At 41.8% G+C, this 288358-nt stretch overlaps 4 protein-coding genes, 3 non-coding genes and 5 pseudogenes across 12 annotated transcripts; 5 read left to right on the forward strand and 7 right to left on the reverse strand.

Moving 5' to 3' along the window:
* The first annotated feature begins 9536 nt into the window (after nt 1–9536).
* LOC136406530 (programmed cell death protein 2-like) lies at nt 9537–13836 on the forward strand (annotated as a pseudogene).
* Nucleotides 13837–16152: 2316 nt separating this feature from the next.
* LOC136406531 (large ribosomal subunit protein eL31-like) lies at nt 16153–51493 on the forward strand (annotated as a pseudogene).
* On the reverse strand, nt 20707–20782 carry TRNAA-UGC (transfer RNA alanine (anticodon UGC)). The gene has a single exon. It is a non-coding gene; the product is annotated as a tRNA-Ala (tRNA).
* LOC136407220 (small nucleolar RNA U3) lies at nt 35494–35707 on the reverse strand. The gene has a single exon (XR_010751807.1). It is a non-coding gene; the product is annotated as a small nucleolar RNA U3 (small nucleolar RNA).
* Nucleotides 51494–66683: 15190 nt separating the features above from the next.
* Nucleotides 66684–86965, reverse strand: ANKRD16 (ankyrin repeat domain 16). Its single transcript, XM_066385712.1, has 7 exons — nt 86106–86965; nt 81954–82174; nt 78570–78612; nt 73856–73964; nt 72878–73039; nt 71349–71427; nt 66684–70087 (listed from the first exon to the last, which is right to left on the reverse strand). Exons 1-7 carry the CDS (start codon nt 86423–86425, stop codon nt 69930–69932), a joined length of 1092 nt encoding a protein of 363 aa, XP_066241809.1. The 5' UTR covers nt 86426–86965; the 3' UTR covers nt 66684–69929.
* Nucleotides 86966–87099: 134 nt separating this feature from the next.
* Nucleotides 87100–140536, forward strand: FBH1 (F-box DNA helicase 1). Of its 3 annotated transcripts, none has more exons than XM_066384964.1 (21): nt 87100–87231; nt 96577–96732; nt 98049–98641; nt 102916–103046; nt 103144–103279; nt 104909–105099; nt 111513–111605; nt 112170–112264; nt 114013–114181; nt 114881–115103; nt 116126–116213; nt 116298–116384; nt 117083–117219; nt 121723–121822; nt 121912–122033; nt 124484–124559; nt 125179–125376; nt 125940–126065; nt 127916–128022; nt 138632–138763; nt 140038–140536. In XM_066384964.1, coding segments are annotated over exons 1-21 (3132 nt in total). In that variant the 5' UTR covers nt 87100–87230; the 3' UTR covers nt 140209–140536. The 3 variants fall into 3 exon arrangements, with proteins under 3 accessions (XP_066241061.1, XP_066241062.1, XP_066241063.1); XM_066384966.1 differs by lacking the exon at nt 87100–87231 and adding an exon at nt 87612–87751; XM_066384965.1 differs by lacking the exon at nt 96577–96732 and having other exon boundaries at nt 87106–87231.
* On the reverse strand, nt 107672–107822 carry LOC136407338 (small nucleolar RNA SNORA62/SNORA6 family). The gene has a single exon (XR_010751883.1). It is a non-coding gene; the product is annotated as a small nucleolar RNA SNORA62/SNORA6 family (small nucleolar RNA).
* Nucleotides 140537–147429: 6893 nt separating the features above from the next.
* On the forward strand, nt 147430–148153 carry LOC136405465 (succinate dehydrogenase [ubiquinone] cytochrome b small subunit, mitochondrial pseudogene; annotated as a pseudogene).
* A 4888-nt stretch (nt 148154–153041) lies between these two features.
* On the reverse strand, nt 153042–205176 carry IL15RA (interleukin 15 receptor subunit alpha). 4 transcript variants are annotated; one of them, XM_066385676.1, is made up of 7 exons: nt 204886–205176; nt 167683–167877; nt 165901–165993; nt 163794–163988; nt 163221–163253; nt 158655–158733; nt 153042–155663 (listed from the first exon to the last, which is right to left on the reverse strand). In XM_066385676.1, the coding sequence occupies exons 1-7, from the start codon at nt 205100–205102 to the stop codon at nt 155555–155557; spliced, it is 921 nt and encodes a 306-aa protein (XP_066241773.1). In that variant the 5' UTR covers nt 205103–205176; the 3' UTR covers nt 153042–155554. The 4 variants fall into 4 exon arrangements, with proteins under 4 accessions (XP_066241773.1, XP_066241775.1, XP_066241774.1 ...); XM_066385678.1 differs by lacking the exon at nt 204886–205176 and adding an exon at nt 204348–204879; XM_066385677.1 differs by lacking the exon at nt 165901–165993.
* Nucleotides 189735–190174, reverse strand: LOC136405596 (BLOC-1-related complex subunit 7 pseudogene; annotated as a pseudogene).
* Nucleotides 205177–234095: 28919 nt separating the features above from the next.
* On the forward strand, nt 234096–234721 carry LOC136406532 (transmembrane protein 223-like; annotated as a pseudogene).
* Nucleotides 234722–247619: 12898 nt separating this feature from the next.
* On the reverse strand, nt 247620–261697 carry IL2RA (interleukin 2 receptor subunit alpha). Its single transcript, XM_066387187.1, has 5 exons — nt 261591–261697; nt 259973–260056; nt 259522–259593; nt 258241–258307; nt 247620–247890 (listed from the first exon to the last, which is right to left on the reverse strand). Exons 1-5 carry the CDS (start codon nt 261664–261666, stop codon nt 247866–247868), a joined length of 324 nt encoding a protein of 107 aa, XP_066243284.1. The 5' UTR covers nt 261667–261697; the 3' UTR covers nt 247620–247865.
* Nucleotides 261698–288358: the final 26661 nt, after the last annotated feature.

Below are 288358 nucleotides of genomic sequence, written 5' to 3' on the forward strand. Positions count from 1 at the left end.
CCCTCTCTCTGACTCTTCTCTCTGTCACTGCCACAAAAAAAAAAAAAAGAATCTCAGATGAATTATGCTACCACATTTTAAGTGAAGGATATTTCATCCATATTCAGATAGAATTACTGGCAAAGTTAAAGGCACTGGCTAAGAGAACTGAATTTAAGGCTAATAAGTCTCCTCAATCTGATCCCTTACACTGGTTTAGTTATATTCACAATGCAAGTCCTGTGGCCCTGCAGAAAGACTAAAACAAAACAGAAAAAACAACTAATCTTCAACAGATGGAGTTCACTCAAAATTGTGTGCCTGCTCTTGCATCTTGTAACTTACCTATTCCAGTTGCCAAGGAACTTGGTAGACAACAAACACTGTTTAGAGTGAAGTGGCTTGAAAGCCACAAACTGGTTCAGTGTATAAAAAGCCACAGATGACAGTTCCTGATAAAGGGAAACTTTGAGTGTGGAAGAAGGAGAAAGTTGGTGGGGAGAAATGGAAAACACCATCAATCTTGAAAATATTTCAAATCTTTATACAAGGCAAAAGTCCAGTGGGAGTTTTATTTATACTTAGGTACTTATAAATAATTGGTGATTCGTTTCTACTGAGCCTCCATCTGCACTTTACAAAGAAAGAGGCTGAGTTCAGGGAAAAGAAAATGAGAGTGACTCCTATTCTAGGCCATATTCCTCTGTCAGGAACCACTGCAACAATTGTTCAACTAGCCTTGCCCTTGTCTGTTCTGACCATTATCTTCTTAAAATATGAATCTGATCATGTTCATGCTTTTGCCTGATTTTACACTTAGAATAAAATGCAAATCCTTTAATATGGCTGTTGGGCAAACAGTTTGTGAAGTGTGTTTAGGTTTGCTTGCTTGTATTTTGCCTTGGCCCGGGGCAGCACCATGTATGTGTGGTCTCTGGAAGAGTGCATATGCTTGCCCTCAGGGCTACAGATTGCAAATTGCAGATTGCCTGCCTCAATGAGGAGGGGTGATTGTTTGCTATTTGCTAGAGGAAGCCCACCATTTTCTGGCTCCACAGTTCCTTTACATCAGCCTGAATCCAATGTGAGCCTGCACGGCCATGGTGGCGGCCACTGGTCAAATATCTGGCGCAGTGAGCAGGGATTGGATCAAATTGGTTTGGAGCCGCAGACCCCCTTGAGGAGTGGGGTAGAGGACTAGTCGTTGCTCCCCAGTGCGTGGTTCCCCATGACACTCCTTTTGGAGACTATGGGCTGGCTGTTTTATACAGTCCTGAGAGAGGCTTTGTAAGGTCGGTGGATAGAGGGATAGTCATGTGGAGAACTCAGACCTGCCCACTTTGGCTAGGACCGCCCACAACCAAGCCCGCCAAAGGAAGCTTCCCAGGAACCATTTCGTCTGCCAGCCAGTGAAATTTCACCACATCATAGTAGCTCCACTTCCCTAGAGGGACCCTTTAAATATCTCCCATGCAGTTTAATCCGTGTAAATTCCCTGACCTCCATCTTTCATCTCCATATCTCTTTCTTTCCTCGGGGCCAGGGAACCTTGCCGGGCGGGGGTGTGCTCTGTACTCAATAACTTGGAATAAGCCGTTTCTTATTCCACACTTTGTGGCTCTGGCCCTGTTCCTTCCTTCTCGGCGGGGAAAAATACCTTACATTTTGGTGCCGAAACCCGGGAAGGAGTTAGAAGTCCGCAAGGACCGCTCCTTTCCCTTCCCCTCCAAGAAAGAACCAGGATCTCCGATCTCCAACCCACTTCGGCTCACAGTGCAGTAAGTCCCCTGCCTCCAGCTTTCCTCTCAGTTCTTTCCTCCGAGACTCCCTGTCCGAAACCGTAGCTACGTCAGGGAAGTCTTTTCCGTCCGTCTGAGTGAGCATGTGCTTGCGGAGACCTCCCCAGGCACATCCACTTTCATCCGTGGCTGTACCTTGAGTTTTTAGGACGCTAATGCTCAGATCTGACCACTCCGAGAACTGAGTGCGGCTGTGAGGGCACAGGAATCTCCCTCCCTAAGGAAGAAGAAACTGTTCTTCTTCTCCGCTGTGGCCAGGCCACAGAACCCACTCAATTAGCCTCCTGAAGGGACTTTTCCGTGCTAACACCCTCACAAATTTAACTATCGCCAAAAAAGCTGGGAACTGATTGGAGATCTCTTACACTCACGGCCTCTAATTATTTGCACACCTGTCCTTAATCTCTGTGCTGCCTGTTCCACCGCACGGCCCTTTTTCTGGCCAGAGAAACCTCACCTAAAACCTCCACTCCTAATCTTTCCTTCTCCGCAGACTCCCAACTCTCTCTCCCCTCCCTTCTCAAAAACCTGTTTCTTATTTGCCATTTACTACCTTCTCTTTCTCCTCCCCTGCTGGCCAGGGGCCCCTCCCTTCACTGTGTTCTCTAGTCCCGACTCCGTCAGGCCTTTCTCAGCCTGGCATTGGCTCTTACACCGGTTTTCAGGACGTCCAACCCCAATTTTCTTTCAGGAAGTTCCTTTCCTGTCCTTTCTTTGGCTACAGCGTTTCCTGCCAGATCTGGGTGTCGGGCTCTGCATGAGCCCCCCCTCCTCTTATTCCCAATCCCCCAAGCCCCTATCCGGAACCTGTGAACATGGCATTTAAAGTTTTTAACGGTCCCAACTAGTAGAAACAGGCCTGTTCGCCAGGCCCCCATGCAGCAGAAGGTAACGCTCCAAACCCAAACTCTTGTGGCAACCCTGAGACCAGCAGAGCCACCAGCAGCTTGCTTTAAGTGTGGCAAGCAGGACCACTGGTCCCAGCAGGGCCCCTGCCGGTGGCTGCCCACTGAACCCTGCCCTGACTGCAAGCAGCCCAGTCACTGGCGGAGTGATTGCCCCTTTGGGCAACAGGTTTTTTCCTCAGTGCCTCTACATGGAGGACAAGCCACCCAAATGGAAGGCCAATCCAGCCAGGTGGGTGCATCGCTCAAACTCCTAGGACACGGCCTGGACTCAGAGAACCCAGGGTTCTGCAACAAGTGGGTAAGTCAGTCCATCTCATTTCTTGTGGACATGGGGGCTGCCTTCTCTGTTTTTGCCTTCATACTCTGGACCTCTAGTTCCCTCACAGGTTTCGGTTATGGGAATGGATGGGACCCTCTTCCTTTTCCCTTTTTACGCCACTCCTGACATGCAGTTCTGCCTCAAGCTTGCCTCCTTATAGGACCACTGGCAGTCGGAACCACTGGACTCCATCCATCTCCAGCTCACCAAAAGGCTGGACCCTGCAAATTCCCCTATTACTCCTCTCTTTTTTTAAATCCTTACAGGACCGCATCCACGAAGTTTCTCAACTCACGACCACACAGATGTTCCTCCTGACACCCCTCAAAACCACCACCTTCTGATCTCTCCCTCCCCACGATGCCCCTATTCAGCAGGAAGTAGCCAGAGGAATAAACGGCGCCCTTTTTCTATTTAACACAAAAGGTCAGAATGTAAGGTCGGTGTATAGAGGGATAGTCATGTGGAGAACTCAGACCCGCCCACTTTGGCTAGGACCGCCCACAATCAAGCCCGCCAAAGGAAGCTTCCCAGGAACCATTTGGAAAGAAGCGATCGTCTGCCAGCCAGTGAAATTTCACCACGTCATAGTAGCTCCACCCCCCTAGAGGGACCCTTTAAATATCTCCCACGCGGTTTAATCCATGCAACTTCCCTGACCTCCATCTTTCACCTCCATCTCTCTTTCTTTCCTCGGGACCAGGGAACCTTGCCGGGCAGGGTGTGCGCTCTCTACTCAATAAAGCCATTTCTTAGTCTACACTTTGTGGCTCTGGCCCTCTTCCTTTTTTCTCTATGGGGAAAAATACCTTACAGGCTGCCTGAGGTCAAAACCTCCAGGATGAGCTGCAGACCAGGCAGCAGCAATAGCTTGAACTGAAGGAGGCCAACTGGGCTCAAGAGCTGCAGGTGCAGGCTGAGCACCAAAAGCCTGGAATTGAAACGGTCTCTGGAGAAGGATCCCAAACAGGTTCATGATTTGCAATTTGCCCTCGAAGTTGAATATTGGCAGCAGCAGTTGTTGGAGGAACAACTGGGAGTTCAGCTTCAGGCCAAGAGCCGGTAGCCACAGGAGCCAAAGATGGAGCTGTGCTGGTGGAGTGGCAGAGTGGCTCTTGAGTCAGAGAAGGCTTTTCTAGCTCCTTTTCTGAGGATGAGGAGGCTCATGCTGAAGCTGCTGTCCACAGACTCAAGAAGGTAAAAACCCAGCAGCAAAGAGTACCTACTGAATCCCTGGTAGGGTTGGTATGATAGTGGGACATAGGCGTGGATGACATCATATTCTCCAGCACAAAGATGGACAAATTGGCTGCCATTACCACACACCCCTCCTTGGGGCAGCATCTTCAGAGCTGCTGTGATGGCAGGGATTAGGGACAAGGCCTGAGGCCCTATGTGAACCTAGTTGCCTGTAATGGACCTTTACCTTGGTGATTTGCACAGACAGCTGGGCTGTCTATCTTGAACTGATCATTGAGCAGGGTAATGGACTCTTGAACTGCAACCAGAGGAGAGCACCAACTCCCTTGTTGGATGGACATGCCACCTTTGGACAGTATGAGAGACCCAGATGGGGGTGGGGGCAGCTCCAGTGGAGGCCCTTCTGCGCCAGGAAGCTGCTCTCATCCAGTTGGAGAGATGCACCAAGGACACTTTAAAGTTTCCATGGACACAGCCCTGAACTATACAGGCTCTCCCACCAACCATGGAGTAGGGAGCTAGAGATGGGCCTCCAGTTTGTGCCTTGGGCAGAGTGCTCAGGGAGACATTGTGAAGGGCACCTTTGTAATTGTTGTAATTGTATAACTTGTGCTGTTGCTGTAGTGTGTTTATCTAATGTACCTCCTTCCTCACATAGGGATACCTGTGGTGGAGATTGTGAAACGAGCAATCCTAAAGGGGTGGAATGTTGGGCAAACAAGTTTGTAAAGTGTGTTTATGTTTGCTTGCTTGTATTTTGAATCGGCTCAGGGCAGTGCCATGTGTGTGTGGTCTGTGGAAGGCTGCAGGTGCTCACCCTCAGGGTGACAGATTGCAAATTACTGATTGTCTGCCTCCATGGGGAAGGGCAATTGTTTGCTAGCGGTTGCCCGAGAAGGGGTATTTTTTGGCCAGACCTATTTGGGCTGAGGAGTGCTGAGGCTGGTGGAGGCCAGTGAGTCTGGTGAATCTGGAGAATGAGTCCAGTGAGTCTGGAGTGCTGAGAGGCTTGGGAGCCCTGACAGAAAGGGAAGCAGTCTTCCCTGCCTGTTTGCTCGTCCGCCGTTATGAGACTTTAATAAACAGAACAGCCCACCATTTTCTGGCTCCACGGTTCTTTTACCATCTGCCCAAATCCAATGTGAACCTGCATGGCTATGGTGGCGGCCACCAGTAATACAATGGTCTAAAAGGTATCATTTAATTTAGCCTCTGCATCTCTCTCCAACTTTACCTTGCTAGTCTTGTTCACTATACTCCAAACACACTAGTATTTCAGTTCCTAGAATCTGGTCAAGCTTTTAACCACTCAAAGTCCTTTGCACTCTTGTCCCATGGCAACCAACCCTCACTCCTGCACTTCTTCTCCTGGCTAGTTCTTGCCACTTCCTTAAGTTTCAACTTAAAAATCTCTCCTGACCACCTTATCTAAAGTAGGTTCCCCTCAACTTTTATTCTCTATCACATCTTCCTCTTTCATTGCTTTTTGTCAAATTGGTAATTATTTCTTTACTTGTTTTTTGTCTGCCTGCCAATTTAAATGTAAACTTCATGAGACCAGGGATATTATCTATTTATCTTGTGCACATTATTCCCCTAACACCCATACCACTGCTAAGAACCTGGTATGGTATTAGCATATTTGATGAATGAAAAAGAGACTAGGAAATTGATCCCCCAATCAATAAGGACAAAAAAATATAATGAAATAGGTACCAATTCCCCTTGACACTTTTGAGAAGTGCAACTATTCTTAAAGCAGAAGATACTAAAATTTAGATTGTAGAAGGTCTGAATGATAGAGATCTAAAACCTGGATAGCTAATGCTGAAGATAAAACATCATAGGACATCTAGAAAAAGATTTAGAAGTTACAAAAACATATATTTCCCAGTTTTTGATAGATCATTTACCCACCTCACCCCCCCCCCCCACACACAAAATATTCATCTGCTTGCTTTCCTTACCTCAGTAGTAACTGGCTCCATCCTGGACCCAAATCAGCATTCTACATATCATTCTTGCTTTGTTGTAAAGTATTTTACCTTAATTCCGCAGGTTATATAGAGACACCAAGGAAGAATACAGAAGAATTTTTAGGAGGAGATTTATTAATAAGCCAGCTACATTTGACTTACATGGGGTATAGTTAACCCAAATCATGTGGCCTTAAATATAGCTCTGAGTCTAGTTATATAGACATGATCACATACAGGTTGGGAGAGCATGACAAAATAGTTAATTTACTAACAAGTTTACGCCTGACCAGGCTGTGGTGCAGTGAATAGAGCGTCTGACTGGTATGCGGAGGATCCAGGTTCGAGACCCCAAGTTCGTCAGCTTGAGCATGGGCTCATCTGGTTTGAGCAAAAGCTCACCAGCTTGAACCCAAGGTCGCTGGCTCGAGCAAGGGGTTACTCGGTCTGCTGAAGGCCCGCGGTCAAGGCACATATGAGAAAGCAATCAATGAACAACTAAGTGTTAATCCTAATCCGGAGGGACCGGAAACATTGAAGACATGAACAAAGTCCGTCGATTACATATCAAAGCTTTATTGTCTAGCTTGGCCAAGCTGCGGCAACTCCAACAGTGGTCTGAGGGAGCGCATGCGCCGGCCCTTTGTTCTACTTAGTTTTTATAGTTTTGTAAGTGGGAAATTCAGAAGCAAAAATTGTAAAATTAGGAGCCCCTTACCACAATTGGTTATAGTCATATGCCCTTTAACATGATAGGAGCACATTCAATTTGCAAGCCATACATTATTTTGGAGAAAACAAAATTTACAAGTCAACACAATGGCATAAAGATGTCTTTTTACATATTAAAAGGCATTCCTATATTATCTAGTGTTTATCTGCTATCTCTCTGTCCAAAATCACATGTGTTAACCACACGCATTTATATAGGAGAGGTAGTTTCTGTGGGGACAAATGCCCGCAAATGGTTCATTGCTATAAGAAAAGGTTTATTTTGGCTTTTCTCTCCCTGTACTTGGCTAGCCATTCACCCCTTTGCATTTACAATACAATGCCAAGGGCCATCCTGGTCATGCCAATCACACAGTACAGAGACTATTTCTCACAATTTCTCTGCACACCTTAACCCAAATTAATAAACTGTTCTCCAAGCCTCTTAAAATATTAATATTAATTCTGTAGTTTTTGGTACCTTACAACACCTGTGGGTGAAGTGGCTCAGTGGCTCCTCACTAAGGTGTCGCAACGAAAAACTAATAATTGATGCTTCTCATCTCTCTCTGTTCTTGTCTGTCCCTCTCTCTGACTCTATCTCTCTGTCTCTGTAAAAAAAAACAACAAAAACCCACAAATTTGCAACATTCATCTACAGAATCTATTGAAAGGAAAAAACATTTCTACATATTAAAACTTACAAGGTAACAATAGCAAAAATGTTGTAAGGTATTTTTCTCCGCCGAGAAGGAAGGAAGAGGGCCGGAGCCGCAAAGTGTGGAATAAGTAAACGGATTTATTGAGTACAGAGCGCACACCCCGCCCGGCAAGGTTCCCTGGCCCCGAGGAAAGAAAGAGAGATGGAGGTGAAAGATGGAGGTCAGGGAAGTTGCAAAGATTAAACCACATGGGAGATATTTAAAGGGTCCCTCTAGGGGAGTGGAGCTACTATGACGTGGTGAAATTTCACTGGCTGGCAGACGATCGCTTCTTTCCAAATGGTTCCTGGGAAGCTTCCTTTGGTGGGCTTGATTGTGGGCGGTCCTAGCCAAAGTGGGCGGGTCTGAGTTCTCCACATGACTATCCCTCTATACACCGACCTTACATTCTGACCTTTTGTGTTAAATAGAAAAAGGGCGCTGTTTATTCCTCTGGCTACTTCCTGCTGAATAGGGGCGTCGTGGGGAGGGGGAGATCAGAAGGTGGTGGTTTTGAGGGGTGTCAGGAGGAACATCTGTGTGGTCGTGAGTTGAGAAACTTCGTGGATGCGGTCCTGTAAGGATTTAAAAAAAGAGAGGAGTAATAGGGGAATTTGCAGGGTCCAGCCTTTTGGTGAGCTGGAGATGGATGGAGTCCAGTGGTTCCGACTGCCAGTGGTCCTATAAGGAGGCAAGCTTGAGGCAGAACTGCATGTCAGGAGTGGCGTAAAAAGGGAAAAGGAAGAGGGTCCCATCCATTCCCATAACCGAAACCTGTGAGGGAACTAGAGGTCCAGAGTATGAAGGCAAAAACAGAGAAGGCAGCCCCCATGTCCACAAGAAATGAGATGGACTGACTTACCCACTTGTTGCAGAACCCTGGGTTCTCCGAGTCCAGGCCGTGTCCTAGGAGTTTGAGCGATGCACCCACTTGGCTGGATTGGCCTTCCATTTGGGTGGCTTGTCCTCCATGTAGAGGCACTGAGGAAAAAACCTGTTGCCCAAAGGGGCAATCACTCCGCCAGTGACTGGGCTGCTTGCAGTCAGGGCAGGGTTCAGTGGGCAGCCACCGGCAGGGGCCCTGCCGGGACCAGTGGTCCTGCTTGCCACACTTAAAGCAAGCTGCTGGTGGCTCTGCTGGTCTCAGGGTTGCCACAAGAGTTTGGGTTTGGAGCGTTACCTTCTGCTGCATGGGGGCCTGGCGAACAGGCCTGTTTCTACTAGTTGGGACCGTTAAAAACTTTAAATGCCGTGTTCACAGGTTCTGGATAGGAGTTTGGGGAATTGGGAATAAGAGGAGGAGGGCTCGTGCAGAGCCCGGCACCCAGATCTTGCAGGAAACGCTGTAGCCAAAGACAAGACAGGGCAGGAACTTCCTGTAAGAAAATTGGGGTTGGACGTCCTGAAAACCGGTGTAAGAGCCAATGCCAGGCTGAGAAAGGCCTGACGGAGTCGGGACTAGAGAACACAGTGAAGGGAGGGGCCCCTGGCCAGCAGGGGAGGAGAAAGAGAAGGTAGTAGATGGCGAATAAAAAACAGGTTTTTGCGAAGGGAGGGAAGAGAGAGTTTGGAGTCCGCAGAGAAGGAAAGATTAGGAGTGGAGGTTTTAGGTAAAGTTTCTCTGGCCAGAAAAAGGGCCTTGCAGTGGAACAGGCAGCACAGAGATTAAGGACAGGTGCGCGAATAATTAGGAGCCATATATGTAAGAGATCTCCAATCAGTTCCCAGCTTTTTTGGTGATAGTTAAATTGGTGAGGGTGTTAACACCGAAAGTCCCTTCAGGAGGCTAATTGAGTGGGTTCTGTGGCCTGGCCACAGCGGAGAAGAAGAACAGTTTCTTCTTCCTTAGGGAGGGAGATTCCTGTGCCCTCACAGCTGCCCTCAGTTCTCGGAGTGGTCAGACTTGAGTATTAGCGTCCTAAAAACTCAAGGTCCAGCCACGGATGAAAGTGGATGTGCTTGGTGAGGTCTCCACAAGGACATGCTCACTCGGACGGACGGAAAAGACTTCCCTGACGTAGCTACGGTTTTGGACAGGGAGTCTTGGAGGAAAGAACTGAGAGGAAAGCTGGAGGCAGGGGACTTACTGCACCGTGCGCCGAAGTGGGTTGGAGATCGGGGATCCTGGTTCTTTCTCGGAGGGGAGGAGAAAGGAGCGGTCCTTATGGACTTCTAACTCCTTCCCGGGTTTCGGCACCAAAATGTAAGGTATGTTTCCCTGCCGAGAAGGAAGGAAGAGGGCCGGAGCCGCAAAGTGTGGAATAAGTAAACGGCTTTATTGAGTACAGAGCGCACCCCCGCCCAGCAAGGTTCCTGGCCCTGAGGAAAGAAAGAGAGATGGAGGTGAATGATGGAGGTCAGGGAATTTGCACGGATTAAACTGTGTGGGAGATATTTAAAGGGTCCCTCTAGGGAAGTGGAGCTACTATGACATGGTGAAATTTCACTGGCTGGCAGACGATCGCTTCTTTCCAAATGGTTCCTGGGAAGCTTCCCTTGGCGGGCTTGGTTGTGGGCAGTCCTAGCCAAAGTGGGCGGGTCTGGGTTCCCCACGTGACCATCCCTCCATCCACCGACCTTACAAATGTCATTTTACATATCAACACAGTAGCAAAAAATGTCGGTTTTTTTGTTGTTTTCTTTTAAAAGCTTAGTCCTTTTTTTTAAATTTTATTTTAATTTTATTTATTCATTTTAGAAAGGAGAGAGAGAGGGAGAGAGAGAGAAGAGAGAGAGAGAGAGATAAGGGGAGGAGGAGTAGGAAGCATCAACTCCCATATGTGTCTTGACCAGGCAAGCCCAGGGTTTCGAACCGGCGACCTCAGCATTTCCAGGTCGACACTTTATCCACTGCACCACCACAGGTCAGGCAAAAAATGTCGTTTTACATATCAAAATACATCCCCAAATCTTCTAGTGTCTATCCCCTATCCCTGCTGCCACAGCAAAATGGTTAGCTTAGGATAAGGCCAAATGAAAATACCCTTGGAAACCTAACAAGTTAGTCATGCTTGTTTAGTTTACAAGTTTTTATACATATAAAAGATTTCAAGAGGGATGATTATTAGAAAGCATATAAAATGTTACAGAATGTAGGTTTTTCAAGCAAGGGAGGGTGGTCTTGTGATTCCTTTGTCTAGAGGTACATACATCAATCACACGATTTCAGGATGGGAGGGGGCTTACATGGAGTCAGAGGATAAGCGTTTGTAAATTATCCATTAAGGAGAAAGAAAAGGGAGAGGAAAGAGCTACTTAAATCTCTCTTCCCTCTCCTGCATTCCTGGCTGGCTGTTGACCTTCTTCCTCACAGTTGTGGAAAAGAGAGGGGGTCCAAGTCTCCTTCTTCCTTCCATTCAAAACCTAGTACAAAACCTCTCTATTTGCAATATAATAGCCCTTCCTAGGCATGAATGCGATCAGCCTTCTTGAGCTGGTGTAAATCACACACAAGTATAAAAATCATATTTACAAAATCTCTCTGAATGCTTGGCCTAAATCATAAAAGGCCTGTTAAGCCTCTTAGTAAAAGGGGGTTTCTTAGTACATAGTATGTCCTTGTAAGCCAGAAAGCTCCCACATTCTTCTCCCTCCATTCTCTACAGAAAGGAGGGGGCAAGAAACCTGACTCTTCCTTCTAAAATATTAATATTAATTTTTGCAATTCTTTGGCACCTTATCACAGCTCCTGCCTTCTTTCTGTTTTTTTTCATGTCTATTCCTATTTTCTTTTGCTGTGTAACAAACCATCCTAAAACTTAGTGGCAAAAAACAAACAAACACCTAGCGGCTTAAAACAAAAATGCATTATTATCTCTTATGGTTCCATAGGCTGAACGAGCTTGGGCTGATGGGAATTGCTTAGCTCTATGATGCAATTGTAGTCAGTGGCTGGGGTGGTGTCATCTGTAGGCTTAACAGTGAGGAGCCCTGAGGACTCACTGCGCCACCTCACCCGCAGGTGTTGTAAAGTACCAAAAGCTACAGAATCAATATTAATATTTTAAGAGGCTTAAAGAACATTTTATTAATTTGGGTTAAGGTGTACAGAGAAATTTTGTGAATAATCTCTGTACTGTGTGATCAGCATAAAACCAGGATGGCCCTTAGCATTGTATTGTAAATGCAAAAGGAAGGAAAACATGGATTCCCTGACATTCCACCTGTGGGGAAAGGGGTGAATGGCTAGCCAGGTGCAGGAAGAGAAAAGCCAAAATAAACCTTTTCTTATAGCAATGAGCCATTTGCGGGCATTTGTCCACGGAAACTACCTCTCCCATGTGAATGCATGCAGTTAATGTGTTTGACTCTGGACAAAGAGATAGCAGATAAACATTAGAAAATATAGGAATGTCTTTTAATATGTAAAGAGACATCTTTCTATCATTGTGTTGACTTGTAAATTTTGTTTTCTCCAAAATGATGTATGGCTTGCAAATTGAACATGGTCCTATCATGTTAAAGGGCATATGACTATAACCAATAGTAGTAAAGGGCACCTAATTGCAATTTTTGCTTCTGTACTTCCCGCTTGCAAAACTATAAAAACTAGGTAGAACAAAGGGCCGGCGCGCTCTCAGATTTCTGTCGGAGTTGCCGCTGCTTGGCCAAGCTAGACAATAAAGCTTTGGTGTGGAATCGACGGATTTTGTTCGTGTCTTCAATGTTTCGAGTCCCTCCGGATTAGGCTTAACAACAGGACAAGATGTCCAAGATGGCACACTCACATAGTGGATAGTTGACAGTGGCTGTCAGCTGGGAACTTAGCTAGGGCTGTCAGACAGAGCAGCTTTACATGTGTGACCTCTCCATCTGGCTTGCACTACTCAAAGTATGATAGTTATGTTCCAAGAGTACAAATTCCAAGAAATAAGAAATGAAAGTTTCTGGGCCCTGGCCAGTTGGCTCAGCAGTAGAGCATAGGCCCAGCATGTGGAAGTCCCAGGTTCGATTCCCAGCCAGGGTACACAAGAGAAGTGCCCATCTGCTTCTCCACCTTTCCCCCTCTCTTTTCTCTCTATCTCTCTCTTTGCTTCCTGCAATAAAGGTTCCATTGGAGCAAAGTTGGCCCAGGTGCTGAGGATGGCTCCATGGCCTCCACCTCAGGTGCTAGAATGGCTCTGATTGCAGCAGAGCAATGCCCTAGAGGGACCAAGCATCACCCCCTGGTGGGCATGTTGGGTGGATCCTGGTCTGGCACATGCGGGAGTCTGTCTGTCTGCCTCCTCACCACTTCTCACTTTGGAAAAATACAAAAAAAGAAAGAAAGAGATGGAAGCTTCTGGTCTCTTAGTGGCCAAAAACTAGCACAGTGTCCCTCCTGCCATTTCTATTTCTCAAAGCAATTATAGAACACACTCACACTCAAAAGGAGAAGCTATACAGGCTTGTAGACAGATAATTTGGACAATACAATTCCAGACTACGGATTTCTTTTTCCGGAATTTGACGTTCCAATAGAAACAAAAGATGAGATTACACCTGAAGAGTCAGAAAAAGATGAGTCATAGATTATACAGCCTGACCAGGTAGTGGCGCAGTGGATAGAGTGTCGGACTGGAATGCACAGGACTCAGGTTCAAAACCCCAAGGTCGCCAGGTTGAGTGTGGGCTCATCCGGCTTGAGCGTGGGCTCACCAGCTTAAGCACAGGGTCACTGGCATGAGCCCAAGATTGCTGGCTTGAGCAAGGAGTCACTCGCTGTGCTGTAGCTCCCCAGTCAAGTCACATGCGAGAAAGCAATCAATGAACAACTAAGGAGACTAAGGAGCCACAATAAAGAATTGATGCTTCTTGTCTCTCTCCTTCCTATCTCTCTCTCTCTCTCTCTCTTTGTCACAAAAAAAAAAAAAGATTAAAAAAAGACTATAGGGAAGCACCTCAGGAACAATTGGATTCCATGGCAAAACATGAATCCAGAGAAGATAAAAATTTCCAGAAGTTTTAAACTAAAATAGCCCTGAAACCAGAACAGATTCTCAGATTTGGCAGAAGGATTGCCCTCATCTGGATCTCTGGTGAAACTATCCCCCAAGAAAAGGCTATTCCAGATTGTCCTGTGGTACCAAGAGAATATTGAAATTCCAGGGCATGTCTCAGCTGCTCAACTACATATAGGCCAACAGCCTGGGCAGGAGTGTTGATTGGGGCATCCTGGCCATCTTTACTTGTGCTGGCTGCAACCTGGGCAGTGGCTACACAGAGGAATTGGTCTGGAAGCAGGATGTAGCAGATACACATTAATAACAACCTCTAGAGGGGCACATGCAGGAGTCTGTCTCTGCCTCCCTTCCTCTCACTAAAATTAATTAAAAAACAAAACAAAACTCGTGAAGCCTAAATATGTTCATAATCTCTTAGACCTTGCAATTCCATTTTTAGGATGTTATTCTAAGGAAATAATTATACCAGAGAGAGAGGTACAAAGATGTTGTTGTAGGCATTGTTTACAATGTCTAAATATTAGTGAAACAAAAATGTCCAGTAAGAGGGAATTACATAAATTTTGGTGTATATATCCAGTAGAATGCTATGCAGTTTTGATGATATACACCTGTATGCACACCAAAAAAGGTACAAATCTGAACTGACACCAAGATTCCATTATAGATGGTTTCCTAGAACAGTGGTCCCCAATCCCTGGGCCATGAACTGGTACTGGTCCATGGGCCATTTGGTACCGGTCTGCAGAGAAAGAATAAATAACTTACATTATTTCCGTTTTATTTATATTTAAGTCTGAACGATGTTTTATTTTTTAAAAATGATCAGATTCCCTCTGTTACATCTGTCTAAGACTCACTCTTGGCCCTGGCCAGTTGGCTCAGTGGTGGAGTGTCGACCTGGCATGCAGGAGTCCTGGGTTCAATTCCCGGCCAGGGCACACAGGAGAAGCGCCCATCTACTTCTCCACCTCTCCCCCTCTCCTTCCTCTCTGTATCTCTCTTCCTCTCCCACAGCCAAGGCTCCACTGAAGCAAAGTTTGCCTGGGCACTGAGGATGGCTCTGTGGCCTCTGCCTCAGGTGCTAGAATGGCTCTGATTGCGGCAGAGCGACGCCCCAGATGGGCAGAGCATCGCCCCCTGGTGGGCATGCTGGGTGGATCCCGGTCGGGTGCATGCAGGAGTCTGTCTGACTGCCTCCCCGTTTCCAACTTAAGCAAAATACAAAAAAAAATTAAAAAAAAAAAAAAGACTCACTCTTGACGCTTGTCTCCGTCACATGATACATTTATCCGTCCCACCCTAAAGGCCGGTCCATGAAAATATTTTCTGACATTAAACTGGTCCGTGGCCCAAAAAAGGTTGGGGACCACTGTCCTAGAATAACTAGATTTTTAAAATTTACATATTACATACATATGTATGTGTATTCTAGTACTAGGTATGAACTGGTTAACTGGATGGTGGGCTAAGTGAAATGATCTTTTTACGTATGTGTATGTTTCTTCATTAAAAACAAATTGTGTGCCTGACCTGTGGTGGTGCAGTCGATAAAGCGTCAACCTGGAAATGTTTAGGTCGCCGGTTCGAAACCCTGGGCTTGCCTGGTCAAGGCACATATGGGAGTTGATGCTTCTAGCTCCTCCCCACCTTCTCTCTCTGTCTCTCTCTCCTTTCTCTCTCCCTCTCTGTCTCTCTTTCTCCCTTTCTCTCTCCTCTCTAAAATGAATAAATAAAATTTAAAAAAATTTAAAAAAAAAGAAAATATTTAAAAAAAAACAACAACAAAAAATAACCAAATTGTGGTGTGCCTGATCAGGCGGTGGCGCAGTGGATAGAGTGTCGGACTGGGATGCGGAAGACCCAGGTTCGAGACCCCGAGGTCACCAGCTTGAGCGCGGGCTCATCTGGTTTGAGCAAAAGCCCACCAGCTTGAACCCAAGGTCCCTGGCTCCAGCAAGGGGTTACTCAGTCTACTGAAGGCCCGCAGTCAAGGCACATATGAGAAAGCAGTCAATGGACAACTAAGGTGTTGCAACGCGCAATGAAAAACTAATGATTAATGCTTCTCATCTCTCTCCGTTCCTGTCTGTCTGTCCCTGTCTATCCCTCTCTCTGACTCACTCTCTGTCTCTGTAAAAACTAAATAAATAAATAAAATAAAATAAAAAGATTAGAGCTCTTATAAAAAACAACAAAAAAATACAACAAATTGTGTACCTAACTAAGTAATAAAAGAAAAACCAGAAGCCAAAAAAACCAAAACAAAACAGAGAAGCTATAGAATCCACCTATCAACAGGAAGAGAGTCAATGAATTTGTAGCTGTCTTTAGTCTACCATAATACCCCATTCAGTCCTGGCCATTCTACATCATAAAAAGCCTTCTAATCCTTCCCTTCAAACTCACTGCTGCTACCCTAGAATAGACCACCATCAAATTTCCTCCCAGATAATTGCAGCGTCCTAATTGGACTCCTGACCTTCAATTTAGATGTTTCAAATCTGTTATCTATATTATAGCCTAAGTGATCTTCATGAAAATTAAAACTGAGTGAGTTGATCATGTCTTTAAAATCTTTCATGTGTCTCCAGCTTTCTAAGGTGGGCCCAGCATAATGGCTCCCACAAAGAAGGGTGGCAAGAAGAAGAAGGGCCATTCTGCCATCAGTGAGAATGTGACCAGAGAGAACAAATGCATCAACAGTCACAAGCTCATTCATGGAGTAGGTTTCAAGAAGTATGCCCCTCAGGCACTCAGAGAGATCTGGAAATTTGCCACAAAGGAAATGGGAACTCTAGATGTACACATTGGCACCAGGCTCAGCAAAGCCTATCTGGGCCAAAAGGAATAAAGAATATCCCATACTGTATCTGGTGCAGTTGTCCAGAAAACATAATGAGGATGAAGATTCACCAACAAGTTCTATACATAGGTCACCTACATGCCTGTCACCACCTTTGAAAATACACAAACAGTCTGGCTTGTAGTGGCACAGTGGATAGAGCATTGACTTGGAATGCTGAGGTCACGGGTTTGAAACCCTTGGCTTGCCTGGTCAAGGCACATACAACCAGCAAGCAATGAACAACTAAGTGAAGCAGCTATGAGTTGATACTTCTCACTTCCCCTTCCCTCTCTCTCTCCTCTCTCTGTAAAATCAATTTTAAAATGTCTACAAACATTTAATGTGAATGAGAACTAACTGCTTATAGTAAAAGTTATAAAAATGCCTTTGAAAAAAAAAAAGCTTTTGGGTTGCCATTGCTCTTAGAATAAAGTCCAAACACTCGATCATTTCCTAAGATGAGCTTGAGTGACCTGTCCCTCAATTACCTAGTCAACTAAATCTCTCACCACACTGCTTCTCCACCCCTCATCAAATTTTATGGTTCATCGCTGTCTTAGTCATGTCCAGTCAGAAAAACAGAAACCACTCTAGGTATTAAACAGAGGCAGTATAGGGCATTGTTTTCAAAGCTTCAGAGGCCCAGAGAGGCAAGAAGATAAGGTTACCCAGAAATGGTTATGAACCTCCTGAAACTCTAGTCTGGAGCAGGAGGGGAAATGTTATTATCCAATGCTCATGATTGTTATGCTGCTCAGGACAACCACTGCAATTACTGCCACTGCTAGAGCCAGTGACGTGGTGGAGGTGACCACTGCCACCACTGCTGCTGGAGCCAAGGAGTCCCTGCTCACTGGTGCTATTGCTGCCACAACTGGGGATGCTACCAACAGTGGAAACATGGTGTTTCCCTCCTGCCTCCAGTCATCCACCAATGCTTTCTATCGGAAGAACTTCTCCAGAAACCAGTGGGCAGAGGGATCTGGGCAGTGTGATTTGTAACTCAGTCCCCTAGGAATGGAGCTGAGAGCTAACAGAGAATTAGCAGAGCTGCTCTAAACGTGTTTGCATTTCATGAATCCACCAAGCCCTTTCCCTTCAGGACATACTTTTCCCTCTGTCTGCAATGTTCTTCTCTATCCTTTTACTTGACCTGGCTTTCTCCTGCTTGTTAGAATTCTCAGTACAGATGTAACTTCGTCCAGGATCTTTAATTCCCAATTTGGATTAAATTCTTCTACTCTATATTACCACATTACTCTACATTACCTTTTTCTATTTTTTATTTCTTTTTGTTTATTTTCTTTTTTATTTCTTTTTAATTTTTTATATTACCCTTTTTCTTTTTCTTAGGTGAGAAGAGGGAGATAGTGAGGCAGACTCCCACAATTACCCTGATTGGGATCCACCCGACAACTCCGTCTGGGGCTGATGCTCATACCGAGCTATTTTTAGCACCTGAGGCTGATGCACTCAGACCAACTGAGCCATCCTCAGTGCGTGGGGCTGATGCTTGAACCAGTTGAGCCACTGGCTGCAGGAGGTAGAGAGAGAGAGAGCAGGGAGAGAGGGAGGAGGGTGGAGAAGCAGATGGTCACTTCTCCCGTGTGCCCTGGCCAGGGATCGAACCTGGGATGTCTGCACACTGGGCCAATGCTCTATATCACAATTTTTATTGAATTCCTGATTATAGAGAAATGAAATCAGTACCAAGACTGATGAGGTTCTTGAAACTACGAAATAATATACAAAATAGAAATCATAAGCAAGCATCATTAGTAGCAGCTCTATGGAGCTATGTATATAATGATAGGAGTTGATGAGTGGGGTGGGGCTCAGTGTAGTAGCAAAGCAGTTGAACCTAGTGTCTTTATTCTCAGAAGACTCATAAGCAAAATGTGGGCATGTTCTAGCCTCCTTTCCCCTTCAAAAATCTTCAACTCAATCTAGCACCTAATCATAAAGAAGTTGTGGGGAAACAACATGTCTGTCAAAGAAAAATAATGATAATGGATTATTTCATCTTATTTATTGGTTCCATCCTAGAAGACTAGAATGATCTCCAAGCTACATGGGCCTCAATGTCTCTTATGTTACTGTAAAATCATTACTTTAATGTTTCTTGTATTAATTTAAGTTACTTTGGTTTTAATTAACAAAAGCCATGTCTGGCTATCATAAGTATAAAAGGAGAATACATTGGAAGGATAAAGGGGCCAAAATGTAGTCAGGTCTGGATGGAACTGGGATCAGGAACTGAAAAACTTTCTGTATCTAAGCTCCTCTCTGTACAACTTCTTCCTTTTTCCTCTCTACGGGCTGACTCTATCTGTTTCCCTTGGATGTGGAGGGTAGACAGCTGGTGGCCCCAGGCAACTGAGTTACACATGTCTTTTCAGCATCTCACACTAATGCAAAGTTTCTCAGCCTCACACTATTATCATTTAGGCCAGAAAATTCTTTGTGGTGAGGGTGGGCCTGTGCACGGTAGGATGTTTAGCAGCATCCCTGGCCTCACCTATGAGATGCCGTAACACCTAGCCTCTCCGCTGCCCCGTTGTTACAATCAAAATGTCTGCCAATATGCCTGGGGGCAAAAATCACCTCAGGTGAGAGCCACTGGTCTAGACCATCTATTGTAGGTTTTCACTACTCAACATCAAATTTCCAGAAGAAAGAATCTGATTGGTACATCTTGAGCTCCATTTCCAACTTGATCTAATAGCCAGGACATAGAGTCATGCCGCAGAAATATTGCTTCCAGGAATTTACACCTGTGGAAGGGGTGGTCAGTTCCCAGAAAAGAAGACCGGAGTTACTCCAGTAGGTGCACATTATATTTCCATAACCCCAGAAAAAAGGTGGTGTAGCCTGACTCTTATCTAAAATATTCATATGTGGTATGAGGGAATATTTTTTCATAGATATGTTTATGATATCTATAATATCTATACAGTAATACCTCGGTTTTCGTTGACTTTGGTTATTGTCAGTTTTGGTTTTCAACAATTTTTTCCTCGAAATTTTTGTCTCAGTTTTCGATGGTTGCCTCAGATTTCGTCAGTGTACCCAAGTGACCTCGCTGCTAATTTTGTGAAAACAAAAGATGACTCACGTTCTCCTGCTCAGTGTGGAATTGTTTCTTGTTGTGTGAGCATCACCTTGCGCATCTAGCCAAACAATTCCATTGCTTTTCAGTGTTTTTGTGTTTTTTAATTGATTGCGAGTGCTAATACTACAATCACATGTAAGTGATTACTGTGTATACAGTATTCAGTGTAATGTATTTTGGAGTGTTTAGAAGGGCGGTTCTCAACATGTGGGTCGCAACCCCAGCAGGGGTCGAACGACCAAAACACAGGGGTCGCCTAAAGACATCGGAAAATACATATTTATTATACAATACATTTTTAAATAACCGCTGGTCTAGAACGAATTAATTGGATTTATATTGATTCACATGGAAATAATTGCCTCATTTTTCGTTGGTTTTAGATGTCACTGATTACTTTCAGATGGATTATTGATGAAAACCGAGGTATCACTGTATACAGTACCTTGAAATTCTCTTTTACTTATTTATTTATTTAGCAACAGACAGACAGGAAGGGAGAGGGAAGAGAAGCATCTATTCGTAGTTTCAGGACATTTAGTTGTTCATTGATTGCTTTTCATATGTGCCTTGCCCCAGGGGCTCCAGCTGAGCCAGTGACCCCTTGCTCAAGCCAGTGAACTTGATCTTCAAGTCAGTGACCTTTGGCTCAAGCCAGCCAGAGACCATGGGATTAGGTTGATGAGCCCAACCTCAAGACAGTGAGCCTGTGCTCGCTCAAGCCAGTAATCTTGGCGTTTCTAACCTGGGACCTCAGCATCCCAGGTGAATGCTCTATCCACTGCGCCACCACCAGTCAGGCACCTTTAAATTCTTAACCCCAATCTTCCACTATCAAGCTCTTGAAATAAAAGTAGCTGTTTTTTTTCCATTTCTTTCTTTCTTTTTTTTTTTTTTTCTGAAGCTGGAAACGGGAAGAGACAGTCAGACTCCCGCATGCGCCCGACCGGGATCCACCCGGTACGCCCACTAGGGGCAACGCTCTGCCCACCAGGGGGCGATGCTCTGCCCACCAGGGGGCGATGCTCTGCCCCTCCGGGGCCGTCGCTCTGCCGCGACCAGAGCCACTCCAGCGCCTGGGGCAGAGGCCAAGGAGCCATCCCCAGCGCCGGGGCCATCTTTGCTCCAATGGAGCCTTGGCTGCGGGAGGGGAAGAGAGAGACAGAGAGGAAGGGGGGGGGGTGGAGAAGCAAATGGGCGCTTCTCCTATGTGCCCTGGCCGGGAATCGAACCCGGGTCCCCTGCACGCAAGGCCGATGCTCTACCGCTGAGCCAACCGGCCAGGGCCTCCATTTATTTCTTCATGAGGATATTTATTGTGTCTCCTCTGTGCCAGGCATTGGGCTAGACCTTAGTGAGCTAAGTAGATTGGGTCCTGTCTGCCCAGAGGTTACATTTTAATTTCAGATTTATTTATTTAATGGTTACAGTAATATAGACTTTCTTTGGACTAGCCTTTATTTATTTATTTTCATTTTCAAAGCCATTTTACCTTTGAAATCTAGTTACTACTTTTAGTTTGTTTTTTTTAATTCATTTTAGAGAGGAGAGGGAGAGACACAGAGAGAGAAAGAGAAGAGAGACAGAGAGAGAGAAGGGGGGGAGGAGCTGGAAGCATCAACTCCCATATGTGCCTTGACCAGGCAAGCCCAGGGTTTCAAACCGACGACCTCAGCATTTCCAGGTCGATGCTTTATCCACTGCGCCACCACAGGTCAGGCCTAGTTACTACTTTTAATTTACTGCTTTTAATTTTGAAGTTTTACAATCAGTTCTTTTCTTGATACCACTGTGGGGTTATCTGCCTGTCAGAACTGAGTGTTAGTTAGTCTTTGCATTCTTACCAGCAGTTTGTGAACAGATGCCTGTGTTTTACAGAAAAAGTCACAACTTTAACCACTGAGTCTCAGTTGCCCATGGCTTTGGAGAAAAATTCCATAGTTAGTTTTGATTTCTACCAGAAAACAATGTAGCGAAGTATTAAGAACATCTTTACATTTTTCAGTTAACAGAAAAATAACATGTTGGGTTAGCCAGCAAATAAGAATTTCCTATGCAGTAGAGGTTCTACAGAATGACTCTGTTTAATTGCAAATAGCTGGATTTACAGCTACTGATGTCCCCCATTCCCAAAACAGCATGCTGCTCCTCAGTCCTGGGTAATCTTTGCTAGAACCCCCATGTATTGGGAGACTCTAAAGGCTCATGGTGTTTTTCAAAGAAAGAGTTCTGTGGTCATATAAATTTGAGAGATGCTGCCTGTTATATCCTCCTTTGGGAGAGTCACAATTCAGATGTCAGGGTGTCCTGGCAGGGTAGCTCACTCAGTTGGTTAGAGTGTTGTTCCAATATGCGAAGGTTGCAGGTTTGATCCCAGGTCAGGGAACATACAAGAATCAACCAATTGATGCATATCAACTGGAAAAACAAATCGATATTTTTTCTCTCTCTCTTTCTCTCTCTCTCCCTTTCTTTAATAAATAAAAATTAAAAAAAACACCAAATAACAAAAAACAAAACAAAACAAAACAAAAAACAACATCAGGGGCTCTGAGAAATTTTAACTGCCATAACCATTTTGGAGAGAAATCTGGTAATATTTAATAAATTTAATGTGTGAATCGTATGTCCCAGCTCTCTCTTCCTGGATACATACAGAAAAGAATTTTCTGGTGTACAGGATGTGCTAAAATGTTTATCAAATTCTAAAACATGGTAGCAAAAAGTTGGAGGCAACCTTCATGCAGCAATCAGAAGGATTAAACTATCAAAGTGGAGGAAGCTGAAAACAGTTTTGAGAAAGTGAGAAACAGAATGAGATTTCTAGTACAATACCATTATGGTAAAAGTTTAAAATACATGCATATGTTATACCATATTCAAACTATACTTACCTGAGTGGAAGCTAAACTGTAAGGGCACTTATTAAAGTGGGTGCAAGTGTGGTGCATGTGTGTGTGTGTGTTTGGGGGGAACATTAATAAAGGACTGAACTTGAGATGATAATTCACAGATTGACCACATGCCTTTGTCTTGATTCCCTCCCCAAAGTCTGCTAAAATGGCATTAAAGGATTAAAAAGGATATAAACCCATGAATTCAAAGAGAATAAAAAAGATCAGCCATTGAAAGGGGATAGAATTTTGAAAAAAAAGCAGGTGGTCAAATCTAACTGAGTCCTGGCCAGTTGGCTCAGTGGTAGAGTGTCAGCCTGGCATGTTGATGTCCCAGGTTCGATTCCCCATCAGGGCACACAGGAGAAGCGACCATCTTCTTCTCCACCCTTCCTCTCCCCCTTCTGTCTCTCTCTCTTCCTGTCCCATAGCCATGGCTCAATTGGTTTGCGTGCATCGGCCCTGGGCACTGAGGATGACTCCGTGGAGCCTCTGTTTCAGGCACTGAAAATAGCTCAGTTGGCATTTTCACGTAAAATAAAAACAGGTTTAGAAGCTGGGTCAACGGGCTGCCTGGTTTGCCTTGGATTGTAGAAGCACATCTTCTGGTTCCCACACCTCCTCTTCTCTATTTTTCTTGCCCTTTTCTCCACCTTTCTTAGGCCTTTCCTACTGTGGTACTTTTGACACTTTTCCAAACTACTGACAAGAGAAGGTAGAATCTGTCCTATGTATGCTGTTTGGAAACGTAGAATCATTAGGTGTTTCCATCCCTGGAATGTGCCATGAACTTCCCCTGTCCACTTAGTGCTGTCAAATGATGGGTTTGCCAGGGCTCTGTTGTCTCTCCGGGGTCCTGCCCATCCCAGTGCCAAAGAAATCCTCATGGTGTGGAATAACAGTGAACCGGGATGTGGATCTGAGGGGCATGCCTACCTGGGTCATACAGTACTCCTTCTTTCAGCTCATCCCAGTGTCTCCCAGGAAAAGTGCTCTGAAGATTAGCATCTTGGTCACCAGCTTTATCTGCACATTGAGGTCATCTGGCAAGTGTCCTTCTATGGGAAGTACCTGGGTGTCCTGTGGTGCACAAGAACCTTCCTCTCCCTTCACTTAATGCATGAAACTAACCTTAAGTGACTTTGTGGCTTAGTCTGGCTGGAAGGAGAGAAATCCTCTGCCATAGACTCATGACATTACAAGCCTAACATTTCCATGATGTTAGAAAACTTACTTTGCAGATTTCACTCATCAAAAGCCAACATTATATATTTTTTATTAATTTTTTTATTTTACTTTTTATTTATTTTTAGTTTTTTATTATTTTTAAAAAAGATTTTATTTATTCATTTTAGAGAATAGAGAGAATGAGAGAGAGAGAGAAGAGAGGGAGAGAAAGAAAGGGGGAGGAACAGGAAGCATCAACTCCCATATGTGCCTTGACCAGGCAAGCTCAGGGTTTCAAACCAGCGACCTCAGCATTCCCAGTCGATACTTTATCCACTGTGCCACCACAGGTCAGGCTACTTTTTTATTAATTTTTTTTATTTAAACATAACACAACTTTTTTTGTGAGAGAAAGAGAGTGAGAGAGGTAGGAAGGAAGAGAGATGAGAAGCATCAACTAGCAGTTGCATTACTTTAGTTGTTCATTGATTGCTTCTCATATGTATCTTGAATGGAGGGTTCCAGCTCAGCCATTGAACCCTTGCTCAAGCCAGTGATCTTGGGCTTCAAGCCAGCAACCTTGGGCTTCAATCCAGCAACCTTTGGGCTCTAGCCAGTGGTCATGAGATCATGTTGATGATTTCACGCTCAAACCAGTGACCTTGGGGTTTGGAATTGGGGACTTCAGTGTCCCAGGTCAACACTGTGTCCACTGCACCACCACCAGTCAGGCACAAATAGGGTTTATTCTGGGGTGATGTGCATGTTTTGGAACTAGGTAGAGATAGTGGTTGCAAAAGATTGTGAATGCACTAAATGCCACTGAATTGTTCATTTTAAAATGGCTAATTTTATGTGATGTGAATTTCACACAAAAAAATACACAAAAATGCTTGACTTGTGGTGGCGCAGTGGATAAAGCGTCGACCTGGAAATGCTGAGGTTGCCTGTTCGAAACCCTGGGCTTGCCTGGTCAAGGCACATATGGGAGTTGATGCTTCCTGCTCCTTCCCCTTCTCTCTCTTCTCTCTCTCTCCCTCTCTCTCTCCTTTCTAAAATGAATAAATTAAAAAATAAATAAATAAAAACCCACAAATTAAAAAAAAATACACAAAAGCCTATGAAGTTGTATGTGAGTTATATATATAAAGCACAGGAAGAGGCGTGGCTCAGAAAGGCCTCTGTCTGTAACAAATTTTCCCTGCTGCTATTTTGTCTGAGTGACTGATGTAAGTGCAGCTGTGTGCTAGGCCCCAAAGTTCTTGTTTCTTTGAATTTCTAAGGAAGCCAGTGCTTCTCCCCATGGAGGTGGGTCTTCATTTCAGGGTCAGACCCGGAGTCAGACTGTGTTTGCTTGAGCCATGCTTTTTGTGTTTGTTACTGTGATTTAGGGGCCGGGATAAAGAACGACTATCAAAGGACTGCATGTTCCCTGCTGGATCACGGCAGGCCTGCACAGCATCCCCGGAGGCCACAGGTTACTGGGCAGCAACAAAGCTGCTTTTGTGTGATGAAGCGGCTAAAAGGCACATTTTTCTCTGGGGTGAACTGTTGGCCCTGCAAGGCAGAAAGATCTCTTTCCATTTCACAGAGCACCTCGTTTTGTGTCTGAGGGCTAGTGGGCCTTCATGCCCACTCAGGACTAGACTCCATGCTGCAGAGCATAGCGGAATGGGGAGGCAAGGTGCCACTGAGTGTCCTGAGTCCCAAGTTTAGGTTGACCCAGTGTTCAGGCCAAGTCAGAAGCTTTCCTGGCAATCCCCTGACAACGCAGGAGAGAGTCACAGAACTAAGTGACACGTGCTCCCCTGGAGGCCTCACTGCTGCAGTTGGCCTGGCAGAATAAGGCTGGGCTGATTCGGCCTCTGTCCACCTCCCCCCTTATTTCTGGCACTTCCTCCCTCATTGTAAAACCCCCATTCAGAGCCCTGGCCAAAACTTCCTGTTAGTAAACACCTGACCACTGCTGGCTTCTCTCCTTCACTAATACGGTCCCACCTGTTCTGTATCCCATTGTTCCATTCTCGCAGTCTTCTGGCACAAAATCAAACTACTATTTTCAGGTTCTGTTTTGGCCAGGCACTCGCAGGTATTTATCAGATGATGGTTCATTTAATCCTTGTAATTACCATAGAAAGTAGGTATTACTGAATCCATTATACAGTTACGGAAACAGACTCAGAGTGATTGGGATTTGGCCAAGGTACACAGCTACTGAGTGATGGGATACGATTCAAACTCTAAATTTAATGTTCAGTAATCGATCCCTACTGATAAACCAGGTATTGAAGAAATTACCCCTCCTAAATGACACGTCTCAGTAGAGTAAAAGTAGCAGACTTTTGTGGTAGTAGTGGTATGCAGTGAGTCCTCACTTAACCGTGTCGATCGGTTCTTGGAAGCTGCTACTCTAAGTGAAATGACATGTAAGGAAACCAACTGTACCAGAGGCTAATTGGTATAAACAAGAGTTAAGTTCCTGTGGTATAGTCCTGGTCACGGAAATATCAAACTTCTAAACAAAAACCCCGAACACTTGTAACTGTAACCACTGAAATAAATGGGAGCTGTGCGTACATTTAAGAAAGATGAATATAAACAAGTAAGATTATTATTTTCCAACCAGCTGATTCCACCTCAGGGTCAAGAGTGGTCAGAGTCCCTCCCGGAAGGAAGCTCAGGGCCACGGAGGTACTCACCCTGGACAGGTAGCCCTTCCATCAGAGGCCACTTGCACCCACCCACACTCACTAGACAGGGACAATGTAGACACGACACTCAGCTCATGTGCACATCTCTGGCATGTGGGAGGAAATGGAGTCTCTGAGAAAATCCATGCAGACACGGAGAGAACATGCAGATGACACTTAATGAGCATAGAAGCGTTGAAAGTACTTCCTTAGCCATCCCCTTAGACAACCGGTCCCCAACATAGTTTTTTTTTTAAATTTATAATGGTGAGAAAACGATACACCTTCAGCAGAAACCGGCCAGGCTAAGCTATATGTTCAGTAGGTTAGGTATGTTAAGTGCATTTGACTTACAATATTTTCAACTTACGATGGGTTCAGGATGTAAGCCCATCCTAAGTGGAGGATCATATGTACACTGGAAAACTAAATCAAGAGTAAGACTCACTTGGAGAGAACAAGCTCAATGCTCTTCCCAACTCACTTCAAGTGTGTCGTCTCCTGTAAAGACTTCAGACCCCCCACTCCCATCTAGAGAAATGAAAACACATGTCCACACAAAAACTTGTAAAAGAATGTTCATAGCAGAATTAATCATAAAGCCAAAAGATGAAAACAACCCAAATGTTCATCAACTAATAAACAGATAAAGAAAATGTGGTCCACCTGACCAGGTGGTGGCACAGTGGATAGTGCATTGACCTGGGACACGAGGACCCAGATTCAAAACCCCGAGGTTGTTGGCTTGAGCATGGGCTCATCCGGCTTGAGTGCAGGGTTGTTAGCTTGAGCCCAAAGGTCATTGGCTCAGCTGGAACACCCTCCCCAGTCCTCCAAAGGTATGCCTGAGAAGCAATCAATGAACAACTAAGATACCGCCACTATGAGTTGATGCTTCTCATCTCTCTTCCATCTTGTCTCTCTCTCTCTCAAAATAAATAAATAAATAAATAAAATAATTATTCAAATTTTAATTTTTGTAGTCTGATATATAGTTTTAAATGCCTCATAAGCATTTTAATACTAAAATAGTATTTAATATCCATTCTTGAGTTTTCTAAATAGATAAGCCATTTAATTTCTTTTTTTAAGCCAATTAAATAATTTCATAACATATATTTTCTCAGAAAATAAAATACCTACAAGGAATTTAACATCCCAACTTTGTTCTCATTATAATCCAGGCCCTCGAGTCTATCTTTATTTTTAGTGGTAAGAGTGACGTGTTTGCAGCTTCTGCACTTGATATATCTTGTAGGGCCTCAGTGGCCTGGGGATTCTGCAGGAAAAACCAGTCCATTTCCTGCCTGGCCCAAAGGAACTGAGCACACAATGAAGTAAAATGACCAGTTTGCTAAATACTATCACAACGCAATGGATACTGTTGGAATCCATGGGAGTTCGAAAGACCAGAGTAACAGGCTTTATTGGAAGGAAGAAAGGAACCCTGCCGGGCACTTCTCAGGGGAGAAGAGCACCGGTTACAGACTAGGGGCAAGTTATATAGTGTTTGGGAGAGCCTGAGGGGATACTGAGGCAAAAGTCCTGGTATGTCTGGAGCCCCTCCTTGGGGCAGCTTGTCAGCTTTCTGGAATTCCTCTGTCTCAGGGGCGATAGTCCAGTAAGGGTGAGGTCTGACAGATAAGCAGAACATCAAGAGGTCAGTTTGGAATCCCTGTATCTATCATTTCTCAACTCTGTGGTTACATATAAAAGAAAGGCAGTTATTAATTTTATAATATACGGTAAGGGGTGATGAGGAGAAAGGGGAGAAAAAAATTGGAAAATTATTGCTTCTTCTGGAGAGAACTCAAGAAAAGAACTTTGCCAAGCCAAGTTCCTCATCCAGTTAAGGAGGTTGTCAATTTCCATGCTGTGAGGTCTGAACCAGGCGATGTCCTCGAAAACCTGGGTGAGAAAGTAAAAAAATTTTGCGAGGTAATAATTTTTAGTTGCTTGTTGCGAGTGCTGATTGGACAGGGTGACATGGTGATACATGGTCTCCTGGATGAGCCTCATGAGACGTGCTGGTCTGGTTCCTCTCGAACGGGAGGACATGTGTAGATTTTTAGAGACAGGGAACCTGTTGGTGTAAGTTTTTAGAAGGACTAAATATATGTGGTTTAAAAGGAAAAGGGTTTGGAGAACATTCAGAGGGAACTTCTCGGGCTGAGGGGCGGCTTCTTCCTGCTGTCATCCCTACCTATTTGATATTTCCCTTGTGAAGTTCTTTTTGGGGTATTGGGGAATAGGAGTGTAGGAGCATTTGATTGTAGGTAATCCTAGAGATTTCTCTCATCTGGGCCTGTAGGAACTTGATAAAGAAGGCAGCAAGTATTTGGAGATTAGAAATGCAGAGATAAGGAGGGTTGTATAGCAGGGGGTGAAAGTTCTTCCATGGTAAAGTTAGAGATATTCTTTCCTGGCAGCCCTGGAGAGAGAGCAGTTAGCTTGAGCTAAAAGAAATGTTTCAGGTCCATTTGTAGGCTCTTCTTCCACCAAGAAGACTCAGCGATCTTGTCCCCTTACTATGTGAAAGTAACAAGATTGAGAAGCGTTAAGAGGTGAATGCTCTTCATTCTCCTAGTTCTTCAAGGATATGGGAGAGCTTTAGGGTTAGGGGACGTGTAGGGGTTGAAAGATAAGATTTAGGAGGTTTGCTGATATAGAGTTTCAGATTTTTCTGTTTTGTGAGGGCAGGTTTCAGGGTTGATGTGTAGGGTTAGGTAGATATTTTCAATTTTCTGATTGGCGAAGGTCTGCATGTGGGTCTGTAAGAAACTAGTGAACAAATGTAAGAGGCAGGGTCCAAAAGTTAGAAAAATAAATAGGAGAGTGAGTGGACTAATGAAAGGCAATAGTCAAGACACCCAGTTTGTGTGAAACCACTGATTCCATGTATACAAATTCGCTAGGCTTCAGAGAGAGAGAGAGAGAGAGAGAGAGAGAGTAGGAATAAGACAGGGAAGTGGCCAGTCCCCTTGCCCCTAGACCTACTTTTGTAGAGTTTCCTAAAGCAATAAGAAGAGAAATTACCTGTACAGCTCATTTGGTTCTTAGATTGACGGGTAGTGTATTAGGAATTGAAAGAGGCTCATGGGGTGGGATTAAGTTGATATTTGGGGTGAGATAGGTTAGGGTACAGGTTTCTGTACAATTAGTAAGGAGACACATATAGGTGTTGGTCCCATATGAGTAGAAAGTCCCTGATTGGGTGAGGTAGGTTGAGAGGTGCAGTGGGATTGAGTTGTCAGGATTACGGTGTGTGAACCTGTCCACGTGAACGTCAGTCCTTGGATGATGTAATGCTGGAAGTGCCTCTTGGACAGTCTTTGAACAGTTTGCTGAGTGACCTGTAAATCTTGCAAGTACTTAGGGAATGGGTGGTTACATTTCTACACTTTGCAGTTAGAGTTTAAGTACTAGTGGCCACTGCTTCTCGCTGGGATTAGCAGCAGGTCCCAGCCTACAATAGGCATGGGGCATTGAGACAAGAGGAATAACAGAGACACTACACATTAAATAAAGTAACAAAATCAAACTGTCAGTACCCACAGTAGAGATCTTTGAGGGATAAATAGTAGAGATCTTTGAGGAAGGCATAGTAGATGGCCCTTGTGTTTACAAGAAACAAGATCAGTTTATCTGCTACTTAGATGAAATACCTTAGGCTCGTGAACAATGTCCTTGGGCCTTCAGTGGCAATTCCCAGCATGCTGGGCAAGGTCAGGTCACAAGTAGCTGGAGCAGGGCTAGAAGAGACTGAACCCTCCCTCCATGGTGAAAGGGGGCAGCTTACCTTCTCGTGTCCCTCTTTCCACAGCACAGACATGTCAACCGGTGGGGCCGGGAAGCCTGGCAGGCTTCAGTTCAATGACCTTTCTTTCCACTCTGGAGCAGGGCCCTGATGGAATCCTATGAAGCCCTTTAGGGTGCTGGAGCCTTTAAGAGCATATGCCAAAAGCTGGTATTTCCTGACCTCTTTTTGGCCTTATTTGCCTTTTCTGTTACTTCCTTAGCCATTATAGACCTTAAAAGCATGCTCAGAAGATCTCACTGAGGGCCTTGACTAAGAGAGCAAAATTGGAAATCCAGTGTTTAAAGAAGCCTATTAGACAGAGGAAAGAAAAGATTTGATTTGTGGTGGTAGGTGGTTGGAGACTGCGGAGGGTCTGAATTCGATTTAGGGTGAGACTTCAGGTGGTGAGGGTTAAGGCGATGCCCAGCTAGACTACAAACTGAGAATGAAGTTGAGCCTTAGCAGAGAAGACACGATATCCCTTCGTGGCGAGGAAGTTAAGAAGGGTGGTGGTGTGTCTCCTTGAGGCAGGCAGGGAGGGGCTGTAGAGAAGTAGGTTATTTACATATTGTAAGAGTACTAGTTTTGAGATTGCATGCTGCTAAATCCTGAGCTAGTGTCTGCCCAAACAGGTGTGGGCTGTTTTTGATCCCCTGGGGTAAGACAGTCCACGTAAATTGCTGGGCTGCATTAGTGTCTGGATAAAGGTAAACAGAAAGTAAAAGTCAGGGTGTAGAAGAATGGTAAAAAAGGCATTCTTGAGGTCTAGGACCTGTAGAGATTAGGGACTACTGGATGGAGGGGAATTACTGCCTCATTGATTAGGTATAAGGCTTGTATGAAGCGATAAGCCCCTGAAGGTTTTTGAACAGGAAGGATGGGGCTATTGCAGGGAGAGTCTGTGGGGATGACTAAGCCTGGTTTAAGAGGTGGGTAATTATTGGTTTAAGGCCTTAGAAACAGACACAGTTACACATTAAACAAAGACTTTACATAAAAGTTATAAATTAAGGAATTTAAATGAGCACACTTTACTTGTTTCAATTCAAATTATACTAGAGATATTTTCTGACAAACAAAAAGATAAGATGGATTACTTATTCACACAGCTTAATATACAATTCTGTTTTTTTAAGTTTTTCGAGATGGCAGGGAGTTGTCAGCATAGAGGGGAGGAAGAGAGAAAGCAGATGGATGTACAGTGTGAACAGCTGGATGGAAAGAAGGAGGGTCAGAATCTGCAAGAGGAGGAGGAGGGTAAAGTGCCACGTGGTCAGAGGAGTCAAAAAATATTTAGAGCTCTGAGGAGAGGGAAGCGGGTGAGGAGGAAAGAGGCACAGTCACAGTTTGTAAGGAGGGAGGAGGGGTCGGAGAAGAGACAGACAGAACTGCAGTTGTTTTTTTTTTTTTAATTTTATTTATTCATTTAGAAAGGAGAGAGAGAAGAAGAGAGAGAGAGAGAGAGAGAGAGAGAAGGGGGAGGATCAGGAAGCATCAACTCCTTATGTGCCTTGACCAGGCAAGCCCAGGGTTTCGAACCGGCGATCTCAGCATTTTCAGGTTGACACTTTATCCACTGCGCCACCACAGGTCAGGCGACAGAACTGCAGTTTGTAAGGAGGAAGGAGCAGCCAGAGCCACAGCTTCTAAGGAGGGGGGAGGAGATGAAAAACACAGTGGAGAAGGGAGGGGGTTCTTGGAGGGAAGAGAATCGAGCGAAAGAGATTTGTAGAGGAATTAGAAAGGGGTCCCGAGAGAAGGGTGCCCCGGGGTTCAGGCAGGAGAAGGAGAGAGTTGGGAGTTCACAGAGAAGGAAAGATTAGGAGCAGAGGTTTTAGGTGAGGTTTCTTTGACCAAAAACAGCCTGCGTGTAGAACAAGCAGTACAGAGATTATGGACAGGAGAGGAGGGAGAATAAAAGCCTGCACACGTAAGGAATCTCTGATGCCCTCCCCGTCTGGTTGCAGAAATTGTCAAGATCTCTTAGGATATTGTAATGGTAGTAGAAAGCAACCTGGCTAGGTGCTTAGACTTTCAAGGAAATCCGTACAAGCTAGCCACTCGGAGTAGAAACCTCCCAAACCGTGAACCTCAGAGAGTAGGGTGAGTCCCAAAGGCAGAGGTCCCCAAACTTTTTACACAGGGGGCCAGTTCACTGTCCCTCAGACCATTGGAGGGCCGGACTATAAAAAAAACTATGAACAAATCCCTATGCACACTGCACATATCTTATTTTAAAGTAAAAAAAAAAAAAAAAAAAAAAGGGAACAAATACAATATTTAAAATAAAGAACAAGTAAATTTAAATCAACAAACTGACCAGTATTTCAATGGGAACTATGCTCCTCTCACTGACCACCAATGAAAGAGGTGCCCCTTCCGGAAGTGCGGCGGGGGCCGGATAAATGGCCTCAGGGGGCCGCATGCGGCCTGCGGGCCGTAGTTTGGGGACCCCTGCCCAAAGGAACAGTCCCGAAGGAGTAGAGGAGTCCCGAAGTAGAGGAGTAGTCTCTGAGCCCTGAGATTGGGAGGAGCCCATGTTCCGAGGGGAGCCTGGCTGGATGGTTTGGACTGAGAGGAGCCCACAGTAGAGGAGACTGGTGAGAGAAGGGGGCATCCCTGCCTTCGGTCACAGTTCCAAGAGGAGAAAATCTCCGTAGAAAGAGAGTCTCAGACAGGAGGTCGTCACCCCAAGGCTGAGATCCCGGGACATAGGAGAGTGGCCTGGCTAGGCGTGCCTAGACTTTCATAGAAGTCCATAAAGGAATAGAGGCAGACCACCTGTAGATATGGGGTCCAAAGTCACAACTGTCTGACCAGGAAGGGATGTTTTTGGAGAGAAATTTGGAGGCCAACCGGGGAAGGGGAGGAGAAACTCCTTACCTTTCTGGTCCAGCAGGGGTTCAAGACAGGGTTAGACTGCCAGCCAATCGACCTACAATTACACATCCAAACAGAATCAGGGATTAAGCCCGGGACGAGCTGCCACTGCCCATTGCTTCCCTGGTTGTAAGTTTGGACGGCAAAGAGGGATTGTCCAGAAAGTTAGTACCCTGTCTCGGGGTTTCGGCACCAAATGTTGGAATCTATGGGAGTCCAAAAGACCAGAGTAACAGGCTTTATTGAAAGGAAGAAAGGAACCCTGCCGGGCACTTCTCAGGGGAGAAGAGGGCCGGTTACAGACTAGGGGTGAGTTATATAGTGTTTGGGAGAGCCTGAGGGGATACTGAGGCAAAAGTCCTGGTATGTCCGGAATGCTCCTTCTTGAGGGGCTTCGAGCATGTGGGTGTTGAATCAAAAGTTCTGGTATGTCCAGAGCCCCTCCTTGGGGCAGCTTGTCAGCTTTTTGGAATTCCTCTGTCTCAGGGGTGATAGTCCAGTAAGGGTGAGGTCTGACAGATAAGCAGAACATCAAGAGGGCAGTTTGGAATTCACATATCTATCAGATACTAAGTCTCGCAATGACTTCCCCACCCATCCCTGGTATTCCCATGTGCTATTTTTTTAAAAAAAATATGCATACTAATTATGACTTCTTTCTTCACCTAATGTGTAGTAGATGTCTCATGTTGGTGTTTATAGATCTGTCTTTCCTTTTTTCTTTTTCTTTCTATTAAAGGTAACCCATGGGCTATTGACTGAATAGAACCGGGAAGGGGAAATAAGTTCTGCCCTTGAAAAAACTATCTGACAAAAATGAAAACCTTTTTATTTTTTAGAAAGACATTTAAATTTAGATTGCATTTAAATTGCATTTAAATGCATTTATCTTGTATTTAAATTTAGATTGCTCTAAATTACAAAGGAACTGGAAAGTCTCAAAAATGACATTTTGGCTTGACTCTTGCTGTGTGCTTTATCAATCCTTTACAGAACCAGCCAAGTCCACTTCCTAAGAGATGGCAAGACCTAGCCTTAGGTAGCGGGATTCAGGGAGTTCTTGGTTAAATGACTGACTAATGAAAACCTCTGTGTGCAGATGAACAGAGGCAGGAAAAGAACATGAAAAAGTGAAAATACTGTATTTATGTAATGAAATTATGATGAAACTGAATTTCCTACAATTCCCTTTTGGTATGATTAGAATATTGTTAAATAAAATTTGGGTTCAAATATTCACTTGCAATTATACCCACTGGGTGGAACCCTACGCAGAAGTCAAAAAGTATAAAGTATGTCTATAAAGCACTAGCATGGAAGGATGTTCAAGATGTAGTTATGAGAAAAGAGAAAGTAAATTTCAAAAAGGAAGTACTTAAGTGCAGTCATATTTTTTTTTTATCATATCTGCCCCTCAATGTGTATTTGATTGCATACATACAGAGAGAGATGTAGAAGGTGGAAACTGTCCACTAAGCTAATGTATGGCCAGTAGCCGCGGCCACCATCACAGCTGCCTGGCCCACGCAGGTTCACATTTGATTCGGATAGACGGTAATGAAACAATGGAGCCAAGAACTGGTTGGCCATCATCTTTAATCCTAGCTTACACCCAGCGGGCAAGAAATACACACAGTGGGAAAACACTTCCTTTTCCATTCAGGGCTCCCAAAGCCACTGACTTATCCTAGTTTCCTACAATCAAAGTTTTCTACCTCACCAGCCTTATTCACCTATTTCCCATCTCCTTCTCTCTGCACAAACTCTGCACAAACTGGCTTCTCCTTCAGCACTTCGTCATCTCGGCTGCTTCTCCTCTCCTCCACGTGGCCTTTCTCTGCTGTCCTCCAGCATGGGCTCCTCTGCCCATTTTATAGTGTAGAAATCAGAATTTTTAATCCAATATACAAACAAGGAAGTCTCTGATACAAAGTCACTTAGGGTGGGAAAGGTTTAGTTTTAAAACTAAGCCTGCCTGACCAGGCGGTGGTGCAGTGGATAGAGCGTTGGACTGGGATGCTGAGGACCCAGGTTCGAGACCCTGATGTCGCCAGTTTGAGCGCGGGCTCATCTGGTTTGAGCAAAAAGCTCACCAGCTTGGACCCGAGGTCTCTGGCTCAAGCAAGGGGTTACTCGGTCTGCTGAAGGCCCACGGTCAAGGCACATATGAGAAAGCAATCAATGACCAATTAAGGTATCACAACGAAAAACTGATGATCGATGCTTCTCATCTCTCTCTGTTCCTGTCTGTCTGTCCCTATCTATCCCTCTCTCTGTCTCTGTAAAAAAAAAACAAAAAAACAAAAACAAAAAAAAAAACACACAAAAAAACCCCTAAGCCTTAGGTTATAACGACCCTGCCTGCTTACAGCCTGTCCCCCACACCCAATGCAAACTATAAGCGAGCAAACATATATATCATATTTACAAACTTATTTGACCAACAGCTAATAACTAACTGGTTACTCCTGGGAAGAAGAACAATAGGGCACTTTCCCTTTCTCTGTTCATATTGCTATATTGTTGGCTTTGTTTACATGTATATATCCTGATTTTATTTTTTTTTTTACCACTCAGACTGTGTTCTCTCCCTCTTACTCTTCCAAAGGAAGAGAAGAACGATCATCAATGGCAAAAGGCAGTTGCACAAGCAACATCAAGAGCCGGCTTCACGCTCAGGAGAGAACACTGCAACTCCTACTCGGGGTTTCGGGTACTCTACACGATCAGAGAAACTTCTCTAGTAACAAACTATAGAAATGATCCCTGAAAGTATAGTCTTATATATATCCTGATTCTAACAAACATTTAAAATCTATTCTTTAGTCTTTTTTCCTTTTTTATGTTTTTCTGTATTTACTCAGGTATTAATTTTGTGGATAGCAATAAAAAAAAATATAAACCACCCATTTCAGCCATACTTTTTTAGGGGGGATTCCATTTAAAAAACCTAATTCTTGGAACTTCTGTTGAAATTGAGGCTTACAATTTCTAATTGAATGGTTTCAAATCAGCACTGGGTGTGACCCTTCAAAGTTTCCTAGCTCTCATGATGGAAAAAGCAGCTGTTTTAACAATAGTTTCTCTTCCCTGTGCAGTAAAAATATGGAATCACCATCGGCATTTTCATCTGTGTAAGTAATAATTTTCTTCCATTAACCTGTCTTCTCTCTCTTCTTTCCTCTGTTTATTTGAGAGGAAACTTATGTATATTACCTGTAAAGCCAAGAATCAGGGCCAGGGCCACCATCAAAGCAGCCCGGCCCATGCAGGTTCGCATTGGATTCGGACAGTCGGTAAAGAAACAGCGGAGCCAAAAACTGATGGGCCAAAGCCTTTAATCCTACCTTGCACCCGGCGGGCAAGTAAAAAATACACTCTGGGCTCCAAAACCCAGTCACACTCAGTGCTCACAAAGCCACTGACTTATCCGAGTTTCATAGAATCAAAGGTTTCTAGCTCACCAGCCTTCTTCTCCTCAGTTCCCCATCTCCGTCCTTATCCCAGATACAAACTCTACACAGACTGGCATCTCACTCAGTACTCCGCCATCTTGGCTGCTTCTCCTGGCCTACTCCACGTGGCCTCCTTCTGCTGCTCTCCTCTGCTCTCTCTTGCTAATCTCAGGAACCAAGCGGCAAGTTCCCGTTCTACCCCTATTTTATAGTGTAGCTTCACAACCTTTAATCCAATATACAAAATAGGGTAGTCTCTAATACAAAGTCACTTCTCTGAGGCATGATTGGATTGTACCGCCCTACAGCAAAAAGGGTGGGAAAGGCTTAATCCCAAAACCAAGCCCCAGGTTACAACGATCTCCAACACACATTAATATCACCTGGGCGATGGCCTCTTTAACAAAGTGAGCATAATACATTTTATCTGCCCAACAATCCACCCCTATGCTCACTTTACTACCCACAATTTACATCACCAGCATTCCTGTGCAAGGAAATTAGAACATTACACAGATTACAACAGCAAAAATCATACAGTTTCAACAATTTCAAAGGTACATTTCACCAGTCTCTGAGCACTTAGCCCAAAGCGCAAAATGTCCTTGGTCTTCTTTCTAGCCATGGGAAAAGCTTCCCGGGGCAGGGGAGTGCTTCCAGCAAAGCCACCCCTCACCCCCATCAGGGTATTTTACATTGTCCAAAATCCGTAATCCGTAAGTCCATCCAACAATGCCAATGCCCACTCCAGTCGTAGTCCAGGAAATCAGTCCACGCACATGGGGCATCAGCCACCCCCCTCATCCCTGCCGTCCTGGCAGGTCTTACACTGTCCCAAAGAGGAGCACGTGGCAATGGCAGTCAGCATTTCCATCTCTGCTCCGGAAAGCATGTCCAGCCCTATTTCCCCAAATCGCAGACCTACCGGGGCCATAGTAGGTGCTCCTTCCAGCTGGGCTTCCATCTTCTGGAGACTGCAGATCACAACTCCAGCCCAATTCTCCTCATCCTCCAAAGAGGAACTGAAAACACCAGCTCCGGCTGCCGGGCTCGAGCCTCCGTCTGCCGCAGCCTTCTGCTCCACAGACCTTGCAGATCCGGACCCGGCCTCAGCTTCAGCCCCGGCCTCCTGCCGCTGCTGGCTCTCCGCAACATCCAGGGCAAGCTGCAACTCACGAACCTCTGAATCCTCCTCCAGTGTTTGCTCCATTTCCAGGCGAATCTCGAACACCTGGTCGGCCTCCTCCTCCAGCATTTCCTCCAGCTCCAGGGTCAGCATCGGTTTCTCCTGCGTTTGCTCCAACTCCTTCTGCTGCTCGGTTTGCAGGTCCCAGGCAGCCTCTTTCACAGAGCTCTCAGTTTCCTCATGCATGGCTGTAAAAGTCAGCCAGCCTACGATCCCCAAAAGGACAGCCATGGGGAACCCTAACACTAGCCAGTCCTCTACTCCACTGCTCAAAGGCTCCTTGCCGATCTGTATCGAATCCTGCCACAGACTACGCCAAATGTAAGGCCAGTAATCACGGCCAGGGCCATCATCACAGCAGCCTGGCCCATGCAGGTTCGCACTGGATTCGGACAGTCGGTAAAGAAACCATGGAGCCAAAAACTGGTGGGCCATAGTCTTTAATCTAGCTTGCACCCGGCGGGCAAGTAAAAATACACACTGGGCTCCAAAACCCAGTCACATTCAGTGCTCACAAAGCCACTGATTTATCCGAGTTTCCTAGAATCAAAGGTTTCTAGCTCACCAGCCTTATTTCCCTCAGTTCCCCATCTTCTTCCTTATCCCAGATACAAACACTGTACAAACTGGCATCTCACTCAGCACTCCGCCATCTTGGCTGCTTCTCCTGGCCTCCTCCACGTGGCCTCCTTTAGCTGCTGGCTCTACTCTCTCCGCTCTCTCATGCTAACCTCAGGAACCAAGCGGCAAGTTCCCGTTCTACCCCTATTTTATAGTGTAGCTTCACAACCTTTAATCCAATATACAAAATAGGGTAGTCTCTAATACAAAGTCACTTCTCTGAGGCATGATTGGATTGTACCGCCCTACAGCAAAAAGGGTGGGAAAGGCTTAATCCCAAAACCAAGCCCCAGGTTACAACGATCTCCAACACACATTAATATCACCTGGGCGATGGCCTCTTTAACAAAGTGAGCATAATACATTTTATCTGCCCAACATTACCTCACTGTAGTTGGCTGTCAGAAAGAATGATAACCAACTTCAGAAGGGGATAAACAAGAGGAACTGGATTTACTGGCTGGTCTTTTTATTAATAGCTATCACATGAAATGCTCTCCTGTGTTAAGAAAGAAAAAAAAGAGTAAAGAGTAGGTGACGTCGAGTCTTTGGTTGTTCCAGTTATCCCTCAATTCTGAGGCATGGGAGTTAGCTCAGTGGCTCCTAATGATCTTTTCTCATCCTGTATGTGACTCACCCCAAAGGATGCCTCTTCCCTCAAGGTACCTGCTTTTCCCTCAGGGAACAGAGCAAACAGAATGCTACCATGATTCTTTCTCAGGTAACACTCTTCCAAATACTTTGAGAAGTCACACACAGTGTTGGTTTGAACCTGTTCAATTAGAAATTGTAAGCCAGCCCTGGCCATTTGGCTCAGTGGTAGAGTTTCAGCCTGGCATGTGGATGTCCTAGGTTTGATTCCCCATCAGGGCACACAGGAGAAGAGACCATCTGCTTCTTCAGTCCTCCCTGTAAAGCCAGCAGCCAAGGCCAGGGCCACCATCAAAGCAGCCCAGCTCTTACAGGTTCGCATTGGATTCGGACAGTCGGTGAAGAAACAATGGAGCCAAAAACTGATAGGCCATTTTCTTTAATTCTAGCTTGCACCCGGCGGGCAAGTAAAAACACATACTGGGCTCCAAAACCCACTCACATTCAGTGCTCACAAAGCCACTGACTTATCCGAGTTTCCTAGAATCAAAGGTTTCTAGCTCACCAGCCTTATTCTCCTCAGTTCCCCATCTCCTTCCTTATCCCAGATACAAACTCTACACAAACTGGCATCTCACTCAGCACTCCGCCATCTTGGCTGCTTCTCCTGGCCTCCTCCACGTGGCCTCCTTCTGCTCTCTGCTCTGCTCTCTCCTCTAATGATAATCTCAGGAGCCAAGAGCCCCAGCTCCCGTTCTGCCCCCATTTTATAATATAGCTTCACAACCTTTAATCCAATATACAAAATAGGGAAGTCTCTAATACAAAGTCACTTCTCTGAGGCATGATTGGATTGTACCACCCCATATCAAAAAGGGTGGGAAAGGCTTAATCCCAAAACCAAGCCCCAGGCTGCAACGATCCCCAACACACATTAATATCACCTGGGCGATGGCCTCACCTGGGCAGTGTCATCTTTAACAAAGTGAGCATAATACATTTTATCTGCCCAACACTCCCCATCCCCCTTCTCTCTCTTGCTCTCTCTCTCTTTTCCTCCTGTAGCCATGGCTTGATTGGTTAAAGTACATCGGCCCCAGGCACTGAGTATAGCTCTGTGGAGCCTCTGCCTCAGGCACAAAAATAGCTCAGTTGCAAGCATGGCCCCAGACGGGCAGAGCATCAGCCCTCAGACAGGGGTTGTCAGATGGATCCCAGTTGAGGTGCATGCAGGAGTCTGTCTCTCTATTTCCCCTCCTTTCACTTGGAAAAAAAGAAAAATAAAATAGAAATTGTAGGCCTCACCTGACCAGGTGGTAGCACAATGGATAGAGCTTTGACATGAAAACTGAGGACCCAAGTTCAAAGCCCAAGGTCGCTGGCTTGAGCACAGACTTGCTGGCTTGAGCCTGAAGGTCGCTGGCTTGAAGCCCAAGGTTGCTGGTTTGAGTGAAGTGTCACTAGCTTGGCTGGACTGTCCCCTCTCCATCAAGGCACGTACGGGAAAGCAATCAGTAAATAACTAAAGTGCTGCAACTAAGAGTTGATGCTCCTCATCCTATCTCCTTTCCTGTCTGTCTCTCTCAAAAAACAAAACAAAACAAACAAACAAAAAGAAGTTTTAAGCCTTAATTTTAACACAGGTACCAAGAATTAGATTTTTTTTTTTTGTATTTTTCTGAAGTTGGAAACAGGGAGGCAGTCAGACAGACTCCCGCATGCGCCCGACCAGGATCCACCCGGCACACCCACCAGGGGGCGATGCTCTGCCCATCTGGGGCGTTGCTCTGTTGCAACCAGAGCCATTCTAGCGCCTGAAGCAGAGGCCACAGAGCCATCCTCAGCACCCAGGCCAACTTTGCTCCAATGGAGCCTTGAGGGCAGGGGGGGAAGAGAGAGACAGAGAGGAAGGAGAGGGGGAGGGTTGGAGAAGCAGATGGACGTTTCTCCTGTGTGCCCTGGCCGGAAATCGAACCCGAGACTCCTGCATGCCAGGCCAATGCTCTAACCACTGAGCAAACCAGCCAGGGCAAAAATTAGATTTTTAAAATGAAATTGTCCCCCAAAAAACTATAGCTGAAGTGGGTGATTTATATTAATATTTTTTATTGCTAGCCACAAAATTAATATATGATTAAATATAGACTCTAAGTCAAAAACCTCATCTCATTCTTGTCAAAGGTATTTTTTGAGCCTTCTGTATAACTAGGTATTTCATTTATAACATGGTCTTGAATGTATTTACTTTGCCAATCTGCCAGGGATACAATCTGTATTGTAATTTTCCCTGAAATGTCAAGACTAAAGAGAATGGTATCTTGCTTCTTGCTGAAAATAACTTAAGAGGAACTAGTTCTAGGTGTTCCAACAGGCTAACCATTTTGAAGGACATTATTTGCCTACACAGTGTACCACCTCATCTATGGGTTAAAAGAAAAGGGGAAATTACTGTTATGCCTAAGATTGGGGAGAAATCTTTATTTTGGCTTCTGTCCTATTTTTGGACATGAGCAGATGGGCAAGGCCACTCTAATAAATTAGCCAAGGCTGCTGCTATAGGGTCACAAAGCTGAGAAATCTGAGAAGTTCATGTCGCATCATTTGGCTCCTCTCTCCTGACCCACCTACTCTCCCTTGTCACTTGGAAAAATATGGTAAAGATACATTAACCCAACAATGCAGTGCTGACCACAGAAGTTTTTGAGTTCTAGGTTCTCAGGCCCTGCTGTTGGGTCATGGGCGGTTCAGCCTCTTTAGCTGGTTTCTTGACATGGCAAAAGAAGCCAAGTTCAAAACTGAAACACCAAAAAGCAAAGCAGGGAGGAAATGTGGCTCAGCAGGTTTTCTGTTGTCACAGCAACCCATTTTTGGCCCAGTTTGACATCTAAAATCTGAACAGTGAAAGTGTTTTGCTACTATTGTGGGAGGTGTCATATGTGCTGGAAAAGATGAGTAAGACCTGAGGAGGGTAAGTTCAGCCCCACTGAGAAGTTGTACATGGTGCTGAAACCAGTGAGAAAGGTCAGAATATTTCAGATTTTCTTTCACGGGGTTATATTAAGGCAACTGTAGTGGGAAACTGAAAGTCTAACCTACGCACAATTCTGATACTTAAAAGAAAGAATAAAAATCTCCCAACTATTTGGGAAAAGTAGCAAATGCAGCTGATTCATTTATGTGGAAATGTGGCATCTGGTGAACATTATACCCTGTTTACTGAGGGCAGGGCACTTGTTGCTTTTTGAGACACTTACTCCTCAACTGGAATTGATGGTTTCTTACATTGAAAAATCTAAGATATGAAAAAGTTTAACACTCATGTTCTATGTTGCTAGTGGGGAAACCAACACCATACAGCAAGTCATGGAGGTACTTTTTTATTTTTATTTTTTATTTTTATTTATTCATTTTAGAGAGGAGAGGGAGAGACAGAGAGAGAGACAGAGAGAGAGAAGGGGGGAGGAGCTGGAAGCATCAACTCCCATATGTGCCTTGACCAGGCAAGCCCAGGGTTTCGAACCGGCAACCTCAGCATTTCCAGGTCGATGCTTTATCCACTGTGCCACCACAGGTCAGGCCATGGAGGTACTTTTAATGACAGGTCACAGACAAAATAACAATACTGTGGTAACAACTTTTCATTCAATGCCATCTATGTGCCAGGCACATATGCTGACAATATTGCAAGGTTGGTATTGTGGCTTTTTTACAAATGAGAAAACTGTGTAACTTGGTCCAAAGCCTTGTGAATAGTAATATAAACACAAGAGTTCTCTGATGCCAAAGCTCTCTACCCACCGGATCTCAACTAAAGACAGCAAGTTCTGGGGACACAAGACAAGTCTGGATGAAGTAACCTGTTTGGTTTTGCTACTGGAGTGTGGCTAGAGTTGAGGTGGGCCATGTACAGACCTGCCCACAGAAGAGCCAAATGACTTCTCATGCTGTTTTTTCCCATTTGTGAGGCCAGAAACCAAGGACTTCGGGTGATGGCACCACTTAGTGGACAACTGCTCAGAAGAGGCAAGGTTGCTTACATGAGTTAGCATCTGATTCAGGGTTTCAAGACCTCAAAAATGAAAATATAGGACACATTCAAGTAAATTTGAATTTCAGATCAACAACAAATCTTTCTTTAGTATAAGTTTGTTCCGTGCAATACTTGGGACATATAAGGTCTACCGGAAAGTTCTGTCCATTTTTGGAATAAAACAAAATACAAATTTTTCTTACCGTCAATAAACTTTATTAAGTAATATAATTGCCATTATTATTAATGATTTCTTGCCAGCATGAGGGCAATTTGTATATCCCATTTTTGAAAAATGTTTTATCTTTTGATGCAAAAATTAAACCAGTGCTTGTTTGATATCTTCTTCATTTTTGAATTTTTTGCCCTTCAAAAAATTTTGTAAGGATAGTTGGAGGGTGCTAAGTCCGGGGAATGTGGTGGATGCGACAGACATGCTTCTGTAGCATTTCTTCCTTGTTGAAATTCGTAAAAATTACAGTGGCGTACACTATCGCTTCACACACAAGACTAACGTGAATCAACTTTGTTTTAGTTAATTTGCTACATCAGTATGTATACATTAAGTGATAAAAATAGAGAGGCACACATGCGCCAAATAAACATGTACTTATGTGTCGAAACTTGTTGTGATAGAAACGGACAGAACTTTCCGGTAGACCTTATACATTAAGAAAGTATTTCTTGCCCTGGCCGGTTGGCTCAGCGGTAGAGCGTCGGCCTAGCGTGCGGAGGACCCAGGTTCGATTCCCGGCCAGGGCACATAGGAGAAGCACCCATTTGCTTCTCCACCCCTCCGCCGCGCTTTCCTCTCTGTCTCTCTCTTCCCCTCCCGCAGCCAAGGCTCCATTGGAGCAAAGATGGCCCGGGCGCTGGGCATGGCTCTGTGGCCTCTGCCTCAGGCGCTAGAGTGGCTCTGGTCGCAATATGGCGACGCCCAGGATGGGCAGAGCATCCCCCCCTGGGGGGCAGAGCACCGCCCCTGGTGGGCGTGCCGGGTGGATCCCGGTCGGGCGCATGCGGGAGTCTGTCTGACTGTCTCTCCCTGTTTCCAGCTTCAGAAAAATGAAAAAAAAAAAAAAAAAAAAAAAAAAAGAAAGTATTTCTTGTTAATCTGGAATTCAAATTGAACTGCACCTTATCTGGTACAATATTGTGATTTATGAGATATTGGCCTTCACCAAGAGTTCTGGGCTCACAGCTCCCCAAACACTTGGAATCATCTAAGTGTTGAGAGTGAAAATGGTGTCTTTTCTTAAGAAGTGACTTTAGACCCCACCCAAGGATGGGGCTGGTTGCCAGGAGAACTAACCCTATGATTAGAGGGTTGGAACTTTCCGTCTCATCTTCCTGACCCCTCCATGGTGGGGGCAGGGGCTGGAGATTGGGGCAATTGCCAAAAGCCAATGGTTTGGTCAATCATGACTATGTAATGACCCATAAAACCAGGTCTACTCGTTGGCCTTTTTTTGGAGCTGCCATGTTGGGGAGCCAGCATGCTTCCCAAGCTCCTTCACTGGGGATCTCACCCTTTGTATCTCTTCATCTGGCTATTGATTTGTATTTTTTATTTTCATTTGTAATAAATGGTAATCTAGTGGGTAAATAGGTTTTCCTGAGTTCTATGAGCCATTCTAACAAATGAATGGAACCCAAGGAGGGGGTTGTAAGAATCTCTGATCTTTAGTCAGTTGGTCAGAAGTACAGGTAACAGTTTTGACTTGCAGTTGCCATCCTGAGTTGGAGGGGGTTGGAGCCTGGACTTGTGGCTGGTGTCTCAGTGTGCATGTGTGAGGTAGTTGTGAGACTGAACCCTGTGCTGTGGAATCTAATGCTATCTGCTGGTACAGAGTGTAAGAACTGAGTTGGAAGTGGGTCCAGAAACTTGACTCATCTGGTAACCCCAGTCTCATTATATCACATTGTTGCTGTTGACTGTTTAGAAGGCTCTTTCTCATCATCTCCATAAGTCAAAATTATTTCCATCTGTCAAATCCCAGCCCAAAGGCCACTTCTCTCATGAAGCTGTCTCCTACAACCTGTCCTGTGTAGTGTAGCTCTTTCATGGCCCTTATCTATAAGGACCATCACACAGTTTGCTACAAGATTGAACTAGATTCTTTTTAAAAATTTTTTATTTGAGAGAATGATTTCTTGTTATTTTAAGCCAGAAGTTAAAGATTCCACCAAAACTGGGAAAGTTGACAAAATATGGTTGAACTTAAACCTTCAAGGAAATTAAGAAGGTCAAGCAAAGCAATGCATGGAGAAACCCAAGATTAGTTTAGGATAAACATAAGAATTGCATTCTGTGCTGGCTGGTTTGCTCAGTGGATAGAGTGTCAGCTGGTGTATGGATGTCCCAGGTTTAACTCCTGGTCAGGACATACATGAGAAGCAACCATCTGCTTCTCTTCCTCTCCCTCTTCCCTTTCTCTCTCTCTTTCCCTCCCACAGCCAGTGGCTCAATTGGTTCAAGCATTGGCCCTGGCCTTGGCCTCGGGGGCGGGTGTGGAGGATAGCTTGGTTGATTTGAGCATCAGCCCCAGATAGGGGTTGCCAGGGCGGGGCATGGGTGGGGCACATGCAGGAATCTGTCTCACTATCTCCTCTCCTCTCACTTAAAAAAAATTGCATTCATTCTGATCCCTCCCAGAAGGTATCTGCCATAGTTCTCTCAACCCCTTTCCTCCTGAAGCATCTGCTTAACGAAATGGCTTTTCCCTTTCTACTGCAGTGTAAGGACAACCGAAGAGTACCCCTTTAGACGTGATACAAAGCCAAGAGGAGAGTTTATAAATCTTATTCCAGAGTAGAAATTGTGCACATACCCAATTGTGCACAGGTGGTGTCAGTGCACATGGTAGCAACTTAACTCAAATCAGAGCTGCTATCATGTGTAACCTGTTATGTGGCCCTGTAGCTAGGTCATTGTTCCTAATTTACTATACTAAAATATCAACGGGGCAGAATGCATTTTTGAACTTCAGATTTTCTAAACACTTCCAAGAGACTATTAAAGTGAAATAGAACAGAACTATATCTCAGAAACCTAGGCATTAGGGAGGAACACTGATGGATTCTTTCTGGGGCTTTTTCAGGGGGTACAGGGATAAACAGAAGGAATGTTAAAACATGTATGTGGCGGGTGATGGGAGGCAGAGGTAGAAAGAGGGCCAACATATTTGTGTTCAAAAAGAAGTCTGGGAGAAGGGGAAAAAGAATCACAAAACAACAAAATGAAACCAAACTAAATCAGAGGAAAAATGAGTTTCATACTGTACAGTATCTAAAAAAGTAAAAGGAATACACTAAACCCACAAACTGATGGCAAGTAAGTCCATAGCTTATTGTGATAAGTCCTTCTAGTAACAATCACAGGTAGGTTTCCTCTCATCTGTTATCTCGGGGTCATTTATAGACATGATAGCTTTAACAAGAGTCTCTCGCAGGAGGCAGGTGGGCTCCGATCTTTGGTTTTCGGATCTGTCTGTGGCATGTAGGCATTCAAAGCGACATCCAGGTGTGCTTTTGTTTGCAACATGTGTGCATTCAAGGGTTGTCCAGTTACTCGCTGGTTAGTACAGGGTGAGCACGAACCTTGGCCTCTGCCTCCAAAGCCCTATCTTCCTTGACCTATCATACCTCGACCTCTGCCAGTGATTCTGCCATGATCGAGGTCTCCTCTCCCAGGACCTCCATGACCTCGAACACCACCTTAAACCCACTGGGGGAGATAAAGTTCGTCCACCTCAGAGCAGGTTTTGACTTCAGAGGGACATCCTATCGCTGAGTAAGTGTCGGGAGCCGATTCACTAATGCTGGCTAACTAGGTCACAGCAGGAGAAGATCCACAACTGCTGGTTGACAAAGTCACGGCAAAAGAAGATAGAGTCACCGCAGTAAGACCAACAGCTGCGGGTTGACAAAGTCACCACAAAGGAAAGGCACAACGATACTCCCCCCTTTAATCTTTTGAATTAATCTGGCCTTATATTCCCCCCTTTTTCTGGGTGTGTGCTATTATTTATGGCACAGGGATAATAGTACCGTGCTTTCCCTGTAGATTTGTAGTAATTTCTTTGGAAATGAGACAGAAGGTGTAAGTTCCACAGAAAAGCCTGTAAGCCCCTTGAACTGGGCTCATAAACATAAGAGGCTGGCTATGATATCCCTCATAAAGGGTTAAGTTTGTAGGAGAATTTCTTCTTATTAATCATGTTAGAAAGAATATAGTTAGAACTTAGCTAGTATATGAATATAGTAAATAAATAAAGTTTAACTAGACATTAGAATCTTAGATAAAGTGTAGTGGAGTGGCCCGTTGCGTGGCCTTGGATAGGAGTGCAGCTGGCTAGTAAAAAATGTTTTGTTAAAAGACTTGTTTTGTCACTAAAGGCAGTTACTGGGCTTTCTCAGTGAGACATTCTCATGAGATTTATATACTTTCCCAAGGTTTTTCGTTCAGATAATAAAGAGGAATATGGAAGAATCCATAGAAGCAATAGCAATTAATGCCTTCTGATATTATGTTGCTACTAAGCTATCTTGCAGGTGCACTCTATATATCTTTAAGCAAAAGTTACTCTTGATGTTATGACAATTTCTTAATAAGCAAGCCTTTTGAAGTCTTGTGAGAAAAATTAGGACACTGCATGAACTCAAGGCCATTTGCCTGAGCAAGCGGTGGGCCTTTGCTAGTCCTTAATGATTTCGTCTGCTAATCTCTCTCTGTGCCCTTGACTTACAACAACAGTAAAGTAGAGTTATTAATTAGTACTAATCTTTTAAAAGTTTGTACCAATATTGTTATTGCTATTGTATAACTGTACTTTGAATAACTTACCACCTGATTTATAGTTTATAAATATGAATTAACTGTTATCTGAAAACATGTAACCATAGTGAAACAAAATACCATGTGATTGTAACTTAGTGTGTGTGCATAAAAAGAAAGCTAGACCAGCATTTGGTAGAGATGCCTGGCAGTAAATGCTAACTAGAGAATAAAGAGAAAGAAAAGAATTCGGCTCTCTCACTCGATTTTCGCCGACGCTGTCTCCTCCTGTGGGACCCCTGGATTCTCCCCCGGGGCTGGACCCCGGCAAGTAAGGGTCTCATAGCCATTCTACCCACTGCCCTGCCCAGTCTTCCTCTCAGCAATCTTATCTGGATCACCAGCAGGCCTCGTCCTCCCACTGCTCCTGTGGCCAGGGCCTCTACAGTCCAGTCTAACTGTGCCTGGACATTACTCTTCCCCGGGTGCTGCTTTAAGCTATTAGTTGCATTTGTACATACCCTATCACATCCACTGTTCATTTTTTTTTTTTTTTTTACAGGGACAGAGAGAGAGTCAGAGAGAGGGATAGATAGGGACAGACAGGCAGGAACGAAGAAAGATGAGAAGCATCAATCATCAGTTTTTTGTTGCGACACCTCAGTTGTTCATTGACTGCTTTCTCATGTGTGCCTTGTCCGCGGGCCTTCAGCAGACTGAGTAACCCCCTGCTCGAGACAGCAACCTTGGGTCCAAGCTGGCGAGCTTTTTGCTCAAGCCAGATGAGCCCACGCTCAAACTGGCAACCTCGAGGTCTTGAACCTGGGTCCTCCGCATCCCAGTCTGACGCTCTATCCACTGTGCCACCGCCTGGTCAGGCAAAGTCTATTTAAATTTTAATGCTGCCTGGACAGAGTCTATTCTCCATCTGCAGGGCCAGTTTTCTGTTTCTGGCACTGGCTAGCTGCTGTGTTGCTGCATGGAAGCCCAAATATTCACAGGCATTGGCTGTCTGGTTTTTTGTTGTTGTTTTTGTTTGTTTGTTTTTTGTATTTTTCTGAAGTGAGAAGCAGGGAAGCAGATAGACAGACTCCTGCATGCGCCGGACCTGGATCCACCTGGCATGCCCACTAGGGGGCGATGCTCTGCTCATCTGGGGCATTTCTCTGTTGCAACCAGAGCCATTCTAGTACTTGAGGCAGAGGGCATGGAGCCATCCTCAGCACTGGGCCAACTTTGTTCCAATGAAGCCTTGGCTGCAGGAAGGGAAGAGAGAAAGGAGAGGGGAAGGGTAGAGATGCAGATGGGTGCTTCTCCTGTGTGCCTAGGCTGGGAATCGAACCCGAGACTTCCACATGCTGGGCTGACACTCTACCGCAGAGCCAACTGGCCAGGGCTGGCTGTTTGTACTTTAGTATATCAATAAAGTGCTGATTTAGAGACATCTTGGTGATAATTTTTGGCACAACTTTCAACACTAACTGTGCAGCCATCTTCAAATCCCAAGGATCAAAGGAGAAGGACGCCAGTGCTCCTCCCTGAGCGCCCTCACAGCCGAACCCATGTTGCTGGGGGAGGGGCTCGGGCTAACTTCTCTGGAGGTTGGTTAGATGCGTAAGTGGTAGGCTGCTGGGTTAGTTCATTGTTGTTGGCTGGCTGGTCAGCCAGTCCACCAGCTTGGCCTGCCTGCTTGTTCCTGCCTGTCCTCTGTGCTATCACAGCCACTGCTGCCAAGTCCTGCTCAGTGTCCAAACCTAGACCAGATTCTTGAGGGTAGAGACACTTTTTGTACAGTGCTCCTCGCCTATATCATTCTTTCATTCAACAGATATTTACAGAGGACCTACACTATGCCAAGCACAGAGACATGAACATTGATCTTGTGGATTTTGCAGTTTCGTAGGACAGACAAGCATCTTGGCTAGTTACATGAAGGAATATTACAAAATGCTCTGAGAGAAGGGCCTGCCTTTAGAGTGAGGCCAGGGAAGGCTTCTCTGGGGAGTGACAATCAGGGGCTAGTACGAATAGGTGTAAGCCACATGACAAGGCAAGAAGAGACATTTCCAGGAAGACGGAGGTAAGAGATAATTTAGTCCATTTGAGGAACTGAAAGAAGGTCTGTGACATGAAGTGTGACCTAGAGAGAGAGGCTCTCTACACTGAGGCACAGGAGACAAGCTGGACTTGTGGGCGGTTCTACAACTGGGTTTTATCCTGAGCGAAGGATTATGAGCCAGAGAGGGACCTAATCTAACCTGTCACAGACTTCTTCAGGCTGTTAAATGAGAATTATATGAAGGGAAGTACAAAAGTAGAAGTAGGAAGACCAGTTAGAGGCCAGTATAGAAATTCAGGCAAGTCTAGGTTTGAAATGTGTTCACATAGTATTTCCGGTCCCACCTGCTGTTCCAGAAGTTTGCCACTCTGCATGAGGAGGCGGAGTCCATTTCCTTCCCCTTAACCCAGAATGCTGGGTTTAAGGTTGTTGGTCAGCCTTGACAAATAGGATGTGGGGAAGTGAAAGTACTTGATGCTCAGCTTGGTAAGAAGGCAACCAGCTTCCTCCTGCAACACCCCACCGCCCACCCCACCAATCCCATATGCTAACCCTGGGTACCAGCCTCCAGCCTGTGAAGCTCACTCCAGCCTGTATGGAGAGACCCCTGGGAGGAGCCCATGGGAAACACTCAGGCTCACACAAGAGTAGCGTGGACCACCAGGAGACCTTAGGCACTGTGGAGCAGATATGAGTCACCCTGTCATGCCTTGTCTCAGTTCCTGACTATGAGTGTGACAAATGGCTGTTCTACCCTCTTAAATTCTGGGGTCAGATGTTCTTTATGTAGCCATAGCATCTAAAACAAGAGGACACTGGCTGGAACGTGTACAGTAGCAGCAGGTGTGGAGAAAAGAGGGCCTATTTGAGATGCTGAAAGGAAATAAAATGAACAAGACAGTCATGGAAGGCACAGAATACTTTTTGGTTATGAAGGTTTGAAGGAAGGCCCAGATAGAATACATTTTTAAAAATCTTTCCTTACATTTTTAACGATGCATTTCATCTTGAGAGCTTCGTTCATTTGGTTTAATAAACTGATCTCAGATTTGAATTGTTTCATTCACTAACATCTTGACAAGGATAAAGATTGAGACCAAGTTTTCCTTTTTTTCTTATATTTATTGACTTTATAGAGAGAGGAGAGGGGGTGGGGTGGAGTAAGAAGTATGAATTCATAGTTGCTTCACTTTAGTTGTTCACTGATTCCTTGTGGTACATGCTTTGACCGGGCAAGCCCAGGGTTTTTAACCAGTGACCTTAGCGTTCCAGGTCGATGCTTTATCCACTGTACCACCATAGGCTAGGCAAGACCACGCTTTCTTTTTATTTTCTTTTTATTTTATTTATTCATTTTTAGAGAGGAGAGAGAGGGAGAGAGACAGAGTGAGAGACAGAGAGAGAGAAGGGGGGAGGAGCTGGAAGCATCAACTCCCATACGTGCCTTGACCAGGCAAGCCCAGGGTTTCGAACCGGCAACCTCAGCATTTCCAGGTCGACGCTTTATCCACTGCGCCACCACAGGTCAGGCCCACGCTTTCTTTTTGATAAAGAAATTAGAGGTACCTGGGTGCTAAAAGAGGGACTCCCCGAGGAAGGAAGAAGAAAAAAAAATGATGCCTCAATAACTGCTCTGGTGTCACCCTTGCTCTTAAAGGTGACGGTTTTCATTCACCTTTGACAGGGAACTGCTGGTGCTATTACTACTAATGACACCACGGCTAACACTCATGGGCCAGGCGTCTCAGGCACTAGTTCATCTCAGCTTCATAACAAGCACAGGAAAGAAGTGGCACTGCTGCTCCTTTCACAGGAACCCAACAGCAGGGAACTGAAGTACGGCACATAAGGTCACACGGCAGGTAGCAGTAGGGCAGGACCTACACCTGGCTCTATTGTGGCTGCAGACTGTTGCTCACCCTGATCCCATCTTCATAGATGGCGTTGTGTCCTTCACTTTAAAAAACCTTAATAAGCAGGCTACTCTCTACTCCACAGAACTTTAAAGCCTGGGATTATGGAAGAACTGTGTATGTCTCTGCTAAGGGCACGTGGCAGAGACCCTAAATGCCTCCCCAACTTTATTTCTCTTCTAGGATCATGTGGCAAAGCTGTGGGACTTTAATGGAAATAATATACTGTGTATATCCTTATGTATGTGATGCACCCTTTTTCAAAAAATTTGGGGTCTAAAATCTGAGTGTGTCTTATACAATGGTTGTAGATTTTTTAACTTGCATTTCCCGCCTTTTCACACTTGTTTTTGCGGTCATTGTTGTAGATTTTTTACTTGCATTTTCTGCTTTTTCACACATTTCTTTATGCTTATTTTGCACTTGTTACCAGTATATTATGGTAGGTTATGTTTTGCCACATTCTGCCCAGAAATGGCTCAGAAAAGATTTTTGTACAGAGTTGAATTCAAGTTAAAAGTGATCCAGTTTGCAAAAGTGAATGAAAATTGTGCTGCTGAACGTAAGTTTGGTCCTCCTCCAACTGAGAAATCAACCCAAGACTAGCTACAGGAAGAAGAAACCCTACTGAAAATGCCATGGCAGAAGAAGGCCATGAGAGGCAAGTCAGCAAAATGGCCTGATTTAGAGAGGGAACTGAAGATATGGGTTGAAGAACAAAGGGCAATTGGAATTCCCATGTACACAAAGATGGTTCAGCATGAGGCAAGAAGAATTGCTGATGAAAAAGAAGCTACTGATTTCAAAGGAAGACACAACTGGTGCTTCAGGTTCATGAAACGAAATGGACTATACATGCGTACAGGCACCAGATTTGCCCAAAAGATGCCTGAAAGGTATGAGCAGAAGGTCCTTGAATTTCATTGTTTTGTCATTCAATGTTGGAAGACTCATCAGTTTGAGTTGGGACAAATTGCAAATATGGACAGAGTCCCCCTTCAATTTGATGTCCCAAGCAACAGAACTGTCGATAAGAAAGGGGTGAAAACTAACTGTGAAGACAAGTGGACATGAAAAGAGCCATTATACAGCTGTTCTAGCTTGTTGTGCTGACTAAACCAAGCTGCCTCCTATGTTGATTTTCAAACACAAAACAATGCCAAAAGAAGACATTCCTCAAGGAGTGATTGTCCACATTCATAACAAGGGTTGAATGGATCAAGATGAGATGAAGATCTGGTTTGAGAAAGTTTGGAGAAAGAGACCAGGTGGGCTCTTATACAAACCTGCCCTATTGGTGCTTGATCAGTTCAGAGCACACATAACAAAAAAAACACAAAGAAGGTTGCTGCAGAGCAAACAAAACAAGACAAAACAAACACACAAAAGAACTTGCTGTCATACCTGGAGGCTTGACATTCCAGCTCCAACCACTTGATGTCAGCATTAACAAAACCTTCAGAGCTGCCATGAGAGATGAATGGAACCAGTAGATGAAGTCTTCTGGGGACAATCTGACACTAGCAGGAAGAGTGAAGAAACCAACTATAGGAGAAGTTTTTACCAGGGTGAAAAGATTCTGGGATATCAAGATCGAGATCATTGTCAAGTCATTTAGGAAGTGTGGCATTTCAAATGCCATAAATGGAACTGAGGACAAGGCAATATATGAGAGGCAACATATGAAGTCAGAGGAGGACAAGCTAATGGATGGGAGTTTTGACAGTGATGAATTTTATGATGAATAAAACTTGAGTTCAATAACTTTATATAATACATTTTTTTTTCCAAATTTTGGGCCCCAAAATTAAGGTGCATCTTATACATGAGGAGATACAGTACTCTCCTTCTTCAAAAAAGGAAGTGATGCCTTGGCCAGTTGGCTCAGTGGTAGAGCATTGGCCCTGCATGTAGAAGTCCCGGGTTTGATTTCTAGCCAGGGCACATAGGAGAAGTGCTCATCTGCTTCTCCACCCCTCCCCCTCTCCTTCCTCTCTCTCTCTCTTTTCCCCTCCCGCAGCCAAGGCTCCATTGGAGCAAAGTTGGCCGAGGCACTGAGGATGGCTCCATAGCCTCTGCCTCAGGCACTAGAATGGCTCTAGTTGCAATGCCCCCTAGTGGGCATGCTGGGTGGATCCCGGTCAGGGTGCATGTGGGAGTCTGTCTGCCTCCCTGCTTCTCACATCAGAAAAATACAAACAAAAAGAAAAAAAAGGGGAAGTGACTTTCCTGACCACTGGTGGTGCAATGGATAGAATGTTGACCTGGGATCTGAGGTCACTGGCTCCAGCACAGGGTCACCAGCTTGAGTGTGTGGTCACTGACTTGAGCTCAAGATCGCTGGCTGGAGCAAGTAGTCACTGGCTCGTCTTGAGCTCCCTGATCAAGCCGCATATGAGAAGCAATCAATGAACAACTAAAGCACCGCAGCAATGAGTTGATGCTTTTCATCTCTCTCCCTTCCTGTCTCTCTCTAAAAAGAAAGGTGGGGGTGGCACATGACTTCTAGTGTCATCCCTTTCACTGGCTGATGAGCAATACTGGACCCCCCAGAAGAGGCTCCTTGTGCTCAGGATGGCAAAACCACTGGGAGTCTGGCTCACTGACCTGATTCACCCCAGGTTAGTTTTGCTCAGGCTCTTACATGGGTAAATATTTATGCCACTGTTATTTTAGATCTTAGCTATAGGAGCAGAATTTATATCTTAACTAATGTAGACTACCAAGTAAGTGTGAACAGAGTTGTAAGGCCAGTAGTCACGGCCACCATTATAGCCACCTGGCTTTTGCAGGTTTGCATTTCATTCGGACAGACGGTAATGAAATTGTGGAGCCAAAAGCTGGTGGTCCATTTTCCTTTAGTCTAGATTCATACTTGGCAAGCGAGTAAAAACACACAGCAGGAAACACTTCCCTTTTCATTCAGGGCTCCCACAGTCACTGACTCATCTGAGTTTTCCTAGAATCAAAGGCTCCCACCTCTTTGCCTCCATTTTGGCTGCCTCCTTTCCTCCATGTGACCTCTCTCTCTTCTCTGGAACAACGTGGTCTTTCTAAAATGGTCTCCTAACTCCTCCTTTTAAAACTTTTTGGCGTGAAAGCCCTCCTCCAACACACATTAGCATAACCAAGCCCCTTCCCAAGCAAGAAGGCAATCAGCCACCCCACATGGGCAGTGGACATCTTTAACAAAGTGAGCTAAAAAATAACATATATCCAACAAGAGTGCTATTGAAACTCTGAGAAGGAAAATTATTTTTTGGAGTGTATGTTTTTCTTCACTTGCAGACCTCTTACTGAGCGATTTTTGTTTGTCTAAGGTTAGATGATAAAACTGAGTTAGCCAAGCATGGGAAGGGTGTGAGAGACCCAGAGTAATGTTCCCAGGGTCAGGATCATCCACAAGGTGGATTTTCTTCTTGGGTCCTTTACATATATCTGAATCTTAGTTGATTGTAGATTTTCAGCAAAATGGGGAAAATAAGGCCCTTGCATAATAAGGCCCAGATGGAAGCTCTAAAACTCTGAGAGGTGCTACAAAGTTATCACAGACTATAATCAAAATAGAAACACCCTATGTATTGTTGTCTGAGTCTTTCCACTCTTAGCATTTTAGTTATTCGCCTCCTGTAATGTCCATATCTATTCAAAAGGGTTTTTGTTTTCAAGAGGCTTTTTTATTATTTTCTTTTTTTTAAAATTAATTTTACTAGGGTGACATCAATAAATCAGGGTACAAATGTTCAAAGAAAACATGTCCAGGTTATCTTGTCAATCAATTATGTTGCTTACCCATCACCCAAAGTCAGATTGTCCTTTGTCACCTTCTATCTAGTTTTCCTTGTGCCCCTCCCCCTCCCCCTTTCCCTCTCCCTCTCCCCCCACCCCCCGTAACCACCACACTCTTATCAATGTCTCTTAGTCTCACTTTTATATCCCACCTACGTATGGAATAATGCAGTTGCTGGATTTTTCTGATTTACTTATTTCACTTTGTATAATGTTATCAAGATCCCACCATTTTGCTGTAAATGATCCGATGTCATCATTTCTTATGGCTGAGTAGTATTCCATAGTGTATATGTGCCACATCTTCTTTATCCAGTCATCTATTGACGGGCTTTTTGGTTGTTTCCATGTCCTGGCCACTGTGAACAATGCTGCAATGAACATGGGGCTGCATGTGTCTTTATGTATTAATGTTTCTGAGTTTTTGGGGTATATACCCAGTAGCGGGATTGCTGGGTCATAAGGTAGTTCTATTTTCAGTTTTTTGAGGAACCATCATACTTTCTTCCATAATGGTTGTACTACTTTACATTCCCGTCAACAGTGTAAGAAGGTTCCTTTTTCTCCACAGCCTCTCCAACATTTGCTATTACCTGTCTTGTTAATAATAGCTAATCTAACAGGTGTGAGGTGGTATCTCATTGCAGTTTTGATTTGCATTTCTCTAATAACTAAAGAAGATGAGCATCTTTTCATATATCTGTTGGCCATTTGTATTTCTTCCTGGGAGAAGTGTCTGTTCATATCCTCTTCCCATTTTTTTATTGGATTGTTTGTTTGTTTGTTGTTGAGTTTTATGAGTTCTTTGTATATTTTGGATATTGGGCCCTTATCTGAGCAGTTGTTTGAAAATATCATTTCCCATTTAGTTGGCTGTCTGTTTATTTTGTTATCAGTTTCTCTTGCTGAGCAAAAACTTCTTAGTCTGATGTAGTCCCATTCATTAATTTTTGCCTTCACTTCTCTTGCCTTTGGAGTCAAATTCATAAAATGCTTCAAGAGGCTTTTTAAAAAACAGTATATATATGGGTTATTTCTGCAATGTTTCCCACTTATAAATGTATAGCAACAATTTTATAGTTACTATCTGAATTTTGTGTAGAGATAATTAATTTAATATAAAATAGACTTTTACAAATATACAAGACAAAACACCAATCAAAATATAATGCAGGAGATGGATTTCATTAATGGTCCCAAACAATGGCCTCTCTGTATCCAGGCACTGGGCAGTGCCCTGTCACACTAATGCTGTGATTTGGATAATGGGATGGGAGTATCTACAGAAAAAGAGCAGAGAGAAGAAAAGCACTTTCTCTCTCCTCTGCCATGGTCATAAAAATAAGCCTGGACCAGACTGACAGAGGAAGATATACCATAAGGCAGTGGTCCTCAACCCCCGGACTGGTACCGGTCCGTGAGCCATTTGGTACCGGTCCGCAGAGAAAGAATAAATAACTTACGTTATTTCTGTTTTATTTATATTTAAGTCTGAACGATGTTTTATTTTTAAAAAATGACCAGATTCCCTCTGTTACATCCGTCTAAGACTCACTCTTGACGCTTGTCTCGGTCATGTGATACATGTATCCGTCCCACCCTAAAGGCCGGTCCGTGAAAATATTTTCTGACATAAAACTAGTCCATGGCCCAAAAATGGTTGGGGACCATTGCTATAAGGCACAGCCAACTCCATTGTAAGCCTGCCAGCCTGAGTGACCCACCAGCTATCCACAGATGCGTGAGTGAGCCCAGCTACCAGCTGAGCTCAGCTAGAATCAGCAAAACCACATGGCTGACCTGCAGACTCTGAGAAATAATTAACAATACTGCTTTAAGCCACTGAGTTTGGGGGAGTCTGTTACTAAGTAGTAGCCAACTAATAGGATAAAAATAGGAAAAAGAACTAAAAATGGCCAAAAATAAATCTAAAGATCAAAACTAAATCAATGAGATATACAAGTTAATAAAAATGAAGAGCAGAAACACACAGCTTTGGTGAAGGGGTGAAGGTGTGTAGGAATCAGTACTTTCTTTTTTTTTTTTAATTTTTTATTATATATATATTTTACAGAGACAGAGAGAGAGTCAGAGAGAGGGATAGACTGGGACAGACAGACATGAACGGAGAGAGATGAGAAGCATCAATCATCAGTTTTTTTGCTGTGACACCTTAGTTGTTCATTGATTGCTTTCTCATATGTGCCTTGACCGTGGGGCTACAGCAGACCGAGTAGCCCCTTGCTTGAGCCAGCAACCTTGGGTCCAAGCTGGTGAGCTTTTTTTTTTTCTGCTCAAGCCAGATGAGCCTGAGCTCAAGCTGGCGACCTCAGGGTCTCGAACCTGGGTCCTCCGCATCCCAGTCCGATGCTCTATCCACTGCGCCACCGCCCGGTCAAGCAGTACTTTCATACATGGTAGATTTTGGAGGTATTTTGGTGATACCAAGTCTGATAGGTGGGCATGACACTTAAGATCCATCCCAACATCCTTTTGATGTGATAAACTACATTTCCCAGGCTCTCTTAGAGTGAGATTTCTGGATGTGAACTGGATTCTGCTAATGGCTTCAATTTGAAGAGGAACCCATGCTTCTGCTGGCAGACACTGCTGGTCCACAGTCTACACTGATAACTAAGCCTTGCTGCCTCTCTCCATTCTGTAAAAGCCTCTAGAGCCATAACACCTTGCACAGAGTTAATTAGCACTGCAATCTTTGTTTCGGTTGTGACAAGTGCCCTGTATGCCTCTCCCCATCAGTGTGCACTGAGCCTCTGCGAGCCTGGGAAGAAGCAACGGGAGAGTAGCTGGTGCAGGAGGCTGGCTGAAATGCCTGCACTCAGGCCAGATCAGGCGCAGTAGCAGGACTGGGTGGCTGATAATGAAATTAACCTCAGTATTATTCTCAGGAATGCTTAGGCCTGTCCACATTATACAGTGAATTACCTTTGTCAGGGATGACAGGCCTTTGTCATGCACATGAGGCAAATCCTTCCTCTTCAGCTAAGGTCACGGGACAGTTCTCACTTCTACCTTGTTTTTGTCAATAAAAAAAATCACATCACTCAAATGGACTCTAGACACCCCCTTCCACACCCTTGCTGCTCAGGAAAGCAATTTTAAGAAATCTAGAGACTACTGCCTCACCTGGTGCAGTGAATAAAGCGTAGACCTGGAGTGCTGAGGTTGCCAGTTCAAAACCCTGGGCTTGCCCAGTCAAGGCACAACTATGAGCTGCAACTATGAGAAGCAACTATGAGCTGATGCCTCCCGCTCCTCCCCTTCACCTTTCTCTCGCTTTCTCCCCTCTCTCAAAGACCACTAAATCTTAAAATTTAAAGACTATCAAATACATATATAACATTGTTATTCATTACTGTTAAAAATGTAATATACCTGTTCATCAGTCCCGCTTCCTCCAAATACTGACGTTAAATGAAATGGGGGTGCTTCCACCTGAAGCTTTCTCAGCTCTTCAGCCTCTCTTCCTTTCGGAATGCTCCTTCTGTGCCTGCAGCTCGGCCTGCCCAACTGCCTGCAGGATCTGCCTCATCTGTGAGCCTTCGCTCTCTCACTGCTTCCATTTCCTCCCACCGTTAGATCCTTCTTTATGTCTCACCCTTTCTACAGAACTCTATTATGTAAGGTGACCATCTTTTTTACAATGAAAAGGAAGACAAATATAAATTGAAGAAAACAAAATAAATAAAAGAAACATTTTATTCATTGCAACAATAATACACTGTAATATGATCAATGCATAATAAAAACATTTGTAATATTTTATATTGTAATTATGCTTACATGCTGTAAAGCCAGTAGCCGTGGCCACCATCACAGCCGCCTGACCTGTGCAGGTTGCCTTTGATTTGGACAGATGGTAATGAAACAACAGAGCCAAAAACTGGTGGGCCATTAACTTTATTTAATGCTTTAACTTTATTTATTTATTTAACTGCCTAGTTTATTACCTGGCAGGCGAGAAATACACACAGTGGGAAAACACTTCCCTTTCCATTCAGGGATCCCAAAGCCACTGACTCATCTGAATATTCCTAGAATCAAAGGCTTCTACCTCACCAGCCTTATTCACCTCTGTTCCCCATCTCCTTCTCTCTGCACAAACTGGCTTCTCCTTCAGCACTCTGCCATCTTGGCTGCCTCTCTTCTGCAACGCTAATGGCAGGATCTGAGTGAGCGTGCCCCTGGTCTGCCTCACTTTATTATTTTTTGTATTTTTCTGAAGTTGGAAACAGGGAGGCAGTCAGACAGACTCCCGCATGCGCCCAACCGGAATCTACCCGGCATGCCCATCAGGGGGCGATGCTCTGCCCATCTGGGGCATTGCTCTGTTACAACCAGAGCCATTCTAGCGCCTGAGGCAGAGGCCACAGAGCCATCCTCAGCACCTGGGCCAACTTTGCTCCAATGGAGCCTCGGCTGTGGGAGGGGAAGAGAGAGACAGAGAGAAAGGAGAGGGTGGGGGGGGGTGGGGGGGGGTGGGGGTGGAGAAGCAGATGGGCGCCTCTCCTGTGTGCCCTGGCCGAGAATCGAACACGGGACTCCTGCACGCCAGGCCAATGCTCTACCACTGAGCCAACCAGCCAGGGCCGAAAAGCTTAGTTTTGAAAAGATCTTAGTATTAGAAGGATGTTGAAAAGATCATAGTATTAAAAGGGTGGGATAGGCTTAGTCTTAAAACTAAGCCTTAGGCTATAATGACTTTGCCAGCTTACAGCCTGTCTCCCACACCCCATGCAAACTATAAGTGAGCAAACATATATATTATATTTATAAACTTATTTGACCTACACATGCCTATTAATTTTTAATAATTGTAAGAAAAAAGTAAGTAACTGGCAACCTCAGCACTCCAGGTCTATGCTTTATTCACTGCACCAGGTGAGGCAGTAGTCTCTAGATTTCTTACTTTTCCATTGAATGAATATTTTTTGTCAATGTATCATCTTGTAACAATATATTGGAAATATCTGAACAAGAAATATCCTTCACATTGAATTTTATAGCAAGTACTGCCGCTAGAGGATCAACATTCAATCTTGATTTTTCACTTATCCAAAAATCATTAGCAATGGAAAAAACTCTTTCAACTGCTGCATTAGTTCCAGGGCAGCACAATGTAAACTGAACAAGAATAAATAAATTTTCACATGGAATATGTTCATTTTTGAAATGGCTGAATATTTCCACCCATTTTTACCAATTTTGACATGTTCATTTTTCCACTGTATTAATTTTTCAGAAATTAAATATACATTCAGTCTTCTAATTTGTTCAAAAAGACAATTGTCATCTATTTTGCTGTCTGGCATTTCTTTAAATAAAAACTCAAGACAAGATTCAATATCTGTCCAATATACTTGCGATGAAGTAAAAAAAACAACCCATTAAAAACTGTTATTTCCCATGATGTTTGTTTCAGACCATTCTTCGATATATTGAAAACATGTCTGGTAAAAATCCTGCACTTCTTTGATAAACTTTTCTGTTATGCCCGGATTTGATTCCTCTAAGTCTGACAATTTTTTTTATAATTAAAGGAAGAAATTTTTCTTCAAAATAAGATTTATATTGATGGATAAAGTCATTCGAAATAAGACTAACTTCTGTAGCTGAAATGTGTTCACCTTCAATCTTTTGAATAATTTTGTGAAAAAGAGGCTTGATTATGTACAAAATATAATACATTAATATCTCAGATATTTTATTATTGAAAAGCAATTCCAAGATTTTATGACATTTGTCTAAACTTAAAAAATATAAACAGAGAGGCTCAAATAATTGTAAAACATGCTCTATAGCAAGTGTTAGAGCAAGCCATTTAACTTTTGAATATCCTAAAAGTTTTTTGTATTCAACATTTGCTTCTTCACAAAATTGTTTTAAAGTAGCAACACGAATGGTAAAATGACTAAAATGCAAATAAACTGTAGTTATTATTACTTCTATATCAACTGGCATGGCACATGATGCTGTGTTGATTGCATTTGACAAAATATGTGCATTACAACCTATTCCTAGTATTTTCTTTTGGAGTAACTCTTGTAATTTTACATACACATTATTTACCCCTTTGCATCTTCGCCCACCAAAATTTGTATTTGTATTATCAGCCCTTAGTGCAACAACTTGGATTTCAAGTTGTTTTCATTTATTACTCTGTATAGGTGGCTTGATAAAATTTCAGAAGTTTCGCCCTCAATTAATTCTAAATTTAAAATTATTTGAATGCCCTTGTGTTGGGCAGATAAACTGTATTACGCTCACTTTGTTAAAGATGACACTGCCCACATGGAGGCCGTTGCCCAGGTGATATATATTTTTTTATTTTATTTATTTATTTATTTATTTATTTATTTATTTATTTATTTATTTACAGAGACAGAGAGAGTCAGAGAGAGGGATAGATAGGGACAGAGACAGGAACGGAGAGAGATGAGAAGCATCAATCATTAGTTTTTCGTTGCGACACCTTAGTTGTTCATTGATTGCTTTCTCATATGTGCCTTGACCATGGGGCTACAGCAGACTGAGTAACCCCTTGCTCAAGCCAGGGACCTTGGGTCCAAGCTAGTGAGCTTTGCTCAAACCAAATGAGCCCACACTCAAACTGGCAAGCTCGGGGTCTCGAACCTGTGTCCTCTGCATACCAGTCGGACGCTCTATCCACTGCACCACCGCCTGGTCAGGCTTTTTAAATTAATTAATTAATTAATTAATTTATTTATTTTTTGTATTTTTCTGAAGCTGGAAACAGGGAGAGACAGTCAGACAGACTCCCGCATGCGCCCGACCGGGATCCACCCGGCACGCCCACCAGGGGCAACACTCTGCCCACCAGGGGGTGATGCTCTGCCCCTTCAGTGCATCGTTCTGCCGCGACCAGAGCCACTCTAGCGCCTGGGGCAGAGGCCAAGGAGCCATCCCCAGCGCCCGGGCCATCTTTGCTCCAATGGAGCCTTGGCTGCGGGAGGGGAAGAGAGAGACAGAGAGGAAGGGGGGGGGGAGAAGCAAATGGGCGCTTCTCCTATGTGCCCTGGCTGGGAATCGAACCCGGGTCCCCCACACGCCAGGCCGACACTCTACCGCTGAGCCAACCGGCCAGGGTCCCCAGGTGATATTAATGTGTGTCTCTGTGAGCTGTGGGCAGGTAGGATCCTTGTAGCCTGGAGCTTGGTTTTAGGATTAAGCCTTTCCCACCCGTTTTGATGTGGGATGGTGTAATCCCATCATGCCCCAGATAAGTGACTTTGTATTAGAAACTTCCCTATTTTGTATATTGAATTAAAGGTTATGAATCTACACTATAAAATGGGGGCAGAACAGGAGCTTGCTCTCTTGGTTCCTGAGATTAGCATTAGAGAGCAGAGAGCAGAGAAAGGCCACGTGGAAGAGGCCAGGAGAAGCAGCCAAGATGGCGGAGTGTTGAGTGAGAAGCCAGTTTATGCAGAGTTTGTGCAGGGAGAAGGAAGGAGATGGGGAACAGAGGTGAATAAGTCTGGTGAGTTAGGAACCTTTGATTCTAGGAAACTCGGATAAGTCAGTAGCTTTGTGAGCACTGAATGTGAGTGGGTTTTGGAGCCCAGTGTGTGTTTTTACTTGCCTGCTGGGTGCAAGCTAGGATTAAAAATGATGGCTCATCAGTTTTTGGCTCCATTGTTTCTTTACCGACTGTCCGAATCCAATGCAAACCTGCATGGGCCAGGCTGCTATGATGGTGGCCCTGGCTACTGGCTTTACACCTTGGTAACATTAAAATATCTTACTATTATTGGATACAATTTAATTTTATTATGACTTGATGCATCAGATAAAGTCATTATAAATGCTGCAGTTTCCAAGTCTTCTGTATTTTGTCACAGTAATTTTTTTTTTTTTTTTGTATTTTTCTGAAGCTGGAAACGGGGAGAGACAGTCAGACAGACTCCCACATGTGCCCAACCGGTATCCACCCGGCACGCCACCAGGGGCGACGCTCTGCCCACCAGGGGGCGATGCTCTGCCCCTCCGGGGCGTCGCTCTGCCGCGACCAGAGCCACTCTAGTGCCTGGGGCAGAGGCCAAGGAGCCATCCCCAGCACCCGGGCCATCTTTGCTCCAATGGAGCCTTGGCTGCGGGAGGGGAAGAGAGAGACAGAGAGGAAGGAGGGGGTGGGGGTGGAGAAGCAAATGGGCGCTTCTCCTATGTGCCCTGGCCGGGAATCGAACCCGGGTCCCCCACATGCCAGGCCGACGCTCTACCGCTGAGCCAACCGGCCAGGGCTGTCACAGTAATTTTTAAATACTGATTTCAAAATAGCCTCGCATTTTGTCCTGGCATGTGAAAATTTTGTATTGTGAAACTTTTTCAATAATTTAGTTGTACAATTCATACTACGAAAACTTTGTGAATTACGGTATGAAATGCAAGTGTTCCCTCCATTGCAGCCAACTGTTTTTCATCTTCAGAATAATTTGAAGTTTTAAAAACACTTGTTACTTTACAACTGGAAGCTGATGCATCTAATGACTGTTTATGTTAGTTAGTGGTCAAGTGTTTTGTTATTGCTGCTCTGCTCCCAACTGCAATACAAAATTCTCTGCTGCAAATATTGCAGAAAACAATGATATCTTTCTTTGATATGAGGAATGGAAATTCCTTTTTCAATTTATCATTAAAATGGCATTTTCTCTTTTTTGATTTTTCCATCCCTTAAATGAAATTAAAAATTAAAAAATGAAATATAGAGCTACACAAACAATGTAAGCACATTAGGAACTGGAAACGTTCCATCATGGTAGGCAAATTTTCCGGAAGCTAAAATAACAAAACTAAATACAGGTATCAAACGAAACCACTAATTTGGAGTGATATTCAGGTGTATTTATATTTATCATTTTCTAATTAAAAAACGTCTGTTTTATGCAACTATTTAATCAAAATGCGGTATTAATAGATATGATTTGAGGTTAGATTTCTACTTTAAAACTCAAATTTTGGGAAAATACTTGTAAAAAAATATGTATTTGGAAATTAATAAATAGATAACAAATTAAGCATAAATTGTGCTTACCTAAGATTGAATATTCGCTGAGAAAAAAATAATTGTGAGTCTACAATGTCGTCTGTGCCATGTTGTATTTCTGTAAGAAGTACACAAAGGCATTTGCGCGTTTGATATATCACACGTTCTGTCAAGGTCTCCCTAGCGGAGCGCATGCATCTCATAATCACGTCTCGCCGCACAGTACTGATCCTTGATGAATCGTCATGTCAAATACAAATATGTTACATCACACACAATGGATTGACTCTGCATCAATCAAATATGGACATTTACAGATTAGTCTTCTAATATCAAAAAGGAGGACAATTGGTCTCCTTATTAATTATGATGTCAAAAGAGCTTCTTATGTATTCCTTTACCTCACTACTCAATGCATCCAAAGAGCAAAGGACTGCTCAAGTCCTATGGTCTCCCCAACCCCTTCCTTGCTCAGTTAGGGACAGGATCCATCAGCCTTTCTTCAGTCCTCACCCTCTACATGCTTGCCTTAAAATAAAACAAAATCCCAAAAATAACAACATAAAATATGGACAATAATGTAGTGTAGTACTAGGGAGAAATTGAAAGAAAAGTTCATGAAGTTTTGGAAAGTATTAGGATATCTTTGCAATACTGTATAAAGTCAGGAAAAAAACTGTATATATAGTACTCATCTCAATAATATGCACTTAAAAGACTAAGAGGAAAAAAAGAGTGGCGACTTCTGAGTAGTGGAATTATAGTTTATTTTTGTTTTCTCCATTACTTGTTCTGTATTGTACAATGAGCCTTAAAAACCATCTGGGAGAATAAAAGGGACATTTCTCTGGTCTGCCACCTGTTGGTGAACTCCAGCAATGCCATGGTCAAGTTGAACTCGGTGCCTGACCCTCTCTATCTTGTTGCCTGAGCTCCTTAAACATACAGTTCTCATTTCTTTTCCATTTTGAATCCCCTTTCTATTTTTGTCTTCTAAATACTTTATTCTATAATTATTTTGGTAATTAATAGATGTCAAATCCTGGCTAAAATGATCCTTTCAGTTCAGATATTCATCACTCCCACTGTCTGGAAGCTTTTTATATGTTTACAATTCTTACCAATTTGTATTTTCTTCCAGGACTTCTGCCTGATCAATCTCAGGAACAGTCCCAGTGGATCAGGTGCTCTTTGAGGACCAGTCAAAAGCTCTGAGGAAGTGACTCTTGGTTAAGGCACTGAACTCTGGTAAGTGCGCATGTGTGTTCTCTGGAGGAGAGACTCAGTGAGTTACCCACAGCAGTCAATGCCTTTGGTCACTTGAGTGGGAACTCAGAGCTGTGTGGAGGACAGATTTAAAGAGAACAAGACCGGGAGCAGGAGGAAGTTAGGAGGCTGCTGCAGTAGTGACCTGGACCAAGTCTGAGGGCTTGACCCGAGGAGTCTTGGTAGGGCTGGCGCAGAATAGACTGAGAAGGGCTTCCTGCTGGAGCAAGCAGCACAGGTTCCTGATTTACACGTGGGTAACAGGGTGGTCTGTAGTGTCATCGAGTTATACAGTGAACATAGGCACACATGTAGCAAGTTAAGGGAAAACCTAGGTTTTGAATAAATTGAGTGTGGAATAGCCTTAGAATGTCTATATAAAAAGCATACAGCAGGCGGTGGAAAACAAAGGTTAGAGACTGGAGTGTCACCATTATTAGGGTGCCGGTGAAATGAGAATAGATGAGATGGTTCAGGAGATTACACAAGATAAGGATAACAGGGAGCTGAAAACAGAAGCAGGCACACTAGCGTTTACACGACAGGCCCTGAAAGAGGTGCTTCTGATGGAGAGGAAAAAGGAAAAGTCAGAAAAAAAATCCCCAGAGTGCTATTGGTGGTGACATGAGCAAGCTTCCAGACAGTGGAGCGATGAATAACTGAACTGAAAGGATCAGTAATATGAGGGCTAAAACTATATTACCTGATTTGGCAATTGGGAAGTCACTGGTACCTAACAGAAAAACCTGCAGAATAGTAGCTAGGAAGCCATATGACAGTGGGCTGAACAGTGCCTATGAGTTGATGGAAATGAGCAGTCTCTTTAAAGAAGCCTGGGTGAGCCTGACTTGGGGTGGTGCAGTGGCTAAAGCATCGACCTGGAATGCTAAGGTCGCTGGTTCAAACCCTGGGCTTGCCTGGTCAAGGCACATATGGGAGTTGATGCTTCCTGCTACACCCCCCCCCCCCCATCTCTCTCTCTCTCTCTCCTCTCTAAAATGAATAAATAAAATCTTAAAAAAAAAAAAAAAAGAAGCCTGGGAGACAAACCATGCTCGGGATGAAATAGTAATTAGGAGGGGCCGCATCATGCAAGGGCCAAGGGATGAAATGAGACCATCAAGGTAAGGTGCTCGGCACAGTATCTAGGATATAGTAAGTGTTAAAGAAACATGGATTGTTATCATTTACTTCCTCACCATGTGTAATTTCAAACCTTACTAAATGCCAGGCTCTGTTCTGGGCTTGTAGCCTTAGTAAGTAAACAAGAGACACAAAAGCCCTGTCCAAGAAGCTGACATTCCAGTGGGGAAACAGACAAAACAAAGAACTCAAAATGTAGAGTATACTTGATAGTGGTAAATGCAAAGGAGAAAAAAAGATAGTGGTAAATTGCAAAGGAGATTTTGTATCTCCTAAGGTAAGGAGATATAAAATGCTGGAGAGAACAAAATTTTAGATTGGGTGGCTTAGGAGGGCCTCGTTGAGGTGGCTTTTTAAAGGAAATTTATTTATTGATTTTTTTTTTAGAGAGAGGAAGGGAGAGAGAGAGAGAAACACCAACCTGTTTCTGTTTGTACCCTGACGAGGGATTGAACCCATAACCTCTGCACATCAGGACAATGCTCCAACCAACCAAGCCGTGGACTTGTTGAGGTAACTTTTAAAGACCCAAAGAAGTACGAAAAGTACCTATAACTGGAAGTAGGGAATAATACTAATTATTATCAGCTTTCTTAATACATCATTACAGTAAGATTGTTATTATATTATATTGGAATTTCTGGCTGTTCACACAGCCCATCACAGCTGAGAATAGCTGGGTTGTGACAAACTCTATAGGATTAGGTTGCGTTTGTGATGGATACATTTAATCTTTCAACAGATTGACTTGGACTAATTACTATCCTCTGCAATTAAAATGACCAAATCCTGGCTGGTTGGCTCAGTGGTAGAGTGTAGGCACAGCATGTGGATGTCTCAGTGAGGGCACACTGCAGAAGCGACCATCTGCTTCTTTACCCCTCCCTTTTCTCTCCCCTTCTCTCTTTTCCCCTCCCGCAAGCATGGCTTGATTAGTTTGAGCAGATTAGTCCTGGGCACTAAGGATGGCTCTGTGGCACTTCTGCCTCAGGTGCTAAAAATAGTTTGGTTGTGAGCATGGTCCCAGATGGGCAGGGAACTAGCTCTAGATGGGGGTTGCTGGGTGGCTCCTGGTCAGGGCACATGCGGGAGTCTGTCTCTTTATTACCCCTCCTCTCACTTGGAAAAGAAGAAAGGAAAAAGATCCAAATGCCTGAGTATTCATCCTATTTTCAATATGTTTAAATTGCTATCAATTTTTTAAAAGTTACAACTTCAAGTGTTCATTCCTTCACAGTTACAGGCTTTTGTGGCATATGGCATAGGACAGGAAGTGTGACATGTGGGCTTCAACAACAAACCCCATTCCTCAACTGAGGTAATAGAAAAGTTCTGAGAAAAAAAAATATATATATATACATATATATTTAGTGAGCACACAGGAGAGAAACAGAGAGACAAGAGAGAAGGATAGATGGACAGGAGAGAGATGAGAAGCATCCATTTTTCTTTGCAGCACCTTAGTTGTTAACTGATTGCCTTCTCATAAGTGCCTTGACAAGGGGGCTCCAGCCGAGCCAGTGACCCCTGGCTCAATCCAGTTACCATGGGGTCATGTCTATGATTCTACACTCAAGTCAGTGACTCCATCTGTGCTCAAGCTGGATGAGTCTGCGCTCAAATCAGTGACCCTGGGGTTTTGAACTTGGTTCCTCTGTGTCCCAGGCTGGCACTCTATCCACTACGCCAGAGGTCCCCAAACTATGGCCCGCAGGCCACATGCGGCCCCCTGAGGCCATTTATCCAGCCTCTGCTGCACTTCTGGAAGGGGCACCTCTTTCATTGGTGGTCAGTGAATGTGGAGTACTGTATGTGGCGGTGCTGCAAAGCGTGGTGTCGCTCATGTACAGTACTACTTTTGGTGACGCGGGATGCACGCGTCACGGCTCCAGAAGCGCGTCATATCACTTCTTACAGCTAGCAGTGACAAATATGGAACCGAACATTGACCATCTCATTAGCCAAAGCAGGCCCATAGTTCCCATTGACATACTGGTCAGTTTGTTGATTTAAATTTACTTGTTCTTTATTTTAAATATTGTATTTGTTCCTGTTTTGTTTTTTTACTTTACAATAAGATGTGCAGTGTGCATAGGGATTTGTTCATAGTTTTTTTAATAGTCCAGCCCTCCAACGGCCTGAGGGACAGTGAACTGGTCCCCTGTGTAAAAAGTTTGGGGACCCCTGCACTATGCCATTGCCTGGTCAGGCTGAAAATATCTTTAAAAAAACTTATTTAGAAAATTATATTTAATGGGGCGACATTGATCAATAAGAGTACATAGGTTTCAGGTAAACATCTCTATAGCATTTGAACTGTTGATTGTGTTGTGGGCCCATTACGCAAAGTCAAATCATTTTCTGTCACCGTATATTTGTCCCTCTTTACTCCCCTCCCCCTGGTAATCACTTCACTTTTATCTATGTTTTTGAGTCTCATTTTTGAAAATATCTTAAGATGCATATTTTAGGTTTATTTATGACCCTAAGGGAGTCAATACAGAACTTGTCTAATATAAAAAAAGTAATAACCTCAAAATCAAAACAGCTCAACTAGCAGTGAGTGCTTAGGATATAGAAACGTTTTCATTACCACTAGTTCCTTGCTAATTTATGTCTGTGTAATAAAACAGATCATAAGCACTTCTTTCCTGGCTACAAAGCCAAATTAAACCATTGTAATAATCAAGAAAATGCCTATGAAGCAAAGTAAACACGCCAATTACTTATGGCTCAAGCTAACAGCAATTTGTTATATTTTTAATACTATATTATTATTGCCTTACCACATAGTACTTACTATAAAACATTTCACATATATGTATACAAATATATATATAAAAGTATGTATACTATATTATATTCATACACACTACATGCTTCTCTAGGGAACATAGACATTGACTTCATAAACATCATCTAAGTCCACTTGAAGGCTACAAAATGAAATGCAGGTGAGGCAAGATTTTGAGTGTGTCCATCCTCCACCTAGGAGGCCAGCATCCACAGCCTCTGGAATCTCAGCTGCAGTGGAGAGTGCAGGGGAGGAAGGGCAGAGGTCACTGCTCTCATTTCACTGAACCTGGTAATAACTTAAGCGGCGGGTTATAAGTTGCCATGAGTTTTACTGTCTTTGTTTAGAAACACCCTTATGCCGTCTTGCTGTGGTTGAAGCACTGAAGGATGTCTGCGCTCTGTGTGAGCTGCTGAGCCAGGGTGCCCGTGACATCTGGAGAGTCCCTCAGCCCAGACCGCAGAAGAAACTCGACGCAGGCCACATGCTGACCCGCACAGGCCAGGTGCAGGGCTGAACAGAGACAGAAGTCACACGAATTTAGTGCATGACCCCCAAAGCAATAGGCTGCTCCTAACAGAAATGTTAATTATTTCAGCTCTACAGGTTTAATATTTCCCTAATTCATTTACATGACTTTGCCTACACTAGATCAAAATATTAGTTTTCCTTTTAACCTGGTTGGGTTGGAAATGGCCTAAAAATAACAAGACCAACCTGACAGGATTCAAGACACTTGGCTAAAGCAACAAAGCAAGCTTATCAGAAAAAGGAGACTAAGTTTTGTGACATCTCTGTGTAAGTAAAAATATCACCATAAATAAGGATGGGACAGAAAGAAAAATGGCCAACAAATCTTCCTTTCTGGTTAAAAATTAGCACTAAAGGGACTCTGGCTTCTGCTCCCATCGTTAGGAGAAAGTCTGTGTCCCTGGACTTAGTGACCATCCTCTGTGGTCTAAAATCCAGTATTTGTCTTTGAGTCTTTGAAGCATCATGAAGCTCCCACTAAACTCGTGAAGGATGGCCACTGACACAGAGAATGTTACTGAAATTTATAAATTTAAAAAGAGAATTTATTTACCGATTTTAGAGAGAGGAAGGGAGAGACAGACAGAAATATTAATCTGTTCCTGTATGTGCCCTGACTGGGGATGGAACCCACAACCTTTGTGTATTGGGACTACAATCAAAGGGGTTTATTCTGAAGAATTAGCTCTGAAAATATACTTCTCAGCCCTACATTGAGAAAATTGTAATGATTAGTTAATAAGTATACTTCAAAGAGAAATGACTTATGAAGAGTCTATAGCAAGGGTCCCCAAACTTTTTACACAGGGGGCCAGTTCACTGTCCCTCAGACCGTTGGAGGGCCACCACATACAGTGCTCCTCTCACTGACCACCAATGAAAGAGGTGCCCATTCCGGAAGTGAGGCAGGGCCGGATAAATGGCCTCAGGGGGCCGCATGCGGCCCGTGGGCCGTAGTTTGGGGACACCTGGTCTATAGAATACCCAGATAGCTGGTGGAAGCATGAATACAGAAAGTGCTTTTATGTCACATATATTGGTGCAGTTTAAAATAATAAAACAATAATAATAACAGCAGTAGTAATGAGTAGTAGTTGTCATCACTGCCATGATAACAGCAATAGTTCTACAGCTTTGCAAACAGAGATGTTATTTTAAGGAAAGGTTGCTGATGTTTTTATGAATCCATGTATTGGTCACATTCTGTTAACTAATAGTTTTTCAAGGCACACGGAAGTCATACCTGATCGATTTCTTTCATCTTTAGAGTGGATGTCAGCACCCAAGGATATGAGTGTCTGAACTGTGCTCACATGGCCTTCCTGAGGGTAGAAATAAACTCATTATCACTGTGACAAGGACCTTTAAACATAAACTCTAATATATATATTGGGTTATTTTTCTAAAATACTCAACTGCTAAAACTGTATTTTCAGATCTAAAGGAAAACTCATTACATGACTCTCAAATTCCAGTATAAATCAAATCATTAAAGATAGGTTTTGGTGAGACTCAGTTATTAGAATATAGATGGTCAACTTTGTAAGCCAAAGTATTGACTAATACAGTTGGGTTTCCTTCAGTGTGATGAGTATAAATACTGTGATTTAAACAGAACACACAATTCCAAATTCTCCCAAGCAGAAACTCTTTCCTAAAATCTTTGGGCTGAGATACATTAGAAAAGATGACCACCTCTCCTGGATGGGACTCTCATCATAGCTGGCATTATCATTTATGAGGCAACTTACAAACTTTCTGTATAGCCAGCTAGGCTGTTAATATGCAGTGAGACTAAAATCAAGTTGTAGGTTCAACCTTCCTACGGGTGGACCCACTAGCTTTCCCCGACTGCGGTCACAGATCATACTCTTAGCCCACCCTCATTTATCTGTGCACTTTCTCATAGGGAAGTGCAGACAAGAGTGTATAGTTCACTAGAAAACATTTATTCTTGTTGCTAGAAAAACAAGGCAAGTAGCCATTATGTTAAAGATAATAACCAAAAGACTCCTAGTATTTAAAATGGGCAGATGTAAGCAAACAGCTACTTTTGTAGTGAAAATGTTTTGGATGTATTAATATTTTATACATGATGAAATGTAGGTGATGCCAGGAGATGTCAGGAAGTGCAATTTGCTTGCCTCAGTTAATTTTAACTTCTGAAATCTACCATAAGGACCGGAAGCCAGGAATTTAATACAGTGGATTTTTATAGTTTCAAATAACACTTTTCTTTTTTGAGAGAAAAGGGGAGGTCAAGGAGAGAGAAAGAGAGAGAGAGAGAGAGAGAGAGAGAGAGAGAGAGAGAGAGGCATCAACTCATTGTTCCACTTAGTTGTGCAGCCAACCTTTGGGTTGAGCTGTCGATCTCGGCACTCTGGGATGTTCTATCTACCGCACCACTGGCCAGTAGCGAGCAAGAGAGAGGAACAGACAGACAGACAGGAAGAGAGAGAGAGATGAGAAACATCAACTCATAGTTGCAGCACCTTAGTTGGTCACTGATTGCTTTATCATACGATAACACCATTCTGAAGTGTGGGAGGAAACACAAAGTTCAGGCATTATATATGGAATAAAGGGTGTTTGCAGTTTTTATCTAGCAACAAATAAAGGCAGGTTTCTATTTAAAGGGACATTGGGCTTCAGAATCATGACCATTTCAGGAGCATATCACGAGCAACTTCTTTCTTCCACAGAGATGCAGTCAAAGAAATAAGACTGTGGGGCAAGGCAAGCCTAAGGGACAACTTGTGAAAAGAAACTAACCTTAGCTGCACAATGAAGTGCTGTGAGGTGGGTTAACGTTGTTCTCAGATCTACATCAATGCCAAGTTCGGAAACCAAGAATTGGATGGCGTCATTCTGCCCAGTGACTGCTGCCCTGTGTATGGCCTGGGCCCCCAGAGAATCCTCAGCAGAAATGCAAGCCTAGTAGATTGGGGAGAGACAAGAACAAAAATAAGAAGCAGAGAAACTTGGGCACATGGACCTTCTAACATTTTAGTTAAGCTTTGCTGCCTATATACATTTTTCTGGGCTAATGTTATACAGCTTTTGTCAGATTCTTAAAGGACTCTATAAACAAACAAAAAATGGAAAGAGTCAATGCTCTAAAGTGTGCCAAAAGTGTAGTCAGTGGGGAGTTTGTTGTTGTTACCATAAAAGAGCTATTTATTAAAATGTTACTTTGCTAATTGCTTTATGTATATATATTTACTTATTTGGGTGGGAGGAGGAGAGATAGATTCCCACATGCTTCTCTACCAGGGCTGATGCTCGCAAAGGAGTTATTTTTAGCACCGGAAGCTGACACATTTGGACCAACAGAGCTGTCCTCAGTGCCTGGGGCCGATGCTCAAACCAATCAAGCCACTGGCTGCAGGAGGAGAAGAGGGAGAGAGGGGGGAGAGGGAGAGGGAGAAAAGCAGATGGTCGCTTCTCCTGTGTGCCCTGATTGAGAACTGAACCTGGGATGTCCATACACCAGGCTCTATCCACTGAACCACCAGCCAGGGTCTATGTATATATTATTTAATCCTTAGAGCAACCCCCTGCAGAAGTTAAGTTTGTCACCATTTTACAGATGGAAAAACTAATGCTTAAAGAGGTCAAAGGGGTCTCACAGGCTGACTGTGACAGCACTGGAATTTGAACCCAAGATCTGAATAACTATGATTTCTGTTCATTCTGTGACCTAAAGCTTACAGGAAAAACCAAAGGAATAAAACCAAACCATTGCTGTACCTTATGTTTTTCAAGGAGCAGCCTGGCTATGTTGATATGCCCACACTGAATTGCATCCATAAAGGGTGTGAGGCCACACCTGTCTCTGCAGTCTGGTTCATACTGACACCTAGAGCCCAAACCCAAAATAACAGAGCTGAGAAAAGCCACCATTTCAAACCCAATGGACAGTTGGCTCTTGGCCACCTGTAGTAAATTACATGACTTACAAATGGTCTGTGGAAATCTGGAGCACTCTCCCTCTTTCCTCCATCTCAATACCAGAACTTAGCTCTTCAGCAGCACGTAAATTTCCCTAGCAAATGTGGTTCTCCTCTAACCTTCCTCATCCCATGTTAGGGACTATCATCTCTCCAGCTTCTCATGCCAGAAGCCCTGAAGTCATCCTTTAGGCCAAGGGTAGTCAACCTTTTTATACCTACCGCCCACTTTTGTATCTCTGTTAGTAGTAAAATTTTCTAACCACCCACCAGTTCCACAGTAATGGTGATTTATAAAGTAGGGAAGTAACTTTACTTTATAAAATTTATAAAGCAGAGTTACAGCAAGTTAAAGCATATAATAATAATTACTTACCAAGTACTTTATGTTGGATTTTCGCTAAGTTTGGCAGAATAAATCTTTATAAAACAACTTACTATAGTTAAATTTATCTTTTTATTTATACTTTGGTTGCTCTGCTACCGCCCACCATGAAAGCTGGAACGCCCACTAGTGGGCGGGAGGGACCAGGTTGACTACCACTGCTTTAGGCCCTCATAACCGATCGATTATCAAAACCTCTTCATTCTACATTCAAAATATTTTTTTTACTGTATCTTTCTATCTCTACTTTTTTTTTAAAAGATTTTATTTATCATTTTTTTAGAGAGGGGAGGAGGGAGAGAGAGAAGAGGGGAAGAGCTGGAAGTATCAACTCTCATATGTGCCTTGACCAGGCATGCCCAGGGTTTTGAACTGGCAACCTCAGCATTTCCAGGTTGACGCTTTATCCACTGCGCCATCACAGGTCAATCTATCTCCACTTTTACCCCTTAGGATCAAGTCAATATTCAATAGCCTCCTAACCATTTTTCTTACCTTGACTTCTGCCTTAATTCATTCTCATAGCTACCAGAATAATCTTTATATTGGCAATTTGGATATGGCCACTGTTAAAAATATTGAACTACATAATTCCCAAAAACAAAGCACAAAATCTGAAACTTCAACATAACCTCTAGTGGTCAAGATAATGTGGCACAAACTCACCTCTCTAGGTTTCTCTTGCCCACATACCCACTGCCCTGTGCTTACTGCAAGCTACCTGCTTCCTGGCTGTCCTTTCTTCTAGGTCCTGCTTTTTTCCTGGTCCTGCCTGTACTACCATCTTCTTAGTGCCACTTCCCATCTGTCCTATCTTCTTCTCGGTCCCATCTTCTTCTGTTCCTACCTTCTTCACCAACCTACCTGCCCTGTCACCTTCTTCGTGCTACCTTCCTTTTGTCCTATCTTCTTTTCCATCCCACCTCCCCTTTCTCCATTTCTACCTTCAACTTCCTATCTTCTCAGTCTCACATCCCACTAGTCCAATCACCTTCTGTTCCTACCTTCTTGTCTTGTCTTCTCTGTCCTACCTTGTCCTCTTGTCCTACCTTCCTCATAATCCTGCCATTTTCTGCTCATTCATTTGCTCAGCTCTTTGCTGCCTTTTCACTTGTTGATGCACTCTGCTTGGAACATTATCTCTCCATTCTTCTCTTGACAAACTCCAACTCATCCTTCAAATCACAGCTTCAATGTGACCTCACAGTGGTCTGTTTCTCTCCTGCATCAACAGTACCTTTGCTTCTGCAAACCACTGTACACTTTTTCTTTGTGTGTGACAGAGAGCGAGTCAGAGAGGGACAGATAGCGACAGACAGACAAGAAGGGAGAGAGATGAGAAGCATCAATTCTTCGTTGCAGCATCTTAGTTCAGGGGTCCCCAAACTTTTTACAGAGGGGGCCAGTTCACTGTCCCTCAGACCACTGGAGGGCGTGCGTCCTGTGTCACTGGAAGTAGTACTGTACGTGAGCAATGCTGCGCTTTGCGGCACCGCCACATATATAGTACTCCAGGAGTACTCCTCTCACTGACCACCAATGAAAGAGATGCCCCTTCCAGAAGTGCGGCAGGGGCCGGATAAATGGCTTCAGGAGGCCACATGCAGCCTGCGGGCCGTAGTTTGGGGACCCCTGCCTTAGTTGTTCATTGACTGCTTTCTCATATGTGCCTTGACCGGGGGGGGGGGGGGCAGGGGGGGCGGTGCTACAGCAGAATGAGTGACCTTTTGCTCAAGCCAACGACCTTGGGCTCAAGCTGGTGACCTAAGGGTCTCGAACCTGGGTCTTCGGCATCCCAATCCGATGCACTACCCACTGAGCCACCGCCTGGTCAGGCTGTATACTTTTTCTTTATAATATTACAGGCTTCCCCTGTTATCTGAAAGTAGAGCTTTTTATTTTTTAGGTGAGAGGAGGGAAGATAGTGAGGTTGACTCCCACATACATCCTGACTGGGATTCACCTGGCAATCCCATCTGGGGCCAATGATTGAGTACCAAGCTATTTTTAGTGCCTGAAGCTGACCCATTCAGACTAACTAAGCTATCCTCAGCACCCAGGGCCATGCTTGAACCAATCAAGCCACTGGCTGCTGGAGGGGAAGAGGGAGAGAAAGGGAAGGGGGAGGAGAAGCAGATGGTCACTTTTTCTGTGTGCCTTGACTGGGAATTGAACCCAGGATTGTCCATACTCTGGGCCAATGGTGTATCCACTGAGCTACCAGCCAGGGCCAAAATAGAGTATTTTTATGAAAACTTCTGTAAGCCAAAATAATATAAAGCAATGACTGTCTCCAGCTTTCTGAAAGTCTGCACTATATATGCCACTTCACTTATGAAAGATTTACATTAGTACAGTAACAGTTTTTTTCATAGAAGTGAAACTTCTTTGGATTTCTTTTGGTTAGTGAAAGCAGGTATTACCATAAGTCTTTTGTATAGGTGAAGTAGGATAATGGTATTTATTTCTATGATTGTCTATACTTGGCTTCCAAACCAGCCTATAGGCTGTTAGGAAAAGGGCTGTTTGTTTTGTTTACCAACCAGCATCTTACACATAAGAGGTCCTTAAAAATGTTCACTCAATGAATGAATATTTATAAATTTGTAGACAACCAAGTATGTTTCAATTTATACTAGGCACGCCCTAAACATAAGCAATGCTTTCAGGGCACTGCATTAAGCCTTCTCTCTTTATTTTTATTTAAAATTTTTTTGGTCATTTTTTCTATTCTTTTCTTTATTTTTTTAAATTGAATTCAGAGAAAAGAAGGGGGAGAGAGAGAGACAGAAACATCAATGTTTCTGTATATGCCCCAACCAAGAATCGAACCAGCCACCTCTGCATCTCAGGACGATGCTCCAATCAACCAAACCATCCAGACAGGGCTCCTCTCTTCTTACTCAACACTGTCTCCTCAGGTAATCTCTTCCACTCTTATGGATTCAATTATCATTTCTATATTGATGAGTCCCACATTTGTATCTCAGCCCACACCTGTCCTTTGGGCTTTGTATCTGTGTCTCTAACTGACCCCTTGATGCTTTGCTTAGATGTTTCACAGGTATATGTCACTCAACGTGTCCAAGAGTGAAACTGTCATCTTCTCCCACAATACCTGCTCCTCCTCCACTGCTCTCTACCTCAGAAAATGACACCAGCACCCTCACCAGTTGCTTAAGTGAGAAACCTGAAAGTCATCCTTGAATTTTCCTTCTCCCTTTCACTTTACTGGATTATTAACCTAGATCTAAAGTATCTCCAAATCTTTGTCTTCATCCTACTGTCAGCTTCTTAGTCCAGCTACCATGATTCCTCTCCTGTTTACCTACAATAGCCTCCATAACCAGCTTTCACAGCACTCACCCTTGCTCCCCCTCCAATCTACTGTCTATTTTGCAACCCAGAGGATCTTCAAAAACTGCAAACTTATAACCCAACCCCTGCTTAAAACCCTTCAGTGGTATCTTATATGCTTAGAATAAACCAAGATCTACAGTGTCCTACCTGATTGAAACCTGGCCTTCCTCTCCAGCCTCTCCCCATGCCATTCTCCTCTTCACTGGAGGCTTCAGCACATACTGAACTTCTTTCAGTTTCTTACATGCACTATGCTTTTTTGTGGCTCTGAGCATTTCTGGCTCCTGTTTCTTCTGTCTAGAATGCTCCCTTGCCTCCCCCTCTCAGCCTTTTTTAGGTCACAGCTTAAATATCACTGGGGCTGAGATTCCTTACTCCAAAGCCAAGCTGAGTCTTTCTGTCATATGTTCCTGTAGAGATCCTGCAATTCCTTGTAATGGTCACCAGACTCACATGATTTGTGCAGTATTTGTGATTTCCATGAGAGGGAAACCACATGGTCTTGTTTCTGTTGTATCTGGTACAATTCACAACAGGTAATGAAAAAATAGATGAATATTTGTTGTATGAACAAACAAATGACTTTCTCTCATGTCTGTTAGTTATTTTTGTTTCATGTTCTTTGAATTACCTGCGTTATGTCCTTTGTTCATTTCTCCTTTGGTACCTTAGCTGCTCTCTGAATAATTCCCTCAAGCTCTTTACGTAGCATCAATATTAATGGTCATAATTAGAAAATATCTCCCTTAATTTGCTCTTTTGTTCTTACCTCTGAAGAAGCACCTTTACTGCCTCTAAACAGCCGTGCATTGCTGAGAGAAGAGAGTTGAGAATTAGAGCTTTTAGGTGCACATATAAAATGCTTCTTTCCTTCTGGCACTAGTCTCTGTCCCACATTTTTAGTTATGGCTTACAGGAACAAGTAATTAAATTAGGCACACAAATAAAAATTTAGCTAGATAATTGGTAGAGAATGATGCTTTTACTGAACAGGTCATAGCCAAAACTGATTATCTTGTCTTTTTTTTTTTTCAAGAGAGAGCAGAGAGAGGGACAGATAGGGACAAACAGACAGGAAGGGAGAGAGATGAGAAGCATCAATTCTTTGTTGTAGCACCTTGGTTGTTCAGTAATTGCATTCTCATATGTGCCCTGACCAGGGAACTCCAGCAGAGCAAGTGACCCCTTGCTCAAGCCAGTGACCGTGGGGTCATGTCTATGATCCCATGCTCAAGCCAGCAACCCTGAGGTCAAGCTGGTGAGTCAGTGCTCAAGCCAGATGAGCCCGCACTCAAGCCAGCGACTTCAGGCTTTTGAACCTGGGTCCTCCGTGTCCCAGTCCAAAGCTCTATCCACTGCGCCACTACCTGGTCAGGCTACGAGATCTTTAACAGCAAATTTTCAATCCTAAACTTATCTACTCACTTTTGTGTTGGGCCAGGCCGTTTTTGCCTAGTATTGGAAACTGGCTGCAAGAGACAGTTTAGATTTGTGGGGGACAGAGGTGTGGGGACTGGCAGTAAGCTGACAAGGTCCTTGCTGCCCATCCCCCCACCTCACTTGCTTGATTAGGTTGCTAAAGGCTAAGCTCTTCCCCACAACCTCTGATTATTAAGTTGGTAAAGGCAATTTACATGCCTTTCCCCACACCTCCTTGTTAGCTATGATGCTGATTATTTCTACTTGTCCCACCCCCACGTCCCTCAAAGAGACTAGAGGCAGTGTTCTTTTTACCCTTTGTTTTGTGAAGGTAAGATGTTACGCATGGTGAGGGGTTTTATGCACTTGGGAGAATTCTTGGTTTGCTTCAGAAATGTGACTTTGTATCTAAGCTCTCTTTGTTTTGCAAATGGTTTTGCTTTCTGCACTATAAATAAAGTGTTCTGGGATGCAGGCTCATTTTTTTGTAGGTCATCAGTTTAAAGGAGGCCTTCCGATCCCCCTTTTTCTTTCTGTGCTTATTTTCTAATCCTCCGCCATTCCCACTCAAGACCTGCAAAATTACGAGTCACGCTGGTTTGTGACAGCCCAAGCAATAATGTAAAACATTTTAACAGTAATCTATGATGGGCCCTAGCCGGGTAGCTTCGTCGGTTAGAACACTGTCCTAACATGCCAAGGTTGGGGGTTTGATCCCCAGTCATAGCACATACAAGAGTCAACCAATGATGGCATGAAAGTTGGAAACACAAAATTGATGTCTCTCTCTCTCTCTTTCTGTCCTCTCTCTAAAAGTCAATTTAAAAAGTAACCCATAACAAAATAACCAGGAATTTAACTCTATTAAAATAATTATAGTTAATAATAAAGATTTCTGGCCCTGGCCAGTTGGCTCAGCAGTAGAGCGTTGCCCCATGTGTGGAAGTCCTCAGTTCGATTTCCGGTCAGGGCACACAGCAGAAGCACCCACCTGCTTCTCCACCCTTCCCCTCTCCTTTCTATCTTTCTCTTCCCCTCCTGTAGCCAAGGCTCCATGGGAGCAAAGTTGGCCCTGGGTGCTGAGGATGCCTCCATGGCCTCCACCTCAGGCACTAGAATGGCTCTGGTTGCAGCAGAACGACTCCCCAGATAGGCAGAGCATAGCCCCCTAGTGGGCATGCCAGGTGGATCCCGGTTGGGTGCATGCGGGAGTCTGTCTGTCTCCCCTCTTTTCACTTAAGAAAGATACAAAAAATAAATAAATAAATAGATTTCTGACTATCTGTGCCCACCATTTTGTGTAAATGACTGGGTGCTGTTTCTCCAGAAGAGCAGGGGAGCTAGTCAAATACTTTATAAGTAGAGAAAATGTTTTCTCACCTGGAAAATTTTCTTTTTAAAGAATTTTTTAAAAAGATTTTATTTATTCATTTTATTATTTAAAAAAATTTTTTTTTTTAATTTTATTTATTCATTTTAGAGAGGAGAGAGAGAGGGAGAGAGAGAGACAGAGAGGGAGAGAGAGGAGAGAGAGAGAGAGAGAAGGGGGTTGGAGCTAGAAGCATCAACTCCCATATGTGCCTTGACCAGGCAAGCCCAGGCTTTCGAACCGGCGACCTCAGCATTTCCAGGTTGACGCTTTATCCACTGCGCCACCACAGGTCAGGCATTTATTCATTTTAGAGAAGATAGAGAGATAGAAAGAGGCGGGAGGAGCAGGAAGCATCAGCTCCCATATGTGCCTTGACCAGGCAAGCCAAGGGTTGTGAACTGGCAATCTCAGAGCTCTAGGTCAACGCTTTATCCACTGCGCCATCACAGGTCAGGCTCACCTGCAAAGTTTTAGAAAGGATTCCTTGGTCCTTACCCTCCCACTGTGGCTAGAACAATTATATGCATATTTCCTAAACTATTTCATGTCACAGGTATTGATTTTTGATAAACTAAAAGCCCTATATTCTAATTCAATGCACTCTCTAGAAGGCTTAACATTATTTTCTAAATTTCTTGATCTGGACTCTTGAGCTCATTAATATATCTACTATATCTTATGACACAGCATTTTTGCTTTTTATTAATTTAAAATAATCTACAAATAGATAATATAGAATTAAGAATAATTACTCAAAACAATGAAAACTATACCCCAAATTTCTATTTGATATTATCACTAGATAAGTCAAATACACTCAGGCCCAGGTATTTAATTATAAGCACCTATATATATTTAAACAGATAGCACTGCAGTAGGTATGGTTGAGGTTATTTAAAAAACTGACTGTTTTCCTCCCTGCCTTTAATAATAAAGACTGTGAAAATGATCATAAAAACAGCAGCTGCCAGTTCTCTGCTCCTGTGTCAAGCACTGTACTAACACAGTAATAGCCTTGTGATATGGGGATCATTATCATCATTTTCTTGCTGATGAGAAAACTTGTTCAGGAGACTAAGTTCCTTGCCCAAGGTCAAAGGCTTTTGGAACAGAACCAGCTTGCCATCTAGCTGGGGAAAGCGAGGCTGATATGCATGAAAATTGAACGAATATCAGAAAGAAGAACATGGTAAGTGCCAAGTGACATTAGCTTTAGAAACTAAGTGTATGCCAAAATATCCCGAAGCTGCTCTTATTCCCTGGTCTCTATTTTCCAAAACCCTTCAGCTTGATAGCATTCTCCAGTGCTGGGGAGGCAGGCTGCGCACGCGTGCTCACATCCCTGCAGAGCTCGGGCTATACCTGCTGTGTGCAGAGGAGTTCTGCCAGTTCTGCTCTCTGTCTTCCAGGCATCTGGGCAGACAGTAAGCAAGTACTGGAGGGTTGAAGGGTCACCTTCTCGGCTGGCAATGTGGAAGCTGTTCCAGCCATCTTTGTTCTTCAAAAGTGGATTTGCACCATGCTCCACAAGGTCCTGGATCACCTCAAGATTCTTCCTTGTGCAAGCCATCATCAGAGGAGTCCTAAGGCCAAACAGAACAAGCTGTTAGATGGAAGGGCAGCTGAGACATTAGAAGGGTGTGACCAGGTCTTTAGAAAAACTGTACATCCTTGGGAAAATGAAAAACCTAGGGGATTCAGTGGTCTGGAAGGCAGGAAAACCAGAACTTCTCTGATTGCCCTGAGGACTCTGGGTGAAATAACAAAGGGAAAAAGATTGTGATATAGATGTGTCTCCAGGAGGGGAATACTGAGTGAGAAGCAAAGCTGCTTCTGAGCTAGTTTATTGTATAGCACTAAATTGGGACAGAGCTCATCTAAACCATCAAGTTTGTCCTGAAGAGCATTGTATAAGTGGTACTCTACTGCAGTGGTCCCCAACCTTTTTTGGGCCACGGACCAGTTTAATGTCAGAAAATATTTTCACGGACCGGCCTTTAGAATGGGATGGATAAATGTATCACGTGACCGAGAGTGAGTATCACACGTCAAGAGTGAGTCTTGGATGTAACAGAGGGAATCTGGTCATTTTTTAAAAATAAAACATCGTTCAGACTTAAATATAAATAAAACGGAAATAATGTAAGTTATTTATTCTTTCTCTGCGGACCGGTACCAAATGGCCCACAGATCAGTACCGGTCTGCGGCCCAGGGGCTGGGGACCACTGCTCTACTGGACTTATCCCATTCACTTTAGAGACCATTTATTAATTACATTGTGCTGAAAAGGAGTTTAAAAAGAGCATTTGACACAGCATCTAGCCATAAGAGTATACAATGAAACAGTGTGATTACATTAAGTTTCTGAACTGATTGTGTCCACAACTATGAGAGTGAACTACATTTTTATCAAGCATGGTAGCTCTAGCCTTCCTCTTCTGCTACATAAGTGACTTGGGGCAAGCCATTTCGTTTCCACAAGTTTTAGGTTTTTTTGCCTGTAAAACAAGGTGCTATAATTTCTGAAAAGTTGGGGCAGGTCTTGTTTACTTCTTCACTCCCAGGGTTAGAACCTGTGTCTGGCATACAGTGGGAGCTCAGTATACTTGGATCTCTAAGGTTTCATCTAAGATTTATCTTCTTTTTTTTTTTTTAACTTTTTTTTTTCCCAATTTTTATTTATTCATTTTGGAGAAGAGAGAGAGAGAGAGAAAGAGGAGAGACAGAAAGAGAGAAGGGGGGAGGAGCTGGAAGCATCAATTCCCATATGTGCCTTGACCAGGCAAGCCCAGGGCTTCGAACCAGCAACCTCAGCATTTCCAGGTTGACGCTTTATCCACTGCGCCACCACAGGTCAGGCTAAGATTTATCTTCTAAGATTGCTGTTAGTTAATTACCAACATTACTTTTTTGGGGGGAGGGAAAATTACGTAGTAGTAATAGTAAATGAGAAATTAAAAAAAAAAGAAAAAAATTAAGAAATTAAAAAAAATTAAAAGATAAATAAAGCTGGAATATTTTAATTTTTATTTATTTTTAGTTTACTGAGTGAAAGAGAGAGACAGCAAGGGAGAGAGGGAGGGAGGAGAGAGATGAGAAACATCAACTTGTAGTTGCCTCACTTTACTTGTTCATTGATTGCATCTCATATGTGCCTTGACTGGGGGGCTCAAGTCAAGCCAGTGACCCTTTGCTCAAGCCAGTGACCTTAGGATCATTTTGATGATCCTGCACTCAAACTGGTAACCCTACACTCAAGTTGGTGAGCTTATGCTCAAGCTGTCAACCTTGGGGTTTTGAACTAGGGTCCTCAGCATCCCAAGTTGGTGCTCTATCCACTGTGCCATCACAGGCAAGGCTGGAATCTTTTCTGTGTTTTTTTTTTTTTTGACAGAGACAGAGAGACAGAGAGAGGGACATATAGGGACAGACAGGAAAGGAGAGCAAAGAGAAACATTTCTTCACTGCGGCACCTTAATTGTTCATTGATTGCTTTCTCATATGTGCTTTGACTGGGGAGTGGGCTGCTCCAGCAGAGCGAGTGACTCCTTGCTCAAGCCAGTGACCTTGGGCTCAAGCCATGAGGTCATGTCTATATGCTCAAGCCTCGAGGTCATGTCTATGATCCCATGCTCAAGCCAGCGACTCTGTGCTCATGCTGATGAACCTGTGCTCAAGCTGGATAAGCCCGTGCACAGTCTGATGAGGCTCTATCCACTGTGCCACCACCTGGTCAGGCAAGGCTGGAATCTTAAAGAACTTTACAGAGGTAATGAATCTTGAACAAGGCAGGATGATTGGAAAAGCAGGGAAGGTATTTCAGAAAGCCAGAAAAGTGAGAATGGGCAAAATGGTCCCACTGTGACTACATACATCCCAAATACATAATTAAATGAATCTCATCCTTTTAGTGGTTGTTTTTTCTTTCTGTTTTGAGGTTGTTTCCTTACCTGAAGAATTGCTTTGCCTGACCAGGTGGTAGCGTAGTGGATAGAGCTTCAGCCAGGGACTCCGAGGACCCAGGTTTGAAAGGTCCATGGCTTGAGTGTGGGCTCACCAGCTTGAGCACTGGGTCTCCAGCTTGAGTGAGGGATCATAGACATGACCCCATGGTCACTGGCTTGAACAAGGGGTTGCTGGCTTGGCTGGAAGCCCCCACCCCTTCAAGGCACATATGAGAAAGCAATCAATGAACAACTAAGGTGGCACAATGAAGAGTTTATGCTTCTCATCTCTCTCTCTTCCTGTTTGTCCCTGTCTGTACCCCACCCTCTAAAAAATAAAAAAAGGAATAAGAATTGCTTTGAGAAGTTTCTGAGGTCTATGACACTAGGAGCTATCTTTAGATCAATTTTACCAGCAGCACAAGGAAAGCAGTCTTGTGCTTAGTCACAGCCAAAGTGTAACCCTCAAAACACAACCAGGCCTACTCCCCTCCACAGCTGGCAAAAATGCAATTTAATTAGTATACGGCTGCCTGCTGTGTTTCTTATTTATATCACTACAGGAATTACGTGCAGGTAAGAACTTCATTATGTTATGAATTTCATCATGTTCATACCTCTATCAAGCCAGACACAGGGAGTACTAAAAACAATGTCAGTCTAACAAAATGCAACTGGTTTGTGTGAAGCCATAAGTGAGTGCATTGACTATGTAGGTAGTTATGCAAGGCTATACATGAAAAAATCACAGAGAACACCACATACATATAATCTGGTAAAATGTGAATAGGTAGTTTGATTGCAGCAACGTTAATTTCTTAGTTCTGTTATTGTAATGTAACTGTGTAAGATGTTAACTTTGGAGGAGCCTAGGGGAAGGGGACATAGGAAATCCCTGAACATTTCTTTGTAACCTTCTGTGAATCTATAACTATTTCAAAATAAAAAGTTAAATCAATGCCATTGGTGAAGTAATTTACCTAGATGATCCCAGAAGAACTCTGTATTCTGGGTTCATGTTATATGTAGTACAATTCTTTGTTTGATCATATTCTGTACTGTTCTCTATTTTATGAAAGAAGCAACTGCTTGGACCAAACAGTTGACCCCAAAGGTAGGAACAATGTGCCCTAATGGGGAAAGCTGAGAAGCTATGCTGTAGAGGCAAAGTACAATATATGGGAATTTACGATTCTGCGGAAAAGGGGAAAGGGGTGTCTTTGGATCTCCCGCCATCTGATAGATACATGAATTCACCAGAACTTCCAACTGCCCTATTGCTGTTCCACTTGTCTATCTGACCCCACCCTTGCTTACTTACTATCACCCCTGAAGCAGAAAAGTTCTAGGAAGCTCGTCAGCTGCCCGGAGGAGAAGCGTTCCAGGAAGCCGAAATGGTAGGACTGCAGAAGGGCGCACACTTGCTCAAAGCTTCCCACCTTAATAAATGTTTGCCTCAGGGTCTGTTTCGGTGCACTTCTCCCAGAGGAGTGCCCCGGCAGGTCTTTCTCCTCTAACAAAGCCTGCACACCTGGTGTTCCAGTGCCGTCTCATTCTTACACCACCTACCAGTCAGACTTCTTAAGGCAGTCGACCGCGGCTCCTCGGCCCAGCAAGTACCGCACGCAGTCCCGGTGGCCCATGGAGGCAGCTTCGTGCAGAGGGCGCTTGTAGTCTCGGTTGGCAGCCTCGATGTCCATGTCCCAGGCCTCGGTCAGATAGGCTAAGATATCCCGACGCCCGTGGCGCGCGGCGCAGTGAAGCAGCGTGTCCCCCGCTGGCCCCCGGCAGCCGGCACGGCCCTCTACCTGCAGCTCCTCCCGCAGGGCGCACAGCCGGTCTTCTTGCACCAGCCTGCAGAGCCGTTTCGGGTCCCCGGGCGCCTCCATGGCCACCGGGGCCAGGCGAGGTGACCGAGTCTCCCGTGCTATCCTGCACCGGTGGTGGTGGTGGGGAGGCCGCGCTTCTCTGCGCCGCCAGGTTAGTGCCCCTACAAACAACTCGCCTCCTGGGTCGCTGTGAACGCGCGCTCCAGGTGCGGGCGTAGTCGTGTTCGAGGATGTGCGACGCGTTCCAAGGCTGCCACCTCCACTGGTTTCATTTTGGGTGAAACATTAGGTAGTGGTGGAGCTGCCGTCGAACCCGCCGGGAGGTGTCCGCTCTGGCTCTGACCGCCGCAAGCGGATGTGGTCAGAGGGGTGCCCGCACTCGTGAGGGCCCCCGATTGGGGCCCGCTGGATGGCAGCTCCGCGCCCACGAGACACCGGTGAAAGAGCCCGCCGGAGCCGTCGCCCTCGGGGATGGGGTGGGGCCTCGCGCGTCCGGATTCACCGCCTCTTCTTCACCAAGCCGTAGCCAGCTCCAGGCCCACCACCGCACCTCCACGGGTCCCCGAGAGCTCGGAGGAACTCTGGGAAAGTTTCACTGGCCTCACCACCCTGGCGGAAGCGAGGGTGGGGCGGGGCTGCTTAGCCGTGGCCGCGCCCCCTCGGCGCGCGCGTTCTGATTGGCCGCGGGGGAAGTCTGTCAGCCCCGGCGGCGGGCTGTCCCCGGGGCTACGGCGGGGCGGAGCTGTCAGAGACTGTCTGAGGCCTGCTCTAGCTATCGCTGCCCTGGGGACGCCAGGACCGGGAGGCCGGGCCGCCGGGGCTCGGAGGCCACGGCGGTGACTGGAGCCCCGGTCCGGACCGCCATAGTGCGTGAGGCCGCAGACGTGGGTGGGAGCGCGGGCGGGGCCCTGCGCTCTGAACACTTAACCTTTTGGGGTCCTGGGCGAGGGTCTTGATCTCTCCGGGCGGGGGTCGGGTCTGGAGGGGGGCTGGGGACCCCGGGCCTGGGCTGTGGGCGGCGGGTGAGCTGCAGGTGCCCGGTGGGGCTTGCACGCTGGAGGCGGTGGGGCGCCCCTACCTTGCGTCCTTGCGCCAGGGAAGTGGGGAGCTCCTCGTTTCTCGGTGGTTGTAGGAGTGCACGGGGAACGTGGCCTTGGCTGCCGGCATTCCTTTTCTACCTGGTATTTTGACCTTGGGCGAGTCATTTTATTGCCTCCTTCGTTTGTAGTTCTCCCGCCCCCCACCCCCTTACCTGCCTGTTAAGAAAAATTGAGTTGTTATGGGAAGGCCTTGAGCTTGTGGATGATACGTTGAGATCTGAGCAGGCCATATGGAGTGATGAAAGGTATTTGAGTAGGTGTCGAGTTCTTTCCCGGATTTTATTAGGTACTACATTTAAACCTCTTGATGTTTTTGGTTCCTTTAGAGATAAGATGGGAGTTGCTGCTATGTGCTAGACCTAGAAACGGTCATGCTTTACATATTATATTGCACTCTGTGGTTTTACCTTAATTTTTTGTGTTTATTGATTTCAGAGAGACAGAAACATCAATTTGTTATTGAACTTATTATGCATTGATTGTTTCTTGTATGTGTCCTGACCAGGGATCAACCCCACAACCTTGTGTTGTGGGGATGATGCTCAACCAACAGAACTACCTTGTTAGGGTAGTGAAGCACTTTAATTATGTAATTGGTAAGCAACCCAGTAAGGCATCATTACAGATGGGGAAACAGGCCTAAAGAAGTTAGTGATTTTGCCACGGACGTATAGTTAGCGAAGTCCCATGAGAAACAGGATGGTACACCAAGGGAGTGTCTGTTAGTGCCTGGCCCTGTGCTAAAAGAAATTAGGGAGATAAAATGGAAAAAAAGACTTCTGGTATGGGCATATGAGAACAAGCCCATTTTACCAGTGAGCAGATTGAATTTGGTTGACTTGCGGAGAGTCACTGGAGACAGAACTAAGTCCAACATCAACTTTGCCAAAGTTTTTGTTCCATTGTGTCTTGCCACTACAAAAAAAAAAAAAAAAAAAAAAAAAAAAAAGGAAGGCATGAAAGTGGTTTGAAATACATGAAATTTTAGAACATGCCAAGCATTATTGTACTGCTGTTAGAGTCAATAGAAATGGAAGTTTAGGCATTTTGTAGCTTCGCACTTTTTGTGGATAATGCTTCCCACCATCCTAATTACAGATCACCCCACCCTCTCTTGCCTTATGCCGCCAGGTTCCCTGTTTTTAATAACAAAATTGGAGCACACTGAATACACAGTAGGACCAACTGTATATTTTAAATCAGATGATTTGCAACTCTCTCTTGTCTTTTTTAGAAACATTTTGATCTGTATTCCCCTTTATATAACTAGATGATAATATATGTGAATCTGTCCACAGGCCCTGTGGTTTTCTGGAGCAAAGCTTGGTGTATAGAAAGCTAACCAATGGAGCCACTCTGGGATCTTGCTGGTTTTCCAGTTGGGCTGCTTTTTCTTTTGTGCAGGCTTTTGGATTTTGTGGTCTGGCCTTTACTGTTTTATTTCGCATCTACTCACCTTGGTGTTGTGCTCCTTGTCTGTCTTCTTTCCTTTCTCCTGCGTTCTCTTGGGTTATGTAGCATTCAGCAGTGTTCACTGGTATCATCATCAGTTGATGTGTTTTGTGATCTGTTAGCGTGTGAACACTAAACTATTGGTATTGGACTTGGAGCTCTAATTTCAGGTGTGTTGCCATCGCCTTTTCTCTGCTCATCGTATCTCTCTATCCTTCCTGGGCTGATTTGATTTGAAGACTGAATTTGGTTCTGTCTTTGCCCTACTGACTGTGGAATCATCTACTGCTGGAAGCATCTCACCAAAACACCTCAACCCTTAAGTCTCAAATGCCTTTTGAGGATCAGTCTCATATATCAAAGTATTTCCTGGAGCTTTACTGGCATTCCACATATAGCTTTAAAACAAAACGAACAGCCTGACCTGGTGGTGGCGCAGTGGATAGAGCGTCAGACTGGGATGCAGAAGGACCCAGGTTCGAGATTCCGAGGTCGCCAGCTTGAGTGCGGGTTCATCTGGTTTGAGCGAGGCTCACCAGCTTGGACCCAAGGTCGCTGGCCCCAGCAAGGGGTTGCTCGGTCTGCTGAAGGCCCGCTGTCAAGGCACATGTGAGAAAGCAATCAATGAACAACTAAGGTGTTGCAACGTGCAATGAAAAACTAATGATTGATGCTTCTCATCTCTCTCCATTTCTGTCTGTCTGTCCCTGTCTATCCCTCTCTCTGACTCACTCTCTGTCTCTGTAAAAAATAAATAAATAAAATTAAAACAAAACGAACAAATATTTTCAAAACTGAAAACTTTCATCATCCCCTCATTCTAGGAAAAAGTGATTAGAAGAAAAAGACTATTTCTCTTTTACACCTTTAGGTTCTTAATGACATTATTATTAAGTTATAGCTGGAATTGTCAGTTATTTTGGTTCTTTTTCATCTTTCTCTTTCAGTCTTGTTAGAAAAGACTTATTGATCTTTATTTTCCCCTATTCCCTATTTCTGCTGCCACTCTCAGGCCTTTACCAATTGTTGCTTGGTTAGTAAAGTCACATTCTGCTTTGTTTTCCTGATATCTTTGTGTTTACCCCATCTCCAGAGTTACTGTCCTAATGTGTAAATTTGATTGTGCATTGCCCCTGCTTTAAAGCTAGATGATTGTTTCAATTGCCTACCTGATAATGTCCAATTTCCTCAGCATTATACAGGGGTTGGCAAAAGTAGGCTACAGTTGTGAGAAGCTGAGACACAGAGTTTATGCTTGTATTATTTATTTATTAATTATTGCATTATTTTACAATCAAACAACTGTAAACCTACTTTTGCCAATCCCTGTATTTAAGGACCCTTATAATCTATGCCTCCAAATTTTTTTCCAGCTTTGTCCCCACTCGTGAACTTCTTGTTCTAATGAAACCCGATTTCCTGCCACACCAACGCTGTGCTATGTCCCTGTGTTTTTGCATATCTTGATTCTTTTACCATACTGAATCCTACTAATCTTTTAAAGCTGAGTTCTTCATAAAGCCCTTTTCAACTTTCCTAACTGTTCACTTGTCTTTACTATGATAGCACTTCATGTATGTATGCATTTGTGTGGAACTTATATTGCCTTATATATACTGATTTGTGTTTGTTTCTGTAGCTGCCTATGGGCAGACTAAATCTTACTCATTTTTGTATTTTCAGTGTCTAAAATAACATTTAACACCAGAGATGCCACGAGAGGAAGCACTCATGGTATTTATAATGAATTTTCGACATAATGGATACTTAAAAGTGGTTGTGGAATGAATTGATGGTAGAAAAAGCCTTTTAAATAGATAAAAATATGTTCTGGCCTGTATAAGTGAGAATTTTCTTGTTTTTTCCTTTTTTCCTCATCATTCTTTCTTTTCCTTGTGAGAAACCTACATAGAGAGAAGTTCCCTCCATCCTCGTTTGCAATATTAAGTGAATGTTTTTCCAAGAGAGGAGCAGGTGTTTGCAGGGTGTGGTAGGCCTGAAGGATGATTGAGCCTGGAGCCTAGACCGTTTGGGGTTGTAGAGAGGAGGCTTTAGTACTAGGAAGGACCTGGGTTTGCATCAAGGGTGAGTACTTGGGAAAGAGCTAGCTCTGAAGTGTTTTCTTTCTGTGTTTGTTTCTTTTAGAACTTATGGGGACAAAATATTTTTGAAGTTTTTTCATTTTGAGTCTGTAGTGTTTAGTGATATTTTCCTTGTAGTTACATTATCCATATACATGCCTGTTATTAAATCTTTGGTTATGACATTGCATGATGATTAAAAAAAGTGACATAAAAATTAAGCCTAAGGTTTTTAGAAGCTGCTTTCATCTATCTGGACTTGGGAGAATGTTACATCAGAAAGAACGCTGGACTTGAGGAGTCAGAAGACTTATATTTCATCACCTGCAAGCTGTGTTGTGACTTCAAGCAAGTCTTCTCTGAGCCCCAGTTTAATCATGGCACAATCGTAGGATTGTGTGAAGATCCAATGAGAATATGTAAAAGAACTTCAAAAGCTAAGAAGCATTTAGAAGCTGTGAAATAGTACAGGGTTTCAAAGACAACCTAAACTACTTTAGAGGAAAGTGCTGTAATTGTGCAGCTGTGCATTTATTCTACAGTTAATTAGGGAGCAATATGCAGTGAGTCCTGGGACTGAATGAGTTTCTCATTCTTCCCTCCCACCAGACTGTAGAGCTTTCAGTCCAGGGCTGAAAGACATCAGTATATACTTACACAAACAATTGTTAATAATGCAATAATAATAGATACTCTAGTAATAATAATTACTTGTATATGATACATATAAAACACATAGTTGTACAAATAATTATGACAAGTATCTCAGAGACATAAGGGGTGGTTTTATGATGGCAGAGTGCTTCCTGGCTGGGATGAATACTTCCTATTATACTGGAGCTGAGGAGTAACACTGTGAACTGTGTTTAAACTGTGCTCTTGGGTCTCACGGCTGGCATTCTGACCTGTGAAGAACTTGAATCCTTGTAATACTGAGCTACATTGCACCGTGCCTCTGATGTCTCCACAGGAAACCCAAGAGGGAAAGTGTCTACTTGTTGCTCTTTACAGAGTCCCTCAGAGAAAAGTGAGAGGCTTGTGGGGAACTAACAAGATGAGGCTAGGGATGCAGTAAGTTAGCTAGATGAGCCAGATTACCCTCTGTGGTTCTGGTTATGGATGGTCTCTCCAGTCAAGGACCTTGTATTAGAGTTTCCTTGATTATTTTAAAAATAATAATCTTTTCTTCTGGGAATTCTAGGTACTTCTTATCTTCATCTTGTCTGTTTAGGTCTGTAACCTGTAAGTTTTAGAGGACTTTTTGGTAATTATGATTAGTAAAGTAGGTGAAGGAAGGGAATTATTTGGTATTAATTTCAAATGATCCTAGAATGATTAGGGTGAGCTTGGCTACAGTAACAGAATCAAACATGTAATGACCTCACAGTCAGAGTTCATTTCTCAATTTCATAACAATCTAAGGTGTATCCAGGTTGCTGGAGAGGGAGAGAATTATGGGGAAGGACTAGCACCTCTAAAGCTATAGTGGAAAGACCCAGGCTGCTGGAGACTCTCCCTGTTTGGACATATGTCTTCGAAGTATGCCTTGGGGAATTCACTTCCTCTGTTCACTAGAAGGGGAGCAGAGAGTGGAGGAACTAGCGTGATAGGTGTCTCTGGGCCTGCCTTGGAAGAGGCACGGCCCTTTTACTCACATTCCCTGTTCTAGAGCTCATCAAGGCAGACAGGACAGGGAAGTATAGACTAGCTGTGTGCTGAGAAAGAAGAGGAACTACAGTCTTTGCCACAAAAACGAAAGCACTCCATTTTACTTTCTGAGTTGTTTGTAAATCTTTTGTAGCCTTGGCTAGATAGCTCAGTTGGTTGGAGCATTGTTCTGAAGGGCACAGGTTGCCAGTTCAGTCCCTGGTCAGGGCACATACAGTAATAGATTGATGTTCCTGTCTCTCTCTCTCTCTCTCTCTCCCTTCCTCTCTCTAAAATCAATAAAATAATCATTAAAAAAATTTTTTTTGAAATAAAGAAAATTGAAAAATGAAGCGAGGCAGATTAAAACAATTGAGGAATCAGCCACATAGTTCTCATTCAACAAGTGCTTAAGTATCTGTTATTTGCCAAGTATTGTGCTAAGCGCTGTGAGGAATAAGGTGATGAGACGTGCTCTGTCTTTTAAAGGCAGTACTCCAGTAGAGGTTTAGTAATAACTGTAGTTCAAGGGAGACTAATTAGAATCTAACCTCATCAGTGGGCTGACTGTTGGAGGATGGGGTCGGGGACCGCGGTGGGGCTAGGATGGGACAGATCATCATCACGGTGAGGAAGAGATCAATGATGGGTAAAGGGCCAAACTCCAGGTAATCACCACTTTGAAATCATATGCAAAGACCCAGAACCAGCTGCCTGGGCTGGGGGCTCTAGAAGGGGCCCATGGGAGTGGGGGATAAGAGAGATGTCACCCTGTAAGAAAGCCATCGCAGAAACAGTGTGGGAATGGGCAAATTCTGTTTGACAAAATGATTTTCATGCAGTCTTTATTTTTTTTTTTGTCCTAACACCTGAGGGATATGACACATTTCTATTAGTCACTGTGGTAGAGTCTCCAAGAGGGGTTCAAATACTAATGTTTGGAGGAGACTCAGTTGAGCCTCTTTGAGGCCTTATAGAGTTTGGAAGGTCTATGCATGATTCTGATCTCTCTCCATGCCTTTCTTATGAGTACGTTTATCACGGAGCACTGCTTGACTTTGCTCCTTGAAGAATCTTGAGGAGCTTCTAACAATAAGTGCTCTTTAAGAGAGGTGCAAAGTGCACTTGCTGTGTAGAGAGGGAGGAATATCACAGGGGCTTTAGGGGACTTGGGAGGAAGGGACAGTATTTGAGCATCTTTATTTTGATAAGGTTATAATTTGCACTGCTTATTTAAAAGCATATTAATAAGAATAGAATGAGCCTGACCTGTGGTGGCGCAGTGGATGGAGCGTCGACCTGGAAATGCTGAGGTCGCCGGTTCGAAACCCTGGGCTTGCCTGGTCAAGGCACATATGGGAGTTGATGCTTTCAACTCCTCCCCACCTTCTCTCTCTGTGTCTCTCTCCTCTCTCTCTCTCCCTTTCTCTCTTAAAAAAGAGAAAGAAAAAAAAAAAAAAAAAAAAAGAATAGAATGATGGTTAGAATTTTACTAGAATTTTTTATAGTTTTTCAAGAATATAATGCTATTAAATCTTATGCACCTTTTAGAAGACACTCAGAATGGTATGATTGATATGTAATTCTTCTGACATTTCGGCTGATAGGTTTTGTCAGCTTCAAGGTGGGTGTCACAAAGTACTTTCATCTATATTGTCTCATTTGAACCTCATAATTATTCTGTGAATTCAGTGCGGCAGGTTATTTTAATGCCCATTTTTAATGGTAAGGGAATCAAAGCTTTTAGTGATTAATACACCTACCAAGTGGAGGAGGTCTTCTGACTCCAAATCTGAATATACCATGCAGCCTTTTAGTGAAATGATTTGTTCAGTGCAGGGCTCCTGGCTTCCAGTTCAGTGAATCACAGCACCTCTTCTCTCAGAGACCTGAGAGGCAGATAAAATGCAGCCTATTTTTTCTGACCTCTAAAATCAGAAAAGTACTTTTTGACATATAACTACAATAAACGTTAGCTCTGCATCCCATGTAACCAGTCATGGCTCCGGTGATGCCATTCCAATATAGCTGGCCATTATTGGTGCCCAGAAGCCAGATTGCCCAGTCTAAGTGCCCTTCTCCCAAGCTGTTACCTTTGTTCTTCTACGTCCCAACCTTACCACTCTGTCTTTGCTGTCTTCTCATCCTCTTTCATTCTTTCAGTATTTATTGTATATGTACTCTGTGTCTGGTGCCAGAAAAGACAGAATGCTTCCTTCTGGGAGAATGCTTTGACTCTGACATGTGATTAAGACATGACTACCTAGTTGATGGTTATTTTCAGTGCTGTGTTTTTACTATGGCATCATTATTATAGTTGGCTGGAAAAGGCTGGGATAAAGCCATTCTTATATTCTTCTTATTATTATTTTTTAACAAGAGAGAGACAGGAAGGGAGAGAGGAGAAGCATCAACTTGTAGTTGTGTCACTTTAGTTGTTCATTGATTGCTTCTCATAAGTACCTTGACTGGAGGGCTCAAGCCAAGCCAGTGACCCCTTGCTTAAGCCAGTGACCATTGTGCTCAAGACAGTGACCATGGGATCATGTTGATAATCCCATGTTCAAGCTGGTGGCCCTGCACTCAAGCTGGCAAGCCTGCGCTGAAGCTGGTGACCTTGGGTCTTGAACCTGGGAACTCAGCATCCCAGGTTGACACTTTATCCACTGTGCACCACTGGTCAGGCCTTATGTACTTTTTTTTTTTTTTTTTTTTGTATTTTTCTGAAGCTGGAAACGGGGAGAGACAGTCAGACAGACTCCCGCATGCGCCCGACCGGGATCCACCCGGCACGCCCACCAGGGGCGATGCTCTGCCCACCAGGGGGCGATGCTCTGCCCACCAGGGGGCGATGCTCTGCCCCTCCGGGGTGGGGGGGTCACTCTGCAGCCACCAGAGCCACTCTAGCGCCTGGGGCAGAGGCCAAGGAGCCATCCCCAGTGCCCGGGCCATCCTTGCTCCAATGGAGCCTCGGCTGCGGGAGGGGAAGAGAGAGACAGAGAGGAAGGAGGGGGAGGGGTGGAGAAGCAAATGGGCGCTTCTCCCATGTGCCCTGGCCGGGAATCGAACCCGGGTCCCCCGCATGCCAGGCCAACGCTCTACCTCTGAGCTAACCGGCCAGGGCCCCTTATGTACTTTTTAAGTTCCAAAGTGCATTGCACATGTATGAGTACCTCTTTTATACAAATCTGTGACAGCCTTTGTCTTGTATCTTATCAAAAGCTGAATTTAGGAGTATATTGTAGATACAGGTGGGCAACTAAAGGCTTGAGACAGAATTCTAGATACAATTGCTATAATGTTGCTGAGAGAGAATATGAGATTTCCTCCTTTGAGGTTCTTAAAAGTGGATTTGATCCTCTTCCATTTGGGAGCCTTGCTCCTATGCTATGCCCAATGCTGAGATCATCTGGGGGCTAAGAGGCGGACCGTGTGGTCTACTCTAGGAACTTACAGTGACTATTTTATTAGTCACTACATTCTGCTTTTGCAACTTAGAGAAACTAGTATATACTGTACAGGGGATGATGAATGAGTTTATTTTGAAAAGCTATAACCAACTCTTAAATATTTACGGTCATTATGGGAACACAAATGCTTGCCTGTAGTCAAGGAAAAGATGCCAGATCTCAATTTACCCATTAGTGATGACTTCTTTTTGAAAGAGTATTTTATGATCAGGGCTTCTAGAAAGTATAAAGATGTCCTTTTTAGGATCTCCTTTTAGAATTCTTTCTTAAATTTTGAGGAAGAAATGCTAAGAAACTATGAAATGACTAACAGTTGAGGGGAACATAGGGAAGAGAAAGGCTGGCTGGGGTGGTCCACAGTCACTGTATTCCTGAAAATTAAAGATAATTTGCTGGCTAGCTTATAGAATTGGTGGTAACTAACAAGTGTCCCATTTCTTCTGCCTGTTGGTACAAAACAGTGAGTCGATTTAAGCGGAAGCATCTTACAGCCATCGACTGTCAACATTTGGCTCGGAGCCACTTGGCCGTGACCCAGTCCTTTGGTCAAAGATGGACAAACAGAGACCCAAACCATGGTCTCTATCCTAGACCCAGAACAAAGAGAGGAACTAGGGGTATGTCTTCTAAAAAATATTTTGTATTTCAGAATCTGTAGTGTGTGTGGCCTTTGAACATCTCCCTGTATTTGTTAGTATTGCTGCTGTGATTTTGTAGTCCTGTTGCAACAGTGTGACATATTTTTAATTTTTTTGTGAGTTTTCCCCGAAAATCCCTTTCTATTATAGTGGTTGGTAAAGGCCCAGGAAAACATGATTGAATGTATTTCCTTTAGTTTGCTTAATAATAATGTGGTAGAAAACACCAATATCATCACTATTTCAGTCTAGAATCACTCACTGTAGTTTCTTCACTCTACCTTATTCCTACTGCTGAGTATGTAGTAGGCTTTTAATAGATAATGCTATGGTTGAATTCACAATTAGAATATATCAAGATTTAACCCAGGCCTGTTGACTTCAAAACTGTGGGTGTTTATCAAACTGACCCAGAAACAGTTAGAGTTTTTTTCCCCTAACATAGAAGACAATATTAAATTCCATAAAAATCTATTAAAGGCTAAACCTGCTTTTGTTTTACTCTCTTTCTGAAGTGGGAATTCTGGCTATTGTCATTTCAGAGAGGAACCATGTATTTTGTTGTGTATTGATAAGGTGCTTAAATACTTCATTGGCATTTTACAATAATTTATAGGAGTTTAAAATGCAGTGGTGATGTGTGAAATCACCATTTGATTCCCCTTAGTGCCTGAAAAGTCTGCGAGGTCAGGGACTGTATATACTCTTTTTCACTTTATTTTTGTCTTAGACCCATAGGTGCTTATGAATAAATATATAGACTAGGTGAGGTACCACTCTTAATAATATGAAGATAATTCTGATTCCTTCCATTTTATTTTAAAATAAATTAATGTGTTAGCTTCATAGGAGGGAGTGAAAAATAAAAAAGTCTTAACTGTCACATGAGAGAGTAGGTTTTACTGAACTCTGATAACCTAAAGCATTATTTTTCTACTTGAGTAAACTTAGTTTTTTTTTGTAAGAGCAAGCCAGGAGGTGTGAGTTTTTATAGGTGGATGTGTGAATGAATGTGAACCGTGTTTACTTTTTGTCTGTCCATTCATGTATTCAATTTGTATATATTACAAGGCATGATGTGGCCCTAACACCATCTGAAGACTGGTCTCTGTCTCATTCCAAATATGATAGAGCCAAATATAGATATATTTTTTGGATAATGCTCTTTATATAATCAATTAGCCAATAACTATATCCTTGTCTCTTAATTTAAAATTAGTTTGTATAATTTGGGTCAACAATGGGTCGGCAGTCATTATTCATTTCTTGTTATTCTGTCTGGGTTCTCTTGACAGGTCAGGGATGTCAAAGATACATCACTGAATTCTTCCTACCTGGCCAGCAACAGTGCACCAATGACATGGCTAAAAGCAATTCTGTGGGCCAGGACTGCTCTAAGGACTCAGAGGATGAAATGATCTTGGCTGCAGAAAGTAACTGTGCCCTGCCTCAAGAAGGTGATGGAGAAGCAAGACTGGTCTCATCAGGCTCTGCTCTGCCTGCAAGGAAGCGCTCTCGGTCCTTGGAGGATGAGAGGAATCAAGCGACAGGGACCAGTCAGTGGGGTGGGGTTTCTAAGAAAACTTCACGGCATCATTTGTCCCTGTCTTGTGCAAAGGCCCCCAGGCAAGAAGCAGGCTCTTTGTCCTGGCTCTCTGCAGAGTCTGAAGAATCTAACCAAGAAGTGGAGGACATGGGTCCTGATCCTATTCCTGACTCTTACTATGGGCTTCTTGGCACCTTGCCCTGCCAGGAACCCCAGAGCCACATCTGTAGCCTGCCCAGCGAAGTCCTAAGGCACATTTTTGCTTTCCTCCCCGTGGAAGATCTCTACTGGAACCTATGCTTGGTGTGCCACCTTTGGAGGGAGATAATTAGTGATCCGCTGGTATGTAAAACACTTGGAGTCTGTGATACTGTCTCTAAAAAGACATAGATTAACTTCCCTTAATGCATACTTCTGATTATAGTGTTTAGTTTCCATTTGCCTCTAGAATAATACCCAAATTCCCCGGAGGCATGTAAGTCTTCTCATCTTATTACCCAGCCTCATTGCTCACTTCTTAACACATCCCTGTGTTCTATCCACACAGTTGGTTTGTTGCATCCCAACCAAAGACTGCATATTTCCTTCCACATGTTGGTCTAACACCCCCACATACATTCCCACATAAAATGTCCCTGACATTTGTTGACAGCTCTTCAAGGCCTCCCTCTATTGCTTGCCGTTTCACTCTCTCTTCCTTGTGCTACTGCAGCAATTTTATCTGTGTTACAAGCTTATCACATTCTGTATTATACCTTAGAGAACCTTCCTCCCCCTGCCCTTTAAATTATTAGCTTCTAGATAGGACCTGGATTGTCCTATAAATGTTTTCTTCATTCTTCATTGTGCCTCATGATATTCTACATATAGTAGGCGAATTATAAATGAGTATTATGTCAAATGATCACTGTCGAGTACCTTTTGAGTTTGGTACACTAGGCAGCCCATGCTCTTAGGAAATAATTTAGTGTTCCAGTTAGTCATATCACATTTCAGCACCCTGCCCTTCCCTTTGTGGTTAAATGACACTTCTTCCCACCCCATATTCAGATTCTCAGGTAAACCTGAGGGCTGGGAAATGTTTTGCTTAGCTTGTTATATATCCCTTAGACTAGCCATTGGGAACAAATCAGAGATACAGAAATTAACTCTCCCTTCAATGATATTAAAGTTTAAAAATTTAGGAATGGAGTACAAGATAGATATATCAAAACCTAGTATATTTTTCTTCTAAGCACAAAAGATTTTGGAGGAAATTTCACATCACTCTTGCTCCATTCTTTGCTTGAGGTCTTGTCTCCTACTTTCTATGGAATAACTTTCTGCATTTAGGTATGAATTGTTTTGTGCCACAGTATCTCTGATGTGGACTGAATAGTCACAGATAGGGATAAGTGAGGGTTTGCTCCACTCTGCTTGAGAAGATTTGGGGGCAGATATTCCAGCTTATATTTACCTCTTGAAATGTTAGAATAATGCTATTTTTATCATCGCCAGTAACCTATTATAGCTCTCATTTTCTTTTCTTTTCTTACAGTGTCTTTTTATGACTTCAGTATAAAGTTATGCTAGCCTCTTAAAATAAGTTTGGAAGTATGCCCTCCTCAGTTTTTTCAGAGTCTGAGGAGGATTGATATATATATATATATATATATATTTTTTTTTTCTTTGTGTGTGTGTGTGTGTGTGTGTGTGTGTGAGAGAGAGAGAGAGAGAGAGAGAGAGAGAGAGAGGGAGGAGAGGGAGAGAGATGAGAAGCATCAACTCATAGTTGTGACACTTTAGTTGTTCATTGATTGCTTTTCATGTGTCTTGACCAGTGGGCTCCAGCTGAGCCAGGGACTCCTTGCTCAGGCCAGCAACCTCTTGCCCCAGCTAGTAACCTTGGGTTCAAGCAGTGACCACAGGATCAAGCCGGTGAACCTGTGTTCAACCCGGATGAGCCCACACTCAAGCTGGTGACCTTGGGGTTTCGAACCTGAGACCTCAGTGTTCCAGGTCGAGGCTCTGTCCACTGTGCCACCATCAGTCAAAGTGAGGATTGATATTCTTTAAATGTTCAGTGGAATTCTCTAAGGAAGCCATCTGGTCCAGGATTTTTATTTGTTGGTATGTTTTTGATTACTGTTTCAATCTCCTTATCATTGGTTTCTACAGATTTTCTAATTTCATAATGATTTAGTCTTAGTAGTTTCTATGTTTCTAGGAATTTATCCCTTTCTTCCGGGTTATTTAATTTATTGATGTGTAGCTGTTCACAGGATTCTCTTATAATCCTTTCTATTTCTGTAACATCAATTGCAGTGTCCCCTCTTTCATTTCTGATTTCAGTTATTGAAATCCCCTCTTTGTTTTCTTAATCTACCAAAGGATTGTCAATTTTGTTAAACTTTTTAAGAGACCAACTCTTAGTTTAACTGATCTTTAAAATTTCTTCTATTCTCTATTTTATTTATCTCTTTATTATTGTCTTCCATCTGCTAGCTTTGGGTTTAGTTTGCTCCTCTTTTTCTAGTTTCTTTGGATGTAAAGTTAGATTATTGATATGTAATCTTTTTATTTTTGATTGTTAATGTTAATATATTTTTATTTTATTTTTAATTAAAATTTATTGGAGTGACATTGATTGATAAAATTTCATAGGTTTCAAGGGTACAATTCTATGATACATCATCTGTGTACTGTATTGTGTGCCCAAAGTCAGATCTTCTTTTGTCACCATATGTTTGAACTTTTCTCTTTTAATTTATTTTATTTTTTAAAATTCTAGTTTATTTATTTGTTTTTAGAGAGAGAGAGAGGAGAGAGAAGAACTTGTGGTTGCTTCACTGTAGTTGTTCATTGGTTGTTTCCCATATGTGTCTTGGCCGGGATTTAAAGCCAAGCCAGTGAGTGACCCCTTGCTCAAGCCAGCGACCTTTGGGCTCAAGCCAGCACCTTGGAAATTATATTGATGACCCTGTGCTCAAGCTGGTGACCTTGGGGTTTTGAACTGTGGACCTCGCTGTTTGGGTCTATGCTCTGTCCACTGTACCACCACTGGTCAGGCTCTTTTATTTTTATTTTTACATTTTTTTATTGATTTGAGGGAGAAAGAGAGAAATAACTCGTTGTTTCACTTATTTGTTCCATTTACTTGTGCGCTCATTGATTGTTTCTCATACGTGCCCTGACTGGGGGTTGGGCTGGGTTGTTGTTTTATCTACATGGCGCTGTCTATGGCCTGAACTTTTCTCTTTTTTAATGTAAGTGTTTACATCTATAAACTTCTTTCTTAACACTGCTTTCACTTCAACCCATATGTTTTGGTATGCTTTTTGTTTTCATTTGCCTCAGTGTATTTTGTAATTCTTTTTTTTTTTTGTTAAGTGAGAGGAGGGAAGATAGAGAGACAGACTCTTGCATGCATCCTGATTGGGATCCACCCAGCAAACCCGGTCTGGAGCTGATGCTTGAATCATCAAAGCTATCTTCAGCAACTGAGGCCAAAACTCAAACTAATTGAACCACTGGACTAATTGAGCCACTGGCTGAGAGGGGAAGAGAAGGAGAACGGGGAAGAGGAGGGGAAGAGAAGCGGATGGTTACTTCTCACGTGGGCCCTGACTAGAGATCAAGCCCAGGACTTCCACACACAGTCCTGATGCTCTATCCACTGAGCGAACTAGCCAGGGCCTGTATTTTGTAATTTTTTTTTAGCCCATTGATTGTTTTAAGAGTGTGTTGTTTTGCTTTCACATATTGTGGGTTTTCTAGTTTTCTTTCTGCTACTGATTTCTAGTTTCATTCCACAGGGATTGAAAAAGGTACTTTCTATAATTTTAGTCCTTTAAAATTGTTAAGACCTGTTTTGTAGTCTAGCATGTGATCTAGTTTGGAAAATGTTCTATGCCCTTGCAAAGACTGTATTCTGCTATTGTTGGATGGAGTGTTCTGTATAGGTTTGTTAGGCTCAATTAACTTATTGTTGTTGATGTTCTCTGTTTCCTGATTGATCTTCTAATCAGTTCTATTCATTCTTGAAAGTGGAGTATTGAAGTCTCTATAGCTATAGGTTACTGTCTATTTCTCCCTCAATTCTATTGGTGTTTGTTTCCTAGATTTAGGAATTCTGTTGTTGGTATTTATAATTGTTATATCTTCTTGGTGAATTGATCCTTTCATCATTATATTACCTCTTTCTTTGTCTCTTATAATAAATTATTTTTTTTCCTTTTTATTGAATTTCTTAGGGTAACACTGGTTAACAAAATTGTACAGGTTTCAGGTAATAATTTTTACTGAGTTTCATTTGTCTGATATTAGGTATAGTCACAGCTTTCATATTATGTAATCCTCATTGAAACTCTGAGCCATTGTGTCCTAATATTTCAATAGGGAAATTGAAGCACTAGCTTTTCCCAGATTCTATATCAAGTTAGTGTTTAAACTAAAATTAAGACATAGTTCTCCTAGTTTCCAACCAAAGTTTATGTAATGTTTGTACCCTATTTGCTCAGTTTTTGAATTTTGAGCTATATTGCTTTTTAGTTGGTAGGTTGTCCATATGTCTGTGACCTAATGTGCTCTCTCTAGCCTTTGCCTGTTGGTTATTTTGGATTTTTTCAACTATATAGTTCATTCCTTGGAAAAAGCTCTATCATCGATACCTGATGAATGAAGAGCAAGCTGTCAGCAAAGTAGATGGCATCCTGTTGAACTGTGGTATTGAGAAAGAGTCGGAACTGTGTGTGCTGAACCTCATCCGGTGAGTGGCTTTTTCCTCTGAGGAAGACAATGTCTGAGCTCCTTTCCCGTGTGTCATCACTTATCTTTCTCATGGACTCCTCTGTAACGTCTTACAGCTATACGGCCACCACTAAATGCTCCCCAAGTGTGGACGCCGGAAGGGCACTGTGGAGTCTGAGAGATCACCTCCTCCTTCCTGAGGCAGAGGCGTGTGTACGTCAGTACCTCCCTGACCTCTGTGTCGCTGCTGCGGTACGTGGGGAGCTTGTGGGGACTATTGGGGAAGGCGACACTGTTTTCTCATTGGAAGAAGAATTATTGGTGATTAAATTTGGCTGAAGGTTATTTTAGATTTATTTCAAAATCTTTCTTTAATCTTTGTTTTGAAGCCTAATCTTGTCATTGGTTTCATTAGAGAAGTAAAAGGCCACATTGTTGTAGATTCTTAAATTTGGAAGGATTTTTAAAAAGCATTTAGTACAATGATCTGTTCAGTTGAGGAATCCGCAACAGAGGATGGTCATCTGACCTCTGAATACTTTGGTTAATGAAGATTTCTTTACAGGGCAGCCCTTCTCTTCTCAACAACGTGAGTTATGTGAGGACCAGAGAAATTCAGGGTCTTGCTACAGATGCACAATGACTAATGGGAAGTTGGAAAATAGTCTTCAGTTTCCTGACTTATGGCTCCTCACACAGATCATGGACTTTCAAATTTTATTTTGGAAACTATATGCAACCTCAGCCTGTATTCTGCAACCAGTAGAGTATTGGAAACCCATCCATGTACCTTTTTCTTTCTGTCTTCAGTGGAGTGAGTTTTCTCTCACAGAGTGGTTTTAGTCAGAGGTGCCTGGGATGGACCTTTTTTTTTTTTTTTTTTTTTACAGAGACAGAGAAAGGGATAGACAGGGACAGACAGGCAAGAACGGAGAGAGATGACAAGCATCAATCATCAGTTTTTGTTGCGACACCTTAGTTGTTCATTGATTGCTTTCTCATATGTGCCTTGACTGTGGGCCTTCAGCAGACCGAGTAACCCCTTGCTCGAGCCAGTGACCTTGGGTCCAAGCTGGTGAGCTTTTGCTCAAGCCAGATGAGCCCGCGCTCAAGCTGGTGACCTCGGGGTCTCGAACCTGGGTCCTCCGCATCGAGTCTGATGCTGTATCCACTGCGCCACTGCCTGGTCAGGCGGATGGACCTTTCTTGAAATACATTTTTTAATAGGGAGACTGGTAATAATAATAAAGATATATGTCCATTTTTTACTATTTCCATGTTAGTGGACATTTTCTTAGACATTACTAAGCGCGGCATAATGTATTTGTAATATAAATTTTCAATAATTTATATTTATTTAACTTAATATTTAATAATTATTAAATAATAACATAAAGTAAATAGTAAGTTAATATCTTAATGCCAGAGACTTGTCAGCTTTGGTTCCCCCCTAAAGACTGCTGTCTTATTTGCATCTCCTGTCTTTTGTGCCTGCCAGATGGCACCCATTTAATAGTGATTCTGTTGTGACTCTGTTGAGTAGCTGTGGACCTGAGAGCTCACACTGACCTGGGGGGGAGGGGAGAGGAGGTGAGAGCATCACCTCTATGCACGTTCTATGTTAAGTGCTCTGTAAATATTGTTTAATTACAGTAAGAACTCAGATCCAGAAGTGATTAGAAGAAAGAAATCCAGGGCAAAAGAAAAGGTTCTCACTGTTTCCCAAATATCGTTTGGGAAGCTTGCACCCAATTCAGACTATCTGTAGATGGCTCCTGAGCCCCAGACTTGAGTTTCTTCACTGGCTGTCCCACGTGATTTTTATTCATTGTGACCTACATTTTGTGTCTTTTCTTCCTTCCCTGGGCCATCTCCCTCCAGGGTGTCAACGTGTGGGCTTTGGTCGCAGCCATTGTTCTCCTCTCCAGCAGTGTGAAGGACATCCAGCAGCTGCTCTTCTGCCTCCGGAGACCGAGCTCCACTGTGACGATGCCAGACATCACTGAGACCTTATACTGCATCGCTGTGCTTCTTTATGCCATGAGGGAGAAGGGAATTAACATCAGCAACCGGTAAAGGGGTAGGAGGGAAAGCAGAGACTCCGATAGAGTGGAAGGGCCTACACTTGCGACAAGTGCCAGTTTTGCCACTTTAACGCGGGCTAGCCATAAAATTCGCTTAGTTTCTTTATCTGTAGAGTGAACGTATTCTGAGATTTAAGTGTAGTGATGTAGATAACAGTGCTGTGCTCTATAAAGTGCTATACAATTATAAAATGAGTCACCGAGGCAGTTATGTGCAAGGATGTTGAAGCTCCAAGTGAGCTCTCCTCACTAACAGGAGCCTTCTTTAGTCATGGGGCTGCATTTTCCTGGGAAAACATTAGGCTTTGGTTCCTCCATTTCTCACTTATTTGGGATAGGATATAAAAATTGACCATCATGGTTTCACTCACCAGCAAATATGCACAGGTCGGTTTTAAGAGTGATATGTACATTCAGCAAATTTCTGAGCACCTACTGTGTCAGATATGTTTCCAGGTGTTAGTGCTCTGTGAAAGAGTTGGACAATATTCTTGCTCATGTGAACTGTATGGTTTAGTGAGAGGAGACAGATACTGCATAAGTAAATGTGTTAACATTTTAATGAGTTAGTGGTGTAAAGAAAAGAACAGAGTAAGGGCAAGGGAGATGTTAGGTTGGGTGAGAAAAAACTTCTCTAAGTAACATCTGAATTGAAACTTGAATGTCAGGAGGAGCCGGCCATTTTTTTTTTTTTTTTCATTTTTCTGAAGCTGGAAACAGGGAGAGACAGTCAGACAGACTCCCGCATGCGCCCGACCGGGATCCACCCGGCACACCCACCAGGGGCGACGCTCTGCCCATCCTGGGCGTCGCCATGTTGTGACCAGAGCCACTCTAGCGCCTGAGGCAGAGGCCACAGAGCCATCCCCAGCGCCTGGGCCATCTTTGCTCCAATGGAGCCTTGGCTGCGGGAGGGGAAGAGAGAGACAGAGAGGAAAGCGCGGCGGAGGGGTGGAGAAGCAAATGGGCGCTTCTCCTGTGTGCCCTGGCCGGGAATCGAACCCGGGTCCTCCGCACGCTAGGCCGACGCTCTACCGCTGAGCCAACCAGCCAGGGCCCCAGGAGCCGGCCATTTTTTTTCTCTTTTCTTTTTTCCTTTCCTTCTTTCCTTCTTTCCTTCCTTCCCCTTCCTCTTCCCCTTCCCCTTCCTTTCCTCCCTCCCTCCCTCCTTCTCTCCCTCCCTAATTTTTCTTTCTTAGAGGCAAGGAGAGAGAGAGAGGAACATCGAGCTGTTTCTATATGTACCCTGATCAGGGAGTCGAATAAGCAACCTCCATGCTTCAGGACAATGCTCCAACCAACCTATCTGGCTAGGACTTAACCTTGTTGATCTTTAGAGAGATAGTATCAGGAAGGGAGAGAAACGGGAAGAGGAATGAAAGCATTCATTTGTTGTTCCCCTCAGCCATACATTCATTGGTTGCTTCCTATGTGTGCCTTGATCGGGGATTGAACCCAACCCTGTTGTTTCAGGATGACACTTTTTTTTTTGACAGAGACAGAGAATCAGAGAGAGGGATAGATAGGGACAGATAGACAGGAAAAGAGAGAGATGAGAAGCATCAATTTTTTGTTGTGGCACCCTAACTGCTTTCTATATGTGCCTTGACTGGGGGGGGGGGGCTACAGCAGAGCAAGTGACCCCTTGCTCAAGCCAGTGACCTTTGAGCCAGTGACCATGTGGTTGTGTCCATGATCTCATGCTCAAGCCAGCGAGCCTGCGCTCAAGCTGGATGAGCCCATGCTCAAACCGGGGACCTTTGGGGTTTCGAACCTGGGTCCTCTTGTGTCCCAGTCTGATGTTCTATTCACTGCGCCACTGCCTGGTCAGGCCAGGATGACACTTTTAACTGACAAAGCTAACTGGCCAGGGCTGAGCTGGCCATTTTAAGATTCATGAGGAGAACATTTTAGCAGAAGGGATAGATACTTTAAAGGGCCAAAAAATGGGAATGTATTTTGTATATACAAAGAACAGAAGTCCAGCGACAAGAATGTAGTGAATCAGAGAGAGGCTGGTATATGATTGTGGAGGTCTATAGGGCCAGATGAAGGAAGATGTAGGCTGTGTAGAGGTTAGAATGAAATCCAAGTTATGAAGTGCAACTACTGGAGACAGGCAGTGTGACCATGCAGCAGATCCTGGAGGAGCAGACATTTCAGAAAGGATTTCCCCTTTTCTTTTCTGTAATTAGTGAGCATTAAGAGGAACATGACTGGTGGCACCAGGTGAGCTGTGGCTGTCAGATGTGATGAAGTTTAAGGATAGGACGTTTATTCTCCAGATATGTCACAGTGTTGGCTGTATTTCTGAGATATACTTCAATTCATTAAATATAGTTTATGTTGTATCCTACTCCATGGCATTGAGATGTGGATCAAGAAGCTTTATGACATAATTTGAATAGGACAGATGCATAAATGATGAATAATGACAGCACAAATATGAACCTACCATACCAGTTATCTGCATGTTTATATGGACATAGATGAGGAATAGGAGATATGATATGTTTATACATCTTTTCCTGGTTTACCTGGGAGATAGTCGTTTTTTCTCACTTGTAGCACAGATTCCTATCAAACTCCACGCATTGGGCTAGAGACCCTTGTGGTGTCAGCACAAACCTGTCCTCATGTAGCTCACTACCTACATTTGTGAGTTCATTGTCCAGCAGTGGCAACAACCCCAAGCTCAAACGATGTGCAGTCTTGGGAGATAATCTTAATGTGACCAGAGACTGAAATGTTGTATTATTAAAAGTACTTATCAAAAACATTGATTTGTGGAGATCACTTCTCACTCTGGGGATGAGGAGTATTGAACTAAATGGTGGGCGACTGGTGATAGCAGGGATGAGTTCAGGTTCATGTGAACACAGAGAGGTTTGGAGGACTTGTGATGGGATGTGTTTGACCATGTCCAGTGCCTCTGTTAACTGCATTGTGTCATATTTGCTCCCTTTTGGTGACTTGGAGGCTGTTTTGTTTTCTGTTTCTTGGTCTTCATGTCTTAACTGTGTAGCACCTTTCCTTTGGAGTCTTAAAAGAGAGAATGTTCTTCATGCTTCTAAATCAGTATCACCTCACAAGACACAGCAGAGCAGCATCAGAGACTCAGAAAGATAAGATGACATTATGTTGATATTGAACAAGAATCTCACCACTATGAGCATGTAATGCTGGTGGCCAAGGCCAGACAGGTCCACATTGGATCCGGGCAGAGGGCAGAGAAACTGTGGAGCTGGAAGGCGTTGGGCTATGCACATGTGCTTCTGCCACATGCTGATGCACTAATCAAGCAAAGTGCTTGCAGCTGGTACACCAGTGAGCAAGCCTAATGCAGTTATTTTCCCAACATTCCACTCCTTTAGGGTTGCTCGCTTCACAATCTACATGACAGAGACCCTTGTGATGGTCCTTGTGCGAGGAGTGAGGTACATTACATAAACAGACTACAACAACAGCACAAGTTATACAGTACTTACAATAATTACAAAGGCGCCCTTCACAGCATCTCTGAGCACTCTGTCCAGGGAGTTAACTGGAGGCTCACCTCTAACTACCTTCCCCATGGTAGGTGGGAGGGCCTGTATAGTCCAGGACTATGCCCACTGAAGAAAGTGTCCTTGGTGCATCCCTGCAACTGGGTGAGAGCAGCTTCCTGGTGCAGGAAGGCCTTTACAGGTGCCATGCTCCCCCCACAAGGTCAAGGTCTCTTATAGTATAGTACTGTCCACAAGCAGTATGTCCATCCAGCAAGGGAGCCGGTGCTCCCCTCTGGTTGCAGTCCAACAGTCCATTACACCGTTCAGTGATCAGTTCACAAGAGCCCAGCTGTCTGTGCAGATCACCAAGGTAAAGGCCATTACAGGCAACTAGGCATACAGCTCTTTATCAACAGACCTCAGCGACTTTCCACAGTGCTCTGTCCATTGCCACAAGCCCCATCCAAACCCCTAAGAAGTCCACGCTCATAGGGCCTGGTGTAGTCAAACACATTTGAGGCCTGTGCAGCCTTGACAGTTCTCTTTGCTGCTGCTGCTGCAAACAAAGCACCTGTTTCCTTCTAATGCCAACACCTGCTACACATTAGAAGGGGACCAGTGGATTGCCTATTTCACATGGGCTCTCCAGCCCAGCCCCCATCCTTGTTGGATGGGTCTCTTGGCCTTTCCTCTATTCAAACTGGGATAATGGGTCTTGGGGGATCCTCCTCTTCCCCAGCTGTCTCCAACCAGTAATCCAACTGTGCAACCTGAATGCCAGCCATTTTCTTGGCACCTGCTGAGGCCGCCTGCTTCCCTCACTTGTTGAGCAGCTGGAACCTCTGTTCTGGATTAAGTTGCTGCCAGAGCTTCAATAGAACTTTATTAGACTTGCCATTTAATTTCATCCTATCTGCCCTAGCCACAATCAGATCTACCCACATCTGTGTTTGGGTAATTTTTACTGGCCCATTTCTCTTGTTAGTTGGGGTGGGGTGGGGCCAGCATGGGCAGCCTTCACGGCCTCTCTGTTCCGGAGAGCATGATGCCATCCATCCCCTTATGTCTCACACCGCAGCAACCAGGCTGCCAGGGGCTCAGTGGGCTTCAGCCTGAATTTCACCTCTTAACTGCAACAGCTCGGCCTGGGTATAGGTCTGGACCACAGAGTGCTCCACTACCTGTGGAGGGGGCTGTGCCTGCCCCTGCTGGGTTTTTACCTTCTGGGCAATCACTGGCCGGGCTCTTAGTCTGCGGATGGCAATTTCAGCCCAAGCCTCTCTCTCAGAAGAGGAGGAGTTGGAAACACCTGCTCCTGCCAACTCAGTGCCACTCCACCCACATGGATGCTCTTCGGCAACTGCTGAAGCTGAGACTTGAGCTCTTGAACATGCAGTTGTTTCTCCAACAAGTGCCGACACCAACATTCCGCTTCCAGGGCATACTGGAGTTCACAAACCTGTAACTCCTTCTCCAGACATTGCTCCAGTTCCAGGCGCCGTTGTTGCTCAGCCTGCATCTCACACTGCAGCTTTCGAACCTGGTCAGACTCCTTCTCCAGCACTAACTCCAATTCATGCTGTCAATGCCGCTTGGTCTGCAGCTCATCCTGGAGCTTTTGACTTCCCGCAGCCTCATGCACAGAGCTCTTTGTTTCTTCTCGCAGGACTATAAAACACACCCAGCCATGATCCCCAACAGGAGAGCCACCAGGAACAGCTACCCCTCTATTCCACCCTCCGAGGGTGTTGGCAGCTCCATACCAACCTGTTCCAAATCCTGCCCACTATGCCAGGTATAATGCTGGTGGCCAAAGCCAGGCAGGTTCACATTGGATTCAGGCAGACGGTAGAGAAACTGCAGAGCCAGAAAGTGTTGGGCCATTCCATCTAATAGAATCTCACAACAGCATACGAGCACAAGGGAAAACCACTTCTAAGTCAAAGAAACAGCAAAAATGGCCCCTCACAGTGATGGACAGGCAATCCGCCATCTGCAGTCCCCAATCTCTCCTGAGTGCAAGCACCCTTAGCCTATGTACAGGTGCCTCTGCCACATGCTGACACACTAATCAAGCAAAGTGCTTGCAGCTGGTACACCAGCGAGCAAGCTTAACACAGCTGTTTTCCCAGCAGAGCAGAATTTATGTTTCTTATTTTTTTTTTAACAGGGACAGAGAGAGGGTTAAAGGGACAGACAGACAGTAACGGAGAGAAATGAGAAGCATCAATCATTAGTTTTTCGTTGCGACACCTTAGTTCAGGGGTCTCAAACTTCGTGGATTAGTCTGCAGGCCGCACAAAATTGGTGGGCGGGCCGCATGCGGCCTGCGGGCCGCGAGTTTGAGACCCCTGCCTTAGTTGTTCATTGATTGCTTTCTCATATGTGCTTTGACCGTGGGCCATCAGCAGACCGTGTAACCCCTTGCTTGAGCCAGCGACCTTGGGTCCAAGCTGGTGAGCTTTTTGCTCAAGCCAGATGAGCCTGTGCTCAAGCTGGTGACATTAGGGTCTCAAACCCGGGTCCTCTGCATCCCAGTCTGATGCTCTATCCATTGCGCCACCACCTGGCCAGGCTATGTTAGTTTTTAACTGGTTCATACTGCTTTTGTGATTGTCTCCTATAGTCACAACTAATACCTTTTTCCCCAAAGAGCATACCCTGGCCTCTCCGTTTGCCACTGCATGCTGGAGCTAGGTGTCTTTCCAGAACTGTGCTCTCCAAGGGGGCTTTAATCAACGCTAGGTATATTTAAATTCTTTTCCTTCCTTTTTTCATAAAATGGTTGTAGGTGTTTTTTGTTTTAGATATGGTGTTTTAAATATGGTAAAGAATCTAAATACATTCGAGGAAAAATAAGATGCAGACTGTGACTTAATTTGATAAACTCTGAATCTGCTTTTTCCCTGTTAGGATTCACTACAACATTTTCTATTGCCTGTATCTTCAGGAGAATTCCAGTACTCAGGCCACAGAAGTTAAAGAGGAAACATCGGTTTGGCCAGGGTATGTGTATAGATAGATAAATATGTGTCTGTTGTCTTCCATTCTTGACTCTTTCTCTTACTTAAGGAAGAGAGGTATTTTAACAACTTTATTGAAGTATTTACATTACATAAAGTTCACCCATTTTAATTGTACAATTCAGTGATTTTTAGTATACTGCTCAAAAAATTAGGGGATATTTCAAAATGATTATGAAGCGATAAAAAAGAAGCATTTTTTTTATTAAACTAGAACATCAGAAAAGCAAACAAGTCAAAGAAAGTTTGATTATGCAAATGAGATGCAAAACCAACTTTTATTTCATTGGTGTAATTGCACTTTACAAAAGGCTGAAAGTATTGCAGTATCTGCACGTTCTCTGGTCCCCTCATTTTTGTGAGCAGTGTAATTTTACTGGATGTGCAGTCAATATGTTTTGGAACATTTTTAATACCTTAAAGGGAGGTCTTTTTTTTTTTGTTAAATGTTGTTCATCTGATTTGCTTGTTTGGTTTTTGACAGTCTGTCCCCTGATCATTTTAATTCCTTTGTATTTTTTAAATTTCTCTTCTGTAATGTTTATAGGAAGAAAACAACCATCCAACTTACACATGAACAACAGCTGATTCTGAACCATAAGATGGAACCTCTTCAGGTGGTAAAAATTATGGCATTTGCAGGTAAGGGAGCTTGCCAATGCTGGAGTCGAGTCAGGTTCATGACTCTTACCTCTACATTCCCCTTTCCTGAGTATCTTTACCTTGATCTATTACTGAAATTTCTAAAATGAAATAATCTAAAAAGCAAGATCCATTCCAGGAAGCATCTACATTGGAGTTTCTGGTGAGACCAATAGTTCCTAGGAATTAGTTTGCAGAGTAGTTACTGATGAGAATGATCCAGCCTGTCATTTATCATCATATATGCTCACTGATTGCTCTGAACTGGCAGGTCATGTTTATCTCCTCTCAGAATCTCAGCAGCTCCTGATTTCTGTTGAGTAAGGTCTCAAAGGCCCTTCCATCACTTGGTTCTAACCTACATTCCTAAATATGTATATTGTCTACTATTCTCCTGCCTTAGTCAGCTCATTTTCCTTAGTCTCCTAAAGTACTTAGTTGTTCTTTTCTCTGAACCTTTGCTCATACTATTTTTGCTCATACTGTTTTCTCTACCTGGAATTCCTTCCCGCTTCTTTTCTGCATACATATCCTACTAAATACAATGACAGCCATTTCTTAAATGCCTGCCGTGTTTCTGTCACTGTGCTAATCCTGAAAACATTCTTTAAGGTTGGTTAGTTATCTCTACTTCATAGATTAAGATTTGAAGGTCAGAAAAATTAAAATGACTTGCCCCAGTTAAATAAACAAACAAGTGATGGAAATAGAATTCAAAGCTAGATCTGTTCTCTCCAAAGACCAGCCTTTTTCCTTCCTCCTCTCGTTCTTTGTCCTCCCCTTCCCTCTCATCCTTCGCCCTGCTATGTTGATGCCCAGCATTTCTGGTTCTTGTTGATGGATACTTCTTCAGTCATTTGAGTCCTATATGATCTCTGAACTCTTCCTTATAACTAATTATCCATACTAACTATATAGTACCTGATCATGTAGTAAGAATAGCCAGTACACACGTTTTATAAATATTTCCAGAGAACCCTTTAAGGTTGGAAAAGAGGTACCGTTTTTCCTCTTGGACAGGTGGGAGTTTTTCTTTCCAAATCCATACTCTTTTACACTTTATCATGTTATCATTATACTCGACTCTAGTTTTGTTCTAATTTTCAACTGTGTTGGTGTTTTATTTCCAACTAGATTATAATGTAAGCACCTTGCTTTGTCTTTTAATATATTTCCAGTACTTAGCATATAGTTGAATATGTAGTAAGTGTTCAATAAATACTTTTAAAAATTAATGACAGTGTAAAAATAATGACAGTTGAATAACTGAATGACTGAACAAATGATGGAGAAGTAGGGCTGACAAGAGAGTTCCAAGTGAATCTTGTTTGTGTCCTCTTGCCATGAAAGCATTAATGGGTCCTTCCTAGGCCAGAGTAGCCAGATTTACTGCTTACTAAGTTCTTCTGCTGAGTACTTTGATGATCATCTTTATCCTGCCTGACTCTACAAGGTCAATGTTATGCACTCAAGGCTGAGAAGCAAACGAGTTCATTGAGGCCAAGTGGCTTACCCTTTGCTCCTCAACTAAAACCTGACAGAGCCATGATCCCAACACAGGTGAATTTGGCTTAGAATCTGCTATTCTTTTCATTATACCATTGTTCATTTTTATTACATTGGAAAACTTGTCACTGTCTAGTCTCAAGCAAGAGGTGAGATAAACGTGGGTAAGACCTGATTCAGGCATTCTTTGGAACCATTTTTCCTGGTTAGAGGTTCACTTCCTTTCCTCTTGGCTTCCCTAGGTACTGGAAAGACCTCTACCCTGGTCAAGTACGCTGAGAAGTGGTCTGGAAGCAGGTTTCTTTATGTGACATTCAACAAGAGTATTGCAAAGCAGGCTGAGCGAGTCTTCCCCAGCAATGTCACCTGCAAAACCTTTCATTCCATGGCCTATGGACACATTGGGCGGAGGTGAGCATTGCATTGTCACCATTGTTGTTATGTCTAACTACTGTTTTCCATGTTACTATCATCATGATCACATGTAGACTTACACCACAGCAACACTAAGAATATATAATGCTTCTATCTCCATTTATAGGCAGGAAATATAGAGATAGATTTAGTGATTTGCACTTTTATTTAATAAAAATACATTTTTTACAAATAATATCTAAGGGAAGTGATCTCATTTCTCTAAAATTGAAGTACAGATAGTCAAAATGACATCTAGAGTTCAGGATATCAGCAGTTTTGGGCGTTCCTTGGGATGGGGCAAGAAAAGACTAAGCTGAGGTGCAGTTTGCCCAAGTCTCTTGAGTCCTCTGAACCAGTGTTCCCTTGGATGTGAAGGCTTCTAGGAACTTCAGGTGTCCCCCCTTGGGTGCCTCTTGGAGTCTGGTCCACACCTTGGAGTCATAGTATCTGTCATGAGCCACTTTATCTTCTGGGTTATGATATGTGAATTCCTGAAAGCCTGATGTAGCCATTTCAAATCATACATGGACCTGGCTCAACTTCTCTGGCTTTTTTTTTTTCTCCCTCACCTGTGTGTGACACTGAGAGTGACCTAGGGGTGTCATTGGAGAGAAGGGGATTGGGCATGGGCGAAACCTTTTATTGGCATTGCCAGTAAAGCCAAATACTATTCATTTGGGATATGTATTACAGGTACCAATCAAAGAAGAAATTAAATCTCTTCAAGTTAACACCTTTCATGGTCAATTCTGTCCTTGCTGAAGGGAAAGGTGGATTTGTAAGGGCCAAGCTAGTGTGTAAGACTCTAGAAAACTTCTTTGCCTCGGCTGATGAAGAGCTGACTATTGATCATGTGCCTATTTGGTGTAAGAACACCCAAGGTCAGAGAGTCATGGTTGAACAGAATGAAAAACTGGTGAGTGTTTAAAATATCTTTAGTGTTAGGGATCTGGGGGGTAAATGAGAAGAGCTCACATGATACAATGTTATATTTATCTTTCACATCCTCATAAGTGCTGGCAGGAAATAAGGGTGGGAGTAGAGACGGTAGGCCAGTTGTGATAGCTGTTGGTTGTATAGTGTTTTCTGTGAAGAACATTCATGAACATCTCACTTAATTCTCACTCTGGTCCTCCCATTTAGTGCATGAGGCACCTCCCCATGGTTTTTAAGAGCTTGTTAGTGGAGTGGGGCTGCTGGGCGAATCTAAAGATTAGGAATCTCTTTTCTAATTTTTAATGAGTTTTTTTAACCGTTGGCCATTCTTTTTATCAATTAATCGTTAGTCATAAATCTGTAGAAATAATCCAGGCTTTTCTGGTCCATCAGATTTTGTGCTGTCTGAGCAGTGTTCTGTCACTGGGCTGTTGTGAAGCCAGAAGGAGGTTAGGGAAGTGACTGCCACTTACCAAGCTGTGATGGTGTCTTTGTTCTGACCTCTGCTCTGTATGTGGAAATGAAAGTGTGATTTCAGGGTGCTGTCTTTTCCAGGGTCTTAAACTAGGAGTTACCAATTATTTTTTCTTTTCTTTTCTTTTCTTTTCTTTTCTTTTCTTTTCTTTTCTTTTCTTTTTTTTCTCTCTTTCTCTCTCTCTCTCTCTCTTTCTTTCCTTTCTTCCCTCCTTCCTTCCCTCCCTCCTTCCTTCCTTCCTTCCTTCCTTCCTTCCTTCCTTCCTTCCTTCCTTCCTTCCTTCCTTCCTTTTTCTTTCTCTCTTTCTCTCTCTCTCTCTTTCTTTCTTTCTTGATTGATTTTAGAGAGAAGGGTGAGAAAGAGAAAGGGGGTGGATGAGGAACAGAAAGCATCCACTTGCAGTAGTTGCTTCTCGCATGTTCCTTGACCGGGCAAGCCCAGGGTTTCGAATCAGCGTTAGTGCATTTCAGGTCAATGCTTTATCCACTGTGCCACCACAGGTTAGGTTCCAATTACTTTTTTTGTAGAATAGTGTACTTGAAGCAAGCCACCTTTGGGACAACATGCGGAAGCTGGGGGAATGCAAAGAAGAGGCTTACCAAATGACTCATGATGGTATGCAAGTTCCCAAATTTTGGTATCTGTTAAATGTCATTGCTATAGTTATGAGTTCTGACTCTCGCTACTCCCTTCTTTTAGGCTACTTGAAACTCTGGCAGCTGAGCAAGCCTTTGCTTGCTTCTTTTGATGCCATCTTTGTGGATGAGGCCCAGGACTGTACCCCAGGTGATAAACTATCAGTACATCAGTAGTCTCAAATACATATAAAACATATCATGATTATATAGGGGGACATATATGTGAAATAAGTCGATTATTCTTGTTTGTCCTAAGGAAGAGGAGCACATGATGTTGAGTCACTCAGAAACCCCTTATTGTTTGATTTTGGATTTCAACAGTTGTTTTTCCCCCCTTCCAAGGCAGCTTAATTTTCCTCTGAATGTTTTGCTTCAGATTATTCTTAAAATGTTGACTAAAGCATAGGTCATTAGATGGTAGGGACCTAGAGTCATGCTGATTGGGAAAGGATCGTCAATTTAGAATGAACAATTTGTGCTGAATATTTCTCAAGTGACTAATAGAAAGCAGGTGGTATGACTTTGTGGGTCGTTTTGGGGCCTTAAGTTATAAAGAGAAAAGAATTTACCTAATTGCCTATGTGGTTTCTTACACACATAATTTTTGTCCAGGGCTAAAAGTAATATATATTCCTAGGATTAAAAACTTTCTTTTGTCTGTTATCACATCATTTCTTTGGATTGAGTGTCCCTCTAATGCAGGAAAAGACAGCTCTTTTGTGCAGTGTGCCCTGGCTTAGTTTCATGAAAGCATTTTCATCCCTATCTGTCTGAAATATGGTTTCTTGTTTGCAGTGTGGGTTAGTGTTCTTTTAGGTCTCTTACTTTCTCTCTTATTGATTGTAGCTATCATGAATATAGTTCTTTCTCAGCCATGTGGGAAGATCTTTGTAGGGGACCCACACCAGCAGATCTATACCTTCCGTGGTGCAGTCAACGCTCTGTTTACAGTCCCTCACACTCACGTCTTCTATCTCACACAGGTAAGAGCCCCCTTTGTGTCCGAATCCCTCGAAGCACATGAGCAAGCGCTGTGGTTCTCTACCCTTGTTGTATTAGTGGTTACTGTGTGCTAAGCCCTCTGCAAGGTTTTGTGTAAGGCTCACAGTATATAGTCAATCCTTGCTTCTACGCAGTGAGCCTCTGTGGTCCTCAGGGGATCTACAAAATCAAAATGGTTTTTATAGTAGTAATTTGCCTTTTTCACTGTGTTGACATTTGAACTGATGATGCAAAACAGTGGTGAAACTGCTAGCACCTTTGCATGAATCAATACATCGGCACCAAGTGATCTAGCACTCATCATATTCTTTACTGCAGTGCACTCATAGAGTTTAAAAACAGACAACAACAAAATGCAAGAACAGTTTAGTTAAGAATGTACTTGAGGTCCTGGCCAGGTAGCTCTGCTGGTTAGACTGTTGTCCTTGTGTGCCAAGGTCGCAGGACAGTCCAGCTCTGGGTATTCAGATTTGGGTTTGTGGCATCTTCCCCAAAATGAATGAAATGAACTGTGACTCAAGGAAAACAAATGACAAGTGTCTTTTTTTGTGTGTGTGTGTGACAGAGACAGAGAGGGAGACAGAGAGAGGGACAGATAGGGACAAACAGGAAGGGAGAGAGATGAGAAGCATCAATTCTTGTTGCAGCTCCTTAGTTCATTGATTAATTTCTCATACGTGCCTTAGCTGGGGTGCTACAGCAGAGCGAGTGACCCCTTGCTCAAGCCAGCGACCTTGGGCTCAGGTTGGTGAGTTGTGCACAAACCAGATGAGATGACGACCTTGGGGTTTTGAACCTGGATCTTCTGCATCCCAGTCTGACTCTCTATCCACTGTGCCACTGCCTGGTCAGGCAACAAGTGTTTGTTGATGAAGATAAAATCTTTGCTTTCAAGTGAAATAAAAATTTTTGAAGACCTATGTGTGCTACTGTGAGCATGGTAACTCATGGTGTCCTTATTGTCAAAAAAGTTATTAAAGTTTCCTCCCCTTTTCAATATGCATGTGTGTAAGGCTGAAATGTCTTCAACCAAAAAGCACATCTCCACAGATAGAATGCAGACAGAACTGAGAATACAGCTGTCTTCTATTTAGCTAGGCATTAAAAGAGATTTGCAAAAATGTAAAACAGTGATACTCCTCCTGCTAAATTTTTTTTGTTTTGGAAAATATATTTTTAAGAAATATGTTCTTTATGTTGCTATACAATGGGTTTATTATTATTTTTAAATGAATCAAAGTTTCTAATGTGGTAACTGTAATTTGATACAATATAAATAAAAACTCCTTCAGGGCCTCAACACTTTTTTTTTATATGCAGGATGCTTTATTACATTTGGAAATACTAATAAGTAGAGGAATTACAGAAGTAAGGAAGGAGAGATTTAAAGTAGCATAGAAAATATAACCTTCGATGTTGGGGCCACTTTTAAAAAGTTAAGCTCTTTAAAATGAGGTTTTTCGTAGGGAAGAGGGAGCTGAGTGCTAGTCCCTAACCTCACTGAGCAGTCAGAGTTCTACTGGAGAAACACAGCCAATAGGGTATGTACAAGCTCCCATGCATGCATGCGCGCGCACACACACACACAAACGCCCACACGCAAACTCTGTGTATGTATGTATGTATGTATAAAAAGAGAGAGAGTTAGTTGAATGAATTGGCTCCAGCGGTTGTGAGGTCTGGCAGGCCCCAGACCCTTGGGGCAGGCTGTCGGGAGGACCGCGCTGGACACGCCTGTGCAGGAGCGGAGCCCACAGCCCACAGGCAGAGTTTCTGCTGTCTCGGGAAACCTCAGCTTTGCTTGTAAGGCCTCTCAGCTGTTACCAGTTACTCAACAGCAATCTTGTTTGTAGCAGTTTTCACTTTTTAAAAGTGTAAATAGTACTGACACCAAGAGATGCAAGAACCACTGCTTTTAAGAAACTTCTGGTCAGAGGGTATGAGATGTGCCAACTATTCAAGTGTAGTCTGAACTGTTTTGTTCTGTTATAGAAAGTCCTGTGGTCTACTCTTTGACTTTTGTTCCTTAGAGTTTCTGCTGTATTCTATAGTGATTGTAGGGTAATGTCAACTTGGAGTAACTTTTTCTTTTTTTTTAATTAAATTTATTGGGGTGACGCTGGTTAACAAAATTATATAGTTTCAGCTGCCCAATTCTACAATACATCTCTGTATGCCATATTGTGTGTTCAAACCCCGCACCCCCACCAGTCAAGGCTTCATCCATCAGCATTTGTCCCCCCTACAGATAACTTTTTATTTTTATTTTTGAGAGACAGACAGAGAAACAGGAATGGAAAGAGAAGCACCAACTTGTAGTGGTGGTACTTTAATTCTTCATTGATTGCTTTTCATATGTACCTTGACAGGTGGTCTCAAGCTAAGTCAGTGACCCCTTGCTCAAGTCAGTGACCTTGGACTCAAGCCAGTGACCTAGGGCTTCAAGCCAGTGACTATGGGATCATGTCAATGATCCCATGCTTAAGCTGGTGACCCTGTGCTCAAGCTGATGAGCTTGTGCTCAAGCCTGCAACATTGGGGTTTCAAATCTGTTAAGCAGAGTTTTGAAGGGAGAATACAGAGAATGCTCAGGAAATGATAATTATACTGTGGTTGGTTATGTAGGGCAGTGGTTTTAAATTAATGTTTTGTATAATTTATACTCAGCATCCCAGTCAGTGATCTAGCTACTGCACCACCACTGGTCAGGCAGGAATATACTTTTTTTTAAATATTTTTTTAGTTGCAGATTTATAGAAAAATTGAGAAAATGAAACAAATTTTCCATGTATTGTACATTTAGTTTACCCTATTATTAACATATTAGTGTGGTATATTTGCCACAATTAATGAAGTAGTATTGATACATTATTATAAAGCCCTAAGTTTATTCAGATTTCCTTAGTATTTACCTAACGTCCTTTTCTGTTCCAGGATCTTAGGGTAGGTTACCATATTACATGTAGCTGTCATATCTTAGTCTCCTGTGGCTGTGACATTTTCTCAGACTTTCTTTATTTTAATGACTTTGCTAGTTTTGAAGATGTTTTATAGGATGCCTATATAAGAATTTGTCTGCTGTTTTTCTCATGATTAAACTGATGTTATAGGTGTTGGGAGGAAGATCTCAAAACGAATATTGTCCTTTTTATCACAATATTGAGGGTACATGCTATCCTTTTCAACACGTAATATTGAGGGAATACGATTTATAACTGTTAATGTTGGCCTCGATCATCAGGCTGAAGTGTTTGTGATGTTTCTCCACTGTGAACTTACCCTTCCTCCCCTTGTCCTTTCCATGTTATCAGCTTTGGAAGGAAGTCACTGTATTTAGCCCTCACTCAAGGAGTAAGAGTTGGTTTATCTGTAAAAATTGTTTGTACTTCTTCTGCAAGGGAGATTTCTGTCTTCTCTCCTATTTATTTATTCAGTCATTTATTTATATATCAGTATGGACTCATAGATACTTATTTCATAATTTGGGTTATGGTTCACTCAGAATAGTTCTATAGGAACACAATACTATTTGTTGAAAAATCTTGTTTTTCTTAGACTGTATTGATATTTACCAAAGTAAATAATTGTTATTACCTTAAATTAGAAATGCATGGAAAAGGCAATGAATATCATGAGTTTAGGGAATAATAGTGTCTTTCCAGTTAGAGTGGTCAAGAAATTAGAGTGTTAAGCAGAGTTTTGAAGGGAGAATACAGAGAATACTCAGGAAATGATTATACTGTGGCTGGTTATGTAGGGCAGTGGTTTTAAATTAATGTTGAGAGAGTTTCAAAGGAAAGGAGAAAACCCTCCCTAAGTCCCTTAATCTTTTGTATAATTTATACTTGTCAGATTTGATTTGAAAAGAAGGGTACATTTGCTTAAAAGAAAAGTTTGCTACTGGTTTGGGGAATAAAGGGAAATAGGTTGATCTGGAGGGGATGACTCTCGAGTGGACGCATTGCCTTTTCCTGTGTTGCTCTTCCTTTCCTTAGCAAGGGCGTGGCTTGAGGACAGCGTGCGGCGGAGATCAATCCAACAGAGGTGTAGAGAGGGGTTTGGCAACGGGAGGAGACTGGAGTCAAAGAGAGCAAGTGGTTGAGACATGAAGTTTGAGTTTCTGAGCTGACCTGGCAGCAGGGCTAAGAAAAATAGTATAGAAAATATGGTGGATAAATTGTTAATATTTGGATTTGGGGACAAGAGGTAGAGAAAAATAGGTAACTCTATAAAGTTTCAAGATAAAAAATGCTATTCTGAAAACTTGGAAATAAAGTCAGTGATTTTAAAATTTTTTAGTTTATTTTTTGGTCAAGCTCCTATTCAGTACAAGTGGGCTTACAGTAGGGAATTTCCATACTTTCCAGATAAATCAGGAATGATCAGCTGGGTTTGTCAAGGCCAGGACTCGGCAGTGATAGAGATGTGCTAACATACTTCAGGGACAGGTTGTTTACTCCTTCCATTTTGCGGTTTTCCAACAGAGTTTTAGATTTGGTGTGGAAATAGCGTATGTGGGAGCTACCATCTTGGATGTCTGCAAGAGAGTGAGGAAAAAGACTTTGGTTGGAGGAAATCATCACAGTAAGGCTTTCAGTTACTTTTATTTGTTACAAAAATTAGTTTTCCTCTTTAGGTGAACTTACTGTAGAGTTTGTGTTCTTTCCCAAAAGGTGGCATTAGAGGTGATACAAAGGGGCAGGTGGCCCTTTTGTCCCGGACCAATGCCAATGTGTTTGATGAGGCTGTACGGGTGACCGATGGAGAAGTGCCTGCAAGGATACATTTGATTGGGGTAAGAGTAATTTTCTGTTGACTGCTTCATGCACAGAAACATGGCAGACAAACATAGTTGATGAAAATGTTCAATTTAATTAGGATTATTATTCAAACAAGCATTTGGGTTTTTGACAGTTTTCACCATTTGTGCCCTGACTGAAGTCTTTCTCCCTGATTATACTAGCCCACATTCCTGTAAAGTGAGGTCCAACAAGAATTGAGGATCTTTTCTTCTACTCTTTATAAAATGAATGCCCTTCTCACCTTTGACTATGCAAATGAGGCTGCTGGCTACCTGGCGAGTGTTCCAGTGTGTTGTTCATTAGTGTAGGAACGAGCGAGGTGACCACACCGCTGGGACAGGCTAGTGGGACAGGCCAGTGGATAGAGTATGAACAGCTGGTTCTAGCTCTGGTTCTGTCACTAACTTTGTGTGGCTTGCGGCAAGTCACAACTTCTTTGTGCCTCATTCTCTCCATCTCTAAGAGAAAAATGCCTTTCCTTTACCTGTTTCACGGGGAAGTTAGGGTTTAGGGACATGTTATGGCATTTTTAACTCTTTGAAGCAAAGTTATATGACTAAAAAACATTCACTCATTCATTTATGAAAAATATTTTTGAGGTCCTACTATGTGTAGGCACTCAATAAATATATTGAGTGAATCATAATCAAAAGATGTTCTGACTTCTCTTTTTAATTTATAAACATTATATAACCAAGTTATAGGAAAAACGGCTTTAATCTCAGTATTTCATATTTCTCATTTTTGCTTATTATTTGTCTTTGTCCTTTTAAATGTATATTTTTACATAATTGTAATTATAGTATACATTAAAAGATATGCTATTTAACTCAATATGTAAGCATATTTTCTTTCATGTTGCTACTGTAATAACCTAACAATATTTCATCTAGTGCAGCGGTTCTCAACCTGTGGGTCGCGACCCCGGCGGGGGTCAAACGACCAAAACACAGGGGTCGCCTAAAGCCATCGGAAAATACAAATTTTCGACCTGTGTTTTGGTCGTTTGACCCCCGCCGGGGTTGCAACCCACCAAAATATGTATTTTCCGATGGCTTTAGGCGACCCCTGTGTCTTGGTCTTTCAACCCCCGCCAGGGTCGCGACCCACAGGTTGAGAACCGCTGATCTAGTGGATATAGCATAATTTAGCCATTTTCATTATTGTAAGAAAATAGTACTTGGGGAGTATCATCCATGCCAGGCATGATAGAAAGTAGGTTGCTGTCTTCCCCTCTCTGTATCTACTCATCACCTGTAGCATGTATCATTACATGTGATCACATCTGGTTTCCAATTATAATGTATATTGTCTAATTTTGGTCTCTGTTTTATGTTAATGTGTTATGTGTCCCTTCTCAAGATGATGATAAATCTGTGGAATGTGGAGCCTTTGACATGTGTTTCTTCTGTACTGGGACCTTGTGCTGTGCAATTGCTGGGGCCCCAACCAGTGCTCAGTATCTGCTTCTAGGCAGAAGAATTAGGCTGAACTGTGATACAGTCAAGTCCTCTCCTCCAGGAGCTAATAATAACCTTTTAAAGCATAATAATCTGCCCTGGCCAGTTAGTTCAGTTGGCTAGAGTGTCATCCCAAAATGCCTAAGGTTGTGGGTTCAATCCCTGGACAGGCCACATATGGGAGTGGCAAATGAATGAACAACTAGGTGGAATAATAAATGAATGCTTTTCTCTCTCTCTTTTTCCCTCTCTCTCCTTCTGTCTTTGTCTGTCTCTCTAAACTCAATAAAAAATAATAATAATCTGGACCTATAGATATTCTCTAGTTCTTTTCTCAAAAGAAACATTGGTAAGTATTTATATCCCACACTTTTTATTCAGGTATAATTTTCTTCTTCATTGCAACCTTTTTTTTTTAAATTTTTTTAAATTTATTTATTCATTTTAGAGAAGAGAGACAGAGAGAGAGAGACAGAGAGAAGGGGGGAGGAGCAGGAAGCATCAACTCCCATATGTGCCTTGACCAGGTAAGCCTAGGGATTTGAACCGGCAACCTCAGCATTCCAGGGTGACGCTTTATCCACTGCGCCACCTCAGGCCAGGCTTCATTGCAACCTTTTATATTCCTGGAAGGTAGATGATTTAAATTGCCCTCTTTTTTTTTTCAAGAAAAAGTGCAGCTCGGTCTTGCCTTTTTAAAAGCACAGAAAGAGTTGCAGGTAGCAGCTAAAACTTAGCGTTTGGTAACCCTGAACTTTCAGGCTGCATTATAGCCTAGAAGTGCTTTCACGCCTGTTGAAGTTTCCTGCTTACTCTCCTTATGCTTAGGGTGTAACTTGAGATCTGTTTCCAAGAAACCATCTAATTTCAGAATCATATCTCTACATTTGGTTCACTTTTGTTTTGTTAAGAGAACAACACAACAAAACAAAACAAAAACAAAAACAAAAAAACCCAAAAATCCCACCAAAAAACTTTTTCAGGGGATTAAATCATTTGGATTGGACAGAATCATTGATATTTGGATCCTTCTTCAGCCGGAGGAAGAACGGAAAAAACGTGAGTACCTTTCTGGCCGTGGTGCAGTGGACGGAAGCACCCAGTGACGAGGGATGGGCGAAGGATGGGCATATGGAATTAGAGTTCTTTAATTCTGCAGAAGGGTAGAGCTAGTGTTGCTCTTTTCCCATCAAAACTGGTAAGTCTGAGGCCTCCTGTTTTCAGAGGTACTGATAACTTTTTCCAGATCTTTCTCTCAGGAGCCTAAATTTCTTCCTATCATTGGTCCCTTAGGCTGTCTTCCCTCATCATCTTTTCTGTCTGCCTGGGCAACTTTATACATTGAAACTTTTGCATGTGCCCCAAATGATCATTGCTGCCATTCCTATAGCACTTTTCATTACTGTGCTATTGCAAATCCCTGTGAAGTAGGTAAGGATTTCAAGGGTAGGGGGTCTTGATCCTCAGTTTGGAGACGGAGAGGCTAAAGCACAGGCCATTTCACTGACTTGCCCAGGGACACACAGTAGGTTAGTGATGTAGTCGGGACTAGAACCTGGATCTCCCAGCTTTAAGAACATTCATTTATGCTATTGGTTAGGAACGTACAGCTGCTGCTGCTGCTGCTATGTATTAGTGTCGCCTGTATTACATTAACCTGTGTCTGTATTCTCCTTAGGAAACCTCTTTATTAAAGACAGGTTTATTAGAAGATGGGTGCACAAAGAAGGCTTTAGTGGCTTCAAGAGGTATGTGACTGCAGCCGAGGATAAGGAGCTTGAAGCAAAGATTGCTGTCGTTGAAAAGTATAACATCAGAATTCCAGAACTTGTGGAAAGGATAGAAAAATGCCACATAGATGACTTGGACTTTGCAGGTAAGGAAACCACTTAGTTCTTCACTTACTACCAGGAGGAAGAATAGATGGTCTGATGCTTCTTGGCTGTATGAATATCATGTGTGACCAAGGGTGGCTTTGTCGTGTTCCTGGCATTGCCTAAGAGAAGGGGGCTGAGCTGCCATTTTTCCTTAGGTGCCTTTACTTCTGTTCTACCTCCAAGCTGGTAGAATGGGACTTTCTGGCCCCAACTCTGCTGCCGTGTGACTTTGAGCAAGGTATTCATTCCTCTTCTAGGCCTCTGTCCCTCGTGTGTGAAGCTTAGGTGGTGGGCAAGTCACTAACTCTGGAACGCAGTTCTGAGTTGCACCAACTCACCTGCAACAGACTTTCTACTTTTCACCTCATCTTTTATTTTTCCCTTTTTTGCTCTCTCTTTTTCTTTCTGTTTTCCCCTCCTTCCTCCTTTTCCCACAAAGCCACACACAGGCAGGAAACTGAGGTTAGCATTTTAAGGTCTAGTAGGAAGAGTACATTTTTGCCCCTCTGTTGTGTCCCTTGTTGTCAGGCCCCCATCTAACGCTCTGCTGTGTCTATTCCAGAATACATTTTGGGTACTGTGCACAAAGCCAAAGGCCTGGAATTTGATACTGTTCATGTTTTGGATGACTTTGTGAAAGTGCCTTGTGCCAGGCACAACCTTGCACAGCTGCCCCACTTCAGAGTTGGTAAGACCGGTTGCACTCAAGAACCTCTCTGAGAGGTGATGGATGCTTCCTTGGGACGCCTTGCTTTTTGTTGGATGGTGTGGTCTCATGGAAGGATTCTTCTAGAAGAAGAAAAAGCACCTCCTAGTCTTAAATATTTTATTCATATATTCTTTTTTTTTTTAAGAAAAACTGTACTTCTGGAGCCCACCCTCTTGGGGCTGCTTCTCAGGCAGTTATATCTGCCATGTCTCTGTTTAGCCTACATTAGCTCTTTTTTTTTTTTTTTTGTATTTTTCTGAAGTTGGAAACGGGGAGGCAGTCAGACAGACTCCCGCATGCACCCAACCAGGATCCACCCGGCACGCCCACCAGGGGGCGATGCTCTGCCCCTCAGGGGTGTCGCTCTGTTGCAACCAGAGCCATTCTAGTGCCTTGAGGCAGAGGCCACAGAGCCATCCTCAGCGCCCGGGCCAACTTTGCTCCAGTGGAGCCTTGGCTGCGGGAGGGGAAGAGAGAGACAGAGAGGAAGGAGAGGGGGAGGGGTGGAGAAGCAGATGGGCACTTTTCCTGTGTGCCCTGGCTGGAAATCAAACCCGGGACTCCTGCATGCCAGGCCGACGCTCTACCACTGGGCCAACCGGCCAGGGCCTACATTAGCTCTTCATTTTGGGTTTTCACCATGAGACTCATAAAAGCTTTAAAACGTACAGTTTACCTGCTCACCAAGATGTTTTTTTTTCCATTAACTCCTTTTTATTAAAGAGGCCATAAAATCATAAAAGGTGAAATAATAAGCACTCTATTATTTGTCTGCTTATGTATAAATTTATACTCAAGACTAGTTGTTAAACTCTAAGCATCAGTGTTATTGTTTTGGTTTTAAATGTTAGAATAAGATCATTTGAAATTTTCCTACAGACAAATAAAAGTTCTCATTTAACTGTGGATTCAAAATTTGAGGCATAGTGTACATTGGCAGGCTGAAAAAATACTAAAAACCCCTTGTATCTGATGAATGTATTCATAAAATGAGAGAAAGACATGGTATCAACATAAATTAAAGTGGAGTGGGGAAAAAATGGCCATAGAGCATTATCAGTTGCTTTATATTGGAAAAGAGAAGTTTGCTTAGTATACTGTGTTTTCCCCCCTGCTGTTCATTCATCTTTACATATATATATTTTGGGGAACAGCTTTTTGAAATGTTTGTCACAACCACATAATCCATCCATTTAAAATATACGGTTTAATGGCTTTTAGTCTATTCATAGATCAACTGCCTCTTATTCAGTTTTTACCATTGTGCTAGGTATTGTAAATGGGAGAACTGAGGCGTAAGGTAGGCAGTACAGACTTGAAATTATTTTTCTTCTGTGGGTATCCTGTGACAACGTAAGACATTTCCACATTGGCTTGAGTAAGAGCGTTAGAAAAAGGAAGGAACTTGGGTTTTAGAGACTTGTGTTAAACTCTTGGACCAATTAGCCATGGCATATTTGTCCAAATGTCCTACCCTCCATAAGTCTCAGTTTCCTCATCAGTCCTACAGGGTCATTGTGAGGAAACTGGGAGAATGAACAGAAAATGCACTGGGTACATCACAGGTGTTGAATAACCAGTGAACTGGTTCCCAGGGTTTACCAGTAGTAGTTCTAACTAAAACTCAGTATTTTGTGCCTCAAGCTTATTAAGTTTTATTTATTTATGGAGTTGGTGTTTGTAGGAAACTTGCACATATACTTAACAAATCTTGTGTGGGTTTTTCTGGGATGGTATGTGGATGAGGGGTGGTTAACATTTAGATGAGAATGGAATCTTTGTAAGCAGACTTTTGAGTTGATATATTTTTTTCCCTTTATGTTCTTTAGAGTCATTTTCTGAGGATGAATGGAATTTACTGTATGTTGCAGTAACTCGTGCCAAGAAGCGTCTCATCATGACCAAATCATTGGAGAACATTTTGACTTTGGCTGGGGTAAGAGATGGTAGTACACATTAATTTAACAGCATCCGGATTCTATTGGATTTGAATGAGGGATTGACCTGTCCTGGCTGGAAGAGCAGGGCTTCTCTTTCTTGAGTTCCCAGAGGCCTATTGTTAGTGCAGGAAGTATCCTCACCAAAGAAACAAAAACGTGGGTTCTTTCCGAAATTCTTTCCTAATTGAGTTTTAAAAGTTCTGATAAAAATATCAGCTGTGTTCATGTAGTTCTTTTTTTCCCCTTTTATTGATTTTAATGAGAGAGGAAGGGGAAGAGAAAGAGAAAGAGAGAGACAGACAGAGACAGGAACATCAATCTGTTCCTATATGTGCCCTTACTGGAGATTGAACCAACAACCTCTGTGCTGCAGGACAGTGTTCTAACCAACTGAGCTATCCAGCCAAGGCTGTTCATATTTTTCGGGTTCTTTTTTTTTAAATATATTTTTTATTTTATTTTTTTATTCATTGAGAGGAGGGGAGGCAGAGAGACAGACTCCCACATGCACACCAACTGGGATCCACCCAGCAAGCTGACTAGGGGGTGATGCTCTGTCCATCTGGGACATTGCTCCATTGCTTAGCAACTGAGCTCCTCTTAGTGCCTGAGACAGAGGCTATGGGGTCATCCTTAGCATCCAGGGCCAATTCCCTCCAATTGAGTCATTGCTGTAGGAGGGAAGAGAGAGAGAGAGAGAGAGAGAGAAGCAAGAAGGGGAAGGGTGGAGAAGCAGATGGGCACCTCTTCTGTGTGCCTTGACCAGGAATTGAACCCAGGATGTCCACACACTGGGCCGACACTCTACCACTGAGCCAACCAGCCAGGGCCTTCATATTTTTCTTAATTTCTCCCTTATTTAATTAGTGCTCAACACTCTTGGGGAAAAAAACAGCAAGGATGTTTTCTGTGTTTGAACTTTCTCCCTCTCACTTTCTAGTTTCTTTTAAAATGGCAACTACTCTGCTGCCAATAAATTTTGCAGAAAAGAACATATGTGCTTGCCAGGGGAGAAAGAGTATTTAGGCACCTGCCTCTTGTCACTGACTGAGATGTAGAAAAGTGTCAGCCCTCTTTCTTTACCCCTGCAAACCACCTTTCTCCTGCTCTCTCTTATTTCTACCTCCTTTCTGCTTTTCATGGGCTAGGGCAGGGGTCTCAAACTCAACTCAGCATGTGGGCCGCAGAGCAAGATCACAGCCGTTCGGCGGGCCGCACTAGGTCTACAAAAGGCAACTGTTATGCAACACTTTTCTCACTGCAGTTGAAAACAAAAAAAAATCAGTACAACAAGCACAATCGTACATGCAGTTTACTCAGTGTCACAAAATGACCAGAAACTGTAGTTTGCATCACAACTGCTGTTAACTAAGCTAATATCTAGCTAGGATGCTAGAGAAATGAAAAATACAAGTAGGCCCCTAGGCTTACTTAATTTTATCCAAAATATTTTGAACTTCATGGATTAGTCTGCGGGCCGCACAAAATTGTTCGGCGGGCCGCGAGTTTGAGACCCCTGGGCTAGAGTATAAGCCATTTAGTCTTTTCAGACCTGTTGGAAACAAGGACAGAATTTGAGCTAACAGTTACTATTTAATACAACTTTCCCTAAACCAAAGATACTTAAGCCTGAAACCTAAAACTTAAGTGTAAAAGTTATAAATACTCTTCTTCCTTAACTATTTCCAAAACAACCGATTTTGTAGAGCAGGGTGATTTGGTCCCAGTGTATGTGCATGTTCTCCCAAGGAGGGAAGATTATGTGGAGTAGAGTGAGCATTGCTACCAGTGGCTTTGAACCTCTAGTAGGGTGGTAGTCACAGTCTCAGAGTTAAGTGGTGGTAAAACAACCCTGATACTCAGAATTGAATATTTATTGAGTGCCTAATGGGTGCCAAGCACATCTCTAGGCATTGAAGCTGTAATGGTGGACAAGGGAAATTCCTGCCCTCACAGAGCCCCCAATGCAGGTGAAAAAATAGTCAACAAGTAAATAAGTAGGATTTTTCTTTACATTTTGAGGAGAATATCAGAGCTTAAAAGGTAGAAACTTTACAGATAACTACTCTGTATAGCCAGTCAGAACAGCAAAAGCTTCTTGGCTAAGACTAATTAATTATCTTACATTTTTATTGAAGTTTGTTCTTTAAAGTCTCCTTTTCACTCTTCTCTGAGTCAGGCCCATTTGGCCATAAGAATGCTTCTGGAATTTGAAATCAGCTGCATGTTTCCCAGGCAGCTTTGCCCGGCCTGACCCTTACTGTGTGTGACCTGTTGCCTGCGTGGCAGCTCACATGGCAGAGCTGGGACTGAAGCCTCTTTTCTTGGATGCATCATCAGTAGCACCGGGGTCACCAGTGGAGATGACTTAGAGCAGAGCTCTGCTAGCTTTTCTGTAAAGAGCCAGGCAGCAAATGTGGACTTTGCAGGCCATGGGATCTCTGTTACACTACTCAACTCTGTGTGGTGAGAGAGCAACCACAGGAATGCATTAATAAATGAGTGTGGCTGTGACCCCACTAAACTTTATTTACAATAGGCATTGGTCTGGATTTGGCCCCTGGTTGTAGTTTGCTGACCCCTGGTTTAGAGATAAGGTGGCTTTTGTTCATTTTAAGGAGTAGTGTAGAATAATAATTGTTAGATACAAATAGTCTACCTATCACATAACATTTTATATAGACTTTGATCTTGAGTATATCTGCAGTATAGTTTTCTCATAGAAACAGTGTTACATTAGTGGTTAGATCTGTAACAAAACCGTATTGTCATATTGGTAACTTTTTTTTTTGGTGACAGAGAGAGAGTCAGAGAGAGGGATAGACAGGGACAGACAGACCAGAAGGGAGAAAGATGAGAAGCATCAGTTCTTTGTTGCGGCTCCTTATTTGTTCATTGATTGCTTTCTCATATGTGCCTTGACATGGGGGAGGGGGCTACAGCAGGATGAGTGACCCGTTGCTCAAGCCAGCAACCTTGGGCTCAAACCAGCGACCTTTAAGCTCATACCAGCAACCATGGGGTCATGTCTGTGATCCCACGCTCAAGCCAGCAACCCTGTGCTCAAACTGGTGAGGCTGTGCTCAAGCTGGATGAGCCTGCGCTTAAGCTAGTGACCCCGGGGTTTCGAACCTGGGTCCTCTGTACCCCAGTCCGATGCTCTATCTACTGTGCCACCGCCTGGTCAGGCACTGTTGGTAACTTTTAATGGGGGTAATATAGAGCAGTAGTACTATTTTAGAACAGAGGTTAAGTAGTATTTTTTTTTAATTTAGGAAAATTTTGAGACATTTAAAAGTCAAGAAAATAATAGATTAAATTAACATGTACAAATCACCTCTTTGTATATTTGTAGTACACATCTCTAAAAATTATGGGCCTTTTTTCCATAACCAAAGTCAATTATCAAGTTATAAAATTTATAGAGCCCTGGCTGGTTGGCTCAGTGGATAGAGTTGGCCCCACATGTGGATGTCCCAGGTTTGATTCCTGGTCAAGACATACATGAGAAGCAGCCATCTGCTTCTCTTCCCCTCCCTCTGTTACTCTTTACCAAACCGCAAAAGGGGAATATGACGGAATATGCTGTGAAGAATTAGAGAAAGAGAGGTGCCCTAGGTGAAGGCCCTGAGTAGATGAGAGTCCAGGGCCTCGCTGACCTGTAATGGAAACAGTGCATGCTGGAAACAGTAAAACAGCAGGATAAGATTCAGTAACAAACTGTTTAGGCTCTCAGAACAGAGATTAGAAGTCAGCATGTTCTTTATCCTTTACTTCACCCCCTGAAAACTTCTGCTGGCTGCTTCTTTGAGTTATTTGTGCTTGCTAATAAATATCTGAGTAAGGCTGGGGCCAGGGCTTTAGTCTTTTGGTCTGCTGACCAGGACTGTTGCCTCCCCTTGCCCCCTCGAAACATTTCATCTGGTCTCTGGGCAGTTAGTTCATTGTCACTGTGACAAGCGGTGCCCTATGTGGTGAAACAGAAAAACGACTTCCCAAAGCCTGGCAAAGGAAAAGGATGTCCACTCGTTGCATTTGGTAAGGGACATAAGCAGCAGGGGAAGAGCCCTTGAATGCTTGTGGCAAGGTCACTTTCAGGGATCATCAGGCCAGGGGATTTCCCTTTCCCTTCATCTTTCCTCCATCATGAGCAATTCCCTTTCCCCTGAGCAGCGGAGCCACAAGTTACACCTACAGGGTCTTCTCCAAGCTGCAGGGTGTTGCACTGGAATTTAACTGCCCACTTGCTCACGATCTGACAACAATGCCCTTGTGTTGGGCAGATAAAATGTATTATGCTCACTTTGTTCAAGAGGCCATTGCCCAGGTGATATTAATGTGTGTTGAGAATTGTTGTAGCCTGGGGCTTGGTTTTGGGATTAAGCCTTTCCTACCCTTTTTGCTGTAGGGCGGTACAATCCAATCATGCCTCAGAGAAGTGACTTTGTATTAGAGACTACCCTGTTTTGTATATTGGATTAAGAGTTTGGATTGCTACACTATAAAATGGGGACGAAGTGGGAGCTTGGGCTCCTGGTTCCTGAGGTTAGCATGAGAGAGCGGAGAGAGTAGAGCCAGCAGCTAAAGGAGGCCACGTGGAGGAGGCCAGGAGAAGCAGCCAAGATGGCGGAGTGCTGAGTGAGATGCCAGTTTGTGTAGAGTTTGTATCTGGGATAAGGAAGGAAATGGGGAACTGAGGAGAATAAGGTTGGTGAGCTAGAAACCTTTGATTCTAGGAAACTCGGATAAGTCAGTGGCTTTGTGAGCACTGAGTGTGACTGGGTTTTGGAGCCCAGTGTGTATTTTTACTTGCCCGCCGGGTGCAAGGTAAGATTAAAGGTTATGGCCCACCAGTTTTTGGCTCCGCTGTTTCTTTACCGACTGTCCGAATCCAATGCGAACCTGCAAGGGCCTGGCTGCTGGCTTTACATTTGGCGTAGTCTGTGGCAGGATTCGATACAGATCTGCAAGGAGCCTTTGAGCAGTGGAGTAGAGGACTGGCTAGTGTTAGGGTTCCCCATGGCTGTCCTCTTGGGGATCGTAGGCTGGCTGACCTTTACAGCCATGCGTGAGGAAACCGAGAGCTCTGTGGAAGAGGCCGCCCGGGACCTGCAAACCGAGCAGCAGAAGGAGATGGAGCAAACGCAGGAGAAACCGATGCTGACCCTGGAGCTGGAGGAAATGCTGGAGGAGGAGGCCAACCAGGTGTTCGAGATTCGCCTGGAAATGGAGCAAACGCTGGAGGAGGATTCAGAGGTTCGTGAGTTGCAGCTTGCCCTGGATGTTGCGGAGAGCCAGCAGCGGCAGGAGGCCAGGGCTGAGGCTGAGGCTGAAGCTGAGGCCGGGCCCGGAGCTGCAAGGTCTGCGGAGCAGAAGGCTGCGGCAGCCCGGGGCTCGAGACCGGCAGCGGGAGCTGGTGTTTTCAGTTCCTCTTTGGAGGATGAGGAGAATCGGACTGGAGTTGTGATCTGCAGTCTCCAGAAGATGGAAGCCCAGCTGGAAGGAGCACTTACTGCGGCCCCGGTAGGTCTGCGATTTTGGGACATAGGGCTGAACATGCTATCCGGAGCAGAGATGGAAATGCTGACTGCCATTGCCATGTGGCCCTCTTTGGGACAGTGTAAGACCTGCGAGGATGGCAGGGATGAGGGGGGTGGCTGACGCCCCATGTGCGTGGACTGATTTCCTGGACTACGACCTGAGTGGGCATTGGCTCCTTTGTTGGATGGACTTACGGATTATGGATTTTGGACAATGTGAAATACCCTGATGGGGGTGGGGGGTGGCTTTGCTGGAAGCACTCCCCTACCCCGGGAAGCTTTTCCCGTGGCTAGAAAGAAGACCGAGGACATTTTGCGCTTTGGGCTAAGTGCTCAAAGACTGGTGAAATGTACCTTTGTAATTGTTGAAACTGTATGATTTTTGCTGTTGTAATCTGTGTAATGTTCTAATTTCCTTGCACAGGAATGCTGGTGATGTAAATTGTGGGTAGTAAAGTGAGCATAGGGGTGGATTGTTGGGCAGATAAAATGTATTATGCTCACTTTGTTCAAGAGGCCATTGCCCAGGTGATATTAATGTGTGTTGAGAATTGTTGTAGCCTGGGGCTTGGTTTTGGGATTAAGCCTTTCCTACCCTTTTTGCTGTAGGGCGGTACAATCCAATCATGCCTCAGAGAAGTGACTTTGTATTAGAGACTACCCTGTTTTGTATATTGGATTAAGAGTTTGGATTGCTACACTATAAAATGGGGACGAAGTGGGAGCTTGGGCTCCTGGTTCCTGAGGTTAGCATGAGAGAGCGGAGAGAGTAGAGCCAGCAGCTAAAGGAGGCCACGTGGAGGAGGCCAGGAGAAGCAGCCAAGATGGCGGAGTGCTGAGTGAGATGCCAGTTTGTGTAGAGTTTGTATCTGGGATAAGGAAGGAAATGGGGAACTGAGGAGAATAAGGTTGGTGAGCTAGAAACCTTTGATTCTAGGAAACTCGGATAAGTCAGTGGCTTTGTGAGCACTGAGTGTGACTGGGTTTTGGAGCCCAGTGTGTATTTTTACTTGCCCGCCGGGTGCAAGGTAAGATTAAAGGTTATGGCCCACCAGTTTTTGGCTCCGCTGTTTCTTTACCGACTGTCCGAATCCAATGCGAACCTGCATGGGCCGGGCTGCTGTGATAGTGGCCCCGGCCCTGCGAGCTGGCTTTACACCTTGGTATTCAAAGGAGGGAACTTAGACTTAGAAGACTGGGAAAGCACTTTTACCAAGGGGATGGTTGAAGAATCAGGATGGGATATGGAATGACCCCTTGAGATTGGAAAGAGCTTGTAAAAACTGTTCTCACCACCTAGCCCGAGCCTCAGACCAGCCCCTCCCCCTAGATATTTCACCCACCCTAACCAGCAGGAAGTAGCTACAGAAGAAGAGACCTTTGCCCCTTTTCCTTAAAAAACAAAAGGCTGGAATGTTAGGCTTGGGTCCAGGGCTCCTTTATATCCAAAGCCCCTTTAAAAACTCAAATTTTCCTCACCCAACCCTCCCCGCCCCTTAAGCAACTCCCTCCACCCTGGGAAGGTTCTGGGGAGTGTCCTTGAGACAAGGCCTTCAGGAGGGACCTGGGGGTTGGGAAAGGGAGATAGTCTGTGACCAAGGGCAACAAACCTGTTACAACTGTGAGAAAGAGGAACGTTTTCAGAAAGATTACTGGCAGAGCCTAATAACAACTGTGTAATCTGGCTATTGTTTGTGCCCTGAGAGGCTAATAAAACTCAATCTAAAAATTCCTTATAATGTTCCAACAAAGCAGATTGTAAAAAGCCAATGTGATCAATTACTATTCTTGTTGTATTCATGCAAATCACCAGGCCAAGTTAAAACTAGACTTAGTACTGTAATTAGGATAATTTTAATTTGGATCTTTAAAAAAAACAAAATTTTAAGGGTAATTTTAAGAAAAAAAAAGAAAAACCAGGTCTTTTTTTTTTTTTTTTTTTTGTGGCAGAGACAGGGACAAAGAGAGGGACAGATTGGGACAGACAGGAAGGGAGAGAGATGAGAAACATCAATTCTTCTGTAAAGCCAGCAGCCGTGGCCAGGGCCACCATCACAGCAGCCGCCTGGCCCATGCAGGTTCGCATTGGATTCGGACAGTCGGTAAAGAAACCATGGAGCCAAAAACTGGTGGGCCATAGTCTTTAATCTAGCTGCACCCGGCGGGCAAGTAAAAATACACACTGGGCTCCAAAACCCAGTCACACTCAGTGCTCACAAAGCTACTGATTTATCCGAGTTTCCTAGAATCAAAGGTTTCTAGCTCACCAGCCTTATTTCCCTCAGTTCCCCATCTTCTTCCTTATCCCAGATACAAACTCTGTACAAACTGGCATCTCACTCAGCACTCCGCCATCTTGGCTGCTTCTCCTGGCCTCCTCCACGTGGCCTCCTTTAGCTGCTGGCTCTACTCTCTCCGCTCTCTCATGCTAACCTCAGGAACCAAGAGCCAAACTCCCGCTCCGTTCCCATTTTATAGTGTAGAAATCCAAAACCTTAATCCAATATACATAATAGGGAAGTCTCTTAATACAAAGTCACTTCTCTGAGGCATGATAGGATTGTACCACCTTACACCAAAAAGGGTGGGAAAGGCTTAATCCCAAAACCAAGGCTACAAGGATTCTGCTTGCCCCTAGCCCACCCCAACACACATTAATATCACCTGGGCGACTGCCTCCTCGTTTTATCTTTAACAAAGTGAGCATAATACATTTTATCCGCCCAACATCTTCGTTGCGGCTTCTTAGTTGTTCATTGATTGATTTCTCATATGTGCCTTGACTGGAGAGCTACAGCAGACCAAGTGACCCTTTGCTCGAGCCAGGGACCTTGGGCTCAAGCTGTGAGCCTTGCTCAAACCAGATGAGCTCGCGCTCAAGCTGGCAACCTTGGGGTCTCGAACCTGGGTCCTCCACATCCCAGTCCAACTCTCTATCCATTGCACCACCACCTGGTCAGGCAGAAACCAGGTCTTAAATATCTTAAAGCCTTCTCCTAGAGACCTCTCTCTAGTGTAATCCTGAGAACAATAGAAAAATGATTTATAATACTGTAAAATATTCCAATTTTTTTTTTTACAGAGACAGAGAGTCAGAGAGAGGGATAGATAGGAACAGAGAGAGATGAGAAGCATCAATCATCAGTTTTTCGTCGCAACACCTTAGTTGTTCATTGATTGCTTTCTCATATGTGCCTTAACCGTGGGCCTTCAGCAGACCAAGTAACCCCTTGCTCGAGCCAGCGACCTTGGGTCCAAGCTGGTGAGCTGTGCTCAAACCAGATGAGCCCGCACTCAAGCTGGCGACCTCGGGGTCTCAAATCTGGGTCCTCCACATCCCAGTTCAATGCTCTATCCACTGCACCACCGCCTGGTCAGGCTCCAAATTTTTTTTAACCAGGTGATCTAGAAAAGCATTTGATATTACGAGTTTAAATTTGATTAATGTCTTTTGATGTTCTTAACAAAAAATGTTTGTTTTGCCTAGGTTTACAAAATATTCCTGTTATCTCTATTATATCTTCTGAAAATCTGTTTGTTTGCCAATAAAAGAACCTGTTTCTACAGATCGTAAATATATTCATAAAAGTAGCAATCTAAAATTGCTAAATACTAACTTAGTCCTCATGCAGAGCACCACCTGTCGTGGCAACAATGAACTACTCAGAGACCAGATGACATGCTCCGAGGAGCTGAAGGGAGGCAACAGCCCAGTCAGCAGATCCAAGGACTGAAGTCCTGTCCCCAGCCTTACTCAGATATTTATTAGCCAGTACAAATAACTCAAGAAAGCAGACAGCAGAAGTTTTCAGGGGGTGAAGTAAAGGACAAGGAACATGTTGGCTTCTAATCTCTGTTTTGAGAGCCTAAAATTTTTCTGTTACTGAATCTCATCCTGCTGTTTTGCTTTTTTGAGCACACAGTTTCCAGTATGGGTCAGAGAGGCCCCTGGACTCTCGGCTGCTCAGGGCTTTCACCCCAGGGCGCCTCTCTGTCTCTAATTCTTCACACATTTTCCTACACTCCCCTTTCTCTCTCTCTCTTTTCCTCTTGAAGCCAGGCTCTATTAATTTGAGCGTCAGCCCTAGGTGCTGAGGATAGCTTGGTTCATTTAAGCATTGGCCCCAGACGGGGGTTGCTGTGTGGATCCCAGTTGGGGCACATTCGGGAGTCTGTCTCTCTACACGACAGAAGTGCTGTTGAATCATGTACTTCTGTGTCATTTAGCTTTATATCTGGAGATGATAGGAGAGATGGAGAGTCTCTCAGTTGCTTGGTGATTAAGAACACAGGCTCTGGATTTAGGCACACCTGTGTTTAAGACCCACACCTGCTGCAACCTAGTTCTGTGATCCTTTGCACAAGTGACCTAATTTCTCAGCTCTAGTGCCTTCATATGTGCAGTGGGGATGATGACAGTGTCACCCCCAGGAAATCATAGGTGAGGATTATGTGTATAGTACTTTATAAGCGAAGAGCCTGATGGCTAGTAGGGAGGCAAAACATTTAAAAACAACACAACACGGCATGATTTGAGGAGGGGAGGTATAGGCAGTAGTATCATGTGGCTTTGGATTCCTGAAGGCCAGGGATTCCAGTGAAGCTTTCCCCCCTTTGACAGTGTTTACAGCAGCTAGCAGTGATCCATCTGCCAGTACAGCGCACAGTTTGATATAAGCCCTTCACAGTTGAGTGATGGTATCTCCCCACAGTTACTGGTCTTCATACCTGTGAAAGTATCAGACACCCAAGATATTACCAAAGAATGAGTGGCTTAATTAATTAATTAACCTATTCATTCAGTTGACAAATATTAATGTATAGAGCCCTTGCTATGTGCCAAGCACTGCAGTTAGTGCTAGTAGGTTTAGTTACATTAAAGTAAGGTGCTTTGTAAACTCCCAGATCTTATAGTCTAGGAAGGAGCCATGAAGCAGTTTTATATCTAGCAGCAAGATTTGGGGAATTGGAGTATTGTATTTCCAACCCCTTAGCCATCAGAGTTTCCAAGTAGAATGTGTCAGAGGTATTGCTATTACTCTCTTTCTCACTCTTTTCTTTCCAGGAGTACTTCTTGCAAGCAGAGCTGACAAGTAATGTTTTAAAGACAGAAGTGGTTCACTGCTGCGTGGGGCAGTGCAATAACGCCATCCCGGTAGACACTGTGCTCACCATGAGGAAGCTCCCCATCACTTATGTATGTGGTCTGGGCTACAGCTCTGGCTTTCTGCAGAATTTAATCAAATCATTTGTGTGTTTTAAGATTTTATTTATTTACTTATTTATCTGAGAGAGAGAAGCAAGAAGAGAGAGAGAAGAAAAGCATCAACTTGTAGTTGTAGCACTTTAGTTGTTTATTGATTACTTCTCTTATGTGCTTTGACTGGGGGGCTCCAGCCGAGCCAGTAACCCCTTGCTCAAGCCAGCAACCTTAGGGCTAAGCCAGTGAGTGACCTTGGGATCATGTCGATGACCCTATGTTAAAGCTGGCTACCCTGTGCTCAAGCCAGTGACCCTGTGCTCAACCTGGTGAGCCTGTGCTCAAGTCGGATGAGCCCACGCTCAAGCTGGTGAGCCTGTGCTCAAGCCAGCGATCCTGTGTTCAAGCTGGTGAGCCTGTGCTCAAGCTGGATGAGCCTGCACTCAAGCTGGTGAGCCTGTGCTCAAGCTGGATGAGCCTGCACTCAAGCTGGTGAGCCTGTGCACAAGTCAGACGAGCCCATGCTCAACCTGGCAACCTCAGGGTTTCACTAGCATCCCAAGTTGATGCTCTATTCACTGTGCCTCCACCAGTCAGACAAGATTTTATTTATTGATTTTACAGAGAGAGAGGAGACGGGTTGGGAGATCGAGAAGTATCAACCCATAGCCGCTTCACTTTGGTGTTCACTGATTGCTTGTTGTGTGTGCCTTGACCAGGCAAGCCCAAGGTTTCAAACTGGCAACGTTGGCATTCTAGGTCTATGCTTTATCCACTGCACCACAAGCCAGGCCAGTCATTTGTGTTTTATTGCATTGAGCTATGTGCTTTCTGAGCTGTGGGTGAGGGAGATATAAGAGAAATTTGTATAATCCTTAGTAGTTTTTCACATGTAAGGCACAAAAGATGCCAGGTCTACCTCTGTCAAAGATGATGATGATGACCTAGCAGTGTGGATAGCACAGGCTGGGAGGTCAGGCTAACCGGCACTCCGGGAACTGCTGACTTGGAGGACCTAGTTAACTTGTTCTTGGCTCTTCATCCCTCGCCTTAATATATCTGGGTTTCTGCTGTAAGGGAATTTGATAGAGTTGAGTCTACGCTAGATGACTGTGCAGTGGGAAGTATTACCTCAGAGGTCTGCACATCTGAAAATATCAGAATCATAATACATAGTCCTTTGGCAGCTCGACAGCAATTTGGCATTTCTCGGTGGGCAGTCCTTGTGTTCTGATTGTCCCCCTCCCTCTTCTCCTTCTCCCTCACTGCAGAGCAACAGGAAGGAGAACAAGGGTGGCTACCTCTGCCACTCCTGTGCCGAGCAGCGCATCGGGCCTCTGGCCTTCCTGACGGCCTCCCCCCAGCAGGTGCACTCCATGGAACGCACCGTCGAGAACATAGTGCTGCCCAGACACGAAGCTCTGCTTTTCCTTGTCTTCTGAAGCCGAGAGGAGCATTCTCCATGGTACAGATTGCCTTGCATGGACTCCAAGTACTTGAAGAAAGCCAGTGTGGGGTAGGGTTCTCATTCACCTGAGACTCTGAGTTCACTACAGATCATTTTTGAGGAAGACGAAGCCAACCAGAGTTGGACCTGCCATTTCTCCATTCCCTATAGGGAGCCAGTTTCCATGGCCCTCCTCCATGCACACAGGCTGGGGATGTGGGAAATGTTCTTTTGATAAAAAAAAAAAAGCCCACACATTTTATGTATTTAAACTTTTATTACAAGGTTTCAATTAAACAGGCATTATAGAACTGACACACCACTGTGTGACACCTGCCTTCAGTCCTGTTGTTTCTCTTTTTCCCACTTACTCTTTTGAACAGCTCGGTCACTGTTCACATGACACACCAAGCAGAGTATGAAGGTTAATATCCAGGGTGCTTCAAAAATGAGATTTTCATGCTAGGGATACTCACACTTGTATAAGACATAGTATGTGCCTTTGTCATCACGGGGTTCATAGTTTCAAGAGGGAGGCAACATCACACAGAAAAAGATAAGCACAATGTGACAATAGGTAGACTTTTAGTGTTTCCCACAAGTAGAACTGAAGATCAGATGTACTTGATAGGGAATGAGTGAAGGGGGTCAAAGGAAAAAAAAATTAAACAAACAAACAAATAAATAATGTAGTCATTATTGAGCAACACCAGAAAATAGCTGACTATGCTCTAGTCATTTGTAACTGAAAGAAAAAAAGATATTTGAGAGGGAAGCAAAGTTGGCCAACCAAAGGGTTGGGGGTAGGGGAATGGGAGTAGGTAGAGATGGAAAGTTGGTACTTGGTTTACTGCCTGGGCATGCTGGCTGGGTTTTTTTTAAAATTTATTTATTCATTTTAGAGACAAGAGAGAATGAGTGAGAGAGGAAGAGAGAGAGAGAGAGAGAGAGAAGGGCGGGGAAGGAGCAGGAAGCATCAACTCCCGTACGTGCCTTGACCAGGCAAGCCCAGGGTTTTGAACCAGCGACCTCAGCATTCCAGGTCCACGCTTCACCCACTGTGCCACCACAGGTCAGGCGCTGGCTGTTTTTAATAATAAAGCTATTGTTATAGAAGACAATGAAAAATTCACATGAATTAGATGTACATGGATCTGGTATTTTTACATTTTTCCATACAGCACTTCAGGGATGCAGATGGCAGGTGAGGGAGTTGGCACGGCATTGCCCAAAGAGATCACTACATCTAGTGTCTGAGCCAGTCGAGCGGAGTCCAAGAGCAGACCTCCTAGCTTCAGTTGTTGCAGTCTCCCTTTAACCTCTCCTGCATCAGGCCGCTAGTGGAGCTCAGAGTGCGGGCTGGTGCGTACAGCAGGGGTGCTGTCGCATTGGGCCAGGGGTGCATGGAAAACGTGAATGCCAAATCAATGTTTGCATACTGAGGACAGTTCACAGAATTGGACCTGAAGATAAATTTAATGAGAAAGGGATAGGGCTGTTTCATCTACTTGGCTGGTATTCTTGGCCTAGCCTTATTTTGATGCTCATAACTTGGAATGAAAAAGCAAGCAAAAGGAAATTAGTTGAATATAGATTGGTCACAGTATTCAGTGTCATTCAAAAGAGTGGTTTGTAGGAAGGGTGGCAAGGGAGGCTCATTAATGTGTTTATAAATATAACTTTTTTTTAAACTTTAAAAAAAAATATTCATTTTAGATAAGAGAGTGAGTGAGAGAGAGAGAGAAGGGGGGAGGAACAGGAAGCATCAACTCCCACATGTGCCTTGACCAGACAAGGGCAGGGTTTTGAACCGGTGACCTCAGGGTTTCAGGTAGACACACTTTGTCCACTGCACCACCACAGGTCAGGCTCTAGCTTTATTTTTATTTTGAAAGAGAGAGAGAGAAAGAGAGAGAGACAGGAAGGGAGAGAGGGTGAGAAACATCAACTTGTAGTTACTTTCACTTTGTGCACTGATTGCTCTGAGAAAGGGAGGAGAGAGAGAGAGTAGCATCAACTTAGAGTTGCTGTTGCTTTAGTTGTGTGTTGATTGCTTCTCCTATGGACCTTCACCGGGGCTGTGCCACTGTCCCCTTGGTCAAACCAGTTATCTTGGACTTTTCTTGCCAGTGACCTTTGGGCTCAAGCTGGTGAACTTTGGGATCATGTGGATGATCCTCTGCTCAAACCAGTGACCCTGTGCTGATGAGCCTGCGCTCAGAGCCAGTGACCTTGGGGTTTTGAACTGGTGACCTCAGTGTTCCAGGTTGACGCTTTATCTACTGCACCACCACCAGTCAGGCTAGAAATCTAGTTTTGCAAACTTATTTATTGAGGACAAGTCCTTATTAACTCAGTGAACCTTCATTGAGCACCTTTTGGATGGCAGGTGCCATGTTAGTGGATGTATGGAATCAAAATGTGGTTCCTGACCCATGGAGATCGCAGTCGGTGTAATTGTAGTTTGAGGTGAACAGTGTTTGGGGGGAGGGCTGCACAAGTGCTCTGGGGACGGCAGTCGTGTCTATCAGAGTCCAGTGCCGAAGGCTGCCCAAAAGGGGATGATACTGCACATGTGTTTAATAATAGGATGCCTGACTAGGCGGTGGCGCAGTGGATAGAGCACTGGACTAGGACGTGGAGGACCCAGGTTTGAGACCCCGAGGTCGCTGGCTTGAGCATGGGCTCACCAGCTTGAGCAGGAGGGTTGCTGGCTTGAGCAAGGGGTCACTCTGCTGCAGGCCCCCCCATCCCCCATCCCTGTCAAGACACATATGAGAAAGCAATCAATGAACAACTAAGGAGACTAAGGAGCCGCAACGAAAAATTGATGCTTCTCATCTCTCTTCCTTCCTATCTGCCCCTATCTGTCCCTCTCTCTGTCTCTCTCTCTATCTCTATCACAAAAATGAATGAATGAATGAATGAATGAATATTAGGAAGATTGCCCTGGCCAGGTAGTTCAGTTGGTTAGAGTGTTGTCCTAATTTGTGAAAGTTTTGGGTTTGAGTTCCAGTCAGGGCACATACAAGAATCAACCAATGAATGCATAAATAAGTGGAACAACAAATCAGTATTTCTCTCTCTCTAAAATCAATCAATAAATAAAAATTAGAAAACCTAATAGGATGATTAGTTAGCTAGCTATTAAATAATGAAAAAATATTCTGGGAAGGAGGAGCAACATGAAGGGCACGAAGGATGTATGTGGTAATGGAACTCTAAGCAAAATTTCAGTCAGTACTAGTATTTTGGTATTTCTTTTGAAAAGTAACAAAATCTAGGAATTAGTACTGGTATTTCATTGTATAAGAATTGGTACTAGTAGTTTATTTTTAAAGAATTTTTTAAAAATTTGTAAAACTGGCCCTAGCTGGTTAGCTCAGGTGGGTTAGCTCAATCAGTTAAGAGCATCATCCTGAAATGACAAGGTTGCTGGTTCAATCGCTGGTCAGGGCACATATGGGAAGCAACCAATGAATGCAGAACCACATGGAACAACAAATGAATGCTTCCTTCCTGCTGCTCTCTCTCCCTTTCTCTCTCTGTCTCTCTAAAAATCAATTTAAAAAAAAGTTAAGCCCTGGACTGATGGCTTGGTTGGTTGGAGTGTTGTCCTGGGCAGAAGTTGCTGGTTCAATTCCCAGGTCAGAGCATATGTAGGAGCAGCTTGACGATCCTGTCTCTCTCTCCCTACATTTCTCAAAAAGAAAAAAAAATAGTAAAACTAAACATGTGGTGTGTTTTAAATAGAAAAGCAATTTTTAAACATCCGATAGCTTGGTTGATTGGAGTGTTGTCCCAATATGCAGAGGTTGCTAGTTTGATTCCCGGTCAGGGCACATGCAGAAACAGATTGATGTTCCTGTTTCTCTCTCTTTCTCTTTCCAATCAGTAAAATAAACATTTAAAAAAAATAATGAGATGATGGTATTAGACCAATTTAAAATATTGAGATATATATATATATATATGTATGTATTTTAAAATATTGCAGAATACTAGCAACTGAAATTTTAGTCACTAAAGGTCTGAAACTATAGGGAAAACTTGGGTAGATAAGATGTGTGTGTGACTAGAGTATGTGCGGTAGGAGCAGGCTAGTGAGAGGACCTGGTAATTAAGGGCCTTGAACACCAGGCCAATGAGTTTGAGTGGTGTCTTGAAAAATTATGAGGAATCACTGAAAAATTTTAAGACAGGAGAATTTTTTTTATTTTAAGACAGGAGAATTTTTTTTAAGGAAGATGTTTCTAGTTGTAGATTGGAGGATATTTTAAGAAGGTCAGAGGTAGGGTGCTTTTTGGCTAAGAGTTGTAGTCTCAGCAAGCAGGGACAGCTGGTGGGTTGGACTGAGGCAGTTGCAGTGGGACTGGTCAGGAGGGGATGGCATGGATCAGTGGTTCTGAAAGTGTAATCCCCAGATGAGCAGCAGAGTTCTCGGTCCTCACCCCAGATCTGCTGGATCAGAAACTGGAGAATGAGGCTGAGGAACTGGTATTTAGTAAGCCCTGTAAGTGATGCTGCATGCACACTACATTTTAAGTACTTCTGTTTTTGAGGTTAAGAGGTTGCGTCAGTAAGACTTAGAGACTGCTTAGATGGGGATTGTGAGTCAGTGGTTGGAATCTCAATAGGATCTTCAATTTTCTGCAAGGGTAGGAACCTTCACTGACGGAAAACGGGATATGTAATAGGTTTGTGTAAAAACAGTGATAAATTTTGTTTTTTGACATGTTGAATTTGGGGTGCTTATGAGAAATCCAAGTAGAATTGTCCAGAAGGCTACTGGGGAAATAGAGCCATACTCCAGTGCTTTGGGCTGCAAATAGCGGTTTTAGGGTTTTCAGAATGTAAGTGGTAGTTAAGGTAGTTCAGTTTAAGGGTCTTGATGAGCTTCCTCCAGCATAGGATCAAGAATGAAAAGAGCAGAGGTCTCAGAAGCAAGCCTGAGGAACAGCAGGCTTGAGATTAAAAAGGCAAGGGGATTTTGTGAAGAAAGTGACAACTGATTCCAAAAGATAGACTTGCTGTTGAATTCAAGAGAGGAAAGAGTTTAAGCATTTAAGTGGTTTTCAGCATTCAGTGCTATAGAGAGAGCAAGTAAAATAAAGGTGGACAGGTGTTCTTTTAACTGACACTCTGAAAGTCATTGGCAACATTAGCATGGTCAGTTCCAGTGAAGCTAGAAGCCAGGCTACAGTGGGCTAGAATATGAGTGGTAGACTTCAGATAATCTGGTTTACTAAACATGTGTATTTACTAAACATGTGGTTGCTTCCTGAAACCATACTAAAATGACAAAGGATTTCTTTTTAAAGGCCTAAACCCATAAGGGCAAAGAAAGCAGAAAAGAGATGACAGATACAACATTTTTGGAAGTTGGAAAGCAGATAAATGAGTGATGACTGAATTAGCTCATCTGAGAAAATTGAATCTTAGGCCCGAGCACTCTAAAAAGATGTGAGAATTTTTTTTTAATTGATGACACCACGTTCTTCTGGAAGTATGATGAAAAGGTAGAGCAAAAAACCCAGAAAGATTGGCAGAAAGTTGTTTAACTCCTCCAATTTTCCCCCTGTTTTGAGTATTTTGGCAACTTCTTATCCTCCACCCTAGCAGAAGACTGAGGACGGGCCATACTAACAAGACCACTGTCTTTGTCAGCTTAGGCTGCTATAACTGAACACCACAGACTTGGAGGCTTATAGACAACAGACATATATTTCTCACAGTTCTGGAGGCTAAAAGTCCAAGTTAAAGGCAGCAGTAGATTGGTGTCTTATAACGGCTTCCTGCTTCACAGCCAGCTAACTTCTCACTGTGTCCTCTTATAGTAAAAGGGGTGAGGGAGCTCTGTGGGGGGGGGGGCCTCTTTTTTTGTTTGTTTGTTTTTTTCTGAAGCTGGAAACGGGGAGGCAGTCAGACAGACTCCCGCATGCACCCGACCAGGATCCACCGGCATGCCCACCAGGGGGCGATGCTCTGCCCATCCAGGGGGTCGCTCTGTTGTGACCAGAGCCACTCTAGCGCCTGAGGCAGAGGCCATGGAGCCATCCCCAGCGCCCGGGCCATCTTTGCTCCAATGGAGCCTTGGCTGCGGGAGGGGAAGAGAGAGACAGAGAGGAAGGAGAGGGGGAGGGGTGGAGAAGCAGATGGGCGCTTCTCCTGTGTGCCCTGGCTGGGAATCGAACCCGGGACTTCTGCACACCAGGCCGACGCTCTACCACTGAGCCAATCAGCCAGGGTCTGTAGGGGTCTCTTTTAAGGGCACTAATCCCATTCATGGGGCTCCACTCTCATGACCTAATCACTGCCCAGAAGTTCTCCTCCTTCTAATATCATCCCCTTGGGGGTTAGGTTTAACATGAATTTCATACACACTAAAACATGCATGCCATATATACATACACACACATGCATACAGACTCTAGGTTGGAGATGGACAGTTCCTTCTCTAGGGAATATAACCAGCTTTGGCAGAAACAATAAGAGTGACATTAAAAGTTCCTAAGGAATTGACTAACCACATTACCCAAAGAAAAAGCCTACAACCTTCAAACCCCATCTATGTACTTCGTTTTAAACATGGGTTTAGTGCTTCACTTTTAAATCACAGTGGTAAACCGAGGATTCCCAGACATCTTAATAGAATCTTCAAGGTGAAGGTTGGATGTCAGAACAGAGAACAATCAACTTGGGAAAAACAGTCTGCAAGGAGAAGGAAACATCTTAAATATATTTAGGTAATAAGAGAAGATAGTGCACCCATGAAAAAGTCATGTTTAAAGACAAAATTGAAAGAAATAAAAACCCAATAGAAGTATAAGCTGAGAAAATACCCAGAAAGTAAAGAAAAAAAGATTAGGAAAAAAATTAGAATTGATTAAAGACATTTAGCATCTGAATAATAAAAGAGTTCCAGAAAGAGAAAACAGAGGCTGGGAATTTTTTTTTAAATCATGAAAATTATTCATAACTGAACATGAGTTTCCAGATTCAAATACTCAGCAAATTAGATGAAAACAGAAATACAGTGAGTATATTATGGTGAAATTTTAGCAACACCAGAGGCAAAGATCCTTCAAGAAAAGAAGGCAAGTCACCCTCAAATGTCCAAGACTCAAAAAGTGTTCAGGTGTGCAACAGCAGCGTTGTGGAGATGTAACTTACAGAGCTGCACCTTCAAAACTGGGGAAATGGCAGGGTGCCGGGTGACCTTGAACGCTGAGAAGCGAGATGGCCAGTATCTGTAGGCTGAGAGTCCTCTGCAGGGCCGGAGGAGCCCGAGCTCTCTTTATCCAAACCTGAGTGGTCAGACCTGCTCAGATCTCAGCGTTTCTCCCGGACCAACCTACCACAGGATGGTGTGGAACATAGCACATTCACCTGTCACCCAGCCGCCATTCTGGTTCCAAGGCTGCATCTCTCCACTGGACTGGAGAGAGGATTGTCAGTGTTTTGCTCCTGGGCCTACTTCCAGCTGCTTATGTGAATCCTTCTGCTACGATGGATTACTCCCTGGCCGCAGTCCTCACTCTCCACAGTCACTGGGGCCTCAGACAAGTTGTTACTATGTTAAAGGGGATGCACTGCAGACAGCTGCCCACATGGGCCTTCTGGCCCTCTCTGCGCTCACTTTTGCCGGGCTTTGTTATTTCAACTATCATGATGTGGGCATCAGCAAGCTGTTGGCATGCTGTGGAAGCTCTGACCTTTTTGGCTTTACATCTTGAGAATTGATTGTACACTTCTTTGCCTCTGCTCTGTCATGCCATCCATTTCACAATAAGGAGGAAATAACAGATAAGTCCATTGGTGAGGTAAATCTCTTTTAATCAACAGGTTAGTTTTAGAATTTAATCTATGAGGAAAAGGTTTGAGAGGAATTGTATCCAAGAAATTGTGAGACTGAGTTCTAGAAGATTCTAGAATGATGGTGAGTTAATGATGTCTTCCAGTTTCTCACAAGACTCACAGCATGACTGAACATTGTCCATAAGCTTTCGCATTTTAGTGTATCATACTCGTAAAGGGAATTCAGCTTTATTACTATCGATACCTGATTGGACTTCTATATTTGTCCTGGGAATGGTGAAGAAAGGGAAAAACGACTAATTCAACTAGTTCATGTAAAGACTGCAGGACGTGGGCAGTACTTAATGTTTGAAAACTTCCCCCCTTGTTCAGTTGATATTAGTCACTGATGGTTATGGCTTTGGGAAACTTTAAGATAGGAAATGCTAGTATTTCAGATGACTAATTTCTAAATCCTGGGAAAAAGAGCCTGGAGGGCTTCTGAATATAGAGAAGTCCCATGGAGGAAGAGGCGTCCTTGCAGATGTATCCAAATCCTACAGATTCTAAACGGAGGCTTAACCAACTCTAATGTGTTCATTTGGTTTGTTCTGAAATAATCTGTCCACAAATGTAAAACTAAGTAATATATTGTTATTTTGCTATTGTGAGAATTCTATGAAAATAAAGTTTTTAAAAAAATGAAATTAAAAAGAAAAAAAAAACAGGAAATGATCTCCAACTTCAAATTCTAAACCTCACCAAAGAATCAACAGAATAAGGGCATTTTCACATGTAAACATTGGTCTACTGAGAAGCTACTGGAGGATTGAATTACAATAAAGGGAAGAGCAAACCAGGAAGGAGGAACACATTCCTCTGGGACACAGGCGGTCTGACTCAGGTGTGGAGAGGCACCCCGAGTGTCCCTGAGCACGGGACGAGGATTCTTACAGAATGGGCAGCTTTGAGGCTGGAGTCAGTGATAAATACATAAAAAACTAGGCAGATGGGGTGAGGAAATAAGGAATCAGTAATTCTGGAATAGTTAAAGCAGCAGGTTGTGCAAGGGAGAAAAAGTAGCCATAGTTTACTACCTAGCTCAGCTGCATATAATGGTGTCCTCATAGTCTTACTGTCAGCATGTGTATTGGAAGTAAGAAATGTGTGAATGTGTGAGAAAAGGAGGTGTGCTCAGTCTTCAAGAGGCGGGCTCAGTCTTCAGTCCCCACGGTAGGAAGTCAGTTTTAGCGCCTGAACCTGAAAACTGGAAGTCAATAGGGACTGATTACTTAGAGCTGACTTATTACTTAGAATAAGTACCAAAATAACTAGCTAAAAGATTTAAAAATTACTTACTTTTGGGAGGGGGAGGTGGAGAGGTGGAGTGCTTTGTGGTGAGGCGTCTTATATAATTATTGACTTAAAGCCTGTGTCTGTGTGATAAACCTGTAGAATTTGAGTGGGAGATGAAGAAAGAGCCACTGGCCACATAAAGGAGTGATGAAGCAAGGCTAGCAAGAGGTGCGACAGTGGGTAGGGGGTAGTGTGGTGTTGGGGAAGGGAATTTGTTTTTAAAGTGCAAGAAGTTTGAGCAGGCATACATGTTGATGGAAAAGTAAGGAGCATTGGAAGATACAGGAGCGAGGCTGGCTGGTTGATGGTGGGAGGGTATGAGACGTGAGATATAAAGGAAACCAGGTTAGATGCACATATAAATGGGTTATGGATGAAGTTTTGGTAGCTTTGCCCCAACAATTTTATTTATTGTGAAGTCACAAATAAGATCATCCACAGAGAGAATGGAAGGTTTGGAACAATGTAGAGGAGATAAGAGGAAGCTGACCACACCAGATCACTGGGCAGCATCAACCCAGCTGAAATGAAAACCATGCTTTTTTGTACTTTTTCCTCCAGCTGCATAGGTGTGGGAGCAGAGAAACACAGCTGACTAAACACTCATGTGGACAGAAGTACAAGGTCCTGTATGGGGAACTTGCACTGGAAGCCCCGCCCCCAGGCTGCATGTAGCCCTGTATGTAGAGGCCATACCTCCATTCCTGTAGTGTCAGGGCTGCCTCTGGGCCAACCAACTGGGCTGACAAGGGACGTGGACATCTTTCAAATCAGACTTCCTCTGGTTTAATACTTTTCTTCAAGACTTGTCTTTGCCATCAGTCCTGCCTTGTCTCCCTGAAACGTCTGGGCTTTTAGGAACATGGTGTACACCCATAGACTGAAAGCGGGCTGAGGACTCTCGCAGCCACTGCCCCCAGACACAGTAAGACTTCACATATTCCTTTCTGAGATCCCTTTAACCACCTTCCCCCTAGGCTTCTCAGGCTTTTGGGGAAGATTCTCACTTCCTCCATGGGCTGCTTAATCACAGGTTCCCCGAAAGAGCCAGTGATTGCTATCCCTCATATTCATCACCACCAAATGGTTTTATCTATTTCATATTTCTAGTGGCCTGGAATATGAGGTAGAATAGATGGAGAGAGATGGACCTACCTCCTCCGCCGCCACCTCCTCCTCCTTCTTTTTTAAAAATTTCCATTGATTTGGGGCAGGTGTGAGGGGAAGGAGGAGAGAGAGTGAGAAGTATCAACTAGCTGTTACACATAGTTCCATTTAGTTGTATACTTGCTGCTTGCTTCTTGTAGGTGTCCTAACTGTAGGTGCACCTGGATGGTGCTTTGTCCACTGAGCCACCTGGCCGGGGCCTTAACTCCTTTACTTCCTTACTCCATTTACTGTCTTATTGATGTGTCTTACTTAACACATCCAAAATGCAGTTCTCGATTTCTTCCCCCACCTCTGGTCCCTCCCCTCTCCCTTCTCCATCTCAGAAATTGGCACTACCGTGCAGGTTCTTTTCGTTTTATCTCTACAGTATCTTGAATTCACGCATTTTCCCCATCTGTGCTACTGCTTAGCCCAGGTCTCTAGCTCACCTCACCTGGCCTTGTAGGGCACATCCTTCAGCTGCTGTGCACGTTTTCTCTGGCCCATCTTGTCCAGTCTCCATGTGGAAGGACACACAGTCTTAAAATGGAGACTAAATTATGTCACCTTCCTCCTGTTTAAAACCATTGAGGGGTTTTCTGCTCTTATTGGAAGGTCAGTCTGACTTGGGCTGCAGACAGAAAAGACATGTTTTCTTCTCTACCTTCACCCCAAGCTTAACATGAACACCCCTCAGTTTTTTCCCCCTTCTTTAAATGTCCAATTTGATAGTTCTAGGTTTTTAAAAAGTTGTCATTTCACTCATACTGCATTTTCTTAAACTGTACCCAGGGTAAAACTGGTAATATTTTAACCAGTTGTGTCACAACTATGTAACACAGGGACACTGGCTTCCTAACCTAAGGACTAGGGACCTTATACCCTCTGTCCTACCTCTGCTGCTCAGCAGCTCCTCATTTTAGGGTCTATCATAATAGTTCCACTTTTGATTACTAAATTGAGTAGCAGGACAATTGGGGCTGTGAGTAACCCCCAACAAAACTCTAACGGGCATTGAACAGAAAGTGTTTTGATTTCAGCAGATGCAGCAGTGTCAGGAGAAGAAAGCCTGTCTTCTGTGTCTCTTAGGAGCAAGGAAACTTTCCCAGAAGCCTCCCTAGCTGACCTCACATCTCAGTGGACAGAAGTGGGTCACTTGGCCATTCCTATGCCAATCATTAGCAAAGAGGGTGTTTTAAAATGATCAGGGTTTCCTTTCCTGAAGCTTGAGATGAGGTCAGCTTCCTTTGGTGCACATGGCTGTGTGAAAGAGGATAAGTACGCAAAATAGCAGGACTCACTGGAGAAGGAAGACAAGGAATAGGCAGCCACCAGTGCCGATTATTCAGTATGTGAATCAATCTCATTTAGGAAATGAATTTACCTTTTATTGAGTGCCTTCTACATGGTAGACACAATTTGGACTTTGTGTGTGTTGTATTGTTTGGTCATCACAGCAAACCTGGAGGAGCAGATACTGAAACAGGTTCTATAGCGATTGGGCCCAGACAGCACATAGAATAGAGCTTGGGTTAAACTCAAGTGACATCCCCACACCTGTGGTATTTCCACTACCATCACGTAAACAGTTGGAGCTAGAACTCTTTCAAAACAATCCACATTTGTTAAAAACAGACAGCATAGAAGGCTTTTAGATGTTCTTAGCCATGGCATTCTTCAAACCAAATTTTACACTACCCTCCTTTCTTCCTTCCTTCCTTCCTTCCTTCCTTCCTTCCTTCCTTCCTTCCTTCCTTCCTTCCTTCCTTCCTTCCTTCCTTCCTTCCTTCCTTCCTTCCTTCCTTCCTTCTTTCTTTCTTTCTTTCTTTCTTTCTTTCTTTCTTTCTTTCTTTCTTTCTTTCTTTCTTTCTTTCTTTCTTTCTTTCTTTCTTTCTTTCTCTTTCTTTCTTGAGCCAGAGGGGAAGGGAGAAAGATGAAAAGCACCAACTTGTAGTTGCAGCACTTTAGTTGTTCATTGATTGCTTCTTATCTGTGCCTTGACCTGGAGAGGGGGGGGGGCTCCAACCTAGCCAGTGACCCCTTGCTCAAGCCAGCAACTATGGGATCATGTCAATGATCCCACGCTCAAGCCAGTGACCCTATACTCAAGCTAGATGAGCCTGTGCTCAAGCTGATGAGCCTGTGCTCAAGCCAGCAACCTTGGAGTCTGGGCTTCAGTATCTCAGGTCAATGTTCTATTCACTGTGCCAACCACTGGTCAGGCAAATTTTACCCCCTTTTAAAGAGTATAGCTGCTCATTTAATCAGACAGAACTGGAGTTCTCCCCCTGGTTGGTCCCCAGCATGCTTCTGGAACCTCCAAAGCTTCATGGAACATGCTGAAGACACCATCAGTCACATGCTACCCAGGAGATCCTGAACCACTGGGTCCTGAAGCAACGAGTGCCCTCGGGATCGCATTGATCTTGAAGGGGATCTCGAAGATCAGTGGTCCCTTGTCTACCGCAAGGACTAGTTTCCAGAACCCCCGTGATAGGCGAAAATCCGCGAAGTAGCAACCATATATTTATTTTATTATCCATATATTTATTTTATTATTTATGTATAGTTGAAGGCTTTATAAATGCTCCTCACACTATTATAAACCTTTCCCACACTGTTATTAACCTTTCCCACACTTATTTTGCTTATTTTACTGCAAAAATAATTAAAATAATAAATATATAAAAATACCTATATACCACAAAATCCCATGATATAGTGAAAAATCTGTGATACAAAATTACATAGATATATACAATTTAAAAATCTGTGATACAGTGAAACCATGAAAAGTCAACCGTGATATGGCGAGGGACGACTGTGCATGTTTGTTTTATGGTTAGTATTTTGGCTCTCTGTCCTGAAAAGTCACAAAACAACCCGGGAACTTAGATCATTATCTAAATTCATGATGATGACATCTACCAGAAGGGGGCCAGGGACTTGGGGCATTCAGTCTCTGCAAGACTTTTGCTCTTTAAGGCACCTTTTTATGTAAAAAAGTTTTATTTGAAATATAGTTACTGAGCAATCCTCCTGGAACTCCGGCCAATATTATATATAATCCTAGGGGGTTATAAGAAAAGCATGATGCTTCATAATCTGACTTCCCCCTTATCTCTCATGTCGCCCTAATTCAACAGCCTTGTTCTTTCTTTTCTGAACTTGTCACTTGCATTCTCGTCTGTCTCTGCTGGCATCAGTCCTGTTTAGAACCCTTCCTGCCTGTTTCTATTTATTAAATCACACCCATCCTTTAACTTGAGTCTCATTACATCTAAAATACCCTCAAATATCTAGGCCAATAAAATGCAGCAGAAGTCATATGTGCCAGTTCCTATTCTAGCCTGTAAGGGGCCTGGCAGTTTTTTCTTTTCAGTTATCATGTGAGCAGTCTGACTATCGCGAGGCCACCATACTGTGAGAAAGTCCAAACTAGCTGTGTGGAGAGGTCACGTAGACAAATGAGGCCTTCTTAGACCTTTCAGCTCAGCCCAGCCACTAACCAAATGCAGCCCAGGGAGTGACCCTTGTTGATGCCACATAAACCAGAGCTGCCTGGCTGAGCCCAGTCGGCCCAGAGATAATAGACAGTGGTGGTTTGTTATGCAGCAACATCTCTAGAGCGAGCAGAGCAGTTGGCAGGTAGGCTGAATTTGAGGCTCAGGTGGGACGGGTGAGCGGTGATGTTGGAGATCTCTGGCAGGCAGCTTACTGGTAGGGAGTGAGAGGGATGGATTAGGAAGGGGGGGCCCTGGCCATCTGACTTCTTACCCTTCCTTCGCTTTGCTGAAACCATGTAAATTGGTGACATGAAGGAGAAGAAAGGGCACTTTGAGAGTTTCCAGCAGAGCACAAATTGGTTGCTAGGCCCACCTCCCAATGCTTGTGATTGCTACCTGGCCACCCCGGCTGTGTGATTGGACAGTTGATAGCTGGTAGTCAGGACTCCTATTGCCCACCCCCCATCCCAAGTTCTGTTCAAACTCTGGTGTTAATTGAGCCTTGTGGCCTTAGGTAAGTCAAGTTCTCTGAGCCTCAAATTTCGCATCTATAAAATGGGGAGGTGGCATTAGGCCCATGATTTTATTTTTAAAATGCTATAAACAGCAAAGAAAGAACGAATAACACAGGGCAAGAGCTTGTGTGTACCAGGTATACCTGGGCCATAACCTGACACTTGTGGCTTCTCACGTGGAAATCCCATTAGAAATGTTCTGAAACTGGGGTGTGATCCAGCTCAAGGTTGGGTTTTCTTTCTCCGTCTAGAAAAGCTGAGCGTAGCCATCTGGGACTCTGCATCGCTACTCTGTCTTCTCTTTGTGTGTACATCTCTTCTCAGTGATTCTTTTACTGCATTTTTCATTGAAAATAGATGTTTTAGTTTGTTTATACAAGGTACAATTTCAAAATGCAAGTCATATAATATGTAGATATAGTAGACAAGGAAGTATAAATATAAATGTATACATATGGAAAATATCTCTGAGTTTAATGCTCTTTCTGAATCCTTAAATTAAGAGGATTCATTAGGCACAATATCTTTTGCTCCCTTTCAGTGCATGCAGAGCACCTAACTAGAGAGAGTTTTAGGAGCTGTAACGCTGATGTCATCCTTTTAAATATTTCCCAAGCCAGGATGAGCCTACTAAATTCACTTAGAGCCTCAGGTATATTCTCTTTGTAAACTGCAAGTCAGGAGGATGGAAGGAAGAGATAGGCAGCTGATAAGCTATCCTGAGTAAAGTTGTAATGAAGTAAAAGCCCTGATAGGCAGCCCTGAGGCCTTCGACCGCTGGAGTTTTGGGCACTCGACCCTGTATCTGAGGCACACAGGCATTGAGCTTCCATCCTGGCTGGACAACCTACTCATCCAGGGTGGGCAGAGTCGGTAGGATGATGCCGAGACATTTTAGCTTCAGAGTGGCTTTTCCCTGGTGCCCAACTCCTTGAGTTTCTTCTAGGTCCCCTCTGGTCATACAGAGTTGGTGCCTTTGCTCTAGCCCTTGCCGGCCTCGGCTCTCCCCTGGAGTTTCCTAGGCTGTGTGGTAGTTCTCTGTGTCCTCCTCTCCACCTTTGGTTCCCCTAGTCATTGGCATGCCTTCCATATTTTCCATTTGAACACTGGTTGTCTGGGAAGTTTGCCTGTAAAGCAGATAATTCACAGTAAACAGATAGTCCCTATTGAACACTCAGATGGAGAAAACTCCATTCACAGATACCACTTAAATCCTATTTTGGTATTTTTAATTCCCTCATCTACCCAGATTTCCCAGTGCTGCTGGAGCAACTTCCCCCTACCTTGCCAACGCTCTGCTAAAAAGTGGTGGCTCAGATGGCAAGAACAAGAAAAGGAGAGAATAACTGGGAGCCCAGCAAAGCCAGATGTGATTATTCTGATAAAAATGATGTAATATTTATAAAGCTTTTAAAACGGTTTGTGGACTTGGTGTTAAATAAATAAACAAACAAAGGTATTAATCAGTTTCTGAGCAACCAAGAGGAGGGGAGGCAGAACACCTTACAGTGGTTCCTCGTCTATCATAGGGGTCAGGTTCCAGAACCCCCCGCGACAGGTGAAAATCTGTGAAGTAGTGACCTTATATTATTTTATTATTTATATATATTTAAGGCTTTATTTTGATTTAATATTCTTTTAATATGTTTTAATTAATATTTTTATATTGTTTTTTATTTTTAGGCTATAAAATGCTTATTTTACTGCAAAAATAATTAAAATAATAATAAATATATAAAATAATAATAAATATATAAAAATACCTATATACCACAAAATCCCGTGATATAGCGAAAAATCCACAATACAGTGGGACTGCGAAAAGTGAACCGCCATACGGCGAGGGAGGACTGTAACTCCACGTTCCCATCTGTGTTGAACAAGGTGTTTTTTAGTCCCTGAGTATCTGAGTCAGCCATTTCTTCCATGGATTATTTCATCCACCTCCTGAGGATAAGCACTTTTTAGGACATTTTGAAACAAGCACTTTGAGCTCCTTGGAGGTTTACCCAGTCTTAAAGATATATTTATGAATATCTTTAACAATTTGTAAATACTGTTATTTTCCTCTTATGAGCATATTTATTGGCCATATATACTACATTTTCAAATTCTTTTTAAGAATATATTTTTATGTATTACTTTTTAAAAAGAGTCTTATTTAATATAGTCAATGGACACAGTCATTATAATCTCTTAAGAATGTAACTACCAGCTGTGGCCAGGTAGCAAGTTGTTAGAGCGTTGTCCCAATATGCCAAGGTTGTGGGTTTGATCTTGGTTAGGGCTCATACAAGAGTCAACTAATGAATGCATAAGTAAGTGGAACAACAATTGATGTTTCCCTCTCTCTCTCTCCCTTCCTCTCTCTAAAATCAATCAATAAATTAAAAAGAAAATATAACTCCAAATACAGTGTTTTGTGTGGGCATTATTATAAGGACATTTTGAAAATCCTTTTAAAAGTCATTTATTTTGCTAACATTTTAACTTTTCTTTTGGACAAGTTTTTAAGTATTATATCAACCTTAGTTTGTTAATTTCTTAAATATGAGGTTTATGGCATTTCTTACTGGTTGAGATGAAATGAACAACTTTTGAAGATTTATGTACATTTTTGGAGGTTTTCATTTTGCCTTTACAGTAGCATTTCATAAAATGTTTATTTATTTCAAAATTAGGCTCAAATAGCAGCGTAATTTTATATTGGCATGATATTTAGAAAAGAATACTTTTTACTAGTAACTAAAAGTTTAGTTTCAACAAATCTGATGTCCATTCATTGTATAAAGCTGAGGAAGCTTCCAGAGTAACCATATCAATATGGAATGCTGCCATACTGGCTACTGCCTGATAGCAGTATAAAATTAGGGCTAATGTGCCATTTGAGGCTTTTAATGAAAGAATGACAAAAATGCCTGAGAATCAGAAAAATAATAAAATCTGAAATTTCAGCAAGTGACAGAAACAATCTTGTTACAAATCCTGAAATGTAGAGTTTCAACTATTAGATGTAGAAAAGTAAGACTGACATGAATGAGTATATTTATAAAGAAAGTATACCCATATTTAATAAGTATGTTCAAAAAGATAATTCATGGATATATTATAAGAAGTGGTACAAATTAAATATCTATCAAATTGGTTATTTGGCACATTCTTTCCTTCTGAATTTTTTTTCTTTTTTGACAGAGACAGAGAGAGAGAGAGAGTCAGAGAGAGGGACAGATAGGGACAGACAGACAGGAAGGGAGAGAGATGAGAAATATCATTTCTTCGTTGCGGCTCCTTAGTTTTTCATTGATTGCTTTCTCATATGTGCCTTGACGGGGGCGGGGGGTGGCTATAGTAGAGCAAGTCACCCCTTGCTCTAGCCAGCAACTTTGGGCTCAAGCCAGTGACCTGGGGCTTCAAGCCAGCAACTTTGGGTTCAAGCCAGTGACCATGGAGTCATGTCTATGATCCCACGCTCAAGCTGGCAAACCCACACTCAAGCTGGTGAGCCCACACTCAAGCCAGCAACCTTGGCGTTTTGAACTTGGGTCCTCTGCGTACCATTCTGACTCTCTATCCATTGTGCCACCACCTGGTCAGGCAGAATATTTTTTTAAAGATTTAAAATCTTTATTGATTATACAGCGAGAAGAGAAATGGGGCAGGGGAAGGACTTGAGACATATCAACTCCTAGTGCTTCACTTTAGTTGCTCATTGATTGCTTGGTATATGTGCCTTGGCTGGGCAAGCCCAGAGTTTTGAACCAGCAACCTCAGCATTCCAGATTGATGCTTTATCCACGGCACCACCATGGGTCAGGCTCTTTCCTTCTGAATTGGCTCTTGGTAAAATTGGCACTGTGTCATCAGTTAGGTTCTGGCTGCCCCATTTCTGACACGTGTCCTGCTTTGGGAAGTGAGGGGCCCTCTAGGACTGGCTCAGTGACTGCTTAGTTCTGACACTCATTTTGGCCCATATAGAAGTGGGTGAGAGTGAGAGCCTATTCACTAGCTAGGAAAAGGATTTTCCCTTTAGGAGGGCAGGCCCAGAGTCATAATAATGAAGCTCTTTTCTCAAAGGAAAAAAGGAATCTTGTCCAGTGTGATTCTCCTGTGCCACTCACCTTGATTTTTGGCAGTAACGTACCAGAAGGAATACCCCACATGCTCCACAAAGCGCAGGGACAAGTATGGAGACTGCCACTGTAAGAGAAGAGAACTAAGCTGGTATCATGCTCAACATCCCAGTAGCAGATTCACTTATAAGAATCTGAATTCTTTCTAATTTACATTTTTGCAGACAGATCCACACACCTTCCCAACAGCTTACTGTTATTAACATTTCTTAAGATCTATGCAGTTTAACTTGTTCTACATCTGGGCAAAAAGTACATTCCTTTCCCACCAACATTGCTAGTTCAAACTATCCCCATTGCTGTCATCCCACATCCCTTGCTCCTAATCCTTGTTCTTTCTGAGCAGAGTGACGGGGTGATGGGCAGGGATGGGATGAGTCAGGAGAAAAAATAAGAAGCTCCGAAATCAGAAGCTGAGCAGGACGAGCCAATACTTAGTGGGAAGAAATGCTTGCTGCTGAGTCCAAAGTCAACACAATAGGCGGGGAAGGTCCTCCGCGTTGCCCCCGGGATTCCTTCCCCTTCTCTGCAGCTTCGCAGAATCCTGATTTAGAAACGATAGTTTCCAGTGCCATTCTCTCACATTATCATTATTTACTTGCTACTTTTTAGGACAGAGGAAGGGTGACAAGGAGAAAGAAGAGGTATTATAAGAGAGGACTTGCAGATAAGAGGAGAAAAAGGCAGTGCTTAAGAAAAGGGAAAAAAAGTGTTGTCTGAGTTGAAAGGAACGGCATGGAGCGGAAGGAGGATTTGGGGTGGAAGGCCAGCAGCATGACAGCGTTTGGGATTTATCAGACAGCACGAGTGGGAGCTTTGTGCGGAAGCAAAAGGCAATCTCCAGGGCAGGGTGAACATAACTATCTTTAAAACACCTGCACCAATCATAAGATCCAAGCAGATTTGGCCAGTTTGCCTTAAAATTATGAAATCTCCCTGCAAAAATCACCTAGCTGCCCCCCCATGCAAGATGGCAATGCTGAATATCCACAGAGCCTTGTTTTCTCACTGTGGACCGTGGTCACATACGTCTCCTAAACTGGTCAGCTTTTTGGACCTGTGCCTAGACAACCAACATACACCCTTGTAAGCGATTCCCATGGCTTGGCCTTCAAAATACAACCCAACTGAAAAACAACTAAAGATATGGGATGTGTGGAAACACCCAGATTCTCCGCTGGGTAGGAGTGTAATACATGGGTACAGTTTTTCTCAAGGGTGATTGGCAATATGACAAAAGTCTTAGAGAACCGTACTCTCTGACTCTCCAGTTTTACTTCTAGGAATTTATTCTAAGGAAATGGGAAGTATATATAGGAATATTCACTGAGGTATTGTTTAAAATAATTTTAAAATGTTAATCTAGTATGCTTTAATTACTGCAGTAAAGTATGGCTTTACTTCAGTGGGCTCAAGAGTCAGGCTACCAGAGTTCAAATCTTGGCAGAAGAGGCTACCTAGGGATTTCAAGCCTTATTCTCTCATCTGTAAAATGAGGATATTAACAGTCACCGTGTTATTGGGCGGTTGCAAGGATAAATGAGATGATGTATCAAAACCCCCTGGCATATTGCCTGGTTGTTAGTCAGCATGAATTTACTCCTGACACATGATTAGCACTCTATCAAAGATGGCCATGTAGCAAAATTAAAAAAAGAACAAAAAAAAAAAAAGAAGAAGAAAAATGTTAATCTAATCTCTTATCAATAGAAAATTAGTTAAAACATGGTATATTCCATCCAACAGAATATCATTCAGCTTTTAAAAATTATGAAACAAATCTATATTAAGATGGAAAGATGTCTGTGATATCTTAAGTAAAAAAAGCTGGTTGAGATAAAAATGGATCAAAAATAATCTCCAGTAAATCATGTGTATGTCCATATTCACAGAAGTCTTATATAAATACCAAAGTATATAAGTAATGGTGGGATTGTAGATAATCTTTATTTTTTATTTTTTTCTGAAGCTGGAAACAGGGAGAGACAGTCAGACAGACTCCCGCATGCGCCCGACCGGGATCCACCCCGCACGCCCACCAGGGGCGAAGCTCTGCCCACCAGGGGGCGATGCTCTGCCCCTCCGGGGCGTCGCTCTGCCGCAACCAGAGCCACTCTAGCGCCTGGGGCAGAGGCCAAGGGGCCATCCCCAGCGCCAGGGCCATCTTTGCTCCAATGGAGCCTTGGCTGCGGGAGGGGAAGAGAGAGACAGAGAGGAAGGAGGGGGTGGGGGGTGGAGAAGCAATGTGCCCTGGCCGGGAATCTTTATTTTCTTAAAAGTATTTTTCCTGGCCCTAGCTGGTTGGCTCAGCGGTAGAGTGTCGGCCTGGCGTGCGGGGGACCTGGGTTCGATTCCTGGCCAGGGCACATAGGAGAAGCGCCCATTTGCTTCTCCACCCCCCACCCCCTCCTTCCTCTCTGTCTCTCTCTTCCCCTCCCGCAGCCAAGGCTCCATTGGAGCAAAGATGGCCCCGGCGCTGGGGATGGCCCCTTGGCCTCTGCCCCAGGCGCTAGAGTGGCTCTGGTCGCGGCAGAGCGACGCCCCGGAGGGGCAGAGCATCGCCCCCTGGTGGGCAGAGCTTCGCCCCTGGTGGGCGTGCTGGGTGGATCCCGGTCAGGCGCATGCGGGTGTCTGTCTGACTGTCTCTCCCCGTTTCCAGCTTCAGAAAAAAAAAAATACAAAAGTTTTTTTTCCTGATATTTTTGTAATGGTATTATAATCAGAAGAAGCAGTAGAGTTGTAAAAACAAAATGACTTGCACCTAGTAAGGAGAAAAAGCATAGAAAAGTTGTTCCAAAAGAAGTAACAGAAAACTTGAGAAATTAGTGAAAGAGGTTTTGAGTTTTCAAATTTAACATGACTCATCAGTATGACTAAAAATAAGAAGTCTTTTATTAGAGACATTATAGCCTATGATAAACTATTTCTTCACATTGACTAATCAGCTTGGCATGCATTTATGGTTCGTGCAGAGATTTATTGGAAAAGGCAAGTTGATGATATCTCACAATGCTTCTTCCTGTTTCTTTTTGATGAAAATGAAAGCTGCAGCATCAAATTCAAGTGAAAAGTGGACTCATGAGCCAATGATACACATAAAACAATTTAAATTCAGTGACTTAAACCCTTGGCCTCTTCCTCACTTATATCTAGACAAATTTAGTAAATAAATTGAAACCAGAATCACTAAAAAAATGGATTAAGATATCAACTGCCAAGTTCTCCACCCTTTTATGTTTCCATGGATTAGAGAAAAAGGAAGTGAAAGAGATTGGTGAGACAGAGGAGGAGAGAGGAGGATTAGAGTTTGGGAGAGGGAGGAGAAAAAATGAATTATTGCACAGAAGTCCAGAAAGGCCAGTAGCTGTCTGCCCGAGTTTAACCTACAGTGCTGTTTACATCCTGGCCTCTCTGAACGGACACAGAAATGGGCGGCAGGCACTGCTTCCTTTCGGCAAGGGGGTTGTCAGTCAGAGATAGGGCTTACTGTTTACAATGTATCCTATTGTAATTTTTTTTTTTAAACCATGTGCAGATATTATCAATTCAAAAAATGAATAAAATTTTTTGAAGTTTGTAGAAAAAATAAAAATAATGTTGGCTTCTTTACTTATTGGTCTCCTCTCAAATGGTTAACCATATTTTTGTTTCCATGTCCTTCTCATTAAATGCCATAATTTCTTCATAAAAATAATCTTCAAAAAGCCTTTCTAAAATGTCTTGCCTTTGCATATATGATTGATTAAAATAAACAAAAAAAAACATTCTAATTAACTAACTACTAAAATGACGAAAGCCACTTGGACTTTTTTTCCAGATGACACTAATGCAGATAAAATTGTAACCACGCTTTCTAGCAGGAAAATGTAAATCAAAAATAAAAATAATTTTGCCTATGTGAAATTAGAGTGTCTTTTTCCTTGAAAACCTGTCAGACAAAAGTGTAGATCCTTTCTTACTACTTGCATTTCTCTCTCCTTGCTTCTGTTTCTCTTCCTCTTTCTCTCTCCTCTCTTCTCTGAGATAGCCTCTTTCCCCTTCATCCTCTTCTTTGATTCTTGCTAACATTTCCATTTTCCTCCTTACCCTTACTGGGACATTCTCTGTCCTAGCCTCCGTGTTTTGTGAATCTTCTGTAAAAAGCAGCCTCTAGACTGCGAAATGTGAACAGTCTGGCTGTCCGTGCATGACGCTGGCACTCTGGGAGCGTGCAGGGTCTGTGTAAGCAGAACAATGTCATCTCCGTGATGCCAACACTCACTTGTGCTTTTCTAATAAGTCTTGGACTGAAGGCTAGCCCTGCTTAGTAGAACAGAATTGCTGAATAGGCCCTTTTTATGATGTGTCTATTCTCTGGTTTCCATACCAGGAGTGTGACAGTGAGAAGGTACCAATAATGAAAATAGTGATGTCAAATAAAGACACCTTTGAGAGTGAGAGGGGACTGCTGTTAATGATCATGCTGGGACAGCAGGCACAAACCAGGACTGTTCGACTTTCTGAGACTGAGGTCTCCTGAGCATCAGCTCTGCAAGGACGAAGGAAAATACTTACCAGTGACAGCTGTTGAATTGTTTGAATAGGCACCTGCAGAGAAGAGATTGCAGCTCAGTTATGACTATAGTCTTAAAGGCACTATTCTCATTAAGTAGGAGAAATTCTGGACAGTTTGGTTCCCATCTTAAAGCTTGGAGAGATTCACAGCTGGCAAAACTAAACTCATTTTAGCAAAGAACAAGCAAGGTAATTCATTTAGATGCTGGGTCACGCTTAAGAATCAGAAATGCTTTATGGAAGACACAGGTTATCGGGAGCTCCTCCGTCCCACAGATTGTGATTCCAGGTGGTGGAAAGCTTCCTCCATCCCCTCATAGTGGAAGAAGACAGATATTACTCAGATTCTTGGCAAAGCAGGTTAATATGGTGAGCCTTGTCACATACGGGAGATGGACTTTCTTTTTCACCCCGACTGAGCCAGGGTAGAGCACAAAAAAATGGAGACCAGGGCAAGAAGCTATGGCAGAGAGCAGGTGGCGGAGGATTGCTAAGTTGTTCTGACATTGGATGGTGTAATACCATGCCTGCCGAGAGCTGACCTCTCCTAAAGTATGCAAAGCCAGTGCTAACCTGGCTTCTCGACCGAGAAGGAGGGAGTGTGTTCCAAGGCCTTTGCTGTTGTCTGAGCTGGGGCTTGGGTAGGCTGGTTCCTGACTACCCCTGTGGTGCCTGCAGAAGGAGGTTTTGATGGCATCAGCCTGGAGCCCGGTACAATAGCTGGCTTTGTGGTCACTGTGGTGTCTGACTTGGGAGTGAAAGCTGGCTCTGTAGGAAAGTGTAACACGTGAAGAACAGAAATGTTTAGAATAGTTACTTTCTCATCTTCATAAAAATGTAAACTTAATGCCTGGTCTTATGACCCCCCCAATCCCCTCCCCGAACCCCCAGCACACTGCTCTACAGCTTTTTATGAAAGTCCCATAAGTGCATAACATAGTCATCCATTTGCGGTGGCTGCAAGACTTTTGAGAATGTTAGAGGATTTATAGTAATTTGTCATGGTGCACAGAAGTTAAAGATCCCAAAGGTTAGAGTAGATCCAGGCTTGTTTACTAAAGGAGACTCATCTCAAAAAATAAGTGGAACTGTATTTGCCAAAGACATCTGGGATGATGATTTTAGTTTATAAGTGTTTTCACAAAACTTCTAAATAAAGGGAAGCCTGAGATGTAGATTGTATTAGAAGAATGTCCTGGCTTTGCCCCAACCTCGGCATCTTTGGCCGTCTGGCTATGCTACTTGGACTGTTTCTCATGTGCCCCCAGCCACAGATGCTGCGAGATGTCCTCATGCCCTTTAATCCTTTGTCACTGCCTCTTACCACCCTGGATGCAACTCTCCAGGTACTTTGCAGATGGACTTCCCCCAGAGCATTCCCATGCGGGTGCCCATGGCCACAGCACCCTGTGTCAAAGATGGCCCTCTCACATCTGAGATTCCGACTCTGCAGTTTCATCTGATCAAGCATTTGGCTCACAAAGGTAACACTGGGAGAGGCCACTTGATTATTTGCATCAGTTGGGTGACCCAGACGTGACTCAGATCAAATGAGCTTTAGAATTAGCCCAAACAACTAGAACCTGTTCCTTCTGTTTGTTACCAACTAAGTAGGAGGAAACCTTTTTTTCGGCCTCTCCATCCTCCCCTCAGCAGTGGTTCTCAGCCTCGGCTTCCTAAGAATCACCTGGGGGCATCTAGAATTCTCATTCCCAGATTGCTCTCCACAGTTCAGGGGACCTCAGCGGACAGTCTAGGTTAGGAATCAGCACTCCAGGGAAGGTGTGCCAAGCATAACTGGATGGCTATGCTTGGAGGGGAGGAGACAAGGGCCAGGAAAAGCCACAAAGTGGATAACGGGACACACAAAATCAAGAGTTAAGTGTGAAGTAAGGGTATCAGAGGATACGGAACACATTGCCCCGTGATATTTAGCACTCATGATTACGAGTTTTCTTAACATTGGTACAGTGCTGAAGAAATTAGGGTAGATGGTTCCCTAAGACTCAACGGGAATAGGGAACACTGGCAGCTTTGTGCAATGTTTCTGTGTTGGAGTCATCATAGCTAATTTGCTGATGGTTAGGATTGTTGGGAGGCAATTCTGCATTGGTCTCTCACATTTCTGAAAGTCATTTCTTTTTTTTTATTACACTTACAGAGCTTCTTTTAGAATCAGAAGTCATGAACTATTTTTTTGTTTTTTTAAAAATGTATTTATAATTGACATACAGTATTCTATTAGATTTATGTGTATAACATAGTGATTCAACATTTACATACTTTACAAAGTGATGGCCACCACAAGGCTCTGATCCATGAGTGTTGTGTTTCCTGCCAGCGTGCCTGAAACCACAGTGGACGAACCTACAAGGCAGCAGAACCTCAGCCCCCCCCCCCCCCCCCCGGTTTTGACAAGGACAGCAGGTCTACAGTTCATTCTGACCTGACATACTAAGAGTGGATTTCAAACTATGAACATATAAAACCTGGATATCGAGCACCTTTTATTTAAACAGAAAGTTAAGCTAAAGTAAAATTTTCTTCTTGACTTAAAAATTTGTTTCACTACATAAGTTTGTGGTGGAACTCCAGCAGCGGTCCATGAATCTGAGGGGTTTGTGGGGACTAGAGAGTTATTAGGGAATGGAAGTCCTTAAAAAGTTTCTAACATTCCTACCTTTTCCAGAAGGGGAGAGACTCTCTGGCTCTGGGGTCACCCCTGCTGGTGCTACTGTGGAGGGTGGCCTTGGGTGAGGCAGGGACGGGTCTCCTAGAGGGAGGACAACCACATGGCATTTATGATCTTGTGGGCTTAACCTGGGGTGGCTTCAGGACTGGATACAAATAAAAAATAAATATACAACTTTAAAACGGATACATCTGTCTTCCTAGGATAGATCAGAAGCACAAGAAATAAACTACACTATTTCCCAACCTGCAGCCTCATGCAAATGTAAACACAGACTGCAAACCCAACAGGCGGCAGGAGCATCGGCAGCTGCAGCAAGTCCCTCGTGTCCAGGACGCTCACGGGTGACCCGCACGGATACATCCAGTGGCTGCATCACAGCAGAGGAGCCTGAGCTGAGGGAACCTGAGTCTTTTACTAATGGCATGGCCATGTCTGCCTTTTCTCCAGAGGCAGATGCTGTCCCCACCTTCCAAGGCTATATATATGAGCATCCTTGAAAAGACAGTCCAGGGAAAAGGCTGTCAGTCCTCTGCATCAAGTGGAAGGCTTCTTTCCTTCTTGCCCTGCCTCTGATGTCTGCATGACAGTCACAAAGAGGGGGCACCAGGTGATCTAAACACCAGATTCAATGAGGAAGTCCGGCTCTCCACGGAGTCCTACACCAGAGTGCGTTTGTTATAGAACAACCTCTTCTCATCCACTTCCCCCACAGAGAAGTTGGGAATTTTCACAAACATTATATGAGCAAGTATCTAGCTCGCTGCTGGACATGCACCAAGTAAGCAATACAAGTTAAGTCAGAATTCTCTTGGAAGCTGTGTGGGTTAATCCTTATTTTTCTAGAGTGAGATTAGTATTTCTGGAAATGGTACAATGGGCTTCCACCACAATTTTATTTGGCTCCTTCTGACATGGTTATCCAGTTGTTAATAGTTTTAAAAAAATTGATTCTCCTTTTCAGGTAGCTCAGTTGGTTAGAGCATCATCCTGATACACCAGGGTTGCAGGTTTGATCCTCTATCATGGCAAATACAAGAGTCAACCAATGGATGCATAAATAAGTGGAACAACAGATTGATGATTTACTGTCTTCTTCTCCTTCCCTTTCTCTCTCCAAATTAATAAGTAAATTTTAAAAAATTGGCTTTGGTGACTTTCCCTCACTCTTACTCTGGAACACTGACTGGATACCAGATCTGGGTGACCAAGTTAAGGGAATCTGAGCCCCCTGTGTCTCCCCAGTCTCCTGGGGTGAATACCAATGGAAAAGAATGGCAATCATTTCCCTTCAGGCTGTCTCCTAGGGAGAAATTGGAAAAGCCCTCTGGGAAGCAAGCATGCTGGAGCACCTTTTCTGTGGCCAAATTCTTAAAGCATTCCATAATCTTAAAGCACTGATGGTAACAATAGTTCATATTTACCAGTTTTCACTCAATCCTCCTACAAGCCACAATGTTGACATCAGGTCCATTTTCTAGATGAGAAACCTGGAGTTCTGAGATGTCAGGGTCTTCACCCAAGGTCTCACAGATTTAGTTAGGTGGCAGAGCCAAGATTTGAACCCAGAATTGTGTGACTCCCTCAAAGCCCATTATTTCCACCTCCAGGAGGTGTTGTTTAGAGGCCTATTGGTTTATTTAGCCTCAGACCTCCACACAAATCTCTTGGCCCCTCAGATGGGCTCATTTGGTGACCCACATTGCAACACTGCTGTCTGTGTGTTTTTGGCAAAGGTGGGGGGAAGGACAGTACAGGACGTCTACTTACTGATGCACTTGAGAGTGGGAATTGTCCACTGGGTAATGTTTGTGTCCTCATTACGCAGGCACTTAGTCAAGCTAGAAGTACCAGCTTTACGCTTGAAACCAAAGTTACAACTATACCGCTCCCTGGAGTTCTCACTGTAACTCTTGACCTGGATGTTTGCATTTTCAATAGATGTGGGAGTAGAGCATGTGGTGCCTGCAAAAAGAAAGTACAGATAAGAGGGGAGAGATGAACAAATTTCAGCTCTTCAGAAGTCTTCCAGAAAGAAGTCTAGCCTTAGGTGCCAGCCATCCAGCATAACTAGAGACAGAGGAGTTATCAGTGAAAACCTACTTCCCCTCATCCCACTTCCCATTTGTCCCCACCCTCAATCTCTCTCAAAGGTCTCCATCTCTCTCTCTCTCTTCTGCCTCATCCACACTAAGCCTCCAAGATCTCTTGTCTTAACAAACAGCAGTAGCCTCCAGGAAACCAGCATCATCTTTAGAAATATATGACTTCATGCCTGACCAGCTGGTGGCGCAGTGGATAGAGCATCAGATCGAGATGTGGAGCACCCAGATTCAAAACCCCGAAGTTGCCAGCTTGAGCACGGGCTCATCAGGTTTGAGCAAGGCTCACCAGCTTGAGCACAGGGTTGCTGGTTTGAGCAAGGTGTCACTCAGTCTGCTGTAACGCCCCAGTCAAGGCACATATGAGAAAGCAATCAATGAACAACTAAGGTGCCGCAACAAAGAATTGATGCTTCTCATCTCTGTCTCTTCTTGTCTGTCTCTATCTGTCACTCTTTCTGTTTCTGTCACACACACACAAAAGAAATATATGACTTCACTAATTTCTTGACTTTTTGCTCCTCTTAGATTAACTTAAAAAAAAAAAATCCCTAAGTCTTCAAGGATCTTCCAGACTGGCCCTGCCTGGGGATCTATAAAGGTTCTTAGTAGTTCAAGGGTGAGGATCACCCAACATAACTGTTCTATCATGTTTGCTCCAAACCAATATTATTGGCCTATCCTTGTTTAAGATGAGGTCCTGTTCAATGCCAGAAAGGGTCTATTGCAGAAAAAATAAAAAAGTAAGGTTATTTTTAGCCATTTGAAACAACTGTATGATTTTTAAGTTTATTTTTCAATTCCAGTTGACATACAATATATTAGTTTCACGGGCACAACATAGTGATTAGGCATTTATATAACTTAGGAAGTGATGAACTGATGAGTCTAGTACCCATCTGACACCATAACTGTATGATTTTAATACTCTCTTTCCCATTAATTCAGTACATTTTAGGTTTTCTTGTATGTAGAGGAGGTGAGTAAGAACTAGTTTCTGAGGCAGTCTTGCCTGGTGACTTAGAGTGGGCTGCATTGGAAGGAAAATCCCACAGAAGGAAATTCTTTGCAGCATTTCCCATTGCCCTGGAGCTTGTAGGGACGTGTTGAGAAAGTTCTGTCCTCACCATTCCTGAAGTGTGTACAGATGCTGAGTGGTTCACTGGCTGAGGGGCTGGCAAAGGCCAGCAACCGAGGTTTTCAAGTAGCATAAGGCATAAAAGACTCTGGGCTGCCTACAGCGCCTGGGAGCTGGTTTTTTGGTTCCAGGTCTGGAAGCCTGAATCAAGTCGCTGCTGAGCAGCTGGGACATCAGCAGGCAAGGAGGTTGGGATTCAGCCAAGAGAACTGAGTGAAGTTATCTTTCTGCCAAGGAAAGTAGACAGAGGGGAGACCAAATAAAGTGGCAGTCAGATTCCGACTGGAGGAGGAAGGTCCCCAGCTGTGTCTATGCCAGACAGTCAGCGAAATATGGTCCTGCAGGCTCCTTTTACCAGAAAGTTTTTATTTTTTCTCTTTTTATTGAATTTATTGGGTGAAAATGGTTAACAAAATTACACAGGTTTGAGGCGCACAATTCCACAACACATCATCTGTACACTGTACTGTGTGTTCACCAACCCAAGTCAGGTCTCCGTCCATGACCACTTATCCTCCTTTACCCTCCTCCCTCTCCCTCCACCCACTTCCCCTCAACAGTCACCATACTATAGTCCACGTCCATGAGTTTTTTCTTCTTTCTTTCTTTTTTGCTCAATTACTCTACCTCTCCTTACTTAGCAACTCCCCGCCACAACCCACCAACAGCTAACAGCTTGCTCTCTGACTCTGTCTCTGTTTTGCTTGCTAGCTCATTTTGTTCATTAGATTCCACATATGAGTGCAATCATATGGTACTTGTCTTTCTCTGCCTGGCTTACTTCACTTAGCATAATGCTTCCAGGTCCATCCTTGCTGTTGCAAAGGGTAAGATTTCTTTCCTTTTTATGTTTTTATCGGAAAATAGTTAAACTCATTTATGTATTGCCTACAGTTCCTTCCTTCCTTCCTTCCTTCCTTCCTTCCTTCCTTCCTTCCTTCCTTCCTTCCTTCCTTCCTCCCTCCCTCCCTCCCTCCCTCCCTCCCTCCCTCCCTCCCTCCCTTCCTTCCTTCCTTCCTTCCTTCCTTCCTTCCTTCCTTCCTTCCTTCCCTTCTTTCTCTCCCTCGTTCTCTCTCTTTCTTTCCCTTCCTTCCTTTTTATTTTTTATTTTATTTTATTTTTTTAGTGGGAGAGACAGAGAGGGACACGTAGGGACAGACAGGAGGGAAGAGAGATGAGAAGCATCAGTTCTTCATTTGTGGCACCTTAGTTGTTCATTGATGGCTTTCTCATATGTGCATTGACCATGGGGCTCCAGCCAAGCCAGTGAACTTTTGCTCAAGCCAGCGACCTTTGGGCTCAAGCCAGCAACCATGGGATAATGTCTATGATCCCTCGCTCAAGCCCGTGCTCAAGCTGGTGAGCCTGCACTCAAGCTGGTAGTCTCGGAGTTTCAAACCTGGGTCCTCTGCATCCCAAGTCAACACTCTATCCATTGCACCACTGCCAGTCAAACAGATGCTTTCACACTACAACCTCAAAGATGAGTTGCTGCAACAGTGACCAGATGGCCCACAAAAGCTAAATTATATAGTCTCTTGCTCTTTTTTTTTTTTTTTGTATTTTTCTGAAGCTGGAAATGGGGAGAGACAGTCAGACAGACTCCCGCATGCGCCCGACCGGGATCCACCCAGCACGCCCACCAGGGGCGACGCTCTGCCCACCAGGGGGCAATGCTCTGCCCCTCCGGGGGGTCGCTCTGCTGCGACCAGAGCCACTCTAGCGCCTGGGGCAGAGGCCAAGGAGCCATCCCCAGCGCCTGGGCCATCCTTGCTCCAATGGAGCCTTGGCTGCGGGAGGGGAAGAGAGAGACAGAGAGGAAGGAGGGGGGGGGGTGGAGAAGCAAATGGGCACTTCTCCTATGTGCCCTGGCTGAGAATCGAACCCGGGTCCCCCGCATGCCAGGCCGACGCTCTACTGCTGAGCCAACCGGCCAGGGCTAGTCTCTTGCTCTTTACAGGAAGTTTGCCAATGCCTGTTTATGGTAGCCTTTAAAGAACCCGTTGCCCTTGTTACCAAGATCAATTGCCCTGTGATTCAGCACAAACTGGTGCAGTCCTCAGGGTAATTGAGGCTGACAAATGTAAGATAGCCCACATAAAAATAAAAACTTTCCACATGGCAAAACTCAATGAATGTCAAGAGGCAAATGACAAAATGGAAAAAATCACATCTCATATCATATAGGGCTAATTTCTTTTATTTTAAGAGCTCCTGAAAATCAGCAAAAGGAGTCCTAATCCCATAGGAAAACAGGGAAAATATATAAACAGGCAGTTAACAGAGAAGGAAATACAAGTGGCTCTTCAATATATAAAATATTCAACCTCATTCACAATGAAGAAAGTATAAAATAAAATTGCATAAGATAGATAGTGCTTCTAGCTCCCGAATTGGAAAAAAGCCAAAAGTTGATTACTATATCATGTTACTTTCATATAGCTCATACAGTACCCAATGAAGGCAATCTAAATACACATGCTTTTTGACCCCACAATTCCACTTCTAATAATTTACCTTGCAGATATACCTGGATATTTATGAATTGAGTATGTACAAAGTTACTGATTATAATAGCCAGTACCTGTAAATTACCTTGTACATCCTCAGTAGGAGACTAAGGACACTGGAGTACAGCTGCACAATGGAGCACTGCTCAGCTCTTTTTTTTTTTTTTTTTTGTATTTTTCTGAAGCTGGAAACGGGAAGGCAGTCAAACAGACTCCCGCATGCACCCGACCTGGATCCACCTGGCATGCCCTCCAGGGGGTGATGCTCTGCCCATCTGGGGGTTGCTCTGCTGCAACCAGAGCCATTCTAGCGCCTGAGGCAGAGGCCACAGAGCTATCCTCAGCGCCCGGGCAAACTTTGCTCCAATGGAGCCTTGGCTGCGGAGGGAAAGAGAGAGACAGAGAGGAAGGAGAGGGGGAGGGGTGGAGAAGCAGATGGGTGCTTCTCCTGTGTGCCCTGGCCGGGAATCAAACCCAGGACTTCTGCATGCCAGGCCGACGCTCTACCACTAAGCCAACCGGCCAGGGCCTTGCTCAGCTCTTTAAAATAGACAAAGAAAGCTCTTTATGCATTAAAGTGGAAAGCCCTCCAAGATACACTGTTAGGTTTAGAAGAAAAGGATCAGAACACTGTATTATTAGAAGCTATCATCAGTGAAAAAAGAAGAAACAATACCTATACACCAATTTCAATCTATGCATAAAACCTTTGAAAGGATACACAAGAAACTATTAGCCCTGAAGATGAGGCAGAAAGAGGTGATGGAAGAGACTTTTTACTGGATGCCTTTTCATACTGTCTAAATTTTGGAAGGCAGCTATGCTCACCACTATACCATCAACGCTGCAGATACTGTCTAAATTTTGAACAGTGTCAACATTAAAAATGCTTCTGAAAGTTTTTGTAATATTCTGTCTATTAAGCTAGTATGTACATAAGTATTTATTATTCTTTCTTATGTGTTACATATGTGCTGATGCAAAAATAGAAATATTTAGCCACCAGTGCCATTTAGCCACTAACCAATCAAAACAGCTATTGGCATTAACCAGGACCGGGCAAGGTGACCATTGGTCACAGGTGAACTGCCACACTGATGAGAACTGGCAGAATACTAGTCATGCATATATGTTATATACTGTGTTAAATATATGAAATACTTAATAATAAAAAGGAAAGGGATTTTTTGTGTGTGTGTGTGACAGAGACAGAGTCAGAGAGAGAGACAGATAGGGACAGACAGAAGGAGGAGAGAGAGATGAGAAGCTTCAATTCTTTGTCGCAGCTCCTTAGTTGTTCATTAATTGCTTTCTCATATGTGTCTTGACTGAGAGGGCTACAGCAGACTGAGTGACCCCTTGCTCGAGCCAGTGACCTTGGGCTCAAGCTGGTGACCTCAGGGACTTGAACCTGGGTCCTCCATGTTTCAGTCTTATGCTCTAGCCACTGTGCCACTGCCTGGTCAGGCAAAGAAGGAGGGAATTTTAAAGTGACCTACTGCAGGAAGTCAGAACCTTGGTTGAGGCTAGGTCAAGAGAAGGACAAATCATGCCAAGGGTGGGCATTTAGTTTTAGTGCATACTGTAATATATCTCTGGCTACAAGAGTATGAGAAGTGCAACATATCTTAGATTTGGGGATTTTTGCCTTTCTCTGGGCAAGTTAAGGCAGCCTGAGGTAAAAAGAGTCGAGACAGCTTCTAAGGCCTTTTGGGAGGAGTCTGGACATGCTTTTGGGGGACAAGACACAGGTTGCTCCCAGAAGACTGGATGTGACAAAGTACGCGTGAAGGGAAAGACAGGCTTTATCAGAAAACGTTACCAAAAGAAAATAAGAGCCAGAGCTAGAGTGATGAGAGTTTTTTTAAAACTATAAAACTGTTAAAAATTTCCTTCTTCCTTTTAATTATACGTTGAAATATTTGAGCAAGATTTAGACCCCACAACTTTCTTGGCTTGAAACTTAATGGCTAAACTCGGTGTCCTGGGGCTTGTCCAGTCATATCCATTCATTTCATTTTTGTGGCACCTCTCTGTAGACAGATGCTCAGTAGATCTTCAGAATAAGCCTAGGGCTGGTCTAATGGCTGGTTAGCTGACACGTAGTATTTGTTCTCATGTCTGAGTTTAGGAATGTCAGGGTAAGGCAATATTCGAGTCTGAGTCTGATGACTTAGCAACCTGAGAGTACTGTGAGCAGACTAACGGCCAAATGGATGAGGTGAGCTTGGCCACTTATCCAGATTAGACTGTGTGCTAGGCCTGAAGGGGGACAGATTCTGGAAAATTTGACCATCTACTGCAGCTCTGAACATCACGGTGAGGATTCTGGCACACTAATCTAATCTCTATCCATCTTGGAAAATGTCTCTGATCTCTGCCTGGGTGTTCAGGTGATGCTGATTTCTCTCTGTAGCCTTCAAATAAGCCAATCTTGTTTGACTTATCCCAATAGAATCTGCTTCCTTTTGGTTGGGCAGGATCTGGGTTAGCTTTGACTAAATGGCAGCTTTCTCCTTCCTTCTCACCTGCTTCCTGTGAATGGCCTGCTTCTGCCTAGAAACCTTAGCTTGCTGGAGGAGGGCCCTGACCCTCTGCCCAGGTCTTGCCCATCTTTCTCCCAGAGAGCAGTCCCTGACTTTCTACACTCTCCAGCTGATGGCTAGGTTTGGATGCCAGAGAATGGCTGTCAGAATCACCAGGATACTGACCTGACTTCCAGAATCACTATCTCCTGGACCCCTAATACCATGTCCCCTTGGTCAGGTGGGCCTCCAGATATCAAAATCAGAGGGGGCCAACTTAGAATTCAGAATGTCATTAGGACAACCTACAGTAAAGTGTGCCCAGCAGCCTTCAGACAAGTAGCCCACAGGGAGGTCAGCTGTCAGACCCTCCCTTTCTACTTCAGGAAGCCCTCCCCTTTAAGCTCTGTCAGCACGGGTTCAGCATACGCTAGGCCTGAGCCCACCTGCACTGTGATAGCCTGGTGGGTCAGTCACTGCAGGCTTCACTTGGTCTTCCTAGTCTGGAGAGAGAAAATGGATTGTTGGTTTTGTTCTTATTTTAACCACTGACCTTCTTTTAAAGTCTAATATTATATTTTATTATATATATAACACTGGGGAACAAAATTTCTATTGCATCCACAAAAACACTGTTCTTACCTAATTCAAGTGTGCTGATCTCAAATCTGACATTAGTTTTTCTCTGTAAGCTACAGGTTTTTTGCAATTCAAGATTTTAGGTTTTTATCTTATTGTAAAATTTTCAACATTTAGTTTAACATAATGAAGTAGAATGTCTTCTTGGGCATAATTTTTGTGAAAATATAATAATTTATATAATGCAGTAAATACACTAATACACTAAAAGATATGATTGCATCAGAATTTGTCTACAATTTCAAAATAGAACATATTAAAACACTTATTTTAATCATAAAATTTGCGTAAAATTTATTTAAATTCTATTAAGGCAAAAATTTGCATTTGTAGCTCTTGCTTTTGTGTACTTGTTGAGGGCAATCTCGTTTGATGCTCCAGCAGTAGTCTGCCATCACTAACAGCTCTAATATTTTCGAGAAACTTATCAAGGTGACTGTTCAGGAAGTGAATCTTAACGCTCATGTTACATCCAATGTCCCGGAAAGCCAACAGGATCCTTTGAACCAGAAGTTCATAGTTTTCTGCTTTTTTGTTGCCAGGGAAGTTCTTTGTAACTGCCACAAAAGACTGCCATGCTGCTTTCTCCACCTTATTCATCTTCCTGGCAAATTCTTCATCATGTATGAGGGTTCAAATTTAAGGTCCATCAAATACACCCGCTTTTATCTTCTAAAAAGACAGGCAGAAAAAGCAGAAATAATATGTTAAAAGCATTCACTTTCTCTACTCAAAGCCTGAACAAACTGCTTCATTAAGCCAAGTTTGATGTGAAGTGGGGGAAAAATGATCCTGTCTCGATTAACTACAGGTTCATTCACAATATTTTGCATCCCTACTTCCAGAGCTTCACGTTTCGGCCACTCCTTCTGTGTCCAGTGTTTCTCCCGAGCTTGGTTGTCCCACAAATACAGAAAGCAAGGATACTTCATGAAACCTCTCTGTTGTCCTAGCAGGAAATTTACTTTTTTTTTTTTTTTGTATTTTTCTGAAGCTGGAAACAGGGAGAGACAGTCAGACAGACTCCCGCATGTGCCCGACCAGGATCCACCTGGCACGCCCACCAGGGGCGAAGCTCTGCCCACCAGGGGGCGATGCTCTGCCCCTCCCGGGCGTCGCCCTGTGGCGACCAGAGCCACTCTAGCGCCTGGGGCAGAGGCCAAGGAGCCATCCCCAGAGCCCGGGCCATCTTTGCTCCAATGGAGCCTTGGCTGCGGGAGGGGAAGAGAGAGAGAGGAAGGAGAGGGGGAGGGGTGGAGAAGCAGATGGGCGCTTCTCCTGTGTGCCCTGGCCGGGAATCAAACCCGGGACTTCTGCACACCAGGCCGACGCTCTACCACTGAGCCAACTGGCCAGGGCCAGAAATTTACCATTTTAAGATCCACACAAATGATCCAGTTATGCTCCTCTTACTTCAGTAAGTCGAGGACAATTTTTATGTCATTATAATCTTCTTGTAGATGAGTGGAATAACCAATTGGAACTGCTGCATAAACATTACCATTGTGTAGGAGAACACATTTTAGACTTCGTTTAGAGCTGTCAAGAAATAGTCGCCATTCTGTTGGACTGTAAGTGGTAACACCTAGCTGGCTGAGAAGACTACTGATATCGTGACAGTAAACAAAGTGTTTGTCTTCGGAAAAAAAGTCCACAAAAATTTGTTCAGGCTTCCTGAAATGGGATACTTTAGCTGACAGGTGAAGTACATTCTTTTCTTGAAGCCTGGAGGTTAATAACTCAGCTGCTTTCTTTGATAGGCCCAAATCTCTTACGAAGTCATTCAATTCTGGTTGGCTAAACTGCTGAGGGGTTAATGACTGCTTGGCATCAGAAGAAGACCCTTCAGATTCTACAACTATTTCCTCATGCATCTTATCAAAATACAGTTGATCACCATGTTCACTTTCTTTGTCCTTAGAAGAAATAAAACCATTGAAAACTGCAACTAGGTGTGTCTCAGAGTGTGGGATAGGTCGTATTGCTGAAGGAAATTAGGATATGCGATCATATACCTTTTTTTCTTGCTGATGCCCTTTGTGTGGATCAGACAGAAATAACAGTCACTGCTGTGGTCCTTAGGTTCACACCCAACCCTGGGAATACAAAAAAGCATTCCTTTGCATTTTCCTTTTGTCCAGTCATGAAGCGTGTCCTCACAATTATAACACACTATATGAGGAGCCCAATTCTTGTCTCAATCGCCAAGGGGAACTTGAAAATAGTCAATATATGCATGTGTCACAAATGATGAAATATTGCGCCTTTGATGTTGAAGTGTGTAACAGCCACATATATAACAGAAGGTGTCAGGACTATTCTTACAATTACACCTACTCGAAGAAGCCATGATTCAATCTTAAAACAAAATAAGAGGGTGTTATCAGATAATAATTTTTTACATTTAAAAACAACTACAATTATGTAAAAGTGATGTTTATAAAACATTAATTGCCTTGTGGTTATGTTCAATCCAAGAGTCGTTGCCCTTTAACTCCAATTTAAAAACCAATGCATACCATTAACTGTAACAAAAAGAAATTAAAATTGCATAAAAACTAGAGCATGCACCAAAAAATGGATTTCAGATTTGGAATCAGTGATGCAGACATATATAGAAAAAGTTCTAAAACTTTATGCAACAGAAAATGAAAAAAGGCCTGACCTGTGGTGGCGCAGTGGATAAAGCATCGACCTGGAAATGCTGAGGTCGCCGGTTCGAAACCCTGGGCTTGCCTGGTCAAGGCACATATGGGAGTTGATGCTTTCAGCTCCTCCCCCCTTCTCTCTCTCCTCTCTCTCTCTTCCCCTCTCTCTCTCTTCCCCTCTCCTTTCTAAAATGAATTAAAAAAAAAAAAGAAAATGAAAAAAAAAATTGTTCCCCAGTGATAATCTGTGCCATCCTTTATCATTCCATACTGACAGTCTCCATGTTCTCTTTTCACTTATGTGGCTTCTATAGTGGGCTCAAACATTTTCATTTCCTCTTCAATGAGATAATAGGATATACATCATTTTAACTTACTAATTTCCTAAAAGGAAAATACTTCCTACTAATTTCTATGAACAAAGCAAGCTGGGCCAGATACTGAGTAAATTAGTGATTGTTTACAGCTTGTGTAGAATTTCTCCCAAGTCCATCTGTGCTGTCAAACCTGCAGGTAAAGGTCTAAAGTCACTGTCATCTGTCCTTTTCAACTTGAAAAATCTATAGGAACCAGTCATCATCAGTGAGTGAAAGAAACTCAGTCTGGGTTTTGGATGAGAAAGAAGTTACAACTACGGAAAGGCAAAGGGGATGAGTAGAATGTGTCCTATGATGTTGGAATAGAATTGAGGTTGGAGGTATCAGTATGTAATTAACATGTGTTACACATGTGTGTACAAGAGTCCATGTGTGCCTGTGAGTGTGTACATGCAAGTATGTACCTGTGCAAGTGTGTGTATATGTGTGTGCTAACTCTGTCCTCTGACAGTGCCTAGAAGCAATAACATACTAGCAGCAAACATACTTGTTACCCAGATCTTGGTCTCTACAAAAAGAGACCATGGTTCTTGGGAGAAAAGGCTGATTCCAGGGTTAGGACATGAGAAGCACACATGAACATAGACTATCTCATATCAGAAAGAAAGAAAATGCTCAAAGAATGATGGAACCGTGTCAAAGGGGTATAGTGACCACGTTGAACCACCTCTTGCTGGCCATACCTGGGGGAATTTGAGTATTAAAACAAGATGGTAGCCTTGGCCAGGTGGCTCAGTGGTAAAGAGTCAGTCCAGTGTGGATGGCCCAGGTTTGATTCCCACTCAGTGCACACAGAAGAAACAACCATCTGCTTCTCCTTCCCTGCCCACCCTTCCCCTCCTGCAGCAATGGCTTGATTGGTTCAAGCACATTGGTCCTGGGCACTGAGGATGGCTTTGTGGAGCCTCCACCTCTAGCACTAAAAAATATCTTGGTTGCAAGCATGGCCCCAGATGGGCAGAAGATCGGCCACAGACAGGGGTTGCTGGGTGGGTCCTGGTAGAAATGCATGCAAGAGTCGTCTATTTCCCCTCCTCTCACTTGGAAAAGAAGGGGGTGAAAAAGAAGATGGTAAAAGATTATAGGAAAAATAAAATTATAGAAGTTTGTACTAATATATAAATGAGTAGGGAAGAAGAGAAAGCCCTTCTTATAATAGATCAAAATTAACATTACCAATATTGGGACAAATCAGTATCATATGCCTCCTGATCCAATTCACTGAGAAAGACAGCATCACATCTGTGGTATTCCCCCAAATCCATAACCTGAATTAGAAAACACCTGAGGAACCTAAACTGAGGGACATTCTAAAAATAGTTAGCTTGTATTTAAGATCAAGAAAGATAAAAAAAGGCATAGGGAATGTTCCAGACTAAACGAGGTTAAAGAGACACTACAACTAATGTAACGTGGTTAAAGACATTGAGACCAATGACAAAATTTGAATATGGATTGAGTATTAGATAATAGTATTGTGTCAAGGTTAAATTTCCTGATTTTAGTAATTGTTCTTTAATTATGTTGTTTTTTAGGAAGGTATGTAAGAGAATGTTGAATGTTGCTCTTAGGAAATACAGACTGAAGTACTTAGGCATAAAAGGACATAATGTCTCCAAATTACTTTTAAAATGCTTTAGAGGAAAATGTATATAAGTGGAGAGGGGAAATGATGAGGTAAATGGGCAAAATGTAAACAGTTGGTGAAACTGGGTAAAAAGACAGTCAGAAGGTCTTTGTACTACTCTTGCAACTTTACTATAAGTTTAAGGTTATAACAGAATAAATAAGTGAAAAAATAAAGTTAGTATCCAAATAAAAACTACTTGATGAGTGGCATTTGGAACCCCCTTTTTTTTTTAGGATTCCTCTTGAAGGAAACTCTAAGAGCCACTAAAAACTTAGGCCAAGATTATACATGTTTGGTCAGGAACATTTTCTTTTCATTTCCCTAACTGCGGTTTTTATAGTGCTAATTTTTCCTCTTTTCTTGTCTAGTATTCACAGCTTTTAGGGTTCCTTTTTTTTTTTTTCATTTCCAGGATCCAATAGTGGTGTTTCCACTCTTCCTGCATTTGGTGTTTGACTGTGGCTTTGGTTCACTGTGTGCATTCAGCATTCCCATGTAGGAGCCCTTGTTCTGCTATGGGAACTCTGCTCCTAATTATCTTCATCTTCATCTTGGGCTTTCGATGCTAGTGTTCTCAAATGTGAGCGTGCATCAGAGCCAGCTGCAGGGCTTGTTAAAACACAGAGTGCTGGGTCCTCCTCCCAGGGCTCCTGAGCCAGTAGGACTCAGGATGGCTGCTTGTTCATACCTTTCTTAGGTAATGGCATTGGTGCCATCAGTGACGGTTTCTTTTACAGGTTCCTCTTCTCAATTTCTTTTTGAATACTATTAAATTGGATCTAATTCTCCCTCTTCTACCTCAAATTCCTCCCATCACCAATGTGTGTGTGTGCGCGTGAGTGTGTGTGTGTGTGTGTGTGTGTGTGTGTGTGTTTAGGTTGATGTACCATGGTTTTAGCTTCTTATTACCAAAATCTTAAAATCTTAAATCGGCATCTGTGATGCTCTGCTGTATATTAATATAGCTGGGAAACTACTTAGAGGTTGTGGGAGTGGCGGGGAATGCTCATAAAACTCAATGCTAGAAATCTGACAGTAGAACAGAACAGATAGTTCCATAAAAATGCTAGACTCTGCTCTATGATAAAATGTTCCTTCCTTCTGAAGGAAGTGGAATTGACCTTGAATCTTTGGACCTTTCAGGTAATATTATGTTATCAGTGCCTGGACGGTCTCCATCCAGCCACAGATCAGTGATTTCAGAGAATATGAAAGGCATGAGGTTCCTAGGGGAAAAGGCTAAGTGAAGACTGGATTTATTTGATAGGAATATATTTAACTGGAGTTTCCTACCTGGCCCTTTCCTTCCATATGCCAAACCTGCTCTTTGAAGCTGTTAGCATCATTGTCTTGGGCCTGGAGGAACTTGTGAGATCACAGAGTCGAGCTCTCAGCTTCTACAGGACTAGTGGACCCTGTTATGGTTATTCTGAAATCTCAGAAAGGAAGTCTAAGAGCCTCTACCTAACTCCAAATACCACACACACAGTCACTTGCAAACCAGTCCCTTTAGGATTGCAAAGACACTGCTCTAGCCTTATTTCTACTCAGCATAATGTCCTTAGCATAACCCATATCATAGTATATTGCACAATATCCTTCCTTTTTAAAGTTGAACAATATTACATTGTATGTATATACCACATTTTGATTATCCATTCACCCATCGATGTATATATAAGTTTCTACATCTTGTCTATTGTGAATAATGTGGCTATGAACATGAATGTACAAATATATCTCTTTGAAACCCTACTTTCAAATCTTTTGGGTATATAACCAGAAGTAGAATTGCTGGATCATATAGTAATTCTATTTTTATTTTTTTGAGAACCTTTATTCTGTTTTCCACAGTGCCTGTGCCATTTTACAGTCCTACCAACAGTGTACAAGGGTTTCTAATTCTCTACATCTTTGCCAACACTTTTTAAAAAAATAGTAGCCACCCCAATGGTGTGAAGTGTATCTCATTGAAATTTTTATTGCATTTCCCTAATGATTAGAGATGTTAAGAATGCTTATTGACCATTTTTATATCTTCTTTGGAGATTTTTGTTCTTGACTTATTTTTGAATCAGGTTGTTTTTGTTATTGTTGCTATTGAGTTTTAGCCATTCTCTATATATTCAGGATATTAATCCCTTATTAGATACATGATTTGCATAAAATTTCCCCCATTCGGTGGGCTGATTTTTATTGTTGATAGGGTCTCTTGATATACAAAATTTTTACTAAATCCTATACGTCTATTTTTTCTTTTGTTACTTTTGCCTTTTGTGTCATATCCAAGAAATCATTGCCAAATCCAATGTCATGAAGAGTTTTTCTTATGTTTTCTTCCTTTTTACAATGTATATAACATCAATTAATTTGAAATGTTTTTGAGGTAACATTGTTTAATAACATTATACAAATTTCAGGTGTACAACATTATAATTCAATATCTGTATACACTATTATGTGCTAACCACCAAAAGTCTACTTTTCTTCCATTACCATGTATTTGTCCTCTCCGTGCCCTCCTTCCCTTCTGGTAACCACCATTCTATTGTCTGTATCTATGAGTTTGTTTTTGTTTTGTTTTGTTATAAAGAAAAGGTGATACACACACACACACAATAGAATACTACTCAGCTATAAAAAAGATAAAATAATGCCATTTGCAACAACATGGATGGATCTTGAAGGTATTATGCTAAGTGAAATAAGTCAGATGGCAAAGGACAAAAACTATAATTCCATTCATATATAAAATATAAAACTAAAAAAAGAACTATATTTTCTTCTAAGAGTTTTATTGTTTTAGGTCTTACATTTAAGTCTTTGATCCATTTTGAGTTATTTTTTGTATACAGTATGAGATAAGGTTCCCACTTCATTCTTCTGCAGGTGGAAGTCCAGTTTTCCCAGTACCACTGGTTGAAAAGACTTTCCTTTCCCAACTGAATGTCTTTGGCATCACTGTCAAAAATAATGTATCCATATATATGATGGTTTATTTGGGGGCTCTCTATTCCATTGGTTTATATGTCAGTTTTTATGATAGTACCACACTGTTTTGATTACTGTAGCTTTGTACTAAGTTTGAAATCAGGAAGTATGAGTCCTCCAGTGTTCTTTTTCTTCTTCAAGATTGTTTTGGCGATTTGAGATTCCATATGAGTTTTAGGATGGGTTTTTCTATTTCTGAAAAACAAATCATTAGGATTTTGATAGGGAGTGCTTTGAATCTGTAGATCGCTTTAGGTAGTATCAACATTTTAACAGTATTAACTTTCAGCCATGTTTTATACTTTTTATTGTACAAATCTTTTACCTCCTTGGTAAAGTTTATTCTTAAGTATTTTTATTATTTTTGATGTTATTAAAAATGGAATTGTTTTTGTAAATTCCTTTTTCATCACTGTGTAGAAGTGCAGCTTGTCAACTTTTGTCTTGCTACATGAATTAATTTATTAGTTCTAACAGTTTTTTGTGTAAAATATTTAGTTTTCTACATATCAGATCATAAATTCTGCAAACAGAGATAATCTTATTTCTTCCTTTTCAATTTGTATCCCTTTTATATCATTTCTTTGACTAATTACTCCAGCTAGAATGTCTAGTACCATGTTGAATGGAAGTGGTGAAAGCAGGCATTTTTGCCTTGCTCCTGATCTTAGAGGAAAAGCTTTCAGTTTTTCACCACTGAGTATGATGCTCACTTTGGATTTCCATGTATAGTTTTATTATGTTGAGTTAGTTGTCTTCTTTTTAGTATTTTTATCATGACAGTGTGTTGAATTTTATCAAATGCTTTTTCTGCATCAATTGATATGTTTTCTCCCTTTATTCTTTTAATGTGGTATATTACATTGATCAGTTTTCATATGTTGAATCATTCATTCATTTCAGAACTAAACCCCAATTGGTCATGGTGTATAATTCCTTTAACATGCTGCTGAATTTAGTTTGCTAATATTCTGTTAAGTATTTTTGTATCAGTGTTCATAAGGAATATTGGTGTGTAATTTTCTTATAGTTTCTTTGAATGGCTCTGGTATCAGGATAATACAGGCCTCAGAGAATGAATTAGAAAGTATTCCCTTCTCAATTTTGGGGAAAAGTTTGAGAAGGATAGGTATTTAGTAGAATTCATGTTTAGTAGAATTCATAAGTGAAGTCATTAGATCCAAGACTTTTCTTTGTATGGAGATTTTGACTATTGATTCAATCTCCTTACTAGTTATAGATCGGTCTATTCAGATGTTATAGTTCTTCATTATTTAGTCTTGGTAGATTATATGTATCCAGGAATTTGGTTCCATTTTATCTAGGTTATCCAATTTGTTAGTGTAGAATTGTGCATATGGCTCTCTTATAATCCTTCCTATTTCTGTAAAATTGATAGTAATTCCTTCACTTTCATTTCTGATTTTAGTAATTTGAATCTTTTTCCTTTTTTTCTTAGTCCATCTAGCCAAATATTAGCCAATTTGTTGATCTTTTCAAAGAATCAACTTTTAGTTTCATTAATTTTTCTCTATTGTTTTCCTAATCTCTATTTTGTTTATTTCTGCTCTAATTTTTATTATTTCCTTCCTTCTGATAACTTTGGGTTTACTTTGTTGTTTTTCTAGTTTCTTGAGGTAGAAAGGTTGCTGGGTTAACTTTTTCTACATCTTCCTTTAGTTTTTTAAGATAATTGTTTTGAAGTCTTTCTAGTATATCTGCCATCAGGTCTTTCTTGGGGATAATTTCTATTGACTCATATTTTCTTTTGAATGAGTCATACTTTCCTGTTTCTTTCTATGACTTGTAATTTATTGTTGTTGTGGATGAAAACTGGACATTTGAATCTAATAATCTGCAAATCAGATTTGCCCCATCTCAAGGTTTACTGCTTTTGGTATTTTAAAAAATTGTTGTGCCTGTCCTGTGGTGGTGCAGTGGATCAAGCATCAACCTGGAATGCTGAGGTCACTGGTTCAAAACCCTGGGCTCGCTCGGTCAAGGCACATATGGGAGTCGATGTTTCCTGCTTCTCCCCTCCTTCTCTCTCTGTCTCTATTTCTCTCTCTGTCTCTATTCACTAAAAAATGAATAAATAAAAATAAAAAATAAATAAAACACACACAAAATTGTTGTAGGCTGTCAGTATGCTAAGGGTCAACCTGTGATGTAAACTGAAGATCTTAGGTCTTGTCTGAATTTTTCCCTGGGCTTGCATAGCCACTTTCTAATTTTTTCTGGATATGCAGTTGTTTCTGAATGTCCTAGTTGTTAATATCTAGCTTCCAAAAGAGGAAAAGGGGAAATATGGAGGGGTATGGGGAAAGGCTCCCAGCTCTTTAACCCTTTAATAGTGAGTATTTTTCATGCTCATTGAGCCCTGGGAGTGAGTTTTTCTTTTTTTCAAAAAATGAAATTAGTTCCAGTTACAGTTTTATTAACTTAAAATCATGTTTGTTTTATAACCAATTTATGGAAACAAGAAGAACATACATTTGCCTTTTTTTTAATGTTGCCTTATACATGTACAATCATATTCTGGATGGTCAGGAAGCATGAGGATGTACATGAACGTTCGTACTACTCAAAGGGTTAAGTCCCCTGGAAGTCACTTCAGTTGGTCTGAAATGTGCTTGCGGAGACAGGGAGAGGTGCAACAACAATGGCTACCCACCTCTTTGGTGGCACTTCTGTGATCAGAGGCACTGATCAGTGATCACAACACAGGTGCTTTACATATGTAGAACAAGGTTCTTTTTTGGCCACCCTGGCTCCACAAGCTATGTGCATGCTGCTCCAGGAGCACGTGCATAGCTGCCTATCACATGCCTGAGGGTAGAGAATAGGTAGTTGCTATTGTATTAAGACTTAAAGTTAACCACAGTTGATTACAATTTACCATCCAAGTCTTCCCCTGGAATTTGCAAATCTTCAATAGACTTAAAGAGTTCCAAGATTGTTATATCAGAGAGAATCTGTCAGTGCAGTTATTGTCTAGGTAAATAAATAGATTCCTGATGCTTCCTACCCTACCATCTTTCCAGAATTCTAGTTTACCCTACTGTTTTGAATGAATGGTTCCCTGGGGACACAATTCTAGGCAGATGGCTTTTCTTCTCAGCCTTTGAATCTTTCTGGAATTTATTACCATTGCTCTGAAAAGCTCACTTTGTGTCTAATTATTGTTTCTCTGTCAGTAATCATCTTTTCTCTCTGGATACTTAAGATCTTCTCTTTGATTCTAGTGTTCTACACATTCATTACAGTGGTTCTTGGTATGGGTTTCTTTTTATTTATCTTGCTTGGTGATGTTTATGAAATTTGACCTTTTGTGTCTTTGATGGCTTTGACCAGTTCTGGAAAATACTCAGCCATTAGCTCCTTGATTATCATCTCTTCTTTGTTGTCCTTCTTAAGCTCTTTGGGAACTCTGGTCCTATTATTCTTATCCTATCTGTCTTATTCAGTTCTGGCTACTATAACAAAATACCATAGGCTGGGTGACAATAAGTATTAGTTTCTCACATTTCTGGAGACTGAAAATCCAAGATTAGGGTGTCAGCATGGTAGGGTTCTTGTGAAAGACTTATTTCTGGTTTATAGACCACTGCCTTCTTGCTGTATCCTCACATGGTGGGGAGAGTGAGCTCTGGTCTCTTTCTTTTCTTATAACGGTACTAATCTCAACATGGCTTCATCCAAAGTTCATCATCTGAACTGAATTATCTCCCAAAGGCCCCACCTCCAAATACCATCATATGGGGTTAGGGATTCACCAAATGAATTTGAGGTGACACAGACATTCAGTGGGTAGCTCTATTTTTCATACCTTTTAATTTTCTCATTGGTTTGAGAAAGAGAGATAGAGAGAGAGGAAGGGAGAGAGAGAGAGAGAAGCATCAACTTGTTGTTCTACTAAGTTGTCTGTTTAGTTGTGCACTCACTGGTTGCTTCTTGTATGTGCCCTGACAGAGGATTGAACCCATAACCTTGGCATGTGGAGACAATACTCTATTCATTAAGCAACCCAACCAGGGCCTATCTTTCATCTTTTAAACTTTCCTACTCACCACCTGTTTCTCTATGCTATACCCTGAATGATTTCTTCATAACTATTACTAAGCTATATTCTAGTTTAGTAATTTCTCTTTACCTGGCTATAATTTTTTGTTTAGCTTCTCTATTGATTTTTTGAATAAGTATTTAAATATTAGTTGCAGTTGATTATATCTGTTTATTGTTGACAAGCATTTACCAGATTAGGTCAATAATCAGAGAATTTGTATTTGAGTCAGGATAGCTGCCTAATAGTATATATACACTGTACTCCTTCTCATCACCCTCTTCCTCCACTGTACATTATGTTTTTTAAAAATTTATTTACTATTATTTTTTTTATTTTTATTTTTTTCTTTTTCTTTTTTCTGAAGCTGGAAACAGGGAGAGACAGTCAGACAGACTCCCGCATGCGCCCGACCGGGATCCACCCGGCATGCCCACCATGGGGCGACGCTCTGCCCACCAGGGGGCGATGCTCTGCCCATCCTGGGCGTCGCCATATTGCGACCAGAGCCACTCTAGCACCTGGGGCAGAGGCCACAGAGCCATCCCCAGCGCCCGGGCCATGTTTGCTCCAATGGAGCCTTGGCTGCGGGAGGGGAAGAGAGAGACAGAGAGGAAAGTGCGGCGGAGGGGTGGAGAAGCAAATGGGCGCTTCTCCTGTGTGCCCTGGCCGGGAATCGAACCCGGGTCCTCCGCACGCTAGGCCGACGCTCTACCGCTGAGCCAACCGGCCAGGGCCTATTTACTATTATTTTAAAATACTTTATTATTTTTTACTTTACATAGAGAAAATGGGTGGGAGGGGAGTAGTAGCTTCACTCCAGCTGTTCATTGGCTGCTTGTTGTATGTGCCTTGACCAGGCAAACCTAGGGTTTCAAATGGGTGACCTTAGGGTTCCAGGTTTGTGCTCTATCCACTATGCCATCACAGTTCAGGCTCCTCTGTACATTCTTTTTTTTTTTTTAATTAATAAGTGAGAGGCTGGAAGGCAGAGAGACAGACTCCGCATGTGCCCCAACTAGGATCTACTCTGCAAGCCCCCTATGGGGCAATGATCTGCTCATCTAAGGCTTCTGCTCCATTGGTCAGCTACCGAACTATTCTAGTGCCTGATTGGAGGCCATGGTGCCATCTTCAGTGCCTGGGGTAAACTTTGCTGGAATAAGCCATGGCTATGGAGGGTGGGAGAGAGAGAAAAGGGGAGATGGAAGGGTGGAGAAGCAACTGGTCACTTCTCTTGTGTGCTCTGACCAGGAATCAAACCATTGAACCTGGGACTTCCACATGCTAAGCTGATGTTCTACCTCTGAGCCAACTGGCTAGGGCCTTTCTCTGTACATTCTTTTCATTTTGTTTTTTCACATCTCATTTGTTCTTTTTTATTTTTAACAAGTGAACATGTATATATATGTCCAATAAGGAATAAATGCAATCTTATATGATTAGTCAATTTGATAGTATATGAATTAAATTAGACTCTTATTTGTTTTTTCTTCCAGGGAAAACATCATTTTCTTATATCAGCTTTCTCCCAATCCCAGTAAATTAAGAACTGAACTGAAATAGAAGAAATCCCCATTTTAAATTCAAACAAAGTAAGGACATTTAGACTTACCTATAGACCAGGGGTCCCCAAACTTTTTACACAGGGGGCCAGTTCACTGTCCCTCAGACTGTTGGAGGGCCGTACTATAAAAAAAACTATGAACAAATCCCTATGCACACTGCATATATCTTATTTTAAAGTAAAAAAACAAAACGGGAACAAATACAATATTTAAAATAAATAACAAGTAAATTTAAATCAACAAACTGACCAGTATTTCAATGGGAACTATGCTCCTCTCACTGACCACCAATGAAAGAGGTGCCCCTTCCAGAAGTGCAGCGGGGGCCGGATAAATGGTCTCAGGGGGCCGCATGGGGCCCGCGGGCCGTAGTTTGGGGACCCCTGCTATAGACAATGGTAATGCATTTAATAGATGAATTCAATAAACATAGGCAAGTGTCTGCAAACATAAGGTTTTCCCTATGGTACAACCCTACACTACAACCTCTCACAGTAGTTTAACTGCCTTCGCATTTGGCAATGTCATACAAGTGAATATGCTGATTACAAGCAATGTTACAAAATGAACCCAAGGCCACATAATCCAGAGTTACAACAACAAAGAAATTCTAGGAATGCAGGTCGAGGCAAGAGTTTGCAGCTGGCTTGATATGATATAATTTGCATTATTTTCATTTAGGTATTTGCTATAATGAATAAAATAAATATCTCCCCTGAGTTACTAGAAAATAAAAAAAAAAAAACAGATATTACCTATCACTGTTCTTTGAACAAGAAATTAAAATATTTCCTGAATTTGTAATTAAAAGAAAAAATTCTTTAAAAATATTACGGTAATCATTCTTCTATGTTCACAATAGAAGTTCTATTTCTGAATGTAAAACTACTCAGTATTTGTTTAAGAATCATGTTTTGACAATACAGCTTTTGACATTAAAGTTCTATGGGAAAAACCAAGACATCTTTTAATTTTGTTTTAACATCAAACTAATAGAGCAACTAAAAAATACAGAGCAACTTAAAAATTCAAGAAGATCAGGCCCTGGCTGGTTTGCTCAGTGGTAGAGCGTTGGCCTGGTATGTGGAAGTCCTAGGTTTGATTCCCAGCCAGGGCACATAGGAGAAGTGCCCACCTGCTTCTCCACCATTTCCTCTCTACTTTCTCTTTATCTGCCTCTTCTCCTCCCACAGCCAAGGCTCCATAGGAGCAAAGTTGGCCCAGGCGCTGAGGATGACTCCATGGCCTCCACCTCAGGCGCTAGAATGGCTCCAGTTGTAATGGAGCAGCTCCCCAGATGGGCAGAGCATCACCCTCTAGCAGGCATGCCGGGTGGATCCCCATTGGGCACATGTGGGAGTCTCTTTGCCTCCTTGCTTCTCACTTCACAAAAATACAAGAAAAGAAAAAAGAAAATTAAGAAGGCCATAGGTTAGTCTGATTTAAGAAATGCTTCCAAAATTCAAACACCTAGCTTCTTTTTAGGAGAAACTGCACATCACTATAAATCTTTTCTATATATGTTTAGAGAAGAAAATGGAAAATCAAACCCACCGCACAATGCTTGTGGTAGATATATCTCCTCCTATCTACCACAAGATATCTCCTTGTGGAGATATTTATTTTATTCATTATAGCATATTAGCATTAGGCAAAGCCTTCCTTAAGCTGTTCTCTCTCAACAGATGATTCAGCTGGTCCTGGAGATCTGATGACTGCTCAACATTCTTCTGAATAGCTTCTTGCTGGTATTGAAGATGTGTTGTTATTATTGCTATTTTCCTTAAACTATCTTCTGAATGCAAGATGGCATCTTCCTGTAGTACCATTTTTCAGCTGCCTGACCTAGCAGCTCCGAGCTCCGCGAGCCCTTCAGCACCTGCTTAGTGAGGGAGAACACCTCAGTACCGCAGGTGTTCCCCTTCTTTGTGAGAGGCCCCTACGGACTGGCTGAACTGCGCCTGCGATTCTGGCGTCCTGGTCGCCATTGCCTCTGCTAGTGCTCCTCCTCTGTATGTTCTTAAAACACTTTTTATTGTGGAAGTTACACATACAAAAGTATCTAAAATGTTAAGGTTAGTTTAAGAATTAATCATTAAATAAAGACTTACATACATACCTATCAGCTTAAGAAATAGAATATTACCAGTAACTTAGAGGATGCTTGAGCACCCTCTCCAGTTCAACCTCCCAACTTTATCTCCCCAAGAGATGAACACTATACTAATGTTTGTAATGATCATTCTTTTGCTTACTTACGGCTTTACCACATGAATAAGCATTTCCAAATAATATGTTGTCTAGTTCTTATGTTTGTGGATTTTTATAAATTGAGTCATTTTATACATATTCTTCTATACTATGCTTCTCTCACACACTGTTATGCTTTCCTTTATGTTGATGTATATGGTTGTAATTCATCTATTTTGGGTATTAAACTATTCTGTTGTATGGATATTTACCCATTTTACTGTTAAGACATTTGGATCATTTCCAGTGTTTTTGCTATTACAAATAATAATGCAATGAATATTCTTGTATATGTCTCCTGATGCACCTGAGGAAGATTTCTTTATGGTATTGCTGGGACATGGCACATGCACGTTATCAATTGAACTAGGTAATACCAAATTGTTTTCCAAAGTAAGTGTACCAACTTACACTTCCACCAGCAGTATGTAAGTTCTTGTTTGACACATCACTAACAATTGTCTGAATTATTTTGTTAAACTGGTGAATATGACATGGTAGCTCATGGTACTTAATTTCATTTTGCTCTTATTAATATGGGTAAACAGCTTCTCATGTGCTTATGAACCCCATTTTTTGTTTCTTAGTAAAACTCCTGTATGATTTTTAACAGTTACACTATTAGGTTATCTTTTTGCTTTTTAATTATTACATGCTTTTTATGTATTCTTGATATAAATTCTTTGTTATTTAGATAAAGTACAAATAACTTCTCCCAAGTTGTGGCTTGTCTTTATTTTCTTTTTGATGCATTTGGATGAACAGAAGTTTTACATTTATTTTAAATTTAGTTAATTAAATTTAACAGGATGACATTGGTCAACCACAGTACATAGGTTTAGAGAAAACATCTCCACATCATTTGGATGCAATGATGCTGTATACCCATCATACAAAGTCAAATCATCTTCTGTCACCCTGTATTTTGTTTCTCTTTATGCTCCTCCCCTTCCCCCATCCCTCTTCCTGTCCTCCTTTTTCCTCCCCTTGGTAACCACTGCACTTTTATCTATGTCCATGAGTCTCAATTTTGTGTTGCACCTATGTATGGAATCACACAATTCTTAGCTTTTTCTGATTTACTTATTTCACTCAGTATAATGTTATCAAGGTTCATCCATGTGGTCGTAAATGATACTATGTCATCATTTCTTATGGCTGAGTAGTATTCCATTGTATATATGTATCACATCTTCTTTATCCAGTCCTCTATTGGATGGCATTTTGGCTGTTTTTATGTTTTGGCCACTGTGAACAATGCTGCGATGAACATGGGGGTGCATGTCTTTACATACCCATATTTTCGAATTTTGTAGATATATACCCAGTAAAGGGATTGTTGGGTCATATGGTAGTTCTATTCTTAATTTTTTGAAAAACCACCATACTTTCTTCCATAATGATTGTACTAATTTACATCCCCACCAACAGTGAATGAGGGTTCCTTTTTCTCCGCAGCCTCTCCAGCACTTGTTATTACCTTGATAATAGCTAATCTAACAGGTGTGATGTGGTATCTCATTGTAGTTTTGATTTGCATTTCTCTAATAGCTAGTGAAGATGAGCATCCTTTCATATATCCCTTTAATATATTGGCCATTTGTATTTCTTCTTGGGAGAAGTGTCTGTTCATGTCTTCTTCTCATTTTTTTATTGAATTGTTTGCTTGTTTGTTGCTGAGTTTTGTGAGTTCTTTATATATTTTGGATATTGACCCCTTATCTGAGCTGTTGTTTGAAAATATCATCTCCCATTTAGTTGTCTGTCTGTTTGTTTTGTTGTTAGTTTCTTTTGCTGTGCAGAAGCTTATTAGTTGGATGTAGTCCCATTCATTTATCTTTGCCTTTATTTCTCATGCCTTTGGGGTCAAATTCATAAAATGTTCTGTATTGCCAAGGTCCATGAGTTTAGTACCTATTTTTTCTTCTATGTAATTTTTTGTGTCAGATCTTATATTTAGGTCTTTGATCCATTTTGACTTAATTTTTGTGCAAGGGGACAAACTGTAGGTGAGTTTTATTCTTTTCCATGTGGCTCACCAGTTTTCCCAGCACTATTTACTGAAGAGGCTTTCTTTTCTCCATTGTGTTCTTGGTTCCTTTATCAAAGATGATTTGACCATATACATGTGGTTTTATTGCTGGGGGTCTCTATTCTGTCCCATTGGTCTGTGTGTCTATAATTCTGCCAATACCATGCTGTTTTGATTATCGTGGCTCTGTAGTATATAATTTGAAGTCAGGTATTGTAATGCCTCCTGCTTCATCTTTTTCCCCTTAGAATTACTTTGGTATTTGGGGTTTTTTTATGGTTCGATACAAACCTGATGACTTTTTTCCTATTTTTTTAAAAAAATTACATTGGAATTTTGATGGAAATTGTATTAAATTGCTTCGGGTAATATGGCCATTTTAACTACATTTAGTCTTATCTGTGAACAAAGAATATTTTTCCATTTCATTGTGTCTTTTTCAATTTCCTTTAATAATGCTTTGTAGTTTTCAGTATATATGTCCTTTCATTCTTTGTTATGTTTATTCCTAGGTATTTTTTTTTCTTGCAACTGTAAAAGGGGTTATTTTTCCGAGTTCTTTTTCCAAAGTTTCATTGTTGGCATATAAGAAAGCAATAGACTTCTGTATGTTAATTTTGTATCCTGTGACCTTACTTTATTGGTTTATTGTTTCTAATAGCCTTTCTGTGGAGTCCTTGGAATTTTCTATATACAGGATCATATCATCTGCAAAAAGTGAAACCTTTACTTCTTCTTTCCCAATATGAATGCCTTTAATTTTTTTCTCTTGTCTGATTGCTCTGGCTTGAACTTCCAGCACTATGTTGAATAGGAGTGGAGAGAAGGGCAACCTTGTCTTGTTCCTGATTTTAGAGGAAAAGTTTTCATTTTTTTTTTTTTTTTACCATTTAGTATGATGTTAGCTGATGGTTTGTCATAAATGGCCTTTATTATGTTTAGGTATTTTCCTTCTATACCCATTTTGTTGAGTATTTTAAACATAAAAAGGATGTTGTATTTTATCAAATGCCTTTTCTGCATCTATTGACAGGATCATATGGTTTTTGTTTTTTGTTTTGTTGATATGGTGTATTATGTTAATCGTTTTACATATATTGAACCATCCTTCTGTTTCTGGGATAAATCCGACTTGATCATGAAAAATTATTTTTCCAATGTGTTGTTGTATTCAATTTGCTAGTATTTTGTTTAGAATTTTTGCATCTGTATTCATTAGGAATATTGATCTATAGTGTTTTTTTTTTGTGTGTGTGTGTGTTGTCCTTGCCAGGTTTTGGTATGAGGATTACATTGGCCTCATAAAATGTGTTTGAAAGTATTGCTTCTTCTTCAATTTTTTGGAAGACTTTGAGAAGGATAGGAACCAAATCTTTGAATGTTTGGTAGAATTCACTAGTATAGTCATCTGGCCCCAGACTTTTATTTTGGGGTAGGTTTTTGATAGTTGTTTTTATTTCCACCCTGCTTATGGGTCTATCTAGGCTTTCTTCTTCTTCATGATTCAGTCTAGGAAGATTGTATTGTTCTAGGAGTTTATCCATTTCTTTTAGATTGTTGAATTTGGTGGCATATAGTTTTTCATAGTATTCTACATAATCCTTTGTATATCTATGATATCTTTGGTAATTTCTCTTCTTTCACTTTTGATTTTGTTTATATGAGTCCTTTCTCTTTTTTCCTTAGTGAGTCTTGCCAGGGGTTTGTCAATTTTGATGATCTTTTTAAAGAACCAGCTCTTTGTTGTATTAATTTTTTCTATAGTTTTTCTGTTCTCTATTTCATTTATTTCTACTCTAATTTTTATTATTTCCTTTCTTCAGCTTATTTTGGGTTGCCTTTGTTCTTTTTTTTCTTGTTCCTTAAGATGTGATGTTAGGTTGTTTACTTGGGCTCTCTCTTGTTTCTTCATATAAGCCTGTAATGATATGAACTTCCCTCTTATTACTGCTTTCGCTGCATCTCAGAGATTCTGATATGTCGTATTGTCATTTTCTTTTGTCTGTATATATCTTTTGATCTCTGCTTTTATTTCTTCTTTGACCCAGCCATTTTTTAGAAGTATGTTGTTTAATTTCCACATTTTTGTGGGTTTGTTTACTTCTTTTTTGCAATTGAATTCTAGTTTCAAAGTCTTATGGTCAGAGAATACGCTTGGTATAATTTCAATCCTTCTGAATTTGTCGATGTTAGTTTTGTGGCCCAGCATATGGTCTATTCTTGAGAATGTTCCATGTACATTGGGGAAAATGTATACTCTGTTGATTTGGGATGAAATGTCCTGTAGCTGTCTATTATGTCCATTTATTTAAGTGTTTCATTTACGGCTGATATTTCTTTATTGATTTCTGTTTGGATGAACAATCTAAAGCCATCAATGGTGTATTAAGGTTTCCAAGTATGTTTATATTTTTTTCAGTTTGTACTTTTAGATCAGTTAGTAGATGTCCTATATATTTTGGTGCTCCCTAGTTTGGTGCATATATACTAAGTAATGTTATGTCTTTTTGATACAATGTCCCCTTTATCATTATGAGATGTCCATCTTTGTCTCCAGTTACCTTTGTTGTCTAGTAGTCAGCATTGTCAGATATGAGTATGGCTACACCTCCTGTTCTTTGGGTATTATTTGTTTGGAGAATCATTTTTTGACCTTTCACTTTGAATCTATTTTTATCCTTGTAGCTTAGACGTGTCTCTTGAAGGCAGCATACAGTTGGGTATTGCTTCTTGATCCAATCTGCTACTTTGTGCCTCTTTATTGGTGAGTTCAATCTATTTATATTTAGTGTAATTATTGACACGTGAGGATTTCCTACTGCCATTTTATATACTGCTTTCTGATAGGTCTATGTCTTGTTTGGTTCTTCTTTATTGTTTTTTTGACATTTGTTTTTGTTTGGTGGTATTCCATACTTCTATCTTCTGTTTCTTCTTTTTTTAAGCTATGTATTTCAGTAGTGGCATTTTCAGGGGTGGTTACCATAGGTTATTAAAAGAAAATTTATCATATTTACTAGAGTCCATTATCTCATGAGTGCTTCTGCACTCCATCCTCCTTTGCTTCTGCTGATCTTTATCCTCTCCCCTTTTATATTATTGTTGTCACAGTTTATTCTTGTTTTTATTGTGGTTTTGTTAAAATATTTATTTGTAGTTTGTTTTATTTTGTTCTTTGTATCTGGTTAGATAACCCCCTTTAGTATTTCTTGTAGTGGGGGTTTTCTGGTGATAAATTCCCTCAGAAAAATGTTAAGTTTCAATGCAGTTAAAGTATCAGTGTTTTCAATTTAGTATTAGAGTTTTGGTGTCTTACTTAACAAGTCTTTCTTAACTCAAGGTTATGAAGAGATTCTTCTAAGATTTTTATACTTTTGCCTTTCAAATTTAAGTTTTCAGTCATTCTTAAGTTGATTTTTAAAAACAGTTATTTATTGATTTTAGTGAGAGAGGAAGGATGAAAGAGAGAGAGAGAAACATTGATCTGTTTTTTTTAAAATTTATTTTAGTGAGAAGATGGGGAAGCAGAGACAGACTCCTGCATGTGCCCTGATGAGGATCCACCTGGCTAGTCCACTAGGGGGAGATTCTCTGCCTATCTGGGTCCCTAGCTCCATTATAACCAGAGCCATTTTTTAGCACCTGCGGCAGAGGCCATGGTATGTGCTTTTGTAAATCAATTGTGTTTTCTGCAACCTTGCTAAACTCACTTATTCTAATAGCATTTCAGTAGATCCCATAGGGTTTTCTATGGAGATGAACATGTCATGGATTATTTGGGTATATTTCATGATTGCATTTCACCTCCCTTATTGACTTACTAACTACAACTCTTTGTTATATTATTTTAGTGGTTGCTTTAGGATTTGTAGTATATATTTTACCTTATGGTTTACTTTCAAGTGACATTATACAACTTCACATATATAGTATGAGAGTCTTAAAACAATATATAGTATTTCCATTTCTTCACCCCCAGCCTTTGTGCTATTGTTGTCATACATTTTGCTTCTATATATATTTTAAACCCCATGACATATTATTATTATTATTATTGGTTTATACATTTTATTAGCTAAGGATTTTATTAGACGTTTACTCTGTCTTATTCATCATTTCTGGGTGTTTTGTAACAGGAGGGTTTTTCAAAATATCTACTTTGTCATTTTTCTGAAAAAGGAAGTCTTGTAGTGGTCTTACTATTGTGAATAGTCCTCAAAGAAAGATAAATACACAAATACTTGGTATATAAATGCACAAGAATATCAATATACTGCATCCAATACAATCAGCCAGTTACTTACTTTACAAAGTTAGATTCTCTCATAAGTATATTATAGAGAATGCATTTGATTATATCAATAACCTTTCATTGAGGCCTTAATCACATCTTTTGATACCTTAATTACAATTTCTCTTCATATTCATTTTTTCCATAATATTGTTCCCTAGATATTCAGTGTCAGCATGTCTCACCTTGTTTATAATATTGTAAGATTCTTAAAGGTGGTGAATATATTTTAACATCCTCTTGTACTCATAATGCTAAGCCTCACATGCAACAGGTATTTTCTGAAGTTAGTTAGTGGCTTATGACTATATGGAGTAGAATGCATGAAGTAATGGAAATAGGAATAAACTTAAAGTTCTGGGATTTTTAAAACTCTTAAGTAGTCAAAAAATATATAATAAATCCTAATGATCATTTAAATAAAGTCACTAAAATAGTGCTTACAGCCATACCTTTTTCTACTTCCCAGAACTTGTGAATCAGCCTTTTTATCATTGGTTTACAGAGTCTAATATGAATAAGTAGCTCTGGCTTAGTCTCATATTCAGAGTTCAAAAGTTATCAGGTTAGCATGCCCCTCCCATTATTTAAGAAGAGTCAAAATCCATTCCAATATTTTCTATCTTATATTCTACCCTTTAAATGTCTACTGAATGCTAATTTTAGCATACTAAGAAGTATGCCATGTGATTTGTGCTCTCAAGGAGTGTGCTGTAAAGCTGACATATTAAAGGTATAAAGCCCTCTATGTTTACAGTAATCTATTTTCTTTTATTATTTTTTAGCTGAAATGCCAGCCAAGCCAACACACTTCCTTCTGGCACTCACTAGAAATACAAACTGTACTCAGGTCATTGTCCTGAACTCATCTATTCTTTCTTTCTCAGGCTCATTAACTGAATTTCCCAACCCACTTTTTGTGTGATAGACAAAATCATCATAGTTCAAATCCTTAAATAATGATTTTTGAAGGCTTGGATGAGTTGACTGGCTGTAGGTTGAAGAGTAGACAAGAGGGAAGGAATTAAATACATTTTCTATTCATATGACTCAGGAGGAAATCTGCCCCCTCCTTTCTTCCTTAGTGACACTGCATTGGCTCAGGATTTCATCATCACTTACTGGAACTATTGCAAAAGCCTCCAACTTCGCTTCCTGCCTCCAGAGCCTCTTCACTACAGTTTATTCTCCATACTCTTTACAAGAGTAACCCTTGACCATTTTGCTCCAATGATGTCCTCTTTGCCCAGAAACCTTCATTAGTTCCTCACGGTGCAGAGAAAATCAAATTTTATAAATAAAAAATATTCAAACAACATCAACCCTGTGTAATGAGTAACACTGATATAAATTTAAGAGTATATATACTTGGGGATCTTATATATTTATTCACATAGTTATATACTATTTGGTAAAATCAATTTGGCAAAAAGGATTTAACCTAAAACAAGTTAGATGAAGTGATGATTTGATTAAAAAAGAATATCCCCAGAAACACTTTTTAGAATTTGAGGTGTTCCCCTTGCCCTTTTTGCTCTATATAACTAGTTTTCATCTAATTATTTCTACTCTGAGCTGTTTAGACATCAAACATGGTCCTGGCCAGTTTGCTCACTGGTTAAAGCCTCAGCCCGGCATACTGACGTCCCAGGTTCAATCCCTAGTCAGAGCACACACGAGAAGCAACCCTCTGCTTCTCATCCCCTCCCTTTCCCCCTTCTGTATCTTTCCCCTCTCACAACCAGTGGCTTGAATGGCTTGAGCATTGACCCTGGGCACTGAGGATATCTCAGTTGATTCAAGCATAGGTCCCAGATGGGGGCTGCCGGGTGGATCCTGATCAGGGCACATTTGGGAGTCTGTCTCACTATCTTCCCTCTTCTCATTAAAAAAAAATAAAAGAATATCAAATATTTTCAAACAACCTATATATCCAACCATTTAGAGGCATTTGAAGCCTATACACAGCTCCAACAATAAGGAATTGTTTAAACAAATAGTGAAAGATTATAAATATATATTTAGTATGTAAAAATGTTATATGCAGTGACTTTATAGTGCCTTATTTTGAGTGATATGCAAAATATATAAAGTCATTAAAACATTGGTAAACAAAATGGTCAGCTATAATTTAAAATGAGTTATAAAAACTCCAAAAATCTAGATTTTTATTGTGTTATTTTGTGGTTTTGTTTTACTTTTCTTATTACAGAAACAATCCAAAATATTGGCACCATGCTCTAACCAACTGAGCTAACTAGCCAAGAACAACAATTCAAAATATGATAGAAAAGTGAGGAAAGGCAGACAAAACATAAATACATACAATCCATATCTCCCCTCTCAATGAGAGCTACTTCTAGATCTTCTAATAAAAACAGAATCATATGATGCATACTATCTGAAAGCAACTCCATTTTATTTTTGCAACCCTCCACTGTTGAACATTTAGGTTGATTTCAACAAATCCTGTTTTTTGTACATTTAATTTTTCATTGGTTTTTCACTATCAGTAGTAGCACAAAGCAATAATAACTAGGTAAAACTAACTTGAAACAAAAAATAAAAGGCTTTAGCAAAACTCCTCAGAGTTCTGAAAAATGGTATAAAAATGTTTAAAGACGTAAGTTGTAAAACCAACCCCAAGAGCACTAACACTATATACAAACCAGAATTGGTGAGCAGGGAAAGTCATCGTTAAACAAATTGTCATCTTTCAGGTTGTGAGGACTTTTAAGAAGTAAATGACCTTCTGCCCAAGATGATGAATTCCCCTCCAAATCAGGCCTTTTGAATAATACCAGACTGATGACAACTTGTTGTGTAGTAGCACTGTAAACTAGCAGGAACAGATCTGAGACTATATTATTTTCTCAGCTAGGAATAAGGAATGGCAAGCTCTTTATACTTTGTGACAAGGATCATATTACTACCAACCAGAAATTTAATAATTTGGACCTCTTCTAAGCTCACTTAACATCAGTAATTCTCTGTTCTGTTAGCTCTTTGTCTAATTTACACCAATACCACATTATCTTGATTCCTATAACTTTATAATAGGTCTCAATGTCAGAAGTGTTGTTCTTCTAATTCAATTCTTTTTCAAAGTTGTTTTGGCTATACCAGGTCTTTTATACTTTCATGTGAATTTTGGAATCAGTTTGTTAATTTCTATAATAAAACCTGCTGGAATTCTGATTTGGGGAGAACTGACACCTTGATGATATTGATTTTTGCCACCTATGAACATGATATACCTCTTCATTTGCTTAAATCTTTAAATTTCTTTCAGCAATGGGTTGTGGGTTTCAGTGTACAAGATCTTTTCTAGTCTTTTGCCAAACTTACCCCTAAGTATTTCATACTTTTTGATGCTACAGCAAGTGATTTTTATTATTTGTTTCATTTTCCAATTGCTCATTGCTAATGTATGGAACTATAACTGATTTTTGTATATTGCAGTTTTGTCTACTGCAACCAACCCAAGCATAAAGGGACAGCAGATGTTAAAAAAAAAGTATAACAGCAATTCAGCAAAGATTATCTTTTCAATGAGTGGTGCTGAAACAATTAGATATTCATATTAAAAAAAAAGCCAAACCAAATCATACTTTACATTATATAAAAATTAACTCAAACGAATCACACAAATAAATCTAAAACCTAGAGCTATAAAAATTCTAAAAGAAAACCTTTATGACCTTGGATTAGGCAACGAGTTCTTAGATATGACACTGAATGCATAATTCATAACAAAAAATTAATTAGTTGAACTTCATTAAAATTAAAATTTCTGCTCTCATCAGACACCATTAAGAGATTGAAGTGACAGTCTGACCAGGTGGTGGTGCAGTGAATAGAACATTGAACGGGGATGCAGAGGACCCAGGTTCCAAGCCCCGAGATCGCCAGCTTAAGCATAGGCTCACCAGCTTGAATGCAGGTTGCTGGCTTGAGTGTGGGATCATAGACATGACCTCATGGTTGCTGGCTTGAGCCCAAAGGTTGCTGGCTTTAAGCCTAAGGTTGCTGGCTTGATCAAGGAGTCTCTCACTCTGCTGGAGCCCTTGGTCAAGGCACATATGAAAAAGCAATCAATGAACAAATAAAGGTGCCACAATGAAGAAGAATTGATGCTTCTCATCTCCCTTTCTGTCTGTCTGTTCCTCTTTCTGACTCTAGTCTCTGTCAAAAAAAATATATTTATTTTATTTTATTTTTTTACAGAGACAGAGAGTGAGTCAGAGAGAGGGATAGACAGGGACAGACAGACAGGAACAGAGAGAGATGAGAAGCATCAATCATCAGTACTTCATTGCGCGTTGCAACACCCTAGTTGTTCATTGATTGCTCTCCCATATGTGCCTTGACCGGGACCTTCAGCATACTGAGCAACCCCTTGCTGGAGCCAGCGACCTTGGGTTCAAGCTGGTGGACCTTTGCTCAAACCAGATGAGCCTGCACTCAAGCTGGCGACCTTGGGGTCTCAAACCTGGGTCCTCCGCATCCCAGTCCGATGCTCCAACCACTGTGCCACCACCTGGTCAGGTAATAAATAAATAAATATATATATATATATATATATATATATATATATATAGAGAGAGAGAGAGAGAGAGAGAGAGAGAGAGAGATTGAAATGATGACCCACAGACTTTGAGAAAATATTTGCAATCAAGTCATATATCTAATAAAGGACTTGTATCCAAAATATATAAAGAACTCTCAGAACTCAATAGTAATACAATTAAGTTTTAAAAGCGTGAAAGAGTTAACCAGACACTTTACCAAAGAAGATACAAAATGGTAAACACACAAAAAGATACTCAACATAGGTATTAAGAAAATTAAAATTAAAACTATGACAGACCACTATACATTTTTCACAATGGCTACAATAAAAAAGATTGACCAAACACACACATACACACACAAAATTGGTAACTATGAGGTGATGGATGTGTTAATTAACCTTATTATGAAAATAATTTTTTTTTTTGTATTTTTCTGAAGTGAGAAGCAGGGAGGCAGAGAGACAGACTCCTACATGCTCCTGACCAGGATCCACCTGGCAGGCCCACTAGGGGGTGATGCTCTGCCCATCTGGGGGCATTGCTCTGTTGCAACTGGAGCCATTCTAGCACTGGAAGTGGAGGCCATAGAGCCATCCTCAGCGCCTGGGCCAACTTTGCTCCAATGGAGCCTTGGCTGCAGGAGGGGAAGAGAGAGACAGAGAGGAAGGAGAGGGGGAGGGGTGGAGAAGCAGATGGGCGCTTCTCCTCTGTGCCCTGGCCGGGAATTGAACCCGGGACTTCCACACAATGGGCTGATGCTCTACCACTGAGCCAACTGGCCATGGCCATGGAAATCATTTCACAATATATACATACTATATATCAAATTATCACACTGTACACCTTCAACTTACACAATGTTATATGTCAATTATGTTTCAATAAAGATGGAAAAAAAACTTTAAAGAAGATTTTTATAAAATGACTATACCAAATACTGATAAGTATGTAGAGGGATTGGAAGGCTCCCACACTACATGTAGGAATGTAAAATATTACTTTGGAAAATGTTTTGCCATTTCTTTTATGAATTAAACATTCATGCAAGAATTTGAAATCTTGCTCCCTGGCATATGTCCTCAGTTTGGTTCAAATAAACTCAGAAACATTTTTAAAAATTAAAATTAAATTACACATTCGCATCTCATATGATCCAGCCATTCCACTCCTAGTCATTTTTTTCTACCCAAGAGAAATAAACTCTTATATCCACATAAGAATCTACAGGTGAATGTTCATAGCACCTCTATAAGCAATAGCCAAAAACCAGAACAACACAAATGTCTATTAACAAGTGAATGGATAAACTGTGTGCTATCCATGTGATGGGATAGTACTCAGCAATAAAAAGAAAGGAAATATTGATACAAATTACAATGTGCATGAATTAATTGGTGGAATAGTTACTATGAATGAAAGAATGCAGACAAGAGAGTACATACTATGATTTCACTTATATAAAATTCTAGAAAATGCAACAAATTAATAATGACAGAAAGCAGATGATGGTTGCCTGGGGAACAGGGTCATTTGGGAGGTAAGGAGTATGCAGGACATAAAGAAACTTGGTAGTGACCATTATGTTTATTCTCTTGATGGTGGTGATGGATTCATGAGTGTATATATTTACCTTTAAATGTATCAAATTATGCAATTTAACTGTGTGCAGTTTATCTGTCAATTATCCCTCAGTAAAGCTGTTTAAGAAAAACTAAGACACATCAGGAGTTATCAGATGGCAGCAATAACTTTGTAAGGTTAAAGAGCTCTGCTGTAGGTACTGAAGTTTAGAGATTTTGACTGCAGTGTTTCTCTCTGCTCTTTGACAGTTCCTCCTTGCTGGGTTCTGTCGAAAGGAGCATTTCACTTTCACATTGACTGTCTCCAGTATCCCCTCAGGGATTATGTAGGACACTGTTAGCCAGCTGGGAGGACCTGATTAGCTCACCAACATAACTCAGATTCTCAGAGATGGGGGGAAATCCGAACATAATCTTACAAAAGTAACACTATACAGAATCCTTTGAGCTATGTAGTTCACACCAACCCAACCAGGATGGATGGCTCTGATCAAGTACTGGTTAGACTGGTCCGACTGACTGAATGTAGATAATTAGGAGTCTTGCCTTACACACACACACACACACACACACACACACACACACACACACACACAGAGAGAGAGAGAGAGAGAGAGAGAGAGAGAAGTGAGAGATATCATGGATTGATAACTTCCCTAGGGAGTCCGTAGATGATCTTCAGTGAGTTCATGACACCGAAATTATATGCAAGTTTTTAAAGTATATACATTCATGCCTTTTTCTGGGGAGAGAGTTTATAGCTTTCATCAGACCCTCAAAGAAGTTCCAGACTAAAAAGATTAAGAAGCGCCAACATGGATAAAGCCAGACTCATCTATCCTTTCTCCTCCCTCTTTTCTAGCTCTCAGGAGAAAAACCTATCAGTCACTCATTTGATTCTTCCCTCTGAGATTACATCTATGCGCCTACACCAAACCATCACCGATTTCATTTCTCCTCCTTTCCCTGGGAGCGCGCACTCCAGACTGCTCCATGCCCTGTGCCCTCTCCAGCAGCTTAAGAAAGTTGTTTCCAGGTTCCCCAGATTTTTTCTCCCCAGGGCCGCAGTTCCTGTCTGGTCCTAACACTACCCACCCGTGTTATTTGCTTTTGTCTGAGTATATTGATGAGGTCGTTTTCCTCCGACCTCTGCGGGGACTGCTTGCTTTGCATCATTTGCACGGCTTTCCTCGTGGGGCTCGGAGAACCGCGCTCACGATTTCTCGAAATTGCTGTAAAACTCCAACTCGTATCCCCCATCACAAACCCCAGGTTTTTTCCTTTTGCCTAGGAAATCGGCAAGATGCTGTATTAAAAGCGCGGCCAAACAGCTCCCTCCTCTGGGTGACCAGGCCAGCTGGGGTGGGTGGGGGCGCAGGGACCAGCGCTCTGCCCCTGGCCTCCGCTCCCTCCACGTGTCCCCGCGCGGGGCCGCTGGAGGTGGGACGCTCAAGGCGTCTCCCTGCGGCACCCCAACCGTCTTCCGCCGCCGGCCGAGGGCGCACGCTTCTCCCTACCTGGTGTCTCCGGCGGCCGGAGCAGGAGCAGCAGCAGCAGCGCGAGCAAGTTGCTGACCCAGGCGCCCTGGAGCCGCAGGCGGGCCATGCCCTCGCCCTCGCCGGTCACCTCCCGCACAGGCCGAGATCCCCTGCCGCCCGCCCGTGCCGATGCCGGACGGTCCGGGAGGAGGTGACGGGTGCAGCTCCTGGGACTGGCCGTCCCGCGAGTCGCATTCGCTTTCGCTTTTACTTTGGCCCCCGGAGGGCTGTGCAGAGGTGAGAAGCACGACAGATCTGTGACTCAGCATCCCCACCCCCTCTGGAAAAACCCCAGTAGCCGCCGAGATCCCCACGCCGCCACCCCAGTCCCTGGAGTGCCATGTGCAATACAGAGGAAGACCCGGACGGCCACTTCGGAGAAGTGGACTCCTCCTTCTCTCCTCGCCTCTGGTGACCCCAAAAGTCCATGCGGTCTTGTGTCCCCACGCAGAGGGAGTGGGCAAAGCCATCAGGAAGCAAGGTCTTTCTAATAAACATGGCCAGTGGGCGTTCACACCTGACTTCCGCTCCACTCGGTGACATACCCAAGCTGTCTCCGCTTGTCGCTCCGACTTCACCTTTCCAAGTTTCTCTGCACTCCTGGCTGCAGGCGAATGGCCCTGCGCTCCACCTGTGCGGTCTGATCGCGGTTGGGAAGGTATCTCACTGGTGGGTGACAGCGAAGGTGTTGCCAGTGTGGCTGGCCGGGTCACCTGCCCCAGGGCGCAGCCCATGCCACCTGACAAGTGAGGGGACGTGACTGAGTGGAGCCGGGTTTACTGGAAACTACAGTACAATATCACAACTAGGAAATGCACACTGACGCGAATCACAGCCACACTCAAATTTTGTCAGTTTCTATACATTCATTTGTGTATATTTAGTTCTGTGCAGTTTTGTCACACGTACACACATACATATGGAGAGAGAGAGAGAGAGAGAGAGAGGGAGAGAGAGAGAGAGGGAGAGGACTGTGACCACCATTGTCAGGAAGTGGAAGAGTTCCCTGACAGGGTCTGTCCTGCTACTCCTTTGTAGACACAGCCACCTCCCCCGACCCCAACCCTAAGCCCTGGAAACCACTGATTTTTTTGCTCCATCACTTTAATTTTGTCACGTGAGGGCTGTTGTATACATGTAACCACATAGTTTGTACCCTTTAGAGGTGGGCTTTTTTCATTCAGTCTAATACCTTTGAGATTCATTCAGGTGGCTGTGTGTATAAGTTGTTTGTTCCTTCTTATGAATATACTGATAGTTTCTTTTTCAAATGTATGAATCTCTGCCATACACACCCAAACTACCTGCTGCTTTTATATATGTATTAGTTTCCTAGGGCTGCTGTAACAAAGTACCAAAAACAAGGTGGCTACAAAATATTAATCAATTTAATAAAAGAATTTGATAATGAAGCAGGATACAAAATTAACATATAGAAACCTGTCATGTTTTAATACACTAATAATCACCAACAATCAGAAGGAGAAATGAGGAAAACAATCCATTTACAATTACATCAGGAAAATAAAATACCTAGGAATAAATTTAACCAAAGAGGTGAAAGACCTCTACTATGAAAACTATAAGACACCTAAGAAAAAAATTGAAGAGGGCACAAATAAATGAAAGGCTATATTGTGCTCACAGATAAGAAGGATTAATACTGTTAAAATGACGATACCACCCAAAGCAATTTGTAGATTCAGTGCAATTCCTACCAAAATACCAATGTTATTCTTCTCAAAACTAGACCAAAATATTTAAAAGTGCATATGGAACCACAAAAAATCCCTTATAGCCAAAGCAATCTTGAAAAAGAACAAAGTTGGAGGTATCATGCTCCCTGACCTCAAACTGTACTACAAAGCTATAATAATCAAAATAGTGCAGCGATGGCTCAAAAACAAACAAATGTATCAAAGGAATAGAATAGAGATTCCAGAAATAAACCCTGACTTAAATGATCAACCAAAGATCAACTAGTTTATACACTGAAGTAATGAGAGTCTCTTCAAGAAGTTGGGAAAACTGGACAGATACATACAAAAGAAGGGAGGAAGGAAGGAAGGAAGGAAGGAAGGAAGGAAGGAAGGAAGGAAGGAAGGAAGGAAGGAAGGAAGGAAGGAAGGAAGGAAAGGAGGGAGGGAGGGAGGGAGGGAAGGAGGAAGGAAGGAAGGAAGGAAGGAAGGAAGGAAGGAAGGAAGGAAGGAAGGAAGGAAGGAAGGAAGGAAGGAAAGGAGTCTCAAGGCTATCTTTTCAGGATCTAGCTCTCTCACTGGTGACGGTACGTATTCTGTGACAGTAACCTCTTGGGCTGCTGCCATCTTAGTCTTTGGATTCCCCTATTCTAACAGGGGCCTGTTGACAGCTGGCCTGCGCCCTGGGAGGTGAGGATAATGTTTGGCATTTGAGCAGCATGGCAGGTGTCTACTTCCTGGCTGGGAGAAAGAAAGGGAACCTGGATCACTCTCTTATACCATATACAAAAATAACCTCACAAGGGGTTAACAAATGTAAGACCTAAAACCATAAAAATCCTAGAAGAAAACATAGGAAGTATACTATCTAATGTCAGTCAGAGTGATGTCCTTTTGGACATGTACCCTTGAGCGAGGGAAACAAACAAGCAAATATAAGCAAGACTACATCTAGGCTCTGGCCAGTGGCTCAGTGGATAAAGCATCAGTCCAGTGTATGGACATCCCAAGTTTAACTCCTAGTCAGGGCACACAAGAGAAGTGGTCATCTGCTTCTCTTCCCCTCCCTCTCCCACTTCTCTTCCTCTTTTCCTACAGCAAGTGGCTTGATGAGTTCAAGCATTGGCACCAGGCGCTGAAGATAGCTTGGTTGGTCCCAGCATGTCAGGCTTAGATGCTAAAAATAGTTCGGTTGATTTCAACATCAGCCCCAGACAGAGTTGCCAGGTGGATCCCTGTTACGGAGCATGTGGGAGTCTGTCTCAATATCTCTTCTCCTCTCACTTAAAAAAAAAAAAAAGACTACATCAAACTAAAAAGCTTCTGCACAGTGAAGGAAATGAAAGCTTCAACAAAACAACCTACTGACTGGGCAAGTTTATTTGCAAATGATATATCTGATAAGGAGTTGATATCTAAAATATGTAAGAAACTCATGCAACTCAATAACAACAACAACAAACCACTATGACTGAAAAATGGGCAGAGGACATGAAAGAACATTTCTCTAAAGAGGACATACAGCTGGCCAACAGACTTATGAAAAGATGCTCAACCCCACTAATTATCAGGAAAATGCAAATCAAAACCACAAGGAGATACTTACGTCACACCAGTCAGAAGGACTATTATCAAATCAACAAATGATATGTTGGTGAGGATGTGGAGAAAAGAGAACCCTTGTGCACTATTGGTGGGACAGCAAACTAGTACAGCTCCAATGGAAAACAGTACGGAGATTCCTCAAAAAACTAATAATAGATATACCATACAACCCAGAAATTTTACTTCTGGGTATTTATCCAAAGAAAATGAGAAAGCTGATTTGGAAGATATATGCACCCCTATGTTTATTGCAGCATTATTAATAATAGCCAAGATATGAAAGATATAATATAAAAATGTTGAATTGCTATATTGCACACTTCAAACTAATACAACCACTATGAGATTGTATGCCGACTATAATTAAATAAAAAAATAAATTAAAAAAACAAACAGCGAGTTAGCTTAAAACAAAAGGAATTGATTATCTCACAGTTCTGGAGGCCAGGATTTGAGAGTAGGCTCTAGGGGAGGATCCTTCCTTCCCTTTTCTGCCTTCTGGTCTTTGCTATCAATTCTTAGTGTTCCTAGGCTTGTTGATGCATTACTGTATTTACATTCCCATCTTTTCTCTGAGTTGTGTCCAAATTTCTCCTCTTTATAAGAACACAAGTCATATTCAATTAGGACTTACCCTAATCCTAATGACCTTTTCTAACTTGATCCCTATGAAGGTCACATTTTGAGGTGCTGGAGGTTAGGATTTCAACATATCTTTCTGGGTTGATACTTTCACCCATAATAATATGGTATCTTTATTTCTGAAAGCTAAGTCCAAGATCCATTTTCTCAGGCCAAAGGAAATGCCCTGGCTGTATGACAGCTGGACTCCTGAGGTACAGTGTCCATGCTTCAGGGGTGCCCCAGGTGGGAGTTAGTTTGCAGGTCCAAATGAGAGGGCCCAGACAAGGATGGGGAACTTGGTGAGTAGCCATCACTCAGAGAAAAGCTGGAGTGGAGGACAAAGCTGTGGGGTCAGGAAAGACAAAGCCATAGGCTGTCCTCTGGAGGGGGACACAGTGGGCCCTCAAAATGAGAGGTAAGATAACTGACTGGGCCACCAAAAAGGGCAGGCTGTGGCTCAAGGCTAATGGATTCTTATTCTCCCTCTTCTCCCCCTTCTTCCCCTTCTCTGCCTCCTCTTCTTCCCTTTTCTGTTTTAGAATCTTAAAATTTTAAATTAAGATGTAATTCATTATTTTAAAACAAAATTCACTATTTTAAAGTGTATAATTCAGTGGTCTTAGGATATTTGTGATATTGTGCCACCATCACTGCTGTCAAACTTTAGAATATTTCCATCACTCCAAAAAGAAACCTAGTACTTCTTAGGAATTACCCTAATTTCCCATCTTTAGTCCCTGGTAACTCTAATCTACTTTCTGTCTCTATGGATTTGCCTATTCTGAATAATTCATGTAAATGGAATCACAAAATATATTCTTTGTATCTGGTTTTTTTTACTCAGCATAATTTTTTCAAGTTCATCAATGTTGTAGCATATATCAATACTTTATTTCTTTTTATTACTGGATTGTATCCTATTAAATAGATTTTCCACATTTTGTTTGTTCATTCACTTGTTCATGGATATTTGGATCGTTTCCACTTTTGGACTATTATGAATAATACTCCTATGAACATTCACCTACAAGCTTGTATAACATGTTTTCAGCTTTCTTGGGTATATACCTAGGAGTAGAATTTTGGGTTATAGGTAATTCTAAGATTCTAGAAGGCCAGCAAAAAGACTCAGGGAGCCATTTAAGAACCAGGCACAACTGGTTCTAAGAATCTGCATGTGTGTGGGTGATGCATCCTAATATCCTAATGCTCACCAAATGATAGCATACTTGGCTTTGGGAGATATTGACTTAGGAACTATGACAAGATAAGTCTGTAGGAATCAGCATAAAGGCATCTAGCTGCTGCAGCTAACCCAGGAAAACCAAGGCAGTAAAAGTGAGGTGGAGGATGGCCCTGGCTGGTTGGCTCAGTGGTAGAGCGTCAGCCTGGCATGCAGGAGTTCTGGGTTCGATTCCCAGCCAGGGCACACAGGAGAAGCACCCATCTGCTTCTCCACCCTGCCCCCTCTCCTTCCTCTCTGTCTCTCTCTTCCCCTCCTGCAGCCAAGGCTCCATTGGAGCAAAGTTGGCCCGGGCACTGAGGATGGCTCTATGGCCTCTGCCTCAGGCACTAGAATGGCTCTGGTTGCAACAGAGCAACCCCCCAGATGGGCAAAACATCGCCCCCTGGTGGGCATGCTGGGTGGATCTGTCTGACTGCTTCCCCGTTACCAACTTCAAAAAAATACAAAAAGAAAAAATGAGGTGGAGGAAATGATAATAAAAGAGTCTACTTGACGTCAGAGTAATGGCAGGGTAGGAAGCGATACCGATAAATCTCCCCCAAAACTCAACAAGATCTTCAACCAGAAACAGAAAAACCTATACTTGGAGCTTCCAGATGCTTCGCAATACACCCAAAGGTATGATTGAGTGAAAAATTGGCTAAATATATAACCAAACCCCGAAGGAAATAGGGAGTAAGAAATGCTCCGCCTTCCTCACTAACCTAAACAGGGCGGCTTTCTCTGGTAACTGTGAATATAGAAACTGAGGCGGGCAAAGGGGGTGAATACATCCAGGCCGCGACACAAACGGCCGAACCAGGCTGTGGCACGGAGATCCAAGCCGAGGAAAATCTGATCCTGTGGCAACCCGGGCAATACAAGCTAACACTCGCGCCAAACCCAAACAAAGAAAGACAAGCGGAGCGGCCATTTTACCCGGTCTCCTGGTTGGTGCGCAGTTAGTGGGCGAGAGATTTCTTCCTAAGCCCCGGAAGTGGGTGCCCGTGTTGCCCCACGGAGAGGCAGGGTCAGAGGCCTTTCTGTGGGCCGAGGGCAGAGTCTCTGGGCAGCCCCAGCGCCCTGGGAAAGCCACGCACGGGAGGGAGTGAGAACTAATTCCAACGGTGGAGATTTTCCGTGCAGGAGGGTGTTTCACTCAGAGGGAAACGCGGCTGGCCTCATATCCTGGTTTGCGCGCGCAGATAAGGAGTGAGCGATTCCTCCGAGTGCCTCGGCAGTGCGCGCCCGTGTTATCGCACAGAGGGGCAGAGTCAGGGGCCTTTGTGTGGGCCAAAGCGGAATCTCGGGCAGCCCCAGTGCCTTGCAAAAGCCGCGCACGGGGACGGAGCGAGACTCAATTCCAACGCTGCAACTTTTCCCTGCAGTTGGGGGTTTCACTCAGAGCGTGAGACTGCTGGCCGGATATCCTGGTCTGCGCGCGCAGCCAGTGAGTGAGAGTTTCCTCCAAGCGCCCCGGAAGTGGGCGCCCGCTTGTGTTACCGGACAGAGTGGCAGAGCCAGAGGTCTTTGAATGGCCGGAAAGCCCGCCTGATTATGCTAGCAGCTCTGACTGACTGAGCCTTACCCAGAGCCCTGTGCTGAGTGGAAATAGAGTGGGGAGTTGCCAGCTCTTTGAGCCTCTTACTATCCAGGCAGAGGCAGCAGCAACCCCATAGCTGGATTATCAGGCTACTAATTGAGGAAGGAAAGACTAGGAGAAAGGCTCCAGGAACACGGACTCTCTCACTGTCGGAGCCTATAAATGCTAATGAGCTTCGACTGCCAACAAGACTAAAGCACAATACATGACATTGCCATAGAGACTTATCAACTGCAAACCTCCACCTGAGCGTGCCAAAGGGGCAAAACCCGGGGTACAGAGTCACCGACCAGGAAGAGGGAGAGAAAAGAAAAAGCAAGAAGATAACCTCTCAAAATCAAGAATAATCTGCAGACTTTATAACCTATCCCATTTTATTATATTTGTTCGTTTGTTTCTCTTATCTTCATTCTTGATACTTTTTTTTTCCTCCTCCAATTTGGCCGATTAACTCTCTACCGGTCTTACTCTCTCCTCTCCTTGAACTACACTACCCATAAGTGTTACATCTCCTGTTATCTTTTCTCTTCTCTTCCTTTCTCTCTATGAGGGTTGCACTCCAAAACCCTTAACTCTCTCTCTCTCTCTCTCCTTTCTTTTTTCTTCTTTTAGTGGTTACCTCTTTTTTTCTCTCTCTCTCTTTCTTTTCTCCCTCTATATTAGTTTCTTCCTTTCTCCTGTACATCTCCTCTCATTCAAACCTCAATAACAAACAAATTATCTTATCTGGGACTCAAACTTATGCTTGTGGCATTTTGGGGGGTTTTTACTTCACCTTTTTAACTCACTAGCAGTGCTCCCATCCCTGGCTCTCCATATTATCTAGTTCTTGTTCCACTAAATACAATAGTAATTTTTTAATTTGTCCCCCCATTTTTCCATTTTCCTCTTAATCCTCTCATCATAACTCTTAGACAACCAACACCTAAAAGCAAATCATTTTATTCTTGACCCAAATTTTTTCCTTATTTGCTTTTTGTGGGTCCATACACTCTTTTTTTTTTCCCCCCCTTTATTACTTTTCCCCAATTCAGGCCCTCCATCACAGGCATTGTTTGTTATAATTCACAGTCCACCACAAGATTTTATCAAGAAAGAGGGGAGAGGAGAGGAGAGGAAAAAAGGAGGGGGGGAATAATTTCCTTTTTTTTTTTTTTTTTAATTTTTATTTTATTTTATTTTTCTTTATTTCATTATTAATTTTTTTTTTAAAAAAACAACTCTTTTCGATTTTTTATTTTTTTTATTATTTTTTTAAAATTTTTATTCTTTATTAAATCTCATTAATAATATCAACAAAACCACCCTCAGATGCCATTAAGGAAGAGAAAATCGAATATCATGGATACAAAAGAAAGAGAGGTAACAAAGCTAGATGAGGAAAAATCTATGGAGAAAAAATTTAATATATTGGAAACCTTGGAGCTAAATGACAGAGAATTCAAGATAGAAATCCTAAAAATCCTCCGAGATATACAAGAAAACACAGAAAGGCAATTTAGGGAGCTCAGAAAACAACTCAATGAACACAAAGAATATATGTCCAAGGAAATTGAAACTATAAAAACAAATCAAACAGAGATGAAAAACTCAATTCACGAGCTGAAAAACGAAGTAACAAGCTTAGCTAATAGAACAGGTCAGATAGAAGAGAGGATTAGTGAAATAGAAGACAAGCAACTTGAGGCACAACAGAGAGAAGAAGAAAGAGACTCAAAAATTAAAAAAAAAATGAGATAGCCCTACAAGAATTATCTGACTCCATCAAAAAGAATAACATAAGAATAATAGGTATATCAGAGGGAGAAGAGAGAGAAAATGGAATGGAGAACATACTCAAACAAATAATAGATGAGAACTTCCCAAGCCTGTGGAAAGAACTAAAGCCTCAAGTTCAAGAAGCAAACACAACTCCAAGTTTTCTTAACCCCAACAAACATACTCCAAGGCATATCATAATGAAATTGACACAAACCAACAGCAAAGAAAAAATTCTCAAGGCAGCCAGAGAAAAGAAGAATACAACATATAAAGGAAGGCCCATTAAATTATCATCAGATTTCTCAGCAGAAACTCTACAAGCTAGAAGAGAATGGACCCCAATATTTAAAGTCCTGAAAGAGAGGAACTTTCAGCCACGAATACTATACCCATCAAAGCTATCCTTCAAATATGAAGGAGAAATAAAAACATTCACAGATACAGAAAAGATGAGGGAATTTATCATCAGAAAACCCCCACTCCAGGAATTACTAAAGGGGGTTCTCCAATCAGATACAAAGAACAAAAAAAAAACAGAGCCACAAGTAAAAGCTCCAAGAAGAACACAATAAAACCAAATTTAAACTGTGACAACAACAAAAAGAAAGAGGGGGAGAAGATGGAGATTAACAGTAGCAAAGGACAATGGAGTGCAAAAGTACTCACAAAATAGTTAGCTATAATGAACAGGGTAGGGACCCTTTTCATTATTCAAAGGTAACCACCATTGAAAAAACCACCACAGAAGCACATGAGATAAAAAAGATAGCAACAGAGGAAAGATGTATGGAATACAACCAAATAAAAACAAAAGATAGAAAAACAAAAGAGAAGGATCAAACAAGACACAAAACTAACAGAAAGCAAGATATAAAATGGCAATAGGGAACTCACAAGTATCAATAATTACACTAAATGTAAACGGATTAAACTCACCAATAAAAAGGCACAGAGTAGCAGAATGGATTAAAAAAGAAAATCCAACTGTATGCTGCCTACAGGAAACTCATCTAAGTAACAAGGATAAAAACAAATTCAAAGTGAAAGGCTGGAAAACAATACTCCAACCAAATAACATCCAAAAAAAAAGCAGGTGTAGCAATACTCATATCGGATAATGCTGACTACAAGACAGGAAAAGTACTCAGAGACAAAAATGGCCATTTCATAATGGCTAAGGGGACACTGAATCAAGAAGACATAACAATTCTTAATATATATGCATCAAACCAAGGAGCACCAAAATATATAAGACAGCTACTTATTGATCTTAAAACAAAAACTGACAAAAATACAATCATACTTGGAGACCTCAATACACCGCTGATGGCTCTAGATCGGTCATCCAAACAGAGAATCAACAAAGACATAGTGGCCTTAAACAAAACACTAGAGCACCTGGATATGATAGACATCTACAGGACATTTCATCCCAAAGTGACTGAGTATACATTTTTCTCCAGTGTACATGGATCATTCTCAAGAATTGACCATATGTTGGGCCACAAAAACAACATCAGCAAATTCAGAAAAATTGAAGTTGTACCAAGCATGTTTTCTGATCATAAAGCCTTGAAACTAGAATTCAACTGCAAAAAAGAGGAAAAAAATCCCACAAAAATGTGGAAACTAAACAACATACTTTTAAAAAATGAATGGGTCAAAGAAGAAATAAGTGCAGAGATCAAAAGATATATACAGACTAATGAAAATGACAATACGACGTATCGGAATCTATGGGATGCAGCAAAAGCAGTGATAAGAGGGAAGTTCATATCACTTCAGGCATATATGAACAAACAAGAGAGAGCCCAAGTGAACCACTTAACTTCCCACCTTAAGGAACTAGAAAAAGAAGAACAAAGACAACCCAAAACCAGCTGAAGAAAGGAGATAATAAAAATCAGAGCAGAAATAAATGAATTAGAGAACAGAAAAACTATAGAAAAAATTAATAGAACAAGGAGCTGGTTCTTTGAAAAGATCAACAAAATTGACAAACCCTTGGCAAGACTTACCAAGGAAAAAAGAGAAAGAACTCATATAAACAAAATACAAAATGAAAGAGGAGAAATCACCACGGACACCGTAGATATACAAAGAATTATTGTAGAATACTATGAAAAACTTTATGCCACTAAATTCAACAACCTAGAAGAAATGGATAAATTCCTAGAAAAATACAACCTTCCTAGACTGAGTCAAGAAGAAGCAGAAAGCCTAAACAGACCTATCAGTAGAGAAGAAATAGAAAAAACCATTAAAAACCTCCCCAAAAATAAAAGTCCAGGCCCTGACGGCTATACCAGCGAATTTTATCAAACATTGAAAGAAGACTTGGTTCCTATTCTACTCAAAGTCTTCCAAAAAATTGAAGAAGAAGCAATACTTCCAAACACATTTTACGAAGCCAACATAACCCTCATACCAAAACCAGGCAAGGATGGCACAAAAAAAGAAAACTACAGACCAATATCTCTAATGAATACAGATGCTAAAATACTAAACAAAATACTAGCAAATCGAATACAACAACATATTAAAAAAATAATACATCATGATCAAGTGGGATTCATCCCAGAATCTCAAGGATGGTTCAACATACGTAAAACGGTTAATGTAATACACCATATCAACAAAACAAAGAACAAAAACCACATGATCTTATCAATAGACGCAGAAAAGGCTTTCGATAAAATACAACACAATTTTATGTTTAAGACTCTCAACAAAATGGGTATAGAAGGAAAATATCTCAACATGATAAAGGCCATATATGATAAACCATCAGCTAACATCATATTAAATGGCACTAAACTGAAGGCTTTCCCCCTTAAATCAGGAACAAGACAGGGTTGTCCACTCTCTCCACTCTTATTTAATGTGGTACTAGAGGTTCTAGCCAGAGCAATCAGACAAGACAAAGAAATAAAAGGCATCCATATCAGAAAAGAAGAAGTAAAGGTATCACTTTTTGCAGATGATATGATACTATACATCGAAAACCCCAAAGAATCCACAAAAAGACTACTAGAAACAATAAGCCAATACAGTAAGGTCGCAGGATACAAAATTAACATACAGAAGTCAATAGCCTTTCTATATGCCAACAATGAAACAACTGAGAAGGAACTCAAAAGAATAATCCCCTTCACGATTGCAACAAAAAAAATAAAATACTTAGGAATAAACATAACAAAGAATGTAAAGGACTTATATAATGAAAACTATAAACCATTGTTAAGGGAAATCGAAAAAGATATAATGAGATGGAAGAATATACCTTGTTCTTGGCTAGGAAGAATAAATATAATCAAGATGGCTATATTACCCAAAGCAATATACAAATTTAATGCAATTCCCATCAAACTTCCAATGACATTTTTTAAAGAAATAGAGAAAAAAAATCATCAGATTTATATGGAACTATAAAAAACCCCGAATAGCCAAAGCAATCCTAAAGAAAAAGAATGAAGCTGGGGGCATTTCAATACCTGATTTCAAACTCTATTATAGGGCTACGACAATCAAAACAGCATGGTATTGGCAGAAAAATAGACACTCAGACCAATGGAACAGAATAGAAAGTCCAGAAATAAAACCACATATATATAGTCAAATAATTTTTGATAAAGGGGCCAACAACACACAATGGAGAAAAGAAAGCCTCTTCAATAAATGGTGCTGGGAAAACTGGAAAGCCACATGCAAAAGAATGAAACTGGACTACAGTTTGTCCCCCTGTACAAAAATTAACTCAAAATGGATCAAAGATCTAAACATAAGACCTGAAACAATTAAGTACATAGAAGAAGACATAGGTACTCAACTCAGGGACCTGGGTTTTAAAGAGCATTTTATGAATTTGACTCCAATGGCAAGAGAAGTGAAGGCAAAAATTAATGAATGGGACTACATCAGACTAAGAAGTTTTTGCTCAGCAAGAGAAACTGATAACAAAATAAACAGAAAGCCAACTAAATGGGAAATGATTTTTTCAAACGACAGCTCAGATAAGGACCTAATATCCAAAATATACAAAGAACTCATAAAACTCAACAACAAACAAACAAACAATCCAATAAAAAAATGGGAAGAGGATATGAATAGACACTTCTCCCAGGAAGAAATACAAATGGCCAACAGATATATGAAAAGATGCTCATCTTCTTTAGCTATTAGAGAAATGCAAATCAAAACGGCAATGAGATACCACCTCACACCTGTTCGATTAGCTGTTATTAGCAAGTCGGGTAACAGCAAATGTTGGAGAGGCTGTGGAGAAAAAGGAACCCTCATACACTGTTGGTGGGAATGTAAAGTAGTACAACCATTATGGAAGAAAGTATGGTGGTTCCTCAAAAAACTGAAAATAGAACTACCTTATGACCCAGCAATCCCTCTACTGGGTATATATCCCCAAAACTCAGAAACATTGATACGTAAAGACACATGCAGCCCCATGTTTATTGCAGCATTGTTCACAGTGGCCAGGACATGGAAACAACCAAAAAGCCCATCAATAGATGACTGGATAAAGAAGATGTGGCACATATACACTATGGAATACTACTCAGCCATAAGAAATGATGACATCGGAACATTTACAGCAAAATGGTGGGATCTTGATAACATGATATGAAGCGAAATAAGTAAATCAGAAAAAAACAGGAACTGTATTATTCCATACGTAGGTGGGACATAATAGTGAAACTAAGAGACATTGATAAGAGTGTGGTGGTTACGGGGGGGAGGGGGGAATGGGAGAGGGATAGGGGGTGGGGAGGGGCACAAAGAAAACAAGATAGAAGGTGACAGAGGACAATCTGACTTTGGGTAGTGGGTATGCAACATAATTGAACGACAAGATAACCTGGACTTGTTATCTTTGAATATATGTATCCTGATTTATTGATGTCACCCCATTAAAAAAATAAAATTATAAAAAAAAAAAAAAAAAAAAGAGTCTACTCACAGCAGAAGTCCTGCTTAAGAGCAGGAAAACAAACATTGATTATAAGAGGAAAGAATTGATACGCAATACTCAAAGTATAAAAAGTACTACATTTCCTTATTTTTGTAAATTATATCATAACTGACTCTAAGCTCTCACTTGCCAAGATCACCAAAAATCTGATACACCCTTCAACCCTACTCCATGGCAAATAATTCTCTTTCCTTTCCTTAGGTTTTGCCAGGGCCCAGGAAAAATAGGGAGAGGTCTATGATCTCTATCTTTTTGGCTACGTCTGGATGGTCATTGTCCAGACCCACCCTCCAGCCTCTGGTCTCTACAAACCCATTTGACTCCCTTCTAGGTAGCCCATCCCCATTCCTTTTAAAGCACGTTTTTCATATCCAGTTATCCTCACAGTCTAGTCTCAATTAGCCTAGGTCTTCCTTCAGAAAAGGCTTATTTGGGTCAGCCTTCCTGGTGTCCTGCAGTCAAATAAACAAACACCAAATACATAAGCAATCCATAAACAGCATCACTGGAATAGGAAAACCCCATATTCTAGAACAGAAAAGCTTGTCTGCTCTTGAAGAAAATCACTCCTTTCTTCCCTGTGATGAATCTTTGGTAGCAAAAATCTCCAAGACCCATTCATTTTTTGATAACAATTATATTAATTTGGAGTCTCATAACTATAATTTAATCACCTTTGTAGTTGAAAAATTAAGCTATGAAATTGATTTTAAAATATTTAAAAAGATATGAGTAGAGTGAGTTTAATAACTTTTAAAAGTTTTACTATTTTTTAACTCAAAGTTGTTTTGAAATTTTACATTTTAATTGTCTTTGAAACCATATTTTTTCCAGTTCTGCATATATGGGAATAATAAGAACTATACCATAGGGTACTTATGAGAGGTAAATAAATTAATAAAAACATTTTGAACAGTGTCTTTTATATAATATATATTCAAGAAGGGTTAAATAAATAATACACAGTATATAATATTTAATATGTTGTCCTTTGTAAATTACCTAAGATGATTGTAAAGAAAATCTTCAGCTAAAAATGTTAACTACAAGTTGGTGTTGAAAAAGTATTCAGAGAAATTTCTATGACACTGAGCTGAGCCGTCTGTCAAGGCAGCATGCCAGAGCACCAAGGAGATGGGTGGGAGACTCCATGAACAGATGGTGGCGAAGAAACTCCACCCTGGGTGGAACTTCCAACAGCTGGAACCCACATATGCACTTCTGTGTCACTTTCTACAGTTAGATTACACCCAACCGAGATGATAAACTTGCAATGCAAACTACCCAAGATGAAGCAGCTTCCTGTTCCACTCCCAATTACACCAGGTGCACCCCCCACTGACTCTCATCTTCTAAAGAACTCACCGTGGCCTGTCACCCTTGGAGCTCTTTCTTCATGTTCACAAAATATGTCTGCCCTTTCTCTTCTGCCCCGACCCCTTCTCTACCTCTTTATCCCATCTCCTGCTGAGGAGAATTTGGAGGGAGAGGAGAACCTGTAAGAACCTTCTGCTCTCACCTTTGTTTTTTGTTTTATCCCTAAACTCAGGATAAAACCAAGAAAGAAGGTGATGAAATCATAGGGTTTTAAAAATGTGAACCAAATGTGGCATTTCAAACCAAATGCCTAATACAGCCAGACATACAGCAGGGTTGGGCTGAAAGCTCTTGCAGACTGTAAGGGAGCAAAGTATGTCCAATGACACTAGATTTTTAATTTTTGAAAAAACTTTGAAAATATAAGTCCTTGTGTGAAATTTTCCCATTTACAAATAGTGATTATTGTTTTAGGGGTAAAAAAAAATCAAACCACTATGCAAGCCAGACAAAGCCCATCTGTAGGCTTCCCAACATCTAGTATATAATAACCTTCTTTTTACTCAGACAGTTATTAAGTGTTTCTATCCCTCTACTGTGCTAGAAATCAGAAATATTAACTTACTAGAATGAGTTCGACTAATAAACATAAACATTTTAGGTCTATGACCAATCAAAATAGGGGGCCATGACCTCTTGGAACATTTTGCAAAAAGTTGATTGCAGTATGCACTTTTCTGCAGAAAGGGTCCATAGCCTTCATCTGCTTTCTCAAGAGGGTCCTTGACCTAACTATTGAGAATAAAATGTTTACAATGTGTAATATTTCATAGACATTGCAATTTTTTTAAATTTTTTTATTTTATTCACTTTTAGAGAGGAGAGAGAGAAAGAGGGAGAGAGAGAGACACAGAAAGAAAGAGAGAGAGGAGAGAGAGACAGAGAGAAAGAAGGGGGGAGGAGCTGGAAGCATGAACTCCCATATGTGCCTTGACCAGGCAAGCCCAGGGTTTTGAACTGGCGTCCTCAGAATTTCCAGGCCCACGCTTTATCCACTGTGCCACCACAGGTCAGGCCAGACATTGCAATTTTTAAACATAAGAAATTACAGATTAAAAAATTTTTATATTTCTATTACAGTTGATATTTAATAATATTTTATATTAGTTTCAGATGGTTATTTAATTATTTAACCATAATGGTTAAATAATTTTATAATTTAAAAAGAGATCTCTCTAATAAATCATGTATCCTTCTGGCACTATATGTAGTTATTACAATATATTGACTATATTCCCTGTGCTGTATTTTATATCTCTGTGACTATATTGTAATTACCAATTTGTACTTCTTAATCTCTTCACCCTTTTCACTCAGCCTCCCCAAGCCCATTTTCTCTGACAACCAAGTTTGTTCTCTGTATCTATGAGTCTGTTTCTGCTTTGTTTATTCATTTATTTTGTGTTTTAGATTCCACATATAAGTGAAATCATATGGTATTTGTCTTTCTCTGTAAAACTTATTTCACTTAGCATAATAGCCTTTGGGTCCATCCATGTTGCCGCAAATGGTAAGACTTCATTCACTTTTTTATGGCCTAGTAATATTTCATTTGTATATATGTACCACAACTTTTTAATTCACTTGTCTATTGATGAATACTTGGGTTCCTTTTATATCTTGGCTATTATAAATAAGTCTGCAATAAATATAGGGGTACATATATTCTTTTCAATTAGTGTTTCAGATTTCTTTGGATACATTCACAGAAGTGGAATCACTGGGTCATATGGCAATTTCATTTTTAATTTTTTGAATAACTTCCATTCTGTTTTCCATAGTGGCTGCACAATTTGCCTTCTCACAGAGTGCATTAAGGTTCCCCATTCTTCACATCCTCACCAACACTTGTGTGTTGATTTATTGATGATAGCCATTCTGACAGGTGTGAAGTGGTATCTTATTGTGGTTTTAATTTGCATTTTTCTGATGGTTAGTGATGTAAAAAGCATCTTTGCATATGTCTATTGGCTGCTGTATGTCCTCTTTGGATAAGAGTCTGTTCAGGTCCTCTGCTTACTTTTTTTTTAGTTGGATTGTTTGTTGTGCTGGTATTGATTTGGATGAGTGCTTTATAAGTTTTGGATATTAACCCCTTTTTAGGTGTATCATTGGCAAATATCTTCTCTGATTAAGCAGGTTGTCTTTTTGTTTTGTTGATGGGTCCTTTGTTGTGCAAGACTTCTTAGTTTGATGTAGTTTCATGTGTTTATTTTTTCTTTTGTTTCCCTTGCTTAAAGAGAAGTATCAGAAAAAAATATTGCTAAGAGAAATGTAAGAGTTCACTGCCCATGTTTTCTGTTAGGAGTTTAATAGTTTTGAGTTTTACATTGATGTTTTTAATCTATTTTGAGCTTATTCTTGTGTATTGTGTAAGAAGTTGGTCTAGTTTCATTTTTTTGCGTGAATATGTCTTATTTTCTCAATGCCATTTACTGAATAAACTGTCTTTACCCCAATGTATGTTCTTCTCTCCTTTGTCATATATTAATGATGACATATATGTGAGTTCATTTCTGGGCTCTCTATTGTGTTCCCTTGAGCTGTGAGTCTATTTTTATGCCAGTACAATGCTGTTTTGATTGTAGTATAAGATGATATCAGGTAGCATGATACCTTGAACTTTATTCTTTCTCAAGATTGCTGTGACTATTCAGGGTCTTTCACAGTTCCATATAAATTTTTAAATTCTTTGTTCTAGTTCTGTAAAAGTCACCTTTAGTATCTTGATAGGGATTGAACTGAGTCTATTTGATGGCTTTGGGTACTATAGACATTTTAATGATGTTAATTCTTCTTATCCATGAATACAGTATATGCCTTCATTTATTTGTATCTTCAATTTCTTTCTTCAATGTCTTATAATTTTCTGCGTACAGGTCTTTTACTTCCTCGGTTAAATTTATCCCGAGGTATTATTATTATTATTTGAGAGAGACAGAAAGAGAGAGAGGGACAGATAAGGACAGACAGACAGGAAGAAAGAGAGATGAAAAGCATCAATTCTTCATTTCAGCTCCTTAGTTCATTGGTTGATTTCTCACATGTGCCTTGACCAGGGGGCTACAGCAGAGCAAGTGACCCCTTGCTCAAGCCAGCGACCTTGGGCTCAAGCCAGCAACCATGGCATCATGTCTCTGATCCCACGTTCAACCCAGTGATCCCCCACTCAATCTGGTGAGCGTATGCTCAAGCTAGTGATCTCTGTGTTTTAAACCTGGGTCCTCTGTATCCCAGGCCAATGCTCTATCCACTTCTCCACCACCTGGTCAGACCCAAGGTATAATTTTTTTGATGCAGTTTTAAATGGGACTGTTTTCTTAGTTTCTCATTCTGATAGTTTATTATTGATATGTAGAAATGCAACTGATTTCTGAATACTTCTTTTGTATCCTGCTACTTTACTAAAGTCATTTGTCAGTTCTAGTAGTTTTTTGGTGGAATTGTTAGGGTTCTCTCTATATAGTATCATGTCATCTGCAAATAATCACAGTTTCACTTCTTTCTTGCCAATATGGATGCTTTTTATATCTTCTTCTTATTTGATTGTTGTAGGTAGAACTTCAAATACTCTGTTGAATTAGAGTGGTGAAAGTGGACATCCCCATCTTCTTCCCCATCTTAAGGAAAATACTTTTAGCTTTTCCCAGTTGTGGTTATGTCATGTATGACCTTTATTTTGTTGACATATGTTCCCTCTGTTCTCACTTTGCTAAGAGTTTTTATCATAAATGGGTACTGAAAGCTTTTTTTATCATAAATGGGTCAAAAGCTTTTTATGCATCTATTGATATGATTATAAAATTTTATCTTTCATTTTGATTATGTGGTATATCATATTAATCGATTTGCAGATATTGAACAAATCTTGCATTTCAGGAATATATCCAACTTGATCATCATATATGATCTTTTTAATTAATGTATTGCTGAATTCAGTTTGCTAATATTTGTTGAGGATTCTTGCATCTGCGTTCATCAAAAATTTTAGAATATATATTTTTTTATTTCCTCCTCCTTCTCCTTCTAATTCCTTCTTCCTTCCTCCTCCATCTCCTCCTTTGTTTTTGGCAATGCCTTTGTCAGGGTTTGGAGTAAAGATAATGCTGGCCGCAAAAATGCGATTGGGAGCCTTGTCTTTTGAATTTTTTGGAATAGTTTGAAAAGGATAAGTGTTCATTCTTCTTTGAATGTTTGGGAAAGTTCACTTGTGGTGTCACCTGTGGTGTCAGTTGTCACTTCTCCTCTCTCTGTTTTTATTTATTAGGGTCCTTTCTCATTTTATTTATTTGGGTCCTTTCTCTCTCTCTTCTCTGTCTCTTTCTTTCTCTCTCTGGTTAGAGTCTAGTTAAAGGTTTATTAATTTGTTTATTTTTGAAAGAAATAGCTCTTGGTTTCATTGGTTTTTAAAATTTTTTTTAGATTCTATTTCATCTATTTACCCTCTGAGCTTTATTATTTCCATCCTTCTGCTTACTTTGACCTTCATTTGTTGTTCCTTTTCTGGTTCTACTAGGTCCATGATGGTGAACCTTTTTATAAAAACTGCCCACTTTTGCAACCTGGTCCCTCCTGCCCACTAGTGGGCGTTCCAGCTCTCATGGTGGGCCAATCGCGGCGCTGTTTGGTTGCTCTGCTACCGCCCACCATGAAAGCTGGAATGCCCACTAGTGGGTGGCAGGGACCAGGTTGACCAGCACTGAAAAAGTAGGTGGTTTTTATAAAAAGGTTTGCCATCACGGTACTAGGTGGAAGTTTCTATTGTTTATTTGAGATTTTTCTTGTTTCGTGAGATGGGCCTGTGTTGTTATGAATTTCCCTACTAAGACTGCTTTTACTCTGTCCCATAGATTTTGAGTTGTGTTTTCATTTTCATTTGTCTGTAGGTATCTTTTGATTTTTCTCTTGGCCTTATTGGTAATCTATTCATTGTTTAGTAACATGTTATTTAGTCTTCATGTGTTTGTGGGGTTTTTTAAGTCTTTTTTCCCCCTGTAAATTGATTGTTTCATACCATTATGATTGGAGAAGAGATATGATATGATTTCAATATTTTTAAATTTATTGAGACTTGTTTTGTGACCTAACGTGTGTTCCATGTAAACTTGAATATAATGTATTTTTTTCTCCTTTGGTGTTAAATTCTCTAAAAATATCAACTAAATCCATCTGGTCTAATGTGTCATTTAAGGCTGCTGGTTTTTTGTTGATTTCCTGCCTGAAAGATCTAGCCAGTACTAGATCAATGTCAATGAGGTGTTAAACTCTCCTACTATGACTGTATTACTGTTGATCTTTTTATGTTCATCAATATTTACCTTATGTATTTAGGTGCTTCTATATTGGCTGCATAAAAGCTTATGGGGGATTATATCCTCTTCTGAATGGATTCTTTTATCATTTTATAATGTCTTTCTCTGTCTCTTAGTATAGCTTTTGTTTTAAAGTCTATTTTGTCTAATATAAGTGTTGCTATCCCAGCTACTTTTTATATCTATTTGCATAAGATACCTTTTTCAATCTCTTTACTTTCAGTCAGTGTGTCTTTTGATCTGAAGTGGGTGTCTCATAGACAGCAAATATATGTTTCTTGCCTTCTTATCCATTCAGCTACCTACATACTTTGATTAGAGCCTTTGTCCTATTTACATTTAAAGTGATTATTGATAGATATGTAGTTATTGTCATTTTATTTTTCATATTTACGTTTGTTTTTCCCCTTCTTCTAAGGAAACTCCTTTATTATTTCTTATAATACTGGTTTAGTGGTGATGAATTTTTTTAGCTTTTTCTTTTCTAGGAAGCTCTTTATTGCTCCTTCAATTTTAAATGATAGCCTTAGCTATGGGTCCTTGCTTTTCATCACTTTGCATATTTTGTGCCAATCCCTTCTGGCCTGCAAAGTTTCTGTTGAGAAATCAGCTGAAAGTCTTATCAGAGCTCCCTTGTAGGTACTCAACTGCTTTTCTCTTGCTGCTTTAGAAATTCCCTCTTTGTCTTTAACTTTTACCACTTTAATTGTGATGTGTCTTGGTGTGAGCCTCTTTAGGTTCATCTTGTTTGTGACTCTCTGCCCTTTCTGGACTTGTGTGTTTTTTCCCTTTACCAGGTTAGAGAACTGTTCAGTCATTATTTCTTCAAATGAATTCTCCACCACTTACTTTTTCTTTTCTTTTGGTATCCCTATAATGCAGATGTAGTTATGCTTGATGTTGTTCCAGATATCCCTTTAAGTATCATTTTTTAAATATTTTTTTTCTGCTCTGATTGTTTTCTGCTACCTTGTCTTCCAAATTGTGAATTTGATTCTCTGTATTATCTAATTTGCTGTTAATTACTTCTAGTGTACTCTTCATTTCAGTTATTATATCCATCACTTATGACTGAGGTTTTTTTTTATGGTTTCTATGTTCTTTTTCATGCTTGCTATCTTTTTGTTGAAGTCCTAGGTTCCTTAACCATCTTTCTAACTATTATTTGCCTTTGTTTCATTTAGTCCTTTTTTTTTATAGATTTTTTTCCCTGTTGTTTCATTTTGGGAATGTTTCTTTGTCTTCCCATTTTGGCTGTATCTCTGTGTTTGTTTCTGTGTACTAGGTAGATCTGCTATGTATCCCAGTCTTGATAGGGTGGCCTTATGTAGTAAGTGTCCTGTGGGGTTCTGTGGCACAGTCTCCTTGGTCATAAGAGCTGGAAGCTCCAGAAGTGTCCCCTGTGGAGCTTATGTGTGCCTTCCTGTTGTGATTGAGCTTTGATTGCTACTGGCACATCTATAGGAGGAGCTGACCCTCAGACTGGCTGATTGTGGGATTGGCTATGACCACAATGTATAAGTGTGGGTACTGACCTCACAATGCAGAATATGCCCCAACAAGATCTGGTGTCTGCTGATACCTCCCTTTGTTCATGCTGTTAGTAGAGCTAATCTGGCTGTGCTCTGTTGTGGCCTTAAGTCAGCCCCTAAGTGTGTTGTTTCTGGGGCCTATTGGTAGAGACTCCAGTGCAGGTTAATGTTAAAAGCTACCTGTTAGGAGCTACAAAGTGATCCACAGTTGATAGCTGCCTTGCTGGATCTGTGTGAATATGGAAGGGGCCAAGCTGAGAACCAAGGTTGGCTACCATCAGTACCAATCCTGGGATAGTCAGAAGAAGGCCCAAGGCACCCTGAGACCCACCACCTGCAAGCTTCCCATTAGGCTTAGCCACTGAAAATGACTGGGGGTATATATAAGTTGCATTAGGCAGGTTCTCAAGGAGACACTAAGCAGGGCTGACTAGTGTTCACCAGGTTAATACAGATTCAAATTCAGTGCCAGTGCTGGGTCTGAGGCCACACATAAAGAAAAAAAAGGTTTTTAAAGGCAAATACAAGCTAATTGAATTTATCACCTGAAGACCTGAACTGCTGGAAATATTAGTAGATTCTTCAGAAAGAAAGAATACAAGACTAGAAAGAAATTTGGATCTACATAAAGGAAAATAGAGTGCTGGAAATAGTAAATATGTGGGCAAATATGAAGATTGTTTTTTCTTATAATCATTTAAAAATATAATTGATTTTCTTTTTTTCTTTGTCTTTTTAAGTGAGAGGAAGGGAGATAGTGAGACAGACTATTAACTGCAACCCAACCAGGATCCACCCAGCAACCTCTTCTAGGGCCAATACTTGAGTACCAAAGCTATTTTTAATGCCTGAGGCTAATGTGCTCGGACCAACCAAGCTATCCTCAGCACCCGGGTGATACTTGAACCAATGTGTGCCCTGACTAGAATTGAACCTGTAATGTCCATTTGCTGGGCCAATGCTCTATCCACTGAGCCATTGGCCAGGGCAGATAATTGACTTTCTAAAGCAAAAATAGAAATAATATATTATAGGAATGATAACATATGTAGAATTAAAATACATTTCATCAATAGCACAAAGAATGGGAGCAAGGAAATGGAAATATACTGTTGAAAATTTATTAAGCCTAAGGTAAAGTGCTACAACATTATTTGAAGATAGATTGTGGAATATAAAAATGTGTATTATAGGCCCTGGCCGGTTTGCTCAGTGGTAGAGCGTCAGCCTGGCGTGCAGGAGTCCCGGGTTTGATTCCCGCCCAGGGCACACAGGAGAAGCGTCCATCTGCTTCTCCACCCCTCCCCCTCTCCTTCCTCTCTGTCTCTCTCTTCCCCTCCTGCAGCCAAGGCTCTATTGGAGCAAAAAGTTGGCCTGGGCACTGAGGATGGCTCCATGGCCTCTGCCTCAGGTGCTAGAGGCTCTGGTTGCAGCAGAGCAACCCCCAGATGGACAGAGCATCGCCCCCTGGTGGGCATGCTGGGTGGATCCCGGTTGGGCGCATGCGGGAGGCGGGAGTCTGTCTGACTGCCTCCCCGTTTCCAACTTCGGAAAAGTACAAAAAAAATGTGTATTATAAATCTTAGAGCACCACTAACAAAGAAAAAAGTATAGCTAATAATGATAAAATGGAATTATAGAAAAAAGTAATCAAGAAGTCAGGAAATGAGAAAAAAGTAACAAGAAACAAATGGGACAAATAGGATATATGTAGTAAAATGATAGAGTTAAACTCAATCATATTGATAATTAAATTAAATATAAATTGTTTAAACAGCTCAATAAATAAGGAAGATTGTCAGATTATATTTAAGCAGAAAAACCCAACTATATCATTCCTATAAGAAATCCATTTAAAATATAGACACAAATATCATGCTAACACTAATCAAAAGAAAACTGCAGCTATATTAATATCAGATTTTGAATTCAAAGAATTTGAATATAAAATAAAGAATATTACTAGAGATAAAAAATGTTGAATAAAGAATAATACCAGGGCCTGGCCTGTGGTGGCACAGTGGACAGATCGTCAACGTGGAATGCTGAAGTGGTTAGTTCAGAACCCTGGGCTTGCCAGGTCAAGGCACATATGAGAAGCAACAAGCAAATAAGGAAAAATTAAAGTGATGCAACTATGAGTTGATACTTTTCATTTCCCAATTTTAAAAAATCTTAAGAGAAAAAGAATTATACCAGGGATAAAGAAGGACATCATATATCATATACTAATATGGTAAATTAATCAAGAATACATTGCAATGTAAATGTTAAAGTACTTAATAACAGCTTCAAAACATTCACAACTGAAAGATAAAGAAACATATCTATAAGAATGATTGGAGAATGGTTCAACACTAATCTCTCAGTAATTGATAGAACAAGAAGACCAAAAGATCAGTAAAGATATAGAGGATTGAAAACACTATCAACCCACTTAACCTAATTGATATTTACAGAACATTCTATCCAACAACAGTAGAATACACATTCTTCTATGCACATGAAACATTCTACCAAGAGAGACCTTTTCTGTGCCAGAAAAAGGAATCCTATTCTGGGCTTCAATAAATGTTAAAGCATTCATACCACATAAATTATATTCTCTAACCATGACATAATTAAATGGAAATCAGTAACAAAACGATACCTGGATCAAATATTTGGAAAGCCAAGAAAACATTTCTAAATAACCCATGCCCATGGGTCAAGGAGGAAATCATAAGATGAAGTAGATTTTTAACCAAATCATATGAAGATATATTTCAAAATTTGTGAGTTGCAGCTAATGCAAAGCTTAGAGGTAAATTTATCATATTGAATGCTCCTATTAATGAGAAAAAAAGATTTCAAATCAATAATCTCATCTTCTGCCTAAAGGAAGTAATAAAAGAAGGGTAAATAAGCTTAAAGTAAGCAAATGAAGGAATAATAACTATGTTAGCAGATCACTGACACTGAAACAGAAAATCAGTAGAGAAAACCAGGTCACTAAGAGGTAGGTTTTTTGTTTTGTTTTGTTTTGTTTTTTGTATTTTTCTGAAGCTGGAAATGGGGAGAGACAATCAGACAGACTCCCACATGCTCCTGACCGGGATCCACCCGGCACGCCCACCAGGGGTGACGCTCTGCCCACCAGGGGGCGATGCTCTGCCCCTCCGGGGCATCGCTCTGCCGCGACCAGAGCCACTCTAGCGCCTGGGGCAGAGGCCAAGGAGCCTCTGCCATCTTTGCTCCAATGGAGCCTTGGCTGCGGGAGGGGAAGAGAGAGACAGAGAGGAAGGAGGGGGGGGAGTGGAGAAGCAAATGGGCGCTTCTCCTATGTGCTCTGGCCGGGAATAGAACCCGGGTCCCCCGCACGCCAGGCCGACGCTCCACCGCTGAGCCAACCGGCCAGGGCAAGAGGTAGTTTTTGAGACAAGTGACAAACTAATTTGACAAACTAATGCCCAGACTGATTTTTTAAAAAAGTGACAAAAGACACAAATTACAAATAATATGATTAAAGAATACATGTACTACAGATGCTACAGACATCTGAAGGATAATATTTATGACATGGATAATATTTGATAACATGGATGAAGTGAACAAATTCCAGGAAAGACTAAAACTACCAAATCTCAACCCAGTAAGAAATAGATAACCTAAATATACCTACATGTATTAAAGGAAGGTAGTTAAAAACCTTCCCCAAAGTAAACTCCAGATACTGATGGCTTCAATAACAAGTTCTTATAAAAAGTTTGAGGTATTGCTTTTGACCTCCACGTCCTTAATTCATCTGGAGTTAATTTGTTTGCATAATTTGAAGTAGAAATCTAATTTTATTTTCTCCCATTTGGAAACCCCACTCTTTTCTTAGCTTTGTGTATTGAATAGTCCTTCTGCCATACTTCATCATGCCCATTCTGGTATGAATAAACTACTCCAGGAGAGGTGCGCCTCCACAGGATTCCTGCCAGTGGAGATCAGAAAGAGCATCATCTCCAGGGAAATATATATCGCGTGATTCAGATGGATCTTTTTTTTTTTTTGTATTTTTCTGAAGCTGGAAACGGGGAGAGACAGTCAGACAGACTCCCGCATGCGCCCGACCGGGATCCACCCAGCACGCCCACCAGGGGCGACGCTCTGCCCACCAGGGGACGATGCTCTGCCCCTCCGGGGCGTCGCTCTGCCGCCACCAGAGCCACTCGAGCGCCTGGGGCAGAGGCCAAGGAGCCATCCCCAGCGCCCGGGCCATCTTTGCTCCAATGGAGCCTTGGCTGCGGGAGGGGAAGAGAGAGACAGAGAGGAAGGAGGGAAGGGGGGGTGGAGAAGCAAATGGGCGCTTCTCCTATGTGCCCTGGCCTGGAATCAGATGGATCTTGACTTTTTATTTCAGTCATTTAAATTAGAAAAAGCCAAAGTGTATGCACTTGTCTATATATACGTACATACGTACACATGTACATACATCTGGGGTGAAATGACAAAGAAAACTTGATGACTGATAATAGGTGCCTATGATATATAGAAACTGCTTGCAGTTCTGAAAAGCCTTTTCTTTTCGTACCATATTTAATGAGAGGTCCACGGATCCAAGCAAAAAAGTGATCTTGGCCCCTTATGATGAAACCATGGATAATAAGATCTTATCCTTCATTTCAAACCTGAGAGAGTAGATGGAACAAGGTTCAGATTCTTGCTGTAGGTAAAGAGACGCACACTCAGCCAGGCATGCTCTTTCCTGATTAATGCTCAGTTGAGACTTCTCCAAATCAGTCTTTGAAATTAGAGATTGTTTCCAGGTACATCCGGAATGTTCCTGGAATGAATGAGAATACAATTCTCTTGTCATTCAGTTAGGATCCAGTATAATTGTAGAAAATTTAATCCAAGTAACAAGAATAGGAATTAAAATAATCATTGGGTCCCTGAAGAAACACTCAAAATTATGGTTCTGGTAGGAGTCTTCTCCCAGGAAGTGCTTCAAGGGAAGTGCTGATGTCATTGCTATGTCATAGTGTCAGAATGTACTGCACGGAACCAACAGGCTTTGAAGTCAGAGTACTTGAATTTGAGTTTTTCTACACATTAGCTGTGACTTGGTCTCTTTCTGCCTCCATTTTCTCATCTGCAAGCAAGGTTGTTGTGGGTCGCAGTCCCCAGAACAGTCTATGAAGCCTGTTGGAACCGAGATAAAGCTGGGTCAGCGGAGAAGAGCTATCAAAGATGGTGCTGGGACCTAGCGAGACTAGGGCACAATTTATGACCACTGCAGCTGCTGCTGAGAATTCCGGTTGTGCAATCGGTGTCAGGACCTGGAGGAGCAGAGGATGGCTTTTGAGGGACCTGGCTCTTTCCCATGGGCATGAAGTTGCACAAGCCATTCTCCTCCCCAACCCTCTCCACACTACCTGGAAACCATGGTAGGGCAAAAAATGGAAGGAGAGGATATTTGAGACACTGAGCATTTTTATTAAAGAGGATCTAAACACTGCCTGCAGGGATTGTTTAAATTGGATGGGACATTTTGTTAATTTTCCCATCAACTAGTAGGTGGGGTTTGCTTGATTCATTTTAGATTTATTATAGATTACAGAAGCTATAATTGTTGTGCATCTCTGAATGTAGTGTATAAGTCAGAGTCAGGAGATTAAGCTTCAGTGACAAACAGCCCCCCAATATTGTGGCTTATAACAACTAATAACATGTTTGTTTCTTATTTAAGTTACATTTTATCATAGTTTGGTTAAGACTTTGCTCCAGGTCACTTTTACACTGAGACCCAGGCTGACAGAGAAACTTCTATCTGGAAACTTGCTGTGCTGATGCATGTGCTGTCACTTAAAGCTTCAGCCTAGAGGTGACGCACACACACAGTCAGTCACATAGCCATGCCTGAGTTTAAGAGGGTAGACAACAGAATTTTGCTATGCGGTGGGGCACTAAATATTTGGGAGCAGCTGCACCCATTGTAGGTGTAACATGATCTGCTATACTTGAAGCTTATTTACTCTTTAATGTCATTGCCTTATAGGATTCCTTTAAGTTATAGCAAATGGTTTGTCAATTTACAATGACTGATAAAACTCTAAGGAAGGAGACTATTGGAGAAGAGGAAAGGAAAAACTATGAACCCTAAAGGTGTACTTTGGGGGAGCAAAGATGCTATCTGATTCTTCTAGGCAGAGTGAACAGTTAACCTCACAGGGCTCAGGGTGGCAGGAGCATTTTGTTATGACATTTAACTTCTGATTCTAAATCTCCGATCTGCCAGGTGCCTTCAGTTGAATCTTACTCCATGTTTCCCCTCTTTCCACTTTATTAATTTCTCAGGCCAATAATTAACTCAGAGTTGAATTCAAAATTCCACCTTAGGATTCCAAGCCCTCTTTCTGTGGTGCTACTGTCAGGGCTCAGGCAGTCTGGGATTCCTGGAGAGAGACTGGCAGTGGTTACAACTGGCCACACCCTGGAGAGGGAAGGTCTCTCTTCTGGTTCTGCCCCTGATGTCTCCAGTGCTGAAACTTTCCTGTCCCAGGCCCTGGAAGGGGGCAGCATGCAGGTCTGTTGGTGACATTCAGTTCCTGGCACAGAGATCCACTGAAATTCTTGGTCTCAATTCCCTTGTGGTCTATGGCCAAGTGCTCAGACTTCTTCCTCAGCGGTGGCCTGGAAAGTGTGCCTGTCCACACATAAGTTAACCTCTCTTCTCCATGTGGACACATGGGGACATTTGGGTCCTTTTCAGGCCACATTTGCCCTGAAGTAACTCAGAGGCCTCTTTGCAAGCTCTTTCTGTGTTTTCCCACTTCTGGTAGTACAGAATTTGTATTCCTGGCTGGGCTCTCAAGACAGCCAAACTCCCCTAGTGTCCCCCTTTTAACAGCTTTATTGAGATATTGTTCACATAAAAATTGCATATTATTAAGGTGTACAATTTGACATTTTGGTAATGGAAAGATCACCACAATCAAGCTAACTAACATCTCCATCACTCTATATATACTGCTCACAAAAATTAGGGGATATTTCAAAATGAATATGAAGTGATAAAAAAAAGAAAAGCATTTTTTTTTTGTATTTTTCAGAAGTGAGAAGCAAGGAGGCAGAGAGACAGACTCCTGTATGCACCCAACTGGGATCTACCTGGCAATCCCATTAGGGGGCGATGTTCCATTGCAACCACAGCCATTCTAGTGCCTGAGGTGGAAGCCATGGAGCCATCCTCAGCGCCTGGGCCAGCTTTGCTCCAATGGAGCCTTGGCTGCAGGAAGGGAAGAGAGAGATAGAGAGAAAGGAGAGGGGGAGCGGTGGAGAAGCAGATGGGTGCTTCTCCTATGTGCCCTGGCTGGGAATCAAACCAGAGACATCCACATGCTGGGCTGATGCTCTACCACTGAGCCAACCAGCCAGGGCTTTTTTTTTTTTATTAAACAAGAATACCAGAAAAGCAAATGACAGATCAAAGAAAGTTGTTCAATTATGCAAATGAGATGCAAAACCAACTTTTATTTTATTGGTGAAAATGCACTATACAAAAGGCTGAAGAAAGTACTGGAGTATCTGCACATTTCTCGATCCCCTAATTTTTGTACTTGCCTATCTGTTGTCTCTATTTAATGGGGTACTATGTGTCAGAGCCTCCCCTTCCTGCACTGATCACAGGGCAGGGAGAGGGTGGAGGTATGGAGCACAGATATCACTATCTTGTTCTGTTTTTAATTCATAGTTTGGGCACTGCATGTAGGGAAGGAAACCAGTTCTTCTGGTTGTCCCATATTTCCCTACTTTTTTAGTCCCACACCTAGTGGAGTGTTCTATGAACCAGCAGATTAGCATCTGGTGACTTTGTTTTTATAAGTCTAAGTGCAGGTGGTGGCAGGGGTGCAGAATATAGTGTGGTGCCTTAATTTCACACTCTGCCAAAATATAATACATATCAGCCTATCACATCAGCTATGGAGCCTTCTCTTTGCAGCTTTTCCCTAGGGAGTGGTGGTACATATTTGTAAAATGAATGCACGGAGGAAGACTCGCCTCCAGCAACAGCACCAGGCGGCCGCAGTGGCACGTGGGCCAGTGCTGCTGCTTTTCACCCTGCAGAACCTGTCTGCACCCAGAACCCTGCACTAGGCAACCCCATGGGCTGTGCTGCTCTTCCAGCATGAGCAGGGCCACTTCTTCACAGTTCTTGGCTATTCTGTGCAGTTCTGGGCCTCCTTGGCCATGGCAGCCTTGGCTCGAGTGCAGCCATCAGATGCAGAGTTTCCAGAAGGGTAACCGTTTCAACTTGTGCTCCATGCTCCGGCGCTATGGCTTGGTCCTGGGCTGTGACATCATCTGTACCCTAGTACTTGGTGCTGACCGTCTCCCCCCTTTCTGTGCATTCAGTGATGCTGAAGGAGAGCTCAGGTGGTAGGAGGGCAGGTGACCCTCTCTGCTTTTCCCCTCTTTGGCTTGGGTGCCCATTTCACTGTTTTCTCAGACCAGGTATCCTGCATGGCCCAAAGGGTGAAGTTGCTGCCATGTTGCCTCTGAAGGTCAAAGGCCAGCACTTCTACTTCTTCTTGGACAAAGCTGGACATCTCTCCAACAGGAAACTCTTTGATAACACTGTGGGTGCCTACCCCAGCTTGTGAGAAAACAACCTTGGGACACTCACCCCTCCTAGAGAAGAATAAAAACTGAACTTTAGGATGGGTTTACAACCTGAGTCCCACAAGAAGACTCAAGATTTATGGATAGAAAATAAAAGCAGTCATTCCAATGGTAGGTTCCTGAAAAATAAAAATGAATAAGTGGAGAACTTAGATCCAGAGGCCCTAACAGATACTGTTTCAACACTGTCATCTTGGTATTTGTGGATTGGAAGTTGCACTCACTTGAGTTGGCAGTAGAATTCCCATCTCTGGGGGTGGATCTGATGAGCCTGTGGGGAAGGATGCAGGGATCTATTTGCAGTTTTGGAAAAGTGAGCCAATGGGAGAAGAATAACGAGGAACAGAGAGACATCCTGTTGTTTGTCTGGGATTGCTCCGTTGGTCTGGCCCTCTGGCCATGTGTGAGAACCTGATGGAAGGGAAAACTACAGGCATAACCTGAAGATACAGGTTTCTTTGAGGACTTGGTGAGGCTCTCAGGTACAAGTAACTTGTTTTAGTGCAAATGCAGTCCTTTCAGCTGGATCCTGGGGACTCCCAAAAGTGTTTGAATGAGAGTTTGTGTGTGTGTGTGTGTGTGTGTGTGTGTGTGTGTACGTGCGTGTGCGCACATGTGCGCACACATGTGCACGTGTGTAGAGTTGAAGTTCTACACTAGCAGGTGGAGCAAAAATCAAGGAACTATGGGTTATTATCAGTTTCATGACCTCATTTGAACCTACCAGATGGTGAGTCTAGGAAACATTTCAGTCAGAGACCAGATTCACCACCAAAAATTTTTTTGGAAGAAACAAACCTAAATAAAACCCCCAAACCTAAGAAGCCAAGAATTTCAGAGGTGATTTTTTTTTTTTTACAAAGAGTTTTATTGGAGGTTTATTTGGCATGCAAAACTGCATGTAGTTGAAGTACACAATTTGATAATTTTTGACATGTCTACAACTGTAAGACCGCAATCAAGACAGGGCCCCTTTGTAATCCTCACTCCTGACCCTTTTTGTCCCCTCCAGTGACAATCTGCTTTCTGCCACTGTACATTAGTTAACATTTTCTAGAAATTCATACAAAATAAATAGACTCAAGCAGTAAATACTTTTATTTTTATAAAATTGTGGTAAAAGCGTCGGCCTAGCGTGCGGAGGACCCGGGTTCGATTCCCGGCCAGGGCACACAGGAGAAGCGCCCATTTGCTTCTCCACCCCTCCGCCGCACTTTCCTCTCTGTCTCTCTCTTCCCCTCCCGCAGCCAAGGCTCCATTGGAGCAAACATGGCCCGGGCGCTGGGGATGGCTCTGTGGCCTCTGCCCCAGGCGCTAGATTGGCTCTCGTCGCAATATGGCGACGCCCAGGATGGGCAGAGCATCGCCCCCTGGTGGGCAGAGCGTCGCCCCATGGTGGGCGTGCCGGGTGGATCCCGGTCGGGCGCATGCGGGAGTCTGTCTGACTGTCTCTCCCCGTTTCCAGCTTCAGAAAAATGAAAAAAAAAAAAAAAAAAAAATTGTGGTAAAAATACATAACACAAAACTTACCATTTTAACCTTTATTTATTTTTTGTTTTTATTTTTTTTTAGCAAGAGAGACAGATATACAGACAGATGGACAGTAAGGGAGAGATAAGAAGCATCAACTCGTAGTTACAGCACTTTAGTTGTTCATTGATTGCTTCTCATACGTGCCTTGACCAGGGGACTCCAGCCAAGCTAGTGACCCCTTGCTCAAGCCAGTGACCTTTGGGCTGAAGCCAGCAACCCTGGGGTCATGTCTATGATCCCATGCTCAAGCTGGCAACCCCACACTCAAGCTGGTCAGCCTGCACTCAAGCCAGCAACTTTGGAGTTTCCAACCTGGGTCCTCAGCATCCCAGGTTGTCCCTCTATTCACTGTGCTATCACCAGTCAGGTCCATTTTAGCCACTTTTAAGTGTACAATTTGTGGCATTAAGTATATTCTCACTGTTGTGTGACCATTACCACCATCCATCTTCAGAACTATTTTTATCTTATAAAACAGAAACTCTGTATTCATTAAACAATACCCCTTCCACTTTCTACAGCCCTGGCAACCATCATTCTATTTCTGTCTTTAAGATTTTAATTATTCTAAGTACCTCATATAAGTGGAATCAGACAATATTTGCATTTTTATAATTGATTTATTTTATTAGAATAATGTTCTCAAGCTTCATCTGTCCTGTATCTATTGGACAATTTACTTCCTTTTAAAGGCTGAATAATATTCTATTGTATGTATAGACCACCTTTGGTTTGCCCATTCACCTGCTGATGTATGGGTTGTTTTAATGCTTTAGCTGTTATGATTAATGCTGCTATAAACATTAGTGTACAGATATTGTTTTAAGACCCTGCTTTCAATTATATATATATATATATATATGATATATATATATATATGGAATTTCTGATTCATATGGTAGTTTTGTTTTTAATTCTTTGAGCAACAGCTATGCTGTTTTCCTTAATGGCTTCACCATTTCACATTCTCACCAATAGTGCACAAGGGTTCCAATTTTTCCACATCTTTGGTCAACTTGTTATTTTCTGTTTTGTTTTTAATAGCCATTCTGACAGGTACGAGGTGGTAACTCATTGTAGTGTTGATTTGCATTTCCCTAAGAATTAGTGTTATTGATATTTTCATGTGCTATTATTATTATTATTGTTATTTAGTCATTTCCCCTCTGTGTTTTATTTTAGATGGTTTGTTTTGATTTTTTTCCCAGAACTCACAGTGGTGTTTTTGTTGTTATTTTCTTTTCTTTCTCTGTGTTTTATTTTAGGTGGTTTCTATTGCTATGTCTTCAAGTTCACCATTTTTTTTCTTCTGCAACATTTAATCTGCTGTTAATTCCATCCAGTGCATTTTAAAATCTGAGATAGTATAGTTTCAAGTATAAAAGTTTTATTTGGGTCTTTAAAAAATTATCTTCCATGTCTCTACTTAATATGCATACTCTTTCTTATAGATCTTAAACAAATGGAACAAAGTTACTGTTACTGCTTTAATGTGCTTGCCTATTAATTCTAACATCTATGTGAGTTCTGCTTTGATTTTGATTGACTGACCATCTTATCATGAGTCATATTTTCCTGCTTGTTTGCATGACTAGTAATTCTTGACTAAATTGTGGGTTTTACCTTCTTTGTTGCTAGCTATTTTTTGCATTCCTGTAAAAGTGCTTGAGCTTTGTTCTGTGATGTAGTTCATAGTTTGGATATATTTTTATCCTTTTGGGTCTTGCTTTTAAGCTGTGATAGGCAGGATTAGAGCAGCTATCTAGGGATAATTATTCCCTACTATTGAAGCGTGGCCCTTCTGAGCACCTTACCTAATACTCCATGAATTATAGAATTAGGAGGTGATTCAGTCTGATTAGTGGAAACAGGTGTTATTCTCAACCCCGTGTAAGCTGAGTGTTGTTCCCTCTAATCTTTTAGAGTGGCTCTTTTCCTGGCCTGGAGTAGTTTCCTTACATGCATCTGGTGATCAGCACTCTGATGATATATAGGACACTATAGCAGTCTTTTCATAGTCTGCAGGTCTTTGGGTTCTCTCTCAGTGCTGCCCTTTCCTCTATGTCCTCCTCCCTAGGAGCTCTAGCTGCTTTGATCTCTCTGGACACTCAGCTCCATCTCCAGCTCAGGAAGTCAGCTGGTCTCCACCTGGGCTCCTCTTCCTGGCCCCATGCCTGAAGACTCTCTCAAGGTAGCAAGCTAGGACTAGCATAGGGCTCACCTTGTTTGTTTCCTGTCTCTCAGGGGTCAGATTCATTGCCTAATAGCCAATGTCTTAAAGACTGTTATCTCATATATATATATATATTTTTATAAAGTTGTTTTAGACACGAGGATAAATTTGTTCTCTGTTCCTCCACCTTGGCCAGAAATGGAAAGCTAAACAGAGCTTTTTAAAGACAGAGATCTGGATACAAAGATGTCTGAAGAGCTGAAGAAACATAATGGAAAAGGTGAAATAACAGAGATTTATACTGCAGAAGCAGGGTCTGCAAGGAACAAAAGGGAGGAGGTGATGCTAATGAGTCCAGGTGTACTTAAGGCTGATATTGGTGAAAACTGTTGTTGCTATTGAAATCAGTGCTGCTGTAACTGCAAAAATTTTCAGAGCCTGTAACTCCCAAAAGTTGGTGGTAGTCAGCCAGTGACCTCTTTGCTGGAACTTCCAAAAGCAGCTGGAGCCTGGAACAATCTCTTGCTAATAGAGATGCCACTAGAAGCAGATCAAAAGGAATTATTATGTCATCTCTTTTTTCATCTGCCTTCCAACTCTTCTTAGGACTTGCCATTGACCAAACCTAGCCAGAAGCAAGGGCAAGATCAACTGGGAAGTGTAATTTGCAAAGATCCAGGCCCTGACCATTGAGAATAATGCATGGAAGGACAAGAATGCTTCAGCATTTCTGCTGTTGCATCTTGCAATTTTTACTCCTTTGCTGATCAATGATACTAATTTCACAATTAATCACCTTGCTCTAAAGCATTTATTTACCTAAAATGCTGAAGATTTAAAACACTTAATATCTTCATATCTTCTCTTTTTGGTCCTAGTCTTTCAAGGTAATCTAAAAAGCTTAAACCAAATTTTCTCTTTCAGATCTAATTAGAAATGGAAAACATCTAGCTGTCCATCTTGCCTGATTCCATTTTATTTTTCAGGTGCATTCTTCTCTTAGTGATGTTTTTATAATATTTTGTCATTTGATCCTTGTATATTTTTCCTTGTTGGTCTATTCAGTATATCACACAACATTTTTCTTTCATAGTTACTGCTGGAAACATATGTGCCAGGGAACCCCGAACAGCCAATGTAAGAGATGGCAGTTGCAAGCTCTAAAGAACTGTGGTACTGGATGTGTGCATAAATGTTGAACAAATTAAAGTAAGAATAAAAATTATCTGGCAATTGATTTAAAGAAAGAATTTTAGAACCTTTTACAAAAAAATGGCCTACATACTAAACACAAAGAAAATAGGCAAAAGGAATTATTGGTGGACACTAATCAGGACCTGGAGATACATCTAGAACACTGAGGGGAAGCTCACCGTATCTGTACTCTTCCATCTGCTGCTCAATCAATGGATATTCATCTTCAGGTCTAATGAAGTAAGACACCATCCTTTCCACAAATATTAATGGATGCCTATTATGTGCATAGCAGCACTAATGTAGACAATGAAATTCTATGAAGTACAATAAGTTCAAATTTTAGGGGAAGGAAAGAAAAATAAAATACAAAAAGTCTACTAACATGGTACAGCCATTATAAAAATGGTATAGAGGGTCCTCAAAAATTAAAAGAAGTATTATCATATTATCCAACAATCCCACTTTAAAATTAATATCTTGACAAATCTGCACTCCTGTGTTCATTGTAGCATTATTCACAATAGTCAAGAAATGAAAACAACTTGAGTGTCCATCAACAGATAAACAGATAAAGAAAATGTGATATATACAATATATATAGGGTGGAACAAAAATAAGTTTACAGTTGTGGTACATGAAACAGTTTATTCTTGCATTATTACTTATTCATTATTGTATTATTTTCCATATGAACATCTGTAAACCTACTTTTGCCATATATACACACACATGATAAAAAATTGTTCAACCTTAGAAAAGGAAATTCTGCATTTGTGACAACATGGATAAAACAGGAGGACAGAATGCAAAATGAAGTAAGTCAGACACAGAAAGACACATATTGTATGATCCTACTTATATGAGGAATCTAAAAAAGTCAATCTCATAGGGACAGAGAGTAGAATGGTCATTACTAGGGTCTGCAGGGTGGGGGAAATGGGAGATGTTGGTCAAAGAAAGCAATGTTTCAGTTATCTAGTTCTGGAGATCTAACATATAGCATGGTGACTATGGTTAATACTGTCTGGTGTACTTAAAATTTGCCAAGAGCAGATCTTAATTGTTCCTACATATATACAGAGAAAGGTAGCTATATGGGGTGATGGATATGTTAATTAGCTTGATTGTGGTGATCATTTCACAATGTATATGACATCAAACATCAACTTTGCATATCTTAAATATATGCAATTTTAATTTGCCAGTTATACCTCAAGAAACCTGGTGGGGAAATTAAATGACAATAACTGTCAAATAAGTGAAAATAAACACTATGTTGAGAGGAGGACAAGATCGTGATTAGCACATGGCAGAGCTCTTAGGCAGTAAGACTTAAACTGACCTTTTACTCTTATTGATGGACAGAAGTGAAATAAGGGAAACAGCACTAACCACACCACTGGTGTTTAGAGGATAGCTCAGTTGGTTAGAGCATCATCCCCCAGGGCACAAAGGTTATGGGTTCAATCCCTGGTTAGGGTACATACAGGAACAGATTGCTGTTTCTCTCTCTCTCTCTCTCTCTCTCTCTCTCTCTCCCCCCCCCCCATCCTTTCTCTCTAAAGTCAATAAATAAAGTTAGATAATTTAATGTAATACACCAATCTGGTCAAAGTGGAAGGTGAAAAGGTTTAAATGGCAGACTGAAGATTATAAACTTTATCTTGCAGCTGGTGGAGCATTGATGAAGGAGGGGAAAAAGTTACTGATGAAGAATCATGGAGCATAAAAAGATTTGAGCACACACCTACTCTTTCATCATAGATTCTGTCACAGTGCTCTCTGACAGGCATAGACCAACTCACACAGATGTAAAAATAGTTGACAATTTTCTTAGTCCATTCCAACCCTTTTCCCTTCTCATTCTCCATCTCCAATCTCAATAGTGTGTTGGTGCCTGCATTTTACTATCAAGGTCCTAGTGCTTCTGAGTCTCCACCTCCTTCTCTTCCGCCCAACCCAACACTCACATCCCAATTCCATTCTAGTCCGCAGTGCTGCATCTCAGATACTGAGTGTAAGTTTTGCTTGGACACATTGTCAATGGAAGAACATCAAAGAAACTCTTCTATATCCTTAAAAATTCCCATATTTCAGCCCTAACAAATCTTTTGTCCTTTTCTTTTCTATTCCCATGACTGAGCTTTGACCTAGTTCATTCTTAAGCTTTGGATTAGTATGACTGATGTGAAAATACAGGATTTTTAAATAAAATAATACTTCCTTGTAGGCTATAAAGAAAAGTATGTTTGCTTACCTCTACATCCATTCTCCCTTCTCTTGGTAACAACCTATTTTTCATTTGTTTTTCACCCTTCTCCCCACTCCAAGTAGCCAATAAGGAAAGCTGATTCCATCTTACTTCTAGGGTTGGGCTATGTGGGTCAGGACTAAGGAAATAACTGTCATCTTACATCCTCTGGTCACAGGGCGGGGTAGATATGAGGCCTAATTTGAGCCAATAAGTACATAGAAGCCATTTTCTGGGACTTCTTTAGGAAAGAAGCTCTTTTTATTTCTAGATATAGTAATCTGATAACGGTTCTGGAATATTTACAGCCTCTTAGACATCATGAAGTCAATCTGTTGTTGAATAAAGCTGGAAACAGAGAAGAGAGAGGAAAAAAACAAAAACTATATTCTTGATAAAGTTGTTGTTCTATGAAGGAAACTACCACTGTGGAGCACACAGTTATGTGAAAAGCTGTTCTGGATTTTTTATTATTGCTACTTATAATCCTAAATGATACATATACTAATACTGTGCTTAATAATTCTTATCTTTTGATCACATATTTCTTTTGGTCCCTACTTCCAAAGCAGTAGTATAACTACAAAGGCATATTTCACAATATTGTAGAAGAGGACATTCTTCAAAGGAGGAGTGGAAATAACAGGGATTGGCTTTGAAAATCTCAGCAGCTCTCTCTCTCTGACTCCTAATGTAGCCAGAAAGCACCATCTGATAGAAACATCTCTCGTGAGTCAACATTTTTGGAAAGCCTCTGGGACACTGTAAATTAACCACAGTAATTCTTCAAAGATGAGTAACTGATTATTCAAATAGTCACCAAGAACTGACAGCATTTTCTCTGATATACTTATTTGCCCTCTGGAGGGAAAAATTTTGAGGTAATATTTATGGAAATGAAAACATGTATTTACTTGAAACTCTGTTTAAAGATTGAAAGCTAATTCTTGTCCCATTTTTCTACTGAAAATATTTTGATGCTAATCTGATGGCATAAGCTAAATTTGGGTAAAGGGCATGCATATGCCAGATATTAGTAGGGATGGATAATTGTTATAAGATGATGGTATAGTTGCTCTAATAAGGGTAAAAATCACAGTGGCCTGAATGGGAAGGTATTTCTATCTCAGGTAAAGTCCAAGTATAAGCAGTCCTGGTGTGGCACCTCCATGGTGTCAGACACCCAGGTAGGTTCCTTTGGTTTTGTTTTCTAGTCAAACTTTACATGTAGTTTCTATCCCTTTGGTAATTCTAACTACTACCACCAAGACCATCTGCCAGTCAGTGGAAGAGAAGAAGAAGGGAAAAGGCATAATCTTTCTCTTCAAAGACACATTCTGAAAATTGCACACTTTACTTCTACTCATGTCTCATTAGTCAGAACTTAGTCACATGACCACACTTAACTGCAAGGGAGGCTAGTAAATGTTATCCTTAGCTGAGGAAAGGGATGTGTTCCACTGAAACCCAGAACTTTTATTGCCAATGAAAAAATAGATTTAGGGGGACATAGCAGTATGTGTCAGAATAATTTATTTTCCATAGTTGTTTTAAATTCTCAGTTTGATAATTTCCAAATCTCTGCCATAGCTGAATTTGGTTCTGATGCAGGCTTTGTCTCTTCAAACTGTGTTTTTTGTCTTTAGTGTACCTTGTAATATATTGTCGTAGGATGTAGTAGGTAAAAGGAACTGAGGTAAGTATGCCTTTGGTGTGAGGTTTTATGTTTATCTGGCTAGGAGTTAGGCTGTTTACTCTTTGCTGTTGCTGTGGTGTCAGGGGCAGAATTTTCCCTAGTGTTTTTGCCTTTGTCTTTCCTATTGTCTCTGGGTTTCTCTGGAGACTTCTTAAATCGGGTGTGTGTGGGGTGGTTCTTTTAGCTATATTTCCCTGTCACCATACAGGAGTGCCATTAATGTGGTACTGAGGTGTGGGGAAGGGATCTATTCCATCTCCTACAGTTAGGTGTTAGGTTTAAGTCTTTTAGTGAGCATGTTGTGTTTATCATCCCAGAAAAATAGACATATCCATTAAGTAATCACTCTCTCCAGGCCCTGATAAGCACTGATTTATTTTCTGTCTCAACTGAGCTGCCTATTCTGGATATATTACATAAAACGAATCATATAGTATATGCTGTATCTGGCTTCTTTCACTTAGCATAACATTTTTGAGGCTCATCTACATTGTAGCAGGTATCAGTACTTCATTCCTTTTTGTCACCGAATAATATGGCAGTGTATGGATGTACTATGATTTGCTTAGCCATGCATCCACTGATGGGGATTTTGGTTGTTTTCAGCTCTTGGCTATTCCAGGGGTAGTCAACCTTTTTATACCTACCGCCCACTCTTGTATCTCTGTTAGTAATAAAATTTTCTAACCGCCCACCAGTTCCACAGTAATGGTGATTTATAAAGTAGGGAAGTAACTTTACTTTATAAAATTTATAAAGCAGAGTTACAGCAAGTTAAAGCATATAATAATAATTACTTACCAAGTACTTTATGTCGATTTTTGCTAAGTTTGGCGGAATAAATCTATATAAAACAACTTACTATAGTTAAATATATCATTTTATTTATACTTTGGTTGCTCCACTACCGCCCACCATGAAAGCTGGAATGCCCACTAGTGGGCGGTAGGGACCAGGTTGACTACCACACTGGGCTATACTGTTGTTATAAACAGTCACGCACAAGTTTCTATGTGGACATAGGTTTTCATCTCTCTTGGGTATATACTTAGGAGTAGAATTGCTATCCTGTGGTAAATCAGTGTTTAGCTTTTTGAGAAACTACCAACTCAGTGGTAGGATTCAGCCAATTCACACTAGTTTGGCAGAACCGATACCTAATTTTTTGTTGAGTCCGATGAACTGGTTGTTAAAATGGCACTTGTAATCAGGGTTCTCTCTAAGGTGGGTGCCTAGGTAGCCGCCCAATGTGGAAATCACAAATTTACATTCCTTACTCTTTTTAAATATTCATTTGTGCAACAATGTATTCTAAGTTCCCATAGTAATGTGCATTCCATGTTTAGGTGAAAAGAATTGGAAGTGAGGATGCCAATCAAGAAACAATATAGAAATATCTTTTTTTTTTTTTTGTATTTTTCTGAAGTTGGAAACGGGGAGGCAGTCAGACAGACTCCCGCATGCGCCTGACTGGGATCCACCCGGCATGCCCACCAGGGGGAGATGCTCTGCCCATCTGGGGCATTGCTCTGTTGTGACCAGAGCCCTCCTAGTGCCTGAGGCGAGGCTATGGAGCCATCCTCAGCGCCCAGGCCAACTTTGCTCCAATGGAGCCTCCGCTGCAGGAGGGGAAGAGAGAAACAGAGAGGAAGGAGAGGGGGAGGGGTGGAGAAGCAGATGGCTGCTTCTCCTATGTGCCCTGGCTGGAAATCGAACCCAGGACTCCTGCACGCCAGGCTGACACTCTACCACTGAGCCAACCAGCTAGGGCCTAGAAATATCTTAAATAACAGTTTTCTTTTTTTTCAGGGATTATTTAATATTTCTAATTAATATTTAAAAACCCTTTCTTATAACACAATCTAGTTTTGTGTACCTCTTTTATTATTCTTATTTAAGTATTAAATGCATAAAATAATAAACTACCTTTTGGTATATTATTTTTTTTACACTTGAAATGGTCATTAAGACAGAGAACCAGTTGTTAAATCATTTGAATCCCACCTCTGCACCAACCTATTTTCCACAGTGGCTACACTACATATTTACATTCCCATCAGCAATATATGAAGGTGCCTATTTCTTCATATCCTTGTCAACATTTCTTCCTCCCTTCTTCCCTCCCTCCCTCCCTTCTTCCCTCCCTCCCTCCTTTTTTCCCTCCCTCCCTCCCTTCCTTTCTTCCTTTCTTCCTTCCTTCCTTTCTTCCTTTCATTTTTTGTTTCATGTTATCTTAGTGGATATGACATGGTATCCCATTGTGGTCTTGATTTGCATTTCTGAAATGACTAATGATGATGTTCTTGTTAACTATTTGTCAGGACCTCTGTATGTTATTAAAAAGTATTGAGGATCCCAAAGAGCTTTTGTTTATGTAGTTACATCTAGTGATACTTACCATATTTAAACAATGAAACTAAAAAATTAAAAAAATACTATTTATTAATTTCTTTATAAACAACAGTAATAAACTCATTGTATGTTAACATCAGAGTGATGACATGATCATAGCATATAGCTTCTGGAAAACTCCAGCATACACTTATGTGGGAACGAGAGTGAACAAGGTAAATAAACATCTTAATTATTATGGAAAAAAAATTGATCTCATAGTTCTCCCTTCCCCAAAATGAGTAATGATAGTTCAACTCAATTTTACTCAGATAAAATGAAATTAAAATGTTTTTTAATGGTCTGAGATTTCTCTCAACTTTAGTTTAACCAGAAAACACAGCTTTGGGGTGGTGATGGGGGGATACTGACAATGGAATCTGAATGGTACTTGGTTGGTCACAGAAAGAACAGAAAATGGTTTTTTAATCTGGATATGGACCTGCTGACACCTGTCCATTTTTTTCATAACACTTTTCTGTCCTTTCAGAAGTGAAAACTGGCTACAAGTTTAAACTTTTCATTAATCACGTTAGTCATGTGATTTTGTCCAACTGGCACAGCTGAGTCACTAATTTTAGAATTGAGCTCTTACACAAAAACTTTCATTGAAATCCTAGCACCTGAAGCTGATTTTTTCAGTCAGCGTTGAGGATCAGTGGGCATGGAGAGGTTTGACTCAGTGGTTCTCAAAGTGTGTACCTGGGCCAGAACCATCAGCATCACCTGGGATTTGTTAGAAATGTACACTATCAGGCCCACCCCAGATCTGTTGACTCCAACACTTTGGAGATGGGCCAGCCATCTGTGTTTTAAGAAGGCCTCCAGGTGATCCTGATTTGCTAACAGTTTGAGGACCACTAATATTACATCCAGTATGACCTTTTCCATAGTTACATCCTGTTGGTTTGAGCTCCCTCCCGCTCCTCACTTCCTCTTTCCACAAACATTGACTATATTGATCTCTTATCAGTGTTTTCATGATACTTATTTGGAAATGTACACATTGGCACATCTGTGTCTCCATAAACATCAAATTCTGCAGGAAAAATTCAGAGTATCACTTATAGCAACCCCAAAAAAACTAACTCTTAAAGAAACCTATTAGTACTAAATAGGTGAAGCTTTTTAATAGGTATAATTCATTACCTGGGGCCTAGTTTATCCTTCTTTTCCTGACATAAACTCCAGTAAAACCCTTTCAAATATTAAAGCTCTACAAGTCCAAGGGTTTGACTGCCCTGTTTTATTTGGTGTTACCCAAAGATAATTCTGCTATGGACTCTATTCTTTCAAAATTCAAAATTGCAGGTTCAGTGGAGGGGGGACTAGTACAGAAAAATGCAGTCTAGTTACCAGTCCAGAGATCCTAGAGGGCATTCATTAAGGAATGTAACCAGGAGAATGAGCTCACCAAGCAGAGGCTGGAAAACAATCTACATGGATCAAGGGACAAGGTCCTATTACAGAGGCTAGAGAGTGTGTGTGTGCCTGTCTACACTAGTGCTGGGGTTTCCCTTGGGCTGTCTAACCTGGGAAGTTGAGATGATATTAACATTGAGCTATTTTCTTTATACTGTACAGGGTGTGGGAAAAGTTCTTTGTCCATCAAACTTCACATATACACAAAAATAAGAGTGAGAGGTCTGGTTGTTCCTCCAATGATCTTGGAATTGCTGCCTAGAAGCAAGTTGAGCTCACTCATTGATAACTCCAGAGATGGCTTTGTGATGGGGCTGCAGTTGCGTGATGTTCTGTGATGTGACTTCAGAGCCTTTAAAAACCCAGTGGATCACAAGAGATGCACCTGGGGTGAGGTTTAACGTCTTTGATTTTGCTTCTGCTTCATGTGAGCTGTTCTTGGCCTGTTACCACTCTGGCTTTTTAGATTGTTCTTCTACTCTTCCTCCTGTAGTGATATAACTAAGTCAAACTAAGTCATAGTCATCAGTGTAATACTGCATCAAGATAAATGTGTTTGCACCCTAGACTGATGTGGGTAGAACATTCAGTTATGCCGGCATTGACCTCCTAACTTGAAGTTCCACTTCAAGATACTATTACCTTCCCACAGGCTGACATCTGACTGCAAGGCTTCTCTATCCTGCCAAGACTGCCCTGTGGTTCTTATACCATGTAAATTCAATCGCTGTGCAGTGAGTCAACCTGAGGAGGAGCCTGAGAAAGCCCTTCCATTTCCCTGCCAGTTCTGGGACTAGACAGTTACAGATGTAGAGGCTGAGTGTGTCCCAGATAATGGACTACAGATGGGTTCTGCTTGGGGGTTAATCTTTAAAGGGTGCACTACTCTAGATCTGCACATTACATTTAATCCCAGTGTATAGTGATTACTGGGCCCTACTCTAAATTCTGGACTCATCCCTGAGTCATCCCTCTTCCTTAACCCTCACTTCCAATCAGCTACCTTGACTCCTTTATATATTTCTTGATTCTTTTGCTCCTTTTTAACTTATTCTCCTTGACCTCATTCATGCTGTCATCATCTCCTATGTAGATTTACTCTATCATAACATAATCAAACCACCACTACTATTTACCCACCTTAAATCCAGCTTCTGCCTGACCAGTGGCGCAGTGGATAGAGTGTCGGACTGGGATGCGGAGGACCCAGGTTTGAGAACCCAAGGTCTCCAGTTTGAGCGTGGGCTTATCTGGTTTAAGCAGAGCTCACCAGCTTGGGCCCAAGGTCGCTGGCTTGAGCGAGGGGTTACTCAGTCTACTTAAGGCCCACGGTAGAGGCATATATGAGAGAAAAATTAATGAAAAACTAAGGTGTCGCAATGAAAAACTGATGATTGATGCTTCTCATCTCTCTCCGTTCCTGTCTGTCTGTCCCTATCTATCCCTCTCTCTGACTCTCTCTCTGTCTCTGTGAAAAAAAAAAATCCAGCTTCTGTTGTGACCATACCATTTAAAGGGCCAATGCTACCATTTGCCCCATAAGTAAAGCTTCTGTGTGGCTCTCGGTTGCCTTCAGTATAGAGTCTAAGCTCCCTCAGTCTGTCCTGGTCTCCCATGACTTGGTCACTGTCCATCCCCAGAGCCTCATTGTCACCACTCTCCCATGCACTTTGTGTTTAGAACTGCTTGGCTTCCTCCAAACATTATTATGCTCCTCACTGCTTTCCCTCTCCCTGTGCTCCCTCTGCCTAGAAACTATCTCCTGCCTTTTTATAATCTGGCCTCAGGCATATTAGGAATCATCAACTCTAAAAGTCTTTCTGGCATCCTCATGTAAGGTTAAGTGTCCTTTTTCTTCGCTCCTATAACACCTCACTCTTAGGCTTTAACAAATCATATATACATACGCACACACATACTAGCGAGAGAGAGAAGGGGGGGATAGATAGGGACAAACAGACAGAAAGGGAGAGAGATGAGAAGTATCAGTTCTTTGTTGCGGTACCTTAGTTGTTTATTAATTAATTTCTCATATGTGCCTTGATGGGGGAGAGGGAGCTGTGGCCGAGCCAGTGATCCCTAGCTCAAGCCAGCAACCTTGGGCTTCAAACCAGTGATGCCTTCGGCTCAAGCCAGCAATCATGGATCATGTCTATGATCCCACACTCAAGCCAATGACCCTGTGCTCAAGCTGGATGAGCCTGCACTCAAACCAGTGACCTCAGGGTTTCAAACCTGGGTCCTGTGTGTCTCAGGCCAATGCTCTATCCATTGCACCACCACCTGGTCAGGTACAAATCATATTTAAAAACTACTTTTTTTCCTATCTCCTCTACTAATTTGTGAGCTTCTGAGAGCAGAGGCCATTTGTATACAGTAGTGAGTACATGACATCCAGAGTTTATTTTTGAATTATTATTTATTTATTCATTATTATATTATTTGTCTTATATTGTTGCTATTATTTTATATCTTTAATTATGATTTATCTTTTGGGTAGTGATGGCTGGTAATTTAACCTACTATTGCTCACACCTATGTATTTTTATTGAATCTATTGCAGTTACATTATTTAATAAAATTCAGATATTCTTGAAATAGTTTTTTTGAGATATAATTGACATATAACAATGTGTGAATTCAAGGTGTAAACATGCTGACTTGATACTTTTATATATTGCAATATGATTTCCACCATAGCATCAGCCAACACCTCCATTGTTTCACATAATAATTATTTCTTTTCATGGTGAGAATATTTAAGACCTAGTCTCTTAGCAACTTTGAAGTATGTGATATAGTATTGTTGACTATAATCACAATGCTGTGCATTAGATTCCTAGAACTTACTCTTCTACTAACTGAAAGTTTTTACCCTTTGACCAACATCTACATAGGAGATACTCTATAATTTTTTTTAACTATATGGAAGACAATAGTTGCAGAAAAGGAATAATAATAACAACTAACTGTGCTAAGTGATTTTCATGAATTGAAAAAAATCTGTCTCTAGCCAGCACTTTGCTATAAGAACCTTTTGTGATGATGGAAATATTTTGTATCTGTGTTGTTCAATGAGGTAGTCACAGGTGGCTATTGAACCCTTGAAATAGCTAGTGCAATTATGAACTGAATTTTTAATTATATTTAATTTATTTAAGTTTAAACTTAAACATCCACATGAGACTAGTGGCTACTGTCCTTACTTTCCCCAGTTTTTATTTAGCCCATTTGGTTGCTTCCTACCTTTCTCAGAGCTCTCATGGAGGAAAACTGGTAAGTGGTGTGCTGGTAAACATTTAACAACTAGCTCTCTGAAAAAGTTTGCCTATTTCTGTGGTATAAATACTCCCACCATGCCTAGTGTCAAGCTACCAATGTGACATCACTGAATACAGAGTTGCAAAGAGATGTATAGAGGCAAACCATTATATAGTATCTTCTTGATACAGATGGAATAGATGTAGATAATTCTGAGAACAAAGAAAGCTGTAAAATGTAATCAAATAATTAGTAAAGTGATTAGAGTATTTAATTTGTAACTGTAAGTTTATGTACTATATTTTTTCATAATGTCTATGCTTAAAAACAGTTTGCAAAATTACTGAAAATTTAACTTTGGCTTTCAGGAGCCAGGGTAAGCCAATTTTGACTCATCACTAGCTCTTAGTAATTGCTTAAAAAAAAAATCAAAGCTAGGATTCTGTTTGGCCATAGGAGGGTGTTATCAGATGAAATTTGATTTTAGGAAGAACTCTGGACTAGTCTCTGACAGAGGGGTCCTTTGATTCTTCCAGAAGACTGTAATTCTGGAAGAGCTTGTGGTAACTCATAATTTCAGGCTGTGCTTTGTTTCACAATATAAACTCCAAAACCTTTACCACTCCCAAATAGCTTCATCCCTTCATGTCTGAAGGCTTTTGGTCTTTAAGGTACCAAGATGAGAAGATCATGGAGAGGCATTAAGTCTTGCTATTGAAGGAAGGAGAGGATCTAACAAATACCTTCTCAGGGTCTCACTGGGGAGTTCATATTAGGGTTGGCCAGACTGCCCTCTGGTGCCCAGGTAGGGATATCCTTAATTGTAGAAAGAGATATGTAATAGGTCTCTGTAGTCTACTGTCTAAAGGGGAGGGAGAGTCTGGCCGTGTGTGTGTGTGTGTGTGTGTGTGTGTGTGTGTGTGTATGAAATGATTTTACTCTCTTTACTCTTCATACTGTTAGTCTCTGTTAGGCTCATGCAGTGGTTCTCAAAGTTGGTTCCTAGAAGAGAAGTATAACTATCACTTGGGAATTTGTTAGAGACATGCATTTTCAGGGCCCTCCCCAGAGGTGCTGAATCAGAGGCTCTGGATGAGGCCTGCAGTCTGTTTGAACAAGCCCACAGGAGATTCTGAGGCCCACTCAAGTTGGCTTACGGCAGAGTTGACAAAATTGGATGTGTATGTATTTGATGCATCAGAGGGGTTTTTAAGAAGTACTTATTTTCTAGTCACACAAAACTGTATGTTGTATGATTCCATTTATGTATATGAAATGTCCAGAGCAGGTAAATCCACAGAGATGGAAAGTAGATTAATAGTTGTCAGGGAATGGGAAAAGTTAGGAATTAGGAAGTTTGGGGTTTCTTTCTGGGGGGGGGGGTGATGGAAATGTTCTAGTGTATATTTAGATAGTGGTGGTATATATACAACATTGCTAAGAACAACTGAGTTATGCACTTGAAAATTAATGAATTTTATCTCAATCGAAAAGAAAAAAGTATTGATGTCAGGGGCCCATCCCCAGAGATTCTGGTTGGGCCCCAAGCACTGGTATTTTAAAAAATATCTCCTGGAGTTCTGAAGATGGCAATGGAGTAGGTGGACGTAACAACTCCCATGTCCCAGAACCAAAGTGAATTACAAACTAATTTTAAGAACCATCATCTGGAAAAACCAACTTTGGACTAAACTAAGAGGACTCTTCAACCAAGGAACACTGAAGAAGCCACACTGAGACTGGTAGGAAAAGCGGAAATGCAGAGAGGGCTGCCCAGCTCCCTGGAGCAAATGGCAAGCAGCTGGGACAGACTCGTGTGGCGGGAAGTGAGTGTAGCAGAGAGGGGAGAGTCCTGAGCCCCAGGAACAAAGACCCAGCCTGCAGCCCCAAAGCCTAGAAGAGGTGTATGGACAGTATTTAGCTGGAAACAGGACAGGATACTGTTTGTGAGAAAGAGACTGATTTCTCAGACCCAGGATTCTTCTTAAAGGGACTGTGCAGAAAACCTTCTGCACAACCACTTACCTGGGGCTCTAGGGGATGGGGAGAGAGGAGAGGACTGGAGTAGCAGGAAGACAGTGTAATCTAGGAGGCACAGGGAGAAACATTTTGAGAGACAGCCACCCTAACCCCTGGGACGAGTCACTCCCCAAATCTGAAGTGAATATTTCCCCTGGAAACAGCAATACCAGCAAAGGGAAGCAGGACACCAGCCAAACAAGCTCTCCCGTGGCACTCAGAGCAGAGTTGCTTAGAAGGAGGAAGCTTTCAAAACTACAGTAATGAGTCTTAGGGTTTGAGCTGCAGTATCCCCACCCACACGGCTGAGGGCTCACCCGAGGGCGGGCGGTGGTGAAATGCAGAAGTGTGGTTCTTTCAGCAAGGGCAGAAGCTGGGTGGCCTCCACTGAGGCCCAAGTTGAGCTCAGTCTTGCCTAGCTGGGGAGGAGGGATGTGCAAAAGTGGTCAAGCCCAGCTGCAGGCCTCCTGCAATCCAGTCTGTGGTGGAAGGGCAGGAGCCCCGGAAGGGGTGGAGACCTGCCCTTGAGCAAGGGTGCAAGAGCATAGTCTTGCCCCACCCGTGGAACCGAGGCTTGTGGCCTGACTTGGGAGCTGGCTCCTCCTGCAGGGGAGGAGCCAAAAGCCCAGAACAGGTGGAGTCCCGCTACTGAGCATAGGCACGTAGTCCTGCCCAGCCTGTGGAGCCAAACTTGCAGCTGTCCCAGGAGTAGGCTCCTCCTGCAGGGGCAGGGCGAAACCCCAAAATAAGGCAGAGACCCACAGCTGGGAAAAAGTGCTCACCCCTGCCCTCAGGGCCGAGCATAATGCCACCCACGGGGTGGGGTGAAGGCCAAGGCCACCGAGGCTTGTACAGTTGAGCACGTGATCACAGCCACTCCCATAAAAGAGAGGCAGAAACCACAGCAACAGCCCCAGTGGGCAGGCACCAGCAATGCCCATACCGAAATGTCCTAGGCAGCAACAGCAGAGGGGGTGGCAGGCCTGCAGACAGACACAGAGGAACACAGAGGCCACACCCAGTGGACTCCAGTGGCCAAAACCTTCTTTTACACAGACAAAATGAGAAGGCATAGAAATGCAACACAAATGAATCAAGAGAAATCCCCAGAAAAGGACCTGAATGAGACAGATATAACCAAATTACCAGATGCAGAGTTTAAAATAACAATTGTTAGGATGCTCAAATATATTAGAACAACTATAGATGGTCATTACAAACACTTAAATAAAGAGATAGCAAATATAAAAAAATGACATTGAAATAATAAAAAAGAATCAGTCAGAAATGTCAAATACAATATCAGAAATGAAGAACACACAGAAGCAGAGCAGAAAAAGAAAAAAGATTCAAAAAAGTCTGAGGAAACTCTAAGAGAGCTCTGTGACAACATGAAGAGAATTAACATCCGCATCATAGGGGCTCCTGAAGAAGAAGAGAAAGAACAAGGGATAGAGACTTTGTTCAAACATATCATAACTGAAAACTTCCCTCAATTAAGGCAGGAAAACGTCTCACCAGTTCAAGAAAACAGAGAACTCCATTAAAGAGAAACCCAAAGAAATCTACACCAAGACACATCATAATTAAAATACCAAAGCTAAATGATAAAGAGCAAATATTAAAAGCTGCTAGAGAAAAAAAGACTATCACCTACAAAGGAGCCCCCATAAGGATGACTTCCGACTTCTCCACAGAGACACTTGAGGCCAGAAGGGAATGGCAAGAAATATTTAAAGTAATGCAGAACAAGAGCCTACAACCAAGACTACTTTATCCAGCAAGGCTATCATTTAAAATTGAAGGAGAAATAAAAAGCTTTCCAGACAAAAAAAACTCAATGAATTCACTACAACCAAATCAAGGCTGCAAAAAATGCTAAGGGGCCTGTTGTAAACAGATCAAAGGAGAAAAAAAATATAGCAAAAGAGGAATACAGTTTCAAAGAATAAAATGGTAATAAACAACTACATATCAATAATAACCTTAAATGTAAATGGATTAAATGATCCTATCAAAAGACATAGGGTAGCTGGGTGGATAAAAAAACAGGACCCATACATATGCTGTCTACAAGAGACACACCTTAAAAGATGCACATAGACTGAAGATAAAAGGATGGTAAAAAATATTTCAAGCAAATGGAAATGAAAAAAAAGCTGGGGTAGCAATACTTATATCAGACAAAATGGGTTTTAAAACAAAGCCTATAGTAAGAGATAAAGAAGGTCACTACATAATGATAAAGGGAGCAATCCAACAGGAAGATATAACCGTTATAAAAATCTATGCACCTAATATAGGAGCACCTAAATATATAAAGCAGACTTTGATGGATTTAAAGGGTGAGATCAACAGCAATATCCTATCCAAACTCCTATCCTTCTCAAGCTAGTTCAAAAAATTCAAGAGGAAGGGAGACTTCCAAGCTCCTTTTATGAGGCGAGTATAATTCTGATTCCAAAACCAGGCAAAGACAACACAAAGAAAGAAAATTATAGGCCAATATTTCTGATGCATTAAGATGCTAAAATCCTCAACAAAATATTAGCAAACCGGATCCAGCAATATATGAAAAAAATCATACACTATGATCAAGTGGGATTTATTCTTGAGAGGCAAGGCTGGTACAATATTTGCAAATCAATCAATGTGATTCATCACATAAACAAAAGGAAGGAGAAAAACTACATGATAATTTCAATAGATGCAGAAAAAGAATTTGATAAAATCCAGTACCCATTCATGATCAAAACTCTCAGCAAAGTAGAAATACAGGGAACATACCTCAACATGATAAAGATCATCTATGACAAAAGCACAGCAAACATCATACTCAATGGGCAAAAATTAAAAGCAATCCCCTTAAGATCAGGAACAAGCCAGTAGTGCCCCCTTTCACCACACTTATTCACCATAGTTCTAGAAGGCCTATCCACAGCATTCAGACAAGAAAAAGAAAAATAAAGGCATCCAAATTGGAAAAGAAGAAGTAAAACTATCATTATTTGCAGATGATATGATATTTTATATAGAAAACCCTAAAGTCTCAGTCAAAAAACTACTGGACCTGATAAATGAATTCAGCAAGGTGGCAGGATATAAAATTAATACTCAGAAATCAGAGGCAGTTTTATACACTAACAATGAAATGTCAGAAAGAGAAATTAAGGAAGCAATCCCCTTCACCATTGCAACCAAAAAAATAAAGTACCTAGGAATAAATTTAACCAGGGAGATTAAAGACTTGTACTCGGAAAGTTATAAAACATTGATAAAAGAAATCAAGGAAGATACAAACAAGTGCAAGCATATACCGTACTCATGGTTAGGAAGAATAAACATCATTAAAATGTCTATATTACCCAAAGCATTGAATTTATAAATTCAATGCAATACCGATTAAAATACCAATGACTTACTTCAAAGATATAGAACATATATTCCAAAAATTTATATGGAACCAAAAGAGAACATGAATAAACTCAGCAATCTTGAAAAGGAAGAATAAAGTGGGAGGTATCACACTTCTGGATATAAAGTTATACTACAAGGCCATTGTAGTCAAAACAGCTTGGTACTGGCATAAGAACAGGCATATAGATCAATGGAACAGATCTGAGAACTCAGAAATAAACCCACACTTTTATGGACAACTGATATTTGACAAAAGAGGTAAGAGCATACATTGAAGTAAAGACAGCCTCTTCAACAAATGGTGTTGGGAAAATTGGACAGCTACCTGCAAAAAAATGAAACTAGACCAACAATTTACACCATTCACAAAAATAAACTTAAAATAGATAAAAAACTTAAATGTAAGCCATAAAAGTATAAGCATCTTAGAAGAAAACATAGGCAGTAAGCTCTCCGCCATCTCTCGCAGCAATATATTTGCCGATTTATCTCCACGAGCAAGTGAAATGAAAGACAGGATAAACAAATGGGACTATATCAAACTAAAAAGCTTCTGCACAGCTAAAGACAATAAGAACAGAATAAAAAGACAAACTACACAATGGGCTAATATATTTGACAATACGCCTGATAAGGGGTTAATAATCAAAATTTATAAAGAACTTGTAAAACTCAATATCAGGAAGACAAACAATCCAATCAAAAAATGGGCAAAAGAATGAATAGACACTTCTCCAAAGAGGACATACAGATGGCCAATAGGCAGATGAAAAAATGTTTAAATTAAACCCACAATGAGATATCACCTCACACCAGTCAGAATGGCGCTCATCAACAAAACAACACAGAATAAGTGCTGGCGAGGATGTGGAGAAAAAGGAACCCTCCTGCACTGCTGGTCGGAATGCAGACTGGTGCAGCCACTGTGCAAAACAGTATGGAAATTTCTCAAAAAATTAAAAATCAAACTACCTTTTGACCCAGCTATGCCACTTTTAGGAATATACCCCAAGAACACCATAGCACTGTTTGAAAAGAAGAAATGCACCCCCATGTTTATGGCAGCATTGTTCACAATAGCGAAGATCTGGAAACAGCCCAAGTATCCATCAGTGTACGAGTGGATTAAAAAGCTTTGGTACATATATACTGTGGAATACTACTCAGCCATAAGAAATGATGGCATCGAATCATTTACAACAACATGGGTGGACCTTGATAACATTATACTGAACGAAATAAGTAAATCAGAAAAAACTAAGAACTATATGATTCCATACATAGGTGGGACATAAAAATGAGACTCAGAGACATGGACAAGAGTGTGGGGGTTACAGGGTGGGGGGGGGAGGAGAGAGATGGGGTTGGAGGAGGGGAGGGGCACAAAGAGAACCAGTTAGAAGGTGACGGAAGATAATTGGACTTTGGGTGATGGGAATGCAGCATAATCAAATGTTAAAATAACCTAGAGATGTTTTCTCTGAACATATGTACCCTGATATATTAATGTTACCCCATTAAAATTAATTTTAATAAGATATCTCCTGGTTGTCCCAATCTGCAGCCAGGATGAAGAATCCGAGTAAATGTAAATAAACTACACCTGGGTCGCATTGCTGGTCAAGGCGGCGCTGGTATGCGTGCCTGTAGATGGTGGGCTGGGAGGCAGGAGAGGAGGAGCTCAGGGTGGACCTGGTTGCCTTCTAGCCAGGTGACAGAGTGGAAAGGTCTTGGGCTCTTAATTCAGGTTGCAGTTTGGGCTCTGCTGTGCAATCTTGTTTGCAGTACCTAATCTGTAGATGTTACTTAATCTGGTTTGCCTATGATGTGGCTATGAGAAGGTTTCTGAGAAGACAGGTTGTGATAACGTTTATTAGACAAGCATCGAGCCTGGTTTACAGTAGACACTTAACAAATGCTAGTTTCCTTTGCTTTCCCAATTCCCTGCAGCTTTAATTCATGCGGATTGACTCTTTAGGAGTGCATACATTGGCCACTTTCCCCTCTACTGCTCCCCAAACTGCTGGTGGGTAGTAGGATGATGGGGTGGGCTGGGCACAAGGGTATCTCCGCTCTGGTGCTTCTCCTACTTTGGCTTCACCAATAGCTTGGGCCAGGGCTTCCTTAACACGGGACTCACCATCTCCACTGCCACGTGAGCACACTCAGAAGGAGGACACTGACGAGCAGGAGAATGCAGCCAGCCACTGTCAACAGAGAAGCAGTTCAGCAAAGGGACGCCCTGGGCGATGTCACAGAGCAGGCTGGGAAAATCGCTCACGAGCAAGGATTTCCTGAAGAGGTGGGATCTGCAGTTTCTGATTCCCCTCCCAGAATGCAGCTGCCTCCCCCAACGGACTTCTCAGGGGGCTCAGGGACTGAGGCCAGGACTGGGTGGGTGGGGGGGATGGCGGAGGGTGTGGCGCCTTTCCTCAAAAGGCTTTCATTTGAGATCAGACTGACAGCCACTCTCTTCAGAAAGGTTCTGAGGCCAGGCCTCAGTTAACGAGACCCTGAGGAAGGTCAGTGACAGGTAGAAGAAATATTGAAATATAAAGGTAAATGATAAACACTTTAGCATCTCTTGAGTGTCCATATTTTCCAAATAGTATTGGAGTGAGCCACCTATCTGTGTATGCATGTATCTACCTGTCTACCTACCTGCCTATCTTAGATGTGCCTCAAAGCCTGTTTTTCTTCTCCCCCATCCCCTGGCTTTATTGAAAGACAATCAACACATACATTGTGTAAGTTTAAGGTTGATTTGATCTGCTTACATATTGCCATATATTACCACCATAGCACTGTCTAACACTTCCATCACTTCACATAATTGCCATTTCTGTTTTGTTTTGAGACCATGTCGATGTAGTCTCTCCGCAACTTTGGAATACACAATACAGAGCTGGTAACTACACTCCCCACGCTGTACACTCCATCCCAGAGCTCCCCCTCTGACTGGAAGTTCGTGTCTCTGACCACCACCTCCCTATTTGCTCCAGCCCCTGGTACTCTGTTTCTATGAGCGTGTTTTTACTTTTATTTTTTCTTGCCTCCAAGAATGTTTTTCTTTTTCTCCTCCCAGGAAACAACTGTACTGTTAAAGGAATGTTTCTTCCTTTCCCTGGTTACATCCCCTCCCTCCTCCTTTGCCTCAGCCCTCACGCACAAGCACGAGGTCTTTGGTCATTTATGGTCCATTCGGGAGGAGCTGATTGGGGCTGGTTGTGATTCACTCACAACTTACTGTAACTGATTAGTGTGACACTGAATTATGTTAATTCTTAGATTAGTTTTTTACTCTTATAAACATATAGTGTAAATAAGGGGTCATTTTAAACGACTGACCAATCCACCCACTCACCTACCAAGCAATATGTCCCACAATCCCTGTCTGGTGTACATATGTCAATGTACCCACCTGCTATCTGATACTCAATGGTGAATGTGAACATCTTCGTAGTTATAGCCACATCTGCATGGTTTTGAAAATCTGTGCAAAAGAGAGAGGGGAAGATGCTTTGTTTGCGCAATTATCAGATTGCACAGGCTGGAGAGTGTTAGGGCTTTCCCTTAAGCTAGAACCTGAGACTGATGGAAAGGATATACAAGACGAGGGGACGCTGTGCCAAGCATTTTGTTCTTGTCTCTAGAAACACCGCCCTTAGTCTGGTTTCTCCTCTTTCTGCCATTTGCTTTCCAGCATTTGAGGATTGGGAGGTCAGATGTGGGATGCCTAATCATCTCTAACACCACAGGGCAGCTCTGACCCATCTGCTGGAGGGGCTGCTCCATGCAAACTGTCTTCCCTTTGTCCCATTATGATTTAATGGCGAAGCTTTTGTCTTCGTAGAAATAAACTCTAGCCATACCTGTAGTAGTACCTGTTGTTATTAAGGGACAGGAAGTTTCACTCCCCCAAGGAGCATCCAAGCTTGTTTGAGACTCTTCATCACCTGGAGGAGAGAGTAACTGATGCTCATGGAATTGAAGGTGGAGAGAGTGGGGTCTCACACCCAGCCCCACCTGCCCTCCTTAGCTGACTGCAGACACACTAACTAGGGTGTGGCTCCCAGTCCTGGGAATGTTATCTGTGGGTGCCACATCACATGGCTCTACCACAGGAATATGGATAAGTGGCCCCAGCAGAGCCCAATGAGAGGCAAGTTTAATTCTTTTTTTTTTAAGTGAGAGGAAGGTGAACAGTTGAGACAGACTCCTGCATGTGCCCCGACCAGGATCCACCTGAAGACCTCCCCCATCTGGAACCAATGCTCGGACCAACCAAGCTATTCTCAGTGCCTGAGGCTGATGCTAGGACTCACTGAGCCACTGGGTGCAAGACAAGAACAGGGAGAGAAGGGGGAAGGGAAGAGAAACAGATGGTAGCTTCTCATGCATGCCCTGACCAGGGATCAAACCTGGGACATAGATATGCCATCTTGACACTCTATCTACTGAACCAACCAGCCAGCGCTGGGAATTCTAATTGTGATCATAGTTACCCCCCAGGCTTCCTACTCAGCACTGGTTTCCATCTGTGGCTTGGAAAGAAGTCATAATAATACTATCAAATACCATCAAATAACATATACCATCAAACTATCAAAGAAAGTAGAAGGGCACAAAATGATAGCTTTTTTCTATGACAGGTTCCCTTTCCTCAGGGGTGTTACTCAGGACGCTGCCCCACCATGTCATCGTTTTACAAAGGAAACCAGGGACATGCCTTGGCCAGCAGTGTGGTTCACTGGAGACAGGCTATGGGAAAGAAAAACAGAATTCCCAAAGAATTCAAGAGAAAGACATGGTATATGAGAAAGAGTGGTGAGCAAAGGAACCCATTGTTAAATGTAAGCAACTTTTAATTTTAGAAATATTAATATGATGCCAGACTGAAAATAGAAGAAAACCTCAACATAGGTGGGCTGTGTGTGTGCATCAATGAATGTGTGTGTGTGTGTGTGTGTGTGTGTGTGTGCTTAAGTCCCCTCCCTTCACATTTGCACTTTTATCAAAGCTCAGGTGAAAATTATATAAGGGGAAGTTTCATGCAAACAGTATAGCACTGTACAAATAATGGATTTACATTATATATCAGTAAATTAGAAATGTATAGGTGGCAGGCTAGGCTTTCCCTTTTGAATGAGAGGAAGTTTGGGTAGCTTAGAAGAAGAAGTGGAATTTCAGTGTCAGCGGGAAAGGGAAGAGCATCATCACCAGTGAATGATCTGGGGATTTTGAAACACTCAAAAGATCTTTTCTCCTCTTCTGTCTCCTGGTACTTATCCCCACTCAGGATACAGGGGACTCAGGATAAATGAGAGAGCTTAGAGTTTATCTAGCCTTTTTTCTAGAATGAGAGAAAACAGAGGCCTAAGGAGATTAAGTGCTTAGCTTGCCCAATGTTACATAGCTGGTAGGTAAGGAATTCCACCCAGGTTGGTCTGATGGAAAGAAAGTAATGAACTCAAGAGAGTGCCACCGTACCTGGAAACTGGTGGTTACTCTTTTCCTTTGTGCACTTAAGTGGGGGCTTTGTCCATATTGTCTTCCCATAAGTCATTTTGCAGATTCTCTTGGCAGGACCTCTCTGTAGGGCCCTGAATCCCAGGGCACATTCATAATAAACTGTCTGCCCCACCACAAAATAATACTTTCTCTTTGAAGCCTCATGTTCCCATGGTGGAGGCTCCCTGCAATGACCTGGAAGAAGAAAAGGAAATTCAAAGGCAATTTGGGAAAACAATGTGAGTAAATCCAAGTTTCCCCTTCCTAGAGACTGGACCTTTGTTCTTATTTTTTTGTTTGTTCATTCATTTTCTTTCATTTAACCAATATGTATTGAGAACATCTACGTGTCAGGAACTTTGCTAAGTATTGTACTTTGTGGCAAGGCACAATGACGTATTCACTCCTGTAGGAGGGGTCATTCTTTGGGTAAGAAGGACATATGAAGGTGGAATGTGCTGAGTAGTATAGTTAAGGAAAAGATGCTTGCTGTGGGAACACAGAGGAATGAGTGATTACTTCTGATGACAGTGAGGGTTTTGATAAGTGGACAGGAGTGGAAAGGGTGGTTTCAGCTGAGATAAGGGCAGGCTCAAACCAATTTAGATCACTGAAAAGTGAAGATCACCTGTATCTCCACTGCTTATTGAGAAGCTACATCCTTGAGTTGCAGCTAATGGTCACGTTGGGATCATGACAGAAGGATTGGGACAAAGGCAAAGCCATGGGAAGAGACAGCCTGAGAGAATCCCAGAGACTTGATCAACCCATGCTTGAAGCTTGCCCTCCATGAGCCCTATCAAGGCCTCTGAAAATTCCCCATGCCCAGTAACTTTCCACTCACCAACTAAAACCCAAACCTGGCTGACCTTTAACCCCAATGATCATATCCTGCTCTGATAGACATAATCTCAGGATTTCTCATATGGAATCACAAGTACCCTGTGTTCCCCAGATTGTGAAGCTACCCGTAGTCTCTGACCTTCCACAACCTGAGTACCCAATATAACCTCTACAAATACTCTATATAACCCTTTTGCCCTAGTAAGAAGCATAATGATTCTGTTCTGAGTGGTCTGCTCTATTATAGCACCTTGCACATCATGACTGATCTTATTTTTCAGTCTCATAAAATTTCCTCTACAGCCAATAAAATCCATAACAGTCTGAAGCTGTTTGGATTGGATTTGCTTCATTTAAATGAAAACATTCTAATTAAGACAATCTGTGAAGTATTCCTTAGCCAGAACCAGCTGTTTATCTCTTGAGTAAGAACAACAAACATTGACCTTTTGAAAACTTTTAATAATTGTGGGAGAAGTAGAGAAAAACAAACAATTAAATGTGTTTTGAAATACCATTCCAGTACAAAGTTCCAATGGTAAATGAAGAAAAACATCACATTGCAACAATCAGTCTTAATTTTTTTTTAATAATGGAAGCTGCAAATAAATTCAAACCAGTTTAAAAGAAGTAATCAGTAGAGAGCCCCCTAGTCTAATCCAGAAGACCCAAGGTCTTATTCCTAAATTATGTGCATTTAGCCAAGTCTTTTACCTTCTCCGTGTCTCATTTCTTTAGTAAATTGAAGTTATACTCTTGCTCCTTGATTCACTGGATTTCGAGGTTCAAGTGAGGTTACATACAATATGATAGAGTTCTCTGTAAGGTTATAAAATCAGCATGAAACCAGAGGGTTTCATAAAGTCAGCTGATCCCACAAAAGCTCAGGTTTTCCTAATGGGCTCTTTCCTCCTGATGTTATGACAACTTCAGTCAATATGATTTATTTTTATTAAATTAATTTTAATGGGCTGACATTGATAAATCAGGGTACATATGTTCAGAGAAAACATCTCTAGGTTATTTTGACATTTGATTATGCTGCATTCCCATCACCCAAAGTCCAATTGTCTTCTGTCACCTTCTAACTGGTTTTCTTTGTGCCCCTCCCCTCCCCCAACACCCTCCCTCACCTCCCCCCCTCCACACTCTCGTCTATGTCTCTGAGTCTCATTTTTATGTCCCACCTATGTATTGAATCATATAGTTCTTAGTTTTTCTGATTTACTTATTTCATTCAGTATAATGTTATCAAGGTCCATCCATGTTGTTGTAAATGATCCAATGTCATCATATCTTATGGCTGAGTAGTATTCCATAGTATATATGTACCAAAGCTTTTTAATCCACTCGTCCACTGACGGACACTTGCGCTGTTTCCAGATCTTCGCTATTGTGAACAATGCTGCCATAAATAAACATGAGGGTGTTCTCCTTTTGAAACAGTGCTATGGTGTTTTTGGGGTATATTCCTAAAAGTGGGATAGCTGGGTCAAAAGGCAGTTTGATTTTTAATTTTTTGAAGAATCTCCATATTGTTTTCCACAGTGGCTGCACCAGTCTGCAATCCCACCAGCAGTGCAGGAGGGTTCCCTTTTCTCCACATCCTTGCCAGCACTTATTCTGTGTTGTTTTGTTGATGAGCGCCATTCTGACTGGTGTGAGGTGATATCTCATTGTGGTTTTAATTTGCATTTCTTTAATGATTAGTGATGTTGAACATTTTTTCATCTGTCTATTGGCCATCTGTATGTCCTCTTTGGAGAAGTGTCTATTCATTTTTTTTGCCCATTTTTTGATTGGATTGCTTGTCTTCCTGGTATTAAGTTTTACAAGTTCTTTATAAATTTTGGTTATTAACCCCTTATCAGACGTATTGTCATATATATTAGCCCATTGTGTAGTTTGTCTTTTTATTCTGTTCTTATTGTCTTTAGCTGTGCAAAAGCTTTTTAGTTTGATAGAGTCCCATTTGTTTATCCTGTCTTTTATTTCACTTGCCCGTGGAGATAAATCGGTAAAAATATTGCTGTGAGAGATGTCAGAGAGCTTACTGCCTATGTTTTTTTCTATGAGGCTTATGGTTTTACAGCTTACATTTAAGTCTTTTATCCATTTTGAGTTTATTTTTTATTTTATTTTTTTAATAGCTTCTTTTTTTAAAATTTTATTTATTTATTTTTTTAGAGAAGGGGGGAGAGAGGGAGGGGAGGAGCTGGAAGCTTCAACTCCCATATGTGCCTTGACTGGGCAAGCCCAGGGTTTTGAACCAGCGACCTCAGCGTTCCAGGTTGACGCTTTATCCACTGCGCCACCACAGGTCAGGCCTTGAGTTTATTTTTGTGAATGGTATAAATTGGTGGTCTAGTTTCATTTTTTTGCAGGTAGCTGTCCAATTTTCCCAACACCATTTGTTGAAGAGGCTGTCTTTACTCCATTGTATGCTCTTACCTCTTTTGTCAAATATCAGTTGTCCATAAAAGTGTGGGTTTATTTCTGTTCTTATGCCAATACCAAGCTGTTTTGAGTACAATGTTCTTGTAGTATAATTGATATCCAGAAGTGTGATACCTCCCACATTATTCTTCCTTTTCAAGATTGCTGAGATTATTCGTGTTCTCTTTTGATTCCATATAAATTTTTGAAATATGTGTTCTATATCTTTGAAGTAAGTCATTGGTATTTTAATCGGTATTGCATTGAATTTATAAATTGCTTTGGGTAATAAAGACATTTTAATGATGTTTATTCTTCCTAACTATGCACACAGTATATGCTTCCACTTGTTTGTATCTTCCCTGATTTCTTTTATCAATGTTTTATAATTTTCCGAGTACAAGTCTTTAATCTCCCTGGTTAAATTTATTTCTAGGTACTTTATTTTTTTGGTTGCAATGGTGAAGGAGATTGCTTCCTTAATTTCTCTTTCTGACAGTTCATTGTTAGTGTACAAAAATGCCTCTGATTTCTGAGTATTAATTTTATATCCTGCCACCTTGCTGAATTCATTTATCAGGTCCAGTAGTTTTTTGACTAAGACTTTAGGGTTTTCTATACAATACAATATCATATCATCTGCAAACAATGATAGTTTTACTTCTTCTTTTCCAATTTGGATGCCTTTTATTTCTTTTTCTTGTCTGATTGCTGTGGCTAGGACTTCCAGAACTATGTTGAATAAGAGTGGTGAAAGGAGGCACTCCTACCTTGTTCCTGATCTTAAAGGGATTGCTTTTAATTTTTGCCCATTGAGTATGATGTTGGCTGTGCATTTGTCATAGATGGCCTTTATCATGTTGAGGCATGTTCCCTGTATTTCTACTTTGCTGAGAGTTTTGATCATTAATGGGTGCTGGATTTTATCAAATTCTTTTTCTGCATCTATTGAAATTATCATGTAGTTTTTCTCCTTCCTTTTGTTTATGTGATGAATCACATTGATTGATTTGTGAATATTGTACCAGCCTTGCCTCCCAAGAATAAATCCCACTTAATCATGGTGTATGATTTTTTTTATATATTGCTGGATCCAGTTTGCTAATATTTTGTTGAGGATTTTAGCATCTAAGTTGATCAAGGATATTGGCCTATAATTTTCTTTCTTTGTGTTGTCTTTGCCTGGTTTTGGAATCAGAATTATACTCACCTCATAAAAGGAGTTTGGAAGTCTTCCTTCCTCTTGAATTTTTTGAACTAGCTTGAGAAGGATAGGAGTTTGTTCTTCTTTGAATATTTGGTAGAATTCACTTGTGAAGCCATCAGGCTCAGGACTTTTCTTTTTTGGGAGTTTTTTTGTTTTTTTTTGTATTTTTCTGAAGTTGGAAACGGGGAGGCAGTCAGACAGACTCCCGCATGCGCCCGACTGGGATCCACCTGGCATGCCCACCAGGGGGCGATGCTCTTCCCATCTAGGGTGTTGCTCTGCCGCAACCAGAGGCATTCTAGCACTTGAGGCTGAGGCAACTCAGCGTTCGAGCCAACTTTGCTCCAATGGAGTCTCAGCTGAGGGAGGGGAAGTGAGAGACAGAGAGGAAGGAGAGGGGGAGGGGTGGAGAAGCAGATGAGTGCTTCTCTGTGTGCCCTGGCTGGGAATCGAACCCGGGACTCCTGAACGCCAGGCCAACGCTCTACTACTGAGCCAACCAGCCAGGGCCTCTTTTTTGTGAGTGTTTTGATAACTGTTTCAATCTTATTTGTTGTAATCCATCTGTTTAGGTTTTCTAATTCTTCCAGATTAATTTTTGGAAGATTATATGTTTCAAGGAATTTTCCATTTCATCTAGGTTGTCTAGTTATTTGGCGTACAGTTCTTCACAGTATTTTCTTACAATATTTTGTATTTCTCTTGTGTCAGTTGTTATTTCTCCACTCTCTGTCTCAGAGAGACAGATTCCTGCATGTACCCCAACTAGGATCCATCCAGAAACACCTGTCTGGGGCCAATGCTGGACTCAACTGAGCTATTTTTAGCACCAGAAGCTGATGCACTCCCACCAACCAAGCTATCCTCAGCCCCTGAGGACTATGCTTGAACCAATAGAGCCTCTAGCTATGGGTGGGGAAGAGGGAGTGAAGGGGGAGAGGGAGGAGAAGAGAAGCAGATGGTTGCTTCTCATGTGTGCTCTGACTGGGGATCAAACTTGGGATGTCCACATGCTGGGCCAATGCTCTATCCACTGAGCCAATGGCCAGGGCTGATAGATGCAATCTTAAAGTAACAAAAAGAAAACCTCTCTATAACCCTTTTCTCTATTATGAAGAGTTTGGCAAAGGAGTTGAGTAAGAGCACTAAAGTGAGGAGGCATTGGGATTCTAACTTAGGGTCAGAGAGAGGATCTTCTGGGAAAAAATAGTATGGGGTACTTCAACAGAGCAGCGGTCTCTAGGCTTTGCAGTGCATACATAGTTTGGGTGGGATAGAAGTCCTGCAGCTCACCAAAACCATCTCCAGGACTCAGAAATAAAAAGATATGTAAACCCACCACTATTCACTACATTCTAATATCACAGAGTAGATAAAAGACCTTATTAGGGAGAGTGGATTCATGAGGGAACTTTCAGGATCAAAGAAGAAAGTTGAATGGCACAATCACGGTGTCAAATCAAATTTGGTTTAGAAAGAATCATGGGGGTCACTTTCTTCAATTCCACCCCAGGGAGGTGATTGGCCTACAATATCTAGGCAAGCACCTCTGCCATCTACTCTTGCCCTCCCCAGCAATACATAGGGTGGGCACTCTTAGTCCACCAATGATTCCAATCATGTGTGGCATTGGGGGTCATGAGCTCTTAAGCCATGTTTTGAAATTCAGACATAAAGAAATTCTAAGCAGTTTTCTATGCCTCTTTGCCTTCCTTGTGATGATTTGAGGCCTTACCCACACACCAGTCTGACCTGCCGATGGGCTTGTTATTCTGACCCTGGCAAGGGGATCTGGGGTTTTTGGGGACCATTCCTCATGCTCTGGAATACCAGTTCCCAACACTGGGCTGAGGAAGGCCCTGGTCTGACAATATATTTCTGCTTGATAATATATTTCCCCTCCAAAGAAATCCCCAAAGGTCCCATGGTACTCAGAGTAAAAAATATCTGTAGTAGATAAGACTCTAGGATTCAGCAGTGTGAGCTTCTTCACCCTTGTCAGGAGAGGAAAATGCCTCTCCCATTGCTCCCATTGTAGAGGTGGTCACTGAAAAGGAGAGGGGGCAAGAGGGGTCCCGAGGTGCTCTTAGGAATTCACCCTGCTGTGTTTCTGGAGGTAGAGCTAGGATGAGTATATTTCATCAGTCAGCACATTGGTGGTATAAAATATGAGCATTGGAGACCAGAACACAAATGAGTCGATTAAGCCTTATGGGTAGATATTGCCCACTGGGATTGTTTATTTTTTATATTCTTTATATAGGCTCATTTTAAGATATGAGCTGCAAATCGGTCCATATTTTTGTTTGAGATCCGAGCGAAATTCCAAGATATGAGTTATGATTCGGGAAGCTGTCGCTAGTTGGCGTATTGGCACATGGGTCCAGTATCAGCAGCACAATACCAGCATCTCATTTTTTCTCATGTGTTACTCACAGAATCAAGTTGAATCTAATGCGCTGTACTCATTCTTGCATCATTTTTGCATTTTTTACTAACTTTTTTTTTTATAATTATTTTATTTTTTTAATGGGGTGACATCAATAAATCAGGATACATATATTCAAAGATAACAAGTCCAGGTTATCTTGTCATTCAATTATGTTGCATACCCATCACCCAAAGTCAGATTGTCCTCTGTCACCTTCTATCTTGTTTTCTTTGTGCCCCTCCCCCTCCCCCTTTTCCTCTCCCATTCCCCCCTCCCCCCCGTAACCACCACACTCTTATCAATGTCTCTTAGTTTCACTTTTATGTCCCACCTACGTATGGAATAATGCAGTTCCTGGTTTTTTCTGATTTACTTATTTCACTTTGTATCATGTTATCAAGATCCCACCATTTTGCTGTAAATGTTCCGATGTCATCATTTCTTATGGCTGAGTAGTATTCCATAGTGTATATGTGCCACATCTTTATCCAGTCATCTATTAACGGGCTTTTTGGTTGTTTCCATGTCCTGGCCACTGTGAACAATGCTGCAATGAACATGGGGCTGCATGTGTCTTTACGTATCAATGTTTCTGAGTTTTTGGGGTATATACCCAGTAGAGGGATTGCTGGGTCATAAGGTAGTTCTATTTTCAGTTTTTTGAGGAACCACCATACTTTCTTCCATAATGGTTGTACTACTTTACATTCCCACCAACAGTGTATGAGGGTCCCTTTTTCTCCACAGCATCTCCAACATTTGCTATTACCTGTCTTGTTAATAATAGCTAATCTAACAGGTGTGAGGTGGTATCTCATTGCAGTTTTGATTTGCATTTCTCTAATAGCTAAAGAAGATGAGCATCTTTTCATATATCTGTTGGCCATTTGTATTTCTTCCTGGGAGAAGTGTCTGTTCATGTCCTCTTCCCATTTTTTTCTTGGATTGTTTGTTTTTGTTATTGTTGAGTTTTATGAGTTCTTTGTATATTTTGGATATTAGGCCCTTATCTGAGCTGTTGTTTGAAAATGAAGATGACATTCTTGATGAGTTCAAATTCGTAAAAGTCCTCTACCTCCCACCCAACATGACTTCAATCTTGCAACCTATGGATTAGCAGGTCATTTCCAACTTTAATAAGCTTTACACAAAGCACTTGTTCTGCTGCTTCTTTGAGGTGACTGAGAATACAATTCTAACCCTTCGAGAGTTTTGGAAAGATCACTACAACATTGTGATATGTTTACACATTATTGACTTGGCATGGCAAGAGGTTATAAGAAGAACCTTGAACTCAGCATGGAAAAAGTTATGGCCTGATGTTGTTGCAGACAGAGACTTCGAAGGATTCGAACCAGAGACTGAGACCGAGGTAGAAGCATTGGAGAAAATTGTGTCCCTCAGAATGTCGATGGGTCTGGAGGTAGATGAGGGTGACATAAACAAGCTCGTCGAGGAACATGAGGAGAAACTCTCAACTGAGGAGTTGAAGGAGCTACAGATGATGCAACATACAGAGCTTCTGCAAGAGATTAGTAGTGAGGAGGAGGTAGAGTCGGAGGAAGTGATTTCTACAAGTGAAATTAAAGACATGCTGGCAATGTGGGAGAAGCTTTCAAGTTTCATTGAAAAGAAACACCCAGAAAAAGTTTCAACTAGTTGTGCTTCAGCACTTTTTAGTGACACTTGTTGGTCACATTTCCATAACATTTTAAAAGGCAGGCAAAAGCAAACCTCTTTGGATAGATTTTTATTCAAAAGTCCTGCAAGTGAAAGTGCCAAATGTGCAGCCCAAAAGGCAAAAACAGGTGATGATTAAATGAAAAATACGTAATGTTAAGCTTAGGTTAAGTTTAAAGTTAAAAAAGTGCATTTTTTTACAATTAAGTTTTTGTGGTTTCATTTTAAGTAAAGAAAGTGCAGTTTTAGTTTTGTTTAAAGTAAAGAAAATGCAGTTTTAGTTTACATTTAGTGTTAAGAAAGTGCAGTTTTAGTTTTGTTTAAAGAGAATGCAGTTTTAGTTTACATTTAGTGTTAAGAAAGTGCAGTTTTAGTTTTGTTTAAAGAGAATGCAGTTTTAGTTTACATTTAGTGATAAGAAAGTGCAGTTTTAGTTTACGTGTCTACAGAGCCTGCATCCCATCCTCCCTCCCTCCTCCTCCACCATTCACCTCCGTTAGCCATACTCATCTGTCTCCAAAGTAAGAATACAGTACTAAATAACACTTTTTTTTAATTTCATTTTTTTTGTTATGCATTGGTAAAATATACATGTGTGTTTCTTAATTAAAAGCATGTCTTTTTTATAATTTAGGATGGTTTGGGGATGTTTCACAGGGCTGGAATAAATTAAATCTATTTCAGTTATTTTAAATTTGAGAAATTTGTTTGATAAACAAGTCGACTGACTTACAAGCTTGGTTACAGAACAAATTAAACTTGTATCTCAAGGTACCACTGTAACAAGTTCTGCTTCAAGAAACTAGATTTCTTGCCTGACCAATGATGGTGCAGTGGATAGAGCATCAACCTGTAGCACTGAGGTCCCTGGTTGGAAAACCAAGGTCACTGGTTCATCTGCTTCAGCATGGGCTTGCCAGCTTCAACACAGGGTCGTCAGCTTGAGCATGGAATCATTGACATGATCCTAAGGTCTCTGGCTGGAGTCCATGGTTGCTGGTTTGAGCAAGGGGTCACTGGACTGACTTGAGCCCCCTGGTCAAGGCACATATGAGAAGCAATCAATGAACAACTAAAATGAAGCAACTATGAGTTGATGCTTCTCATCTCTCCTGCCTCTCTCTCTCTCCCTTTCTCTTTCTCTCTTTAAAAATCAATTTTAAAAGAAGAATACTATAAAAGAAACAAGAAACTAGATTTTTAGGGAAAAGCCACACACTGGATAGAAGAAGCAGATAGGAAGGATCACAGGAAACAGGAAAGGGTAAGAAAGCAGGGGCCTCTCCATCTACCAGAACAGGCACCAGATCTGGCTGGTGTTCCACTCGTTGCCGGTAGAGGACAGTCTGCGAATTGCTTATTAATCACTCAGGTTGTCATGAAGCTTCTCTGTGCCCTTTCACTCTGCTCAGTATCTTGTCATCCCAGAGACTACTCCCATCCAAGACTAAAGACACTCCTTATTATCCCCAAAACAGAAGTGAGGAGAACGCAGACAGCTTGCTCCCCTCTAACCGAGAAGGGACTAAATGAAAGCAAGTTGAATGGCTCAGTCGCCAGGAATTGTAAAGGAATATGTACCAAAAGGACTGAATACATTCTGGTGATCATAATAATGACAATAGTAAGGCACAAAAGGCAGCATGGTGGAAAGTGGAGAAGGATGGTTTTCTAAATTCTAGCTCTAGTGGTTTACTAGCTATATAGCTTTATTATTTTTACTTACCTAAGATGTGGCTTCTTTCCTATAAGTGGGTGTTATAATAATTATTTTACTAATTTGTTTTAAAGATTACATGACATAACACACTAAGGTAAGTTGCGGAGTACCTGGCACATAATAGGCATCGATAGATGCCAGTTCTGCTTTTTCTTTTTTCCTCTGTTTAAAGAAAGAGAATGGTAATTCATATAGAGACTGGGCTGAAATTTATTTTTTTTTATTTTGTATTTTTTAAATATTTTATTTATTGATTTTTTAGAGAGAGAGGAGTGAGAGAGAGAGACAGAGAGAGAGAGAGAGAAGGGGGAGGAGCAGGAAGCTTCGACTCCCATATGTGCCTTGACCGGGCAAGCCCAAGGTTTCGAACCGGCGACCTCAGTGTTCCAGGTCGACGCTTTATCCCACTGTGCCACCACAGGTCAGGCCTCTGAAATTTATTTTATCCCTTATCTCTCTCTACAGCCCATATCATCAGTACCACTCACTGGCACTTATCAGACATCAATACCAATCAACTTTTTTTTTTTTTTTTTTTTACCGAGACAAAGAGAGAGTCAGAGAGAGGACTAGATAGGGACAGACAGACAGAAACAGAGAGAGATGAGAAGCATGAATCATCAGTTTTTTGTTGTGGCACTTAAGTTGTTCATTGATTTCTTTCTCATATCTGCCTTGACTGGGGGGCTACAGCAGACCAAGTAACCCCTTGCTCAAGCCAGCGACCTTAGGCTCAAGCTGGTAAACCTTGCTTAAACCAGATGAGCCCGCATTCAAGCTGGTGACCTTAGGGTCTTGAACCTGGGTCCTCTGCATCCCAGTCCGATGCTCTATCCACTGCACCACCGCCTGGTCAGGCAATACCAATCAACTTTTGAAGTATCAGAAGGTACTGGTAAATCTGTTGCTAAAAGAAGATATGCATAATAATCAGAAAAAACAATGAAGTAACATGGCAAGGATGTTCCTTTTAACCATCAGTTTTCAACATTGTACTAGAAGTCTTAGCTAATACAACAAAAAAGGTAATAAAAGGTCTATAGATTGAGAAGGAAAAAATAAAATTGTCTCTGTTTGCAGATGTCATGATTGACTACATAGAAAATCTAAAAGAAAAGACAAAAAAGCCACATGTTCATACTAATAAGTGATTATAGCAGGACACAAAGCAAATATACAAAAATCAATTTGTTGGCTATGTAGCAGCAATGAACAAGTGAAAATTGAAATAAAAAACACAACAGCATTTATATTAGCACCCCCAAAATAAAATGCTTGGATATAAACCTAACAAAATATGTATGAGATCTATATAAGGAAAACTATATAAAAGTCTGATGAGAGAAATCAAAGAACTAAGTAAATGGAGAGATATTCCATGTTCATGGGTAAGAAGACTCAATATTGTCAATATGTCAATTCTTCCCAACTTGTTCTATAGAATCAATGCAATCTCAATCAAAATCCCAAGTTATTTTGTGCATGTCAACAAACTGATTCCAAAGTTTATTTGGAGAAGCAAAAGGCCCAGAGTAACCAACATAATATTGAAGAACAAAGTTGGAGGACTGACACTACCTAACTTCAAGACTTACTATAAAGTGTCAGTAATCAAGACAGTGTGGTATTGGTGAAAGAGTAGACAAATAGATTAATGTAACAGAACAGAGAGTCCATAGATAAAGACACGTGAATATAGTCAACTGATCTTTGACAAAAAAAGTAAGGCAATACAATGGAACAAAGATAGTCTTTTCAACAAATGGTGCTGGAACAACTGGACATCCACATACAAAAAAAAGATCTAGACACAGGCCTTCTGTCCTTCACAAAAATTAACTCAGAATGGATCACAGACCTAAATGTAAAACACAAAACTATAAGACTCTTAGAAGATAATACAGGAGGAAGTCTAGATGACCTTGAGTTTTATAATGACTTTTTAGATTCAACACCAAAAGCATGATTCATGAGAGAAAGAATTGAGAAACTGGGCTTCATTAAAATAAAATATTTCTGCTCTCAAAAGAATGAAAAGACAATCAACCAACTGGGAGAAAATATTTGCAAAAGACATTTTATAAAGGACTAGTATCTAAAATATTCAAAGAATTCTTAAAACCAAACAATAAAAAATTAACAACCTGATATTAAAAATAATCCAAAGATGTTAACAGTCACCTTACCACAGAAAATACACAGATGGCAAACAAACACATGAAAAGATGATCCAAATTATATGTCATCAGGGAAATGCTAAAACAACAATGAGATACCACTACACATGTTTAGCATGGTCAAAATCCAAAATATCAAATGCTGATGAGGATGTGGAGCAACAAGAACCCTCATTCACTGTTGGTGGGAATGCAAAATGATGCAGCTACTTTGGAAGACAGTTTGGCAGTTTCTTACAAAACTCAACATACTCTTACTGTACAATTGAAAATTGTGCTTCTTGGGATTTACCCAAAGGAGCTAAAAACTTATATCTACACAAAAACTTGCACATGTATGTTTATAGCAGTTTTACTAATAATTTCTAGAGCTTGGAAGCAACCCTTTAGATGTCCTTTAGTAGGTGAGTGGATAAACTATGGTACATCAGACAATAGAATATAATTCAGCACTAAAAAGAAATGACCTATTAAGCCATAAAAAGACATAGAGGAAATTTAAATGCATATTACTACGTGAAAAAAGCCGATCTTAAAAGGCCTCATATTGCCTGACCTGTGGTGGAGCAGTGGATAAAGCATTGACCTGGAACCCTGAGGTTGCCAGTTCAAAACCCTGGGCTTGCTCAGTCAAGGCACATATGGGAATTGATCCTTCCTGCTCCTACCCCCTTTTTTCTCTCTCTTTCTCTAAAATGAATAAAGTCTCAAAAAATATTCTTTTTTTATTTATGATTTTAATTTGTGTTTACATAGATTCAAGTGTCCCACCGAATATATTCCTCCACCCCCTTATTCTCCTCAGCACCCCTCTATACCCCCTACCCCTAATGCCTTCCCCCCTTCCCTCCAGGATTTGTTGTCCTGTTCTCTATAATGTTGTGTTATGTATATATAATTTCATTAATCTCTTTCCCTTCTCTGATCCCATCTTCTCTTCTACTTTCCCTCTGAAAGCTTTCCCTCTGGTCCCTTTGATCCAACCTCTGCCTCTGTTACGTTGCTCAGTTCACGTTGTTCATTGGATTCCTCAAATGAGTGAGGTCATATGATATTTTTATTTCTCTGCCTGGCTTATTTCACTTAGCATGATTGTTTCCAGGTCCATCCATGTTGTGAAAAGTAAGATTTCCATCTTCCTCATGGCCGCATAGTATTCCACTGTGTATATGTACCACAGCTTTTTAATCCACTCGTCCACTGATAGACACTTGGGCTGTTTGTAGATCTTGGCTATTGTAAACAATGCTGCAATAAACATGGGGGTGCATTTCTTCTTTTGAATCAGTGATTTGGTATTCATAGGATAATATTCCTAAAAGTGGGATAGCTGGGTCAAAGGGCAGTTCCATTTTTAATTTTTTGAGAAATCTCCATACTGTTTTCCACAGTGGCTGCACCAATCTGCATTCCCACCAGCAATTCAGGAGGGTTCCCTTTTCTCTGCACCCTCTCCAGCACTTACTGTGTGTTGATTTGTTAATGAGCACCATTCTGACAGGTGTCAGGTGGTATCTCATTGTGGTTTTAATTTGCATTTTTCTCATGATTAGTGATGTTGAACATTTTTTCATATGCCTATAGACCATCTGTATGTCCTCTTTGGAGAAGTGTCTATTCATTTCTTTTGCCCATTTTTTGATTGAATTTTTTATCTTCTTGGTGTTGAGTTTTACAAGTTCTTTATAAATTTTGATTATTAACCCCTTATCAGACGTATTGGTGAATATATTCTCCCATTGTGTGGGTTGTCTTTTTATTTTGTTAATGGTGTCTTTTGTTGTGCAAAAGCTTTTTAGTTTCATATAGTCCCATTTGTTCATCCTGTCCTTTATTTCACTTGCCTGTGGAGATAAGTCAGCAAAAATATTGCTACGAGAGATATTGGAGAGTTTACTGCTTATGTTTTCTTCCAAGATGTTTATAGTTTCACGACTTACATTTAAGTCTTTTATCCATTTTGAGTTTACTTTTGTGAATGGTGTAAGTTGGTGATCTAGTTTCATTTTTTTGCAAGTACTTGTCCAATTTTCCCAACACCATTTTTTAAAGAAACTGTCTTGACTCCATTGTATGCTCTTACCTCCTTTGTCAAATATTAATTGTCCACAAAGGTGTGGGTTTATTTCTTATTTCTGGGTTCTCTGTTCTGTTCTAATGATCTATATGACTGTTCTTATGCCAGTACCAAGCTGTTTTGAGTACAACGGCCTTGTAGTATAACTTGATATCAGGAAGTGTGATACCTCCCACTTTATTCTTCCTTTTCAGGATTGCTCAGGCTATTCGTGTTCTTTTTTGGTTCCACATAAATTTTTGGAATATTTGTTCTATATCTTTGAAGTAAGTCATTGGTATTTTAATAGAAACTGCATTGAATTTATACATTGCTTTAGGTAATATAGACATTTTAATGATGTTTATTCTTCCTATTCATGAACACGGTATATGCTTCCACTTGTTTGTATCTTCCTTGATTTCTTTAATCAATGTTTTATAATTTTCTGAGTACAAGTCTTTAACCTCTTTGATTAAATTTACTCCTAGGTACTTTATTATTTTTTTTGTTGTAGTAGTGAAGGGGATTGTTTCTTAATTTCTCTTTAAGACAGTTCATTGTCGGTGTGTAAAAATGCCACTGATTTCTGAATATTGATTTTATATCCTGCCACCTTTCCGAATTCATTTATCAGGTCTAGTAGTTTTTTGACTGAGACTTTAGGGTTTTCTATGTACAGTATCATATCATCAGCAAATAACTATAGTTTTACTTCTTCTTTTCCAATTTGGATGCCTTTTATCTCTTCTTCTTGTCTGATTGTGGTGGCTAGGACTTCCAGAACTATTATGAATAAAAGTGGTGAAAGGGGACACCCCTGCCTTGTTCTTGATCTTAAAGGGATTGCTTTTAATTTTTGTCCATTGAGTATGATGTTGGCTGTGGGTTTGTCATAGATGGTCTTTATCATGTTGAGGTGTGATCCCTTTATTCTCACTTTGCTGAGAGTTTTGATCATGAATGGGTGCTGTATTTTATCAAATGCTTTTTCTGCATCTATTGATATTATCATGTGATTTTTATCCTTTATTTTTTTTATGTGTTGAATCACATTGATTGATTTGCAAATATTGTACCAGCCTTGTCTCCCCAGAATAAATCTCACCTGATCATGATGTATGATTTTTTCATGTATTGCTGGATCCGGTTTCCTAATATTTTGTTGAGAATTTTAGCATCTAAGTTCATCAAGGATATTGGTCTATAGTTGTTGTTGTTTTTGTAGTGTCTTTGTGCAGTTTTGGAATGAGGATTATACTTGCCTCATAAAAGAAATTTGGAAGTTTTCCCTTCTCTTGAATTTTTTGAAATAGCTTGAAAAGGATAGGAGTTAGTTCTTTGAATATTTGGTAGAATTTGCCCATGATGTCATCTGGCCAGGACTTTTTTTTTTTTTTTTTGTATTCTTCTGAAGCTGGAAACGGGGAGAGACAGTCAGACAGACTCCCGCATGCGCCCGACCGGGATCCACCTGGCACGCCCACCAGGGGCGACGCTTTGCCCACCAGGGGGCGATACTCTGCCCCTCCGGGGCGTCGCTCCGCCGTGACCAGAGCCACTCCAGCGCCTGGGGCAGAGACCAAGGAGCCATCCCCAGCGCCCGGGCCATCTTTGCTCCAATGGAGCTTTGGCTGCGGGAGGGGAAGAGAGAGACAGAGAGGAAGGGGGGGGTGGAAAAGCAAATGGGCGCCTCTCCTATGTGCCCTGGCCGGGAATCGAACCCAGGTCCCCCACACGCCAGGCCGATGCTCCACCGCTGAGCCAGCTGGCCAGGGCCTGGCCCAGGACTTTTGTTTGCTCTAAGTTTTTTGATAACTGTTTCAATCTCATTTGGTGAAATCAGTCTGTTTAGGTTTTCTAATTCTTCTATATTGTTTTTTGATAGATTATATGTTTCAAGAAATTTGTCCTTTTCGCCTAGGTTGTCTAATTTTCTGGCATACAGTTCTTCATAGTATTTTCTTACAATCCTTTGTATTTCTACTGTGTCAGTTGTTACTTCTCCATTCTCATTTCCAATTTTATTTATTTGAGTCCTCTCTCTTTTTTTCTTAGTGAATCTAGTTAAAGGTTCATCGAACTTGTTTACCTTTTCAAAGAACCAGCTCTTGGTTTCATTGATCTTCTGTATTGTTTTTTTAACCTCTATGTCATTTATTTCCACTCTGATCTTTATTATTTCCTTTCTTCTACTTCCTCTGGGCTTTTCTTGCTGTTCTTTTTCTAGTTCTTTTAGATGCAGGGTTAAGTTGTTTATTTGAGCTTTTTCTTGCTCCTTAAGATATGCCTGTAATGTTATGAACTTCCCTCTCAGGACTGCTTTTGCTGTGTCCCATAAATTTTGAGTTGTTGTATGTTCATTTTTATTTGTTTCAAGGAAATTTTTTATTTCTTCCTTGACCTCATTGTTAAGCCATTCATTATTTAAGGGGCTCAAGTTTTTTTTAAAATGTATTACATAAAATTATTAAACTGAAGTTTTATTTATTATAAAATTCATACAATTCCTCATCACTGTCTAAACTTTTATCCATTAGGTTGTCCTCATCTGTGTCTGATGATGAACCACTGTCTTCATATATTGCCTTGTCCTCAGTTCCATCTACAACATTTGAAATGCCACACTTCTATAACCACTGTATAAGATGCACCCAGTTTTTAGACCTCAAATTTTTTGAAAAATGGTTTATCTTATACATGGAGAAATATGGTATATGACATAAATTCTAGAAAGGCTTACTGTTTTCACACTGGTGTTCTCACCAAGACAATAGCATACTTTGTAGGTTGACACAGAAAGTGGTAGAAATTTTTGAAGTAGTAAATAATAGGCAGTTAAGAATTTAAAAAGAGGACTTGTTTGGTTGGCTAAGCAGTAGACTGTTGGCCCAGCATGTGGAAGTCCCAGGTTTGATTCCCGGTCAGGGCACACAGGAGAAGTGACCATCTGCTTCTCTACCCTTCCCCCTTCTCTCTCTCTCACTTCACGTCCCATAGCCATGGCTCAAATGGTTCCAGCAAGTTGGCCCTAGGCACTGAAGATGGCTCCATGATCTCGCCTCAGGCACTGAAATAGCTCAGTTGCAAAGCAATGGAGCAGCTGCCCCAGATGGGCAGAGCATTGCCTGTAGGGCAGCGGTTCTCAACCTGTGGGTCACGACCCCGGCGGGGGTCAAATGACCAAAACACAGGGGTCACCTAAAGCCAGGCAGAGTGCTGGACAGAATCTCTTTCCCAGATAGTCCATCAAGCACTTTTATTCATGAAAGGTATTTGCTTATTATAAAACTATATTATCTAAACTCATGTTTAGTGTCTACCAAAAGTTTCTGTTCTAAGCTTTTTCTGTTAACAACAACAACAACAACAAACACAATGATTTCAAGTTGTTCTCCTGGATTTTCAATAACTGGACTATTGCCATTGCTATCCTAAAGGTGATGAATAAACACCATTTAAAAAAATAAAAGCCGGCCCTGGCCAGTTGGCTCAGTGATAGGGTGTCGGCCTGGCATGCGAGAGTCTCGGGTTCAATTCCCGGCCAGGACACACAGGAGAAGCAGCCATCTGCTTCTCCACCCCTACCCCTCTCCTTCCTCTCTGTCTCTCTCTTCCCCTCCTGCAGCCAAGGCTCCATTGGAGCAAAGTTGGTCCGGGCGCTGAGGATGGCTCTATGGCCTCTGCCTCAGGTGCTAGAATGGCTCTGGTTGCAACAGAGCAATGCCCCAGATGGGCAGAGCATTGCCCCTTGGTGGGTATGCCGGGTGGATCCCGGTCGGGCACATGCAGGAGTTTGTCTGACTGCCTCCCCGTTTCCAGATTCAGAAAAATACAAAATAAATAAATAAATAAATAAATAAATAAATAAATAAAAGCCTCCAGCAATTAGAAAAAATAGAATTACAAGGAATTTGCTATATAATTTAAGAATCTACTTCAACCACTGGTAAAATGATAAAATAAAATGAATAAATTGAAAACACATTGTGTTTTTTTTTCCTCTCTGCAGTAATGTCTGGAAACAAAGACATTTCATGATGTTTGTTACTGATTTGGAATCCAAAACCTTGAAAGACTAATTCCAGATGAAAATAAACCCTGGAAGTTGGAGAGGAATTCCCTTATTAACTGATTCCAATAATGAAATGCAACATTATCAAATGTCTTTTGTGTATTTAACTTTATTTAAATAAAACATTAGATTTGGAATAAAATCTCTAAGACAAGGTATCAGAAGTCATGGAACACTAGAAAACAGTCTTTTATTAAATGTCATTACCAGTGCACTGCCACCACCTTTGTTATAAACAGAATGCATATGAGTGAGCACATTTCTAGCATTTATCTTGATGCTTAGACAATAGAATAGTCAGCATTCAACCCCCTACACTGATAAATTTCCCAAAACCATTGTTATCATTTTTGGGTCAATTTAACATACTAAAATGAAACTCTAAGGTTTATGAGATTCTTCCATATAATTTGCATGAATTCATTGTGAGTTTAGAGTCACTAAGTATTAGATAAGTATTTCTCTGCACCTGTGTTAGGAGGCACATCCATTTTGTAGGTATTTTAGCTTTATTGAGACATAGGAGGAATTTACCAGGTATATTAACAAATTTAATCAAGAATACGGAAAGGAAAATGCCAGGGTTAGAAAAGCTGGAAAACTATACCCCCAGGCATTTTGTTTAATTTAGCAGAAATGTGGCTCCTGTGTCTTATGAAGCACTTTTGTGGCATTTTTATATGAGGGCAAAAGCACCTTGAGGATGATGCTTCTCAAGGTGAAAAACATTAAACACTAAAAACCACTTTTTAGTGCTCTCTCATTTTCAACAAGGCAGAGAACTAGCAATCCCTGCTGAATGTTTGTTTTGCGCAGGATATAACCAAGAGTGGGGAAAAAAATTGCCTATGTTGTGTTTTTAATTAATTTAAGCAAGGTAAAAATTGCATTTTGCTGTGTCTGGTATGCTGAGTTTTAAACTGACTTAGATTTAAAAGATTTGCCTTTTCGCGGTAGGAAGTGATACCAATAAATCTCCCCCAAAACTCAACAAGATCTTCAACCAGAAACAGAAAAACCTATCCTTGGAGCCTCCAGATGTTTCACTATACACCCAAAGGTATGGTTGAGCAAAAAATTGGCTAAATATATAATCAATCCCCGAAGGAAATAGGGAGTAAGAAATGCTCCGCTTTCCTCAATAACCTAAACAGGGTGGCTTTCACTGGGAACTGAGAATATAGAAACTGAGGCAGGGGAAGGGGGTGAATAGATCCAGGCTGCGGCACAAACGGCCAAACCAGGCTGTGGCACAGAGATCCAGGCCAAGGAAAAACTGTTCCTGTGGCAACCTGGGCAATACAAGCTAACACTCGCGCCAAACCCAGACAAAGAAAGACAAGCGGGGAAGCCATTTTCCCCGAACTCCTGGTCGGCACGCGCAGATAGTGGGCGAGAGATTCCTTCCAAAGCCCCGAGAGTATGCGCCCATGTTGTCCCACAGAGAGGCAGAGTCAGAGGCCTTTGTGTGGGCTGAAAGCAGAATCTCCAGGCTGCCCCAGTGCCCTGGAAAGCCGAGCACGGAGAGGGAGCGAGAACTAATTCCAATGCTGGAACTTTTCCGTGCGGGAGGGGGATTCACTCAGAGGGTGAGGCGGCTGGCCTGATATCCTGGTTGGTGCGCACAAAGAGTGAGCGAGAGATTCCTCACAGCACCTCAGGAGTGGGCACCCGTGTTACCCCACAGAGGGGTAGAGTCAGAGGCCTCTGTGTGGGCCAAAAGCGGAATCTCTGGGCTGCCCCAGTGCCCTGGGAAAGCCATGCATGGGGACAGAGCGAGAGCCAATTCCAACGCCGGAACTTTTCTGTGTGGGTGGGGGTTTCACTCAGGTGAGACTGCTAGCCTGATATCCTGGTCTGCGCGCACAGATAGTGAGCGAGAGATTCCTCTGAGTGCCTCGGCATTGCCCGCCTGTGTTATCCCACAGAGGGACAGAGTCAGGGGCCTTTGTGTGGGCCAAAAAGCGGAATCTCCGGGCCGCCCCGGTGCCCTGGGAAAGCCGCACACGGGGACAGAGCGAGAGCCAATTCCAACACTGGAACTTTTCTGTGCGGGTGGGGGTTTCACTCAAGTGAGACTGCTGGCCTGATATCCTGGTCTGCATGCGCAGATAGTGAGCGAGAGATTCCTGAGTGCCTCGGCAGTGCCCGCCTGTGTTATCCCACAGAGGGACAGAGTCAGGGGCCTTTGTGTGGGCCAAAAAGCGGAATCTCGGGCCGCCCCAGCGCCTTGAAAAAGCCGCGCACGGGGACGGAGTGAGAGCCAATTCCAACGCTGGAACCTTTCCGTGCGGGTGGGGGTTTCACTCAGAGTGTGAGACTGCTGGCCTGATATCCTGATCTGCCCATGCAGATAGTGGGCGAGAGATTCCTCCAAGTGCCTCGGCAGTGCGCGCCCGTGTTATCCCAGAGAGTGGCAGAGCCAGAGGTCTTTGAGCGGGCGGAAACCCCACCTGATTATGCTAGCAGCTCTGACTGACTGAGCCTTACCCAGAGCCCTGTGCTGAGTGGGAATAGATTGGGGAGTTGCCAGCTCTTTGAGCCTCTTAATATCCAGGCAGAGGCAGCAGCAACCCCATAGCTGGATTATCAGGCTACTAATTGAGGAAGGAAAGACTAGGAGAGAGGCTCCAGGAACACGGACTCTCTCACTGGCGGAGCCTATAAATGCTAATGAGCCTCGACCGCCAACAAGACTGAAGCACAATACACGGCATCGCCATAGAGACTTATCAACTGCAAACCTCTACCTGAGCGTGCCAAAGGGGCAGAACCCGAGTACAGAGTCACCGACCAGGAGAGGGAGAGAAAAGAAAAAGCAAAAAGATAACCTCTCAAAATCAAGAATAATCTGCAGACTTTATAGCCTATCCCATTTTATTATATTTGTTCGTTTGTTTCTCTTATCTTCATTCTTGGTATTTTTTATTCCTCCTCCAATTTGGTCATTTAACTCTCTGCCGGTCTTACTCTTTCTTCTCCTTGAACTACACTACCCATAAGTGTTACATCTCCCATTATCTTTTCTTTCCTCTTCCTTTCTCTCTATGAGGGTTGCACTCCAAAATCCTTAACTCTCTCTCTCTCTCCTCTTTTTTATTTTTTCTTCTTTTAGTGGTTCCCTCTTTTCTCTCTCTCTCTCTCTTTCTTTTCTCCCTGTATATTAGTTTCTTCCTTTCTCCTTTACATCTCCTCTCATTCAAACCTCAATAACGAACAATATCTTATCTGGGACTCAAACTTATTTTTGTGGCATTTTGGGGGTTTTTACTTCACCTTTTTAACACACTAGCAGTGCTCCCATCCCTGGCTCTCCATTTTATCTAGTTCTTGTTCCACTAAATACAATAGTAATTTTTTAATTTGTCCCCCCATTTTCCTGTTTCCCTCTTATTCCTCTCATCATAACTCTTAGTCAACCAACACCTAAAAGCAAATCATTTTATTCTTGACCCAATTTTTTTTCTTATTTGCTTTTTGTGGGTCCATACCCCCTTCTTTTTTCTTTTCTTTTTTTTTCTTTTTTTTTTTGCCCCTTTATTACTTCTCCACAATTCAGGCCCTCCATTACAGGCATTGTTTGTTCTACTTAGTACAATATAATTCACAGTTCACCACAAGATTTTCTCAAGAAAGAGGGGAGAGGAGAGGAGAGAAAAAAAGGAGGGGGGGAATAATTTCCTTTTTTAAAAAAATTTTTATTTTATTTTTCTTTATTTCATTATTAATTTTTTCTTAAAAAAACAACTCTTTTTGACTTTTAATTTTTTTAACTTTTTATTCTTTATTAAATCTCATTAATACTATCAACAAAACCACCCTCAGATGGCATTAAGGAAGAGAAAATTGAATATCATGGATACAAAAGAAAGAGAGGTAACAGCTAGATGAGGAAAAATCTATGGAGAAAAAATTTAATATATTGGAAACCTTGGAGCTAAATGACAGAGAATTTGAGATAGAAATCCTAAAAATCCTCCGAGATATACAAGAAAACACAGAAAGGCAATTTAGGGAGCTCAGAAAACAACTCAACGAACACAAAGAATATATTTCCAAGGAAATTGAAAGTATAAAAACAAATCAAACATAGATGAAAAACTCAATTCACAAGCTGAAAAACAAGGTAACAAGCTTAGCTAATAGAACAGGCCAGATAGAAGAGAGGATTAGTGAAATAGAAGACAAGCAACTTGAGGCACAACAGAGAGAAAAAGAAAGAGACTCAAAAATTACAAAAAATGAGATAGCCCTACAAGAATTATCTGACTCCATCAGAAAGAATAACATAAGAATAATAGGTATATCAGAGGGAGGAGAGAAAATGGAATGGAGAACATACTCAAACAAATAATAGATGAGAACTTCCCAAGCCTGTGGAAAGAACTAAAGCCTCAAATTCAAGAAGCAAACAGAACTCCGAGTTTTCTTAACCCCAACAAACCTACTCCAAGGCATATCATAATGATATTGGCACAAACCAATGGCAAAGAAAAAATTCTCAAGGCAGCCAGGGAAAAGAAGAATACAACATATAAAGGGAGGCCCATTAAATTATCATTAGATTTCTCAGCAGAAACTCTACAAGCTAGAAGAGAGTGGACCCCAATATTTAAAGTCCTGAAAGAGAGGAACTTTCAGCCACGAATACTATACCCATCAAAGCTATCCTTCAAATATGAAGGAGAAATAAAAACATTCACAGATACAGAAAAGATGAGGGAATTTATCATCAAAAAACCCCCACTACAGGAATTACTAAAGGGGGCTCTCCAATCAGATACAAAGAACAAAAAACAAACAAACAAAAAAACAAAGCCACAAGTAAAAGCTCCGAGAAGAAAACAATAAAACCAAATTTAAACTGTGACAACAACAAAAAGAATGGCGGGGAGAGGATGGAGATTAACAGAAGCAAAGGACGATGGAGTGCAAAAGTACTCACAAATTAGTGCGCTACAATGAACAGGGTAGAAACCCTTTTCATTACTTAAAGGTAACCACCATTGAAAAAACCACCACAGAAGCACATGAGATAAAAAAAGATAGCAACAGAGGAAAGATGTATGGAATACAACCAAATAAAAACAAAAGATAGAAAAACGAAAGAGAAGGATCAAACAAGACACAAAACTAACAGAAAGCAAGATATAAAATGGCAATAGAGAACTCACAAGTGTCAATAATTACACTAAATGTAAACGGATTAAACTCACCAATAAAAAGGCACAGAGTAGCAGAATGGATTAAAAAAGAAAATCCAACTGTATTCTGCCTATAGGAAACTCATCTAAGTAACAAGGATAAAAACAAATTCAAAGTGAAAGGCTGGAAAACAATACTCCAAGCAAATAACATCCAAAAAAAAAAGCAGGCGTAGCAATACTCATATCTGATAATGCTGACTACAAGACAGGAAAAGTACTCAGAGACAAAAATGACCATTTCATAATGGCTAAGGGGACACTGAATCAAGAAGACATAACAATTCTTAATATATATGCATCAAACCAAGGAGCACCAAAATATATAAGACAGCTACTTATTGACCTTAAAACAAAAACTGACAAAAATACAATCATACTTGGAGACCTCAATACACCGCTGACGGCTCTAGATCAGTCATAGAAACAGAGAATCAACAAAGATATAGTGGCCTTAAACAAACCCTAGAGCACCTGGATATGATAGACATCTACAAGACATTTCATCCCAAAGTGACTGAGTATACATTTTTCTCCAGTGTACATGGATCATTCTCAAGAATTGACCATATGTTGGGCCACAAAAACAACATCAGCAAATTCAGAAAACTCGAAGTTGTACCAAGCATATTTTCTGACCATAAAGCCTTGAAACTAGAATTCAACTGCAAAAAAGAGAAAAAAAATCCCACAAAAATGTGGAAACTAAACAACATACTTTTAAAAAATGAATGGGTCAAAGAAGAAATAAGTGCAGAGATCAAAAGATATATACAGACTAATGAAAATGACAATACGACATATCAGAATCTATGGGATGTAGCAAAAGCAGTGATAAGAGGGAAGTTCATATCACTTCATGCATATATGACCAAACAAGAGAGAACCCAAGTGAACCACTTAACTTCACACCTTAAGGAACTAGAAAAAGAAGAACAAAGACAACCCAAAACCAGCCGAAGAAAGGAGATAATAAAAATCAGAGCAGAAATAAATGAAATAGAGAACAGAAAAACTACAGAAAAAATTAATAGAACAAGGAGCTGGTTCTTTGAAAAGATCAACAAAATTGACAAACCCTTGGCAAGACTTACCAAGGAAAAAAGATAAAGAACTCATAAACAAAATCCAAAATGAAAGAGGAGAAATCACCACGGACACCGTACATATACAAAGAATTATTGTAGAATACTATGAAAAACTTTATGCCACTAAATTCAACAACCTAGAAGAAATGGATAAATTCCTAGAACAATACAACCTTCCTAGACTGAGTCAAGAAGAAGCAGAAAGCCAAAACAGGCCTATTAGTAGAGAAGAAATGGAAAAAACCATTAAAAACCTCCCCAAAAATAAAAGTCCAGGCCCTGATGGCTATACCAGCGAATTTTATCAAACATTCAAAGAAGACTTGGTTCCTATTCTACTGAGTCTTCCAAAAAATTGAAGAAGAAGCAATACTTCCAAACACATTTTATGAGGCCAACATAACCCTCATACCAAAACCAGGCAAGGATGGCACAAAAAAAGAAAACTACAGACCAATATCTCTAATGAATACAGATGCTAAAATACTAAACAAAATACTAGCAAATAGAATACAACAACATATTAAAAAGATAATACATCATGATCAAGTGGGATTCATCCTAGAATCTCAAGGATGGTTCAACATATGTAAAACGGTTATCGTAATACACCATATCAACAAAACAAAGAACAAAAACCACATGATCTTATCAGTAGACGCAGAAAAGGCTTTTGATAAAATACAACACAATTTTATGTTTAAGACTCTCAACAAAATGGGTATAGAAGGAAAATATCTCAACATGATAAAGGCCATATATGATAAACCATCAGCTAACATCATATTAAATGGCACTAAACTGAAGGCTTTCCCCCTTAAATCAGGAACAAGACAGGGTTGTCCACTCTCTCCACTCTTATTCAATGTGGTACTAGAGGTTCTAGCCAGAGCAATCAGACAAGACAAAGAAATAAAAGGCATCCATATCGGAAAAGAAGAAGTAAAGGTATCACTTTTTGCAGATGATATGATCCTATACATCGAAAACCCAAAGAATCCACAAAAAGATGACTAGAAACAATAAGCCAATACAGTAAGGTCGCAGGATACAAAATTAATATACAGAAGTCAATAGCCTTTCTATATGCCAACAATGAAACAATTGAGAACAAACTCACAAGAATAATCCCCTTCACGATTGCAACAAAATTAAAATAAAATACTTAGGAATAAACATAACAAAGAATGTAAAGGACTTATATAATGAAAACTATAAACCATTGTTAAGGGAAATCAAAAAAGATATAATGAGATGGAAGAATATACCTTGTTCTTGGTTAGGAAGAATAAATATAATCAAGATGGCCATATTACCCAAAGCAATATACAAATTTAATGCAATTCCCATCAAAATTCCAATGACAGTTTTTAAAGAAATGGAGCAAAAAATCATCAGATTTATATGGAACTATAAAAAACCCCGAATAGCCAAAGCAATCCTAAAGAAAAAGAATGAAGCTGGGGGCATTACAATACCTGACTTCAAACTCTATTATAGGGCCACGACAATCAAAACAGCATGGTATTGGCAGAAAAATAGACACTCAGACCAATGGAACAGAATAGAAAACCCAGAAATAAAACCACACATATATAGTCAAATAATTTTTGATAAAGGGGCCAACAACACACAATGGAGAAAAGAAAGCCTCTTCAATAAATGGTGCTGGGAAAACTGGAAAGCCACATGCAAAAGAATGAAACTGGACTACAGTTTGTCCCCCTGTACTAAAATTAACTCAAAATGGATCAAAGATCTAAACATAAGACCTGAAACAATTAAGTGCATAGAAGTAGACGTAGGTACTAAACTCATGGACCTGGGTTT

The sequence above is a fragment of the Saccopteryx leptura genome, chromosome 5, assembly GCF_036850995.1.
Source record: "Saccopteryx leptura isolate mSacLep1 chromosome 5, mSacLep1_pri_phased_curated, whole genome shotgun sequence".
Taxonomy (NCBI): domain Eukaryota; kingdom Metazoa; phylum Chordata; class Mammalia; order Chiroptera; family Emballonuridae; genus Saccopteryx; species Saccopteryx leptura.

Bases quoted from the DNA above. Each gene is read 5' to 3' on its own strand.
- IL15RA (XM_066385676.1), bottom strand. From the start codon at position 205,102: ATGGGCTGCGCCCTGGGGCAGGTGACCCGGCCAGCCACACTGGCAACA. The intron at 163,254-163,793 runs GTTAGCACTGGC...TCTTCTCTGCAG, and splicing joins CTTCTCGGTCGAGAAGCCAG to GTGCCTATTCAAACAATTCA. The intron at 158,734-163,220 runs GTAAGTATTTTC...CTTCTCTTACAG, and splicing joins CAATTCAACAGCTGTCACTG to TGGCAGTCTCCATACTTGTC.
- FBH1 (XM_066384964.1), top strand. The intron at 114,182-114,880 runs GTGAGCATTGCA...TATGTATTACAG, and splicing joins TATGGACACATTGGGCGGAG to GTACCAATCAAAGAAGAAAT. The intron at 116,214-116,297 runs GTATGCAAGTTC...CCCTTCTTTTAG, and splicing joins TTACCAAATGACTCATGATG to GCTACTTGAAACTCTGGCAG.
- IL2RA (XM_066387187.1), bottom strand. From the start codon at position 261,666: ATGACTTATGGGAAGACAATATGGACAAAGCCCCCACTTAAGTGCACA. The intron at 259,594-259,972 runs GTATGGCTAGAG...TCTTTTGCACAG, and splicing joins AACAACAGGTACTACTACAG to ATTTTCAAAACCATGCAGAT. The intron at 247,891-258,240 runs GTGAGTCCCGTG...ATATCACTACAG, and splicing joins CTCACGTGGCAGTGGAGATG to GAGGAAGAGTAGAAGAACAA.
- ANKRD16 (XM_066385712.1), bottom strand. From the start codon at position 86,425: ATGGAGGCGCCCGGGGACCCGAAACGGCTCTGCAGGCTGGTGCAAGAA. The intron at 73,965-78,569 runs GTAAGAACAAAA...TTTGGGCTCTAG, and splicing joins GTAAAGGTGCTTCTTCAGAG to GTGTCAGTATGAACCAGACT. The intron at 73,040-73,855 runs GTACAGCAATGG...CCAATCTACTAG, and splicing joins TGCTCCTTGAAAAACATAAG to GCTTGCATTTCTGCTGAGGA.